The 288,358-nt window shown below is 47.6% G+C and overlaps 1 protein-coding gene across 1 annotated transcript; it reads right to left on the bottom strand.

Moving 5' to 3' along the window:
• Window positions 1–23,091: 23,091 nt before the first annotated feature.
• CNPPD1 (cyclin Pas1/PHO80 domain containing 1) lies at window positions 23,092–199,318 on the bottom strand. The gene is made up of 8 exons (XM_069616873.1): window positions 198,987–199,318; window positions 177,233–177,335; window positions 123,962–124,043; window positions 102,712–102,832; window positions 70,827–70,955; window positions 69,756–69,817; window positions 41,254–41,371; window positions 23,092–23,876 (listed from the first exon to the last, which is right to left on the bottom strand). The coding sequence occupies exons 1-8, from the start codon at window positions 199,062–199,064 to the stop codon at window positions 23,136–23,138; spliced, it is 1,434 nt and encodes a 477-aa protein (XP_069472974.1). The 5' UTR covers window positions 199,065–199,318; the 3' UTR covers window positions 23,092–23,135.
• Window positions 199,319–288,358: the final 89,040 nt, after the last annotated feature.

Consider the following 288,358-nt stretch of genomic DNA (forward strand, 5'->3'; position numbering starts at 1 on the left):
ATCTTGATGGAAGCATGAGTTAGTCCAGCTTTAGCCAGCAACAGTAGGTACGGCAATACTTGAGGGGCCGTAATCCAAAGAGGGTTAATCTTCTGTGCCCGGCACCACACAGAGAACCTCTTCCACTTGTGCCTGTAGCACTTGAGAGTTGAGGACGCCCTGGCCTTTGCAAGAACCTCTCTGCAGTCCGCCGGGATATCGTACCCTCAAAACTCTAGTGCTGCAGGAGCCAGGCCTGCAAGTTCAGCAACTCCGGGTCGCGATGAAGGATGGCGCCTCCTTCTCTGGAGAGAAGATCTATGTCAGTCGACAGTTTGACTGGTGGGGACGCTGACAAGTCCAGAAAGTTCGGGAACCAGATCTGCCTTGGCCACTCCGGTGCGACGAGGATCATCCTGCACCGGGACCTCTTGAGCTGGTTGACAAGTCACAGTAGCAACGGCAACGGAGGGAACGCATACAGGAACAGGCCGTCCCAGGGGAACGAGAAAGCATCGCCCATGCTCCTTGGCTGGGGAAACCTGCTGGCGAACCTCTGGCACTTGGAGTTAGTCGCCGTCGCGAACAGGTCAATCTGGGGTTTGCCCCATCGTTGAAAAAGTCGATCCACTTGATCCTGACGCAGTTCCCACTCGTGGCACGAGCGCAGCTGCTGAGCGAGTCGGCGATTGTGTTTGTCCCTGCCAGCTGAAAGGGTACCAGAAACATCCCCTGGGCAACGGCCCAGTGCCACAGATCCTGGGCTTCCTTGGACAGGGCCGGGGATCTTGTTCCTCCCTGCTTCTGGATGTAGAACATCGTGGTGGTGTGGTCGGTGAAGATCCTCACCACCTTGCCCTTGAGGGACGGGAGAAACGACCTGAGGGCCCAGAACACTGCTTGGAGCTCCAGTATGTTGATGTGGAGCGTCCTCTCCTCCGGGAGCCAGAGGCCTCTCGCATGAAGATCTCCGGTGTGTGCTCCCCACCCCTCCAGGGAGGCATCCGCCGTCACCTGGTGTGCTGGGGTCTGAATGTCTGTGCCTGCCGTAAGATGCGCGCGGGTGCCCCACCATCAAAATGCTTGGCGGAATACCTCGTTTAGCGAGATCTTGTCCTCGAAGCTGCCCTTCGCTTGAATCCAACAGGCGTCGAGGAACTCCTGTAGAGGGCGCATCCGAAGCCTGCACAGGCACACCAGGTAGATGCACGAGAACATCATCCCGAGGAGGGACTTGATGGACCTCACTCTGGCCACGTCCGTGGCCAGCAGACGCTGCACCTTGCCCAGGATGGCCTCCGGTCTTTCCTCCGACGGCGAGGCCAATCGCGCTACTCTATCAAGCGTGGCTCCCAGAAACAGTGCGACCTGCGACGGAGCCAGGTGGGATTTGGGGAAGATGGAGAATCCCAGGTCCGTGAGCAGCCGGACGGTCTTCGCTGTATGTTCGACGGCAAGTTCCCTTGTTCTTGCTCGGATGAGCCAATCGCCCAGGTAGGGGTAGACGTGGATCCCCTGCAGGCGTAGCCCCGCCGCCACCGACACTAGACACTTGGTGAATACCCTACCCTTCAATCCGAATGGGAGGGCCTTGAACTGGTAGTGCCGTCGCTGGACCACGAACCTGATAAACATTGTGTCCTTTTAGTATGGGGATGTGAAAGTACGCATCCTCCAAATCCGACGACGATAGGAAGTCGCCTTCCTCCAGCTGGCCCAGCACGTGCTGGAGGGCGACCATCTGGAACTTCTGTGCCTTGATGTATCTGTTTCGTCGATGCAGGTCCAGGATAGGACGCCATCCTCCTGTCTTCTTTCTGACGAGGAAGTATCTTTAGTATACTCCGGAGCCCCGGAGCCTCTTTGGGACGAGCTTGATGGCTCCTTTCTTGAGCATCGCCCTTACCTCTAACAGCAGTTGAGGGACGTGGTTTTCCTTCCTGGCCACGGGAGGAATTCAGGGGCACTTCTTGAGAAATTCCAGAGTGTGCCTGTGGGCCAGGGCATCCAGCACCCAACGGTCGGTGGAGATGGACTCCCACACGCTGACGAACTTCGTCAGCCGGCCTCCCACCAGGGTGTTTCGGTGGGGGCCCGACGCAATGGCCGGTTCAGTCTTTCTTGGAAGCGGCCTTGCCACCTTGGCCTCCCTGGCGACGACAGCGAGATCCACCTGACTTGCCTCGTCCCCTGTAAGCTTCTTGCGATGAGGAGCGGGCCGCCTGACGGTACATTGAGGAGCCGCCGCCGAATCCTTTGGAGGGACCTTGCTTGCCTCCGGAGTTCCGAAAGGGCGCCGCCGTTGCTGCAGAGCTCCCAAGGCCCGAGCCGTCTCTGTGTCAGTCTTGATGGCCTGCAGTGACTCATCCACTGTTTTTCCAAACAGATTGTTCCCGTCGAAGGGCAGGTCCAAAACCTTGGCTTGTACGTCTTGGCGGAAATCCATCGCATTGAGCCACCCCCACCGTCTAAGGCAAACGCCGTTGCCCAACTGGCGGAAACCGGTGTCGGCAATGTCCGTGGCTACCGTAATGGCGTGGTCCGACGCCACCTCACCTTCCGTCAAACCTCGGGGAACCTGGCGGCTTTGGGCTAGATGGAAACTGCGCCCTCCATTGCTGGTTCCATCATGTACGGCAAAGCGCAGAGTACGGGTCTAGTCTTTTTTGTAACGCGTTCCGACGCCGGTAGTTAATTCCTCCCACTTCCGATGTCGGACACGTTGCAACGACCAGTATCCCTGTTCGCCTGCGCTGCCCGTACACTTCGTGCCTCGTGCCTCTTTCCTCTAGCCTTTTGGCTGTTTTGGCCTTTTCCCAGATTCCTTTACCTTTCCTCTTCGTTTTCCGCTGCCTGCCCTCGCTGCAGCTTGCCTTTGCTCCTCCTCCCTTGGCTGTACCGTTCCCTGGTTTACTTCCTACCTTCCCTCCCGCCTTGTGTTTTCTTTCTTCTCCGTTGCCTTTCCTCTTCCTACTCAGCCCCGTATTGCTGCCCGTGCCTTCCTGTGTACCGACCTCGGCCCGTCCAGTGGATTTGCTCTGTCTCATCCTTTGTCTAGTTTATTGTCCGTCTGGTACTTGACCCTGCCTGTCCTGGTACTGCCTGCTTCTCCTTGGTACCTGTGTCCCAGTTTACCCTGGTACTTACCCTCCAATATTGAGCACGTATTGTCCTCTTCCTGGACTCTTTTGTTACCAGCCACTCCTCCATTGCTGCTGCTCTTGGAGTTATCGAATTCGACAGAAGAAGACAACGCTTCAGCAGAGAAGTACTTTTCTGTTTTTTTTTGTGCCACAGGCTTTTTCCCCACTGTCCGGCAGCCGAGGAGGATAGCCACAGCTCACCCATTGGGTGTCACTGTGGCGTCCTTCCACGGTTGTCCCTAACTTCACAAAAAAAAGGAGAAGACTCGAACCAAGGACAACCCGAAGCTAACAACGCCGGAAACTCAGAGGTGAGGTGGAAGGGGAAGCAAGGAGAACAGACTCTTCCCAGGAGGAAGAGGTCATAACGGATCTTCCTGACACCTTCCTGTAGGGTCGCTAGGGCCTCTGCCCTCTTGTCGTCCGATGGAAATCCAACAGGGGGGGCGATCTTGTACCACAATTCCCTGTCGTAGCGGGCCACAATCGCGAGGGCGTTGGCCGCCTTAATCGTCGTCGCCGCCGAGATGACTCGCCGTCCCATGGCGTCCAGTTTCTTTCCCTCGCCGTCCGGTGGGGAAGTTGAAGCCGACGCCCCCCGCTTTCTTCTTGCCCGCTGCCGAGACGACCGAATCTGGGACCCGGTACTACTTCTCGTACCGGTCCCTCTTGGCAGGCGTCATGGACGGGTTCTTCAGAAGCGCAAGTCCCTCGTCCCAGATGTCATCTAGCAGCGGCACTGCGAGGACCGTCTTCCTCTTGGCCTCGCGCCGTTGGTAGTGGAAGTCTTCCTTCTTTTCTTTGGGGCAGAGCTGGAAAAGCTCGGATGCCCTGGCAATCATGGCGTGGAAGGAGCCAATTTCATCGGGCGGGGATGCCCGAGGAATCGGCGACAGGAGCTCAGTCCTGTTGTCACCACCGTCGTCATCTGTCCCCGTCGTGGCCGTATCTGTTCCTGTGTCATCCCTCGGGACCGGGGAAGGAGACAAAGGCTGAGAGGGCCGTGAGGGCTGCAAGGGCGGGGCTGACTGAATCCTCCTGTTTGGAGGGCTCTCCGACAGACCCAGTTCAGTTGGGTCGTCCGTCAGGGGTAGGGGCAATCTCGTCCTTCTCTGTGCATAAAGCTTGGATTGCCGTCAAAATGGCCGCCGAGTTGTCCTGTGGCTCAGGCCGCGACGGGCGCGATGGTTGCTCCTCCTCCACAGGAGCCTCGTCGTCGCCACCCTCGCTCTCGCCATTCCCCTCGTCGGGATCCTTCCTGTGGGACCGGGCCTCTTCCAAATTCTTGTCGAGTCCTTCTTCGACTTCGACCAGCTCCTCCTCGGAGGCTGTGTCCGTAACGGGCACCGTCCCCCCTTCTTTTCCCACTGGGTTCTTCACGGGGGTCTTCTCGATGGGCTTAAAAGAGGATTCACTCCGTGGAGGCAGGGAAACTCTGGGCCCCGAGGTCGCCTCCACTGGGGTAGCCTCCACAGGCTATCGCCAGGGCTGCAGCGACTCCCTCAATAGAGGCCTTGGCCGGTTGAATCAAGGCCTTCACCACCTTGGGCGCACTTGAGGCCTTCACCTTAGGGGGGAGGGTCACCGCCTCGCTCCCCTTCGGCCGGTTCCTTCAAGATCGACCGGGGCCTCTGCAGAAGCTTAGTCGGGTTCTCAGATTTTCTCTTCCCAGAGCCAGAGCGTTGGCTCGTGGTTGATGGCGTCGGTGAAGGTGCGCCCTGCCTGGCAGCCGAGGAGCCCGACCGTTCGGCGATCCCGGTCTCGCAGTGCTTTGCCTTCTGTTGGGCCCCCGTCGCCGGGGCGCCCTCACTGGACTTAGAAGACCACTCTGACTTCTTCTCACCTGCTGGGCTCTTGCCTTCCAGCCAGTTGGCGAGGCGGGTCCGACGATCCCTCATAGTCCGATCCGACATGTTCATGCAAAACGCACAGGCCTTCTCCACGTGCATTTTGTCCTCATGAAGACCGTAGAGGCACCTCGAGCGCTCGTCCTTCTTGAACACATTCTGTAATCCGCATCCAGGACAGTTCCTAAACAGCTTGGATCCGGGTGTCGAGCTTCCTTTCTCCTGGGCCATGTCCGCTGGGTAGGCCTTAGAAACTTCTGGAATCCTCCAAGAAGCGCAACTCAACGAAAACTTCACCCTTGCAGCCATCCTCAGCTTGAACGTGCGGTAAAAATCTGAGGATGGCTGCCAGAGGCGGGGCTTAGGGAGAGGGCAGTCATTGGCTGGGGGCAGTATGACCCAGAGACCAGTGATTGTTTACTACTAAGAAAGACAGATCAGAAACAAAACTGATACTGATTTTTCCTTTACCGAGGATTCCCAGCCCGACGGGGAATATTCATGAGCATGTGAATCCATGCCAGACCCCATGCTGGAGAAGTATGTGAAACCTATCCCTCCAGCTTTGGCTCTGTTAATGCGTGGTACAGTTAGTAGGTTAGTGTAGCTTGCTCTGGTGGGCCCGTTCGAGGTGGGTCTAGAGTGTCTGAGAGATAGGGTGGTGCTGTGTAGTGGATGCATTTATGGGCGGTTGTGAGTATTTTGAATGTGATTCGGTCTTTGACTGGGAGCCAGTGAGCCGCCTTTCTTGCTTGCGAGATGTGGTCTCTCTTGGGGATACTTAATGCAACTCCAAGTGAGTTATTCTGAGTGATTTGCAGTCGGTTTAGATTTCTATTGGAGGTGCCGGCTAATAGCGCGTTGCAATAATCGAGCTTGGCTCCTATTGTGTCTCTAGCTATGGAGAGGCAGTTTTCCTTGGTAAAAAAAGGTTTAATGGCATTGATGAGTTTAGTGCTTAGGGCAGAGGCGGAGACAATGGCACCGACTTGCTTATTCATTGACAAGGTAGCATCAATGTGGACTCCTAAAGTTTGGACGGAGGATGAGACTGGGATGATGCAGTCGTCAATGCTGAAATTGGTGTAAAGACAGTCTTGTTTGGCTAGAGTGGCCTTTTGGCCAAGAATCTCTGTCTTGTCCCTGTTAGAGCATAGGCTGTTAATGGCCATCCACGCTTGGATAGTGGGGTAAATAAGCCTTAAGGCTGTAGCGTCTTGGTGATAATCACCTGTTTTTACAAAGCCTCTCTTTGATCAACTCGAAGCACTTGGGATCACATACACTAATTATGCTGACGATACCCAAGTGAGTTGATCAAAGAGAGGCTTTGTAAAAAGATTGTCTAGATTGGAAGCTGTGCAGGATCCCTGTGAGACACTCTGGCTGCTCTTCTACTCACCTCTCGCTAACCTTTCTCCAATCACGCTACAACCTCTTCCTTTCCAATCCCCATCTCGAAACTCACTACTCTGTCTTGCACTTCCTACTTCCAACAAACAAATCTGACGCGCTAACCATACCTCTCCTAACACATCCATATCACCTCTTCTCTTCCGAGACTTCACTTCTCTAATCTTCCTTACTGCATCAACTGAACATTACACTATGGAATGCTACGTATGTATACAACAAAACTTTCACACCAGCTTTCCTCCACTAAACAACTTTGCTATCACAGAAACCTGGATTCCTCCATCTGACACTGCCACTCTGATGGCCCTACACAACTATCCTTCATTCACTCTCCTCGTCTGACCGGCAGAGGTGGAGGCGTCGGACACCTACTCTCTTCACGCCTCACAAATCTCCAATGCCACATCTGCTCCTACCTCTCTTGAATTCACCATCTCTACTATTGCTCTGCCTCACATCTCAATATATTGCCCTGCTGGTCCCACGTGACCATTCATTCATAAACTTCGGCAACTCCAATTCCCTTTCCACCAAGCGCCACCTCATTCTCTTAGGTGACTTTAGCCTTCACTTCTCAGAAATCTGAATGTCAGCCTATTCTTAGTGACCACACGCTCCACTCTATCCATAACCTACTTACACACACCGGGGGTAAATCTTTGGATCTCTTATTCATCCCCCACCTCTCTCTCAGCCACTAATACTATTGTCACACCATCCAGATCTGATCACTCCATTGTTTCCACCACCATCTTTCCACCCTTGGATCACTCTTCACCACTTGAATCATCTATTAGTAAAAGAACATTTGAACCTCCTGCCATTACTCCCTTTCTGATCTAGCGCCCACTCTCCTCCTTCACACCTAATGTCTCTTCCACTAAAAGGCCTACTCCAGCTTCCACTACCTACTATAGAACTCATTCTCCTCCCACTGCTAACTTTCTTCCCCAAGGGTCAGCATCTTCAACCATGGGCCACTTCATTCATACACCATCTCCGCACAGACATGCATCACCTGCTGCGTAAATGGAGGTGTACACACTTTCTCTCTGCCCTGAACTAAGTCCGCTCTTGAAAGAGAAAACGGAATTCTACTTCACCCTCACTGACTCTCACTCCAACCATCCTCTGCAGCTATGGGGCATCCTAAACTCACTCCTAAACCTTGACTATCAAATCCACTAACATCTAATGAAAAACTTCCAAAATTAGAGACTCTCTCCAGACCTTCATCACATGATGATCTGGAAGGAGGAACAAGCATGCATCAACTCAAGAAAGAGGAAAGTAAGCAGGGATGGGGTGTGCGGCAGGTGGGAAGAAGGAGTCGGACACATTAAGGAAATGTTTTACTTTTCCTAAAAGAATAGCTAACAAAGGCCCATCTTCCCGATTACTAAAGGGATCACCCTAGCTATCTAAATCAACTAAAGGTGCTCGTCTGTCAGGAAGTCCAAAAGTAACTGCTCTCCATCCAAAAATACATTTGACCTGACCTTACCACTAATGTGAACACCTCAAAAAGGTGCCAAAAAAATGTCTTGCTTTCGAGGTAATTTCTCTTCTTGCCTTCCTTCCAGCGACTTTCTCTTCCAATCAGCACCTTATCACCTGCTGTTATTGATACGCAAACGTCTTTTTAGAATATGTGCTTCTTTGCTTCTTTCAGTTATCTTTCCTAATATAGTCTCGAGACTTCCTCCATGAGCTACTGTAGCTCTTCCCATATACTTGTAGGTTTTGTACTTTAATGCCAGCATTTTCCTTGGAATACATTTTCACTCTTGCGTCTCTTATGTTAAGACGGATTTCTAAACTCTGTCCTGGTGGCGCAGAAGTTCAGAAGGCCAACCTAATTACTTGGAACAGGGTAACCTCTGGACGAGCCAGACCAATCAAGGTAGCGATCGCGGCGGTCAAGACTAGGTCTCAAGAGGGGTGAGGGTGACTGAAAGCCCGCAATGAGCACACAAAGCAAGATCACTTACAAACTACTCCAAACAGGTGTTATATCAAAAATATATACACATTTATTTTAAGGCCTTTAAAACAAGGACCGTAGCGAGAAAATCACAATATCACAATATTAAACCAACACATACCATATCAACACAATATATATACAAATACGACAGTCGCAAGCGTTATATGCACGAAATGTGTAGTCCACCTGAAAGGGAAGGAAAACAGGCAGTGCGATAATGCTTTAGACTCTGTTCGCCTTCAGAAGCACCTAACTAGATGGAAGTCCGAGCCCTGCGAAGAGTGGAGCCTTGTGCTCAAAGTACCTGCACGCGCTGGTGCCAACGGGCAAAAGGAAAAGCTCTTCGGAGGAAGTCAGGCAGTTCGGGTTAGTGCACAACAGAAGAAGAACAGGTTCCGCGACTCAAGCGCAGCCTCCACAGCGAACAGAAGCAGACCGCGAGTACGGACAAAAGGGTGCTGTTTTTACACAGCAGGGAAAAGCAATGGGCTACTGCAGGAGGGCGACCAGATCCTAGCTATGCTACTCACCGGTCCCCGAAGCAAGCAGACCCAGGCTTCTCCACGTTAGTTTCAGCAGCTGGCAGGTTCAGAAGAGCAGGAAATGCCTCGTCGTCGTTTAGAGCAAAAAGACGTCCCAATCGAAGAAACCTGCACAGTTTGTTGCCACAGCAGGACAACGGAGCGGCCGTGTGTATCTGAGCCAAATGTACACTCCTCCCTTCAGACCTGGGAACGCCAAGTGTACGAAGCGTGGGAGTGACAAGGACTCGAGATACTACACAACCTGGCGGCGGTTACAGAGCAGGACTCCCTTGTAAGCTGGTCAGTCAACTGGATGGCCCAGAGACACTTCCGAAGGCTTACTGCTAGGAGATGATGAAGTTGCCGAGAATAGCTATTCCTGCTATTCCAAAGGTCGAAGCACCAGTACAGGCCTTCTGGTTCGATCAAAGGAGGAAAGGGGTTCACAGGACGACAGCAGTGCAAAGGAGGAGTCCTTCAGCGGGTCACCAGCGATTCCTCGGTCCAGCCTCTTGGTTGCAGGATACTTGGCTCCTGTATTCCTTCGTTCGTGAGAACTCAGGAGATCAACATGGTAGTGGTGTTTCCAGCCCCCTCTTATCCACGGTTCCCTTTGCGCCAAAACGGAGGGGACCCAATGGGAGATCCGCTCATCAACACTCACACCATTCATGGACCAATCACGGACCACGGTGGTCCCAGGCATTCACACCACCCTAGACTCTCTGGCACCCAGGATGTGTATTGGGACCAGACATCCCAGCCCGCACCCTGGAGGCACACACACACGGCATGTAGAAGCCCGCGAAAGCATCCGTGTTTCGCGGGAAAGTACATGCCCAAATAAGGAAGGCCCCTGGGTCGGCTTGACCTGGGGAAGGTGAAGGGAGCAAGACGGACAGCGGACAGGACAAAGGAGCCTCGTGGTCTGGCCATTTTGGGAGCCAGGCCACCATTTTGGGTTAAGCAAAGAAAACGTGCTTAGAACGCCAAAAGGAGCTCAAAATACAAAGAAACGATCGCTGCCACCAGTCCCGTCCCTGAAGTACTTGCACCGATCAAATACAATCCTAAACGAGTATCTAGGGCATGTAGAAGGCTAGAGACCCAAGAGAGCTGTAACTTAGCTTACAGTGCCCTCTTGGGTCATGTTGCACTAAAGCTGCAACATGATAAAAGAAACTACGGGAAACAGCGTTCCCCGGTACTGACTGTCTTAAGGGCATGTCAGTTTCCCCGTAAGAAAGGAGCGAAAGCCCAGAGGAGTGCGGCAGAAGGCTGCACTTCTCTGGCAAAGTCAAGAACAAGGTGAAAAACAACAGCAAAAAGTTTAGGGGTTGCCACATGGAAGGAAAATTACCTACAATTACGAAACCTTTCCTAACATCTTAACGTGTTTATATTGGAGGGTTAATCTTCCCTGGGTTTTGTATGACTTTATGTCAACTATGGTTTCCCCTCGTCTGGGTTCTTGGTACTGGATTGTCTTTTCTGATTCTGTTCCCTTAACAGTCTCTTTTCACAACACTTGTTACACTGATTGCAGTGGGCTTTCTCTTCTCGTTAACGCTCTGTACTTGGGGGTTTCTTCCTGCCCGACAGGGTATTGCTTCCAGTTTTTAGATGTTTCTCATGCAGGGTTATTCGTCACGCATTGTGTTGACTTCTTATAACTCCAATAAGGTTTGACTTGCATACTTGCGATTGTGCAACATTTCTCCCTTTCCCATATGTTGCCCTTGCGGCCTCCCGGCTTTCCAGTTTCCCCCGGAACTACTTCTGAGGCAGGGGAACCTTGTGGGGCTCAGCAACAGTCGGGTCTTCAGTTTCCCGATTCCTCTTCTCTGTGTCTGCTTTAGTCCCGCTGTCGCCTCCTCTGCAGTGGGGAGCTCGTAGCACTCCCTCAGGCAGTCTCTGCGTATTTAGCGCAGCCCTTCATCCACCATGATGCAGCTGCGCCACCATCTGGTATGGGACTTTGTTCTCCTGTTGCAGGATTCCGCAGCTCTCTGGCGTCTCAATCTGGTGTTCATCGGTCCATACGTCATGGGCTCTGCGACTTCGCTCTGCCTCTCCAAGGTGTAATCACGTTAGGGGGCTTCCCCTGCATACCATGCTCTCTCTCCTACCAAGAGCTACTCGTCCCAGTTATGTACATGTCTTTTTAAAGAGACATTGCCTTTTTCTTTTTATGGCAGGCTGGTTCCCCTTTGCTTGAGGCCAAATAGAAGGATAACCGATTAGTCTTCATAGCTGCCAGTCCCATATAGGCAGATATGGTAATGGACCTAGGGGATTCCTCATCAGAACGGAAGTCTTCGTACCCGAAGGGGAGTCACTCCCATTTGCCCATACCTGTAGGGAGGGTCTTGTGGAGCAGGCTCCCCTCCCTAGCCTCAAAGGGGTTGGCTCACCCATCGGGAGAAGGGACAAATACCAGTGATTCGTCACAGGTGATATGATCAGAACAAGATTAGAGGCGCCCTATAGCACAAACCATATGGAAACCCTCCTGGCATACCTCACTTCTGGGACACGCTGCAGAGTGTTGCCAGGGAAAACCTCAAATAATCCACCAAATACCACTTTGTGTGGGCCCACTTTTGTTGAGTTCTGTCCACTTGGATTCTGACAATTCTTTATATCCAATTCGGCCTCAAATACTCACACAAGGCATCCCAGAGGTCATCTCTTAAGCAGCACCCCTACTACACAGAATAGAAAATTATGAAACGCCAAATTGATAACCATACATAGTCCCATCCCCTTCAGAGGCGGACAGACAGATGTGCAACTGTCCCACACCCCCATTATAGTCCATCAGGCACAAAGAAAAGTGCATAGTAGGCATATTCAAGTTCACAAATTAATGGCTAAACTAACCCCCTAAGTGACACCTCCACCTATCCATGTGCCTGTAAACACAGGCCATCGCCTCCCTTTGCACCTTCTCAGATTTGGAGGACTCTTTGCTTTGGTCAATGCCCAGAATCACTGCCTCCTCCTCCTCCTCCTCACCTGAATCTGGTCCTTCTGAGGAGCTCTCCGTGGAGAGTGGATATCGTCCTTCTTTCTCTCCAGGCGCTGTCCAGACTTTTTTTTGCAGAGTTTAGGACGGACTCTTCTGGAGGCCACCTTGCCAGTTAGCTATCTGCTTGGCAGTGGGACCCTCAGGGAGTCCGCTCCCAATTCCAGGGAAAAAGCATAGCTGAAAAAACCCTGGTAGGATGTTTCTCTGTAGCACCATGGATCGCAAAGTAGGAGGTGGCTACAATACCCAGAAGTCTCTTCCGGCAACTCGAATAGTGCGGGATCCAGGAATCCGAGTAGGACGAGCGTTCCAAATAAACTCCGAAAGGAAAGCAACAACAAAGGAGGAACGGAGTTAGCAAACAGAGCGGAGACCAAACAATGCAGGAAAGGGGGAACGTAGTCGGGAGGCAGGCAGAAGTAGGAGAAGGCAGCAGGCGGGAGGCACAAGGAATTAAAGCTGGAAGCGGTATGAGAGAAGGGAGGAGGGATAACTGCAGCGGAATACTCACAAAGAAGCACGAAGGAAAGTAACACAGCGTCTTAAGTGGAAGCAAGCGTTACAACGCATCAGCGTTACTGACGGAAGCGTACATGTACGCGTCGATCCCCTGGAGGCATGGTGAGCGATCCGAACACTAGACCGCTGCAGTCAGTTCCCATTAACGCTTCCTCCATAGCGTCCACATTTTCCATGGCGGGCGCACCATGAAACACTTGCACTCTATTTCAGACGGATTACCTCTAGATTGTGTGATGACCACAGTTGAAACTAGCCCACAAGTATTCAGGAACCTGTGAAATTCAGGGTCGAGAAACGACAACCACATTAGAGTTCGGTTTCAACCGATTTTGCTATAGTTAGTGCCCAGAACAACCCCCAAAGCTAAACCTGCTTCACCATATGACCCACTATTACCTCAGCAAGTATACAGTGATCTACATTTAACAGACATACAGGGTGAGAGCATCTATCCACAGGCTTTCATTTTTTATCAGTAATATGATAGCAGCATCATTGGATGGGGCAGGCAGCGACACCATCGGCACTCAAAACATCAAAAGCAAGGGAGTCCCCAGTACCTCAATGTTCTCAGTGTACATTTCTACAGTTACACCATGAGGCCCAGGAGCCATCGCCCCAAGCAAAGAACATTTCTCCCGAGCTATTTCTTTTAAAGCCAATAGAACCATCTAGTCTTAACCAAGATCCCATTCAGCAGCAGTTGAAAAATACTCTAGTTACATCTTCACGTGCACTGATGGAACTCTTAGAAACACACCCATGAATCCTTGAGCTCGACCACCCAGTTCACAGGAAGCAAGAATACACCATGGTTGTGTGAAGCAACATGCACCACATGTCCAGCCCAAGAAAGGCTCAGGAATACCAACCCCTGGTCCTCAGCAGCCATCTGCCCAAACCCTACTCCAGCTGTACTCTACCATCAGCTCCAGCTTGAAATATGTGCAAGTCTCTCGTTACTGCTTGGGGATTCTTCAGGAATCACGCGTCACTCACAGGATGCAGATTTTATTACACTCTTTTACAGTGTCAAAAACCAATTAATACCACAAAAGAATTCAAAGAGATCAAAGTAGCCAAAACCTTTATTGGAAGTCCTACAAAAGCATGTTACTTGGAATAAGAATGCAGTGTTCGTAGTACCTTTATGTGGTTAATGCAAAAGTCTGCCAAGCGTTTGTCTGGGTGTGATGTCCCAGACAGTTGGAAGGACCTTCGTGGAAATTCACTTATTTGTTCTCTACTTTCTGTTATCGTCGTTTTTGCAAATTTGAGAAAAATGAGGATTCATCAAATGGTTCAGAGATTTTCACAAAGAAGTTTTGATTAAAAAAAAGGGGTTAAGAAAAAGGCCTGTTGCAAATAGCGTCCAATGCATTTCGGTCATTAATGACTATCTTCAGCACTAAGTAAAGAAAAAAAGATATACAGAAAACCAATTAAATTAAGCATATTATGACACTGTAGTAGTAAGATCATGTTATGTTAGATTTGAATTATCCATTCATATTTACCAGGCTTCTTCTATCTTCACTAGGTTATAGCCAAAGTCTGACTCTCTTTCAGTCTGGTGCCCTAAATGTTTATACATCAGTGAATTACTAGTTATCCAGTTTCTTAAAAGCTCCTAGGTTGTTATTATGGAGTTACAATACTTCAATACAGAGTTAGAACAAGTGTCATAACGTAATATTTGTTGGTTGGTGTCGAACAGCAGTCCTTTGTCAGGTACCTATATGTCAAGAAATGTACTAATTCCAGTACATGTTCACATTAGTACTTAAAAGGTTAAAAAAGTCTAATATCTGTATAGAGTTAATATAACCTAAGCAGAATTTCAGCGTACCCCTTTCTGTAGCGTTTGCCGGCAAGACACCAGATTCACAGAGATGCGACTGTCTTGAGTGTCCTGCTCGTTTTTATATGAGAAAATGGCACTGGCATGCATAACGTGATGACATCATTGATTGCTGGCGGCCATTTTGGATTGGTCAAATTTCATAATAGTATTTGTATTGATGCAGACCTCTTCATAAACAGGAAATACAGTCACAATGAGCATGTGACCCATTGGTAGTACATCTTACATTTAGAACAAAGATAAGAAGTCTAGTACTCTAGATGGATTGATAAAGAAATGTATGTTAAGTGTCAATTGTGGTAAATCCAAATATAGCTTTCAGAGTTCGTTACATGGTGTAGATGGAGTGATACTGCTGCTTCACCTTTTGCCTTGATCTTCCATTGAGTTCTTCTCCATAAGGTTTACCAATGTACACCCTACTATACAGATGCCCTCGGGACCAAGTTTAGTTCAGAGAAAACATGTAGTTACATTCTTCATTCATACCCCCTGGGTGTAGGGAATTCAGTTTCTCTATACACTATGTTTTATTTGGTTGAAATGTTTGTTAATGTCCATATTGGCATCTCCTATCTTTTCTATGTTGTCTAATATTTGAAATTTCATCTGTGAGATGTGGTGTTGCGCCTCTTTGAAATGTCGTGCCACTGGAGATTTGGTATTCCCTGTCCGGATGTTGAATCAATGTTCGTTCCAGCGCATTTTGGCTTTTGTAGTGGCTTGCCCGACGTAGTACTTGCCTGACGTAGTACTTTCCACATGGGCATTTGATGCTATAAATCATATTAGGCATGTCACATGTTGTAAATTTTTGTTTTAAAAAAAATCTTTTTTGCCATCGTTGGAGTGAAAAATTATTACTCCTATTTGCATCATTGTACAGTTCAGACATGGGTATGTCCCCTGTCATTTCGGCCCCTTACTGGGTTTCCTTATATTGCTTCTTACTAACATGTCTCGTGTTTTTGCTGCATGTGCATGCAAACATTGATGCCATAGTGTAGAGATTTCCCAGAGTTGTATCTTCGGATAGGAAGTGCCAATGTTTTTCCACACTCTTCTTAATCTAGCTGCTCTGCATTGAATATTTTGTTAAAAATATTAAAAGGAGGTTGCATAGCGTTTTTTTCTTTTTCCAGTATGGTTCTCCTATTGATGGTATCCTGATTTCTTCCTCAATATCCTCTTTGCTCAAATCCTTTTGCCATTTCGTACAGTAATCTAGTGCATTCGGTCTCATCCTGTACAATATTTTAGACCCGAATAAATTGGCTATATGGTAGGCTTCTTATGGTGTTGGGCGGATGAAAACTCAGTCTGTGTAACACATTATTACGGTCACTTGGTTTCCGATACAGAGTTGTTGTCAATGAAGAGTCTGTGTTTCCGATTGTGACATCTACAAAGTTGACCTAGTTGTAGCTGTGTATTGTTGAGAATTGAATCTGGTCGTCTATGCTATTGAGGTATTCCGCAAATGTGTTAAATTCTGCTTCTGCGCCTCGCCAGACGCCCAATACATCGATGTATTGGTCCCTGTAATGTACATTTTTTGCCAGATAGTGTTCATGGGGTATGGAGGCATATAAACTACGTATGTCTGCTGTAAAGAGATTGAGGTTACTGTCTATTTGCAGTTTCTCTACAATGAGAAAAATGTGTGGTATCCTTGATATATGTCTCTGTGGCTTGTATCATTGGTTGTAGAAAGTAGTCTAAGTGCCCAGTGGTTGAAGAATATTATTGGTCACCGAGACAATGGGTCTCCCTGGAGGATTAATCAATCAATCTCTTGTGAATCTTGGGTAGCATGTGGAATACTGGTGTTCTTGGGTGAGAAGCTGAGAAAGTGGTGTGTTTTGTCGGTTATCCATTCTTTTTCTCCTGCTATCAATAGATGCTCCAAATTCCTTTGTATTTCTACTGTTGGTCTAAGTTGATTGGAGCATATGTTAATCTATCCGCTAATTGGTTGGCACACTCTTCTTCATAGTCTTTGGTGTTGAGGATAACCAATCCTCCTATGTCAACTGGTTTAAACATGATGCTTTTGCCAGAGAACATGCTTTGAATAATGTTCAAATCTCTTTTTTGTAAATTGCTCCTTTTCGGCGGTGCATAGGATAATTGGATAATTTATTGGTGGAATTAATGTACTTTTGGGCTTGAATTCTTAGTACTCGGGTTCCTCTGATAGTTCTTCCAGTGGTTCGTTGTCAATGGAGGCTAAAAATGCTTTTAATCACAGTTTCCTTGAAAATTTAAATAACTCAACTTTGTTCTCAAATAGATTCGCACTGTAGGTAGGAACAAAACGTAATCCTTTTTGTAAGGTGGTGGGTGGGAGGGACTATCCCATAATCGCAGTGCCAAAGGCAGCGCTTATGTGTTTGAGTAGCTGAGGGTCCCTTCATGTACTAACATCCAATATTGGACACCACCAGGCAGGATCTCGCATAGATGAGTGTGCCCGCAAACACCCACCCAATCAAATGTGGACTGGTAGATGACACGAATGATAGGATTCTGAACAAGTCTCCAAGACAGTCTCCTCACTAACCCCAATATATCACATCAGCAATGCTACAAAGTTGTGAAAATGGCAGGAGCACTATATGAATATGACCCACCTTATTATATAGCACCAGGGTAAACTAGCACCACAGATGTCATACACATATGCTTCTAAGAGACAGACAGGGAAGGGGGAGGAGGGCAGAGCCCAGTACTCTGTAGATCAATGTGAACCTCTGCGGAAAGGAGGGCAGATTAGAAACTGTAGGCCCCTTGAGTAGCAACAACTGGGAGTGCTGATAAACCAGTTAAAAATAAGATGAAGCTGCGCAGACAACACCACCTGCTCGGGAGGGTCTGAGAATAGTTTCAATCAAATATGAAAGCACATATGGCTTTTCACTACAGCGATGATGCACAAGCACCTGCAACCCACAGTCATTGTGCCCTACGCTGCAATAAATAACCACGTTTGTCTATCTAGACAAAAGTGTGCCATTGTCCATTACTTCTTCAGCAACATCGGCTGACCAAAGGGCAGCATCCTTTTCAATCCATGAAAAACTGTTCTATACAGTGCTGGGGAAATATGGAGCTTGGGATTTGCAGGACTGCTCCAGACATGAAGCACCAGAAGTAAGCATTTTATCCTGGGACCATAGAAAGAGGTCAGACTCATACCACACTTTAAGACACTGGAAGATCGAACCAAATCGTCACAGTGTTGTATACATGTTTCCATATTTACAGACACACACAAACACGTACACACACACACACACACACACCTCTGCTAAACCAACCCTTACATGCTCACAAGGAACCCGAAGTTGCTAGCTTCTACTACTTTCTCTCCAAGTCCTGTACAACCAGCACAGCTCAAAGAGCGCACGATAACCAACAAAATATTTGATCGTCTACCCGACTCACACCTTTGAGCAAAGTCTTTGACCATCAAATGCCATTGCACCATCTACATTCTATATCCTCCCACAGACTAACGTTACAACCAGTGTTTAGAGCCCCATGCCTATAATATTCAGAACTCCGACTGCATACTTCCTAAGACCACCATACCATAATGTGCTAACAGCAGCCACGCATGTACACACCTGCCATGAAAGATCAGCAACACCACAGGTGTCGCTGCTTCCCAATAGTAAGAAAACAGGCACATTTGCGTCAATACTCAACAGCCAGTGAACATGAACCTATACAAATGGTAGCAACATCAGTCCAGTCTGGTTACAAGTGTTGCGGGATAGTATCTGCCACAACCAATTTCAATACACCGATACATGCATTTACCCCAAAGTCCCAGAAATCACATTGAAATTCAGGGATAATGAAGATAATGCAACCTGCTTATTCCAAGAGTCTCAATCAACTATACGATATTTACTAGTTTGAATATCCTCCAATAGAAACCACTAGTGCAGGGCTCTGTCCACTTTGGTTCTCCAGATATGTTGGCCTAGAACTCCCATCAGCCCTAGGCAGCAGGGTCAATGGTGAGGGATAGTGAGATTGCCAATCCAAAATATCTGGAGAGCTGCAGGTTGCAGACCCCTGCGGCGTAGCTGAACTAAGGATGGAGCCAATCAAAGACACGTCTCTTCTCTGCATCCTCCTCCATTTAGTTAACATGCTGTTCTCTCCAGAACATACATGCGTGATTGGAGGTAGGCAGTAATGGAGCAGACAAAGCCAACAGTGTGGTATAGACCAATCAAAAGGAAAGGCACATTTGATACATTCAAATCAAATATTAGCCCTCACTAATAAAACCTTAGAGGCCTGCAGCATTCAGAAGAAAATACAAACTTTTCTAGGAGGGCATTGCCATCTTAAAAGACTACCATAGGAAGCCATGCTTAGGCAATATAATGTCTGATCATTAAAACAGCAGTTAAGAGTGGAACCTAGATGGTTTTTAAGTGTTTCCAATGTTGTGAGGATAAGGTCATCCAAGCTTAGGGAGCTAAAGGGATTTGCCGAGGACCCATATTTAACCAAATTGTTTGAAGCACCGAAAAGAACATAGGTCTCCTAGCAACAAAAAGGGGACAACTACTTTCAGCTAAACCAGATGTTTTCCCATACTGAACAACGAGAGCCTACTGCTAGTCAAAAAAGCACCCTTAAGCACATCGTTGCCCTTCACCTAGAGCAGCCATGCCCAGTTACAGAAAGATAACACTGATTAGAAGTGAATGTGCTATTTTTGTAAGCAACGTTAAAAAGAACAAAGAAAAAAAAACATCAAAGTAATACCATGCATTCACTGAAATCACTCTTGCATCAACTGGAAGCACAATGCCATGTCATTAGCCAATGAAATCAAAGATATGCAACCTGCAGCTCGGCACCTGAAAAGGAAACAACTCTCTGCAGTAAGGAAGTGCTTTAATAATGTTTTTATGGTGAAAACTTAAAGTGTCAGCTCTAAGCCAATAAACTGGACAAGTGAAATTTGTAGTCTGTTGATGCAAGTTAAACTCTAGTAGAAAAAGGCCAACATCTGCACAAAAGTTTATCCTAACACACGTGTCTGCGACTTTTCATGCTTATTGTACATCTCAACGTTCCTGTCTGAAGAAGAAGTGCTGCAAAGGAGTACATTTGCCCACCAAAATACATTTAGCCAAGTACTCAATTGGAAGCGGGTGCTGCATCAGAAGGGTCAAATCTGAGGGTTATAACCTGTTGTGCTGGTTTCTGTTACATGGATAAAGATTGTCAAAGGTAAAATTAGAAGTAGCATAAAGCCCAACAGGCCAGTGGGACCCACGCTGCCTCCATCAAAATCATTTAATTCGTCATATACCACATTCTATGTCACTTAGCATTGGAACATTTTTTTTTTAAATCGGTGGTAGGTTATCCTACAGTGGGGGAAAATGGGGGTACAGTTTATTCCAATTTTCTTCTGCATTCGCCCGCTCTCTCCTATTAAAACTTTTAAATTAGAAATCGAAGGACACTTGACATCGCAAGTCCCTCTAATGCACCAATAGGGCTAGGTGCCACAACAGTGGAGCTGGGGTTGGATTAACAAGCTCGTGTTCCAGTGAACATGGATGCATTAGATGCAAGGCTGGCATCATGAGAGACCGTACAGAGAAGATCAGGATGTTGCAGTGGATGTATTTGTTAGATGGCAGTTTTTTTCCATCTTTATTAGAATCACGATACCTGGATTTTGAAGGCACATTGAATTTATTTTAGGGCACATGTTTTGGTTAGTCCAACTGATTTATAAAAAGGACCCAAACCTTAAAGTCCCTTTTAATAATGTTAGGTATATCACAGGGGTGAGGTGCAAGTTGCACAGGTCATGCTGACTCACATTAGGTGGAGCGTCCCTTTGCCCCCCAAAAACGGGCCCCTTAAACATTCAAGAAGCCACGACATAGGCAGGTATTGGGCTATGGAGCTCCACACCTGCTTATATTGCATGAATGACTGTACTGTCAAGAGGCCAGAGTGAAAATACATCAAGGGGAGGTTGACGCCACATCAGACATGCAGAGTGTGGTAACGAGGCCCCCAGCACACACCAAGTTAACCAGGTAGCAGGAGAAGAATTATTTTCGGCAGAATGTAAGAAGAAATAAAAGATGGCAGCCAGTCAATGGTAGCGATCTGGATGTGCATACTTCTGCAGAGAGGGTCTGTTATGATTTTCACCCACTTAAAGAAATGACAGCCAACACCCCCAACATGCTTGCTTGTCAAATTAAATATACCTTTCTATCCAATTAGTTTTCTCTCACTTTAAGAAGCCTCGGCTGCAACTGTAGAAAGGTCATATCTTGTCAGCACAGAGATATCCAAGAAGAAGCTGCTTCAAACAACATCTCAGGCATCATGCGAGGACAGTTGAGAGCATTTGACAATGACCTACGCAGTTCTCCCTTTTAGGGCACCCAGCCCTTTTAAGGCAACGCCTGCACCAGGAAATTAGATTTTCTTAAATGTGGTCCATTTGCCCTCCAAAAGCATGTTCAGTGCCCGCCAGAAGTGCTCACCCACAATATATCCTGGGAAGTCGAAGGAATTAGATCAATATGATATGACTGGGATCTCACGGTCTCCACAAAGAAAGATGCAAAGGGAGACATGCCATTTTTCAAGTTCAGAGGACATTTTTCACATATACATGTAATGGTCTTCCAGCCAAGCGATATCACCGAAGGGGGAGGAAGGTTGAAAAGAACCACAATGTGTTATATCTGAATATTATGTGAGGGACCAAGAAAGCAAGATGGCAATTGCTTCAGCACCATTAGGCAGCGTTGCCAGTCCCCCAACCAAAGTAGTAGATGCAAACAGGTAGGGCAGCTGGCAGGGTACACCAGAACACAGGGCCAACCTAGGTTTACCATTTACTATACAGAGCACAATGCTTCTTGTAGATCTCCAAAACCCGGTGATAGGCACCAGCTTATAAACAGAGGGTGATCAAATGTTAACCGGTCGCATGGTTTGTGGTTGGTTGAATGTTGGACTGAATAAGCAGCCTCCAATTCAACTATTAGCAATAGTGCAGAGTGGCTGTTGTGGCCTCGACACCCCCTTTGCTGTGCCTACCAGGAACTCCCTCCTAACCACCTTCATAGGCTATATTACCATCTTTGACAACAGGATGAAAATCTAGACCTGGAGGACATACCGGTCAGTGCAAAGATCCCCAACCAAGCCAACGTCAGAGCAGCATATGGAGTATTGCAGTGGTGGGCAACACGCTTTAAACTAGGTTAGCACCACTGCAGCGGCATCATCTCAATAGAGTCCAAAACGTGAATGATCAATGAAGCTCTAAAGAAATCATATGGACATCAACGCGGGAAGAAAGAGGGCGAGATGGTATCCAGACTCTCTGAAAGTCTTCCCATGATACTCAACGCTGCCCATTCAAGGGATAAAAACCCTGAAGGTTCTCCAGAATTTCAACCCCTATGACCTTGCTGGTGTCTTCAATAGTTAAATAGGGTTGGTTGCAAGTGACCTTTTAAAAGAAATGCTTACTTTTCTATTCAGAGTCGCATGGGTAATTGGGTACTTAGATGCTGGATCAGGCGAACAGCAAAACTTTGCCCCCTACTCATAGACCGGTCCATAGAGTATGCAGAAATCGATACATCAGTCCCTGGGACATTCTCACATCAGCAAAATAACCCCCACAGCTTGCCATTTGTACAAAAGGGTTCTCAAACCATTTGGCATAGACCCGTAATCATATCATAAGGGTAACAGTTTGTCTGAAGAATGGTGTGAACGAACGTGGCAGAATCGCAAGCTTTTTGTCACTTTCAGTACAAAGACCATCCTACCATTAAAAAGCCCAACACTAAAAAGTAGGTCTAAGAGTGAAGTTGGGGGGTCGCCAATCTCTCTCCAGGTCGTCACCTTCTGAAAAGATCTCCTCAGTTTCTGATCACCACTTAACATATACAGTTCAAGGAAATCACTGAAAACATTTCTATACCACCCAAGGAAGACCATCCGATTGCCACTGAGTAGGTAGATGCAGACACACAAACCGCCCAGGAACAAACTCTCTCAAATTCCTAGATTTCAGCACAGACTGAGCCAAGGCAGTCTTAAAGGATAGAAAAGGCCCTACAAGCTTCTAGCAAGTATTAACTATTGCTGCAGTTGTGTTAGGCAGAGCAGCAGCTCTTTGAAAAGCCACCATTAAGAACCATGGGCAGGAAAGACAGTGTTGACAGTTGCCTAGGTACTACTCTCCATCTAAAACTGCAACGGATGCAACGATGCAGTTCTGCGATATCACAACTCCAACTGCACTCATGGCACAAAGTCTTAACCCTTTCCTTTTCTCACCTCACCAACCCCAATAACTACTCGGGTAACCACAAGGTCTCTAGTGCATGGGCAGCCCAAATATTGCTTGGAAACAGATCTACTTTTTGGAGTTTCAGCTAAAAAAAATTAAAAAAAAGTAACAGGATATCAATCACCTGTCCGTTCATGGAAAGCAGACCAACATATTCTCAACAATTAAGTAGTACATCCCCCATTTCCATCTGGGGCGCCCATGTACATGTAGCAACAGAAATGTGCACGTGCAGTAGGGAGATGCAACACTAGCAAAAGTGCCCATGTTCAAATTATTGCTCTGGTTTACAGTGAAACCGAGTACCAATCAGCACTAGATTTCATGGAAACATTTTTTGGGGCCAGTGTTGCATGTCAATACTGCATGTGCTGCAAGTGCATCAGTGTGGGTAAAAGACCGGTCCATATTTTTATTTCTTGGAAGGTCCCGCACGCAAGTCTCATCCTGCAACAACAAAGGTTTTCAGACGGGTCAAATCTGCATTGGGTTTTAAGTAGCATCGGTTCAAGACCAGGGGATTCAAGAAGTCTGCTGCTGTCTGGGGACCATCAGGGGCCAACACTGGGAAGGGGTTCCAGTCGTTACTGTTGTCACAGAATGGAAAGCCATGACACGAGGGAGCCTTGGAAGAGCCAGGCAACACCAGTCCAGAAGAGATGCGGGTAAAACGATGAGCAGAATCTGAATAGTTGAATTTGGGGTGCAGTCCTGGTATAGGGGACCCTCGCTGATACTTTAAACACCTAGGACATTGTGCAGTTATTTGCCGGGAATCCTCTTCCAAATCAGGCCTTTCGTTGCAGGTCAGTGCGGTTAGAACAGAGCCCCAGAGGTAAAGCGCAGTAGCAGCGACACCAGAGCGCTTTTCTAGGGTGTCATTCTCCAAACAACATGACTGAGTGACGGAGGAAGCAGGAGGACCAGCTTCGGGGTCGAAGAGCAGAGCAAGGTCCGGTGGACGACTTGAAGGTGCAAGGAGGGCCTGAAAAGGAGCCTCAGGGCTCATTGCCTGCAGAGGTGCTTCAGGGCTCAGCAAGGACCCTTCGTCCAGTAGAGGTTCACCGGATGGACCCATGACCATGGTAGCATTTTCCACACGTGCTACCTGGTGCACCAAAGTAATGGATGCAAGCAGCGTAGCAACACCAGTCAGATACACAACTCCCAGGATGCATGCCAACTGTAAGAAAAAAAAAACATTGATTAATAAAAGCATGATTAACCAACCCCATAAGAAAGGAAGAACAGAGAGGAGGTAGCTACCATTTGGCATAGGTCACCAACACAAGGAATTACACAAGCTTGCCTACAAACCCATATTCTCCTTACTTCAATGGTCTTTTTCTAGCAGAAATGGGGGACAACCCCATCATAAATGCCTCATTCCCTTCAGGTGATAACTCCCCCGCAAACCCCTGCCCCTGATTAGGCACCTACGACCTGAGGCGCTCTAGATGTTTCAGCCGGAAACTCCCATGATCCCTCGCCACAGATCATGTTTGCTATGGCCGATGATCAGTTACATGTGATTTCATCGAATACAGATTTCATCGAATACAAAACAATACCAGAATTTTAAAAAATCCCTTTTCGTTGTTTTGTATTTGTTGTTTGTTTGTTTGTTTATTTATTTATTTGTATGGCGCACCTTACCCAGGGGCAACAGGGTGCAGGCAGAAGATAATTCGAAGCTTACAATGTTGCAGAAATATACACTTTGAGGTAGTGATAGAGATAATCAGAATTACAGAATAAGAAATGTACAAATCTTCATACATACAAAGTCAATATCTATGCAAGGGTAAATATACAAATATGTACAGGGCTGTTAGAGGCGGGTACTCCTGAGAAAAAATATTCAGGATTACAGGAATAGGAGGTATGGAAATGTATACAGATCTTCATAAAAGGTCAATATCTATACAGGAGGTAAGTGTACAGATGTGTGCTGTAAGGGCTGTTAGAGGCGAGGGCGAAGTCGCGAACAAGGTATCACTATCTATGCCTAGGTATAGAGAGTGCAGCTACATACAATGGTTATTGGAGTTTAGAAGACACCTCATCAGTCACCTTAAGTGTAGATATGGTTGGTCAGCTCTTAGGTTGTGTGGCAGAGAATTCCAGAGCATGGCAGCTTTCACTGGGAAACTGTTCCCACCAATGGTGGAGAGTTTGAATCTGGGAATTATCAGGCGGTTGGAATTGATAGTTCTTGTTCGTCGGATGGAGGACTTTCTCTTTACCTTGTCCATCAGGTAGCTGGGGGCGGCATTGTTGAGGGCTTTATGGGTTAGGGAGGCCAACTTTAGTTTGATTTTGTTATCTGTGGAGAGCCATTTCTGTTGGCGTCTGGTGGTAGAGATAGGATCTCTCTTATTAATGCCGAGGGCAGCTCTCAAGGCATTATTTTGTAGGATTTGAAGCCTGTGGATAATGGCTTTGTTAGCGCCACTATAGAGGGCATTACAATAATCGAGCCTAGATAGTATGAGTGCTCTTGCCAGGATCAAGCAGCTGTCATTGGATAGGAATGGTCTGCCTGCCCTTATTAATTTGCAGGTGTACGCAGTGGTAGATGCTAGTGAGTTGACCTGTTTAGTGAATGACATAGTGGCATCTAGATAAAAGCCGAGGGTTTTTACTTCCCTGGATACTCTAATGAGATTGCCATCTATGTTGAATTCGGCATATTCAAGGCCTAGTTTGTTGATATTAGCGGGGGAACCTAAGATGATGAGCTCTGTCTTGTCATCATTCAGGCATAGACCATGCGATGCCATCCATGCCTGAATGATGATATACCCTATTCACCAACTCTCTGTCCTTACTGTGATCCCCTGAAAGTGGGAGGAGAATCTGAGTGTCATCAGCATAGTTAGTGTAGGTGACACCAAGATGGTCCAGATCGTCGAACAGGGGTTTGGTGAAGATGTTATATAGTGTGGGGGAGACGCATGAGCCCTGCGGTACTCCACAAGTAATAGGAGAGGGGTCTGCTGCTGCTGAAGGGGAGAAGACTCTCATGGTTCTCTCGCTCAGAAAGGATTCAATCCATTTGATAGCTTCTGGGGAGAAGTGAGCAGCTGAGTCAAGGTGTTTGCAGAGGACCTTGTGGTCGACGAGGTCGAAAGCCGCGGAGAGGTCGAGTAAGAGGAGGAGTGCTGTCTTGCCCTTGTCCCTCAGATCATCGATTTGGGTTTTCAGATTGATAAGGGCTGTTTCCGTGCCGTGTAGTGGGCGGAAACCTGATTGTCTGGAGCCTAGTAACTTGTGCACTTCTAGGTATTTTTGAATCTGGACATAGGCAACTTTGTCCAAGATTTTCAGTAGGAAGGGTACCGTGGTGATGGGTCGGTAGTTAGTGGGGATGAGGGGATCAAGCGTCTGTTTTTTGAGGAGGGGGAGCACCCAAGATTGTTTTAAGTTGGCGGGGATGCTGCCTGAGGAGAAAGAGGCGTTTATGAGTAGAGATAAAGGGCGACAGGTCTCTGGCTGCGTCCTTTATTATGTGTGCGGGGCAGATATCGCCTTTACAGTTTGATGGTTTAAGGGAAAGGATGATTTTCTCAACCTCCAGGGTGGTGGTTTTAGAGAAGGTGAATGAGTTGATGTGTGTACTTGGTGAGGCAATGGGCGGAGGTATGGGAGGGTTAGTGAGGTTAAGGGAGTCTTTTTTTAGTTGAATTTTGTTTTGTAGGGTGTTTATTTTATTTGCTAGTGCTTGTTGGATGTCTGTGCACCAGGTCTGGTTCTTAGTGCAGGTGTCGGGTGTAGCAATGGGTGACTCAAGTTCCTTCAGTATGGAAAAGAGCTCCTTCATACTTGAGTTGGAATTGGCAATGCGGATGTTATAGGAATTCCGTTTGGCTAAGCAGATTTCAGCTTCGTAGTGACGAGAAATCGTGTCAAGGCTGGCTTTCTTTTCACTGGAGGGGCATAGTTTCCAATCAGCTTCGCATTTTCGCTTTTTTAGGCGAAGGGCTTTGAGTTCGGGTGTATACCATTTGTTTAAATGGGTTTTTGGCTTGCTGGTGCGAAGTTTGAGTGGGGCAATTTTGTCCATGGTAGATAACATGATTTTATTATATTCGTGGACTAGTGTGTTGGGATCTAGATTGTCTGGTAATGCGTTTAAGGTTGGAAGGATAGCTGGGATGATTTTTTCTATTGAAATATTTTTCTTGTTTCTTGTGAGGCAGGGTGGTGCCAGAGACACGGTTGTGGTAGTTGATCTAGAGGTCAGTAGGTTAAAAGAGACCAACGAGTGGTCGGTCCAGGGTAGTGGTGTGGTGGCTGTGATGACCGCTGAGCAATTAGCATCAGCAACCCAGTCTAGGGTTCTACCCTTCAGGTGGGTGGGTAGGTTGACTTTTTGAGAGAGTCCGAGTGATAATATCGTATTGGCTATGGTAGATGCATGTAAGTCTGTTGGGTCGTTGAACCCTAGGTTGAGGTCCCCTAGTAGCAGTAGTTGTGAGGTGGTTTTCGCATTGTTAGAGATTAGGTTGTGTAGATCTTCCTCGAATGTTCCAAGTGGACCTGGTGGTTTGTAGATCAGGTGGATAGTGAGGGATTGGATGTGATTTATGGGGAGTTTGGCAGTGAGGGATTCACACGACTGCAGAGTTTGGGTCGGGGCTAATCTGAGAGCTAAGCTTACTTTGGATATGATGGCGATGCCACCGCCCCGGTTACCTACCCGGTCCTGCCTAGATATAGTGTAGCCGTCTGGGATGGCCAGCATTAGAGATGGGCCTTCTGCATTGTGGAGCCACGTTTCGGTTAGGGCAATAAAGTCTAATTTATCTTTGATAATTAGGTCTGCTATATCGAGGGCATGTGCGACCAATGATCTGGTATTGAGGAGAGCTCCTTTGTAGGAGTGTACATCTGTTTTTACCGAGATGTTTGTATGAGTGATAGGTTTGGACTTGGTTGTGGGGATAGTGGTGCCTTTGGTGGACCTTTTGGCTTCGCATTTGGAATCAGACAGGGATCTTCGGGGAGGCTCATAGAGTTTAGAGTCTGGCGCGAAGTTTGTGGTTTCTTTCGGTGGTAGGGCAGGGGTGGGAGGCAAGGGTTTTGGGTCCTGACTTGCAGTAATATCTTGGGTAGGAAGGGTCAGGATAGTGCCGAGTTGTAGGTGAGATTAGAGCCTGGTTGGGGAAGGGGGGGCTCCTGAGCCAGTCTCCTGGATGGGAGTGTCTGGGGATGTGGGCGTGGCCATTGCACAGAAGATGAGTAATATGGTTAGCATTTTCTACAGTACTGCGCTGGCGTTGTGTGGGAGTAGCAATGTAGGTGCTATTTGGGAGATGGGGTGGGCAGGGGCGAGAAGCAATACAAATACGTATCATTCAATTCAGGCAAGGCAGTAAAAGTGCAATATGTAGATAGGGTAGTAACGCCTAGATTCAGTTTGTGGTCAAGGGGTGAAGTTTGGGTTGCGGTAGGAGCTCAGTAGTCTCTGGGAGGACATGGGTGGCTATGTAATCAGAGCATGTGCAGGAATAGTGGTAGCCAGCGAATATACGGTGGGGTATCACCTAGATTCAGAAAACACAGTTTGGCTATAAAGCAGTGGGGTATCACCTAGATTCAAATAGCACAATTGGCAATAATGCAGTGGGGCATCACCTAGATTCAAATAACACAGTTTGGCAATGATGCAGTGGGGTATCACCTAGATTCAAATAACACAGTTTGGCAATGATGCAGTGGGGTATATATGATACATTACTCACCGTAATCGTATTTCTGATGCTTGTATCTGCTTAGATTCACATGCTGTGCATAGGCCGACATCTAGTGGAAGCTGCAGAGTATTAGTTTGTTTTTCGAAACTCGAAAATGGGCATCGACACAGGCGTGCCAGTAATACTATCCCTAGTGTGACGTCCACTGTACCCAAGATCCCTCACGCGTCTAGGATCCTCAGATTGTATTTTTTCTGACATGAGGAAGCATGAGGAGTAGCGTGAGTACAGATAATCCAAGCAGATAAACAGAAAGGTAAGACTACAAGCAATCATGCGCCTTCTCTCGGAGGGGAGGAAGGGTGGGTCGCATGTGAATCTAAGCAGATACAAGCATCAGAAATACGATTACGGTGAGTAATGTATCCCTTCTGAGGCTTGTGGAATCTGCTTAGATCACATGCTGTGCATAGATTAGCGAGCAGTACCAGAAGAAGGATGTGAGAAGGGTCATGAGCAAACAGGTGTCTTAGAACCGCTTGTCCCACTTGTGTATCTGTCTTGGAATGAGTGTCAATGCAGTAATGCTGAGTAAAAGTGTGAATAGAGCTCCAAGTAGCTGCTTTGCAAATGGTGTCGAGGGGAACATTTGCAATGAAAGCCAGAGTGGCCCCAATGCCTCTAGTAGAGTGGGCTCTTGGCGTAAAAGGCAGAGTTTTTTCAGAAAGAGAGTAACACAGCTGTATACAGTTGATAATCCACTTCGAGATAGCGCCTTTAGAGACGCGATCTCCCGCTCTGCCTGTAGCTACGGAGACAAACAGTTGATCTGTTTTCCTTAGCGGTCTGGTCTTATTTACATAGTAGAGAACCGCCCTACGCACATCTAGGGTGTGTAGTTTCACCTCAGCCGAGCTTTGTGGGTTCTGGAAGAAAGCCAGAAGCTCGATGGACTGGTTTACATGGAACTTAGATATAAATTTAGGTGAGAACCTAGGGTGTGTGCGTAAAACCAGTTTGTCTTTGTGGATAGTAAAGAAGGGATCCTGCACTGACAGAGCCTGAATTTCACCGACTCTTCTTATAGAGGTAATGGCTACTAAGAAGGCCGTTTTATAAGTCAGGTGTTTGAGACTACTTTTATGCATGGGTTCGAAAGGGAGGCCCATGAGCTTAGCTAGCACCACATTAAGGTCCCACCCTGGCGGTGGGTTCGAAATAGGAGGGTGAAGTCTCTTTACTCCTTCCATGAAGGCTTTAACTACTGGTACTTTCCACCACGACACCTTGTTATGGGATGTGGTGTAAGCCGAAAGGGCTGCCAGGTGTACTTTCAGAGAGTTAAAAACCAAACCTGCATCAAGCAGGTGTAGCATGTATGTCACAACGTTGGAAGGAGTGCAATCAACAGGGTTGATTTGTTTATTCTGGCACCAAATAACTAATCTTTTCAACTTGTCAAAGTAACAGTGCCTTGTGTTTGGTTTCCTGGATTCTTTTAGGATGTCCATACACCTTTGTGGTAAATTGAGATGTCCAAACTCTATGACCTCAGGAGCCATGCTGCCAGGTTCATTGAGTTGGGTTGCTGGTGCACTGTTTGACCTTGTTGCTGGGACAGTAGGTTGTACCAAGCTGGAAGTTTGATGGGCTCGCACACTGCCATCCTGCGTAGGTGTGGAAACCACGGTTGTCTCGCCCACATGGGAGCAACTAGGATGAGCGTCATCGATTCCTTGTTCATCTTGTACACCACCTTCCTGATGAGGAGTCGGTGGAAAAGCGTACGCAAACATCCCTGACCAGTTCATCCACAGGGCGTTCCCTTGGGAGTGTGGCTGGGGGAACCTGGATGCAAATCCTGGGCATTGTTTGTTTTCGCTTGTGGCGAATAAGTCTATAGTGGGGAAACCCCACCGAGAGAAGAGATCTTCTACGATCTCTCTGTGAAGGACCCATTCGTGTTCTTTTGGGAGGGAGTCTCTGCTTAGAGCATCCGCTAGGGAATTGAGCTCCCCTGGAACATGTTGTGATGACAGGAAGATGTTCCGTTTGAGTGCCCATATCCAGATTTTCTGGGCAAGCTTGGACAGATTTGGCGAACGAGTCCCTCCTTGCTTGTTCAGATAGAACATGGCTGTCGTGCTGTCCGTCCGGATTTGCACCGACAAGTTTAGTAGATGGGGCTCGAACGCCCGAAGCGCTCCGACTACTGCCAGAAGCTCTAGCAGGTTGATGTGGTTCTTGGCTACTGAGTGAGACCAGAGACCCTGAGCTGTGTGGTGGAGATGGTGAGCTCCCCACCCAGTCAGGCATGCATCTGTAGTCACCACTGCCTGTACTTCGGGATCGTAAAAGGGTTTCCCCCTTGCGAGGTTCTCTTGTCCACCAGTGTAGGCTCTGTACAAGTGTTGGCGAAACGACCACTAGATCGTCCCACTGACCACTTGCTTGAGACCACTGTTTCGCCAACCATTCCTGCATGGGACGCATGCGCAGCCGCGCGTGGGGGACCAGGTAAATGCATGACGCCATCATGCCCAGTAACCGCATTGCTTTGCGTACCGTTATTTGTTGACCTGACTGAATGTGGAATTTGCAGTAGTATATTCCGAATTCTCTCTTCCGAAGGGAAGGTCAACCCTTTCTGAGTATCTAGGATCGCTCCTAGGAACTGTTTTGAGGTGCTTGGCACCAGACTTGACTTCTTCTCGTTGATTGAGAAGCCCAATTTGTGGAGGAGGTCGATAGTCCTCTGAATGTTTGTCCTGCAAATTCCTGGGGTTTCCCCCCGTTATGAGCCAGTCGTCCAGATAAGGGTACACTGGGATTGCCTCCCTGCGTAGGTGTGCAGCTGCCACCGCCAGTACCTTGGTGAATACCCTTGGTGCTGAAGCTATCCCGAAGGGCAGTACCTTGAATTGGTAGTGGCGACTGTCTACCTTGAAGCGCAAGTACTTTGTGCGCCGGGAGCATGGAAATATGAAAATAAGCATCTTTCATATCCAAGGTTGCCATGTAATCCCCCTTTTTTAGGAGGGGGATTACCTCTTGTAGCGTGGTCATACGGAATTTTTGGGGCTTGACATACTTGTTGGCAGGTCGTAAGTCCAATACTGGGCGCATTGTCAAATCTTTCTTTGGCACAAGGAAGTAAGTTGAATAGATACCCTTGTTTACCTGGTGTCCTGGGACGAGTTCTATCGCATCCTTTTCTAGCAGAATGGCGATCTCCTCGAGAAGGATCTTCTGATGTTCTAAGGAGTGTACTCTTTGTCGTGGAGGATGGTTCCGGGGACGCTGCAGTAATTCTATACAATATCCTGTGGACACTGTTGACAGCACCCATCTGTCTGAGGTGATCCCTTCCCAAGCCTGGGTGAAGTTGGAAATGCGTCCCCCTACTGGGGTAGCGTGAGAAGGGACCCTGAACTGAGCGTCACTGCTTTGGTGGAGGCGTGCCACCTCCCTTGTTGGGGCTGCCTCTGCCTCTCCCACGACCTCTCTTGTTACCCCTTCCGTAACTTTGGGTAGACTGCTGGCTGTTGTTCCACTGTGTACCCTGTCCCTGGGCATAGTTGCCTCTGTGAATTTTGGCCGCGTGGGCGACGAAAATTACTGTTCCCCCTCTGGTTAGGGGGTTTGTTGGTAAGCCGGCCAAGGGATTTGAGAGTCTCGTATTCGTCCTTGGCATTTTTAAGTGCGTCTTCGACCGCTTTCCCAAACAATAGATCGGGTTCCACCGGCTTGTCTATTAATGAAGCCTGGGTTTCTGTTTTGAACCCCGACTTCCGTAACCACGCATGTCTCTTGATAACAGTACCTTCTGCTATCAATCTTCCTGCGTTGTCTGCGGCGTCGAAAGTTGCCTTTAATATGCAACCAGACACGGCTCTCCCTTCTGCCGAGATCCGAGCCAATTGGCCCTTTAACGGTTCAGGAGCAGAGGCTATGAGTGCCGCGACCTCTTCCCATTGATGGCAGTTGTAACTGGCCAACAGGGTGGTGGAGTTAGCAATCCTTGCTTGGTAGGCGGACGTTGAGGCTACCTTCCTGCCAAACCCGTACAGTTTCTTGCTCTCCTTGTCGGGAGGAGCTTCTGACGACGATAAGGGTGTTCCAGCCCTCTTCCGAGTGTTGGTAACCACTAGGGAGTCTGGTTTAAGATGCCCTCTTATATAAAGAGGGTCAGACTGGGCTGCCCGGAAAAGTTTTTCGACTCTGGGGTTGATTGCTCTGGTGAGGTTTGGATTCACCAGGGACGGATCTATTCTACGTTGGATGGATTTAAGGATAGGTCCCTTTCCTCCTGTACACCGTGGGTGTCGATGTGAAAATGTTCTGCCGCGCGAGCGAGAACCTCATTAAGGAGGGGCTGGTTATCGACTGGCGAATCGGTAACTGGGGCTTCGCTTTCTACCGGGGAATCTACTCTGTAAATTTCCTGCTCATCCTCTCCCTCCTCCTGGTCCTCATCATCCGCATAGTATTCAGTCCAGGTTTGTTCTTCCATAATTTCAAACTCATGGTCCCCCTCAGGGAAAGGCTGTCCTTGGTACCTGGGGTGTGGAGTAGAGTAAGGCTGCACCTCGAAGGGTTCAGGTCTTTCGAACCGGGCCTTTTTACTTAGGGGGATAGGATCAGAGGAACCTGAGGGTGTGGCCCCTTGAGGGTCATACGAAAGGAAATGCTCTGGATTTTTGTCGTAAAAAATCAGCCAAGGAAGACATCCTTGACATGACCCTGTCTATGTCTTCACTGGACCATTCTTTGGAACAGGGGATGACTTTAGTAGGCAATTTAGGGGACTTATCAAGGGTAACCTTGCTGGAAGTTGATGTCCCAGTAGACTTGTATTTGTCTGTCTGCTTAGGGGGGAAGGATGGTCTTACAGGAGTGGAAGAATGTGCTTTCCGCTGTTTTCCCCCCTCCCCGTGCGTGGAAAAATGTTTTCCCTGTCCCTTGGAGGCCCCAGAGACTTTCGACGCCTGGCGTCGAGGATCTGGAGAAGTATCTGTGTTTTTCGAGCGTGGGGCCTCGCTGGTGTTAACTGTGGGCTCGGTCTCTTGGAGCGCGGCCTGGGGGTGGAAGTCGTCTTCGTCTTCCGACGATCGAACTTCCGTTAATCTAGGGAGCGAGGCACTCTTGGCAAGAGTGGATGATTGCCTTGCGTCATGAGGCGATCTCGATCGAGAGCGCCCAGAGGACACCGAGTCGGACCGTTCTATCTGTGCCTCTTTCCGAGAAGTCGACGTCGTCGAGGTTCAGTTGGACTTAGTGTGCTTAGTGTGTGTAGGGTGTGTAGCGCTTGCGTCGCCGGGGGTCTTCCCCATAGCCGCCCTGCCGGACGACCTTCCGAGGTCGGGGACCTGCGCTCGGCTGTCTTTCGACGCCGTAATGCCCTCGCCGTCCGAAAGTACGGCGTCGCTGCCATCGCTGAAGGCGCCCTCCGCTGCCATGGCCGCCTGCCTGGCGTGGTGGGCCCAACGCTTTGTCGAACGGTCCTTAAGTGTCTTAGGTTTAAACCTACTACACGCTCTGCAGTTCGCTTCGGGGTGGTCCCTCGGCAAGCAGAGATTGCCCGTGGCGTGCCTGTCGACCCAAGGGTATTTGCGGTTGCACTTGGGGCAGAATTGGAAAGGGGTACCCTCCATACGCACCTTAAGGCAGCGGGCTGGTAAGTGTAGGAAATATATAAGGTGTACCTATATACCAAGAGTGAAGAGTATGTACCACCCCCCACTCTCCCTACTTGCAGGGCCGAGGCCAGCGGCCTACCAGGCCCGGGCCGAGGCCAGCGGCCTTCCGAAGCCCAGATCCGTCGTGCAGCAGCCGACGGTCGATGTCTTCTCCAGCCGTCGTCGAGTGTCGACGTTGGGGTGGGGAAGGATGTCAATAAAGAATAATAAATTTCAATTATTAGCAAAAGTATGGCTAAGGCCAGGGGACTCCGCAAGATGCTTCCGACCAGTATGGCGGAAAAAAACAATCTGAGGATCCTAGACGCGTGAGGGATCTTGGGTACAGTGGACATCACACTAGGGATAGTATTACTGGCACGCCTGTGTCGACGCCCATTTTCGAGTTTCGAAAAACAAACTGTAATACTCTGCAGCTTCCACTAGATGTCGGCCTATGCACAGCATGTGATCTAATCAGATTCCACAAGCCTCAGAGATATATATATATATAAGAAAGGAAAAACAGCTTTGGAGAAGTGACTGCATAGTCACGCTAGAAGGATGCAAGTTATAAAAACCTTGTTTGAATGTCAGTTATGAATTTAAGGCCTTAAATCAATTAGCGCCATACATTAAAGTTCCCTGATCTGTCTCTAATGAGACAGATCTTAAAAATGTGACTAAATCTACTGCCCACAAGAGCGGTGTTAGAGCAAAATGGGACATGCTACGAAGAGGGTCTTGGTTTTCTAATAATACGTCAGAGTTGGAAACACCAAGACATATTATTTAATTGTAAGGCCCCCATCTGAGAGAAGTTCTGAGGTATTTAGCAGATGTTTAAAGCATTATATTACACTATCTCTGGAAGCATGGTGGGCTATGTTATTTAGTGGGCAACAGAGCTGAATTTTAATATCAGTGGGGATCTTTCCACAGAATATTTTTAGCCAAGATCAAATAAAAATGTTTGTTATAGCCATTGTAAATAGGTTTTAGAGATAAACAATACCTTTTTAGATCAATGGAAACAATGTACACTTTTTAGGTAATGATTTTATGTCAAAATTGTTGTGTTTTTTGTACTAATAAATATGAGGGTATGCAGTAGTAGGATGGTGCACTGAGTCAATGGCTTAACTTATATTTTCAGTAATATGGCAATCTTTGGACAATATTCATACCATTTTCTTGTAGCCCAACATTACTCAAGGGCCATCCATCTGGACTGAACAGTTCACCCTGGCTCAAACAGCAATAAAATATCCCAGTAACAAAGACAACAACATTACAGATCCAATACAATTTGTACTCTATGCTAGTGCAATGGACATGGTTGCAAATCAATAGGCCTGCCAGGATATACAAAACATATGCATGACCGCAGAAAATGGGCGAGGGGTGGGTGGAGGGGGTGCTGTCAGTCTATGCTCATTTTCAGAAACCAAGCACACCTAGGCACCCAGTCTGTTCTTGGGATAGTCTTACATGCAAGGAATTATAAAGGTGGGGGAGGGAATTGGGTGTGGGTATGCGCGTCCAATGCCATCCATAGACAATTACAATTTAGACAGTCCTGAGCCAGATTTGTCCCTTTGGATTGACACTCTCAGAATCCATAGTCCAGAGAAATGTTTATTAACCTAAGACTGGGAAAATAAGTCACAAAACTTCAAGGGTCTGCTTGAGCGCATCTCAAGACCATCATCACGCCAAACATTCTAGTTTACTACACAAAGTTACAGGTAATATATTGAGGTTTTTGAGCGCTGCCATTTTTTTTTTAAAGCACTTCTCAAATTCTTCATTCCTATAAAACTTGATGCACAATGACCTTAGATCATGAATTGTACTCGAAAATAGCCCCTAGTAACAAAAACACTTCTGTACCACATATATAGGAGGGAGGGGAAAAAAATACGAGGTCCAACGACCATTTTGCAGTTTACCTGCTGCGTACTTACAATGATACAAATTGTGAATGTTCGGCCTTTGGACAGACATTTTCTAAAATTATATAGTCAAAATAGCAACAACATTGCAAATAATACTTTGCAAGTCATTTTAAAATAAAGAAGATTCCTCTATCGTATGGCCCTGAAGAAGCACGCACCTAGATTACATAAATAACTGATTAGTGTGAAACAAGTGTTGGACAGATTCATTTTTTAAATACTTCTGGTTACATTCTAGGAAAAGCTGGCTGCATTAAATTGTCAAATAATCTTTGGTCACATCGGATTGCATTTGGAAAACAAAAGCGGTTATGCAAAAGGTGGTCATTAATTCCATTTGTAATAGAAACACATTTGTGGTAGTCATTTGTGACTGGATGACATAATTTATCATGTGGAGGTTCCACATTTTATTTATCCTTGTGGAGTTAACAGATTGATTTGGAATCTAAAGTTGATTATGTAAACAAGTTGCAGATTAAATGTACTCATATCACTAGAAATAAGTTTCGCACATCAATCTGTTATTAGACTTATTTGGGACTATTCTAGTTTACTCGTAATATCACGTTTTCTTAGCATCATCAATACACGGTCTAAGTGACAGGACTTCCTTGTACTCAAGATGTCACAAACATTCTTCCCTTGGCTGCATCCCTCCCCCTGCCTATGGCACCTGCTCATTCTTTTCCATCCTCTTAGCTCTCCCGTGCTCTTTTTGCCCCTCAGACTAAGGTCTACAATACGCTAGTCTCCAGCCTAGCCTAGGTGCCGCGAGAAGACTACAAATAGGCAAACGGGTGCAGTACAAAAGCCTCAAACAGAGAGCCACCTTCACTGAAAGTTTTACAATGCCACACTGATTCAGTGGCTTTTTGAAGATGCCTTGATGCACTGCTGCCAGAAACACATCACTCCTACTGGCTGCCATGCAGGGAGGAATGCTATCTTCAACTGGTGAAGTGATTGTACCACAAGATGATATGCAGTGGTTGGCCCATCAGACAAGAAACCTTGTGCTACTTCAACACCACCTTCACGCTGCTCCCACCAGACCTCACAAGCATGGCTCAATAGGTTGGAGGGGAGGCTGCGAGCATCTGTTAAAAAATGTATTGCCACAGTAAGCCACCTACCCCTCTGCTTACAGTTTTCAGGCGGCATGACTGGATCAAGGAAGCAGGATCTTGCACCTGCTTTGTTGGCAATAGTTCCATCCCTCGAGTGGGCGTAGACAATGGGGCAGGAAGGAAGTCTCTCAACTGCCATACACTAAATCTATGAATGAATTCCCACAAATATGCCGGAATAAGATTGGTGGCACTTGTAGCATTCCTTTGAAACGTCCCAAAAAGGCAATTAGGGAATTCTAAATCAGATGCCAGTTATTTTCTTGAAGCAGTGAATGTTGCCAAATACAGCCCGACAAACATTTACATTAACCAGTTATTACATCTGTTCCACCCTGTCTTATACACCTGCCATTTTGCAAGGTTTGAGGGTTATTTCGGGGGCACAGGGTACAAGCGAAATGGGTGGAGGAAGTAGACCCGATCTCTGAAGACAATTATATAAAAGATTAAAAAGATGGCAGAGGCAGACGAAAAACAAAACATTGATCTAGAATACCAAACAGAAGGCCAGAGAAGGGGAGAACACCTATTAAGCCACACTGTGCAGTCATGTGTGAATGATACAGGACACCCATTATCATGGTGCAGAATACAGCACCAGCTGCAGATAGAGGGCTCAGTGTTCCACAACAAGCAGTGGATGGAAGGGCTAATAGGGTGTAGGACAGAGGGGATTGGCAGGATTCGCTGAAGTATTAACAGTGAAGTATGAATGATAAAGGTCACACTATTTGGAATGATCACATCTAGGCCAGCACCTGAATAGAAGATGGACAGCAGCCATTACACATAAAGGCACTCACACAATAGTCATGATTTAGAACCGCTGGGACAAAAGATTCAATCAAATTGGGGACCTATCTTGCATGACAGAGGACACGTGAGCTGCAGAATATACTGCTTAGAACCGCGGCCCTTATGGACTATTTTGGGTCCTGTGGGTCCCAACCATATGCCCAATGATCACTGTACTGTAGTGGTCAGGACTCCCTGGTCACTCTACACTCCACAGCCCTTGTGCCATTGAATGATCATTCGCCCCTATCAAAAGGGGCCTTCACCCGTGTTAAGCGATCTATAAACACTGCAAATTTGAGGTCCGGGACACTGCAAATATCGTAGAAGAGACAAGCCCACGTGTCACTGCAAATAAAAAAAAACACAAGTAGACGGTGGATGACTTTACGGAGGAGGAAAAGAAAAAACAATTACTGGTCCCAACAGAGTGTGCACTGTCTGGACGCTCTCCTGATGGAATTCAGGCTATTTAGTAAGACAGCCATGGTTTTTTACCAGATTGCTATACTCAGACTGCAGCCAACACCAAATGGTTGCATATTAAGATACAATTGGCAGTCACTCTACGGAACCAATAAGTACGTGCCCGCAAATGAGACCACAAACAGCACACGGTCGGAAGCAAGCAATGCTTTGCATGACCTTCACGAGACTATGGTTCATAAAGCGAGCAAAGTGACTGAATGCTGGCGAGAATGTTTGCTTGGGTAACCACGTGGTTATCGGTGCTTACGAAAATAGTGGTTCCGATTCTCGTACTGGCTCTCAGTGCCTTTTGTGCATGTCAGTTTCGATTGGGGTGGTGCCATGGGGGTGGAAATGGGGGGGAAATATATGACAAAGGGGACAGCCAAAGTTAGGGAAGGAATACCACCGCCCAGACACATTCAAACCCAAACCATTCACGAAATTAATATGATTATTGGGGTGGCTAGGGGGAGCTTTGTGGCTTGAGGGGACACTTTCCATGACACCTTCTGATTTGGAAAATTATTTCGCCCACTGGGTCGATTGTTGTGGAGATGGAGGGTGCTGATTTTTGGGATACACTCTGGAAGAATATGTTGCTGCTGGTTGGAGCTTGACGGGGGTGTCTAGAATTTGGATACCACAAGAGAAGTTGGGCGGGAAGGACAAGAAGTGATCGAAAGGGGTGGGTGGGGGGGGGGAGAATGGCTAAAGAAACACAGTAACGCCAAAGTAACTTGAGGGGTGACGTCAAGACACTCATATCACACCTAAATTACACCTAGTGCATCACACGTTATGGAGTAGGATGCGGTGTGCAGGGAAGTACACGTGCGAAAACACAGAACGCATTTTTAACTAGGGATAGGGAAGCATGGCCAAAAAAAAAAAAAAAAAAAAATAATAATAAATTTTTTTTTTTAAAAAAACACGTACAGCAGTAGTCACTTATTTTTTTGAACTTAGACCTGTTATGCGTTAGGTATATTAATGAAGAATAACAGTTTGACTATAGTTTAGCAGGTCCAGGGCAGACCACACAGAAACCATTTGTTGTTTGAAAGGACACAGCTAAGAGTAGAATTGAAGTTTAGCTGACACTAGCAAAAAACTGTTCCAGGTCATTTCATTGCGGGATGTTTTTTCGCTGGGTTTTGTACTGCGATTTTATTTTTACAAAAAAACCTATCACATGCCCCCCTAACCCCCCCATTTTCTTTAATTTGCATTTATTCCCAAACACCCACACCCCGTATATATAATTTACTAACCCCCCCCCCTAAAAAATTCGATGGGTTTTTTCCCCCAAAAAATTTGCAGTAAAAAAAATAAAACACAAAGAAGCATCCCACGATGAAAGGACGTCGTACCCAAAAAACGCTATATCAGCTCACCATTGGTGAGACACCAACAAGCCCCAGTATCCTATTAAATGTTGCAGAAGGAAAAGTTTCTCATGGGAAAAGAACTGCAGCCGAATACCAGGTGCAGTCCCACATGATAATTCAAAGGACATTGGGCTAGATACCAAGGGTGCAGGCAGTGAATACAGTAGCAAAGGAGAATCAAATAGCAGAAATACAGTTTCACCAACGGTGTCTTGCACAGTTTTTTCTCTCTAGAGCAGGCACAATGCAAGAGAAGAGACGGGAGCCAACGGGTGCAGGGAAGGAAGAGGGGAACCAATCAGGGGACTGGGATATGGTGTTTCAGAGGCTGTAACAATGCCCCTGGCCTTGGTGCTGTTCCCTCGTAATTCTATTGGATAGATTTGGTGGGATGCTGTGGCTCACACCGTCTACCAAGGGGTCCAATCGCATTGAGGGATTTCTCAACTTGTACCTTAGCAGTACCAACCAATGGCAAACCAGATTTTCTGTAGGTCAGCAGATAAAGATGTAATTGAGGGGAGGTAGCCTCGCGGGTCATGACGTCATGAAGGGGCGATGTTGCAGGAAATGTTTTTTATCCAATCAGGACATGTAATGTATACACGAACATAAGGGTCCCGGTGACGACCCACCAGTTATGTATTCGCGCATCCCCAAAAATGTACTGATTGACAAATATGAGATTTACTCGTATAAATATTGCTGCTCTTCGTGGCCAGAGTTGAGAATGTATTAAGAGTTCAGTTCCACAGAGCTTTTTGTTCAATAAAGCTGTGGTTTTTCTTGCACGGTGTACTCTTCTTTTGGATTACTTTTGTATTTTTCTTTGATCGCACCTGGAGACCCCTGGTCTACAGTTACTTGTAGTAAATGTGCACAGCTCACTTTTATACACAATTTTCTCCTACTTCACAGGAGTAGGAAGAATAAAAATCACACAGACCGGCATTTATAACACAAAGACAGCAATCAGATGATGGTGCCAAAGCAGCCATCATTTGGAGTTTCCAGACTGTGTAATTAATTATGGGGGTGGGGGGGGAGGTGGGGGGTGGGGGGGGAGTTGATGGGTGGGGGAGTGAATGGGTAAGGAGTGTCCGGTTAATGACACATTCATGGAAACTACCCCTGAGTTTTATGTTTTAGAAAATAAGTGGCAGTTCATGACCCAGTAGAATGAAAATAGAATAAACTACCCCAAGGAAGCCCACAAAGTACAGAGATGAAACTTCCAAATAATATCACCAAACGTGGTCAAGAAGCAGGCTACACGAAGGAAACAACATACAAAGGAAGCAGATGAGACTTGCCAATCATGGAGAACGAAAAACGTTCACCCCTCCCCATCCGCATCCCCCAGGTCACCCAACCCACCCAATTGCATCTCTGCCCCCTCCCAAATCCCGAGCTAAATGCTTGGTAGCAGGACTCCTACCTTGGCAACATGCTGATAGAACTGTCCGAAAGCCTGCTGCCACACACACTGCTCCAGAAGCACACAGAGCTCTGTGTAGGTAAACCAGCCACGCCTCCTGCCCTGCTCATCCGCCACTCTGAAAAGAAACAAGGGGAAGACAGAGCAGTGAGCATTCTCTTTCCCAGGAGGCATAACATTACCAGAACTGTACTTGGCTGCCAACAGGAGTTGAATTAAGTCAATAACTACAGTTAATTATTAAAAACTAAAACATTATCGCACAAATGGCAGAACATGCAGAAGAGGCTGTTGAAGCAGTTTTTCTAAAGTCCAAGCTTAGTAAAACCATTCAAATGAGACAGTACAAGACTCCACTCTTAGTATAAGGCTGTAACACCTGAGTATATGGTAACAGACAGAGCAGTCAGGCTTATTTTAGGAGGGAAAGGCGGTTGTAGGAAAGTACAACGACCTTGTAGTATACCAAGGATTCAATAGAAACACGGACAACCAGAAGTATTATAAAGGTTTATTATAAATCCAGGTAGGCCAAGATAAGTCTTGGGGTAAGTACTCAAACATATAAAAACACACCACCATGCTTTAATAGTACACAGACCAAAGTATAGACCTGGTTCAGAAAATGAACAATAGTTTTAGGCAAGTCAGACGTTATTAAAACACATTTAGCATAGGACACACCTATTCATGGGGAGTAAAACCATAAGTTACTTTGATTACTTTCAGTAATACAAGGGTAGTAGACCCTAGCAGTGGTGCAGTGACACTACATAACCAACCTGCAAGTATACTGTTCTGAATATGGGAACACTCGTTCAAGGAATAGTATATACCTATAAGACATGCATTACTTACCATAAAAGCATTTCTGCTTGGTGTATCTGCTTAGATTCACATGCTGTGCATAGTCCGACATCCAGTGGTAACCGCAGAGTATTGCATCTGGTCTTTCAAGAATCGAAAGGGGACGTCGACATGGGCGTGCCTGTAACACTTACCCTATTTGACGTGTAGTGTACCCAAGATCCCTCACGCGTCGAGGTCCATCCGATTGTATTTTTTTTTCTTGCCAAGAGGGAGCCTTATGACTATCGTGAGCGAGTACAGAAAAGAGAGAAAAAGTAGTAAGACGTCTATGTTCCTTCCATCCGAGCGGGGAGGAAGGGTGGGTGCAGGTGAATCTAAGCAGATACAACAATCAGAAATGCTTTTACGGTAAGTAATGCAGGTCTTCTGATGTTTGTCAATCTGCTTAGAATCACATGCTGTGCATAGACTAGCAAGCAGTTCCCGGAGTTGGAGGTGGGTTGTGAGAAGGAACAGTAGTGAAAAGATGTCCTAGTACTGCCTGTCCCACTTGAGAATCAGACCTAGAATGAGTGTCTAGGCAATAGTGTTTTGTAAAGGTGTGTACAGAACTCCAGGTTGCCACTTTGCAAGTGGACTCAAGGGGAACATTTGCAATGAATGCTATGGACGCCCCAGTGCCTCGAGTGGAATGGGCTCTAGGCTTGAAGGGCAGTTCTCTCTTTGTAAGATGGTAGCAGAGTGTAATGCAATTGACAATCCATCTAGAAATCGTGGATTTTGAGACTGTCTCCTTCTTTCCCTGTGGCCACTGATACGAAAAACTGATTAGTTTTCCTTAGTGGACTAGTTCTTTCCATATAGATCATGACAGCTCTGCGTACATCCAGTGTGTGCAGGGTTCTTCCCCCCAGGCTTGAGGGATTCTGAAAGAACGTTGGTAGCTTCATTGACTGGTTCACAGGGAACTTGGAAAAGAATTTAGGCGCAAATCTAGGGTGAGTGCGCAAAACCACTTTGTCTTTGTGAACTGTCACGAAGGGATCTAGGATAGATCGTGCCTGCAGTTCACTTACCCTCCTAATGGAGGCAATTGGTATTAAAAAAGCAGTCTTGAGGGTGAGGTTCTTAAGACTTGCTTTATGCACGGGCTCGGAAGGGGCTCCCATAAATCTAGTTAATACCACATTTAGGTCCCATCCGGGAGCCAGGTTGGAAATGGAAGGGTGAATTCTTTTTACCCCTTCCATGAAAGCCTTAATTACTGGTATCTTCCACCATGACACTTTCTGTTGAGATGTTGTATATGCTGAAAGTGCTGCTAGGTGCACCTTTATTGAGTTGAAGACTAGGCCTGAGTCAAGTAAGTGAGTTAGGTATGATGCTCTGTGAGTTACACCATATGACAAACAATTTCCATTTACTAGAATAGCAGTATCTAGTGTTAGGTTTCCTTGCTTCCCTGAGAATGTCCATACATCTCTGAGGTTGTTGCAGGTGACCAAACTATGACCCCTGGAGCCAGGTCGCTAAGTTCAATGTTTGCGGGCATGGGTGAAGCGTCTCCCCTCTGTCTTGCGACAACATGTTGTACAGGCAAGGCAGTTTGACAGGATGAGATAGGGACATCTCCATCAGGTGAGCAAGCCAGGGTTGGCGGGCCCACATGGGGGCCACCAATATCATCGTGACTGGTTCTTGGTGCATCTTGTGTACAATCTTGTTGAGAAGGGGAGTTGCGGGGGCAGGGGGGTAAGCATCGACAAATTGACCATGTTATCCAGAGTCTGTTCCCCTTGGATCGGTTCTGGGGGTATCTGGAGGCGTAATCTTGGCATTGGGCATTCTCCAGAGTCACGAACATATCGATCTCTGGAAAACCCCATTGTGCGAAAACGTTGGCGACGAGGTCTTTGTGTAATCGCCATTCGTACTCCTTGGTTAACGGAAAGTCTCTGCTGAGTACGTCTGCCAGAAGATGAAGTTCCCCCTGGAACATGTTGTGATAACAGGAACATGTTGCATTTGAGAGTCCACTTCCAAATGTTCTGGGACAGTTTGGACAGCCCTGGAGAATGAGTGCCTCCCTGTTTGTTCAGATAGTACATGGCCATGGTGCTGTCTGTAAGGATTAGTATAGTCTTTCCTTGTAGTTGTGTTTCGAACGCCTTCAGTGCTTTGAACACTGCCAGCAGTTCCAGCAGGTTTATGTGGTTGGACGCTATGTCTGGTGACCACACTCTGCTGGCTGTCTGTTGGAGCAAGTGGGCTCCCCACCCTGTAAGGGAGGCATCCGTAGTTAGAGTGGCATCCACTGCGGGCGTGGTGAAGAATTTCCCTTTCAAGAGGTTTTCCCTCGACCACCACCGCAGCGAGAGAACTAGGGCCGGCGAGACCACTACTAAATCGTCCCGCTGGCCTGACACCACTGGTTGCTTAGCCACCCTTGCATTGGGCGCAGGCGAGGAGCTAAGTAGATACATGATGCCATCATTCCCATTATAGCATAGCCTTGCGTACTGTTACCTCTCGACTGGCTACATAGTGGGGTATTTTAAACAGCATGTTTTGAACCCTCTCGGAGAGGAAGACAAGGCTGTCCTTTGTTCGAATTAGAGCCCCTAGGAATTGTTTGACTTGACTGGGGTCTAAGCTGGATTTCTTCTCGTTGATAGAGAAGCCCAAGCTGAATAAAAGATCTATCGTCTTTTGGGTATTTGACAGGCATGTTTCGTAGGAGTCCCCTGTTATGAGCCAGTCGTCGAGGTAAGGATAAACTGGAATGGATTGCCTGCGCAGGTGTGCTGCCGCTGCTGCTAGTACCTTTGTAAATACCCTTGGCGCAGATGCTATGCCGAAGGGTAGTACCTTGAACTGATAATGTTTGTTCTCTATCATAAACCTGATGTACTCTGTGCGCTGGCAACATCGAAATATGAAAGTAAGCATCTTTCATATCCAGAGTTGCCATGTAATCCCCCTGTGTGAGCAGAAGAATTACTTCCTGCAGGGTGACAATGCGAAATTTCTGTGGTTTTACAAACTTGTTCGCTGGGTGCAGATCTAGAACAGGACGCATGGTTAGATCCTTTTTGGGTACAAGGAAGTACACTGAATAAATACCCTCCTTTACCTGTGACAGAGGTACGATCTCTATGGCTCCTTTTATTTCCAGTATCTCGACTTCTTGAAGTATGCAAAGATGTTCTGGTGTTAGCCTTCGTTGACGTGGAGGTCTGTATTTTGGGGATTGGTTGAAGTCTATACAGTAGTCGTGGGCTATGGTCCACTGGTTCGTGGTTATTCCCTCCCATGCTTTCAGGAATTATGTTAATCTGCCCCCGACAGGAGAGGCATGGGAGGGGACCCAAATCTTCGAGTCATTTGGAGCCTGAGGCAGGAGAACCTCTGGGGGTCGGGTTCCTGCTTCTTCCCTTACAATAACCCGTACCCCCAAAGGGGACAGCGGCGTGGTAAGTATTGGCTCCCTGTGGAGAGTTCCAGTTGAAGGGTATTGTTGGCGAGTGGAGCGTTGGCCACGAAAAAAACCTTCAGTTTCCAAATCCTCGTCTTGTGGCAGGTCTGAGTAATTTGGTCCAAGCTCTTTAGGGTTTCATGTTCTTTTTTTTCACAGTCTCCAAGGCCTCATCGACCGCCTTCCCAAACAAGTTGGATTCCACCACTGGTTTGTTTACAAGATGCTTGTGTTTCAGGTTTAAACCCTGAATTACGAAGCCACGCGAGTCTTGAGGAGAATGCCTTGAGCGAGGGCTCGGTTTGGCTGTCTCAGCAGAATCCAAAGTGTTCTTTAAAATACTTTGGTTAACTTGCCTACCTTCAGAGACTGTGTAAAGTAGGCGGGTCCGTAGAGGTTCTGGAGCCTCCTGTAGGCCTTCTTGTATTAAAGCCCATTGCGCATCTGTGTAACTAGCCAATAGAGTAGTGTTATTGGAGATACGCGTGGAGTACGCTGCCGCTGTGGTAAACCTCTTACCCAGGGCATAAAGTATTTTCCCTTCTTTGTCAGGGGGAGCCTCACATGTTGATAAAGGGACTCCTGGTCTTTTCCTTGTGGTAGTGACTACCAAAGAAACTGGAGTGGAATGACCTAATATATAGATGGTCTGATGGAGAGGGGCAGAAGAGTTTTTCAATTCTTGGGTTTACACCCTCGTAAGAGCCGGTGTAGACAAAGATGGAGCAAGGCATTTTTTTGATCGAATTGAGTAGAGGGATGGCTTGGCTGGTTGGCGGCTTCTCTTGGAGTATATCCTCTACGAAGTCTGCTTCAGGCGCTGCCTCTTCAGGTGCAATTATAAAGTGATCAGCTGCTTTAAGTAGCATTACATTAAATGTTAGTTGATCATCAATAGGAGAAGGATTCCTTGTAGGGGTATTCTGAGGAGAGTCCAAGGCCAGAATATCTGGGTCTTGTGGCTCTGGGGATTGCCATGGTCTAGGGTCACTCACATATGGCTCATCCACCCAACCTTCAATAGGATCATCCTCAATCGGCTCATCTCCAATGGGCTCAAGTTCCTCCTCGTTATAAAAAGGATTATCCTGTACCTTATCTGGAAGAATGTTTTCTTCAGTAAGGTTATATATGTCCTCAACTTTTCCCTAGTCCAGACTGATGATCTAGAATGGTCTAGGGGTGAAAAGGTGTCTCTCTGATAGTCTTCCGTCGAAAAAGTGTCCCCAGCACCCTCTTCCGTCGAAAAACGTAGAGCTCTGTGCCTTAGCGTCGAAGAAAGTCCTTCCCCCTCCCTCAGAGAAATCCTCTGGCAGGACCGACGAAGGTGGGGTATCGCTGTGCCTGTCCCTCGACTTCTGAACACTATCCTTAGATCTCGGCGGATCTTTGCGTCTTTCAGAGACTCTGAGAGTCCCTAGCCTGCCGTTTATGGGAATCGGCGGCCACAATCCTTGCCAGGCTGACCTAGACGTCCTCACCAGTCGGGAGACGCATAGGTACATCCGACGGTTGTAAGGGAGTTTGTTTCGGCGGCATCAAGGCCTTGCCTTTATCGGCTGCCTTTTCCAGCAGTGCCGTAACCTTCGGTGTCTTAGGTTTGTCATCGCCGTATGCTTTCCCATGATGCGTGTCGACAGAACTATGCGTTTTGGGGGTAGCGCCCTTTGTCTTGGATTGCCCAGCCGCTAGGCGCGCATGCAGGGAGGGCTGCCAAACTAGTGGATCGGTGGGTATCACCGGAAGGACCGGCGCACCCGTTAGCGCCGGAGTCTTTTTTGACATAGTCGAAATAAGGCTAGCGGTTGTGTGCCTAGTGTCATGCACATGTCTGTCTTTGTCGCCGGGGTGTAACTTCCCCATAGCAGGGCTTCTGCCGTGCTTATCGGGGCCGGGGACCTACGATACAGAACGCAAGCGTTCCGTCGAAAGGTCAACAACCTCCGATTCGGAGGCCTGATAGTCACTCTCGCCGTCGTCACATTCAGTGGTAGCGGCAGTGGGAGAAGTCCCGGCCTTGGACATACTGTAGGCCGCCCACCATTTTACTCTACGCTCCTTCAAAGTCTTGGATCAGAGGAGCTTGCAGGCCGCACACCCTTCCTCTTTATGATCGAGTGGCAAGCACCGGTTACACGGTCTGTGCTTGTCCTTCCACAGGAATTTGCCCTTAGAAATAGGGCAAAATCTAAATGGAGTCCTCTCCCATAGCTGAGGTAACAGTGATTAAGACCAACTGGGAAAGAGGGAAGAAAGGGAAAGGCATTTTCAGTTTTGAAAAGAAAAGTCCACCCCGACCCCACTCTCCCTACTGTATAGGCCGGCAAAGGTCATTGGACAATAGCAATGTTCTTTACTAATGCCGCATAATGGCGACCAGTTATCTGGGCAGAAAAAAAACACAATCTGGGGGACCTCGAGGCGTGAGGGATCTTGGGCACACTACACGTCATGTAGGGATAGTGTTACAGGCACGCCCATGTCGACGTTCCCTTTCAATTCTCGAAAGACAAGATGCAATACTCCGCGGTTACCACTGGATGTCGGACTATGCACAGCATGTGATTCTAAGCAGATTGACAAACATCAGAACTACATTTATAATGCACAGTTATACTAGGCGAGTAAGACCTTTTTACAGTTGCTTTTAAGATCAGTGGAACACAGATTGAAGTAAGCAATAATGCTTTAACTTATTTTAGGATGGCACACAGCTAACTCAAGGTAAGTAAAACCCATATACTTTTTAAAGGAGATAACAGCAAGTTAAACTTATACACTTATTTTCTGAAAGAAATAGTTGGGTGAAGCCAACCGCATTACTTTTGGGAAGAGGCACAACCAATTCACAGGTGAGTAACATAACCTTACATATAGTTTTCAGAATGGCAGAACACATTCAAGGTAAGTAAGAACGTTTGTAACTGTTCACTACAAGAGTTAGTTACTAACTAACTCTATTACAAGTAAATACACTTTTCAACACTTTTATACATTTCAAGGCAGACCCCTTTAATTATCCAGCTCTTCCCTATTCTATTCTCTCAGAAGTAGAAGGACCCTAGTGGTCTAGGAGCCAAGTGTAGGTAGGGTCAGATAGGGCTCTGTTGCAAGAGAAGTTCAGAGTTCCTGAGGAAGGCTGTTCAAACAAGCATGTATTTCACTTTAAAGTTAGTTGAGGGTCCAGGGACTTCTGAGAAGACACCCCAGGAGGATTCCAGCAGAGGGCCTGGTTAAACTGGATGAGAGGACTCCCAATCACAGAAAACACCCCAACGCTTTACATAAATCACGTAGGCTTAAGGTAAGTAAATACTCCAGCCAACACATTACCTCAGCACAGAAGAAGAAGTGGGGAGACTTCAGGATCTGCAGCCAAAAATCCAGTCGAATTCCTTTGTCAGTGTTAGGGAGAATTGTCTGTTTAGGCTGAATTTCCTAACCTAGTGAGTCCCCCAGCAGCTTTGCTGGATTTTTGGGGGTTATTATTTTCTCCTGCCAAGAGTGAGACTCTTTTACCCTCACTCTTGGGCATGATTTGAGTGCGTTTCTTTGAATCTAGATGTGTTTAATGGGCTATGGGGTCTTTTACTCCATAGGGCTTCATGTGTTTTTGTGATGTGCGTTACACAGCACCCTCAGTGCAGTGACACAGGGGTGTCATAGTGACCCACCAGTATAGACTCCATACCCTGGGACTGACTACTGTCTCCCAGGGCATGTAAAGTCACCATCGACTTTACTAGTCTTAAATTCTGAACAGAACCAGTCCAAACCATCATATTGTGGACGTACTGGCTGGGGCAATTCAATTGCCCCGGGGTCTGTTAGTCGAGGGGGCACGTCTCTGTCCCCCCTGATCGAGTTTTGGCTGGTGGCAGTGGATACTACTTTTTATATTCAACCGCGAATATTTTCCTATGGGATTTCCCATTGTTTTAGGTTACTATCTTTATTTAATTATTTACGATAGCCTCCAACATACCGCCGGTTTATTTAATTAATATTAATTCTCCGGTTGGTATTTTTTGCCAAAACCCGATTCTAAAATGGCGTTTGTGTTCTCTTCTGTGACTCCAACCCAAGTCGAGCCCTTTGTTCCACTTTTTGGCGGGCTTCTCCACAGAAGCCCTCCAAAGTGGTGCCACTGTGTCTGGGGTACTTAGGAGGGGTGGAGGGGAATTTAGGCACCCTGGACTGAGTTGCCTAGGCAACGCAAGTCGCACTCCGTCCTGATTGGCCCAAGTGGTGAGCCGGCCGGCTCACCACTTAGCATGTTTGAGTGACAGCTAGGCTGAGTGAATGGGGGTTTGCTGCATAAAAGCAGGGCTTTGGGTACTGGAACTTCAGAAGTCGCCACAGGACCTAAGAATTCGACGAGGGAGAAGCTGAGCCGACCTGCCACGACACCACCACCGGTGGAGCCCTGCTGGACTGCCTCACCACTTTTCCCAACGACAGAGGAGATCTCCCGCCGGAGAGTCTTGTTCCTTTGACTGGTGGTGATAACCAGTTCCACCGTCTTTTCGCTTTCCCGACGTATCTCGTGGCCGCCTTGCCCGTGCCAAGCACCCCGGCAACCGGGATACCACGTTTTACCACGACAGCGAAACCAAGGTACCACCTTTTAACTGGAGAACTCCACGGCTGGTTTCTGCCCTGGTAGTGCAACGACCTTCATCTTTCCTCCAAGTCGAGATCTTCTCTTCCCCTGGACGACGACGCAACTTGCACCCACTACCAGGAGCTACTGCCACCGCTGGAGGATCCTTCCCACTTAGGGTACCATGTCCTGCCTGGCTTCCCTTGCTACCGATTGTACGGGGTAGATTTAGCCCCCGGCTTTCGAACCTGGGTTAGCCTGGGACACCTTGGTTAAACTTTTCTAAGCCTCTCTAAACGCTTTGCTGAACCCTCTACAAGACTTTCTAAGCCTAGTGTAACTGTGTGATCTTGGGCGCATTTGTGCTCTGCTCTAAGAGTGGGCCCAGCTTTTGGACTTTGGCTCACCAGTGACTTTTTGCTATCTGCCTTGCTAGCAGTGTTCTGGAATCGTAGAGTGGTGTACCTCTGCTTATTCTGTTTTTTTCCCTCCCTTTTTCACAAACTTATTAGAGTGCAATCTAGTTAAGCGCTCACCTCTGTATGAAAATAAGTGGTGTTTTACTGTGATTTTCCAATAGGGAAAAAGGGGTGTATATATATCATAATAGTAACTGTGTTTAGAATATTTTACAATAAGAGTGCTGGAGTGTTTCGACTGTGTTTTTAAATAAATAATGATATACTCGATACCAAAGCTCTGGTCAGTGTTTGCTTGTATTATTGTATCTGAGTGCCTATTGAGTATACTTTGCATACTGCCTGACTCTTCTTGAGGGAAGTCTGACTGCTCAGCCACAGGTACCAGGTAAATCTGGGTGGTACAGACTGCTACCAAGTGGGTTTACTGCCAACACCTGTAGTCTTAAATCTTTTGCAGTGGTCCCTAAGGGAACTGCACAGGTTTCTGCCTGACAGTCATGAAGTCAGGACTCTGGGAGGGATTTTGAAACAAGGATCAACGGGGAAGGCTGCAGGCAAGAGTTTCTTCATGGCTGGATGCATCTCTGCGGTTTTGGTGCCCTTTTCAGGAGGCTGAAGACAATATTGCTGTTCGGATTCTCGTCACTTGGAAGGTCCAGCACTCTGGCGAAGGGACTTTTAATACTCAAATCGAGTCTCTGGAGTACCAGAAGGATGCCACCAAAGTTTCATCTCAATTCAGAAGACCGCGCACCGCATAATGGCTCGAGGTCCCAGGGTATTGGGGTTCTGCAGCCGCGCAAGGTTGCAGTACCGTGTGGGATGGCTCAAAATACAGGTGTTCTTGAGTCCAGTGGATCTCAACAGGCTCTGGGTCAGGATTGTCGTTTCCTGGAGTCCCCAGTTCGTTTGGAAGAAGGGTAACAGCAAGCTCTGGTAACCACCACCTCTACAGTCGCTGGAAATTGTCTCAGCCGCGTCATCTGCCTCTTCAAATTTGGTTCCAGTGGTCGACTACCTCTTCAGCTTCCAGGATCAGACTTATATAGGAACCCAGTCAAACAGACTTGCAACATTCAAACTTGGGGGTTGGCAGTCCTTTCAGGACATCCAGCCTCCCAGTTTGAACTGGATGCCCGCAGGCAGGCTGAAAGACAAAGGGCTGCAGAGTTTTGGACTCCTCCCTTTCCTTCTGCCATCACAAACACTCTGGAGCCTGGGCAGGCTTGAGGTCTCCCGCCGAAGATAAAAATCACACAAGGGGGAAGATCCAAGAAGGGACAAGAAGCGCAGAAATGGAAAAAAAAAAAAAAAAAAAAGAAGGCAGGGGCCATTTTGGGAAAATTGACACCCTTGTGTGCCTTTACTGCAGCTTTGAAAACAGCTCGCTGTAAAGGTGCACTGAATTAGGAAAAAGGTTCACTGCCACCAGCCATTAAAAGGTAAGCTTGTCGCAGTAAGAGCAATGTTACAGTTAAAACGAGAAAGGGGATACATTGCATCTGCCCAGCACTCCACATTTGGTGGGGTGTGCTGGTCGCACCTAAATAAAAGGTTAGAGAGGATGAAATATCCTTTCTATCCTTGGGAACTGTAGTTCTCACAAGGTCAGAGAAAGTAAAAGGGGAGCCAAAAGGGCAACCCTTTCAAATAAAAAGGTATATACCAAAAGTTGTCAAAGAGGATAGAATAGGACACTATGGAGAGTCTTAAAAAGGAATAATTACTTACCTATAACTGTTCTTCCGCATGGGTCTGGCATGGATTTACATGCTCATGAATATTCCTCGTCAGGCCCGGGAATCCTCGGTAAAAGAAAAAACAGTTGCACTTTCACTTACAAACTGTATTTCTCCTCTAAACCAATCACTGTACTCTGGGTCATACTGCCCCCAGTCAATGATAGTCCTCTCCCTAGGCCCCTCCTCTGGCAGCCATCTTCAGTATTGATAAGCATATATGACCAAAAAGAGCCGCAGAGGGGTAGGAAGGAGGGCTTGCATGTGAAAGCAGTTTTCCACAAGAGGACCATGAGAGGGGCCTGATGCCCCCCCACCCCATGAGCCTCGTCAGTACCACGTTGAGTTCCCACACCCGGGCAGGAGCCTTCACTGGCGGGAAAGATCGAAACAGTCCTTGGAGGAACCCCTTGACGAGACGGTGGGACCAAAGAGATCTTCCTGGAGACCTGGTGTAGCAGGAGATGGCCACCAGATGCACCTTGATCGAGGCATGTGCCAGTCCTGCCTTGGCCAAAGACAACAAGTATGGAAGAATCTGCGGGGTCATGACCCTCCGAGGGGTGATCTTCTGCAACCGGCACCACGTAGCAAAACGCTTCCATTTGTGACAGTAGCACTTCAAAGTCAACAACACTCTGGCCTAGGCAAGGAGTTCCCTCCAGTCCGCTGGCAAATCGTATGTTCCAAACTCTAGGGCTGCAGGAGCCAAGCCCTCCAGTTCAGCGATCCTGGGTCGTGATGCAAGATTGCGTCTCCTTCTCTGGTGTGCAGATCCGTGACCACCGGGCGTTTGACCGGAGGCAACGCTGACAGGCTGAGAAGATCCGGGTACCAAATCTACCTCGGATACGCTGAGGCGATGAGTATTATCCTGCATCGGCACTATGAGCCGATTGATGACTCGCAGCAGGCGAGACAACGGATGGAACACGTACAGAAGAACAAGTTACTTCTTACGTTGTAACGTTCTTTCGATGGGATGTTCCTCCGACGTATTCCTTATCTTAGATCTTAGATATCTCCTTCCAGCTCTGCTGGCCTCGGAAAATTGTTTCTCTAGAGGGCGCTGCGACGTCCGCCGAGTCGATTTCCCTCGACAGCCGCCGTATCTACGTCGACGTCATCCTGCCTATAAAGGCCACGCGCAGCGTCCGTTGCTCAGTTCCGTTTTGTAGCCCACAGTATTTCTGCTGGACTAGACTAATCACCCTGAAGGAGCGTAAGCTGCAACAACAAGGGAAGTAGAACTGCGGGGATGGATGGGAGGGTCGATAAGGAATACGTCGGAGGAACATCCCATCGAAAGAACGTTACAAGGTAAGAAGTAACTTGTTCTTCGAAGGGATTGTGTCCTCCGACGTATTCCTCATCTTAAATAGGCTCCCATAGCAGTATTCTATTAATGGAGGTGGGAGTACTGACTTCACGCTGTCTTCTATTGATGAATAGAGTGCAATACAGCCTTTCCAAACCTAGTCTCTTGACTGGAGGAGGAATCCAAGTTGTAAAATCGTGTAAAGGTATGGACAGACCTTGTGGCGGCCGCTCAAATGTCTTTAACCGGCACACATCTTTTGAGGGCCGATGAAGCTGCAATACCTCTGGTCGAATGAGCCCTAAGGTTTTGAGGGGGCTCTTTTCCTGCCAGTTTAGAACATTCCAAAATGGCTAGAATGATCCATCTGGAAATGGTCTGCTTAGTTATTGGTAACCCCAGCTTGTGACCTGTGTAGCCTACAAACAACTGGTCTGCTGGTCTAATCCTGGATAGTCTACTGATGTAAAAACGTAAAGCCCTTCTAGGGTCTAGCCTGTGTAACCTCTCTTCCTCTTTCCCCGGATGAGGAGGAGGATAGAAAGATGGCAGGGTAATCTTCTGAGTGATATGGAATTCAGAAACCACCTTTGGGAGGAAATTAGGCTTCACTTGCAGGACAACTTTGTCTTTGTGAAAGATTGTATGAGGGGGTTTACAAGAAAGAGCTTGTAATTCGTTCACCCTTCTAGCAGATGTAAGTGCTATTAATAAAACAGTCTTAAGGGTAAGAAATCTTAACGAACAAGAATGGAGTGGTTCAAAGGTGTGCACATCAGGAAAGTTGGGACTAAGTTTAAATCCCATAGGGGAACCTGGAATGGTCTTGGGGGATAAACGTTGGTTAACCCCTTTAGAAACTGTATTACCAAGGGTAACTTGAAATAGGATGGTTCTTCCGCAGTGCGCTTAAAGATGGACAGCGCTGCGAGATACCCCTTAATGGTGCCAACTTGAAGGCCTGAATTCACCAAATAGAGTAGGAAGGACAAAACCATTAGTGTACCACATGATAAGGGGTCGATATTCTGTTCTCTACACCAGCTGCAAAATCTGTTCCAACGGCAGCGGTATAAAGACTTTGTTGCTGGCCTCCTTGCCGAAAGCAACACCTCCATATCATCAGGGAGGTCCCAATCCTTGTACCTCAGCCTTTCAGAAGCGAAGGTTGAGGGTTTTGATGTCTGGATGGAGAACCTGACCTCCCTTCTGTGAGTGTAGGTTCTCTCTGAGTGGAAGCAGAATTGGAGGGCAGATGGACAAGTCTAGAAGGTCCGGGAACCACGTTCTCCTGGCCCAATCCGGGGCAATTAGGATCATGGTTCTCCGGAATCTTCTCAACCTCCTGATCATTTGAGGAATGACAGGGACCGGTGGGAACACGTACAGAAGCTGAAACTCCCAGTCCACTATGAACACGTCTCCCAGAGCTCCTCTCGGGGGAAATTCCCTTGAGCAGAACAGATCGCACTTCCTGTTGACACTGGTGGTGAACAGATCCACCTGAGGGGTTCCCCAAAGGGCGAAGATCTCTTGAAGGACTTCCTGAGCTAGTTCCCACTTGTGGGAGACTGTGCTCTGCCTGCTCAGAGCATCCGCTGTCAAGTTCTTCTCTCCGGCTAGGTGAACTGCCGATAGAGAGATTCCTTCTTGGATTGCCCAAAACCAGAGCTGCATCGCCTCTCTGCACAGGGGTAGTGATCCTATGACTCCTCTTTTGTTGAAGTAATGCATGGCCACTGTGTTGTCCGTCATTATCAGGACATTTTTCCCTTGTACAGCTGGCAGGAATGCCTTCAGCGCAAGTCTGATGGCCCTCAGCTCTAACAGGTTGATATGTAGTCTGGTCTCCATCGGAGTCCAAACGACCGCTGATAGTCAAGTCGTTGACATGGGCTCCCCACCCCGTGAGTGAGGCATCCGTGACTACTGTCATCTCCGGCCAGGGTTGCCAAGAATGTTCTCCTGACAGGCCCACCACTGAAGGTCTCGAGCCACCCTGTCGGGAACCTGAAGAAAATCTGTCATTCTCCCTGAGAATTGTGACCACTGAGTCCTCAGTGCCCACTGGAGGGATCTCATTCTCAGGCGAGCCTCTGGCACTAGGAAAATGCAGGATGCCATGAGGCCTAGCAACCTCAAAAAGTCGAAGGCTGGGAGACGTTGGGCATCTTGGAACTTGGTAACCATCTGTAGAATATCTTGAGCCCTCACCTCTGGTGGCAAGGCTTTTCCCAGGGAAGTGTCCAGGATCGCTCCGATGAACTGGAGTCTCTGCGATGGTATCATTTGTGACTTCTTTAAATTGAGGGAGAAGCCCAGTCTGTGAAGGGAGTGGCAAACGTGATTTAGCTGGATCTGAGCTTGTTCCGAAGATACAGCCCTGATCAACCAATCGTCCAGGTAGGGGTAGACGTGAATCCCTTCCCTCCTTAGACTTGCCGCCACTACCGACATTAACTTGGTGAAGACCCTCGGGGCGAAGGTCAGCCCAAATGGCAGCACTCGAAATTGATAATGAGAGTTGCCAATTGCAAACCTTAGGTATTTCCTGTGTTTGAGATGGATAGGCACATGGAAATACGCGTCCAGAAGGTCCAGAGATACCAACCAGTCCTGGAACTGAAGGGCCTGAAGGATCTGAGAAAGAGTTACCATTTTGAATTTGTCTTTCCTGAGGAATTTGTTCAATTCTCACAAGTCCAAGATGGGTCTCAGTCCTCCGCCTTTCTTTGGAATGAGAAAGTAAGGGGAGTACCAGCCCTTGTTCCTCTCCGCTACAGGTACCGGTTCTATGGCACCTCTCTCTAGCAGGTCCAAAATTTCCTGCAAGAGGAGCGGATCTGGAGCTTTCTGAGAGCTGATCCCCGGTGGATGACTCTTGAGGTATGCGTAGGAGAGGCAGGCAGTAACCTTGGGCAACTGTTTCCAATGCCCAAGCATCTGACGTGATAGCCTGCCATTCCGCCAGATGTTGAGTTAACCTGCCTCCTACAGGTGTCTTGTGAGGGAAGTCCTCAGAGTGGTTTTGGGGCGGCTGATGCAGATGCCGATGGTAAAGAGGCACCTGCTGTTGCTGCGGCTTTTGAATATCTACCCCGTCCACCTCGGGTAGTTCTTTGTCCCCTTTGAGCCGGTCGTCCTCTACCTCTTCCGAATGCGGAGTAGAAGCGAAAGGACTTGCCCCTCGCAGAGGTTCATGTGGGACGAAAAGGTGTCTGACGGATTGCAGCGCCTAGGGATTTTGCTGCTGCTTTTGATGTTTGCAGTTTCTCTAAACTGTCATCCGCCTTTTTCCCGAACAAAGAAGAGCCATCGAATGGCATGTTCAAGAGCCTGGCTTGCACATCTGGGGCAAAACCAGACTTTCTCAACCAAGCGAATCTCCTGGTTGTTGTACTTGCCGCCATTGCTCTGCTGATACTGTCAGCCGAATCAATGCCCATCTGGAGGGATTCGCACATAGCGTCTTCACCGTCCTGTATGATATTCAGGAAAGCCTCCCTTTCTTCTCCCTCCGGGATGCAGTCAGCCGCTGTAGAAGCACACTCCCAAAGTGTATGGCTGAATGTAGCAAGGGTGCAAGTAGCATTAACAGATTTTAACGCCAAGCTACATGCCGAAAAGACTTTCTTTGCCATAGCATCATATTTCTTATTGTCCCTGTCCTGTGGGACGGTAGGGTAAGCAGTCTGGACGTCAGTAGAAGATGCTGCCTGTACCACCAGACTTTCTGGGGATGGGTGTTTTGATTAAAAACTCCGGGTCTGCAGAAGATACCCTGTATTTTGTAGACAGTTTTTTATTTACTGCCGGGACGACATCTGGGGTTTCCCAGTTCGTCATAATCTTCCTCTGAAGAGCTTTACGAAAGGGCACTACAGGATCCTCCTGTGGACCTTTGTCAAGAATATCCGTAAGGTCATCTTGTTGGAAAGACTGTGAAGGTGCAGACCACCCCATAAATTCTGTGATCCTGGCCATTAAGGCTCTATAGGGGGTTTCAGCATGCTCCCCCGGGTCTGGCCTAGCAAACTCCACCTCAGGGGAAGTGTCTAACCCACTTGCCTCATGTAAGGAATCATGAAGATCCTTTAACCTGCGTTCTTCAGAGGATAACTGCTCTCTAACTGGGGTTGCAGGTCCCTGCAACTCAAATGTGTCTTCCTGTTCAGATAGTTCACCCTCTTCCATAATTGAGGACATAGTTCTCAATTGTTCTGAACTCCTAAAGGGTGTAAACCCCATCTCCAAGGCAGAGGGTGCCAAACTTGTCATAATCGGCCTCGAAAACGTCGATGTCGTCGACGTCTAAGGCATCGCGCGTGGCGTCGAAAACAAAGGCGGAGGCCTCGACCTCGACAGAATTGGGATTCTGCTCGAGGAAGTCGACAACCTCGACGCCATCGAGGACCTGGGGCTAGCCACTGGGTGCGTCGTGACAGTGACTTTTCTTGGCGTCGACGCCGGTGTCGAAGATGGCGTCGAGTCGACAGACCCGTGTGTCGAAAGTCCCTTCGACAACGGCGTCGAAGAAGGTTTTGAGGTCATAGCCTTACTCGAGGGTTCGAGACGCGCTCGAGAAGCTTCCTTCGCCGGGTACTGCGACTCGCAGCGTTTTTGACCTTCGGGTATTTCGACCAGAGCATCGCTCTCGGCAGTCTTCGAGGGGGTCGAGGCTGCTTTCTCGAAGACGCACATCATATTTTTGCGGAATTCCTCCCATTCAGCCCAGGAACTATGTTTCGTGGGGTAAGGGATTCTCTTTGGAGAAACAGAGGAAGAGGAGGACGGAGAAGGGGGATCTTCGACGTCTTCTCTTCGAGTGCTTCGATCTCGAGGAGTGATGGGACCCACTCCGAGACCTGGAGCACGAATGGTGACGAGGAGACGAATGTCTCGACTTCGTCGAGGAAGAAGCTTTAAAAGTCTTACCTTTCTCCAGCTTCCCACTACGCTCCTTCAGGGCCTTAGCTGTCATGGACATACAGTCCTCGCACTCCGAACAATGGTGTTCAGCTCCCAAACACCACAGACAGACCCTGTGAGGGTCAGTCAGCGACATCTTTTTTCCACAATCTCGGCATTTTTTGAAGCCGGACTGAGGAGTTGTCGGTTCCGACGAGGAAGCCATGGAGTACGGATCGAATATCTCGAGGTAAATAGGATTAACTTGACAAAACTGAGCAACGGTATTCCGAGGCACTGAGTAAGCGCGGAAAAACGGAACTGAGCAACGGACGCTGCGCGCGGCCTTTATAGGCAGGATGATGTCAATACGGCGGCTGTCGAGGGACATCGACTCGGCGGACGTCGACGCGCAGCGCCCTCTAGAGAAAACATTTTCCGAGGCCAGCAGAGCTGGAAGGAGATATCTAAGATCTAAGATAAGGAATACGTCGGAGGACACAATCCCTTCGAAATGAGCCTTACCACGGGAAGGCAGACATGTTCCCCCCAACCCCCATGCTCCCATGGTTGGAGGCATCTGCTGGCAAAACTTTGGCATTTGGAGTTCGCCGCCATACCAAACAGATCAATCTGAGGCCTACCCCACTTGATGAAGATGCAGTCCATCTGGTCCTGCCGAGGTTCCCACTCGTGGCAGGAGCGCCACACCCTGCTGAGTGAGTTCTCGACTCCCGCCAGATGAAAGGGGACAAGGAACATGTCTTGTCCGACGGCCCAGTGCCACAAGTCCTGCGCCTCTTTAGAGAGCACTGGGGATCGGGTGCTCCCCGGCTTCCTGATGTATAACATTGTGGTGTTGTCTGAAGATCCTCACCACTTTGCCCTTCAGAGACGGAAGGCATGACTTGGGGGCCCAGAATACTGCTCGCAGCGCCAGAATATTGATGTGAAGACCCTTCTCCTCCGCCTGCCACAGGCCTCTGGTGTGCAGATGTCCAGTGTGGGCTTCCCAGCCTTACAGGGAAGCATCCGTGGTGACAGTCTCCTGGTACAGGGGACTTTGGAACCTTGTGCCCTGGGCGACAGAGTGAGCGCCCCACCACAGTATGCCCCGACAGAACTCCTCGTCGAGCGGGATCTTGTCCGCGAAGCTCCGGGACACCTGAACCCAGTGAGCGTCCAGGAACTCCTGAAGAGGTTGCATCCGTAACCTGCAGAGCCGGATAAGGTAGATGCAAGCCATAATGCAGAGAAGCGACTGGATAGTCTGCACCATGGCGGTCTTCCGTGACAACAGTTGTTGCACTTTCCCCAGAACGGCTACTACCCTCTCCTCCGAGGGCAACGGTAGGCAGGAGACTGTATTGAGTTTGGCTCCTAGGAACAGCACGTTCTGCGATGGCATCAAGCAGGACTTTGGATAATTGATGAAAACTCCCAGATCCGTCAGCAGCTGGACAGTCGTCTCTGTGTGCCCAACGGTCGACTCTTGGGAACTGGCCCGAATGAGCCAGTCATCCAGGTACGGGTACATGCGTATTCCCTATAGACGCAGATGGGCTGCCACCGGTGCCAGGCACTTCGTGAACACCCTGGGGGCCGACTTCAGGCCAAAGGGGAGGGCCTTGAACTGGTAGTGCCGCCCTGCACTACAAAGCGTAGGACATTTTCCATGCTTCTTGTGAATGGGGACGTGGAAGTAGGCGTCCTCCAGGTCCAGTGACGTCAAGAAGTCTCCTTCCAGTTGGCCGAGCACGTGCTGCAATGGAACCATTCTGAATTTTATTTTTGGACTTGAGGTACTTGTCGAAATGCTGCAGGTCTAGAATGAACCACCGGCCCCCGGTTTTCTCTGACTAAAAAGTATCTGGAATAGACTTGGAGCGCAAGAGTCATCTTGGAACCAGCTCCATTGTCCCTTTTCGTAATATGGCCCTTACCTCCTCCAAGAGTTGAGCGATGTGCTGCGCCGGCCGGGCCACCGGAGGGATACGCGGACACTTGTGCTGAAACTCCAGGGTATGTCCGGGGGCGAGAGCGTCCAGCACCCATCTGTCGGTGGAGATCTTCTCCCACTCGCTGTCGAATCCCGTCAGACAGCCTCCCACTAGGGTGCATGGGTGGGGGCCCAACGTCTTGGTCGGTTCAGTCCTTCATCGGGTCGTGGTCTCGCCTTGAGGACAACGGCGCTGACCACCTCCACCGTAGACCTTGGAACGGCCTCTGTAGGCCTACTGGGTAGTGAACCTGGATGGCTAGCGGTATGACGGAGAAAACTTTTGTCGACCTGCCAGACTTTCCTCTGCAGGCGCAAAAGGAAGAGCAGTGTTGCTGGAGAGTGCCCAGGGCATGGCCCATCTCTGTATCCGCCTTGATGGCCTGCAAGGACTTGTCCACAGCCTTCCCAAAGAGGTTTTCACCATCTAAGGGCATGTCCAGTACCCTTGCATGGACCTCCTTGAGGAAATTCATGGCCTTCAGCCAGCCTTGACGATTGAGACAGACATTGGTTTCCTTCTGCCAGAACCCTGTGTCAGCGATGTCCAGCGCCACTATGACACTAGGCCCTGCGCCAGCGCTACCGCCATCTTCCTCCTCCCCTTCCACATCCTTGTGGACCATGTCCAGGTCCGTGGACGACACTTCCATGGCCTGGGGCACGGCCTGTGACTTCATTGCGTCTCACCCCCCCACCCCCTTTTGGCACCCTTAGGGGTTGGGCGGGCTTAGAGAAGGCATCCTCTTCTCCGGTGTGCCAGCAGGCTTTTGCCACCGCCCTCCACTGAGGCTTCCGGCCTCAGCGGCAGACACACTCGGGCGCAGTAGGGGTTACTTCATAGAGTCCGCCCCTTTGGCCTTCGAGAGAGCATCCGCCACCAGCTCAATTGTAAAATACTTCTCTTGCACCACCTGGGCCTTCTTTGGCAGGTCAGCTGCCTTTTCCTCCGTCCTCGGCCTCTCAGGCTTCACCAGCAGCTTCCCAGGGTTGGACGGTTTCCTTTTTGAGCAGGAGCTTGATGTTGATCGCACCCTGCCCATCGCGGGACCCACTTGCGTGGTGACCCTGATGGAACCTGACTCCCAGTGCTTGGCCTTGCCTTGGGTCCCCCACGGAGGGGGTGTCCTTAAAGGACTTAGAAGCCCGCTGCTCAGACCGGCCAGTCCTGGGTGAGGCATGACCCAGCTTGGGGAATGGGGCAGTGGCCTTGGCGTTTAGCCACACCACCAGTCTGCTGTGTCGATCCTTCATCGTTTTCTTGGAGAAGCAGATCTTGCACTCTCCTTTGTAGTCCAGATGAAGACAGTAGCGTCATTTCTTCCTCCCTCTCCCTCCCTCCCTCGTGGCCAGAGTAGGCCCAATGGCCTTCTGGACACTTTGAAGAAACTTGGACAATCCTTGCCCTTGAGGGGCACCAAAATTCACTGACAAACTGGTCCCTGCTGTCAGCAGATGGAGAGAAAAACACACAGGCTCTTTTGTGACAAAAATAGAAAACTTTTCTGTCGAAAAACTAACTGTAGAAGTAGCTCACGGAGCAAAACTCAAGGACTCACCAACACTTGAACGTGCAGTAAAAATCTGCAGACAGCGATTCCAGGGAGGAGTCCAGAGTCGACCAAACAGTGCTACGCATCCTGTTCGCTTGAGGCGAGTCTGTTCCAGAGGTAAGAGTTGATCGTTTCCATTGAGCCTTACCACCTCCTGTGGGTGTGTGATGTTGTACTGCTATGTATTCTTTATTCATGAGCATCTGAATCCATGCCAGGCCCCATGCTGGAGAAGGAACAAGTTACTAACTATTGTTCTCCAGCATGGGTCTGGCATGGATTCACATGCCAACTCTCCCTCCTACCCCTCTGTGGCTCTTCTTGGTCATACTGCCACTTTACGTGCTTACCAAATCTGAAGATGGCTGCCAGAGGAAGGGTTTATGGAGAGGACTGTCATTGACAGGGGGCAGTATGACCCAGAGTACAGTGATTGGTTTAGAGGAGAAATACAGTTTGTAAGTGAAGTGAAACTGTTTTTTTCTCTTACCGACGAATCCCGGCCTGACGACAGGGCATTTTCATGAGCATGTGAATCCATGCCAGACCCCATGCTGGAGAATGACACCCATAAAAAGACTAAAAGATTCTGTGAGCGTGCAAAAAGGTTCCCACTGACTGAGGTATAGGGAAAAATGATCCACTAGGAAAGCAAACGTTCTGGTCTCACAAGCGAGGTAGATTTAGCACCAAAGTTAAAATCAGCCAGGCCACTTGGCAAAAGACAGTGAAGATAGCCAAAAGGTAGCATTGAGAACACCACACATTGACAACTGTACCAACATCAGTCCTTGCAAATTCAGTCTTAAAAATGACACTGGCCGTGCAGGTCGAGTTACTTCGTTTTATACTCTACCTAACAGAAATGCACTAGCCCCATAATTAGTGGTGGCAAAAAATGTTCATATGCACATCCGGCTCGCCCCTGCACCCAACCACTTCTAGTGTTTGAAAGTGCACTTGCAATTTATTGCAGGAGAACTTCGATTGGGAAAAAGGCATGGGGAAATGTGTTCAGCAAGTTCTGTCTCACTCCTCTCCATCGATCTTCCCTCACACTCTTTCACTCGTTCTCACTCACTGCCTCTCTTGTCCTATCACACTCTCCCTCTTTCATGCCCCCTTCTTGTTCACCCCTCTCTGCTTTCTCACTCGCCGTGTCTCTCTTTCACAGTCTCAGGTACTGTGGGCCACATTCAAATAGCACTTTCCTCCACTTGTGTGTGTGCTTAGACTGTATACACACACACACACACACAACACAGTATTTGTGAAGAGATTCACAAAAGTAAATGTGTACACACAGATGGCCTACAGCAGCAGAAAAAATGCATGTAGGTGTGATGGTGAAGAATCATCAAAAAGGCAAGTGCATTCATGTTTTATAGAGGCGTGGTCTAATGTCTGAGGCAGTCCCTGCACCCTTTCTCCTGGATCTGGTCTCCCCCATTTAAAACACAGCATACGGTGATGAGCACAGCTGCCGGAGGTCCTAATAGCCCCAAACGGAAGGAGCTTTGATTTATTGTCTTTCAATTCCACTTCCCAAACAGATGTGTGAAGGTCAAAATATCATTTCAGTGATGGCCCCTTAAAACTTACTTCAGTTAGGGTAGTAAGTTGCTGAACTCCCTTCAGTAAATGCACCCCCAAGATTATTTCCAGTGCAGTGTTCTCCTGCCGCCCTACCCCCCAACCCAACACCCCCACAACCCAATACTGCCATGGAGGTTTGGATCGAGGTTCATTGGCAGAGCTGCATGTATAAATACAAAAATATCAATCAAATATTATCAGTGGTGCGGCTTTATTTACTTTGGCAGAGCTATATATGGGTAGTAGGGTGTGCTCAAGGTCAGGGTTGAAGTGCATCAAGAGTTGTGTGCAGATAAAAGTATGGGGTGCATAAGGTGAATACCGAGGTGCAGTACTGGAATAGAAAGATGCATGGCAGGTCAGGTCGTTGTTGAGATGCACTGGCAGAGCTTTGTGGCCACAGGAGTGGGATGCAGCATAGAAGGACTGTGCTGTATTGACGAAGCTATGCATGGCCCCTGTTCTGGGAATTTGAGATCGCTCTTATGATCAGGTGCTTGAGTAATCGATTGAGTATTTATGGCATCCTCGCTTTGGGGCAGACTTGATCTAGTAGCCAGGTCAAAACCCAGACTGGAAACTGCCTGTCGACATCTTTAACCTTTCAGCGTATTTCAGTAGGATGTGCAGGCTTGGAATGCGTCTGAAGATTCTGAAAAGACGCGTTACCAACAACTGTAGGTGTGCTTAGTGCTGTATTTGCAGTGTGCCTAAGCCCCATTCAAGAGCAGCTGTGCAATGTAAAGCGTTGTGTGGATCAGAGTACATACGAAAACACAAATATGACCGTGTACCTTATGTTTCGTGTACCCCACTCTGGGTATCTCCCAAAAATGCCCAGCCATCAAGTCTTCCTCGTCTCCTCCTTGCCCCCTGCACTGAAACGTATTGGCCAAGGGGTCCCTGCACCCTGCTGGCCATGCCCAGCATAGTGCACACAGGGTGGCAAACAAACACGCTGAAACATCAGGCGCCGAATAACTCGCACCTACATGTCCTGCTTCATGCACGTCACCATACGCACTTCATTTTCGAGCAATGCTGCCACCCAGTGCCCAGTAAGACATTTTCCATCGAATGCAAAGTTGTTCGCATTAAATGTCAAAACGTTTTAACACCCTCACTTACCTTAAAGTACAAGTACCATGCAAATGTTGGCCGTCCTTAATAAAATCCCGACTATGCCAGTGGGCGAGGAGATTGAGCCCTGCCTACACCAATGTCCAACAGTGCACAGGCCACATGCGCATATAGACACTGAAAATACTATAGCCACAGCATAATACAAGCTACCAGACAACCAATTTAAATCCTCCAGCACACCCAAACATTGTTTTAGACATTTGTTAGGTAAGATTTTCATCTTTATGATGCATCATCCTGACCTGTGTCAACCCCAGAACCTTTTGCTTGTATATTATTTTACCTTGTCCTGAGTGGGAATCTTTTTTCCCCTCCTCACCTAGCCTTTTACTCTTTTTATGGGTGACCTTTTTATGTCTCTCCATAGTGTGTGATTGGAGTTCGTTTCCTGTAACTTTGGACTGATTAATGTACTATTGCAGCACACAGCATTTTAAATGCAGTGGCTTACTTTAACTCTCCTATTTCTTGGGTGAACTGCTGTTCCCAAGAAGTAAAGTGGGATTCACATCCCCTTTACATTGATTTAAATGAGCAGCTCACCCCACCTTGTGCGGAGGCGAAACAATGTATCCCCTTTCTTACTTACCTGGTCATTACAATTCACTATTTCTCGTTTATTTGCCGTTGGAGGTCTTTCCTGCCATTCTGGGCAGGAACAACCTCAGTAAGTTTTGTCTTCAGCAGGAATCCTTTGTGTTCCCCGCCCAAGAGTGTCTGAGAAGGCAGTAAGCGATGGAGTCAAAAATTCTGCAGCCCTTTGTTCTTTTCAGGAAAGTAGGCGGCGGAGACAAAGTCCCAATGGGAGGCTAGCTGTCCCGATTGGACAGCCAGCCCCCTTTGGTAAACTGCACGGAGAGTTTGCAGAAGTTGTGCTCTAGTCCCCAATAAATACTCTGAACCTGGAAGCTGCTGACAAGTCGACCACTGGAGCAGAAACCAAAGAGGAAGATTAAGAAAAGACGTCCAACGATGCCCAGCAACCAGAGAGCCTGCCGTGTAACCAGAGCCTGATGCAACCCTTCCATCCAATCGACCTGGGGGTTCCGAATGCGACTACTCCTACCCAGAGGCTGGAGGGATCCACTAGTCTCAAGAAGAAATGCATTTTGTGCCATCCCACAACGTGTTGTGACCTTGTTGGGCTGCAAATCGCCAATACCCTGGGACCTCGCGTTTGAGTGTGGTGCATGGTCTTCCGAACTCCAAAACCCGCTGAAAGATTGAAGGACTCCTCCTGGACCTCAGAGACCCGATTTGAATACCTGAAGTCCCCTTAGCAGAGTGCAGGAACGAGAGAGTGAAGGGAATACAACCAGCAAAATTCGTTATTCATTTGGCTTCTGTAAAAAGGCACCAAATCAGCAGAGCCGCAAGAATCCGTGAAGAAACCTTTGCTGGAAGCCTCCTCTGATGACTGCTGCTGTAAGTTCACATCCAGTGTCCGGTTCCTTTGTCTCCAGACCAAGAATCCAGGGACCGGGTCCGGTGCTGCTGCATCCTGAAGGCATCCACTCAGAAGCTCTGCTTTTCTCTCTCTCTGTGTTGGCTTGGGTAATACTTACCTTCGGTCTTGTGTGAATCCTGCGAGGCCGAGTGGGTAATTCATGTGGTTTTGAGTTTGCCCCCAACACTTGCTCAGGTCTAATGCTCGAACGCATAAGAGCACTTCTGTGAAGTTCCTGAACACTTAACTTTGAAGCTATTGCTTACTTGTTTATTCAATTGTCATTTGTTAGGCTTATACAATTAGCAAAACTGTTTCAAAGCGCCCACAGAGCAACAGGGTGGGGACATGGGAAGGTAGAATGAATAACAAATATAAATAAAATTAGAGAAAAAACAAAAAGGATATTCTCTCGAACTTTGACTTTCCTGCAACGGAACCTGCCTACAGCTGGTTCCTAGACCACTAGGGCCCCTCTTCTCCCTCTGAGAAAACCCATGCTGTAGAATAGGGAAGGAATGGATAAGAAAAGGCTTCCGTCTAGACAAGTAGAAGAGTTAGTGTTGTAACTGAATCGCTGCAATAGAAAAATTGCAAAATTGCAGAGTGTCTAATAGTTATTACTGCATGACTGACGGGGTCAACTACCCTTGAAGTACTGATTGTATTATAAAAGTATATCTAACCTGCTCTTATTCCCCCTCCCAAGAATAGTATATTACCATCCTGAATGTATAACATTAGGTTTGACTTGCCTTGACTTGCTTCTCTAAATAAGGTTATACCTTGGTTTGCATACCATAGGTATCGAGTTCGTTTTTAGGATTGTGTATATATGATGTCATAGCACGTACTTACCAAGATTTATCTTGGCCTACTTGTATTTAAATAAACCCTTTATTTTTACAATACATAGTGTTTCAGTGTTTGTTTGGACCATATGCATGCTACAATGTCTTTGTACCAACCTGCAGTCCTCTCTCCTAAGGATAAGCCTGGCTGCTCTGTCAACGCTACCAATTGTTCTGAGGTGCTACAGTTTGATACTAAGAGTGGATTTATGTACTGCCTCAGATGTATGGTTTTATGAAGCCCTTAGCTGAACTTCAGAAACAGCATTAACACCCAACCCCCATACAATGAATACCCTCACTACAAGTTACCCACATAAACCCAAACCTTAAACACCATTAGGGCAGAAATCAATTTTGGAGGTTCTTCACTTTTTGCTAGATTCCTTGGTTTAAGACTCCGTTATCCTGCCAGAACTGCTTAAGCCAAATGTTCCATAGGCGAGTGGCTCTGTATTTGTGGTCCCCCTTAAAACTCCCTTAAGATTACCAAGGCAAGGGTACCCCAGAGATGACCGTAGTGGATTTATCCTCTGTTGGTCATATGGCTAATCTGGTTGCAGCTTTCCTTTATGCAAATAAGCCTCACTAAGTGGAACCATGTTGTCTAGCTTGGGTCCTTCTTCACACGCTCCTCCGGGTACTCAAAAATGGAGGTTGACCTTGTAATTAACGAAATTCTGAGGGTGGGGGGGTTGCAGGACCTTTCCTGTGCGTGTCTAGTGCATGCCGGTGGAGAATGAGGGGTTGGTTCTGTGTGTGCAACCCCTCACTGAATGTTTGTGGTTAGCTGAGTGAAGGTCACCACCAGCCCGCTTGTGTGTAGAGTCAACCCACCAATATACTCTTGCTGCAGGAACCAAAACAGATATCCCTAGAAAGCCTTCTGCTTGAGAAAAAGAACTGAACCTCTGCACCAGCATCCCAAACGCCCCAAGACATTAGACAGTTAAGCACTGCCCATTCTGCAATGAAGAAAGAACCTCCTGCAGCACTCTTTCCTTATGATCTGGTGGAGACAGCTGGATCACCTCACCTGTCCAAAGGACTAGTCTACCTAAAGCTCATGGCATGCCTTCAGCAACTGTTCCAGAAGTGGGAGACGCTTTGCAGCAGATGGCCCGACGATGCTCCGACTACTTGACCAGATTTTCTTCATTTGTGAACACCTGGCAAGCATCCTAGTTCCATCTCTTCCCCCAATCTTGTACACTCCAGAGGCTCTTACTGCCCATTGTTGCCTTACCAGATTGGCAACGGACTCAGAGGTTGCTGGTTCCGGTCCAGTGTGGTCCAGAGGATGAATCTTCAATAAGGCTGCTTCTCTGCGGTTTTCCAAACACCAAAACCATCAATGGAATCCTGCTCCTGAGACAATGGACAGCTTCAGAAAAGTATCTCCAGTGCGCACCAACTGCAATCTCAAAGACCCAACACCTACTTCCTGCGCTGCTAGCTAAGATCAGTGGCTGTTAGCAGATAATCTGTGCCCCCCCCCCCCCCCCCACACCCAAGGACTGCTCGTCCTCTGTGCACAGGTGCACCATCACAGTAACCTTTGGTGTCTGAGAGCCTGAACTCTGGCCTGCCTCCAGAATCATGTACCGCACCTGCATTAGGACTAGCACCTGGACTCTGGGATTCATCTCCCCTTCCTCTGTCATTGATGAACGGATGTTTCTTCACCTTGATCCTCAGCTTGGGGTTCCCTCTTCAGATCCAAGGGTCTGCCAACCTTCGGATCCGACTGGAGTGTTGGGATTGCAACTGTTCTGCACATTTTTGCAAAGGTGAGACCTTTTTAACAAAGACCGCTTTTTCACATGCCCTCCCCCATTGACTTCTAGAGAAGTGTCACCCGCATTCTCTTCTGAAAAGATAGCAAAAGCCTTGGTTGCCTTTTAAAAAGTTCTCTCCATCCTCTGCAAATATTTTCTGAAACTGCCAAGATCCTTCAGACTTTAAACTATTGTTGCTCGATTTACACACGTGTCGTACAACCTCTGGACCTCCCTGGTCAACTCCTGAGAGATTGGCCTAGGCTGTTCTGCTGCCCTACCCCTTGGAGAACCGGATATACTCACAAGGAAACTGAACAACGCCAGATGAATGTACCTGTGCCCTAGAAACAGCACTTATGGAAAATCATCCTAACACTGCACAAGACATTTTCCCTAAAGATTTCCCATCATCAAAGGCCATGGAAATAGCAGTGGTTGGACTAATAAAAAATAAATTAAAAAAAGAGACTAATAGAATACTAAATCTGCTACTCTAGGCTCTTTGTTGTGTAGCTGTATTGAGGCTTGTCCTATCTGAATGCCTGCATCACTCACGGCGATGAATGTGTTGTACATTACTGAGATTGATTCAAATTCCTGACGCAATACCACCTTCCTCTCCCTCTTGAAGTGTTCCGTTGATAAATGTGCTTTACAAGCGCTGGATCCATTATAATCCTGAGACTATAGTATCTTTTTGTCCGTATGTTAAGTCCCTTTCGCTGCAGGATATATTAGAGTGCACTTACACTGTACACTGGTTTAGGTTTCAGTAAAATAGGAAAATCAAACTAAATGCGCTGAACCACGGTTAGCAGCTGTAGCAATCCCTGCCAAGGAAATCATGGAACACATACCGGCCCTCCAGCCAACTCAGAACTTGGAAGAACTCCTTCGGGTCTGTAAAGAGGCTCCAGTCCTGGGGAGGCAAAATAGAAGAGGTTAGGGTAGGCACAAGAAGTAGCAGGATAACGTACCAGCAGTCAACCAAAACCAAAATTCACAGAGTGCAGCTCCGAAGAGCTGGACAGACAATTCACAGAAAATCAGTGTGCTCGTTCACGCAAATGGGCACTGGATGGTATACACATTGAAATAGATTAAGGGGTATAATTCTGTGATATTGACTTTTCCTGACTGCATTACATGCCACCCTCCAATCGAATCTTTAACTATAATTACACACACATCAAACCCACCACTCAGTTCTGTTCTGCTGCTGTATTAGGCAAGAAAAATACTCAAAAAGCAGGAGGAACCGGACAGGAAACATGTTCTAGCATTGGGGAAGGCAGCAGAGTAGAGGCTGAGCGGGCAAGGCACACCCAAAATCCATTAACGCCAACTCAGCAGCACTGTGGTGGAAGTTACAGATGTGAAGTTCATTGAGGTGGGCCCAATTACATTATCTTCAGGGCATACTTGTTAGACAATCCTGACTTTGCCTCCGCAGCAGAGGCAAAAGAGGTACAGCAGTAACTGCTAGACAAAGGAGCACAGAAAGCAAAGCAGATGCCGATTCAAGTCATTTAGAAATAGTAAGACTCCTGCAGGTCACTGTAGATTAGCGGACGATCAAGGTCAGTCAGGATCTGGCTGGAGTGCAGGGATTGTCAATGGGGCCTCTTAGGTGGTCACTCCTTTGGGGGGTCAACAAGGGTAAGGAAAATACTGCTTGGTAATTGAGAGCTAGGAGACCAGCACTAGGAAGGTACAATATCTGACACAAAGCTACAAATCTCACACTGACAATATAACCAGACTGATTTTACCAGGGAGGGCTAGCCACTTGTGGCTTCACTACACAGACCTGTCCAGTGGAGCATAAGCAGGTCTTAAAGGACTTCCCTAAATCAAAACCACACTTTAAAAGCCTGGGCTGAAAACCGTCACTACTGGAAGAAGCGAAGCATGAACAAGGGTCTTACAATGGCGCTGAGGAAGCCCATCTCCAGAGCGTTGACTGTCTGCACATCCATCTTGCCGGCTGTTCCCCATTCATCATTGAATACCTCCTCTTCCTCACCTTCGTCATATAGGTACTTGCTGGCAACCATCTGCAATAGAGAGAAGTTTAAGGAAGTAGATTGGCAGCATGTCATGGTCAAACACCATCTCAAAGCAGACCAAATACGATAGACATGGTCAATCAAGCCAGTCCTGCAGGTTGATATCAGAGCTGCTCTCCAAGAAAGGGAAGCAGACAGAAGATACAAATCCAGTGTGTATAGGAGAAAGTCCTTGTATGCACACTCTAAGTCCCTTCCAGTTGGCGTTGGTCCTTCGGGGTACCCTACACCCCCCACCCCCTCAATCGAGATCCATTTAGAACTCACTGGGGATGCAATTCCTAGGTTTATGGCCCCCTGGGGGACCCTTAACCTCCCCAAAAGATGGGGACTTCCAGGAAGTTGCCTCTTAGTCTCTCTGGGTCAGAGACCTCAGTAACACAGTTGTTAAGATGGATTTCTAAAGTCAGTCCTTAGGTGGTACGGTGAGGAGTCTGTAGGATGCCACCCTAGTTATGGTGAACAGGGAAGACACAGAGGGTAGCAAAAACCCAATCAAGGTAGTGTGGAAGAGCAGTTAAGGCTTAGTCTCATGAGTGAGTGAGAGTGGTCTATGGCTACAGATAGTCCACACAGGACAACACCCAAAGATTCAAGTTAGACAGTCAATGTACAAAAATAGTCATTTATTAGGCCTTTAGAAGATGAAAAAATCACAGGTAAGTGTTTGCAATCAAGAACCATATATTATGTATATACATTGACTTTGTGATCTAATCACTTACTAATGGTCATCAGGTAAGTAATAAAAAGGTAAGAAAAATAGACCGAATCAGCCCAACCCCAGTTCCCTCTTAAGAAATCCAGCCCTAATAAGATGTATGGGGCCTAGAGCCCAAATTGCACAGATCGATTCAAAAGTGTTTTTTAAAAAAAACATTTGTATTAGTTTATTCAAACAAACAATATAAACCAAACTTGCAGTGCATACGATAACATTTCGATTATGCATCACTTAATTGTGTTCACTGCTTCCCCTATCCCACCCCCCGTTTCGAGCCTATTACTTCTCACGTTCTGTTCCTGCACCTTGTGGTAGGGTATCCCTTTCCATGGGTTCCATTTGGTCTCGCATTGATCCAAATAACTCTGCTATTAATTTCCAGGCCATTAGGGTCTCTGTCTCCTCCTCTCCCCCCTGCCCCCCAGCACTGCTCGCTTCTTGCCATACCATGGTTACTGCCTCCGCCCATTTCTGCAAATCTTTCCACCTTACCTCTAGTCGTGGTCTGTGGCATGTCTTCCACCCCATAGCACTTCTCTTTGCAAGCGCATATGCCAGGTCCTTTAGTTTGCTCACATGCTCGAGTTTCCGTAGTCTAGGGAACCCCCCCTAACAAGCAGGCCCACACTGTATCAACCACAATCTTAACCCCTCTTTCTGCTAGTTTGTGTGCCACTTCGCTCCAGAAGCGCTTGATAACCGGGCATGACCAGAACATGTGCACCATACCCGCATTCTCTTAATCACATTTAGGGCATGCTTGCCGTCCTGCATTTTTAAACCTAGATATCCTCTGGGGTGTCATATACGCCATATGCGTAATATACAGTTGCATCTGCTTTAGTCTTGCATTCCTCGACACCCTCCTATGATACCCTTGGGCCCGTTCCCACATCCCATCATCCATCGGGGCTCCCACTTCCACCTCCCAGTCTTACTACCTCCTTTCCTACTTTAGACATCATCATCTCGTATAGTCTAGATATCTCATGTCCCCCCTCTGCTATGTCATATTATATCAATGGTAGCATCTGGTTCTTCCTCCAGTACCACTTCGGGCCATGTTCTCTTGATTCTCCGCACCAGCCTGTGGTACGTGATATACTGGCCTGTACGTAACCCAGTTTCCTCCCCCAACACCTCAAAATCTATTATAGTCCCCGCTTGCCAAATATCACCCATTGTTGCTATCCCAACTGGTTCCCAGTGGTTTCTAATTATCATCCTTAGTTGCTTTTCTCCACCCGCCAGTGCAAATAGTGGTACTTGCTGTGAACACGGGGATGGGTTCTCCATCATCTGGCATGCCCTGCGCCACGTCTTCCATCCAAGTACCATCATCTTTGGACGCCCTTCCATTTCTGCTTTGGGCAGCCACATAATCTCTTTTAAATAAAATGGGGCACAATCTTGTCTAAGCAACCTGGATTCAGAGGTCACCTCCTCTGAAAGCTATTTAGCAACATATTGCAGTTGGCTTGCTACATAATAGACTTCATAATTGGGTAGTTTTACACCCCCTTTCTCATAGAAATTCTGTAGCTTCCAGAGGGCCACTCTGTTCCGTGTGCCATGCCACAGGAAGTCCCTGTACATACTGTCCAATCTAGTGAAGAACTTCTTTGGTATCAAGTGCGGTATATTCCCAAAATAGTGCAGGAGCCTAGGTAAGACCACCATCTTCAACATTGCTAAAGGCAGATTCACCCAGAACCTCATGCAATTTTTGATTTTCTTAATTGCGACCTCTGTGTTGCACTTATGCTCCTCTTCCACCGTGTGGTATATATCTATCCCTAAATAGCGAAATGTGCTAACCTCCCATGGTATCTGTAACACCGGTAGCTGTTTCAATGGGATCCCTTTATATTCACCCAAGGGGAACATGCTAGATTTCTGAGGGTTCACCGCTATACCAGACAGCCTTGCATATCTTTCCATCACTTCCAAAATGTATTGGAGGTTTTCCTCTGGGTGCCGCAAGAACAACATGTCATCCGTATATAGGGAGATCAGATGTCGTTCCCCTCCCACGGCAATGCCCATCGTATGATATTGTTGCCTCAAGTATATCGCTAGGGGTTCCAGGGCCAATGTATAGAGCATAGGAGACCATGGACATCCTTGTCTGGTACCCCTGCGGAGTTGCCACCTTTCCGATATCACTGCTCCAGTTTTAACTGTGGCCAGTGGTTCACTATATAACATTTTCGCCCACTGTAGATATCCAGGCCCCATCCCATAGCCAGCCAATGCCGCCAACAGCCATGGCCTTTGCCATTTGACCGAGTCGAAGGCCTTTATTGCATCCAGTGACAATTGGCAATTCACCCTCGTTCTCGTTTCCATACTCAATAACTCGATGGAGTCATCTGTGATTATTGGATATGTTCCTATTTGGGACATAGCCCGTCTGGTCAGGATGTATTAATTTGCCAATAACCCTCGTCAGTCTGTTTGCCAAAACGGCCGTCAGTATTTTGCTGTCCTGATTTAACATTGACAGGGGTCTATATGAACCGCAGCTATGCCCAGGCTTGTTAGGTTTGGGAAGCAGTATTATAAATCGCTTCTCTAAGTGACTCTGGCAGTCTGCCCAGCTCATATGCCTCATTCAACATTTCTAACAGTGGGGGGGGGGGGGGGGGGGAGCACCTCTCCTTTAAATACTTTATAGAATTCACTTGGGAGTCCATCAACTCCCGGAGTCTTACTGGTGGGCAACTGTCTCACCACCTCTTCTAAAGTAATCGGTGCATCCATCTCCTCTCTTTCCTCAGCACTGATCTGCGACAATCCTATATCCTCCAGTGTTTCTACTATCGTCGTGCGATTACTCTCCCCATCATCTCCATATAGTAGCCTGTAATAGTCTGCAAACTCCTGGTTAACTCCCTCTTGGGTATCAACTACACTACCATCTTCCCTTGTTATTGTTCTAATCATGGGTCTGGGGGTTTCACTCATATAGCCATGCCAAGATCCTTCCTGGTTTATCCCCTCCCGCATGCCGTCTCTCTATATATTTTTTGTAGTTAAGGTTACACAGTCTTTCCCAGTCCCCAGCACATTTCTGCTGCAGCCTGAATATCAGTTCAGTGTCTTCCTAGGTATTGTTTTCTCCGCTCAATGCCCTTTCCAATTCTCCCTCTGTTTCCCGTAGGTCAGCCAGGATCCCTCCTTGCAATCCTTTAGATTTAGCTATAGCTACCCCTCTCATCACAACTTTAAAGGCTTCCCACAACGTGCCCGCCGAGTTCACACTGCCAGTATTCGTCTCAAAGTAGTTAATACTCGCCTCCCTCATATCCTCCCTAAAAAAGGGGTCTCTCAGCGCCTCTGCTCTGAGGCGCCATGTCGGAATCCTCGCTCTTGGGGGCCGGTATTGCCATCCGAGGATCAAAGGCCAGTGGTCCGAAAGGACCCTCGCTTTATATTCTGCTTGCGTAATCTCTGTCATTACCTCTAGTGTGACAAAGACCTAGTCCAACCTTGTATGTAACTGCTGCGGGGCAGAATAATGCAAATATTGCCTCTCTTGGGGGTGTTGTGTCCTCCACACATCTCCGAACCCAAAGTCATTCAGCAGTGTCTGCAACGCTTTAGCAGCTGGGGCAGGTCTATCCATTTCCCCATCCGATCTATCAACCTTAGGGTTTAGTACGCAATTAAAGTCTCCTCCCCAAATCACTGCGCTCCCCACACACATGCTAAGGTTGTTGCAGTGTTCTGAAATATGCCGCTGTATTTTGATTCGGGGCATACGTAGTTACAATGCTTATCTCCCTATTTTCCACCAATCTCCTCATTATGACCATCCTCCCGTTCGTCTCAACTATCATCTGTAACAGCTGAAACGGGACATGTGGCGCCACCCAGATAAGTACTCCCCTAGCATAAGCCGAATATGATGAACCTACCACAGTTCCCTTCCATTTCTTCCCGATCATCTCCATCTTACCTCGCGTCAGGTGAGTCTCCTGCAACAGGGCTATGTCTATCTTTTGTCTACGCAGATATTACATAACCTTGTTCCTTTTTAAGTAGCTATTGAGCCCCCTAACAGTCCAAGTAATTATTTTAAGGTCCCCCATGGCCTGTTAGAATCCCACCCCTCCCCCCACCAGTGCAGTCCATATCCAAATGTATTCCCCTTCTGTATAGGCTTGTTTTCCAACTTAAACTCCCCTGAACTAAATACACAAACACCCAAGTCCCCCTCCCTCCCACCTCCCTTCCCTGCCCCAACAATGCACTCCCCAACTGTTGCCCAGCTCCATCGCTGGATCTCAGGCACCCCCGCATCTAGCCCTTTCTGGCAATAGCCTGTACTCGCAGCTCAGCAGGGTAAAATTGCCCTAGTGGCTGCCTTACTACTACTTCTCGGGGGTAGGGTGCCTTCATCCTGCTGCTCCCGTTTGCTTCAGATTCACCACGCTCCATGCTACCCAGTTTACATGTGTATTTTATGCTCTATAATCCAGTCCAACGAGTCCCAGGGTATCACAATGCAATTTCGGCGTTACCAGTCTATGCCCCTCCCTTTCTATCAGTACCACAATCTCCTCCGGGACTCCTCCCCCATGTATCATTCCGTCATACATGAAAATCCCCATGATTTATCGTGCTCCTCACGGCCCTGCTCCCCTTCTCGCTCCGGACAGCCCTGCAAGTCCAACCATGCCATGCTGCTGCTTCCTCTGGAGAGTAAAAAAAACACTTTGCTTTTTTGCAGTACTTTGAGCTTCGTAGGGTTCAATAGCATGTACTTAATTCCAGCCGTGTGCAGCCTCCTCTTGACCGCCACATAGCTGTAACGCTGTCTCTGCACTAGCATGGTGTAATCAGGATATGCTGTGACGGTTGCAGATGCTCTCTCCATCATTCCTCCTTTGCGAAAATACTCCAGAATTTTCTCTCCGTCTTTATAGTTCAGGATCTTCGCAATTATTGCCCGAGGGGGGAGCCCCGGGCCACCGTCTCCTCATCAAGGCCCTGTGCGCTCGCTCGACAGTAAATCCTTGTGAAAGTTTGTCGGCCCCCCATCTCTTGCAGGATCATATTCTCCACATAGTCCATGGGGTCCTGACCTTCTTCCCTTTCTGGCAGGCCAACCAAGCAAATGTTGTTACGTCTCGCCCTTCCTTCCGCTCGTTTCTCGAGGTTAGCTACCTGCTGCTTTAATGTATGAACCTCCTTTGTGTTGCTTGCGCTGGTCTCTGTGTTGGTTTTCACTGCACTCTCCAGGCCACTCGTTCTTTCTGCTAACGCTCTGACATCTTGTCGCAGTAGGGCAACCTCTATTCCCACTGCAACTATTTTGGCCTGCAATTGTTGTACCCCATGAGGACTTCAACTCGGTTATAGCTGCTAGGATCTGGTCGTTTTCTTTTGTCGGGGGTGCCTTCCTCGGGCGCAGCTGCTGCGCCTTGTGCCGATGCAATGGGGGTCTGTTGAATCTTGGCAAAGATGTCCATCGTGGGTTGTTTAGCCGTGGGCTTAGCCCCTCTCACCGTTACTGTGCTATCTTGCCTGTGTGTCTAGTTCTAGTGCTGTCGTAACGTGCCAATTTTGTTAGCCTGTTCTGCCGTGACCCCACGAGGACAGTTGGAGCCTGGCAGCGTTATCCTCAGAGAACTGCAGTGTGTATTACTATGCGTTGAGCTGTATTTCAAATGGGTTGCGTCCTCCCACATTCTTGATACCACCAGTGTTCTAACTCAACCCTGCTTACAATGTTTCCATCCACCACAGTGGCGATCAATAGCCTGCACATTCGTTCTCTAGGACAAAAGATGTACCTTCCTCTCCTCCAGCATCACTCTACTGCTCCTCAGACTCATAGTACCCAGTGCCACAAGAGCGACTCAGCGAGGGTCTTCCTACAGTGTCAGCAGTCCACCTCTTCGGTACCTTTGTTCAGTCTATGCAGTCATCCAGTGTCTGCTCGGGATGAGCTAGGTGTTGTTCTTTCCAGATGCCATTGTATCCGTGTTGCACAGCGCAGTATTCTTGCGTGACAGGCTTTAATTCCTGCGCCCCATTTTCTTCATGTGATGACCAAGGCTAGCTTAATTGCCTGGGCCTATGTTCCCAAGTAGATTAGGAAGGCGCTTCCTTCCTCCTTTCACCAGGTTGCCAGCATCATGCACCCGTATCCCACAGGCGCCCATATAGCACTTTTACATGAGGCCACGATTCCCTCTGATCTAGTGGCAGGAAAGCGGTGCATGCAGTCTTTTATTGAATTACGTATTTAAATGCAGCAGAAATATGTCACGCCACTCACGCCGGTTCTTTCACTGCCCTTTATTTGTAGAGGCAATGTTTCTGCTCCGCCGGCTCAGACCTAATGAGATCAATACAGCAGCAGAAATGTATGGTGTGATCCGCACTGGCTTCACTTGCACAGCACGGATCTTTGATGTTTCAGCTCCGTCGGCACAAGCGCCGATACTAATGTTTACGCCTGGGACATCCCTCTCACATCAGACGGTCCACCGCCGCTGCCCACTGGAGCTCGCGCAATGCAACCGCCGTGCCCACGGTGCAAAGCGATCCGCTGCTCCGAGTCCTACAATGGGCTCGGTGGAGCGGATAGTTCAAAGCAACACAAGCAGGCCCTGCACAATCACCGAACGCTGGTCCTCCGCTCCAGCCTCCGCCGCCCGGGTCTATGGGGTTGCTTCTACGGTCTCAGCCTCATTCCCTTTGTTGTCCGCCATTTTGTGCTGCATCATTTCGGTGCAGTCGCATTACGAAAAAGCTTCTTTCCTGCTCGCCCTTCCATCCGATCCATCTGCAATTTTCAATTAATGCAGGGCACCCGTTCCGACGTCCATGCTTTCATTTGTGGGGAACGTGAGTCGTTTTTTCCAGATCAATTTCGGATCTTCAGGAGCAGCTCTTCAAGGCACGTCCTACTTCATGGCTAGTTAGCCACGCCCCCCGATCGATTCAAAAGAGTTTGAAAGTTTCCAAAGTATTTCAAAGTGAAAAACGTATTATCCCAAAATCAGGTAAGTACTAATTTCTATCCTAGTCCCAAGGTTCACCCTAAGGTAGGATCATTTGCCCAGGTTCGACGACCAAAGATCAGACCAGAGGGAGCTAGGGGCGAGGCGGCTTTGCACCCAAAGTTACCCTACAGTAGACAGGGGGGGGGGGGGGGGGATGTCTAGGGGGACACATGAACAGATACTTGCCCCCTTGACTCAGATACTTCCAGGTAACGCCTGTGGTTCGTCTGGAACTCGCTGGGAACACGAGTCAGTCATTTGTTTGTGAGAGGCCCTGGGTGCAAGAGCTTCTTCTGGTGTCGGGACAGCTTCTAGGTGGAGGTCCAAAACGATGAAAAATTAATATTACAGCAGGACAGTCCCCCTAAGGACACTTCAAAGAACGGATAAAGACAGGCTCCAGCGACTTTCACCACGATCGGACGGCGATCCTTTAGCAAATACAAAAGCGGCTCCAGCACAGCCTCCATTGAAGATAGAAAAGCAAAAAGGTCTGGGAGCCCCTCTACCAAGAACGAAGGCAGCAAAATACCTGTTCTATGGGAAGATGCCCACTCGGGAGGGTCTACAACCACATTTTAGCTCAATGCACTAAACACAGAAGAAATATCCATTTGCATTACCAGTCTGGTCCCACCCACTTGGACAGTCCATCACCGAAATGCTAGGCACATTTTCGCTGAACAAGAGTACCACCAGCAACCCCAGACATGTGTTTGGCCTAGTCGGGCATCATCAGTGGTTGTAAACCTTGCCGAGTGGGAGAGATTGCATAGAACAGGGTATTTGAACCATGTTCTCTCTCAGTAGAGGGGCTCCCATACCCTTGTTAAACTTCCCCTGAAGATAGGAAGCTAACATTTTGGGAGCAGGCGACTTATGGCATACGCAGAGGACCGATCAAGTTTTAAGACTCACCTCTGAAAGGCGATAGTATCAGGTTTGTCGGTAATATCCTCCTCTTCACTCATATTGGATTACACCTTCTTACCCTTCCTCCTCACCTGAAGTAGTTGAAGAATAATCCAGCTTCTTTCTTCGGTTTCGCCTAGAGTCGGCCTTCTTTTTTTGTGTGCAGATAAGGCCTGCCTCGGAAGGAAGCCACCGTGATTCAAGTTCTGGGACTCTCCGGTGACCCCTCTCCGAAACAGCCGGAACGTTGTAGGGGAAAAAGCCTCTGGCATAAAAAAAAAAAAAACAGATAGTCACAGTAGATGAACCGGTAAGCTGTTTTTGATAGTTGTAAACTATAATGACCGGAATCCCGGCTGCGTTTAATGGCGAAAGAAAGAACTCTGCAGAATGTCCGTGTGGAGTAAAAGGGAAGAGTGAAACAAAAATGAAGTATCATAACAATTGGAAATAAACAGGATACTCTCAAGAAACGAGTGGGAAAGGTTACTCCTAGACAAAACTGGAGAGGAGACAGCAAGAACCAGATAGAACAGGGGAAAAAGAAAAGGAGTTAGAAGACCGAGACAGAATGACAAAGAAAACTGGCAAAATTAGAGCAGAGCGGGACAGAGGAAAGGCAGAGAGGCTACAAAATGTAAGCTGAAGAATGGGCGGACCACCGGCAAGAGAAGTAATGTGGAGCGCTAGCAACGAGGAGAAATCCAGGAAGTTGCAACGTGCCGAGCCGCCGAGTGAAGGATAGTAAATAGAACTCGGCGGCGGCCATGTTGAAAACCACTAGACCGCTGCATACGTTGCAACGTAACGGCACATTCTAATGGCGGCCGAATTTCCACCTTCTACATACTCGCCAGTTACCCAAGTTTGTGACAGATATCTGCAGCAAGGTAGCCCAGGCGGGAGCTGGTCAGTTCACCGGCCAGTCCAGAGACACTTCCAAAGGCTTTGCGGGCACAGATCCTCGTCAAGACTAGTTGGCCCCACTAGTCCAAGGGTCGAAGCACTGACCTGGGTCTTCTGAGATCTGGTAGAGGAGCAGGGCTTCACCAGTCCAATCACTGGAGTTGATGCTGGTCAGCTGCAGTTGTCGCCCTCCGGTTGTCAGCGGGCTGCTCTTCATGGAAATATTGGCTTCAACCTGGATCTGAAAAATTGCTGCAGGAGTCCTTTTATCCAGATCTGCGGTTGTAAGCAAGTCCAAGCACACCAATGGTAAAGATCTGCCACATTCAAACAGGAAGTGGTTGTCCAATCCAACAGCCACAGGTTTCTACATCTGCCCAGGACCAGACTTTCTGGCACCAGGGGATGTGGACTGGGATTCGACAGTCCCAGACCCTTCCACATGCGCACAAAGCAGCAGATTTCCCAGGCAATTGCAATACCATATATGGGATTTCTTAACCTGAGAGGGCAGGAAGGCGGCCAAACTACAATATACCAAAGGACAAGCAAAAAAGGATCTGTGTGATTTTAATGTTGCAGAATGGTCCGCGACATCAATGTCTGCATGGGAAATGTACGCAACACAAAAATGTTTGTACATTTCCCATGTGGACATACATTGAACATCACAGATTCAAACACACACCCTCACACACCCCCCCAACTTACCTTTCCTTCAGACGTGCTGTGTGCTTGCGCGCCGGTTCCCTTTCACTTACGTGTCCGGGAACCGGCACACCAGGGTCCTTTTCTTTTTTTACTTTTACTCGGGTGATCTGCGGGGGTGTCCCCCGCAACCCCCGCTCACTATACTGTCTAGTATAGTGAGCGGGGTGTTGCGGGGACACCCCCGCAGCCCCAGGCTCTTTTTTCCTCGCTCGGGTGAGCTGCAGGCGAGTCCCTGCAACCCCCCACTCACTATACTGTATAGTATAGTGAGGGGGTTGTTGCGGGGGACACCCCTGCAGCCTTTGTGGTTCTTTTTTTTAACTGACCCTACACCAAAACACATACCACAACAAGTTCTAACTTTAGGTAGTTCTAACTTTTTGTGGTATGAGTTTTAGGTCTTTTGGTGGGGTTGGTCATTTATTTTTGGCCTATTCCCAAAATGCATTGCGGCACGTCCATCTTTGGGTGCTAGCCACTTTTAATACCCATAGGGGGTGATTGGGGAGGGAACACAAAAATGCACAAATAAAATGTTACAAAAACTGAAAAATATCACTGTGCCGCCAAATTGTCATAGGTGAAGTATGTGGATGAAACGGGTGAAGCCTGTAGACGGAACGGGTGACGTAGGTCGATGGAACAGGAAGTACGTGGATGAACGGGTGAAATATGTGGATGGAACTGTCTGAGTACATGGAACGGATGGTGTACCTGGATCTATTGGAACGGGTGCAATCTCAACCACCTAAGGTAAACCACCATATCACACCGCACGCTTACTCTCTTCTTTACACCATCACTCAAAAAGAACACAGCGATACTATGACACCATTCGGTAGAACTGTTCTCATACCATCACTTGTACCGCTCATCACCCTAACTAAACACTGCTGGTTACACACCCTCCAGCCTAGGCATTCTCCTCGGACCTAACACAGCCAGAATCGTTCCAGATAACAACCGGCCAGAACGAACACATACGCTTGATCCCTCAACCACCACACCTACCGCTATGAAGCAGCTATCACTTGAACGCTACACCAGCTGCACACATACGGTGCTCACACACACTTTTTGACTCTATTATCTCTACTGACATGAACTTCGGTTCCCGAGGGTGTTCAACCTACCAGCTCCTTGAGACCATACCAATGGTACATAAGGCGCTATATAAATGCAAAATAACATAACAAGTAACCCAAAACCCAAAAGGTAAAAACATAAGAATGCCAAGTATCCTAACTGAACTTCACAGTAAGGTGGTGTGTGCAATTGTAAAAATACACTTCCAAAAAAGAGAAACAAAGTTTCTCAGTACTGAATGTTTTGAGGACTAGTCAGTTTCCCCGTAACAATGAGTGAAAGGGAAGGGAAGCTGAAGGCTTTACTTCCCTTCAAAAAGCCCATCAAAAAGTCAGGACAGGTTAAAGAACAAAAGCAAAAAGAAGGGTGCCCTATAGAATTCTATTGAGGAAAAGTTGCAAAAAGAAAAGCCTTACTAAAAACAGTTGCAGTGCACCTGGATATAGTGGCTGCATTTGTGTAGCCATTTTGGTTCGCAGGAAGACTTTTTTTCTTTGAGGCTCGCAAAATGTAGTCTCTAGTGTTGTGAAATTCAGTAGCTAGGAAACTGTACTAAGTTTGCCTTGAGTGCAATTGGGTGGACACCAGAAAGGACCATGCAATGTCTTTTATATGCAAGCACTAGCCAGTAACTCGCAAAAAGGAACGGGTGTGGGACTAAAGGTAGGAAGGAGGGGGAAATGTCTGGGATTGCTCTGAAATTCACATCACCAGAGTTTGTGCTGGCCACCACACAACAGCTTTTGCAGACAAATGGTGCACATGTGTATGACTGGTAATGAGGGTACTCTCCCGTTTGGCATAAAAGCAGACACTACGAGTCAAGAACTTTGGTTGCTTCAGGATCAAATGCCAGCAGTTGACAGACTACTTATACGAGGACGACATCCAAAGTTCTGCTCTCAAAACGTTTGAACTCCAAAAACCCCAACAGTGAAGTTCAGACTGTTGACTAGAAGGAATAGTGAGCCTCATAAATTGAGCTTTGCAGGTAAAATGCAGTGGTAATACAGTTCACCGCCGCATTACTGCACAGCCCGGCTGCGTGTTTGGGGGTAAGGTGGAGGAAAACCCTCCAGCAAGAAGCTGGAGGTATTTCCACCAACTTACCAGCCAAAGTTAGCCAATTTGGCAGAAATCCTGTTTGGAGTCTTATGGACTGCAATTAATGGGGACTAACACAGCCTACCACCCCTTGTAATCTGGCGGTAATACTACCAGACCAAGTGGCGGTAATGGTAATACAGTTTGGGGGCATCTCTGTAGATTTACTGCCGAGATACCACCAAACTCGTAATAAGGCTGCGTGTCCAAAGCTCCTTTCACTTGGTCCTGTGGGATCAGCTCTCCACAAGCCCTCTGTGACATGGTCTAGTGCTGAGAGTTGCAGGGCTGTTTGACCTCTGAAACTGAACACTGCGTCCTCCAGACATTCTGGAATGGTGATTGCCCATGAGGCACCCATTATGCAACGGTTTTATTGTGTTGAGGGATCCAATGACCGTTCTCCCAGTATGGACACCACCAGTACTAGGTCCTGCTGCACCTTCTCGTCAAACCATGACCTGTAACCGCTGGCTAGGGTCCATATAGCTCAACAATTAAGTGGCTAAGGCTTCACTTCTCCAAATGTAGATTTTCAGGGGTCCCTCCAACCTCAGCCGATATCCTGGGGTCAAGATCCTAGTTTACGGACCTTGCTCAACCAGCAAACTTCCATGCTGCGGTGCAAAGGACTACACTCAGCAGGGACTTCAGGTGTGGGGCTCTCATGTCAACCAATCTCCCAAAGAACCATTGATGCTCCTGTAAGGGGTGGTTCTGTTCCTCAAACACTGCAGGACTCGAGGGCAGGCTCTTCCCACATACAGCAGACAACTGGAATCACTTTGGGGGCTACCTCGGCCAGCACTGTACCCCAACCTATTTAGAGATCACCTCTGCATGTGGTCTCCTGTGGAGGCGTTGTTACTCATATGAGCACAGTGAGGGGAGCACGTTTCATTCTTCTGTGGCTATTGGACTTCAAAGAGATCCTGTTGTCCCTCAAGGCCTTCTTTGGGAACCTCTTATCCATGAAGCCCACTTTACAGCCTCATTTATTACTCCCACTGTAGAACATTGGGCAATTGACTTGCAATGGGAGCTATAGGAAAACACTGTTTGGAGGGGTTATGCGCTAGTTCAGGCATGCAAGACTCACTGTCCATTTGGACAGTATTTATTTTTTTGCATTTATTTCAGCACACAAAGCCTTGAGGCACCTAGGCCAGTAAGTGCTTGTTACAGTTCATAGGTACGAGAACACGCAATAGGATTGCAACATAGTGGTGGTTGGAGGTTGCATACTCTTGATATGCCTCACCTCATGTTACAGGGGGCTACATCAGGCATGCATACATCAAAAGGGCAAACTTTGAACTAGATTTCAAGGTCCTGTGGGGCAACTTTTCTGTATTTTTACTATACTCCGATTATCATCGATCTACATACTTGTAAATATTTGTACCGATTTCCTTGGCCCAACTTCATTATAAAGAATACATTTTGAACATACTGTGTGGCCCTTTCTTTATTTTGTAATAATTAAAACTATCTACACGTCATTTAAACCAGTTAATATATTCTGGACGGTTGGATTGACTCTTCCAATTATTCTACCACTTGCCAAGTCAGTACCCCAAAAAAACCACCTATAAAAAGGTTGATATTTCCTAGAGCTTACTTCCATCACCCCAACAGTCTCTAAGCACACACTAACTTCATACATATCCTCCCTTGGTACACACAATATTTGGTGTTTGCTACCGTCCCTTTGCTAATTGAACCCAGAGCATACACTCCCTTTCCTTCTCCACCTCTGCAATCTCGGAGCGCATGGCCACCTGCCTCATCACTATCCACCACCGGATGCCACTGCACAGACTAATCCATAATTCCTAGATGGGCGTTTCCATCTGCAAACTCCTTTAGGCCAGACGTCTTCACTCAATCACCCAAGGTTTGCAATCTTGGAGTTCTGAAAGCAACCTTAAAACACCAGTAGTTTGAGGTTGGCAGCATTAGCCATAATAAGGAACAAGTTACTTACCTGTAACTGTTGTTCTCCAGCATGGGTCTGGCATGGATTCACATGCTCATGAATATTCCCCTTCAGGCTGGGAATCCTCGGTAAAGAAAAAAATCAGTATCAGTTTCGTTTCTGATCTGTCTTTCATAGTAGTAACCAATCACTGATCTCTGCGTCATACTGACCACAGTCAATGACTGCCCTCTCCCTAAGCCCCGCCTCTGGCAGCCATCTTCAGATTTGGTAGCACGTGAAGTGGCAGTATGACCAAGTGAAGAGCCGCAGAGGGGTAGGCAGGAGGGTTCGCATGTGAATCCATGCCAGACCCATGCTGGAGAACAACAGTTACAGGTAAGTAACTTGTTCCTTCTCCAGCATGGGGTCTGGCATGGATTCACATGCTCATGAATAAAGAATACATAGCAGTACACACATGCACAACCACGGGAGGTGGCAAAGGCTCAACATTAAGCATTACATCAAACTCAACATTAAGCAATTCTTACCTCCTCACCAGGCTCACCTTAGGCGAACAGGTTGCGCAGCACTGCTTGGCCGACCCTGGACTCCTCCCTGGAATCCCGATCGACGCAGTAGAATCTCGTGAAGGTGTGCGTCGACCTCCACGTAGCAGCCCTGCAGATGTCCAGCAGGGGCACACCAGATAAGAACGCTGTAGTAGCAGCGATCGCTCTGGTCGAATGGGCTCTCGGACGGCCTGGCAGCGGTCGGTTAGCCAACCGGTGACAGTGCATGATGCAGCCGGAGAGCCATCTGGAAATAGAAGACTTCGATAGAGCCTTCCCTTGATTCACAGGTCCAAAGTTCACGAACAGCTGTGATGTCCTCCGGAAACTCTTTGTGCGGTCCACGTAGAACTTCAGCGCTCTAGCCACATCCAGCGAGTGCAAAGTCCTCTCGGCCGGCGACGAAGGAGACGGGAAGAAAACAGGTAACACCAAGGGCTCGTTAAGATGGAAGTCCGACGGCACCTTGGGCATGAAGGAGGGGTGTGTCCTAAGCACCACCCTCGAGGCATGGAAAGTCAAGTACGGTGCTTTGCAGGATAGGGCCTGGATCTCTCCCACTCGTCGTGCGGAGGTAATGGCCACTAGGAACGCAGTCTTCCACGACACAAACTTCATAGGTGCGGAGTGCATCGGCTCGAATGGGGGCCCCATGAGCCTGGTCAGCACCATGTTAAGTTCCCACGCCGGGCCCGGGGCCTTCACCGGCGGGAACGACCGGAACAGTCCTTTCATAAACCCTTTTACCAGTCGATGGGACCACAGGGACGTCCGTCCTGTGGTTCTGGTATATCTGGAGATCGCCGCCAGATGAATCTTAATGGAGGCATGGGCTAGCCCAGCCTTTGCCAGCGATAGCAGGTACGGCAGCACTTGAGGGGCCGTAATCCGTAGGGGGTTGATCTTCTGTGCTCGGCACCAGATAGAGAACCTCTTCCACTTATGACCGTAGCATTTGAGAGTCGAGGACGCCCTGGCCTTTGCAAGAACCTCTCTGCAATTGGCCAGTATATCGTAGCCTCCAAACTCTAGCGCTGCAGGAGCCAGGCCTGCAGGTTCAGCGACGCCGGGTCGTGGTGGAAGATGGCGCCTCCTTCTCTGGAGAGAAGGTCCGCGTCCGCCGACAGCTTGATGGGAGGGGACGTTGACAAGTCCAGAAGGTCCGGGAACCAGATCTGCCTCGGCCACGCCGGTGCGACGAGGATCATCCTGCACCGGGACCTCTTGAGCTGGCTGATGAGTCGAAGCAGCAACGGCAACAGAGGGAACGCATACAGGTATAGGCCGTCCCAGGGGAACGAGAACGCATCGCCCATGCTTCTCGGCTGGGGAAACCTGCTGGCGAACCTCTTGCACTTAGAGTTCGTCGCTGTTGCGAACAGGTCGATTTGGGGTTTGCCCCATCGTCGGAAGAGTAGATCCACCTGATCCTGGCGCAGTTCCCACTCGTGACACGCGCACAGCTCCCTGCTGAGCGAGTCGGCGATGGTGTTGTTTTCTCCTGCCAGGTGGAAGGGAACCAGGAACATCCCCTGGTCGACCGCCCAGTGCCACAGATCCTGTGCCTCCTTGGATAGGGCTGGGGATCTGGTGCCTCCCTGCTTCCGTATGTAAAACATTGTCGTGGTGTTGTCCGTGAAGATCCGCACCACCTTGCCCTTGAGCGACGGGAGGAACGATTTGAGAGCCCAGAACACGACTCGGAGTTCCAGGACGTTGATGTGCAGGAGCCTCTCCTCCGGGAGCCAGAGGCCTTTTGCGTGGAGATCTCCGGTGTGGGCACCCCAACCTTCCAGGGAGGCGTCCATCGTCACCGTCTCCTGGTACGCCGGCGTCTGAAAGTCCTTGCCCGCCGTGAGGTGTGCTCGAACGCCCCACCACTGAATCGCCCGCCGGAACGCCTCGTTGAGGGGGACCCTGTCTTCGAAGGTGCCCGTCGCCTGTATCCAACGGGCGTCGAGAAATTCTTGAAGAGGGCGCATCCGTAGTCTGCAGAGGCGCACCAGGTAGATGCAAGAGGACATCATCCCCAGGAGGGACTTGATGGACCTCACTCTGGCCACGTCCGTGGCTAGCAGGCGCTGCACTTTGCCTAGAATGGTCTTCGTCCGTTCTTCCGACGGGGCCGCCAGGCGCCTCACTGTATCGAGCTTCGCTCCCAGAAACAGGGCCACCTGCGACGGCACCAGGTGGGACTTCGGGTAGTTTATGGCGAATCCCAGGTTTGTGAGTAGCTGGACGGTCCTCGCAGTGTGTTCGACGGGGAGTTCCCTCGTCCTTGAGCGGATGAGCCAGTCGTCCAGGTAGGGGTAGACGTGAATCCCCTGTAGGCGCAGCCGCGCCGCCACTGGAGCTAGGCACTTGGTAAAGACCCTGGGGGCCGACTTCAATCCGAACGGTAGTGCTCTGAATTGGTAGTGGCGTCCCTGGACGACGAACCTGAGGAACTTTCGGTGACTTGAGTATGGGAACGTGGAAGTATGCATCCTCCAGGTCCAACGACGATAGAAAGTCGCCTTCCTCCAGCTGTCCCAGTACGTGCTGGATGGTGACCATCCTGAACTTTTGTGATCTGATGTATTTGTTCAAACGACGAAGGTCCAGGATGGGGCGCCAGCCGCCCGTCTTCTTCCTGACGAGGAAGTACCTTGAGTACACCCCGGAGCCTCTTCGGGACAAGCTCGATGGCGCCTTTCCTGAGCATCGCCCGTATTTCCAACAGCAGTTGCGGGACGTGATTTTCCTTCCTGGCCACAGGTGGAACTTGAGGGCACTTCTTCAGGAATTCGATAGAGTGTCCTCTTGCCAGGGTATCCAGCACCCAACGGTCGGTGGAGATGGACTTCCACACGTCGACGAAATTCGTCAGCCGGCCTCCCACCGGGGTGCTTCGGTGGGGGCCCCGAGACCACAGCTGATTCAGTCCTGCTTGGAGGTGGAGGCCTTGCACCCCTGGCCACCTTGCCGACGGCGGCGAGGCGCTCCCTGCTTGCCGCGACCCCTGTAGGCCTCCTGAGACGAGGAGCGTGCCGCCTGGCGGTAGGACGAGCCACCGCTGGATCCCTTGGAGGCACCCTGTCTGCCTCCGGCGCTCCGAAAGGGCCGTCGTTGCTGAAGGGCTCCTAGGGCGCGGGCCGTCTCCGTGTCTGTTTTTATGGCTTGGAGGGATTCGTCCACCGCCTTCCCGAACAAGTTGCTGCCGTCGAACGGCATGTCCAACACCCTGGTCTGGACGTCCTGACGGAAGTCGGTCGCCCAGAGCCAACCCCGTCGTCGTAGGCAAACACTGTTGCCCATCTGGCGGAATCCGGTATCGGCAATATCGGTTGCCACCGTTATGGCGTGGTCCGACGCCACCTCGCCCTCTTGCAGTATTTCCAGAGCCTCGGACCTCTTGTCGTCCGGCAGGAAGTCCAATATGGGGGCCAGCTTAAACCAGAGCTCCCTGTCGTAACGGGCCACGATCGCCAGGGCGTTGGCCGCTTTGATCGTCGTCGCCGCCGACGAAATGACCCGCCGCCCCATGGCGTCCAACTTCTTTCCCTCGCCGTCTGGCGGGGAATTAGACGTCGAGGCTCCTGACCCTGCCGCTTTCGTCTTCGCCGCCGCCGAGAGGACCAAGTCTGGCGTTGGCTGGGCCCTGAGGCACAGGGGGGCAGTTTCGGGGACCCGGTACTTCTTCTCGTACCGGTCCCGTTTGGCTGGTGCCGTGGAGGGGTTCTTGAGAACCGACAGGCCCTCCTCCCAGATGTCATCGATTAGGGGCACCGCGATGACCGTCTTCCTCTTGGCCTCCCGGCGCTGATAGAGGAAACCTTCCTTTTTCTGCTCCTCCGGGCAGAGCTGGAACAATTCGGACGCCCTGGCGAACATGGCGTGGAATGAGCCAATCTCGTCGGGCGGCGAGGCCCGTGCGACGGCAGACGGGAGACCCGTTCCATCGTCGTTGCCCTCAGAACCCGTCGTCGAGCCCAACGCACCGTCATCTCCCGACTCGTGGGAGGATGAGGAGGGAACTGTAGGCCTTACGGGGGCGAGCGGAGGAGAGGGTTGGGTCCTCCGTCGTTTGTTCTGAGGACTTCCCGACGGGCCAGGTTGCGGGTCCTCCAGCCTGGGCCGTGGGAATCTCGTCCTTATCTCAGAGCATAAGGACTGGAGGGCAGACAAAATGGCCGCCGAGCCATCCTGAGGCCTAGGATCCGGCTGCGCCGGAAGGGAAGGCCGCTCTTCCTCACCATCGTCATCTTCCTCGGTTATCTCCCGAGGATCTTCCTGACGGGAATCGAACCTTCTCGAATTGGACTTCGAGGTTCCTCACGGCCTCGGTCAGTTCCTCCTCCGAGGCTGACTCCGAGCTCGAGGAGGGCGCCGTGCCCCCCCTCGCTTCTTCCATCATGGCGGCCACGAGGATGGGCTGAAAAGAGGATTCCCTCCTTGGCGGCAGGGAAACTCTAGTCCCGGAGGCGGTCTCCGCTGGCGGTGTCTCTGCCGGCTTGGCCAGAGTCACCGCGATAGCCTCGATAGAGTCCTTCGCCTGCTGGGTAGGGGCCTTGACCACCTTAGGTGCGTCCCGGGCCCTCTCCTTCGGGGGAGGGGCGACGCCTCGCTCCCCCTCTTCTGAGATCGGACGGGGCTTCTCCCGAAGCTTACCCGGGGTCTCGGACTTCCTCTTCCCCGAACCGGAGCGTTGGCTCGTGGTTGACGGTGCCGGGGAAGGTGCGCCCTGCCTGGCGACCGAAGAGCCCGACATTTCGGTGCTCCCGGAGCCAGCGGACTCGCGGCGCTTGGCCTGGTGTTGGGCCCCCGTCGCCGGGGCGCCCGCACAGGACTTGGAAGCCCGCTCGGACCCTTTCTTCTCACCCATCGAGCCCTTCTCCAACCAGCTTGCGAGACGGGATCGACGGTCCCTCATGGTCCGCTCCGACAAGTTCTTGCAGAACTGGCAGTCCTTCTCTACATGAGCCTTGTCCCCATGAAGGCAGTAGAGGCATCGCAAATGTTCGTCTTCCTTAAACACATTCTGCAGCCCGCATCCAGGGCAGCTGCGAAACAGCTTGGGACCGGGTGACAAACTCGCATCCTGGGCCATCTGGAAGTAGACCGCGAATCTTCTGGAATGCTCCAAGAAGTCGATTCGACGAAATCTTCACCCTTGAGGGGCGTAGGAAAATCCCGCAACGGGTAGCCGTTAACGGGAGTAGAAACGGTGGAGCTTGAGGCTCGATTAACCGAAAAAAATGTGAAAATTCACCTGAAAAAGCGCGAAACACGCAGTAAAAGCTCGAGAGCTAAGCACGAGGACTCCCAACACTTGAACGTGCAGTAAAAATCTGAAGATGGCTGCCAGAGGCGGGGCTTAGTGAGAGGGCAGTCATTGGCTGTGGTCAGTATGACGCAAGAGATCAGTTATTGGTTACAACTACGAAAGACAGATCAGAAACGAAACTGATAGATTTTTTCTTTACCGAGGATTCCCAGCCTGACGACGGGGAATATTCAGGAGCATGTGAATCCATGCCGGATCTCCATCCTCACGTTCCTTATTCATTACATTTATTGAAAGCAGTAAAACTGGAATACTGCTCAATCCTGCTAGTTGGTATAATCCTGCTAGTTGGCATCTGTCAGGCTGAGAGGTCCTGTGTCCGCGGAAGCTGCTGAACCCCCGACAATCCCCCTGAATTGTAATTCTCAGAACTAGGTTTCAATTTAGTTCTGCAAACTACACCCCAAAGGGAAAGGGGGAAGTGGATAACAAAACAACACCAGGCTGACTGCGTCAAGGCTAACCAAAGCTGAACCTGCAGAGGATATAAGAAAAGCAGATACAAATCCTTTTATTACTTACTCAACCTTGAGAGTGGAAAGACTTTAAATCCTTAACTAATAATTAAGAATCATACCTGGTTCTTCTCTTGAAATTTCTTAGAGAAGCTTGTAAAGAAGCTGAAAATCTCTTACTTGAGACTCTTGAAATTCACAGCAACTTCTTAATTTGAGCAAACCTGGAAAGATTTGCTCTTTGCCTTTTTTCCAAAATTCACTAGTTGTCCAGTTAAATAGTCTTTGTGTTTTCTTTCAAACTTTTCTTTTGTTTTCAAACTTTTTACAATTCAATAAAGTTTGTGAATTCTTGAAGAAACACGTGCAAAACACACACGCGGATAATCTCAATACAGAAGATTTGCACGTTAGAAACTTCCTGCGTTGAAGAACACGCGCACTGTAAGGAAAGTCCACGCGCAAAAAAAAACGCGCTTGTAAAAACACGCGAAGCAGAATTCACGCGCAAACGGAATCACGCGCAGATAACACAAGCACTTGTAAACTCCCCGCTGATGAATTTCCGCGCCTATTCACACGCGCCTTATAACCCACGCGCAAAAGAGTTCACACGCGGTCGAGTACACGCGTTAAAACACACGCGCAGGTAACCACACGGCAAACAGATCCTCGCGCTTGGAAGCACACGCGCTACGAAAACACACGCGCTATAGAGTTCTCACGCGGCAAACAGATCCTCGCGCTTGGAAGCACACGCGCTACGAAAACACACGCGCTATAGAGTTCTCACGCGGCAAACAGATCCTCGCGCTTGGAAGCACACGCGCTACGAAAACACACGTGCTATAGAGTTCTAACGCGGCAAGCCGATTCTCGCGCTACGAATCACACGCGCTGGAAAACACTTGCTCGCGCAAAAGTTCAAAAATATAAATTCAAAGGTTACATTTTACGAGTTCTCACTTAAATGTCATTAAGATAAACAGAGCTGCAGTTAAAACAAAGTCACTTATCTCCAGCACAATTTCGTAAAGACCTTCAGAGTTTCCGGTCTTCAAAACGAATTCCTGACAGCTGATAGCTTCTCCTGAAAGCCCCAAGAAAGTAGCCGCTCAACTGCTAACGCCTGAAGGATAAAATCTACCAGGCCCAAGTCTAAAGCAGGAGAAGCCACTAAACACGTCCTCTCAGCTGGGGTTTAGATGATGAAAGGCAAAGAGTGACAGTTTAGAATGTTCATTGTTGTTCAGCAGGGTTTTCCAACCAATCAGAGCCGTCACTGTGAAACTCCATTTTGCCTTGGGTCAGAACCAGGATTCTGAATCAGGAAGTTAAGGCCAAACCAACTACAATAGAAAACTTCCCACCCACACAAGGCTAATCTAAAAAGGATAATAAAAGAGAAATAATGGGAAAGAAACTTGAATAAGGGAAAATAGCCTGAATAGGGGAAGGAAACCTGACAGTACCCCCCCCCCCCCACGCCCCATCAAGGGTTGTTGCTAATAGGGAAGCCCTCCCCAGTCCCCCTTCAGCTTACGCGACCTTGTGCTCACACAGCAGGCAGAGTAATGCTTCTTTTGCCAATTAATGCACTATGCTCAAAATTTGAGAGCACAAATAGCTAGGGATAATTAACTAGAAATAGAAATTCTGTGCTTATGTGGGAATGAGGGGCTTTGTAAGCCCAGCTAGTAGCTCAACTTTTACCCTTGCTCATACATACACGTTTGAGCCAATAAACTCAGTTTGGCGTTTTAAAAGACTAGTTTGTGTATCTGTGAATTGTTGAGTCCGATGACAAATTGATAAATATTTGGTGAACGTGACCACATGCATTTTGTTAACTGTGAGACACCAAATCGACTGAACTTTGAACTACGATTACAACACGTCAAGTGCTTAATGTTTGGTAACAGTTTTACAAAAGGGTCCAATAACTGAAATAAACTATCTGGCCTATTTTGTATTTCCTTAGCACTTCAGGCCAAGGTGTAAGCCTGTAGCATAAATGCAATCAATCACTGTGTCCTCAGGGTTCAAATTTAGGAGATGTGCTCTGGTGCAGATGCTGACGAGAGCCTTGCTGTGGCACCCTGAAAAAGACAAGTGAGAGACCTGAGCAAAGCACTAGATCACATTGTGCTGGTAATGTGGGAAGGGCCTTTACTTCCAACTGATAGTTTGCAATAGAAGTTCCCCTCTGGGACATGGGGTAAGTGGCAAGTAGAGAGGGAAAAAAAATAGCCTTTCTGCTGATAGAGTAGCGCTCAAAAATGTACAAAAGGTGGCTGACCTTGACCAAGGCTCTGTCACAACAAAACTGCTATAGGGTACCCATCAGCATCTCAACAAGGCTTAGAACAAGAAATAAATTAAAACCGAATAAAGCAATAGTGCATGGAAAGAACGCTACATAAAGATTTTGTCTATGGCGGACAAAGCCAATTTCCAAAGAATAGTGATGAGTCGCGTCTAGACAGGATTGTGTATGTTAGCAACGCCGCACCTAGAGAGAATTGTGAACATTAGCCTGCGCCAGACCCAGACAGGATTGTGAATATTAGCAATGCCGCACCTAGAGAGAGTTGTGAACATTAGCCTGCGCCAGACCCAGACAGGATTGTGAATATTAGCAATGTGGCACTTAGCATGAATTGTGAACATTAGCCTGCGTCGCATCTAGATAGGATTGTGAATGTTAGCAATGCCGCACTTGGTCACAGTTGTGGACATTAGCCTGCGCCAGACCTAGTCAGCAATGTGAATGTTAAGCTGTCCATCATTTAGAGATAATTGTGAACATTAGCCTGGCCATACCCAGCCTGGATTGTGATTGTTAAGCTGTCCATCTTTTAGAGAGAAATGTGAACATTAGCCTGCCCAGACCCATACTAGATTGTGAATTATAGCAATACAGCACTTAAAATTGTGAACAATAGCCTACACCAGACCGTGACAGGATTGCAAAGGTTAGCCTGAGTCGCTTCTAGATAGAAATGCAAGTGTTGGCATGTCCCACACGTGAGTGGAGCTGTGAACATTAGCCTGATTCGCAGCTGGATAGAAATGTGAATGTAAATGTTAACATGCCCCACATGTGTATCACTGTGTACCCCGATTTCCTTTTCCCCATGCTGTGGCTATATGTCTGTACCCCCCCCATCCTGTCGCTGTAAGCCCAGCCCCCTGTCTCTGTCTGTGTTTCCCTCTGTTCCCTGCCATCCTGTTCACGTGCCTGATCTCAGGCGCTTTAAAGATAACCATCATATCACATCACTATGCTTACTCTCTACTATACACCATCAATCAACTACAACACAGCTATACCCATGTTTAATTTGGCCTAGCTGTTCACATACGAATACGACCCCATGAACACCTCATCACCCTAATAGAACGCAGCTGGCCGAGCACATTCTGGCCTAGTTTCTCACATATGCGTCCTTTCAGGCCTAACACAGCCAGATCCCAGTCTGGATGTCCACCCACCAGACTGCACACATCCAACTGATATCTTCAGCACCACACCTAATGCTAGGATGCAGCTACCATCTGGCAATTACATCAGCTGCACACATCTGGTGCACCCACACACCCTATGACACCATCTCCCTCTACTGACCAGAACTACGGTTCCAGAGGGCGTTCAACCTACCAGCGCTTAGGGGTCATACTAATGATATATAGAGCGCTATATAAATGCCAAGTAACATAACAGGATATGTATGTCATTCCAGGATGTATGCAAATGACAGAAAAGGATCTCTCTCTCTCTCTCTCTCTCTCTCTCTTCCTCCCCCGCCTCCCCAGAATGGCAAAGAAATATTAATTACCATGCTTATTAAGATTGTGCATATAAATACGTGTATGGGGTTGCTGTTGGTACTCTTGTTCAGAGAGGAATTGCCATAGCATTTCGGTGCTGGACTGCCCAAGTGGGTGGGACAAAGCCTGATGTGCAAATGGATATTTCCCCATCTGTGAAAAGTACACTGAGCAAAAAGCGTGTGCTGCAAACTCATCTCAGAACAGGTTATCAAGCCATGTTCTTTCTGGAGAGGAGCGCCTGCTACCTTTTTTGAATTATTAATATTGTGCTTGCAGCTTGTGAAAAGGAGCTTTTAAACACAGAGAACAAATCTACTAGCACGGCGCATAGCTGTGCACACGGCTCACCAGACTATATTTAGACCCTCAGATCAAGTTCACCAAACAGACTATTCCAAGCACACCCTTCAAGCAAAGGTTAGGGCAGCTATTTTAAGCCAAAGTGCACACTCATTCACAAGCTCCCGAACAGACTGGAGAAAACCTGCCATACAAAGGGCACAGGCACACTCTACACTACCTCAAGCCATGTCTAGGCAATGAAAAACGTAGAAATATTACAGAATAATCATGGAACAGCTACAGGGGTACAGACCCCACAGCAGCAAAAGCCTCATGACTGCACTTTGCAGATGAGCAGTCGACATTGTGAACAACAAAATTAAAAGTGCAAGGTTTCTGGAACTTGCATGCCATTTGGCAATCTTCTGTAAGGCAACCAGATGCATTAGATCTCCTGGATCTAAAAAGATTCTAGATGCCATTGTTATCTGTCCAAGACCTCCATCCTACAGGATTCCTTCATAGAACAGAACATAGGATTTGCCCCTCCTTCAACCTGCCCAGTTACCAATTCAAAAGGTGTCAGTTTGGCAAAGTAGAAAAACCAACTGACCATCACTTTGTTGTACTTATCAGACCACCCTTCCCCCCACAAAACTAAGAGTAGAAGTTTCTAGTTTTAAACACTGACATTTCAGCTCAAAAGGCAAGCAAAAGAGGGGATACACTTTAAGCACCAGTTTTTGAAGGCACTCAATTTAGGTTTATGACCAGGATTGGTGGCTATTTATCTTGCCTCTGGATAAAACAATACCAGAAAGGGACTCAATTTCAATCCATTTCATCTTTGTTTCAGAGAGATTCCATAACAGTATAAACAAAAACAAAAAGCAGAATGAAAAAAAAACAGCAATTCCCAAGACTCATAATTGTGACCTTATTGTTAGTGTAGTAATTAAAGATCTTTGTACTTCGTAACACACAAACGGTTTATTCAATAGTTTTAAGAACATCAACGCTGAACTACACTGCATACAAAAACTTGAAGACAGGAGCCAAAGTGGTACAGAGGACAATTGCATTTGCAGCAAAAACATGTAACGTCCAATAAACCTTCTGTCATAGAAAAATATCAAGTATAAAGCTAATTCCCTGCTACACCGCCATGACAGTTTGACACGACAGCATTAAAAAGTAGTAGGGTAAACCTAAATTTAGTCAGGTGGATATGTTAATGTATTAACCCAAAGGAGGTCAGCTCAAGATAACAGTCGCTTTTAGTGGTTCACGGCTGTTCGATTTTGTACCCAAAAGCATGCCTGTCCAAACTTAAATGGGCAAAAGATGTGCTTTGATTATATCGATTCACCCTGGGTTTGTAAATTATGATCCCAAGCCCATTTTGTGGAATTCATTTTTGACATACTTCAGCCAATTGATCCATGTCAGCAACATCACTTCAGAATATCATTGAGGAGAGCCCTTGTCAAGGTAAGGTGGCATGGGGATACAACCACACAGAACACAACAGCAACAACTGTTGGCAGATGAGCAGATATTCTACAGGTTGTATGCGATTTTACTGACCCCAAAGTTCAGTGGTGCATAACACCGATTTCTTTTACATTTGGGCCCCCCACCTCAACCCCCCGTTTTTCTACCCTTATAACACCACCCCAACCCCATACCGACTAGTTTTAACCCCTTACCCCACATATATTTAATTCATATTTTCAGTGTTTTTCTGTGTTATGTACTTCAGTGAGATGGACCCCTCGGTTTTGTATTCGGTAAGATGACTGGGTACCCTTCTACATGGGACATACATAGATCTTTGGGCACCGTAAAAGGGTACCGCCAAAACAGAATCATTTTCGATGATACCCAAAGAACGGATGTCCATGTACCCCAAATTTCCTAATGCTTTCTCTTCATGGGCCCAAATAACCGCCTGTAAAGGCCTATTATGCCCTTATTTCTAACAAAACAAAATTAGCCGGAGTTTTATCTGCATCATAGGCATACCTGCTTTTGTGATATGCCTTACCAATTTTAGCTGAACTGCAAATGAAATACCTAGACAATCATAAGATTCTACTCAGGTCAACCCTCCTCCCCCACAAATTACAGATGATCAACATTGGGGGCAGCCTCTTAAGGTCGAGTGACACTAGGTCTAATCAGCAGACAAAGCAAAAGTTAAAAGCAGTCTATCCATGAATTCCAAAACGGTCAACCGTAGCTTGCAGAGCCTTGGCTGTAAGAGCCAACAGCACAGCATCGTCGGCACAAAGCAGTATCGAGTATGGGTGATCCGGAATAATGGGAAAGTCTGGAATGCTTGCCAGCTCAGACCCTGTCATTTATATAGATGCTAAAAAACAGGTGAGCAAGTAAGGAGCCCTGCCAGACACCTTTCAAAATGGGAAAAGGAGCCATTATTGGGTTTGTCCAGGCATAGCTTATATATCTACTACCAGATCTATAGGGAGTACTTTGAAACTTTTCATTAGAGGGGCGGGATACCTTTTTGATCTAAAATGGACCAAAGAGAATTTCTATCAACATAATCAAAGGCGCTTGGTTGGTCCATGAAAGAAAAATAAATGGTTTACCCATCTCCAGCGCAGAACTTACTGGTCGACACGAAATTTAAAGACTGGTAACGTACCCAATCCCTCATGGAAGACAACGGGATGTCAGAGGGCAAAAGATGCAGGACCAGTCCAAGAGTTTATTTTGCCAAATTCTGCTAAAAGGTTTACCGACAGCATCCAGCAAGGAAATTGGTTGATTTCATGCCAGATCCCCTACAATCCCATTTATATATAGATTAAAAAAGGGATGACTAGAGTTGTAATATAAGTAATCCCTATAGCATTAAATAAGGCCAGTAGGATGGTGTCCAGAATGATTTGTCAGCCTTTTAAATGTCAATCGATCAATCTGGACCTGGGCTTTTATCAGGTGCTACTGCCTCAATGGTCATGTGAACTTCTATTGCAATAAATCCCAGGTTTCCTCTGGTCTAACACATTAAGGTCAGCACCACATAGCAGAAAATTGTTTTACCCATAAAACGTCAATGATATTGGCGTTCCGACCCTTTACAACATTTTATTACCGGCAGCCATCTGCTATCATTGCCCAAAAGACTTGTTTTTTTTCACTGATCACTTGATTTAAGCCCTCACACTAATCTTCACATTAGGTATGGCTTAGCGATCGCTTTTTTATATAAGCGCCTACAAGATGTTCCATCAGCAGCATTCCTGTGCTTTACAGCCACAAGTAAAATTTAATTTGCTCGTTTACACCCTTTATCAAGCCATTTCAGATGGCTCATAGGTTTAAGAGAATGAGATTTTTCCAGTTGTTACAAGTAGGCCTCCATGTTGAAGCACATTTTCAAAACCCTGTATCATTTGGTCACATCCTTGGCATATTTCGATACTAACCGGGCTAAGAGTTGGTTTTAGGATAGACCATTTTCCCCAAAAAGCAGTTTTGATCATCCAATGCCTCTCATATTCCATGTAAGCTCCTCCACATTTGCTTGTGGCAAGTTTCTCTAGTAGTAATATTCATCCCTTCAGGACATGAAGATTAGGAACACTGTTACAATGGACTACGTCAACGCCAAATAGATTTATCTAACTGGATCTACAGGAAAATTGAACTATGAAGTAATCAATCGTGCTACTTTCACGAGTTGCCTTTTAGGTTGTTTTATCCTATAAGATCCAACAGTGTTCTACTATTAAAGAAGCAAAGGGCAGACTCAAGTATTAATGAAACCAGAAACCACTTGTATCTAGTCCATCAAGCAGTTTGGCACAAGGAATGCAGAGCATTAAATCTTCAATATCTTTAAATGGGCCACGATCCTTCAAGAGATCCACTTTTATGCTAAAAATCACCTCTAAACACTAGGTCTTTATTAGAAACTAGCTGTCCCCAGCCAGGCGTTGCTGTGTGTGGCTCAGTCTGGTTAAATGGAAAAGAAAGAGAAGAGAAAGCTCACGTTTCTAATAGATTTAATTTCACAATGCTTGAGGGTAGTTTTTAATGGCTCTGGCGGTTCTCCAAGTTGAGGCAGTTTAATTTTCCCGGCGGGGCAACACATTCCTTTCATTGCTCCATTAAATTTCAGAGCCTTGCAATAAGGACACACTTCAGTCATGGTGCCGATGAGAACATGCCGGCTCAAAACTATAATGATCAGCTGGGTTGTACCGGAATGCAAGACGATTGTAATTGCGTGATAGCGGAGTACGGAGTCGTGTTTGACGCTGATCTGCTGTTTTTCGTCGATGTCTTTCAGCCACTTTCAGCCTGTGGCGTCCGAAGCAGATATGAAGCTGCAGAACGCGATCGCCGTGATCGCAACCGTGCATCCTAAAGTCTGGCTGCACGTCCCTCTGCTGTTTCCTCGGCACGTATTTGAGCCAGCGTATTGCTTTTACGTCTTAAAGATGTCGCTGGTTTGCAGTAAAATGTTTAGTATAGTGTGTGTTGCTTTTTCGTCCAACAGATGGCGCTGTTTTTCAGAAAAAGCATGTTTTTACCTGTCACAGGTGTGACATCTATGTGTAGTAGGTATATAAAAACACGCACTTATTCGAATGTAACTTTGTGTAAAAATTTCAAAGCAATCAGTGAAGAACTTTCGGAGATTTAAGATTTTGAACAAACAAACATTTACATTTTTATTTATATAGATTTAAGTGTTATCAAACAGTGGATAAAAAGAAAGATTGCATTTTTACAAGGGATGTTCTATCACGTCCTTTCGAAGCGTTCTAAAAAATTCACCAATATCAGCACATTCTTAGTTTTAAAATTAACTGCAAGAATTGTATAGGTCTTCTTTATGGACTTCTGCTGGGATAAGGTCTAGCCCAAACGGATTTCCAAATCGCCTACCCACCCCTCATTGCTCCCCTAGAGGAGCCATGTGCTTTGGAATAAAACCGCAGTTAACAGACGATATTGAACTGGTCATCCATCCAAGTTTCTTGCAGCATCAGAACAAACATTTTGCATAAGATTGAAATGTCATATTACCCATTTTACTACTTAGACCCAAAAATTCCACACAAGCTCATTATAATAGGACAGTCTGAATTAAAAATGGTATAACACAATGCACACTTTACCCCATTATTTGATGCCAATCCCCCCACCCCCAACAAATCCAAGAAAATATTAGTCAATCATTATCCTCTTTGGTGGCTAATGGCTCGTAGGTGTTTTGACCGAAGAAGTTACAGATGGGGGATGTGCCTGTTGGCTAAGCAAGATCTTACAGATGGACTCTCACTCCAGACATTTTGGCCTGGTCCCTTGGAGCACTGGTCGGGAGGAGTAGAGAAGTAAAGCTAGACAGTCTCTTTCCAGTAGGACATTGCTCAGGATGAAGGATGAAGACTGGGACAACTGTGCCACAATTAAGGGAAAAGCAAGGCTGAATAAAAGAACATCTATTGGGGTGGTCAGAAAAGGTCTCCTGGCGGACACCAAAGTTGGAGTGATGTAGCTGTATCTAGCGTAGTTAATGAGAATGGAATGTGTTACTTTAAGTGTTAGTGTGTTTTAAATTGATACATTTAAGATTTGCACGCAGCAAAGATAAATGTCAGAATCACAAACGAAATATAAATGCATTTGGGTTTGGTGCGTCACAAAGTGCCTGGTAGCTGGGCAACAAGGAGCTTCATAATGCGCATGCAAGGAAGGGGATTTGTCACAAAGAACGCGCTGTGACGGAGACAACACTTTAAAACATGCATGCACTAATATTACATACAAGGGGAATTTCATATGCATGTACTCTTTTAAAAAATTGGTTAAACTCTGCAGTCAGGGTTTGCGGGGTAATTCGGAGTGGCTGGGAAAAACTGGTTTTGCAGGATTTTGGAGACTAGAGGAGAGGTATTAAGTAACTAAGACCTTAGCCGATGGCAAGCCAACAGGCCGGCCCATGGTTTTTATGGATTGGCAGTATCACAGAAGGAAGATGTAATCTGTTAAGTGCACAGGAGCTTGTTATTTACTGTTTAGAGGTATCCGTACATTTGCTTTCTGATCAGCAATATACCTGAAATGAAAGACGCCCGAGGCCATAAATGATCAATACTCCCTGCGTTTCGATTGTTTTCTCAGAACGTGGCCAGAAGCCATGCATGTTTAATTGGTAGTCGTTTCAATTAGAGTATTCAGAGATGCCAGCAAGTCGGGGTGGGTGAGATGGCCATCGTCAGTTCAAAGGGAACCTTTTTATTCATTCCCACATCATATTGTTTGAAGTACTCTTGCAAACCATGTGCAATTACGTTCACGGTTAGATGGTCTCAGGCCAGCTGGGACTTGTAATGGATTATGTTTGTATGTGAATGTGTAACTGTATGTTGAGGACATGACCTACCATGGGCCAATCAAAAAAAATAAATAAATAAATAATAAAAAAAATAAAAGGTGTTGTACTCATGAGCTGAAGATGTTAGTTAAGAGAACTGCAAACAATGAGAACAAAGGAATTGGAGAAAGATTAGATTTCTTTGTGTAGGTTTTAACCAATCACGTGTGGGTAGTGGTTTTGAATTCAATATATGCACGTTTTTTAACAGTTGCAAAAATATATATATCGTGTGTCAACTTGTGTGGTTCAGAGAGACACTGGTTAGTTTGACTCCATGGCGTCATCTAGCTCCTCTAGGCTGATTGAACAATAAACTTGCTCTACGTATAAACGTGCACTCGCTTCTTAAGTGGTCGGCCTGCTTTGCGTTAAGGTGCTTAGAAGCCCATCCGCACACACCCAAACACAGACCCCATGAAGGAGGGGTATCTGGCAGGCTACCTTTACAAGAAGCCACACTGTTTTACTCACCATGGAGATCAGAAAGAGGTCAGAGGAGGAGATCTGCTGCAGGTATTCAGGGTTACGGTGCCGGAGTCTCTCAATGTAAACCAAGGCCAGCATCATGGAGCAAGGGGAAATGCAGGCCTCCCTATCGTAGAGGGAAAAAACACAATCAGAAATGGGGCAGAGTGCACACCATCAACAGAGGGATCAGAAAACATTGGCAGAGCGGCACAGGGAGCAGAAACCATAAACAAAGCTGGGCTTGCAGCAAGTGATGATGTGCTTCCAGTGGCCCTCAAAGATGGTATTAAGAAAAGGAGCAGACTGAGTATACCACCAGCAGACCGAGAACAGAGCAAATATTAGCATGGACTATAGGCATGGAGTAAAGGAAGATGCAGGCCTCCCTACCAGAGTTAGAAACACTACGAGGAAGTGAGCAAAGTGCAGACCAACAGCAGAGGGAACAAAGAAAACAACATTGGCAGAGGGGAGTGTTAGGGGTGCAGTGGCCATGACTAAACTCTCAACACAGGAACAGGCAGAGTAAAATAAAAGTACAGTAAACACTTTATACAATTCTGTAAAAGAATGTCCACAGCAGATCTATTAATCAAATATACCTGTAACTCATGGTGCAGGAAACAAAATTCAATGCAGAAATACAGAGGAGTAACCTTTTAAAATGGGTACAGTTCAATGTCTTAGGATGCAAACCTTCCAAGTCAAGGCCACCAGGGAGGCTCAGCAACAACTGCAGCCTGCATGCATAAAGGTTGACCAAGTGGGTCAAGTGCATCCTAAAATCAACTTATTAAAAAAAAAAAATTAAAAAAAAGCAATACGCTTCTCTAATAGAGATCATTGCCTGCCCGTAGACAATTGCTGTGGCAATGGTAGAGTAGTATTGGCTTCACTCTCGGGAGGGCAAAAGGCTGAAGGAGAGGTACAGCGGGTCCAAATAAATAGCCCAAGGAACTATACTACCCAAGTATACTGAAAAGTGCACAATTGTAGATGTGCACATTGACTCTCAGGTTCAATTAGTATTTTGCGTTGTTCACAACACACAGTAAAATAGTATGTATGAAATAGTAAAGAGGCCTTGGGATAGACCCCTCCCCTACACCCCTATGGAAAACTACACATTGGAATGCCAAAGGGTAGGAGAAAAGAGATTCCTAAGCAGATATGTAAATACATACTGTGATAAATCAGATGCGATTATCCCCAGAAACCCTGGCCCGGAACCCTTCTCATGTGGTCAGGGAAAGATAGACTCTTCCAGATCCAGACCCTGGGGGTGGTGTTATGGGAAGAGGATCACATGAGAGGGGAACCAAGTCAGGCGACTTGTGAGAACCCCTCTAATAATTTCCCTGGAGACCTTACAGTTTTAATAGATTACTGTAAAAGTGAGGTCTTTGATGAACATATTCATAACATTGGGGACATCCATCCCACAATGCCCTACGTACTGGGACGAAGAAGAGTAGCTCAAAGGCCAAAAACTGCAAAGTGCAGTCTAATAGTTCTGATGGCTCACACCGGAGCAAGACTAAAAAGCCTCCTCAGTTGCAGGTCATTAGCACAGGAGTGGAGGGTGCGTGGCTAGGCACGCCATCGAGCAAGATGGCCTCCTAAGTGCCTCTGATGAAGTGAGGGTGAGAAACTGGTGAGAAACTACTAACTATCCCCTGTCCCCGCATTGCATAGCTCTTGAAGACGCAGCCATGGGCTCCTGAACGTCTGCTCTGCAGTTCGGTGTTCTTTTGGCCCCAATCAGAGGTGGTGACCCGGATCATACTGGATGGCTGGCGGGCAATCAGCAAAATGGAGCTCCGTGCCCTCCGTTTGATTGTGAGGTTCTGGTGGTGAGAGGCGGGAGCGGGTCCGCTGTTAGAGGTGGACCAGGTGCCCGGATCTGCGAGGAAATTGGCGGTCCAGAGGCTTGTGGCCCTGTGGCGAGGTGCTGGCGGAGAGACATCACGCGGTGTGCCCCCTCTGCAGCAAGACGGCGTGTGCTCAGAGTGAGGCTGGGAAGAGGAAAGCATCCTTGGAAGCGACGGGGTGGGGGCTTGGTTGTGGAGTTGGTCGCCAACCCGGTGAGGACCCGGACCAGGGTGGTGCTGCAGGGGCCCGGCACACCCAAGCATGGTGGCTGCTCGTTAGGCAGAAACCTGTGCAGTTCCCTTGGGGAACACTGCAAAAGATTTAAGACTACAGGTATAGCAGTAAACCCACTTGGTAGCAGTCTGTACCACCCAGATTTACCTGGTAGCTGTGGCTGAGCAGTCAGACTTCCCTCAAGAAGAGTTAGGCAGTATGTAAAGTATACACAATAGGTACTAAAACACAATAGCACAAACAAACACTGACCAGAGCCTGGTTTCAAAAGTATATAGTTATTTATTTTAAAAACACATAAGTTGAAAACACTCTAGCAAAATATAGTAAAACACTTCAAACACAGTTATAAGAAAAGCAGTTTCAATCCTTTCTCCTATCTAGACAACTCTAGGTTAACACCACATAATTCAAACAGAGGTGAGTGCTTAACGTTAGATGACACTCTAGTAGATTCAAGAAAGGGGTAGAAAGACACAGAAATGGGTTAAACACACCACTCTAAGATTCAGAACACTTGCAATAGGCTCAAAGAAGTACAAAGTCACAGGTGAACAAAAGTCACTAGGCAGGGCCCACTCTTAGAGTAGCCGGAGCGAAAATGTGCCCAAGATCACACTGTTATTAGGGATTCAAAGTCTTGCAAAGAGTTAGAAAGAGTTTAGAGTGGCTTAGAAAGTTTAGCCAAAGTGTCCCAGGTACTCCCAGGTTCGAAAGCCGGGGACTAAATCTACCCCGTACAGTCGGTGGCAAGGGAAGCCAGGCGGAACACGGTACCTTAAGCGGAAAGGATCCTCCAGCGGTGGCAGTTGTTCCAGGCAGTGACAGCAAGGCTCGACGTCGGTCAGGGGAGAAGAAAATCTCGCTGAAGAGCAGAAGAGGAAGGTCGTTGCACTGCCCGGGAAGAAACCAGCCGCGGAGTCCTCCGGTTAAAGGGTTGTACCGACTTTCGCGGTTTGGGGTAAAAGTGTGGTATTCCGGTTGCCGGGGTGCTTGGCACGGGCAAGGCGGCCACGAGATACCTCGAAGAAGCGGAAAGAAGGTGAAAACTGGTTGTCCCCACCAGTCAAGGGAAGGAGCCACTCCGTTAAGAGTTCTCCTCGGTCGTTGGGAAAAGTGGTGAGACGGTTCAGCAGGGCTCCACCGGTTGGTGTCGTCGAAGCAGGTCGGCTCAGCTCTTCCCTCGTCGGATTCTTGGTCCTGTGGCGACTTCTGAAGTTCCAGTCCCCAAAGCCCTGCTTTTATGCACCAAACCCCCATTCACCCAGCCACCTGTCACTCAAACATGCTAAGTGGTGAGCCGGGCGGCTCACCACTTGGGCCAATCAGGACGGAGTGCGACTTGAGTTACCAAGGTAACTCAGTCCAGGGTGCCTAAATCCCCCTCCACCCCTCCTAAGTACCCCAGACAGAGTGGCACCACTTTGGAGGGCTTCTGTGGAGAAGCCCGCCAAAAGTGGAACAAAGGGCTCCACTTTGGGTCAGAGTTACAGAGGCGAACACCAACGCCATTTTAGAATCAAGTTTTGGCAAAAAAAACCAACCGGAGTTATAATAATAAATATATAAACCGGCGGTATGTTTAAGGCTACCGTAAATAAATAATTAAATGTGTTAGCCTAAAACAATGGGAAATCCCATAGGGAAATATTCGCGGTCGAATATAAAAAGTAGTTTCCACTGCCACCAGCCAAAACTCGATCAGGGGGGACGGAGACGTGCCCCCTCGACTAACAGACCCTGGGGCAATTGAATTGCCCCAGCCAGTACGTCCACAATATGATGGTTTGTACTGGTTCTGTTCAGGATTTAAGACTAGTAAAGTCTTGGGTGACTTTACATGCCCTGGGAGACAGTAGTCAGTCCCAGGGTATGGAGTCTATGTTGGGGAGTCCCTAGGACACCCCTGGGTTACTGCACAGAGGGTGCTGTGTAACCCACATCACAAAAATACATGAGGCCCTATGGAGTAAAAGACCCCATAGCCCATTCAACACAAGGTTTGACCAAGATAACACAGTTCAACATGTCCAAGAGTGAGGGTAAAAGAGTCTCACTCTTGGCAGGAGAAAAAAAGAAACCCCAGAAATCCAGCAAAGCTGCTGGGGGACTCACTAGGTAGGGAAATTCAGCCTAAACAGAGAATTCTCCCTAACACTGCTGCCCCCCCCCTCTGCACCTGGGGGGTGCCTGCTCCGGCAGGCGTCTGAGCACCAGAGTCTGGCTCTGTGGCTTCCCTTCCCTGTGGGCACAGCAGAGCGCTTCTGGCATGTGTGGCCTGGCTCTTGGAATCCGCGGTGCAAGGTGAGGAGGTGGTGCCAGCTGCCTTGAGTGCAGGTGCTGCGCCTGTGGATCATGAGGCAGGACTGCTGCGCTTTCTCCAACGTTGCACAAGGGGACTCTTAGCCCTCATGTGTAACGCAGCCTGTTTTGAATGATGCTAACAGGGCCCAGAATGCAGACTGCACCTTCCCTGATGTTCATGTGAACTGCACTAGAGTCTACAGCCTTGCAGGAAGCACTCCTTGGCAGGGTTAGTTGGAAATACTGTCAATCTGACTGCCTCTGGATGATAGCAACCTGCATAGAGTACCTGGTTATCTGCTGAAGGTTACAGGGAGTTGAGTGTACTGTACCCACTGTGTGGGTGCACCTCCACAGTCCTCCCAGTGACTTCTCCAGTGTTTACCTTGAGATCCGTGTCGGAATAGCTTTCTGAAAGAGTCCAGTGGCTGCAGGGTGTGGGGGTGAATAGCCCCTCAGATATATTGGTGCTTCAGAAGAGTCGAGCAGTGCCTTAAAGGAGAGGTGGAGTATTCCTGGAAACCCAAGTCTGGATCCCGGACCCGCTGTAGCTATGTCGAGGACAACTAAACAGGGAGATATTGCTGCAATGCTGCAACCCGCCGACAAAAACAAGCGCACAGAGGTGGTCGTCGCTCAGATTCATGGAACTGACCCCCTCCCGCCATGCTTGCGCAAATGACCACCAAATCAGACCTTCAAGAAGCTGATGGTGGAAATACGGAACAAAATCTATAAGAGCACCAAGGAACTCTGGCATAAGCCATTTGCCTTGGACAAAAGAGTGACCGAAGCCGAACAGAGGGCGTCTGAGGTGGAGGACCCCCTGTGTAAGCAATACTACGAGGTGGGTGAATACTCGAACAGGCTGGAGGCGCGATGCGTGGCCCTGGAAGACAAGCAGCAGGATGGGGAGAATCGCTCCCGCAGAAATACCATCCGGATCCAGGGAGTTTCCGAGGAGATTGGAGAGGACGAGCTGGCAGGTTTTGTGGCGGACCTCTGACTTGAAGCTACCGGAGGACTCTACGATTTAATTACAACTCATCGTACACCAGATACAGGAACCATCAACTACAGACAGACCCCAGACAACCTCACAAGGGGCCACTTCAAGATGAAAGAGCGCATAATGGCGGCTGCTCGGCCACTGGCAAGCATTCCCTTCCGAAATATGTTGATCTCACTGTTTCAGGTCCTGGCCTCTACAACCTTGACAAAACGGAGGGCGCTCTGCCCAGTTGCTGGAGGGGGATGGAGTGTGCGGCCAGCGTCTTCATGGAAATGGTTAAAAATGAGGAGGGGCGGAGCCACCAGGGGGCGCTGGGATGAGCAGAAGTCTCTCAGCCGATCTCCTCACCTGGGCGGGTAATTTTTTGAATTTGAGACCCCCCTGCCCCCCAGCCCGGTGTGTGCAGAAATGTGCCCCCCCCTGGTGCTGTCCGACGCTGCAGGGAGTCTGGAGAGCGAGACCCCGGTCCTCGGGAGTGCCGAGAAGGAGCTGCTTGCAGCCCATTTAGTTTGCGGTGATCGAGGCCTGGTGGGAAGCCCCGCGGAGGGAACCGTTCGCCACTAGTCCTGCGAGCGGTGGGGGAGGGGCGGAGGCCTGTGGAGTGCCCGCACTTCTTGTGCAGAGCTAATAGCCCTGCGGGCTCCCCGCACCAGCGACCCCCCAGCTCCGCAGGTGAACAAGTTGGTCGCTGGGCCTGAGCGGACCGGGGGTGCCCCGAGGCGAGAGATCCTGTGTGGCCTGGCGGCCCCCCGCTCTGAGGCCGCGCAGCCTGGTGAGCCTGGAGAGGAGCGGCCGCCCGTTGGAGAAGGCGTGGGGCCATAACGTCCCGGTCCGCAGCTGGGCACTCGCTACGGGAGACGGAGGAGCCAGGAGCCTGCGCTGGGAGCAGCGGCCGGGAGATTGGAGGTGTTCTCTGTCCTCCTGTCTTCCCGGGAAGCTGGTGCTTGGCTGCAACAGCGTTGTGGGCCCCGGAGGCCGGGTGAGTCCTCTGCTTACTGTTGTGTGCGGCGGGGAGCGCATTCAGCCCCTCCTCCCCTGCTGACTTGGAACCCTGACCTGGAGAAGCCTCCCACTGCACCCCACCGTCCTGCATTTGGACCCAGATTCCTGCAACCTCTCTTCTTCTTTCTTCTGGTGCCTGGCTGCAGCTGTTCCGGGGGGGGGGGGGGGGGGTTGATTCCCTGGCTTCCTGGTGAGGGTCTGGGGTCCCCATCACCTGTGACTCAGGATCCGAGGGCGGGCCTTTTTTCGTGCACTTTCCTGCCTCCCCCCCCACAGTTGACTCGCCCCTGCCTTGGGGGTCCCTGCAGAGACATTGCTGGTTAGTCCCCCCTGCATGCATGGCGTCCCGACAACAGTGTAAGGGGCCTTTGCAACTCTCTCACTCCACTGGAGCAGTCCCCTGGTCGGTACCAAGGGGAGGAGGGAATTGAGCTGCTCCACAACTGCCCCCGCCTAAGTGTCTTTTTTGTATAGGAGTGCCGCTGGAGACAGGGGGCGGAAGTCAGCTCCTTAACTTGGGATCCACAGTGGGACTGACCGGGGGCAGTGGCTCTCAGGGAGCTGGAGAAGAGAGGGGGGGGCCGCGCACTACTTCCGCCCCGGGGGCCACGCAGTCTGGGTGGACACAGAGCACGGTTGTTGATGCGCGGAGTGCAGGCTCTGCAACGGTTTAGAAGGTCGCCCCAGCGGCTAGAGGGAGATTTTGCCATGCAGGAGGCCAGTCAGCTTGAGACAGCAGACACATTGTCAAGGAGTCAGAACATGGCAGCACTACTTGAGGAGATTCGAGGATTTAGAGCGGACATAGGGAGGAGGCTTGACTCCCTTGATAAAAAGGTGGTTGATGTGGAGGACCGTGTTCAGGCCCTGGAAGCAAACCAATCTTCAGCTGACCTTTTTGAGACCCAGTTTGATATGCGTCTGCCGGATTTAGAGAGAGGAGGGAGGAGAAGATCATGCTCAAGCTGGACGATTTGGAGAATCGGGAACGCCGCTCTAACTTGAGATTTTTTGGTATTCCGGAGCAGGAGGTGGAGACGCAGGCGGATATAATCAGAAAGGTCAAGGAAATTGTCAACACCCTGTTTGGTGGGGAAAACACCAGCGTCCCCACCATTAACAGGGGTCACAGAGCGGGGGAAGCGCTGGAGGCCCCCGCTCAGTCCTGGTTAAGTTTCACTACTTTGGGGAGAAGACCAAGATCTTGGAGTTGGCTCGTCAAAGTGGTCCCATCGAGTGGAACGGAGCTAAGACTTGTATATCAGGACCTCTCCGCCCTTACGCTTGCCCGCCGGAGACTTTGCACGCCGTTTACGACACGGTTGCAAGCTAAGGGGGTGCGCTACAGGTGGGGCCACCCGTTCTTGCTCTCTTTTGAATTCAATGGTGACAAGTACTCCCTTTCCTCTGAAGCAGACATACAGAGAGTGATGGGGGAGCTGCTCGGTGACCCACCTGTGGGGCATGATCTGTCGAGGAAGGGCTTGGAGAGTAACCCTCAAGAGTGGTCCTTCAGGGGCCTCGGGGCGGCGACGAGTCCAAGGGCATGGGAAGTATAGAAAGATGAATCCACCCTCCCCGAAACAGTCAACCTCTTGAGGCAGGGACAGGGATCTGAGAGGGGCGCTGGCATGTCCTTGGTACTTGGCTGATGAGGGGGGGGGGGGGGGTTTCTTGGAATTAATGATTGCATATCCGTTAAAACTAATATTTTCACCTGTATGTACCTTTAATGCAGGGGGGGGGGCTCAGAACATTGTTTTGTTATGAGGGGGTTTCCACCCAGGTGGGGGCGATCCAGGGTGGTCTGGGGATTTGGCGGTTGGATGTCGAAGTCCTTACAGGCGCTCACTAGTTGGGGGGTGGGGCGGGTGGGGGTTGGAAGTGTTGGGGAGGGGGGGGGGGGTGTAGAGCTGCTAGTTTCGCATGGTTCAATGGCTTCTTCTTTGGTTTTCTTATGCGCACAGTGGGTATGGAGCCAGGGTGGCGAGTAGGCCCCCCTTGGGGGGGGGTGATCGAGCTAACTGACTTTTCTAATGGGCGATTCGATTCAGTGCCTGTCGGTGGGATCCCTGAACGGACGGGGATTAAATTCTCCGACCAAGAGGTATTTGGTGTTGAGGGAATTCGTAAGACTTAAACTTCACTTTCTCTTTGTGCAGGAATCTCACTGGGTCAGGGGGAAAAGAGCCTTCCTAAAGTCCAAGGCTGTCCAACAGGTGTTCCGATCCTCATATGGGTCGAAAAAGCGAGGGGGATGTCCTTTTGGTGTCCCCAAGGCGCATTTCCCCCCCCCCCCCCCGAGGGCCCATAGAGTTGTCCCAGAAGGGCGCTTCATCATGGTTAAGGGAGATGTGAAGGGGTGAGACTTCACCATTGTGGGGGTGTATGCCCCGAATGAAGGGCAGGTCACTTTACGGCAGGTGATGGTGGGGGGCGAGGGGGAGGAATTAGAGAATTTGCAGAGGGTGCTTTGGTGGTTGGGGGAGACTTTAATATGGTCCTGGACCCTAGCAAAGACAGAAAATCCTCCAAACCCTGTCCAGATCTCAGGTCCCTATCAAAATGTGCAGAGGTATTCCACAGAGTTAATGAGGAGCTGGGTCTGGTTGATGCGCACCCCGCCAAGGGTAATCGCGAGTACCTTTACAATTATTATTCTGCGGTGCACCAATCCTACTCCAGGATTAACTATGTGCTTCTAGACCAGGGGTCTCCAAACAGTCGATCGCGAGCGACTGGTAGCTCGCTGGAGCCTCTGAAGTCGCTCGCGTTCGACTTTCAAAAAGAAATAAAAAATAATTCAAGGAAGTGTTCTGACCAATCACAGGCCTGCAAATCTGTAAGCATATGGAATGCATCCTGTGATTGGCCAGAGCAAGTTCCTTGCTACTGCAAGCTGTTCTGCCATTGGCCACAGTGGTTTCCTTTTGTGCTGTGTTGGTAAGCCCGGGCTTTCTCTTTTAAAAGCACCGGCGCACATTTTTTTTTCCCCATGTTGGAGCTGCCCTGGGGCTTTGAAGTGTGGACGTAAGCTGCCTGAAGCAGAATTTGAGGTGGGTGGGTCGGGTGAGGTGGCGATTGTGATTTATTGTTTTTTTTGTGCATCAGTGTGCCTTACTGCGGCCCCTCCTCTCATGTGTGCACATCTGTTTGTGCCATCAGAGGAGGAGTGGTCAGCTCGGCAGAGAGCCCAGGGTGAAACGGAGCATTTAGCTATGATGCTTATTGTCTCCGCTCACCCTGGGCTCATTAGCAACCATATAAGCTATTTTTAGATGACAGGGCTCTGGCGAGGAAGTCCCGGGCGAGCAAGTCCCCTCGGGACTTCCTCGCCAGAGCCCTGCCGTTTCTAATAGTAACTCATATGATTGCAAATAAACCCAGAGCTAAGCAGAGGCATTCAGCATGATAGCTGGATGCCTCCGTTTCGACCCTGGGCTCATTTTGCATTACAGAAGCCCCATTTGGACTTTTGAAAACAAGGTAATGGGTATTTTGTTTCGGGCAAAAGGGTGCGATTGAGATTTCCCCTGCGGCAGACGGGGAAGCGACTTTATGCACTACGGGTGCCTGGACAGCCAAGCAAGTGTCTACTGTGCTTTAGCTCTGGAGCTGTCACGGACGTTTGAACAGGAAGATGATTAGCTCACATGATGGAGTGCTCGCTTAGCATGCGAGAGGTAGTGGGATCGATGCCCGCATTCTCCAGCAAGTTACTTTTACTTTCTTTTATTTTCACTATTTTCTTCAAAACTCATTCCTCGCAAATAAGGCATGTGCTCCCTTCAGAGTTTTTACTATCATCCTAAAAGTTTTCCATCAACTTTCTGGTATCCCAAAGATTCACACGTTTCTGCTGGCGTAATACTATGTAACAGGCGCATAGCATGGCATTATATTCACATATTTATGAAATTCCACTTTGATGCTACTCAGCGCTGTCAACCTGTTATTTCATTTCAAGATTCCAGAAAGAATATTTTACCTGCCTTTCTTATCACTCATCTGTGTCTCTTCGCTTGCATGAGCGGTGGCTGCACTTTGAAGTCTCCCAGCATTTGAAGTCTTCCACCAGCAGGGCACAAGTTTCAATGTGAATTTGCACTGCTGAAAAGTGACTTTGCACTGCAAACCATGATTCTTGCCACCGTGCAAAATATATTTTTGCAGTGCAAGTCCGGGCAAAGTCGGCGCATAATCATTTTTGCAGTACAAAATAACTTTGCCCTGACTTTGCGCTGCAAAAATACAATCTCTGCAGTTCCATGAATCAGGGTTTGTGTTGGCAGTGCAAAGTCACTTGTCAGCGGTGCAAATTCACTTTCAACTAGGCAAATATTCCATGAATCAGGCCCAAAATCGACACATGCACCAAAGAAAAAGTGACGCGCAATTGCAAATGAAAATTACTGCACTTGAAATATTTGGCTATAGCGCGGCTGTGCCATAGCCTGAACAAGTGACTATCTGCTCGTTTCCTAAGTGTGTCAAGCTGAAACGGTGTCCATGTGACTGTCTTGCACACGGGCACTGATTTAGCCTGCAACACTTTGGAAATGACCAGGGCTTGAACTTTATTAACATAATCCTGAAGGCATATGTTATTCCCTCCATTTATAAAGAGAACATGAACCGCTAAAAAAAAATGTGTACAAGTTCCAATGTTTATGAACATCCCCCACCCCTGATCGCCCGCAAGTAGCTCTCCACTGTTGGTCCTACACTGAAAGTAGCTCACGCCAATGTAAAGGTTGGAGACCCCTGTTCTAGACTCTTCTATCCGTGACTACATCTCTGAATTTAAAGTTGAGGTTGTCCCCTGGTCCGACCACGATCTTGTTCGAGTAACATTGGGTGTTCCACTGTTGGCCCGAGGTAAATCAAGATGGGTGTGTAATGATTCCCTGCTAATGGATGGGGAGATGAGGAAATCCCTATTGGCCTCTATCACTGAATTTCTTTCATTGAACGACAATGGGGAAGTGGAACTTAAAAATGTGTGCGATGCATCCAAGGCCACGATGAGAGGTATCCTGATAGAGATGGGAGCTAGGAGGAAGAAAGAAAGGACTAGAGAAGAGTTTAAGTTAAGGGAGCAGATATTTGCCATTCAACTGGGGGGTAAGTTGAAGTCACAGATGGGCCCAGGCAAGCGTGAGAAACTCCAAAATCTTAGGGCGAGGTTGTCCGCCCTCCTTGTAGGCCAGACAGAGAAAACTTGCGTTCTTAAAACAGCGCTATATGGAGAAGGGTGAGAGCGGACAAGCTTTTGGCCTGGAGGCTGAGGGAGCTACGTAAAAGTAGGCGAGTCAACTTTCTTACCAATCAGGAGAGTGAGAAATAGCGGAGCAGTTTTAGGCATTATTATGGAAATCTCTATGCCTCTGAATATACCGGGACGGGGCTGAGGTGGACAGATTCTTTGACTCTCTCCCAATTCCACATCTTACTCACGAGAGTTCGGCCTCCCTGGAGCTTCCCATCTCGTCTCAGGAGGTGATTGATGCGATCTCATCCTTGACGAGCGGCACAGCTCTGGGAGAGGATGGGTTCACTGTCCGATTCTTCAAGGTATTCCAATCCGCGCTGGCTCCCTTTTTAGCGAAGGTATTTAATGCGGCCCTGGATGCGGGTTGCCTCCCCCGCTCCATGTCGTCAGCCCTAATTGTGGTCATCCCGAAAGAAGGGAAAGAACCCTCCCCCTGTGTCAGTCGTGCAGACCCATATCCCTCCTTAACACTGATGACAAGATATTAGCCAAGATTTTGGCGACTAGGCTCTCCAGGTTCCTCCCTTCGTTTGTCCATGGGGACCAGGTCGGCTTCATCCCAGGGCGTCAAGGCTCTGATAACATCCGGAAAACATTGGGTCTTATGCATGAGGTGTCCTTGCGAGAGTCTGAGGCTTACCTCCTCTCGCTGGACTCCGAAAAGGCCTTTGATCGCGTGGAGTGGCCATATAGGGGAAAAGTGCTCCGTAAAATGGGGTTTGGCGACTGTTTTTGTGGGTGGGTCTCGGCCCTGTACAATGGTCCCAAGGCACGGGTGTTAGTTAATGGTAGTACATCTCAGAGCTTTACGCTATCCAGAGGAACTCGCCAGGGATGCCCTCTTTCCCCCCTCTTTTGTATGCTCTGGCAATGGAGCCATTTGCCACTGCGATTAGAGGCGACATGGGGATCACCGGGGTACGGTGTGGTGATTGTGAATTCAAGCCGTCTCTTTTCGCAGATGATATCTTGGTGTACCTAACTGGGCTTCACAAATCCCTCCGCGGTTGCTAGACTTGACTGTTTCGGGGTGTTCTCGGGGCTAAAGATCAATGTGTCTAAATCCTGCATTATGCCGATGGGCAAGGTGGACGGGGAGATTGGCGGAATGACAGAAGTTCTGGGAATGAGGGTTGAGAGAGTTAGTACCAAATACCTGGGAACTAGTATCCCTAGGGATCTGGGGAACATCTATGAACTGAATTATCTCCCCCTGCAGACCCAGATCTTCAGGGATTTGGATAGATGGGCCCCACTCATCCTTTCTTGGTTTAGATGTATGACCTCCGTGAAAATGAATGTCCTCCCTCGGCTTCTCCATCTTTTTTTCCATCTCTCCCTTGCACCATACCAAACTCTTTCTTTGACTCTCTCCGTCTGCGCCTTTTACGCTTTGTCTGGAGAGGCAAGAGGGCCAGAGTGAGATACAACACCTTGACTCTTCCAAAAGCGTATGGAGGTTTTGGCTTTCCAGACTGTAAACAGTACTACAAGGCAGCTCAGCGAAGGGTCATGTTGGAACATCTCAGAGATGACCTTAGAACGTATTGGACATATGTAGAGGATGTGCAGGTTCATCCTTATAAGGTTAGGGACCGGCTCTGGACCCCTTAAGGCGCGTTACTGGTGATGGCCAAGTCACATCCAATCCTTTCAGCTCTCTGGGCACTGTGGAAGCCCAATAGAGTTAACAGGTTCCTTTCTTCGTGGCCCTCCCCATTGTCATCCTTGTGGGGCCCCCCCGTTAAACCTGGGGACTAGAGGATTGAGGACTCATGGGTGATCGAATCGGGGGCTGGATAGGGCTTTGCAATCGTTTAATCAGGGATGCTTTATTGACTACGCCCAGGTTTTGGATGTTATCCCGGAGAAGGCAATCTCAATTTTTAATTATCTACGAATCAAGGGCATTTTAACTCAAAAGGATTGGGTGGTCCCCCTCTCCCGTCCTCCAACTCCCTTTGAGAGGATCTTTGTGGAGGCCAGATCCAGGAAGGGATCTCTCTAAAATGTATAATGTTCTCATTACCGCAGACTTAGAGGGCAGACAAGCCTTTAAACAGGTGTGGGAGAAGAGGTTGGGGGAGCCCTCGATGAGCATACTTGGGAGCGTGTTTTTCAGGCTATCTACAAGGGGCGGCTGTATACTGCAGCCATGGAGCAGAACTGTAAGATTCTTCATTCCTGGCACCGGCCCCCGCCGCACTGTCCAAGAGGTTTCCCAATGTTTCTCCCATGTGTCCCAGGGCTTGCTCTGGCCGGGGTACATGGTTCCACATGTGGTGGGAGTGTCCAATTATTCAGACATTTGGGCGGAGCTGCTCAGCTGGATTAAGGATATTCTGGGAACAAGTCGCTCCCTACATCCGATGGAGATCCTCCTAGGTGTCCCCAAGCCTGAGTGTGAGGTGTTGCCATTCTCTACAGTGACATGTGCTATGTTGAGGGCGGGTAGAATGGCCCTAGCACAGAACTGGAAAAGTTCTCAGGCTCCAACGAGAACGGAGTGGCTAAATAAACTTTTGACAATCTTCACGTATGAGAAACTTGCGCCAATGACACTATGTCCTCGAGGGGGTGGTCTGTGGTTCAATGTGCCCCACTCAGAAGGCTGTTTCCCAGGGTCCTTACCGAGGGATATGGGTTGTGGAAAAGTCTTAATTGTGCAATTCCTTTGCTCTACCCTTTTTGCAAATTTGTGTGTATTGCTCATTGAACCCTGTGCAGCTCGTGGTTTGGGGGGGGGGGGGGGTGTAGGAGGGTGGGGAGTTGGGAATTCATTGCATTATTAGTATGTACTGTTTGTGATTGTTGGATTTTGAAATGCTTAATCAACACAAAGTGGAGAAAGAAAAAAATGGGGAGGGGCAAGAGGCTGAAGGGCCCAGTCAGGAAAACATGAGTGACCTTATGGGCCCATAAGGATTGTATACAGTTGGCCTGTGGGAGGGGAAGGTTTATACCTGGAGTGGGGCTTGCCACCTGGACGCGGGTGGAATCAAGAGTTACCAATGGAGTGGGGAGAGGGGGTGGGGGGGGGCAGGGTGGTGTCGAAGGGTGAGGAGGACTAATCAGTAACACCTGAACACTTGTGTCTTGAGTGGTCATTGCTGCCGGGGGGCCTCCTGGAGAATGGAGAAAGGATTATGGAGGGGTGGCCCATGTTGATTGTTTGAGTTGAATCAGGATTGGAGGCTTGTGCTGTAGTTCAGGGGCGGTGGTGGGTGCGGGGGGTCATGGGATGGTATTTTTCTTTTTCCCGCCCTCCAAGTCAGGTTCCCGACAAAGTTTCCAGGTGTCTGGCAGACGCTCACGTTTGAGCATGGTTAGGGGTTTGGGGAAGGTGGGTGCGTCGGTTCTTAATGTTGGTTGTGGGTCAGAAAGTTACTTTATGCAACTAATTTGCGGGCAGGGCAGGGGGTGGCGATGAGGGTTGGGCATCCGGTTTGGCAGTGTGATGTTGCCTGAAGCAGGGGTTGATGCCGGGAGGGGAGGACCTTATGGTGATGGGCATGTGGCATGTACAGGGCTTAAATTCCCCTGTGAAATGGAAATCAGTATTGAGTAAATTAAGCGACCTGTCCCTTTCCATAGTGTTTCTGCAGGAGACCCACCTGCTGGTGCAAGATGAGAAGTGAATGAAAAACAGGGCTTTCCCCCGCCAGTTTTTTGCCTCTGGGATTTAGGTCAGGCTAAACGGAGGTTACAATCCGTGGTGAAGATGTGGTTCCAGAGGAGCTTCAGCAGGATAAGCCAGATGACCTGGCACAGTGACTACTGGGACTCCCACAATATGGACTGATAACCACGACAAAGCTGGCAAAGTGAAGTGGCGAAGAAACCCTGGTCACGAGTCGGCAGGTTCAGCTTGAGGCGGCAGCAACAAACAGGCTCCAAGAAAGTCACTGTACGGGGTGGTGTGCAGTCCATGCAGGTCACAAAGTTTCTGGCCCACAAGCTGAAAATGTGTTAAGTCCCAACTCGGACTGTGTGTTGCAGAAGATGGATGGGCACGGGCATTTCTGAAGTACACCTATGGCAAGACTATGATAAAGGACACAGGACAGATTGACGCTACCAGTCCAGGGGAGGAAGGCACCGATTAAGGTCTTTCCTGGGTGCAAGCGATGAAGACGAGGATCCTCGCCGATTGGTTTTGCCAATGCTGAATGCTTCAGCTGCATCCTCCAGGTCTTCTCAGTGCGGTTATCTCTTAGGTCATTAGCTCCAATGGGTGAGCTGTAGAATGGCGTCAGACCCTCTCCTTTTCCAAAAATGTAGGCGGTTTGTTACACCAGCCCCTCCAATAGTAGGGATCTGCATCATTCATACTGGCAATGGCTGTCCAATTTAGTAGCCGACTGTCCACATCTGCCAGCAACAGCCATCCTATGGGAAAAAAAGTGGATTGGGACCAAAGAGTCCAAATCGTTCCAGTCACACAAAGCACACAAGGGAGTCTTGGACAGGACCTTGCCAAAGTGCATGCCCCTATATTGGAGGTCTGGAACCAGAGAGAGCAGGAAGACGTCCAAAAAAGCAAGATGGCCGAAGTGTAGGTCCTAAAAAACACAATACATTTTTGAGGGCATGGTAATAAAGATGTCATTATCGCTGGAAAAGAAGATCGTGCACAGTACTGTACCAGAAAAAGTTGTAAAACATGATTCCCTACCACCACCTGTCCTATGTACATCATAAAGTGAGGCCTCAAAATGTTCACACAGCACTAGTCATTGGCTAGCGAAAACGGTCTCTTGTCGAGTAAATGGTGTGCTGTGTGTAGAACTTAGGTTGCTAGAGACTTAATGTCTGACTAGTAGCCTGCAACTTTTCACAGACAAAAAGACATAACAAAATACTGCCAGACAAAAAAGAATAAAAAGGTGGTGTGTGCTACAAAAAAAAAAAAAACACGATATTGGAGAAACAGTCTACACTGGCAGCCTTAGGGAAAATCCAGTGGCTCGAAAATAAAGAGCTAAAAAGGCTACACTCGCTTCAAAAGTTAGCGAGGATGTAAAGACAGACATTTTGGGTGTTCCCCTGAAGTCAATGGTGACAAAGCAGCTAAATGAAAAATGTCCCCCAACAGTTGCCAAGCAATATTCAAACTAATGGCAATATGCAGGAGAGTGGGCCTGGAAAAAAACCCTAATCCGGTCAAGGGTCCCATTCAGGAAGGCAATCTCCCAGAGGTGATACATGGCCGGGACAAAGGTGTAGTGATGCGGGTCCAGTAACTGGAGAATTACTCAAGAGTCCCATGGAACGCTGACTGCTGTTCCTTTCATTTTAGCAACATTAAGCCTTTGGATCCGCCTGTTACTAGCCCTCGGTCGTCCAGTCCTCCCTATCCTACATAGAAAGCTGTGCATGGCAAGCAGCAATGGGTCAGAGCAGAGGAAACTTTACGGTTTGTAATCCAGCTAGTCACACCAGGTCCATAGGAAGCAGAACTGGTTCTCTCTGGTTGCACAAGACTGGAATCTGCAGGCCCCATAGCGCTAAAATGGCAGTGGAATTTTAGGACTATTGCTACAGCAGCACCTTCACAGGGTCTAGAGGGTCGTCTTTGGTTGCAATCGCTAGAATAAGTCCCAAAGCACAAAGTACAGTTACAAGTTCCCAACACTTAGAGAAATATTGGAAGCAGAGTGTGCACTTGATTCCATTCGCAATCTTGCATCCCTTCAAGAATTTGGTGGCCAAGCAATCATGCAGGGGTTAGGGGAGTTACCACATTAAAATGTTCCCTGTGGAAACGCATAGGATGTGGATGGAGTCTTAAATCCAGGCCATTCTATTCACATACTGGCCAGATCCAGTCTTGGCTCCCCTGCATCGTAGGATTCCTGGACACAGAATAACCCCTCTCCTAGAATTCTGGGACACAGATCTGCCCACATGTTGTCTTGGTTACTCGGTCCCCTTTTCAATGAAAAGGGGGACCAGCTTTACAAGGAAAAGCCACCTGAGGGGTATGAGCCAAGGAACCGGGTGCCATTCCCCAATTGTTATTTACTTGCAGTAATGTATAGCGGTCACCATTTTCTGGGTCACACATAGCAAACTGGCAAAGTTAATTGCTCATGAAAATGTAGGGCACATTTTGGAGGACACCTATTCAGAGAAACTGGAGTTCTCTCAGGCGCTATGATACGTCGCTGTGTCCCTAATGAGGCATTGGATGGGGAAATCACAAAGGAAAGATAAGTGAACGAATACAAAACAAGCAAACGGCTTAGAGGGCTTACACCAGAGCCAGCGGTTGGGCTTCTCAAGCCAACAGGGAGCTCTGCGAGCAGGAACCGCAAGCAGAAGTGGGCATACAACAAGGGATGCTGGACTCTCTGGCCCTTCAAGAGGCCATCAATAGGAAGCAGAGGGGGAACCACCAGCAGAGGAAGCACAGAGCAAATTCCATCAACAGGGGTAGCAGGCCGATAGCAAGTAAAAGAAAACCACCACCAAGAAGAGCACAGAAAGCAAATCACTAGCTGAGGGACAACACGGCCAACCCAATCAGCAGATCAAGTGATGTGGAGTAAGGGGAAGATGCAGGACACCCTGTAAAAGCGACACAGCATCAGTTGGTGGAAGAGCACCAAACAGTAAATCATCATCAGCCAAGAGGTAACTACAGCCATGCCATAAGGAGGCAGAGGGGAGCCCTGAAAAAAGGGAAAATGTTAATGGCCATTGCTAGCTGATGAAGCATCTGCTGTCTAATGCAGGGCGCTACATGGCTAAATCAGTAGCTTCCTCTCCTGCAGGCAGAGTTATACTGATGGGAGAGCTGCCCCTGCTGATCACTACTTTGTAGTAGTAGAGGGGGCTGTCTTTGTAGAAGTGAATAATTAACAAACCTCCCTCCCCTGTATAGTACTTAAGAGCAGAGCTAGCTCACCCATCTATATAAAGTCAAAGTCAGCCAGGAAATATTCTTTAAAACAGAAGTCCACCAGAGCTATCAAGGTAATTGACTATAATGTAACAGCCGAGCAAATAAGCAAGAGATCAAATATCAGCAAGCTTCTGCATACCCACGCTTATTTGGTTGGCAGCCGACAAGATGGCAAAAAGATCATGATAAATATCAAACACATCCTGAATTTCTAATCAGCTTGTTGAGGGATCTGAGTTTACTTCAAGTATGACAAGTCCTTGGTTCCTAATAATGAACACACACATTGGTGTCTAACCAGGAAGCAACTGCATGGCACTATGCTAAATGATATTTCCTGGAGGCGCCTCGGCGTAAGGGTGATATCCCATAGGGAGGGGTACACAGCACCAAGGGACCTCCCTTCCAAAGGGGTGGGTGCCTAGTATCACAAGAGCCCCCTGTGAGAAACCAGAGAGTGTTCTCCCACCTACTCCCCTGGGATCCTCTATTCAGGTGGCCAGGGAAGGGCTTTTGGATCCTGACCCTGGAGGTGGGCAAGCGAGGGAGGATCACCCGAGTAGAGTCACGAGGGTTTGGGAGGAGAACACCAAAGGGCGAGACATGGTATTCCCCTTTTCTTAAAATCCTCCCGCTGAGCTTTTATGGGATATTTCCAGTCCCATCCCATCTCCCCCGCCCCATTGCAAACATATACTGGGACGAGGAAGAGGCGACAGAGAGCAGTGAGGATTACCTATGAGAGACACTGAGAAAAAGAAAAGACTGCTACCAACTCCCATTAGGTTGTCCCACTAATAGAGTCAGGCAGGGTCAGGCATTTAACACAGACCACTTACACCCGACTCCACTTGACTACTCTTCCAACTATAAAAAAAGTATGGTTTTGTACAGACCAGAGAGCGAGCTGGCGATGCAGTATAGAGCACGGGAGCCAAGCAGCAGAAGGAAGCAGTGAGAAAGGCCGAGAGAACCTGGAGAAGAACAGAGTGTCAATACGCTGATCCGGTATGCCAGCGGGGGTGCAGCGTGGCTAGGTAGCTGTGTCTCCAAGGAGCCGGAGTGAGGTACTCGACTGCAGGCTGCTTGCTGCGTTTAACAAACTGCTTGTTTCCTTGGGGTGTGTGCCTGTCCCAAGAGTGTCAGATGGGCAGGTGGTGAGACCCTGACCTCTACCCAAGCAACACAAGGAAGACTGCTTGCCAGTGCGGAAGAGAAACTCAGTAGCATGCGGGTGGCTGGAGCGGAATAGAAACGTTGCTGCAAGCGGCACAAAAGGACAAAGTAAAAAACAAAGGCTTATGGTAAGCGTTACGAAAGGAAAGAAGAGAAAAGAAAAGTTTAAGGCACAGAATTAAAAGGAGAAAATTAACTTTAAAAGTGAAAGGCGCTAGAGGCGCAGAGATAAGAAAAGAAGGGAACTTTAAAGTGAAAGAAACACAGAAGGGTACGAGCGACCAGAAAAGTGAAAAAAGGGTGCGAGGGAACACAAGATAAAGTGAAGTGTGTGCAAGAGGCACAGTAAAGTGAAAATGAGGAAAAAACGGGTGCAAGTGCACACAAGAAAACAAGGAGAAAGTGAGCAAAAGGGGAGCAGGAAACCCCAACAAGGGAAAGTCAAGAGTATTGTGAAAGTAGGAGAAAAGGCGAGGGGTTATTCAGAGTAGTCGCGCTAAGCAGAAGCAAAGAGCCTGCCGTTCTCAAAAGCCTCTGATACTGCCCCTAAAAGAACTGCGATTTAGAGGAGACGCTTCCCGCCAATCTGAATCTGAACTTTCGTGTTCCATAAAAAGGGGCCTAAGCTTGGGGAAGGGAAGGCCGGGGGGCCTACAGAATTATTGTAAGCGGAACTTTTGTTAGTGTTGCATCAAAGGGGCCCAAGCCTGGGGAAGGAAACCATGAGAGGCCTAACAAAGCAAAATACTTACTTTGAACCAGAGAGGCACCAACTTGGGGAAGGGAACCCTGACAAGCCTAAGAGGAACGGTTATATTTTGTTTTCTTCACCACTTGGAGGAATTGCAAGGACCCTGTGGAGAAGGATTAATGTACAACCCATGTTTGATCATACCGATTTTTACGACATTGGCAGAACTACATCTGGTGAGAAGACCACCTGAAACCAGCTTTGGTTTATATTTCTTTTTGGATCCACTAGTTCTCTTTTAAGAAGACTTCCTAACACATTTTATCAAAGAGTGAGGGCAAGTACAGGTTTGCACACCAACGGATTTTGGTTTTGGAGTTACAGACATCGACGCCCATTAGGAACATCAGTGGAGTGAACAATCCCTTTAGAGTTAGGGCCAGTTGGGTATTACACCAACTCCGGAACGTTATTAAATAAAGGTCTTCAGACTGTCTCTCTTGATACAATGCCTGCCTCACACCCCTCAGACAGGCTCTTAGTGGCACAGAATTCCTGCCCGCTACCCAAAGCCAGTTCACTGAGGTCAGCACTGCAGGGTATGGGCCAGGGCCAAAACCTTCCAGGGAGAATGTTCGGGCAGAGCACTCTACTGCCCTCATTTCCCCACTCTCGCCACCCCCATCCAGGAAAGCCGCACAGCATCATGCAACCACCAGAGCGAGGCTCTTTTCCAGCAGCGTTAAGCTCTTACACTCACAAGTGGATCCAACTGGGACTCACCTAGAAACATGAGAAGCATACTGTTTCTGCAATCGTCGGATAGGGCTGGGAGCAGTCTTCTGGAGGAGTTCCACTGCAATATCTGAAAGCACATGACACTGAAAAGTTAGAGCTAGGAGTACGGAAGACAGCTAGAACTGCAGTTTCTATGCTCTCCGAATTTAAAGGAGGAAATACATTTTACACGTCAAGCTCTACACAGATGCTAGAAGTATATCTGGAATTTTTATTATTGTGAAAATGGATTTCTGAAATCCAGCCTGGTGGACAGTTTTTATAAGGCCACCCCTGTTGTGGTGAATAGGGAGCTTGAGAGTTCTGAGAGTTTAGCTAAAAACCAATCAAGGCAGAGTGGAGAGCGTTCAAATCTTAGTCTCAGGAGAGTACGAGCGTGGTCAGGGGACCTCAATGAGTCCACACAGACAACAATAATTCAGCTTAGGCAGTTAGTAAATACAGTCATTTATTTAGGCCTAAAAAAATTAAACTAGCCGGTAGTATCACGAAAGTTCTATAATACAAATATACCAAATCACCAGTAATGTCATTCAGAAAACATCAAAAACTAACCATGTAGAAAAAGAATGCAGATGGAGTTCAAATGATGAGAACCAATGACAAGTTTAATTCCCTGTACTTTAGAAGTCCAAACCCTAATGTGTATGGGGGCTAGTGCCCAAACGTCACAGGTTCCAACACAGGGTTACTCACAAGTATATATTCTCTAAGGGAAGCAATGGACTAGTGGTGGTGATTCAGAATAGTTTTCAAACTATTTAAAAGTCAAATAATACACCAGAAAAACGATAAGCTCTCCTCTCTTCCAGACCCAAGTCTAGCCCAGAGGCAAGATACTTGACCCTGGTTCGACAAACCAAAAAGTAAGATGGAGATAGGAGACAAAGTGATTTGTTCCCAATGTTATCCTATGGAGGACGGGGAGGGGTGAGGGGGGGGGGGGGGGGGGGAGAACTAGTATGTAGGTTCAAGGATTCTTCTGGTCCGGTGCACCTGCAAGAGGCAATCCCTGCCGATGGATTATAACGATGCAGACTTCTTCAGGGCACTTCCCAGGTTGGAGGAAGGGGGGAGTTCCAGCAACAGTGTCCACACACAGGCAACGACATGCATCCGTCCAGTCACTGTCACAGAAGCTACTCCAGGAAAGGTTTCCTTGCAGATAGGAAGCTGATAGGGGAGTCCAGAGACACTTCCGAAGGCTCGGAGGTGCGGGATCCTCGATAAGGCATCGAGACTAGTTGGTCCCACTAGTCCAAGGGCTGAAGAACCAACAAGGGTTTTTGGAGATCAGGTAGAGGAGCAGGCCTTCACCTGGCCAGTCACTGGAGAGGTTGCTTGATCACTACAGTTATCCTTCGGATGCTCTTCTTTGAAGGAATCTTGGCTCCAACTCAGATCTGAAGAATGATCCAAAATCTGGCAAAGACCACGAATGGTAAGAATCTGCACCAAAAAGCCTGTATATGTCCAATCAGGGACAATAACTTGCTTAAAGTCTGCCCCCAGCCAAGATCTTTCTGGCAGCAGTAATGCAGACTGGGACTAGACAGTCGAAAAAAGCAGGAAGAATGCCAAACTACAATATGTCCAAGAGCAAGTGTAAATCTTGTGGCACAGCCATTTTAGGACACTATCCAAGTTCAGTAGGTATATATGAATGTGATTATCAAGCATAATGCAAAAACAGTAAAAATCTAACTGCTGCCACCAGTTTGTCTTTAGGCGCATATTCTTCTTGGGGTGGCTCCTAAAGATCAGAAGTCAGCGATTTCCATCTGTATAGAGTATGCACATCGTAATACTCACTTGTCAGCCGAGCACCAACTTTAAATCTCTGCCCACTTCCCAGTCTCCCTTGCATAGTGAAGGAGGACCCTGCACTGCTAGTCTTCCGTTCCTTTTTTAATTTGAAACAGATCAGCTGGCCTCCTCACTTCACCCGATGCTACTCATCCTGGCTTTAAGCAACTCCCTCTGCATTCTGAATTTCACGCATCCCATCATATAAAAGGATCCACCATCTCCAGGCTTCCACATGCCTCACAATTCTCAGAAGCGGCTCTACAGATCTTACATTTCCATCCTTTCAACCCAGTATGTCCCACTCGGAGCACAAATCCATGTCTAAAATGTTAGTGCCATACAAAGAAAATCCCCATTGCACTGCAGGTTGCTGTGTGTAATGTAAAAATACAAGGCTGAAAAACATCCCAGGCTACCACTTGCACTACTTCCCATTTTCAATAGGCATAAAGGTGAGCAGGAGAAATGGAAAAAAAAAAAATAATAATAATAAAAAGGAGGGGGACTCCGGATAACTTAAATAAAATAAATCTTTGAGATATAAACATGCAGCATGTGACGAATCGAGGGAATTCGTCTCTTCTCCCCAGAGGGGAGCCCCCCTGTGAGGGCAGGGAGGCAAGCCTGCTCCGCAACACCCTCCCCAAGGGTCAAGGCAAGTGGGACCTCACCGGGAGGGACTCCACCTTTGGGTACAAGAACTCGTGTTCCCGTGAAGAACTCCCCAATGCCCTCCACGTGACGACTTATATGGACTTGTCTGAAACACCAGAACATTAGAGGTTCCATGATTTAAACAAGGGTAAATTGAACCGATAATCGTTGAGATGAAATTGAAGCTATCCCTTCAAATGAGCACTCACAAAGGACTGTGGCGCAGAAGTTGAAAAGAGACAGCTCACCAGTGAGCGAGAATACGGCTGAAGGAGGCAGAGGTGGCGGGAAGCACGCAGCCCGCGTAATTCGAAATGGCTCAGAGGTGAGGGGGCGAGAGACACTGGGCGGCCAGCATGCAAGTCGTCCAAGGGCCCTAGAGTAGAGAGCTTGGAGGTGGCATGACCACTTAATAACCATGGTGGGCAGTGGGAGAAAGCAACTCCCGAACAGATCCGATGCGGCACCAGAGCTGACCGTGTATGAAGCAGACAAAGAAAGAAAACCCCTACAAGTATCCGAGACGTTACCCCTACAGTGCAGAAGTTAATGAGGGGAACGGGTCTACCGGAACACAGAGAGGGAATTATTATATGGAGAGAAACTAGTGCCAGTACCCATGAGATAAGAGTGGGAAACCAGTCGATAAGTCAAAACTGTGTCAACCGGATAGAGGGAAATATAAAAATCAGAGACAGTGAGTGAAATGGAACTGAACTCTGCTCCAGTGGAACCAGTGATGACTTATGGGAGAACGCAGTATTTCCAACCTCCATCCATACCACCCTTATACTCCTACACTACACCCACCTCTACACTTCCCAATACCTATATGTATTTCTGTAAAGTAGAGGATCCCATTCTCGTAAGACATACTGAGACAAGGAAGAACAAGGATTACCTAGATCATCAATTACATCAAGAAACTGAGACCAAGTAGAACTCGCCTAATCCAGTGGAGAGTTATCCTGACAACACTGGGACGAAGGAGATAAGGAGCATACGGCGGAACCAAAGTACACGCTCCATTCAATATGGACACTAAAAAGGAAAGAAGGACTGCAAAAAGCATCCAATCCTCCCTGGAGGCGCCACGAGAGCCAGCATGGTCCAGGAGAGAAGAAAGCAGACTAGGACCCCGAGAAGGGAGCAGGAAGCTACACGGCCGGTCCGGTGTGGGAGAACCAAGTGACAGTCCCACTAAGAGAAGCTCCAGACATTCCTTACAGCGGGACAGCGCAAGAAGGGAGACGCACGCCACCTGAAGGAAGTGTACCACTGCACAGCCAGCGCAGCCCAGAGCGAAACCAGGAGGGTTTTGGAAGCCCCACAGCTGATCGCAGATGCCAGGGAAGACCCAAGACCGTCTCAGACTGTCGCTGGAAAGGCACTACGGCCCCCAAGAAGTTCAAGAATACAGGGTCTGGGACCCTAACCAAGGGGAAGAGGTGTTGGCTTACCTTGAGTTGCACAATAGTACTTGGCAGGAGAGTGTACCAAGTCTTACCAGAAGGAGGGCTACACAAAAGCAAGTGTGGTACCCCACACCCATTAAAAAAAATATAGAAAAAAAAATATCGCTCTTCAGTACCTGGCAGTGTGATAAGCCAGGTGGGCTGTGCATAATGAAAGCTAAAGGGAAACCAGGGGAAGAAGCCATTCCCCCTGACACGAACTGCCAAGAAGCCTGAGAAAAGCCAGGGGAAATCGAGATATTCCCCAGTAAGTATTATAATTATTTCAGAAGCCTGAGGAAGTGTTTCGCCCAAATTGACGGGATGGTACATTTGACCGATTTCGGCCAATACCATTTGTTTGCAGCTGAAAATACCAAACATGAGGAGCAGGAGTGTCCCTGTTCCCCCATGTTCAGTATTTTCAGCTGCAGGGATGCCCCCCCACGCCCGCTTACTCGACATTGGAAGCACGGGACCCAAAAGAAATGTAAATAAAATAAAATTTCAAAAAGGGTGACCTTGCAGCATCAGCTCAGACCCACGTTAGAGAGACAGCACCGACACCACAGGGTACAGAAGAGGCGGCCGCGGACGGAGAAAAGGTAAGTGGATGGGGGTTGTTGTGGGTCTACCGGTGGTTTGGGGGTGGCAGGGGGACAGTCATTTATTTTTTGCCAAGGTAAAAACCTATTTGCAGCGAAATCGACTACTGTCAATTCCGCCGCAATTGATTTTACCTCAGTAAAGCAACCCAAATCCTGAGGCAAGCCGGGAAGGGAGACATTACTTCTACAGAGACTTGAGTAACCAGAATCCTGAGAAACGTTAGAGGGGATGGCTCCCTCTCCCTAACACCACGAACTGGGACCAGAGGGGAGGTAGTCACCCCCCTGGCAAAAAGAGCTGAAGGACCTAATATGGCAAAGAAATCACAGAAGACAGCTGTGATGGAAAAAAAAGAACATTTCTTGTGAACTGTGTTTTGAAGAATCCTGGAAATGCATGTAGTCTGTTCCTGAATGAAAACTAACCTTGGAATTTTTCAAGATAAAAGCTGGGACTGTGAGGCTTAAGTTCTGCTTCAAGTCAAGAACAGGCCCAAGCTATTATACTCGCAGGGTGCAACTCTCCTCTACAAGGCATATGTGAACTCAAAAGGTGCAAGTTCTTCAGGGCAACTGCAATTTTGTGCAAGCAATGGGGTCAGGCTATTTCCATACTTGGCACATATAGGCCTCCCTCATCTATTGGCAAAGCCAGTGTTTACCACTTAAGGATGTACTCCAGCCCATTTCAATCCTATCAAATGCAAACGCAAAGTAGAAAAAAAATAGGATGCTAATAATATGGACTCAAATTCGTGAAAACAAATAAATTATGCAAGTACCACCATTTTAAATCAGCCTCTTGGTAATTTGATTCACTGCTGTACTCCATTTGAGATATCCAGCAGTAATGGGGCATAGTCAGTGTGACGAAAGTTCAAACTACTTCTAACCTCATGAATGCCTAAGTTGCCCACTGAATTGGCACACCACTCAAGGCTAAACTACTCACTGGTCTGTGTTGTCAAGGTCGCTAAGTGGAAGAAGTTTGGATCGGCTCCAATTTATGTGCAGCCCTGAGAGTCCTTTGCTTCTTGTATAATAGCAGCTAGATTGGCAACAGACACGCAGATAAAGAGAACATCCGCAAAGAGGAAAGCTAGGCGATGGACAGCACATCTGTAGCCCTTTGCCAGACAAAGTATGCGAGCTAATGGTTGAAAAAGCGACACAAAGATAAGAGGGTGGGCAGCTTGGTCTAATCGCCACAGGTAAAAAGAAAACGGGGAGCTAGCTATGAAATGTGTTCATGGTGTAGTAATTGCACCAAGGAAACGGCCTCATTTATCCCAATTCGTCTCAATATCACAAATATAAATTATCATTCAACTAAGTCCGATGCTATTTCAGCATCTAACAGCAAGGAAACTGCTGAGATTTGGGGAAGGCAAGGAAGGTTTTATCCTGCGAAACCACCTGCTTGTTCACCAGAACTTTAGCGATTATCTGATCAATATTTAGGAAAGGACAAGGCCTGTTGAACTGACAATTCACTCAACGTACTCAGTTTAAACAACACTGTAATCAGAACCTCACTACTAGATCACGGGAGCTTCTCCTTGAGGACAGTCTACTCTTTTTCAACAACTAGAGATGATAATTACACTATTATTCCTTCACAGGCTTTATGTCAAGGAAGGTCCTAGATCGCACAAGCAGCTTTACTCTCTTCACTGGGCTGCCCCAAAAAGGTCCTTATGAGTCGTCAAGACAATACAGGGAGGCGCGAAGCAAGCAGCAAGCTGAGCAACAGGTTTATGTTTAGATGGAACATATGTCTGCATAATAAAACCTAAACACCTTATTCATTTCCCCGTCTCAACTACGAAGGGTAGACCCAGAGTCGTCAATTACCTGCTATTGACGACTAGTGCAGTCTCCTGGGGAGGTCGCTCCTTCATGTCTACAGGGTTAGATTCTAAGGGTAGTCTCAGTCAGCCAGAGCACGTAACGGTGCAAGTTTATTCTTTACAGTGAGAATGTGACGGTCGCAACCATACAAGTCATACAACCGCCAGCCTACAAAAAGGACCCTCTCGAGGCCACCCCAATATCAGGATAACCTCAGTCTCTTTGGCAATGCAGAAGCTACAAAGGTTAACATAAGGTCCCCCATAACATTGCAAAACTGCAGATGGATCCCGGATTCCAGGGAAAAGGTAAGTGATCTCTGGTCAGAAATGTACAAAAAGCCAGGTCTGAAAAGGCAGGCTTGAAACAGGATTTTGAGACAGCCTATCATCATATCCAATGAAAGGTCAATTCAGAAGACAGGAGGTGGGGAAGGTGCTCGAAGAGTGCACAGGAGTAACAAAGGGTAATGATCAAATATATTTGTAGCGGTCAACCATAAAGCAGTTCTCAAATAGGAACCAAGCACAGACAATTAATGTGCATTCTATGGCAGTGACGAGCAAAGGCTTCCAGGCATGCGGCAGGTGAAATATTACCATGTTAAGACCAAAGTTATCATCATTCACCAGCACTAGGAATAGATGGTAGGTAGATTCTTAAAAGTTATACAAAACCAGGTCTGGCCACTATGAACATTAAACCAAACTGTGAAGCTCATTGTGAAGAATGAATAAAACACCCAACATGCTCTGGTGCTTCTGTACAAATGTACACCATACATTAGCACCTAGGAGGAAGAACAAAGGTTTAAGAACACATTAACAGCCAAGTTTAGAGGACCACCAAAAATTAGAATACAATTCGGTTTAAAATTATTAAGCTCTTGTTCTACTCCTAGAAGATCAGGGATACAAAAAAATATTTCAGAAGTGTGCAATGCAGGGACTTTAAAACAAAACAAAAAAAGAATCACAAAATCAGGCGCACAAGCAAAAGATGATAGGGACCCAGGTAAAAAGCCATGTACAGATAAGTACCAACCAAATCCCTTTTTCCAAGTGGTTTGAAGTTTCCCCATAGGAAATAATGCAACACAATATTTACTCAAACACAATTAAGGGGAAAAGACTGTTCTACCCTACAGGTGCAGAAAGGATAGCCATCAACCCCAGGGGACACTCTTCAAGAGTTCCAATTCCAGGTTCGAGACCTAGAAGGTCCAGGAAGAAAAGAAGCACAGCAGGATTTGGGACAAGCAAGTCAAGGGCAGAAAGGACCCTACAGACATCCACAACCACCGAACCAGGAACCCTTGAGGGGTATGTTTAACGAACTGGGCCAAAGTTCTCCGTATCGCCAGTTGTCAGTGAACATGGCCTCAATGAATGGCAAAAACAACATTTTTGGGAGGGAGTGTGACAGGGTCCAGTCATCCCTGCACGAACGATGACCCAAATGACAAACAATTTCCCTTCACAGTAGTGTGACCGAACAGCCAGAAGTGAAAGCATTAGCAGAGAAAGCACCAGAAAGACAGAGCGACCTAACCAAGAAGATCCATATGGCTTAAGGGGCAAAATGGAGCAGTCAGCAGAAAACCCTCTCACGAAGGGAGCAACACGGGGGTGACCCATGATGTCCCAGATTACCAGCTGACAAGGGTTAGCAGTATTCTACCACCCTTTAGAGCGACTGAGGCTTCCTACCTCAGCGTGCTACAACTAGAAGGGTACTACAGGAAGACGGCAGAAAGAACATCCCAAAACAATCGCAGCACAAGACATCCAGCATGGAGGATAAAGGATAGCCCAGGAAAGACGTCCAGCAGCTAAAAATACAAACCAGTGCAGAGGGAGGGGAAGGGGACACCGACAGAACTGCCAGACCTTGTCCTTAAAGGCGAAAACAACAACTTAGACAGAAAATACTCCAGCAGCAGTTACTATAATCCCAACAGAGTTGGGGAATGGTCAGGGTCTCCACTAGATCGCTACAGTCACTGAAGAGCTAGCACCCACAAAATAAAATCACACCAAGCAAGGTTTTGGCAGCCAACCAATCAGGCTGGCCCTAAAATCCACCAAACACTTAAGCCCACCTACAGAGATTATGTATTGGCCGGTCACCAGTCTATATCAGTCCCTACAACTACAGAGGGTGCAGAATTAGCCATTTTTAGGGATGCCTCGTGGTTTCCATAAATAAATACTCACCCCCCTCCTCAAGGAGCCAATAGGATTGCTGATAGGCTTGAGCCGGCCTGCGAGAGAAGGCACGTAGAAAAGGCTTGGCTCCTGACCGAGCTGCGGCTGCTCCAGGTCCATAAGCCCTGCCTCCTGCCTGGTCCCCAGCTTACACGGTGAGACACTGATTGTACAATTTGCCCGAAAGTTACCACCTCATCTCTCTCACAATTCGAGACATGAGATCTTAAAGTTGCCTCCTGTGAGCACCCGCCTACATTAATGTCTAAATTGCTTACAGCACCTGCCGCGGTTTAACCGGTCGCTGCATGCCATCCCTCACCTGTTTGTATGCTTTTTCTAAATGATTGTCTATCACATGGAACAAGCTACCCACGTTGTTGCCACTTGCGCCCACCCTCCTGGGTCACGTGCTAGTAATACTGAGCCTCATGTTTACCCTGATAAGACACCCAGCTGTACTACTCTATCACATTGAATAACGGCTGCCCTCCATCCTCATATATATGAGCACTAAAAATCACTGTATGTATGTATTACCCAGTCAAACTGCCATGCGTGCAATTTTTGCTCCTTAGCCTTGCTTTGCATTTCTGCCTGCTCACCATGCCTTAGCCCCATTTCGCATTTTGCCGGATTATTATGCCTTATCCTTGTATTATATTTCGCCCGACTATTGAGCTTTAGCTTCGCATTGCACTTTGCCTGATTTACATCTAGCATAACCACTGTGCCTTAGCTCTGACTTGTATCTTGCCCGATTACCACACCTTAGCCTACATTGTATTTTGCCTGACTACTGAGCCTAGTCTTGAATTGCATTTTGCCTGCTCTGCATCTAGCATAACCATTGTGCCTTAGCCCTGACTCGCATCTTGCCTGATTATTATTGACGCTTATGACTATTATACCTTAGCCTGTATTGCATTTGGCCAGCTTATTGTTAAATCCTACAGACAGTTAAATCCTGCTGGACCATTGCATAGGAGCCTAAAGCTCACCTAGCTTCAGTATGCTCACTAAAGTCAGCAAACAACTTATATTCTCTTCAATATCCATATTGAGCCTCATACTTTACCTTGGTATACGCCACATACAGGCCCGTGATGATTTACTAACTATAACACCCTACCTGTCCAACATCACAACAACCAAACACCTAGCCATGGACAACGCTTTACGCCAAATCATAAGTAACCCCTGCTCAACAGAATCTAGGAATACGTGCCTTAGAGCCAGACTAGCCAAAATATATGAGCCAACCAAAGTTTGCTACCCATCCCTACAGGGAAAAGGACACCTAAAATCCTGTTGGCAACTACTGAGTCAGCTAACAACCACCTTCCTAAGTCAAAAAGCTGCACATCCCTACACTTGAATCCCAAAGACCAACTAGACTCTCACCCTGTAAACTCCCCCACTAGCCCTCCCATGAAAGGAGCACTGATAAACTCCAGATCTCTAGTAGCCCATGCCACGGAGATTGCCGACCTGCTTCTGAGGGAGAATCTAGACTTTCTAGCCATCACCGAGACATGGCTACACGCTGCAGCAGGTCCTATGCTTATGCTAGCAGTCCCAAATGACTATACTATCCCTAAGACAAGACAGACAAGGCACTAGAGGAGGAGGTATTGCCATTATCTATAAATGTAGCCTCGCCGTGAGACTAGCTCCCTCTTACAACTTTCAATCATTCAATCATTTCCACCTGGACGCCTCGAGGTGAGTGCAGCACAGTCAAGACCCTTCTGGGCCCTGTTTTTAGCTCCATCCGGCCCCTGCATAGGCCCCCAGCACCTGCGTGCACCGTTGCTTGTCCCGGCCCTCGCGCTCTCTCTTCCCCTTCCCGACCCTCCTCCCGCCTCCCAGCCCGCCCCCTCCCCTGATAGGCCACTTGCATTCCTGTGTAGGAAGTAGGCCCCTGCAACTCACCTCGAGCGCCACTTTCCACCTGGACGCCTCGAGGTGAGTGCAGCACAGTCAAGACCTCTGGGCCCTGTTTTTAGCTCCATCCGGCCCCTGCATAGGCCCCCTGCACCTGCGTGCACCGTTGCTTGTCCCGGCCCTCGCGCTCTCTCTTCCCCTTCCCGACCCTCCTCCCGCCTCCCAGCCCGCCCCCTCCCCTGATAGGCCACTTGCATTCCTGTGTAGGAAGTAGGCCCCTGCAACTCACCTCGAGCGCCACTTTCCACCTGGACGCCTCGAGGTGAGTGCAGCACAGTCAAGACCCTTCTGGGCCCTGTTTTTACCTCCATCCGGCCCCTGCATAGGCCCCCTGCACCTGCGTGCACCGTTGCTTGTCCCGGCCCTCGCGCTCTCTCTTCCCCTTCCCGACCCTCCTCCCGGCAGCCCATCGGCTAAGGACCCAAGGCAAAGGACGGTTCCTCCAGTGACGGCTCCAAGCAGTATCTGCAGGTATCAGCAGGAGAAGCAAGAAGACGACAATAAGTAAGTGTGGCAAGGGCAGGGACTGAGGCAACTACCTCACGCCATACTACCCTACCACTCATACGTCAAAAAAAAAAAAAAAACGCTGTAATCCCTCCCATCTGTAGTTTAACTGCATATAGAAGTGTACCTAAAAAGAGTTTCCCCAGATAGCCCCTCTGTGCACAGTTGAATCTAGAAGTGTGCCCATTAACATGCCCTGTTGGACTTCATAATTGTGCCTATATATCCAGTCTCTGCATAGGGTTGGTTCTGTCTCCTAATTGCATTGTATGATGTTCAGGTTGCACTGATGGGCCTCTCTCCCACTATACAGGTCTCTCGAGTTTAGCAGGGGTTCTGTCTCCCAATTGCATTGTATGGTGTTCAGGTTGCACTGATAGGCCTCTCTCCCAATATACAGGTCTTTCAAGTTTAGCAGGGGTTCTGTCTCCCAATTGCATTATATGATGTTCAGGTTGCACTGATAGGCCTCTCTCCCACTATACAGGTCTCTCAAATTTAACAGGCGTTCTGTCTCCTAATTGCACTGCTTGATGTCTACATTGCACTGATAATCCTGTCTCCTAATTGCATTGTATGATGTTCAGGTTGCACTGATAGGCCTCTCTCCCACTATACAGATCTCTCAAATTTAGCAGGAGTTTTGTCTCCTAATTGCACTGCTTGATGTCTACATTGCACTGATAAGCCTGTCTCCTAATTGCATTGATAGCAGGGCCGCCGTGCCCAAATTGCATTGTCTGTTCTCCAAACTGCTCTGATAGGCTTCTCTCCCACTATACAGGTGTCTCAAACTTAGCGGGGCCGCCGTGCCCAAATTGGACTGTCTGCTCTCCAAACTGCATTGATAGGCTTCTCTCCCACTATACAGGTGTCTCAAACTTAGCGGGGCCGCCGTGCCCAAATTGGACTGTCTGCTCTCCAAACTGCATTGATAGCAGGGCCGCAGCGCCCAATTGCATAGTTTTTTCTCCAAACTGCTTTGACAGGCCTCCCTCCCACTATACAGGTGTCTCTAACCTAGCAGGGCCGCCGTGCCCAAATTGCATTGTCTACTCTCCAAACTGCATTGATAGGCCTCTCCCCCCACTATACAGTTGTCTCAAACTTAGCAGGGCCGCTGTGCCCAAATTGCACTGTCTGCTCTCCAAACTGCATTGATAGCAGGGCCGCCGTGCCCAAATTGCATTGTCTACTCTCCAAACTGCATTGATAGGCCTCTCCCCCCACTATACAGTTGTCTCAAACTTAGCAGGGCCGCTGTGCCCAAATTGCACTGTCTGCTCTCCAAACTGCATTGATAGCAGGGCCGCCGTGCCCAAATTGCATTGTCTGTTCTCCAGACTGTTTTTGATAGGCCTCTCTCCTATTATACAGATGTCTCTAACCTAGCAGGGCCGCCGTGCCCAAATTGCATTGTCCATTCTCCAAACTGCATTGATAGGCCTCCCTCCCCACTATACAGTTGTCTCAAACTTAGCAGGGCCGCTGTGCCCAAATTGCACTGTCTGTTCCCCAAAATGCATTGATAGCAGGGCCGCCCGACCCAAACCCACAGCCCCAAAACATACATAGTTAGCTCACCACAGTGAGCCACGCGAAGGGAGACCGAGACTAAAGAAAGTCACTGTTAAAACCCAACTAGATAACTATACAACCCTTAACTCCACCTTATACCCCGACTGAAACAACAACAAGACTAAAACAACTCGGAATCGTACAATGCCGCGCAAACGACCCCAGAGGGAAAGAAGAGAAGAAAGAACAAACACCCCGAAACTTCAACCAAGAACAGCAACAACAGAACACACCCCCACAGACAGGTTCAAAGATCGGACCAACACTGAAAGAAGAGACAAATCCCTCTACCTAACTCCATACCTCGCCGAGACCTGCTCACCAGATCGAACCAACGCAACGCCAAAACCAACTACACTGAACAACCTACCAACATCACGAAGAAAGACGAACCCCACCAGATACAACAAGCACACAACTGAAGCTATAACACCATACATCACCAAAGCAAGAAGAACCCCCAACCCACAACCACGTCCCCTGGAAGACGAACCAGATGAAAACAAAAACCCTAGACTAAACCTAGAAGAACTACTCGAGGACGCCGACAACCTGAAACCTGCTCCTGAGCTAGATCAGAAAATGACCATAACAAAAAAAGGCAAACCAAGCTACACCTCTAAACTCCACTGCAATCTAATAAACGCAAGATCCATGTCAAAACATTCTGCAGAGATCTTCGACCTACTCGACGACAACGGCATCGACATCCTCTTCATCACAGAAACTTGGCTGGACGACAACTACAAAATCACACTCCAAAGCTGCCTTCCAGCAAACTTTAAATGCCTTCAAATTAACAGAAAAAATAAAAAAGGAGGAGGCACTGCAATAGCCTTTAAAGAACAGCTGAAAATAAGAACAGACGAACCTCTCAACATCCCCAACTGCGAGTCCATGGTCATACACCTAACGGCTAGCCCAAAAACCAGCATCACATTCATCCTGGTGTACAGACCCCCAACTTATGATGCATCCTTCATCGACAACTTCATAGAAGCCATAACCAACATAGCAATCAACCACGAACACCTAATCATACTGGGGGACTTCAACATCTGGTTCGAAGACAGTCATGCCAACTCCCAAAACTCACTGATTGAACAACTCGCCACCATGAAACTACGACAACTAGTAAAAGGGGCAACTCATTCGGCAGGACACACCCTGGACGCAATATTCGCAGAGGAAAAACTCATCACCACGGCACCGCCAATACAAATACTGTGGAGCGACCATCTCATCATCCCATTCGTAATCACTCTGCCTGCTCAAGTCTACATCCAACCTCGCAAACTCACAGCCACCACAAAAAGAAACTGGAAAGACGTCAAAAAAGGCAACCTATTCGAACAACTGGAGTTAACCAAGCCCTTAGCAACAGAACTAGACCTAGCTGACCTAGACGGGAAAGCTGAGATATTACACAAATGGATTGCAGATACAATTGACAAGATGGCCCCAGAAAAACCATTCACACCATCAAAAAAGAGAGCAATGGCAAAATGGTTTACCCCACTACTAAGCACCATGAAAAAAAGAAAACAAAAAGATGGAAATGGAATGGAGGAAAGATTACAACCCAGACAATAAAACAATGTTCCAGAAGCAAATTCGCGCATACAAGAAGGAAATTCAAAAGGCAAAGAGAAGGCATTTTGATGACAGAATCACAAATGCCACCAACACACAAAAAGAAATGTTCCGTATCATTAAAGAAATGAGAAACCCACCAGGCTGTGACAACACCCCCAACCCCCTCGGAGAAACTATGCAACAACCTTGCAGACCACTTCAAAAAGAAAATCAACGACATCCGACAAACCATCCAACAGAGACCAACTAGCAGCGACATACAACCAAACGAACCCAAATCAGAACCGCAGCACAAACTCAATAACTACCCCGAAATATCAGCAGAGGCATTCGCAATGCTGGTAAAACACAGCAAGAAAGCGGGTTCACCGATGGATCCCTGTCCCCCGGACATCTACAAATCAATCCTCGCACAAGGAACACCAGCAGAATACTTCAGAAACCTTCTAAATCTATCACTGGCAACAGGAACAGTACCAAGGATCTTCAAATCGGCTTACATCAAACCACTTCTGAAAAACACAAGCGGGGACGTAGATGACCTCTCCAACTACAGACCAATCTCCAACATCCCCTACCCAGCCAAACTCCTCGAAACCTACGTATACAAACTAACCCAAGAATACGTTGAAGAACACCACCTGCTAGACCAAGCTCAAGTCGGCTTCAGACCCACAAGAGGTACAGAAACAGCACTACTATCCATCTGGGATGACCTAAAAACAAACGCAGACTCCGACACAACATCTGCCCTTATCCTGCTCGACCTCTCTGCAGCCTTTGACACAGTTAGCCATGACACCCTAACCAAAAGACTAGCAGACATAGGCATAACAGACACAGCGCTATGCTGGACTAAATCATTCCTAGCAGACAGAACTGAAACCGTCTGGATCAAACCATTCAAATCTACCCCACGAGTCAACGACTGGAGTACCACAAGGATCCTCACTATCACCACTGTACTTCAACATCTATCAAACCCCAGTAATCAGAATCTTCAAGAAACACAACATCAAATGCTACAACTACGCAGACGACACTCAAATCATCTACAAGATAGAAGACACCCAAGCCGATCATTCAAACTTAACCGACTGTCTAAATGAAGTCTTCAACTGGATGAATGCCAACAACCTGAAAATCAACCCAGGTAAAACCGAAATCATGATCATATCCAAAAACCAACAAAAGGAAACCGCCATCCCGTGGCCAACGGAAATGGGATCTGCACCATCACCATCTAAGGTAGTAAAAAATCTGGGAGTCCTGATGGACAACACCCTAACCTTAGAACCGCAAATAAACGCAACAGTCAAGAAATGCTTCTTCCTCCTCCACACGGCAAGAAAAATACTACCTTTCCTCTCCTTCACACACAAAACTCTCACCATCGTCGGCCTCATCATGTCAAGCATCGACTATGCAAACAGCCTCTACCTCGGTATACCGGAATACCTACTGAAGAAGCTACAAAGGATCCAAAACACAGCAGCCAGACTACTCCTCAAACTATCCAGAAGAGACCACATCACCCCGGCCCTAAAAACACTACACTGGCTCCCAGTAAAACAGCGCATCATCTTCAAAACAATGTGCATAACGCACAGGGCAATCAGCGGACAAGGAGCAGAATTCCTACAAAAGAAAATAACAATCTACAAGCCAACGAGACCGCTCAGGTCAACCAATGAAATCCGACTGGAACAAAAACCTTACATCAAGAAGAAACTCGGAGGAACCGCTTTCTACCACCTAGCCGTGAAAACCTGGAACAGCATCCCAAAAATAATAAGGAACACCAAAGATCACCTCAAATTCAGAAAATTACTAAAAACCTGGCTCTTCAAAACCAGAGACTAAAACCGAAACAACAATAAGACAAATGACTCAACAAAAAGGACCTTGACACAGGGGTCCACCTGCGAGACCCAGGGAGACGGAGGCAACGACTCCAGCCAACCCTCACCATCCCCCATCGCCCGTACAGCCACAACTAGGTACCACGAGCTGTGGAACGGACAAGACACCACTAATCACCACACAAACGGAAGTATGGACACTAGCAGCTGCGCTAGTCATGTGGGGGGGTGAGGAGCATGCAAAGTTATTAAGGGAGCGGGCGGAGGGGACAGCTAAATCCTCAAACGGCCTCGAATGGAGAAAAAAAAACGAGCACGTACCTCCTGAAGCACAGGGTGTACAAGCATCCCGTCGTGTAAGATTACACGAGCCCAACCGGCTCAATCCAGGATAGAGATACCAACTAACCAATACCACTAACAACTTCCTTCTCTGCATACACCTCTCAAACTCCAAACCAAACACAACCACAAACCTCCAGCACAGCAAACCGCACGAACTTCACTACACTGCAACAACAAAACAAAAACACACAGACTCGCACATCAGCACACGACGACTACCGGCCGCATACACCCCAGGCCCAGCCGACGGAACCACCGGGCTGAGGCTGCCAACAGCACATCACTGCAATCTTGCACTTTTCCAGCCTCCACCAACTAACCCACCCCTCCCTCCCTCTTTCAGAGCCGCCAGAGCGCCAGGGGACCACTCCGGTGGTGATAGTGCGCGGTACAAATGACCTTTAACATTTTTTTTTTTTTAACATAACTTTGTTCCGTTTCAAATAACTATTGAGGCCCCTGACGTTCCATGTCAATAGTTTAAGCTCCCCCATAATGTATTGATGTCTTGCACTCTCCTCCCCGACCATCCCCGCTCATTCATGCCATCCAGAAATCTCAACCGAAAACTTCCCTCAGGGCTCGCGATCCCATTCAAACCTCCCAACACTATATACACCCCAACTTTCCCCACACCCCCCAATCCCCCTACCCAACCCCCCCCCCCCCCCAACTCCCTCCCCAACTGTTGCCCAGCTCCATCCCGGGAACTCAGGCCCCCCCACATCTAGTTCCGGCTGTTACACACAGAGCCCAGTAGGGTAAAGTCGCCCTAGTGGCCACTTAACTAAGAAATACTAAACGGGGGTGAATGGACCGGCCCCGAAGGGCTCCCATGTACGACAGTAATTGCAGTGCAAACAGTGCATTTAACATACAGTCCCAGGCCCGACCTCCTCAGGCCCTAGCAATAACTATAGTCAAGTCCCATAGTCTCTGGCAACACCTTCTCTCGTCGTGGAGCACTTATCTTTCATTGCCACCATCCTCCGCTTGGACCTCCGACTCTTGGGGGCTGCCCTGCATGTCCAGCCAACCCATGGCTTCCTCCGGTGACTCAAAAAACAGGGATCTATTATTGTGGATCACCTTTAGTTTGGCCGGGTAGAGGAGCATATATTTCTTCCCTGCCTCTCTCAGTCTTCTCTTGACCGCCCCGAAGTTCATTCGGCTCCTCTGCACCAACATGGTGTAGTCTGGGTAGGCCGTTATGGTGGCCTCCCCCCTTTTGATGGTTCCACCTTTACGAAAATGCTCCAAAATCCTTTCCCGGTCACGGTAGTTAAGGATTTTGGCTATCATTGGCCTGGGCGGACCGCCCGGTGGAGGCCTCCTCGCCAATGCCCTATGTGCTCGCTCCACCGCAAAACCCTGCGACAGCGCACCCCCGGTGATCTCTTGGAGCAACATATTTTCGATGAAATCCGTGGGGTTATGACCCTCCATTCCTTCCGGGATGCCCACAACACGGATATTGTTCCTTCGGGCGCGCCCCTCCGCTTCTTCGGCCCTGTTCTCCAAGTTGCGTACCTTCTGTTCCAATATATGCAGGTCGGCCTTGTGTGAGGCACAATCTGCCGTGTTGGCGCTGCCCTCCTTCTCCAGACTCTCCGTGCGCTCCGATAAGGCCTTCACGTCCTGTCGAAGTAGGTTCACCTCCTCCCGAACTTCTCCGACTTTGAGATCGAGCGCTGTTTTCAGGTCCGCCACCACCAATTCGAGCTTGGCCTCCCAAGCGCTTTTCAAATCCGCTTTCAGTTCGGCGAGGGCAGTCAGCACGTCCTGATTCGGGCTAGACGCGGCCATAGGTGGCTTCTCCTTGGTCCGAACACTCTCTGGGCCCGTCGGTGTCTTAGTAAACTCGTCCAATGTGGGCTGTTTTGCTCTCTGTCTGACGGCCTTATTCGCCATTCCACCGCCACTGTATGCCACGGGCCTTTACGCGCGACCCCGTCGTGGGATCCGCCACTATCCAAGTGTCCCCAAAAGGCCAGGGCCCAAACTCGTGGTCGCAGGTCAGCTCGGGCGGGTCCTAGTGCCGACCGTCGCCAACCGTCTCCCAGGCCCACGTTAGGTTATCGGTGCCCGCAGAGACGCGCCAACGCTCTCCCAACGGCTTATCTGTGTCTCCACGGCCTATATCGCCCACGTTGCCGCCGATCACCGCAAGGGTGTTCTTTTCCACGCGTCTATGTCCCCTCCATTGTTCGGCGTGGCCGCCATCTTCGCTCCGTCCGGTCCGCGGCTCCAGGAACTTCGATCACATTTATCTACCGTTGCCGGGCTTGCGGAGGTTCCAGCTTTTCCATAGTTGTGCAGCTCACATTCATGGACGGGTATTCTCGTTTCTGGACTGCGGGAGTTAGTGCCGATGCACTGTTGCACAGGATGAATGTAGGATCTCCGGGAGCTCTCCCAAAAGCACGTCCTCTCACATGGCTTCCAAGCCACGCCCCAAATGATGACCTTTAACATTAACATCATGTGAAGCTCTGTCAGTCAAAGTACCGCCGATTAATTCTCAAACCCTTAATATACACCCGATATATATCGCCCCCGGGCCCAATCGGGACATTTGAGGACGACATTAACACGATGTAACGCTCACCTGAATCCCTCGGAGGCGCGGATCTGGTCTGGATCTTCCCCGAACCCTTCTGAGTCACTCGCAAGTCTTTGGCACCACCCTGGAAGGGCCCCCTCCTTACTGTGACCTTAATCTGGAAAGTGAGATGTCTGTGGGCAGAGAAGAAACTGGGGTTATTGTCTGCTTGACAGGGTTTCAGCCCTTTCCCCTTCTAGACTCTCCTATAACTCCCCTAGGCCGGACATGCTCACCTTATGTAAAGAAAGGCGGCGCTCTCCATCCTGCGTCTGTGCAGGGGCGCTGTAGCCAGTTACTTCACTGGATGATAGTTCAGCCCTTTTTGCAGTGGAAGAGTCCGGTAGGCACTCCAGTCGTTAGTTGCACGAAAGGTAAGTGCCTTTATGAGTCTTTTAATTGTCCTTTCTAAATGATGCTTCCTTACAGGTCCGGTATGCTGATCCGGTAAGTGGAGAAGTTCGGAGTTTAGCAAGTAAGTAAAAATGTTCATTTGACTTGAAATGCACTTTTCAAATGTCTTTTCCCTTTTCCTTTTTTCAGGTCGAGGTGTAAGCGGCAATTAAGACTGATGCCAAAAGTTCGTGCCGGAAGATGAACAGGTAACACCCATTAAGGTACGTAATTAAATTGAATCCTGAGCTCTAATAATGTCTTTCTTGTCTTTTGCAGGAGAGGACAAATGGCGCTGAACGGAGCTCGCGGCTATCGAGACACAGGTAAGAAGATGTTGCCAAATTATTGCTAACCTGTACTTTTTGTCGTTGCAGATGCTGAAGAAACAAGAATTCGCGGCACGAGGCTTTGGGATGCACCGGAAGATGGTAAGAGCAACTCTGGTACTTTCTCTGGCTAATCTAATGTTCTTGTTTTCCTTTTCAGATGTTGCGGAAGGCTGATGCTGAAGTTCAGGAAGACAAGTTGTAGATTTTCCTGTTTGCAGATGCGGAACAAAAAGAGCAACTGGAGCCGACACGGTGAGCGTTCTGCTGCTATTGCAGAATAACGCGAAGCACGTGAAACCAATCGGGTGTGGTTTAAATAGCCTTCAGTAGTGCTGAGGCGTCTCCTTCCACCGCTTCCAGAGGTAAGAAAAGAGTTCCAGTCTTGGGAGTGGTGCTGGCCCCACCCAGCAGGATTGGATGAAGAGCTTATTCTGCAGGTAGGAAGGCAGCATGGTCTGCAGGAGGTAAGTCCACCCAAGCACCAATCCTCTTTATATGAGCCCGGCGCTTCCAGCGCCGGGACTGGGTCCCTTTATGAGCATGAGCCTGGCGCCGCTGGCGCCAGGACAAAGTCCAAAAGGCCCCTACGGGGGCCGGCTTGTGCCTGGAATAGGGATCATGACCTTGCTTCCAAGGATGTTGGGCTAGGTCTGACACCTTGGAGGCAGTGGTCATGACAGCACCCCCCTTCAAGGCCCCTCCCAAATTGGTCTTCTCCGGAGGCTTTGGCTTGTTGGGGAAAGTCCGATGAAACCTTTTGATTAGACGAGAAGCATGGATATTTTCTGAAGGTTCCCACGATCTATCTTGGGGCCCATATCCTTTCCAATCAATCAGGTAATACAGTTTTGACTTGAAAAATTTAGAATCTAAGATGTTCCGAACCTCGTATTCGTATTCTCCGTCTACTTGGATTGGCTCTGGAGGTTCCGTCAGGCGGGTTCCGGGTTGCATAGGTTTCAGAAGTGACACGTGAAAAACAGGATGTATTTTCATTCGAGTAGGTAATTCCAATTTAACCGCTACAGGATTTATCACAGCCGTGATCGTGTAGGGTCCCAAGTACTTTGGATTGAAGGTACGTGGTCCTTTTAGGGACAGATGTTTAGTAGACAGCCAGACCTGGTCTCCTACTTGGTACCGAGGGGCCTCTTTTCGATGTTGATCAGCACCTTTCTTATAAGATTCTTTGGCTCGTTGAAGGTGTGCGACGGCTTCCTTAAATGTTTGAGTTATAGTTGCATGAAGATGGTCCACCGCGGGTGTTCCGAGATCTTGAGGCGGATCTAAATTAGAGGTTCGAGGGTGGACCCCATACATCAAGAAGAAAGGGGTTTTACCTGTTCCGGTATGTATTGAGTTGTTGTACGCATATTCAGCAATCCAAAGAATGTCCCTCCAAGTACCTTCCGATTGTTGTAACATGCAACGAAGATACTGTTCTAGAGTTTGGTTGGTCCTCTCAGTCTGCCCGTCAGTTTGAGGGTGATGGCTGGTAGATAGTCGCACGTCAATTTGTGCCAGACGACAACAACTTTTCCAGAAGTGGGAAATGAATTGGCTCCCTCGATCAGAGATTAGGACTGAAGGGAATCCGTGTAAGCGAACTATGTTTTCAAGGAATTCTCGGGCTAGAATGGAAGCTGAGGGTAATCCTTTTAATGGAACAAAATGAGCCATCTTTGAAAAAAGATCAACAATTACCAGGATTGTGTTATATCCGGAACAGGGGGGTAAATCCGTGATAAAATCCATTGAGAGGGTGTGCCAAGGGCATGGTGGAATGTCTATCGGATGTAATAGTCCGGCGGGTCTTTCCCTCTGGCTCTTGTTTTGTGCACAGATGCCGCATGAGGCCACAAAGTCTTTGATATCCTTTCTCCAGGATGGCCACCAGAAATGTCTTTTGATTTTTTCGGAGGTTTTGGCTACACCTGGATGTCCCTCTATTAAGGAATCATGATAGCAGGTGATGACCTGTTTCTGTAAGTCTTCACACGGTAAATAAAGTCTGCCTTGGAAGTATAATAGATCGTGATCTATCGTAAAATCTGTCCCTTTCTGTAGCCAAGTCAAGGAATCTTCAGGAGTTATTATTTGCTTGATCTTCTCTTTTATGTCGTCAAGAGACATTGTGTTGATGACTCCCAAAATCTTTTGTTCAGGGATTATGGGTACTGGTTCTGGATTAGCTGCGAGTTCGTTAACGCCTATTCGTGAAAGGGCATCCGCTTTTCCGTTTTTCACGCCCGGCCGAAATGTAATCACGAAATCAAATTCCGCGAAAAATAAAGCCCAGCGAAGTTGTCTTGAAGATTGGGCCTTGGCTGACTTCAAATATTGTAGGTTACGATGATCAGTAATTACCGTGACAGTGTGCCGGGCTCCTAGGAGATAATGCCGCCAGGCCTTAAAGGCGGACTTGATTGCCAGGAGTTCCTTGTCCGTGATTGTGTAGTTGATTTCCGGGGCCGAAAATGTACGGGACCAAAATGCCACAGGGTGCAATTGGTGTGTTTCAGGATCTCTTTGTGACAAAACCGCTCCCATTGCAAGGCTAGATGCGTCGGTCTCGACAACATAAGGAAGTTCTGGACGTGGATGTTTCAGGACTGGAGCAGAAATAAATTTGACTTTCAAATCCTGGAAGGCTTGCTCGGCCTCTGGAGTCCACTCGAATTTTTTGTTCTTTTTTAGAAGAGCCGTGATAGGTTGGACAATTCGAGAGAATTCGGGGATAAATCTTCGGTAGAAATTAGCGAAGCCCAACATGCTCTGTACCCCTTTCACTGAAGTCGGAGACGGCCACTTGGTGATAGTATCCACTTTTCTTGTGTCCATGTGAACACCGTTGGGTGACAAAATGAACCCCAAAAATTCGACTTCCTTCACATGAAAGGTACATTTTTCCAACTTAGCAAATAAACGATGATGGCGAAGTCTCTGCAAAACTGCGGTGACATGTCGTCGGTGTTCAGCTTCTGAGGAGGAGTATACCAGGATGTCATCAATGTAGACGACTACACAAACATCAATAAGCTCTCGGAGAACGTCATTCATAAAGTACTGAAAGGCGGCCGGTGCATTACACAGTCCAAAAGGCATTACTTGATACTCAAACAATCCGTACTTTGTGCGAAAGGCCGTCTTCCATTCGTCACCCTCTCTGATTCGTACCAAGTGGTAAGCTCCTCTAAGATCTAGTTTCGTGTAAATGCAGGCGCCTTTTACTTGATCCAATAGTTCAGGAATCAGAGGCAGTGGGTACCGGTTTTTGACTGTAATCTGGTTCAGGGCGCGGTAATCTATACACGTTCTCAGGTCACCTTCCTTTTTAGGGACGAAGAACAAAGCTGAAGAGGCTGGAGATTTGGAGGGACGAATAAATCCGTTAGCCAGGTACTGGTCTAAGTATTGTCTGAGGTGGAGATTTTCTGGCTCTGTAAGAGCATATATTCTACTGCACGGTGGAGTGGATCCGGGTATCAGGTCTATCTGGCAGTCGTATGATCTGTGTGGGGGCAAGGTGTTGGCCTGATCTTTCTGGAAGACATCACTAAACTCTTGGTATTCAGGTGGCAATTGGAGGTTCGCGGAAGTGGTGGCTGCTAGCCTGATGTCGGGCCGAGAATAACAAGTTTGGGCACACTCTGGAAACCGGATTACCTTGGCTCGCCAGTCGATCTGAGGATTGTGTTTTTCCAACCAAGGAACTCCTAGAATCACTTGAAACTGCGGGGCCTTGATTACATCAAACACGATTCCTTCCCGATGTCCGTCCTGGCAGAGCAGCGTCACTTCCACGGTGGTGTGAGAGACTGGTCCGGAAACTATTTCTGTACCATCCACGGTAGTGATTACATCTTTTACCAATTTAGGACATAAAGGAAGATTCATCCTAGCTGCCATATCTTGATCCACGTAGTTACCGATTGATCCGCTATCAATGAACGCCTTAATAGCATGCATACGATTAGGTTGGTCGGGACTTATGAGGACCATGGGCAGTATGAAATGCGAGGTCAAGGGACTGGCTTTTACGCTCGGCAAGCGGACCTCTATGCTTACCGGGCGAGGTCGTTTCCCGATTCTGGTTGTTTTGCATCCTTATCTGAAGCTCCCAAGACTTTCTTGACCGGTTTCACTGGACAATCACGAAGGAAGTGTCCAGACTTCCCACAGTAGAGGCACAGCTGTAACTGTCTTCGCCTTTCTCGTTCCTTTTGAGTTAAAGGTCCTTTCACGATGCCTATCTGCATGGGTTCCACGGAATCATTACCTTTCGTTGGGTTCTGAGGCTTTGAGAACGTTCTGGTTTCAAATCTGGAGCGATCGGCCTTTCTGTTCTGTAGTTGATGGTCCAACTGAACTACTAGGTCTATGTAATCGGAGCACTCTTGCGGAGGATTTACCACCTGCGCTAAAACATCTTTAATTTCACCTCGTAGCCCCCTGTGGAAAAGTGTGATCCTCTTGTCTTCAGGCCACCTGGTTTCGACCACCAATCTGTTAAAAGACGCTATGTACGCCAGAAGATCTTGGTTACCTTGTTTTAGCGATAAGAGTTCGTTGTCCAAGGCCTGCCCTTGTGAGTGTCGTGCGAATAACTTTTCCATACTGGCCTGAAAGTCTTGGAAGTTGTGGAGGATCGGATCATCCTGTGTCACTAAAGGAATGGACCAGTCAGCTGCGTTGCCACTAAGATAGGAAAGTACAAATGCTACCTTAGCTTGGTCAGTTGGGAATGCAGCGGGTTTGCACAAGAAGTGTAAACGACATTGATTGATGAATACTGCGTAACGTTTAGGATCACCTGAGAAACGTTCTGGTGGAGCCAGGGGCACATTCCCTGGCAGATTAATCTGTACCGGATTACTTGAGGTTGTAAGTGGATAACTCCCTCCCGAGGTAGGCAAAGGTGCTTGTCCAGCTTGAATTTGTAGCAATTGCCTGGCCAAGTCGTCCGCTCGTTCTTTGGAGACGATCAATTCCCTTCGTAAGGCATTCGTTTCTTGGCGAGATGCATGTACCTCGGCTCTCAGCTCCCCAAGCAATTGAGCCAATTGGTCCGTATCCGAGGTTTCCATTGCGCCTGGGTGGGATATTTGTGGTAGGCTTCGCGTTCTGTAACGCTCACCTGAATCCCTCGGAGGCGCGGATCTGGTCTGGATCTTCCCCGAACCCTTCTGAGTCACTCGCAAGTCTTTGGCACCACCCTGGAAGGGCCCCCTCCTTACTGTGACCTTAATCTGGAAAGTGAGATGTCTGTGGGCAGAGAAGAAACTGGGGTTATTGTCTGCTTGACAGGGTTTCAGCCCTTTCCCCTTCTAGACTCTCCTATAACTCCCCTAGGCCGGACATGCTCACCTTATGTAAAGAAAGGCGGCGCTCTCCATCCTGCGTCTGTGCAGGGGCGCTGTAGCCAGTTACTTCACTGGATGATAGTTCAGCCCTTTTTGCAGTGGAAGAGTCCGGTAGGCACTCCAGTCGTTAGTTGCACGAAAGGTAAGTGCCTTTATGAGTCTTTTAATTGTCCTTTCTAAATGATGCTTCCTTACAGGTCCGGTATGCTGATCCGGTAAGTGGAGAAGTTCGGAGTTTAGCAAGTAAGTAAAAATGTTCATTTGACTTGAAATGCACTTTTCAAATGTCTTTTCCCTTTTCCTTTTTTCAGGTCGAGGTGTAAGCGGCAATTAAGACTGATGCCAAAAGTTCGTGCCGGAAGATGAACAGGTAACACCCATTAAGGTACGTAATTAAATTGAATCCTGAGCTCTAATAATGTCTTTCTTGTCTTTTGCAGGAGAGGACAAATGGCGCTGAACGGAGCTCGCGGCTATCGAGACACAGGTAAGAAGATGTTGCCAAATTATTGCTAACCTGTACTTTTTGTCGTTGCAGATGCTGAAGAAACAAGAATTCGCGGCACGAGGCTTTGGGATGCACCGGAAGATGGTAAGAGCAACTCTGGTACTTTCTCTGGCTAATCTAATGTTCTTGTTTTCCTTTTCAGATGTTGCGGAAGGCTGATGCTGAAGTTCAGGAAGACAAGTTGTAGATTTTCCTGTTTGCAGATGCGGAACAAAAAGAGCAACTGGAGCCGACACGGTGAGCGTTCTGCTGCTATTGCAGAATAACGCGAAGCACGTGAAACCAATCGGGTGTGGTTTAAATAGCCTTCAGTAGTGCTGAGGCGTCTCCTTCCACCGCTTCCAGAGGTAAGAAAAGAGTTCCAGTCTTGGGAGTGGTGCTGGCCCCACCCAGCAGGATTGGATGAAGAGCTTATTCTGCAGGTAGGAAGGCAGCATGGTCTGCAGGAGGTAAGTCCACCCAAGCACCAATCCTCTTTATATGAGCCCGGCGCTTCCAGCGCCGGGACTGGGTCCCTTTATGAGCATGAGCCTGGCGCCGCTGGCGCCAGGACAAAGTCCAAAAGGCCCCTACGGGGGCCGGCTTGTGCCTGGAATAGGGATCATGACCTTGCTTCCAAGGATGTTGGGCTAGGTCTGACACCTTGGAGGCAGTGGTCATGACACACGATCCTAGCTAACAACCTTAAAAGCTCAACGCAATCACTACTATTAGGTGACCTTAATCTGGGTTTCAACGACCATTCGGATCAGCCTGCCCCAACTATAGCCAATACACTAGTAGAATTAGGCTACACCCAAAGAAGTACTATCCCCACTCATAACAAAGGTAGAATATTAGATTGGGTTGCTGACCATAACTGCCATGCCAACATCCTTTCTATTTCACCATTAGCCTGGACCAACCACTGCCTGCTGTCATTTACACTCTTCACCAATAGACCCCTACCCACGCCTCCCTCCATGGCTCCTCCAACTCTTACCAGAAATAAAAAGAGCATCACAGCGGATAGACTTATCCCTGCCTTACTCCCCACCCTCAATGCACTTCCTGATAGTGCTGACCCTGAAAGCCTGGTTGAGGAGTTCAACAAAATTACGGCCTCTTCCATGGACCAGATAGCCCCTGTTAAACTGAGTCCCAGTAAACCAAAGCCATCTGAACAAATGGTTCACACCTTTCTTAAGACAACAAAAAATAAATTGTGAAGCCGCCTGGAAATAATACCTTCAGAAACTAAAACTAAAGTTCACTAAACACTTATTCCTCTATAAAAGAAAAAAAAAACATTTGTTTAGCTAAGCGGGCCTCCTATGACACTCGGATCTCCCAAGCTAACTCTAATATGAAAGAATTATTCACTATTCTTAAAGACCCCCATCACCATACCAGACGCATGTAACAAAGATAAAAAATGGTGCGGAGACATCCAGTATGCTCTGGCCAATAAAGTATCTATGTTACAAAATAAAATCTCCCCCCAAAAATAAAATAAATAAATACATTTTTTTTAAAAAAAAACACTCTTTAAAGAACACACCATTACCTAAAACAACTGAGAATACAGCTGAAGCCCAACCTAACGGATTCAACTTCTCCACAGTATCTATACTCGAGGTGGAAAGAATCATTCTATTCCTCAAACCATCCAATTGTCAAGGCGATCTCTGCCAAGCAGAGATCATCAAGGATGCTGCGCGAGACCCATCTCCCTTCATATCCAAGCTTATTAACGCCTCTTTTACCACCGGCACCATACCCATTAACCTCAAACAATCTTGGGTACTTCCACTCTTAACAAAAACCAACGCTAGATCCTTCAACACCTACCAACTACAGGCCTATTAAAACAGTCCCTTTTCTTCTAAAATGGTTAGATAAGGTGGCCTATACAAAAATACTTTGAACTACACCACTTACTAGGAGCTAGACAGTCAGGATTCCGCCCACAACACGGAACGGAGACTGCCCTCATTGATCTCACGACCCAAGTTGATGAGCTTAGAGACAAGGGCAAATCAGCCTTGCTCCTTCTCTTAGACCCCTCAGCTGCGTTCGATTTGGTGGCTCATACAATACTATGTAACCCTCCCGACACAGCAGTACACTTCTCGAAGGACGCTGTAACCTGAATTAGATCCTTCTTCAGTGGCAGAACTATGAGGGTCTTTTCAAGCTCTGCCGCCACAGATCCCATACCCATCACTTGTGGTGACCCACAGGGATCCTGCGTTTCACCCACACTGTACAACATATTCACCAAGCCCCTCTTCAATGATCTGGACCATCTTGGTAATCACCTACACTAACTATGCAGATGATACCCAGATCCTCCTCCCACTTTCTGGGGATTATGAAAAGGATTTGGCCTTGGTGAACAGAGTGTACATCATCATCCTAGCATGGAAGGCCACGCACGGTCTATGCCTAAATGATGATAAAACAGAATCCTGGGCACCCGCTCCAACCTAAAAAAACTGAGACCTGACTACGCGTCATTCATAATTGACGCCAACTGTATTAAAGTAGCACAGGAGGTAAAAACATTAGGTTTTTATCTCGACTCTACTCTTTCATTCTCCCAACAGGTCAACACGTTAGAGTCCTCCTCAACAGCCTATACGTGCAAACTCAGAACAGGCAAGCCATTTCTCTCCAACGATAGTTGCATCACCCTAGCCAGAGCACTCATCCTGTCCCGCCTGGATTACTGCAATGCCCTGTACATAGGCTCTAACAAATCCATCATCAGAAAAATACAAACTTTACAAAACAACGCCCTTAGATCAGCACTAGGCATTTCTAAAAGAAACCACATCTCTGAGAATAGACGACAGAATAATTGGCTACAAACTAGGGACAAAATCCTTCTAAAGACCTTGTCACTCACTCATAAATCCATCAATAACGCCGCCCCTATCTACCTCTCTGAGAGATTCCACAGACAGACCTCCACAAGACCCACCAGATCAATAAATAGGGACCGTTTGTCCATCCCTAAATTCAAACTTACCACGATCAGAGGCAATAGCTTCCCTGTTAAAGCGGCCAAACTCTGGGACTCTTTGCCTCCTACACTGAGATCAGACCAACCCTATCATAACTTCAGAACCAACACCATCCTATGGTTGTAAGCCAACGACTACTAACTCACTTGACGCCCACTGAACTGTTAGGTTATGTTATCGATACTTGTATAGCGCACCGTCACCAACGAAATTGGTCCATAGGCGCTCTGGCGGATCTGTAAACAGGAAGGGTGGGGGTAGGGTTAGTCGGGAGGAGGGGAGAAGGAGAGTGGGAGATGTGGTGTGCTGTTGGCAACTTCAGCTCGGTATACACCGAGTGCTGGGCTTTGGTGCTAGTATCGGATGAAGGCCTCGAGTGCTGTGGGTGAAGTTTATGTGTTGATGATGCAGTGTGGTAAAGTGCATGCAGATTGCTGGGAGAGAGATGGTTGTTTGGTTTTGTGTGGGTTTACGTAAGCAGAAGATTGAGGGTTGGGTTAGTGGGGTCTGTATCCAGGTTCAGGTACTTATGATTCCGTTAGAGTTGTGTTGCTGTGGGTTCGGATGTTGCTGGTTCCTGGTGGCCGACTCGATTTGGTGGTGTTGCGCTGGTCCAACTGTATCCTATTGAGTATAGTTTGGATTGGTGGGTGCGTCTGAACCCAATCTTCAGGTGTGGGACTGGGTGGGTGATATCTATTCTTAAGTGATCTAGTGTGACCCCAGTCGGTTAAGGCTTTGAGTGGTTCAGGGTTGCGGTCATGTTGAAGTGTTGTCCTAGTGGATCTGTCTTGGTGAGCGTGTCTATTCAGACGTTCGTATCCTTCTGTCGTGACTGATTCTTTGATTTCCGTGGGGTGAACATCCTTGAGACTGTTGTTTAGTTGTAGTTTGTGTGGTATGGCATTGTGCTTCCTGCTTTGTATTGGTGGGGCGTGTGTAGTGATGAAACATTTTGTTTCTCACCCATTGCCTTGGGCCCATGATGCAGTGCTTCCTTTCCCTCTCTATGATTTGTTCTAAGGGCTGATGGGGCAGGTCATAGTTAGGTCCTGGTCCTCTTGATGATTCGTTCTAGTCTTTCTGTCTTAGTTTGCTATGTTTACTGTCTTTGGTCGTATTGCAACTGTCTCCCGTTTGGTCCTTTAGTATGCCGTGGGATATTTACCTAAGCTTTTTCCATTGATTGATCAGTGCGTATCGCGGTCGCTCTACGTCCGTTGGTGTTTTTTGGTATGTCGGTGCCCCTGTGGCCAGTCTTTCTACTTATGACGTGAAGAGCCAGGTTTTGAGTAATTTCCTGAATAATAGGTGGTTTCTAGTGTTACGTATGTAGTTTGGAAGGTCGTTCCAGGTTTTCGGGGCTTGGTGAGAGAAGGAGGATCCTCCAAGTTTTCTTTTGTTGTAGGGCTTCGGTTCCAGGCGGATGTCCATGCTTGATCTGAGCATTCTTGTTGGTCGATGTATGCGCAGTTTGTCTCTTAGGAACTCAACGCCTTCGTTGTGTACTGCTCTGTGCGTAATGCACATTGTTTTGAATTTTATTAGTTTTATTGGTAGCTAGTGTAGTGTTTTCAGCGCTGGTGCGGTGTGTTCTCTTCGGGGTAGTTTCAGAAGTAGTCTGGCTGCCGTGTTTTGAATGCGTTGTAGTTTTATTTTGGAGTCGTTCAGGCATGCCTATGTATAGGCTATTGGCGTAGTCTACTTTGGACATGACGAGGCCAATGATGGTGGTAGTTTTGTTGGCGAACGATAGGAACGGTAAGATTCTCTTTGCCGCTCGCAGGAGGAAGAAGCATTTCTTGAGGAGAGCGTGAGATTGTCTATCAGAACCCCCAGGTTTTTTATAAATGCCAAGGGTGCTGGGTTAGTCCCGAGTTCCTTTGACCAAGGGATGAATTGGTTCTCTACTCCATTTTTTGTGACAATCATTATTTCAGTTTTGCCTGGGTTGATTTTGAGGGAATTGGAGTTCATCCAAAAGAATACATCGCAGAGGCAGTTTTCTAGCATTGAGTTTCTTTCCGGGTTGTCTTGTATTTTGAAGATTATTTGTGTATCGTCAGCGTAGTTGTAGCAGATGAGGCCAAGGCTTTTGACGATTCTGATAAGTAGATACAGGTAGATGTTGAATAGTAGCGGGGAGAAGGATGATCCTTGTGGTACTCCACAGGTGGAATCTCTCGGGCTGGATTTGAAGGGTGTCATCCATACAGTTTCCGTTCTGTTTGTTAGGAAAGATTTGATCCATAGTAGGGCGGTGTCTGTTATTCCAAGTGCTTCTTATCTCGTTATGAGGGTGTCGTGGTCGACTGTCAAATGCTGCTGATAGGTCTTGGAGTATCAAGGCAGTGCTGTTGTCCAAGTCTACGTTGGTTTTTAGATTGTCCCATATTGACTGTAACCAATGCCTACCACTAGCTGACACCCTTTCCGGGTGCCCTCATAGCACAACTGTTGTAAATATTTCTGTAAATTTTGACATTGTAAGAATTTGTATTGCACTTTTTGTGACCCAACATATGCCACCCTACAGGGACTATTATTACACTTGTGTATATAATGCATATAATATCTGTAAATAGCAATTTTACCCGTCTGTAATTTATGCATCACATTTTTGACTTCCTGTAACTAAGCTTTGCATTATCTTGTAAGTGTTGCGCCCTGTAACCCCTGGGTCTGGCGCGCATTATAAATAATAAACAAACAAAAGGCCCAACATTTCTTTTTGAAAATGTATTTAGTGTTACGGTTCATTAAGAACCTTTCACTTACATTTCAATGCATTAGACTTTTTTTTTTTAAAGTTTACAATCTCAGTTTCATACAATGTCATTCAAATACACATACAATTACTAATACAGTACTTCATTCTTAAAACTAAAATAAAACCCCAAAGGCCTAAAACATCCAGTTAAGACCTTATTTAAAAAGGGCAAGAGGAGAGGAGCGAAAGGGGAAGAAAGGAATAAAGGAAAGAAAGGATAAAAATTGTTTCTGTTCTTAAATCAATCTCTACATAATTCCTCCTTATTTTTCGTTTGCACCAATATTCCCCCAACAAGGGACTAGTTCTTATTTTTGTTCCCAGGCTCAGATGGAAACATTTTGGTTAAAAATTTCACAGTAGCTAACCTCCATTTGTTTGCGTTCTCTATGAAATGCATTTGCCAAAAGAAACCCACATCAAGTAAATTAAGTTTCTTAATCAAATGTGCAACATGCAATTTACACTGGTATAAGGATCGAACATTCCAACCCCAGGTGGTAGATGGTTTCCACGAACCCCTTCCCCTGACAAAACCTACAGCATCTCAACCTTCTCGTTCCACTCCACTCCACTCCACTCCACTCCACTTCACTTCTTATGCTTGTTTGTCCGGAATAAATTCAGTCTCATAAGCAAACATTGACCCCTTCAAAAGTGGCCCAGAAAGCATTGCTGATATTGAGGCAAAACCTCATAAGGTCTCACGTCCAGCAGTAAACCAGAGAACAGATGGTAATCTCAAACAGCCTCTATGGTGCAGATCCAGTCACTTTCCCACAACTTCATTTTGCCTTAACCGGAGAGTCTAATATTAACTCTGTACTCGCATAGTTTAGAAGCAACTGGCCAATACATTCCTCATACCATCTGGTCATAGGAGGATGTAATCTATTTTGCATAACATCCTTTAATAGCCAACAAATCGTACCCTTGACTGCATTCAAGTTCTTCCTCGAGAGATTTACATTTTTCCAAACCACCATTGATTCAAGAGAGAGCAGCCCGAGTTTGTATTTTATAGCCGGTGCAGCCACCCCGAGGCGTTTTCAAAATGGTTCTCCAAAGGAAGCCTCCAAACATTTTCCAATGCCCAGTCAGGCCGAACAACAATGTTTCCGCCCTGTAGGTCAGCACTGGGATCTCCTTTTCGTAAAATAAAATTCCATGACCAGACACGAAAAATAGCCATATTGTTTTATATTCTCAAGGCTGCCTGGCCTGCCAAAATCTACAACTGTTCCTTTTTCTGTCGGAACAATTCTTCCACGTGGTTGTCCCTGAACAAGTAGAAACCCAAGTACATGAAGTTCTCCACTTGCTCAATGGAATTATTGTTCAGCGTCCAGCTATACATCACTTAAGGCTTCTTCCTCTGATTTCTAAAGGCAAGAACCTTAGTTTTTAAAATGTTTATCAGTAGGTTATTTTTCTCAGTGTAGGCCTCCAAGGCTACCGATCGGTGTTGCAACCCTATAAAGATGCAATCCACGAGGGCTACATCGTCTACATACAGTAAATAATTAACACGCGTCTTAATCACCTTTGGTGGGAAGGATCATGTGCCACAAAAAGCTTCGCCTCTATCTGAAATAAAGTTTAAACAGGAGTGGCGCCAATGTAGTCACCAGGGAACTACAGGTCCATTACGATGGTTCTCTTCCTTCTGAAGATTCTGGACAAAGCAGCATACCTCAAAGTCCAGAAAAACCTAGAAGCTCATTTGCTGGGTCTCCGACAGTCTGGCTTTCGCCCCAACCATGGCACAGAAACCGCATTATTGGATCTCAAGAACCAGATTGATGACCTCCGAGGCGCGGGCAAACCAGCCCTCCTACTACTCCTTGACCTCTCTGATGCCTTCGACTTGGTTGACCATGACACCCTATGCCACCACCTCTCAACGGCTGGCAACTTCTCACCGAATGCCACTGCGTGGATCACAGCCTTTCTCAGTGGTACAGCAATGAAAGTCTTTTCAGAACAAGCCTGCGCTCAACCACATCTAAGTGTGGGGTCCCGCAAGGGTCCTGCATCTCACCCACCCTGTACAACCTATTCACAAGATCTCTATTCAAATACCTCGATTTGATGGGCATCACATGCACCAATTACGCGGACGATACGCAGGTCCTCATCCCCCTAACGGGCGACTACGAGGCCGACCAAAATAAAATCTCAACTTCATCTACACCCCCATCCAGACATGGATGGCAGAAAACTGGCTCTACCTTAACAGTGAAAAGACTGAACTCCTTATCATCGGTTCTCCGGCCACAATCCAAAAAATAGGACCCCAATATGACTCCTTTCTCATTGACAACTCCCGCATCCCGGTATCCCAGTCAGTCAAACTTGGGAGTATACCTGACTCAAACCAGACCATGACAAGACAGGTGAATGCAATTTCATCAGCGGCAGCCTACCACTCGAAACTTATCACTGCCGCCAGGCCCTTCTTAACGCAACAAAACTCCCTCACCATTGCCAGAGCAATCACAGGATCGCGCCTAGACTACCGCAACGCACTCCTACTAGGCACGTCAGCAAGGAACAGCAAGAAACTTTAAACGGTGCAGAACAATGCCCTTAGAGCAGCCACTGGGGTCTCTAAAAGAGACCACATCTCGGCCACCAGGAAATCCGTCCACTGGTTACCCGTCAAAGAACGTATCCTCTTTACTCTTTAAGTCCCTGGCACTTACCCACAAATGTCGCCATGACACAGCACCTCGCTACTTCGCGCAAAGATTCTTTGCGCCCCCATCAATCAGACCTGCCAGATCCAGCCATACCAACTGACTTTCCATTCCTAAAAGCCTCAAGATTAGAGCATGCGGCTCTAGCTTCCCAGTTCTAGCAGCTACCAACTGGAACCTGTTACCGCCCTCTATCAGAGGCATTGAATCCCACACGGTCTTCAGAAAACCAATAAAAACCATGCTATTCGTGTAAACCGCCACAATGACTGTACTACATGCATGTACTCCCCATTTGTTCCTGCTCGTCATGCCAACATGCAAGGCATTCGACCACTGTAACATTGTATTGACTAATGTGTAACCTGTGCATCAACCCCACCTCCTGTAAATAAGTCACATTCGTGAAACAACGCCTCGATGCCTCCGGGCTGCTTGGCGCTTTACAAATACAAAAATAGATAAATAAATTTACAGCCTTGTTTTAGTACCCCTATCTGTTTTTACTGCAGCAGACGACCTTGCTTATCCAGTCTTACATGTAAACGTATTAGAATGCAAACCAATCAGAATGGCCAATAAGGCTTGACGACAGCCCCAAGCATCTAATGTGGCCACTACTGTGCTCTAGGGATGCCGTCAAAGGCCATAGATCAATGAAGGCGACAGAGTGGTTTCGATCGCGCCAAGGCCTTTTTTTAAGGAGACCAATAATGAACCCCTTGGCCTCCGTACCAACTGTTTTACAAAAAAATTGTTTGATAAACATCCAACCTCTTGCCTTTCTTAGCCCAGCTGCCCAATTCCCTTAACACAGTGTCCACCTATATCTTTGAAGGGATGCTCAATAGTGATATAGGTAAAGTTTCCTGACACAGTATGGAGGCCCTTTTTGTAGACTGGGACTACAATTGTGGAAGTTGTCTCTCTAGCCGCCACCTTGTGAAGAATTTCATCCAGGAACTGTGCCCAAATGAGAGGTTTCTAGGGTTCTCTTTTAATACACTGTTGGCGAGACCGTCCGGGCCCGGAGCGCTTGAATTTTTGCTTTTAATAATATGGTACAGCAGATCGTTCATGTCCCACTCCAAGGACCAGTGCCAACACCAATCTTTTCCAACCTATGGGGGTCCTAATTCTCTGAAGAATGGGTCAACTTAAAATTGTCTAACCAGCACTCTTCTGCAATCGTGTTGATTTGTAGGCTAGACTGCACACTTTCATTAGATTTTACAATGTTACAAAAGGCCCTAGAGCTCTTCCCAACCAGTATTAGGAACAGATGTTAGGCATCTGCCAAGACTAAAAGTTGTTTATGATGCACTAGCCAGTTTTTATAGGCTTTCTTGGCCCGCCTTTTTAACAACCCATCTTCAGGCTTAAATTATCTTACCACCCTATGCAGCTCCCTTTTCTTTTGCATTATTTCATGCTCATAAACATGGCTGTGAATATCTCTGGCCTTGAAGCCCCTGGGTAGTTTCTCATAAATGTCATTCAACATTAATTGGTAATCGCCATAATGTGGTTCACCCCCTACTCTCCACCATTGGAGAGTCAATAGAAATATTTGATTAAATGAGCGTATGTTAGACTCTCTCCATCTGACCCTATTTGCCCTGGAGTTTAGGTACACAGTATCTCTTCTGATCCAGATGTCTTACTTTCATACGCCAACTTAATCTTTAGGGGAGATGATCGCTTACCATTGGTTTCAATCCTCAACGCTTGTGCTGGCATGAAAAACTCTTCAGACAGGAAACACTCCTCCCCCTTCAGGTTACCATTCAATAAACACAAGCCCCACATCTCCACAAGTGATGACCATTTTTCTGCTCTGATCAGCGGGCAAAATGTTTGTGTCATTCGGGCCCATCAAACATCTACACTGAAAGTCCACACATACCATTACTGAATGGTCCAAACCCTGAGATTGCCAACTAAACAGGATGCCCTCCGTTGACTCTAAAAAGGCATCTTCAGTGGGTTCCAGTATAGATTTAACAACGACATTTTGATTCCAATGGAGTTCTATGGCTTGAACAAATGGATTAGGATGTGTGAATACCAATGATGTATTCCAAATCACACTCAAGACCCCTACCATTAATCCCGCTGAGGGGCGTCCTGACTTACCCATGTAAGCCGGCAACAGGTGCACAGTATAACCGTCCAACGAAGGTGCAGCCCTAAGCCATGTTTCTTGGCGGCAGAACAAGCCCACCTCCAACAAATTCACACTGTGGTTCAGGAATAAGTGGGCAAAACCCCTACTGTTCCACAAAAGTAAACAAACTTCACTCTTCACTTGTGCTACCCCCGTAGTTATTTGAAGCGGCACAAGGCATGTTCCTAGTGGTTAGGCCTCGTATTCGAAGTTGCCGCCAACCAATTCCAGTTATTCTCGTCTCACCGTCCTATTTTACCTAAACCATCTGCAGTTACTGGTCTTTTTGTATGGTCACCCTGGAAGCAATGCTTGAGGCATTTCCAACTTGTTGAGATACCTTCTGTGGAACAGACTTCTCTCGGTCACCACCCCCTCCTCCCTGGGTAATTTATGGGTGTATATGTAAAAACCCTGGCACCTAATTTCCTCAGCCGCTGCCAAGACCCGATTGTCCACCATATGGGATCTAAAGTGCAGTATAACTTTGTCCAGGTTGTAGTCATTCCAAACTTCAACGCATTCTATATCTTGGGATGATAAATTTGCCAAACTTGACGCTCTTAATATGTGCATGACAGATGCTCTATTTAGAATGACTCTCACGATCTAACGGTAGCTTCTGCAAAATTAGTTGAAAGACCCCGGGGCTCACATCCCTTCCCCCACTCAACTCTCCTCGCCAAACACTCCCTGTTCTCTACACACAGCCTTCATCTTTTCCTCCAGGGTCATAAATACCCGCCTGTGGGTTTAGGGCACCCACCACCTGGCTCGATTGATTACCTTGGTTGTTTTCGCTGAACAGTAAAAGAGTCCTTATGCCTCTCCTGTTCATTTCCCCACCCCCGGACACGCCTGTGATACAGGAGGTTTTCATTCGGGCCGCCACCCACTCCCCTACCGCGATCCACCTCAATACATCAACCTCATAATTATCAATTGATCTTTCTTGTACATCTCCAAGATGCTGGGTCTCCCCACGTTATCTTTCAATTTCCTCATCGCTTCTCTTCCTTCTTGGTCTCTCAGTCAGATTTATTTTTACTCAGTCCAGTAACCACTGTCAATTGCTCTTGCACAGGAGACTTCAGGGGCAGAGGATTAGACGGGTACGTAAGAATTTCCTGGAATTTTTCGAAATGGTCTTGCCCAAGTGCCTTCCTATTTTTTGGTTTTTTTAACAAAGCAGTTTACCGTCATAGCTTCGGCCACCACTAATATTTCAGTTTGCCCTTCCAGAACGCCTATTACTCTTGCACCTTACCCATCTGTGAAACCTCAGAGTCTAATTCTTCCACCTCTGCGATATCAACACTCGCCAATATACCAACTTCCCAAACCTTTCGTTGTCTGAGCGTTTAAGTTGCAAACCGTATTCCATCTTCCTCTTCATTTCTCACTGAGAAGGACAAGTGTTTTTTCTTCATGTTCTCCAAGAACAAAACCTTCAAGGTATACAATGAACCACCCCCGTCCATTGGCAAATTGATTTGTGCTTTAATTGTCCCAGAACCTTGAACCACGTTACTCAAGCTTTCACAGTCAAAGGGCATGTTGTTAGTTCCCCATTTATTTCAGAACTACGCGGATACTCCACCCCAAACAAGGGACACATTTCCGCTCCTGCCCAACCTGCTGCCTCATTCAGTTCCTCCTGCTCATTGGTTACATTGTTAACTTCAATAGTTTTTAGGTCTGATTAAGTTCTACCCCGCAACCCAACTGCCATGACTGTTCAGTACAGTACAGACCCTGCTAATTTTTTGCACAAACTATTCCTAGCGGGGGAAGGATCGTTGAGCCAAGCAGTACCAGGTTCAGCTTGTTCTTTAGCGCAGTTACTGCAGCAGGGTATTTTCTGATAGACAATTATCACTTACCCACTTGAGCCACACGCTGTCCCACCCGGTAGACTGCTCGCTTAGAAACTCGCTTACTAACTGAAGCAATACTGCTTGCTAGCACAAGTAAAAGACAATACGCAACCAGCTCAGATTACAACTACAAGACTCACTATATCTCTTAGTGGCCACATGCAAGAGGGTCGTAATGGTTGAACTGCCTCAAGCACTGACCAATGAACTGACACTCACAATAGAGAAGCGCCGGCAGCATAAATGGTGCTGGAGGGTCGGTTCAAACCTGCAGTCACCCCCTAGTCGTCCTCCAACTCTTAATCAGTGATGAAATTCACCAGACTGTAAACCACAGGACGCAAATCACCAGCAGAGTAGCTCGCAAGCATGGGGGCAGAGTTGCAATTCAACGTGTAGTTCAACAGCACCGACACAAACGCTGGAGGCTACCACTCAACAGTACAGAGGGGCAAATAGGACAGCTAAAAAGGCCCAAAATAAAAGTTGCAAAGTAGCAGAGACTAGGGCGATCGTAATAAAAAGGGTTGCAGTTGCAAATGATCATAGTGTATGGACAATGCAGGGGTCAATGATTGATGTGGGCAACATGAATGTAAGGAATGATCTAAACCAGGAGAAATGGGAAGCCATGTTACATTACCACTGTATTCGCAAAGATGTGGGAGCCCCTTTACGGAGGACAAACGCTGCCCAAAAAACCTGTTCTACGGTAGGTTCCCAGTCAGTAAGGTTTACAACCACGTTTCAGCTCACTGCCTTTCACAGACAAGAAATGTAATTTGCATATCAGTCTGGTCCCAGCCATCTGGGCAGTCCATCACAGAAATGCTAGCAATTCTCGTCTGAGCAAAAATATCAAGAGCAACCCTAGACATGCGTTTTGGCATTTTTGAGCCTCAGAAGTGAAGCTGTGCCTCACAAAGCACTGTGAGTAATAAAGATCTCCAGTGAGTCCATCCTGGGAGGCTCTCCTGGAGTATTAATGTCCAGTTCCAGAGGCCACATCTCTAGAAGGATTCAGACAGACTGAAGACTTGTCAGACTTGGGTTACACGTATAGGTTGTCAAGAGAACAAGCTTGGGAATGTCACTGTATACACTGGATCAGGGGTCTGCACACTTTGGCTCTGTAGAGGTTTTGCACTGCAACTATAATCAGCCCTAGCCAAGTTAGTGTGACAAAATGACTACTGCTAAACCACCTACTCAGCCCCAAACTACTACTAAACCAGCAGGGATCTCAATTATAAAAGATTGAAAGCACACAGCCCAACGGGTATATCTCCACCTTTTGTGGCAACATGGGCTAAGGGAAGGCAATACCCTCAGGAACAATGAAGTTAACACAGTAGCAACCCAAACAGCAATAGCATAAAGACTCAAAAATAATAAAAAAAGATTGCTCAAGACTAAAAATAAATAAATAAAAACACACACACACTTTAAACAATGACAAATGCAAACAGCGAACTGAAAACACAAACAAAAAACCACGCCTGTGCAGAGAACATAGATAATGCAGTAGTAGTATAAAATATCACTCTGGGCATTTGAGCAGGGGTGATCGGCCTGCAATTGCAGCCACGTCATTGTTTAAAGGATATGTCATTCAAGAAAAAGGTCATATGGGGGTTTAAACGTCACTAGGGTCCCAAAAGCGGACATTTGGGTGGGGGTAGGGGTTGGAAAGAGAACATGGCCTCTTTACAGTACCTTATGCTCATCTTTGGTGGCCGAACAGTGTTGAGCCAGGATTCTAGTAACTTCCTGAGGTGTTGATTCAGCGTTGGGTTGGTGAGCTGGTCAACTGGGTCCAACTGGTGGTGCGGTCCAAGCATCAACGGCATGTGGCACGAAGAAGCTTGGGACAGGCTCAATGAGGGAATCTGGGGACAAAGCGGTTACTTGGCTTCTGGGTTGCCGGGAGGCACAATTCAAATCAAGTCCTCACGCTGTTCTCCAAATTCTGGGAGTTAGTCTTGCACCTGCAGGGGGTCCCTTACTTCCAGTGAGGACCCTCGTTTCAGTGCAGGTGTCAAAAAGAGCAGGTCCACAGCAGGTCACCCCCAATGTTCCACAGAGACCGTAAGGGGACAGAGCTATCCCTCTATCTTTGATTCACAAGTCTTCACCTCCATGACAGAAGACTTTGGAATGGACTGCACTTCAAAAAGAGCTCTAGTGAGGTATTCTTGGTATCTAGGAAACAATAACGGAATGAGTGGGAGACTCCCCTTATAAAAAGGCAAAAGATCACAGGGATTATACAAAAGCAACCCTGTTGTAAGGGGTCCAATCCCTGTTGCTGTAACATGGAAAGTGTTTAATAGAATCACCAGATCATCCAACATACCATGTCTGGCGGTGCCTAGATATAATTTAAAAAGAAATTCCCGGTACTAGCTGCCCAGCTATGGAACACTCTCCCTCAGAATATTCAATCTATCCAAACATTTGACAACTTTAGATTCCATGTTATCACATGGATACTCAACAAAACAAATGCCACAGCCATTTGGTACCACTGAACCTAAGTTGGGACTGCATAATTTGTATATATTTCGCCTTATACTATTGTTATGACCCAATGTTATGACTGTATAATATGTATAACATGTATATATCTCCCATTGTAATCTTACCCTGACTGTATAAACTGCACCTCTTCTCTCATGTATAAAATTGTCTATACTATGCCATGTAACGATTACTGTGTTACCAGCACCCAGTTACCTTTGGGTCAGGTGTGCGATACAAATAAAATAAACAAAACAAAAGACATGTACCTTCCTGCATAATACCCAGAATGCCCTGTTGCACAAGCAATGGAGAAGACAGGGAGCCCCACAGAATAGCAAGGTAGCGAAACCCACACCAGTTTCCCCTCTCTCTAACTCTGCCCCTTGCCAAGCCAGAAGCTTCAAATTCTTTTTGGTGTGCGACACTGTGGTGTGAAGCTGGCCTTGGTTATACAAGAGTGCCGTAGGTATGGCTTCCAGGAGATCACCTGGTGAGAGCTCCTGGGCTTTGTGGGGGTTGGGGGGCTACTCTTCCTCCAAGAGAATAAAAAGAGCGGCATCCTGCCCATTTTCAATCTTGCTGAAGCGGAGACAGAGTCTAGTCATGAATCCATATAGCCAGCCTGGGCTCACAGTGCGACAATTGTAGGATATCAATTTGATGTGGCTTTAATAATTGGGGGCTATTATCAGCTACCATACAAAACAAGGTCAAGCTTATGTTTATTGAAGTTATATAGCGCTTTAAGCAAAAGCGCTTTACAATATAACGGGTACAAAAGTGAGAGAAGCATATTTACAAACATGAACAGGTCGTTACAACAATAAGTAGAACTATTTACAAGGGGGGCAAGAGGAGGGGGTAGGTGAAGGGAGTTACGGTGTAGAATTTGAGGTAGGGGGAGTGGGAGTGATCTGGTGTCCTCATAGCCCTTAGGTAGTATTTGTTACCAATTTAAGGTCGGAGGGGAAGGAGAGAGGATGGGGGGAAAGAAAGGGGGGGCAAGGGAAGGAAGTCAGGGGGGAAGTGAAGAAGATGGGCTTTCAGGGAGTGGCGGAAGGATGAGTAGATAGGGGTGGAGCGGATGGAGAGTGGGAGGGAGTTACAGTGTAGGGGGGCCAAGAGTCGGAAGGAGCGGAAGCGTGAGGAGGCACGTGGGGCTGGGGGTACAGTGAGGAGGTAGAGGTTTGCTGAGCGGGAGGGGGCGAAAAATGAGAGGAGGGAGGAAAGGTAGGGGGCGCCAGGTCACGGAGAAATTTTAAGACAAGACAGAGGAATTGAAATTTCAGTTGTGAGAGGAAGGGAAGCCAGTCAAGTTGAGAGAGGAAGAGATAGAGTCTCGAGGGCTGAGGAGAGAGTATGGATTGAGGAGTGGTAGATGGATTTTAGGGGAGTTAGGTGAGAGACAGGGAGGGAGGGAGGACAAAGAGGAGAGAGGAGCAGTAGAAGAGGCAGGAGAAAATAAGGGAGGATATTAGGAGTTTGGAAGCATGGAATGTGAGAGAAGAGCGGATCTTGCGGATGTTATAGAGGTGGTGACGACAAGCTAGCAAGGTTAGTGAGATGTGGTTGGGGAAGGAGAGAGGGGAGTCGAGGTGGAGGCCGAGATTGCAGGCATGGGAAGATATGGGGAGGTTGGAAGGTGGAAAGTGGATGGAGGGAGAGAAGGGGAGAGAGTGTTAGGAGGGAAGAAAAGCACCTCAGTCTTGAGGGAAAGAAAGTGGGAGGACATCCAATCTTTTATGGCCGTGAGGCAGGAAGAAAGTGAGGTGGAGGTCAGATGTGAAAGAAGAGAAGGAAAGAAAGAGTTGGTTGTCATCAGCGTAGAAGTGGTGGGAAATGCCGAAAGAAGAGAGGACTGGGGAGAGAAGGGAGGTATAGAGAGAAAAGAAAGGGTCCCAGCACAGAGCCCTGAGGGACGCCATCGTTCAGGGGGGAGGCTGGAGTAGGTGCAGCCGCCCCAGGAGACAGTGAAGGATCGATTGGAGAGGTAAGAGGTGTGCCAGGAGAGAACAGAGTCTTTGAAGCTGAAGGAGGACAGAGGGTTAAGAAGTAAGGGGTGATCTACGGTATCAAAAGCTGCAGAAAGGTCAAGTATGATGTGAATTGAAGATTGCGCAGCGAGAAGTGAGGAGAGAGTTGAGGACATAGGTGAGGGCTGTCTCAGTGAAGTGTTTAGGGCGGAAACCAAATTGAGAGGTGGGGAGGAGGGAGTGGGATGAGACGAAAGCAGAAAGTTAAGAGTAGGCAAGGCGCTCGAGGAGCTTAGAAATAAATAATAAATACAATTATTCTTAGCTTTTACCCTGTCACCAGACTGATTGAGCCAAAATGACAATATTTGTGGAATAATGGACGCAGAGCTTAAATGAACCCTCTGTCTGCAGTGACTTGGGTCACAGCAGCTGTCAGGAATGTACATGTAACCTTTAAAATTGCCCTTTGCCAGTGAAGTGCAGAGCCTGCAGGGGTCAGGAAACTGGTGCAGCAGGGCACATGTATGCACTACGCTCTTGGCATGGAGCTCTAGAAAAGTGGAGAGTATGATAGCAGACCACCCTTTCTGATGGAGAATTACGCACATTTTATCAGGGCACAAAATGTGCACTCACCACTAAATGGTGTGCTGTGCGTACATGTAGAATTGAGGTGGTGAGGGACTTATGGCTGACTAGCAAGTTGTAATTTGACATGCTCACCCCAGATTTTATTATTTAAATAAAAAAGTCATTGTTTTCACATCCTCACTCAGACCGCAATCCAGTCAGCGTGAAGAATTGCCATCTGGCAAGTGTATAGAAATTAAATATAAAATGATACAGGTAATTCGCTCACAGAGAGGGTGATGTGCTGGCCAGCCCCCCACCCCCTTCAGAAACTTCATGTCAAAAGCATAGTGTACACTTGTGTCCTGCTGAACCAGTATCCTGATCTGCAGCACCTCCTCTCCAGTAGAACAGAGCAGGTTAAGGCCAGAGGTACCCTCTTGACAGCTTCCGCGACAGCCAAGTCACCGCAGCACGGGGGCTACACTTGAGTTATGTACTTTGTGAACAGAGGTGCATAACTAGGAGTGTTGCTACCGTGGTGGCAGTGATAAACTTTAAATCCATATGCTGGCTAGCATCTCTCATACTTATTAGCCACATCCTTTTGATACAACATGCAGCAGCACTGTGGGCTCAGCTGTGGAAGGGTTTTGTGTATTGTGGTTAGACAGCCTGGCCCTACCAAGTGACAGGGAAGAAACCTAGATGGCTATGTCGCTCCTTTTGATCCTTTGTAAGGGTGGGTTAACACCCTCGCCAGTAAGCCAGCCTCCCAGCAGGATAGGACACACCCATCCCAAAAGGACTAGCCGCACACCAGGTGCTTCATACCAAAAGGGCCTTTAATGCCATCGGCATGGGGAGGGAATGGAGTGAGTGTTGACAGTGGGAGCCCAAAACAGCTGAAGAAGAGGCACCAACTTATTTTATCCCTACGACTCTTCCTTCCTGCCCCTTCTTCCTTTAAAAGAAAGGGTCTCCCACACCTTCCCAGATTCACTTTGGAACAAACACCCAAGAAAGAATCCATTGGACCTCGGTTTGGTGAGTTGACTCTCCAAAGCCCTCCCCTAGTGAAGTTGAGACAGAGTAACCAAGGCAGAATCTTTCCATCCCATCTCATCCCTAGAGCACACTGGGGGTGACCTGCTGCTAGAACAAGACCTACATCTCTTCCAGCCACACTGCTGCACAGGACCTCGTTGTGGTGAAGGACTCCTGAATGTTTGGGCCAGCCTTCCTTGCTTAAGAGCCCAAGAACAAGGCCTGAACTTGCCCCCGAGACCCCAGAATGGGATTTACAGCATCCTGCGCTACCACGACAGCAAGGATCCCCATTTTCAACCACAGCGAACAGATCGAACGGCCTTTGAACCAGATCACCGTTTCCTGAACCTCAGGTGCTGCTTTTGGCACTCAACCGAACCTTCTAACCACCGTACTTGCAACTTCAAACCAGCTTAACGCAGAATTGTGCCCTCAAAGAGCTGTCACCTGCTCAGCTCGAATCAACTGCTCATTGCTGCAACCGACTTGAACCACAGGAGTGTTACATATCGACTTAAACCAGCAGTTATCAAACTATTTGACCGTGAACTGCTGCTTTGCCAAACCACACACCGGAACATCAGGATCAGTGCTTCAAACGATCGCTGATCCTCAACTAAACTGTTTGAGCGTCTGTAATGAGGAACCAATAGCGGCCAATATGGAACAAAACAAGAGGGAGGGGGATGAGTCTATGATCACACCAGACCATATAATGACAAGTTCAAGAGAGACGCGGGAACAAGTAAAAGCCCAGACTACATGTCCCAGAATGCCCCACCAATCAACTATCACACCGGACAATACAAATATAAGAGACACAAGAGAAAAGACAAACTACATATCCCAGAATGCCCCAACGGATATATAATCAAAACAAAAGCCAGAAAATGGGAATAGAAATCAGACAAGGAAGACGAAAAACCACGTTTCCATATAATGCGGGCGCTGGGCAGGCGGGGGTTAAATGCAAAGCTAACTCTGTGAAGTTGAAGCTGGGAAGAGGAGTGGAAGGAGGCTGACAGAGTGGACTCGGAATGGTACGAGGACAGTACCCCATATCGGTGGGCGTATTAGAGAGAAAAGGAACACTCACCGGAGTGTACCGGACCTGTAGTCAAATCCGACTGCACAGCAGATGAAGACGCCCGAGTCCCAACGGCGGAAAAAGGAAAGTTTGGTTATTTACTGAAGTACAGCCAAGGCCAGTGTGGAACGACTGGCTCTGAGCACCGGCCGCAGAGCTTGAACAGAAAGGCTCTGAACCATTCGGAAGTGTTGAGTAAACGCTCGGGGCTGAATATTGCTGTTTTGAACAAAGAAAGGCTGCCATTCCTGGGTTCTCCGTATTTTGAACTGCATTCATTTGTGGACAAGCAATATTGCAATCCTTGAGTTTTGTCTTTTGGACAGCCTGGAAGACCCTTTATTTTGGTTTTTGTTGCTATGAACGCTAAGTGAAGTTAATTGGATAAAGAGAAGACCGGGTGCACAACCGTTTAACCTCTGGTGAGCTGTAAGAAAAATACTATTGGGTAATTTACCATCTTGTCTCTGGCTCACTACTTTACAGCGTCCCACTTCGGCCCTACCAAACAGTTCGCACACATCTCAAATCAGCACGACAACCCGATCCTGGTGAGCATTCTGACCTGCATCACCAAACTTGAACCACTCTCGCTCCTGCATATAAACCATCTGGATTCCAGCTTGCTGCATATGCCGATGTAACTCAATTGACTGCAACTGAATTGAGGATAATCCACTCACACAGCAGCTCAAAGCCTGGTTAGACGCGATTAACCACCAAGGAGGTACTATTGACCCTTAACTGCCCACTACGACCCCGGTCCATTTCATACCCTAGAGTGTTTAGGTCACATGTGCACCTTTTTCACCAAAGACATCTCTTTCAAAGAACATTGTGGTTATTGAATTGCCCCAGTCTTATTACCCAGAGTGCTACATCTTTCTATCTATTGTATACTATGTGTTCTTTCCACAGGCTATGTTTTGTGGAGTGTTTTCTATTAAGTTATTCTTGCAGATGGGGTATTAAGGCATATTATACACACACACACACACACACACACACACACTTGGACATTCTTCATTTTAGGCTAGGATAGTTAGCTGTTTGGGTTGCAGCTGAATCACATCGAGCCCTCGAGAGTATAGCCTTCCAATGCCCCACATTACCGGTGAAGGAGGTATCTTACCTTTATGATTGGGATAACGGTTGGTTTTCAGAAGTGTGGGGAGTTGGTTGTTTAGATGAAGCCACAGGTAAGGCTGTCCAGGACCTGTGCGCCCCCACCAGCATCCACTTATTTATATTTTTTTTTTAAAAGCAAATGTGCACTCGAGCCCTTCACCCCGCCCCCCACCCGACCCCGTTCCAGGCTGGCTTCCTGCTTCCCAGCTCCCTCCATCCCGCCCACCAACACCGCGATTGGCCTCTAGGGCCTCAGCAGTCTGCAGCGGGGAACTAGTCCTCCCGCAACAGGCCCGCACCCATTACCAGCAGTAAAGCCACATATAAGGCGGTCCAGGACCTGCGCGCCCCCACCAGCATCCACCTTTATTTAAAAAAAAAAGCAAAAGTGCTCACAAGCCCTTCACAAACCCTTCACAAACCCCCCACCTCCACCCCTCACTGGCCCTGATCCAGGCCTACTTCCCTGCTCCCTCCATCCCGCCCACCAACACCGATTGGCCTGTACTCCCTCTTAATATATCCTCCCAGAGGAGCCCCACTGCCATGCAGCCCCTGCGGCTAAGGGCACAAGGCAAAGAGTGGCTCCGGCAGCAGCAGCGCCAGACAGTGTCTGTAGTTGTCAGCAGGGAAAGCAGGCAACCACCGACCAACAAACCGGGTAACCGCCCTCTCACCCCACCTGCAACCGCCCGAGCAGCACCAACCACCCGAGCCGCCCCAGACAGTATACTAGAGCTTGATGAGGACCACACTGCCGTCAACCAGCATCGATGGACCCGGTAGGCACTCGCTCAGGCACTATTGGCCGCGCTACTGACTAAAACTCCCAATTTAAGTGTCCAGGTTTGCCATTTGTGAAACCTAGGTCTCACTATCACCATCTAGGGGTAAGTGTGTTTATCTAGGTGTATCCCCCCACCCCCATATTCTTCCTTTTAAACTGTGTAACCTAATGTACTATATACAGGACTCTCAAATCTAGGTGGATAAAACTGATTATTAGCCTGCACCACATTGGATGGAACTGTGATTATTAGCCTGCACATTATATAGAACTGCGAATATTAGCCCTTGCAACACTGGGATAGAACTGTGAATATTAGCCTGAGTGGGACTCAGAGAACCGTGTATATTAGCCTACGCCACACGGATATAAAACAGTGAATGTTGACCTATGCCACACTGAGATAACTGAATAGCGATGAAACCCAGTGTCAACACAAAATGCATAAAACACTTTTCATACTGTGAAACCTAGGCATCTCTTCCATTAAACAGAACTCAAATTCTAGGTGTGCCCCTGCCCCGTACCCAAATTGTATCTGAACTCTAGGTCTCTCTCCTACAACACAGGGTTCTCAAAAAACTCTAGACCCTGAAACACCAACTAACTACAGACCGATTACCACCGTACCGTTACTACTCAAAATACTTGACCGAGCAGCATACCTGCAGATTCAGAACTACTTAGAGACCAATAACCTCCTCGGCTCAAGACAATCTGGCTTCAGACCTAAGCACGGAACTGAAACAGCATTACTTGATCTCAAACCCCAAATTGAGGACCTTAAAGACAACGGTAAACTGGCCCTTCTACTACTACTGGACCTATCAGCTGCCTTTTATTTGGTCAATCACCAAATACTTTGTCGGCACCTGAAGTCAGCGGCCCACTTCTCTGACAATGCTTCCAACTGGATTATGTCATTCCTTGACCCCAGGCACATGAGTTTACTCCCCTACGGCCGATCCCACACCAGTCCCTTGCCTGTGTCTCCCCAACCCTCTACAATGTCTTCACCAAACCTCTATTTGATGTGCTTGACTATCAGGGTGTCACCTACAGGAATTACGCTGATGACACCCAGATACTCGTACCCATCACTGGTGACTACATTGCTGACTCTAAAGCCCTTAATGACATTTACCTTGTCATACAAGCCTGGATGGCCCAGCACGAACTGTGCCTCAACGATGACAAGACTGAGCTTCTCATCTTAGGCACGCAACAGAGACTTAACAAACCGAGTCCCCTGTTCGGCTCCTTTAACATTGACGGTAATCTGATTAAAGTATCTAAAGACACCAAAACTCTGGCTATATACCTGGACGCCTCCTTGACACTCACCAGACAAACCAATGCAGTTGCTGCTGCGTCTGCATACATCTGCAAATTGATCTCGGCCTGTCGACCATTCCTTACTGCCCAGAATTGCATTACCCTGGCCAGGACCTTGGTTATGTCCAAATTGGACTACTGCAATGCACTGTACCAAGGCACTAACCAGGGTAATCTCAACAAACTTCAGACGACCCAAAACAATGCCATTAGAGCAGCCCTTAACATCCCCCGATCAGCCCACATCTCAGAAACCAGGAAGAACCTCAATTGCCTCTCAGTTGCCCAAAGGATCTCCCTGGAAGCACTGGCCCTCACAAATGTGTTAACCACCAGGCCCCCTCATACCTAGCCTCGCGATTCACTCAATATACTCCAGCACGAGCACTCAGATCTGCACAAACCCAAGGTCTTGCGATCCCTAGATTCAAGCTTCATTCTGCTGGGGGCGCTATCTTCCCTGTCCTGGCAGCCAAGCTTTGGAACACTGTACCACTCATGATCAGAACGCTACCTTCTTTTATCCAATTCAAACACAAAGCCAAGCTTTGGTTAGCAACATCCCACTAACAACCTTCTGTTTTTTGGACGGGCCATCTGGGACCTAGCTCTGTTCTGCTCCGTTCCGTTTGTTGCCTTGATTTGTAACGTCATTTGTATACTCTGTGTACAACCTGTTGGGACTATTGTGATGATATGTCTACTACTGTAATGTAATGTTCTACTAAGATATGCGCCCGGTTGCCTTTGGGCCTGGTCTGCACTATACAAATAAAACAAATACAAATCTGCCTATTATACTGTGAAACTTACTGCATTATGAAACCTAGGACTCTCTCCCACTACACAGGACTCAAATCTGGTTGCGTCGCCCTTACCAGTATTGTACTGTGAAAACTAGGCCTCTCGCCCATATACAGGGTTCTCAAAACTAGGTGTATCGACCTAATCGGCATATTATATTGGTAACCTATTGTATTGTGAAATCTAGGCCTCTTTCCCACTATACAGGACTCGCAATTCTAAGTGCCTTCCCCTGTACCCAATATATATGGTGAAACCTAGGCCTCCCTCCTACTATAAAGGGTTCTCAAATCTAGGTGTATCCACCGTATCTGTCCATGATACTGGGTAACCAACTGTATTGTGGAACCTAAGCCATATCTGCCTACTATAATGTGAAACCAACTGTATTTGAAACCCAGACCTCTCTCCCGTTGTACAGGACCCTTAAGCCTACTATCCAGGGTTCCCACATCTAGGTGTACTCCACCATATCTGCCTATTATACACAGTAACCGACTATTGGGAAACCTAGGCCAAATCTGCCCTCACCCATATCTGGCCATATCACTCGCTCTCACTGCTCACTCTTGCACCAGAGAAACCACGAATAATGAGAACATGCCTTCCGCACGGGACAAAGATCGCTGCAGCCAAACAACATCGAAGCCTACAGTATGTATACCTCACACCACGTCTGTGGACACAGGCCGCAGGCACAGCCAAGCATCCATGCACCGCAGAATGCAGCTATGCTCATCCGGTTTAGCAGCGCATATAGCCGTCCACACTGAAAAACTCGACGTACCTCAACACCACTGTCACTAGCATACAGCGACTATCATCAAAAAGAAATTCGGTATAGCTGGCCACACCTCTTTTCAACAACAGCACTCGCAAAACCACCAACAGCGCCCACCCACGTGCCTGACCTACTTGGGCTGCTTAGTCAAGCCTAGCCAGCATCTTTAGACCGGCCAAACGCACACATGCATCTCCTACTCTAAAACTCCTAGAACCTCCAGCACATTAACTACAGTCACCGAGGGTGTTCCAACCACAAAGCGCATTCAGCCATATAAATGGGGAAAGAGCGCTATATAAATAACCAAATACAATACTAACCCCTATACTCCTACAGAGCAGACGTCATTTTGTCACAGTCCATAGTGTGGATGATGGGAGCCATAGCTCAAAACTTCAGGAGAGCGGCAGGTTGAAGACCCCAGTACTAGAGGAAAGTAAGGAGCCAGGATACAATAGAAGCTTTTGCATTGGTCAAGAAGATTGTTGAGCAGGAGCTTGTATAAGTAGGTATTACAGGAGCCTACAGTAGTTTGGATAAATTCTAAGTTTCTATATACAGAGTATCTTGAATAAAAGGGTGTTGGGTTATTGAGATGTTCACCATGCACCACCGCCATTTTCACTGTCTCCAGGCACTCAGGCGGCTCTGAAAAGGAAGCAGGGTTAGCATGGAGGGCACACGAGAGCTTTTGCTGTTGGTAGTTTCAGTTTGGAAAAACTAGTCACAGTGTTGGATTTGCTTTTAGATGTCATTAGTTTGGTGTTTTGGAGAGCAAGTCTATATAGGATTGTTTCGTGTGTCTGGTATAGCGCTGGATGTTTAGTTTGCCGTCATTATTTAGAATGTCTGAGGTGTGCAGTATGAAGTCTGATTTCAAGTTGGTGCTGTGGTAGAGGTATGGGTGTGCAGCATTTGGTGGGCGAGTGGCGTGCTTGTAGAAAATTGAAGGTTTTGTAGGGTTGACAGCGAAAGGTCTGTGACTAGGTCTTGCAGGCTATATTGCATTGTTGGGCCGAATTCCTTATATGGGGTTGGCAGAGTAACGCTTTTTTTTTTTTTATTGTGGGGCCTGCCTAGTTTCTTGGAGACTGTTTTGTGGTACCTTGGTTTAAGGTGCCTCTCCTAGAATCGTGGATGGGATATTCCGATAGTACTTTCTGCTCACGTGGGCGAGTTAAAGAACAAGGTTTTTAGTATTTATTTCTGCATTTTAAGTCTTCTTCTCTTGTGCGTAGATCCCGGGGGGTGGGGATGCGGTGCAGAGTTTGGCTGAGATGCACACTGTTGATAGAGCAGCGTGCATGGTGGCTAAAAACAGGGAGCCCAATGGAAACCAGCAACAATGGTACATTGGCCTACAACTCAGAGCAACATGAGGTGAGCAGATAAGGGAAATGAGAGGAAAGTAGGTACGAGAGCCTCGACACAAAAAGGTGCAAAAATACTACGGAATCACAACACCGGGGAAAGAGTATGGAGGAAAGCAATTTCCACACCCAAGAGCAGCAGTGCTCATAACTGGGGTCAGGCCAAGAGGGAGGTTACAGGCCCAGGATGGAAATTGGGGAAAGAGTATGGAGGAAAGCAGTTTCCACACCAAGAGCAGCAGTGCTCATAACTGGGGTCAGGCCAAGAGGGAGGTTACAGGCCCAGGATGGAAATTGGGGAAAGAGTATGGAGGAAAGTAGTTTCCACACCAAGAGCAGCAGTGCTCATAACTGGGGTCAGGCCAAGAGGGAGGTTACAGGCCCAGGATGGAACTTGAAGACAAACAGTAATGTGCCGGCAAGATAGTACAGTCAGGCAGAGTCCTGTGGCGAAGTGCAGGATTACAGCAAAAAGAAAGCAATGCAGCAGGCCCAGGCAAAGTTAACTCTGCATCGTGGCACCACAAAGTGTGGCGCTGGTGCATGATGGAGTTCGAGGCATGTTGTAGTGGAAACAAGGCGTCATGATGGCAGAGCATCCAAACCATGCTCTCTTCAGCAAGCGCACCGAAGCTTGAAACCCTCCCCCTCCCCCTCCCAGACCGACAGGGCACACCTCATGGAGCAAGGTGTCGCAATGGGGAACAGGAATGGGGCAATGTAGAGATTCCATTTGATTGTGCGTAGAACGGAAGCCGCATTTCTTTAGTACTGCATAAACGTGTAGCTCTAGCGCAAGCCGTCTATCGATATGTGCGTCCTCTTTAAGCCGGAGAATTCTATACACCAAGCAAAAGGCGGTAGATATTGACCAAGATCGCACTGAACCCAATGACAGTACAGCCATGAAGCAGGCTTATAGAACATGGACATGTTTATTACAAAACCTAATTCTAAAAGGTGTAAACATGCATCAGGCCTTACTTATGGAGATGAAATTGCAAGTCTGGTTAACTCCCACTTCACAGTACCAGATGGAAACCTTGCTCAAACGCCAAGACTACCACCATCTCAGCACATGGGCAACACAGCCCTTGGCATGAAATAGGTGGCATCCAAATGCCAAGGCTGGTTAGACACAAAGAAAATAAACGGCTATGCCACGTGGAGCACTTAGCTGTGGTGCCATGAGTCACCTGCCAGGCATTTTTGTATTCATGAAAGCTGGCATAATACCACTGGAACACGTGGCTAAATGACTGAGCTGCCGGATGTAACCTTGTAACGAGAACAGGCATCTGCCGTCATTCACAACAGAAATGTTTGGGAAAGCATTGCATCTGAACTCAGATATTAAATATTTCCATAATGCATTCCTGATGAGATAAACGCATACAACACATAATGAATATATTGGGGGAGGTGGATGGGGGTCTGATCTTCAACCATACGAGTCATCATTCTCCTTCCCAAGCCCGGTAGGGAAACTAGGTATTTTCTCTGAACCGACCTCTGAAAGTTGGCATGGGCAGGTCCAAAGCCAATCGCTCAACATGACTAACCAGTAACTGACTGACCCTAGCATTCTTAAAGAGGCATTGAGCTTTGGGGAAAACAATCACTACAGTCCAAAGCAACAGCAAACCCAGACAGCCATTCATGAGCCCAGGCACTATTCGGGACAACATGGCTGCCCAAAACCCACCTGCCACGGGGCTGGAGAGGTAGTCCAGGTTGCAGTCCTTGTCCCAACCATAGTAGAGGCGCTTTCTTACTCGTTCGCTGAGTTGTGGGTGGCCCGGTAGAAACTACAAAGACAACAAAAAAAGAGAAAAGTTAAAAAGCACCACTCGCCCCCACCCTAAAAGTATTCTGTATTGCCTGTCTGGGAATACTCACTCTAGAAGCGGTCTAGGATGGATTTTATTTGTAATGTGCCGCCACCCGCAGGCATAAGGGCACAACATCCAGACAAAGACAAACGGGTGTACAAGGCAGCTGAATAATCACGCAAACCCTGCAACACCTGGTAATTACTTAAAAAGTAAGGTCTTCGGGGCTCTGCGGAAAGCCATGGTGTCCCCCCACCCCAATCTTATGCAGATGTGACAAAAATCGACTTCCAGGGCAACAGTGGTCCAGGGTGAATATCGGTTTCTAAACCATCAAACAGCCCCACACCTATAGTACACGAGAAGGGATCCGAACAGATGGGAACACAAATACATTATTACAACAGATAGTTCTAGCACACTACAAAATACAACCCACCCTGTAAAGGAACAAAGGACAGACACTTTCAAGAAGGAAAGGGAAGCACTCTGGATACTGACAGGAGTGTAGTCTGTAAAGCAATCAGTCTTAACTGTTCAAGGTTATTTGGTTTCAGGCCACCAAGGGAGCAAGGGGTCGTAAATGTCAATAGGGGCCTTCGGAGAAGGACAAAGAGGACGGAACCACAATGTATACCAGGTGCTTGAGAGGATCTTGATGCTCGACAGCGTCGAGTCGGTTCCAGGATGCTTTGAAGCTCCTGCAACAGAGTTCAAGACAGGAGACAGCTGCGGGTATCAGGCAGCAGGCAGTTCGGCAAGAGAGGCTGGACGGATGGCTGCGGGCTGGCCTAGATGGTGGCTCAGGAATCGTTGTTTCTGTGCTGGTTGGCGGATCTGGAAAGCTGGTCGAGGCGTCCAACAGCTTTAATGACTGCAGCGTGACAACAGTCAGTGGTGCAGCCGGTCGCGGTTTGAGGGTTCCACTGCCTCGAAAATGTCCTTAAAAGATGGATGCTGCTTGCTGTGGCACGCCTAGCTTCTTCGCAAGACTTGTGTCGTCCTTTAAGTCGGATGGCCCAAAGCAAAAGAGTGTTTGCAGGCACCAGCCTTGTCCTTTGTTCAGAGACTCTCTGGCACTTCCCACCTAGGAAGGTTTCTGGCAGAACCTAGCAGGGCACGCTGTGTGCTGGCTGGGTACCAGTTCAACAGCTGCTGGTCGGGTCCTCCGAGGTTGGTACCTCCCTCTGTTCCCTGGGAGATGTTTTGGGCAGGGAATCTTGCTTCCCTCTTGGAAATCCTGCCTTCCTTCACTGGTGGAAGCTGTAAGGCAGACTGTACCTTCAGCCAGGGTCCAAATGAGTCCTTACTCCTTTCAAAGTCGTCAGATCACCTAAGTGAGGGGCTCAGCCCCCTTTTAAAACCAAATGGGCCCCCATCGATTGATGCAGGCTAAACCTACCTTAATGAACCAATCCTGGGTCCCCTTCAACAATCTTCCGTTACGCGTGAGGTCATAAACAGAGTGCTTTGCACCATGAAAGGTAAGCAGTGACAATATGTAATACTAAGTCCCACCCATCTCCTATCTGTTGTGCATCAAAGCGCGTCTCTGGTTAATTGAGCTCTCAGACTCTTGATCAAAGCGCAGGTCTCCCTTGAAGTTTGTTGGCGAGAACAGACGTCTGTCTCCCTCAATTCACATACTTCTTGGGTGGGGGGTTCGCTGCAGGAGTTGCCTACTGTAAACAGTTGTCCAGAAATACCATTCACCAGTCCTTCGTAGAAAAGGGTGGGAGCTTGCTTCAAGTGGACACATTGCATATCAAAGAGGTGTAGTGTCCTGCCTCCTATTGTCCGTTCTACGCTCAGGCCTATTGCAGGCCTGTTTCAATAAACTGTCATCGGTATGCGCTGCCCCCAGCAGAACTTTAGACAATAGAGAGGGCAGATCCATGGGGCCTTTGATATTTTAATTAGGCTGGCCATGGCCGGAGGAAGGGGTGGTCTTACCCCTTCCTGAGATGCTTTCATGCCCCCGTGGCTGTCACATTACAGCTAAATGTGAGGACTGCGCATGTAGGCTGTTTCGCCCAGGAGTACACTTGACTATGTGTTTGTTGTGCAGTGATCAAGAGGCAAATGTGTACAGATTAGCCCCACACATTTTCTGAGATTGATCTCCCATCATTAATTTTCATTATAAATCTTCAAAAAAGCCCAGGCGAGTACACACTCCCCGTGCGGATGTTCAAATTGCTCACAGCAGGGAAATCATTACTGCGCAAATAAGGGTGTGGACAAGAACAACCATCCCTCCGTTTTGACTTTCTGGGTCTCCATTATTGGGAGTGTCCACATCACTGATTGGGTGCAAGGCCAGAATATATCAGAGTTGCTTCTGTTCCTGGGTGAAGGGGATGTGTTGGGGCTATATCCCATCGACAGCAGAGACAAGACTGGTTTCTATATGCGGTAGATCCCCGCCAGCGAGATCTGTCCTGATGCAGAGTATGCAGAGTTATCACATGCACAAGCAACTCACATTTCAACAGACACTTTCAGTAGACACAGCATGGGTAACTGAACAAAGAAACAGCCAAAGGCTCAGACATATTGTAGCCTTCCAGACTGGTATATATGTTCTGCAATGTAGACCTGTTTTTCTCAGGGCTAGTAGTGCGACCAATTAAAACTGCAGAGCCCAACTTCCATTATTCACTCAAAAGGAGTTTCTTATTGAATCACAATAAGACATGTTTCAAATTGAAAATTCTGGACATACTTATTGTTGGGTAAGATTTTCATATCTATGATAAATCTTCCTGACCCATGTCAACCCCAGAACTTTTTGATTTGAATATGTAACTATTTGACCTTGTCCCTAGGTGAAGGGGGAATCTTTCCCCCTCTCACCTAGACTTTTACTCTTTTTATGGGCGACCTGTTTATATCTCTCCATAGTGTATGGTTGAATATTAACTTTTGGGATTAAGCTGGGTTGCCCTTTTGGGCTCCCCTGTAATTTCTCTTTGATGTACTTGGGTGAACTACTGCTCAAGTTTTTTTTTCTCCATACATTTAGTTTAATTTACAAAATCTTTAAGCACATACAAATATATGAAGAGAAAATTCCTCACATATATAAAACTTTTCCGTGAATCAGGTCATCAATATCCACAATGTTCATACTCCAAGAACAGCAGCGGTTATAACTATAGATTGGGCGCCACATACCGTTGACCAAAACTGATCGTAGAGGAAACTATCCATGTTTTTTTTTTTTTTTTTTTACCTATTCTGCATACCCTTTCACATATCAACTAGGTCGGGACAAGCTGCTAGAACGGGACGCCATGCCTCGATTTCTTTGTGACATAGCCTACAATAATAATCAATTGGGGATGCGGCTTGCCATGTTCCCACATATTCTTTAGTGGGAAGTAGATTCAATTTTAGATACAGTATAAAGCGTTTTGGCTCGATGGAGCAAACCTTAAATCAGATAACTGCAAGGTCAATAATAGGGAAAATTCCGATAGTATTCCTTATATCTCCGCTTCTTATGGAATGCATCTATGTTCAGAGCCCTGTCCCACATTTTTGCTTTTATTATCATTTCAAAATTCGGCGAGGTTACTAAAATGTCTGGCTCAATATCTAATGCAGCAAGATGGATTTTTGCAGTTGATTTTAGATCCTCGATAAAGGCATTTTTTCGATCCTCATCCATACCATCTCCTAACAATTGTAATAGAGCGTTTGAGTTGCAGTCTGTTCTCAACAAGTTGGCGTATAGCAATGTATGTTGTACGCACCACACAGATTTTAGTGAGCACAGCCCATAGCCTCGACCGGTACAGATTTCAGCAAATTGATGTACGTAGCAGCTTGGGCTTGCCTTCAATTTTTTCTAACCATTGTACATGTGTACTGGGGAGTGTGTCAAGTGAATACAGTATGGTAGGGACAATACTAATCAATAAACTGAAACCCTCAATATTGTACCCTGCTCAACGCTCAATGTGATTTTTTGAGGCAAGCCATTATTTCCATATTTTCCCTCTGACCAATACTTCATAACAGGTCGGAGGTGGCCCGATTTTAACAGGAAACCCCCAAGTATATAAATTATGTTTTCCTTTCCAATTCTGTTTTGTGAAGGTACCAGACAAAGGGATCTTTTTCTGGGGTGCCCTTGCTCAGGCACATTGTCTTTTTTATACTTCTATCATATGATTCTCGTTTGCATATGAAACCAGAGCATCTATCGTGCGCTGGAGACAGGTTGAGGTGTGGTCGAACAGTATTATATCGCCCGCATATGATAAACCTGTTATTTGGGTACCATTTATCTTTGGAGGAAAGTTGCGGGCACACTACAGCTCACGTTCTACATCAGCAGTATAGAAGTTGTACAATACTGGACCCAACACAACCTTGTTTTAGCCCCCGATTTGTTTAGTAATAGTTTGTGTGTACACCTTCCGAGATTTAGACGTATTGTGATAGAGGCGTACGTATACAGTTGTTGTATGTAGTATAATAGTGTTGGGTTTATACCACATTTCCTATGTTTTTTGCACAGTCTTGGAATAAGGTCGAAAGCATTTGTAAAATGGACATAACAGCAGTATAAGTTAGTACCCTTCCCATCATCATGTTCCGCAATTAAGAATTGTAGTGTGCAAATATTGGTTAAAGTGCTATATGTTTTTCTAAAGCCTGTTGGAAAGGGGCTAGCAGTAGGCTTTTTTCCAATCAGGTTGTAATTTCGCCTAATATAATACTGGCAAAATTGTTTTGACTTGTGTCCATCATTGCCAAAAAGGGACCCAATCTATTGCCCTTTTTTGAATACTGGAACATGAATAGAGCTACACCAGCTTTACGGAATAAATCCTGTATTTTTTTTACAACCTCCGAGTATAGTGTATTCAAAGTTTTTGCCCACAAATCAGGTTTTTCTTTTAACACCGTTTGGAATTCCAAAGCGTTTGGGGGGGGCGGCTCCAAGCTTTTTTGGTCCTGCAACAAAATATCATTTACAACTTACGTTTTTTGCTGACCAATGTTGACGAGTTCCCTGTATGTTTGTGGCAAATTTTACTTTCTAGACATATTCCCGGGGTTATCTACCGTGTCTACATACCAACTCAATATTACGTGCTCACTTAGAGCATTATGTGAGATTACTTTAGGGCTGCATCTGGCTTTTAACACTGAACCAGCAAACACAGTCAATGTGTGATCTTACAATTCCATTTGAGCCAGTGTAGCTCTCTGGAAACGAGTCGATGGGCAAGAAATCTAGGAATATCATAGTAACAAGTGAGTCTATGCCAAGAAGAGTAGACGATGGTCTTTGTGGAGATGGGCACGTTTACGTCTCTTTTACTGAGATCTCCTGCGACTATGACAGACCCTGCAGGGACATTCGAGCCAGTGGCAGATGATGTTATCCATAATTACATGAATCTGATTGTATGGATTCTCCCTGTAGGGTCGTAAACATTAATAATCAATATAAAGTATGATTAGTTTTAAGATGATTCCAGAATTCCTGCTAGTACGGGGGGGGGGGGGGGGTGTAGTATGCGGCCTTAGAGGAAACCGAGTCAAAATGTAATTGCATTTCGCTCCAAATGCTAGGCCACTGCAGTATTGGTGCTAGTCTGAAAACCGTCTATGGCAATTTTATTTTCGTGCACCAGGTTTCCTGTAAGATAAAAACATTGCAGGAGTCCAAGGACCTAGAGCCCACAGGGTGGGCCAGAAATGACCGGTAGCCCCGCGTATTCCACAACACCCATTTTTGTTTCCTTGTAATCAGGAGAGTCAATTTGCCCCATTTGTTAAGCGTTCAGGCTTCCAGTATTCAATTTCTGATATAGTAGCTCTTGCGCCATCAGTTTGAACTTATAAGGCTCACAGTGCCCCCCTCTCAGATAGTGTCAGGATATACTTCAGTCTCTCTAGAAATGGGTCTCGGGCTTCTTAATTTCTTTGCTTTCCTGCATATAATCAGGGACAGACCCACTTGAGTGAAAAGGTCTGCATGCGTCTTCCAGAACGCCACCGTCAAGGCAAATTCTACGAGTGCCCAATTTGTGTGGCTACAAACCAGGGGGGGGGGGGGGAGCTCAATTTTTGTAATGTCAGCTGTCGTGATTATATTAAAGTATGACAACTGTTTGAAGATGGCCAAAAGACGGGATCTGTTAAGAAAGGGCTGTGATCCGCTGGATTTATTTCCTCTAAAATATTCCACTTCTTTGAGGGCATTTGCAGTGATTATAGGTTTGTCTGGTGGTTTAGATCCTGTGCAAGTATCGATGTGGAGTTTGGGTTCCAGCCAAGATGGATTAGTGGTAGGGCCAGTGTCGCTTGGCCCAGTGTTCTTATTTTGGCATTGGGTAGACATGTCAGGACTGAAAAGCGTGGCAACAGATGTGCGACATCCCTGCAATGATCTAGGTTTCTGGAAATCGACCAAGACTTTCCGTACTGACCCATCCGATAGTTTGTCACTGATATTTGCTTTGCACTAGTCAAAGTTTGGGAAGTCGGGCCTGGGGATGACGCGTTTGGTCTTCTTTCCGATGTTTTTGGAAAAGTCTCATGGTTATCGAATGTAACCTTTTTTTGTTTAATTCACAGAGGTCATGGCATGTTTCAACTCGGTTGGAGGTGGTATGTGAATCTCCTCGTAGTCCCAATCATTATACGGGGCCTCTACCGATGCACAAAGGGACGTGGTGCAGGTGTGGCTGTAGATCTACCTGCCTTACCATGTGCCGGCAGAGGGCTTTTTAGATTTGTTTTTGTAGTCTTACTTTTTCCCAGTCAACGTTCAATTGTATTTTTCTTTTCTGCACCAATATTTTTTCTGACATTTTGGTCAGCGCTGATTGGACCTCCTGCAATAGTGGCTAAAAACTATGTTAAGGCGTCAACTTTTGAAATGATCGTATTGCTGCCATTTAGCACGGTCCTCTGATTTGACCAGTTTATTTATTTTTCGTTTGTATTTGTTGCCTCACTCTCACAACTAGTTTCAAAGAGATCGAAGGAACCCAAAGATGATGTGAAGACAGCTAAGTCCGGTGAATTTGATATCTATAATGTCCTCCTCGCAAAATTGGTTGGGTAACTTTCACCGCCAAGTGAAGCTTGTTGCAAATTGACCACCATATTCAATAAGGAATTGTTGGCAACAATTGTATGCAAGAGTGTCTGATCTAATGTTTCAATAGTGAATATCGAAGAGCAATTATCATTTCTGGATTTAGCTCCAAAAAAAGCCTGTAATTTCTGGTTGCGAGTGTCCTGTTGCAGTCGGGACTTCGGATTGGTTTATTTTATTCCTTTGCCTTGCAGTTGTGCTTTGTTTTTTACCTGCTCTTGAGTTTATAGCGGTGGCACTGCGTATTGTAGATTTCCGATTTGAATGCAATTTATATGTAGGTTTGGAAACCAGGATCAGTACCGCAGGATTTTCCTCGATTTATTATGGGCCAAGCACGCATAATACCAGACAAGTCACTCAGAGTACACCCGGCTTGTCTACTGCTTATTGATCTGCGACGTTCACCGCGTTGAATAGGTTTGCCAGCTCGATGTGTAGGTTTTATTCTCCGCCACCAAACAGTTTCAGATGGAGACATCCCAGTTTTAGATAGTTTGCAGGTCACATCGAGTATAGATGCTTTGTGTGTAAGTTGTAGAAGGAATGTTCTACGGGCGGGACCGTGTGTGCCAAAAGGTGGCTTACCCGAGTGAAAGCTGAAGGTTTTTCAGGCAGCTTAGTTGCAGCCATGTCGCTGCGAAAAGTATCCCATCGTCACACGGCAAAGCACGGACAACCACACTCTCGCAACACTCCGTGCCCCAAGTAGTAAAGAAGGATTTTCATCCCCTTTGCAAGTGAGCCAGCACCCCCCCACCCTATGTGGAGTGCTGCAGGATACAATGTATCCCCTTTCTTACTTACCTGGTAAAGTTTTGTTACAATTGCGGGTTTACATGAATGGCTGGTGGCAATGGTTTTACTTTCATGACTTAGTCTTATTACTCACAGGATGTTCGGTAATGCAAAGAAGGGCCACCATTTTTCCATTCTAGGCAGGAACGATCTCAGTGGAAGTTTGTCCTTTGGATTCCCCGCCCGGGCTTCAGAGTGTCTGAGAAGGCAGGAATTGAGGCAGAATTTCAAAACTCTGCAGCCCTTTGTCTTTTACCTTGCCTGAAAGGAACCAACTCCCAGTGGGGGGCTGGCTGTCCCGATTGTATTTTACAGCAAGGGGTGGTCTGGCTGTCCAGAGGTTGTGCTGTAGTTCCTGATAAAAACTCTAAACCTAGAAGCTACTGACAAGTCGACCACTGGACTGAAACCAAAGAGCAAGAGGAAGAAAAGACAGCTGTAGCAATGTCTAGCAACCGGAGAGCCTGCTGTGTAACCGTAGCCTGCCGTTACCCTTCCTTCTAATCAACCCAGGGGTCCTGAACGCGACGACTCCTACCCAGAGGCTGGTGGGGTCCACAAGTCTCAAGAAGACCTACATTTTGAACCATCCCACGACGTGCTGCGACCTTGCCGGACTGCAATACTGCAATACCCTGGGACCTTGAGCCACTGTGTGATGCCATCGCGCTGAAACTTGGTGGCATCCTGCTGGAACTCAAGAGACTTGATTTGAGTCGAAAAAGTTCCCTCACTAGAGTGCTGGACCAGATATGAGATCTGACCTGCGATATTCAGTCTTCTCCTGGCTCCTGAAAAGAGTGCCAAACCCACAGAACCGCCATGAAACAACTCTTGCTTGGAGCCTTTCAGGTTGATCCGTGCTGAAAAATCCCTTCCAGTGTCCTGCCTTCAGTCTTCATGACAAGGAATTCAACCAACCAGGTTTTGGCTGCAGATCCTGAAGTCCTCCTGCTGCAAACTCTTCTTCTGTACCGAGGTACTGCGTTGGCTGGGGTATTACTTACCCTAAGCCTTGTAGGATTCCTGTAAAGCTTTGTGGGTGTTTCGTGTGATTCAGAGTCCTCTCATCCAGTTCACCCAGGCCCACTGCTGGAATCCTCCTAGGGTGTCTTCTCTAAAGTCCCTGGACCCTAACTAACTCTGAAGTGAAACACTTGTTTTGAAGAGACTTCCACACGAGCTCTAACTTTTCCTACATCTGTGCCTATCCTGGCCTGCCTGTTGGCCACTATAGCTAGGGACCCCCTCCAGCCACCGAGAACACTCATGCTCCAAGAATAGGGAAGGATGTATTACATTTTCTAGGCAAAAGGCCCAAACCTTATAAGTGTTACTTACTTGTTGAAGAGTTGGTTTGGTAACTGACCCTCTGAAAAAGGAGCCGTTACAAAAGTTCTTACTATCCTTTGAATGGGTTTTGCCATCATTAAATGCATGTATAGAGCTATTCTACTCACCTATGAATTGGGTCCCCCTCTTCCAAAAAGTAATGCTGTTGGCTTCACTTTATATCCGATCAGAAATATTAAGTATATAAAATATGTTTATCAACTGGGTTTTGCTTCCCCTGACCTGCTGTTTAGCCTGTCTAGAATAGGTCTACCTTGGGTTTTACTTACCTTGAATAGCTGTCTGCCAAGTATACTATAAGTTTTACTAACCTTGGTCTACCTTGTGCCATCCTAAAATAAGTTAGAGTATTGCTTACCTTAAACAGTGTTCCACCGATCTGAAAAGCAACTGTAGTAGTTAATTACATTAGGTCTTACCTGGTACAACTGAGGGTTATCCTGAACCTAGTTATAGGTTTACACTGTTCCATGAATGTGTGCTTCACTATTCAGAAAAGTATCCTGGTAACAGGGCTGGTTTACTAAGCAATTTATTTGCCGAGTATCACTGCATGACTGACGGGGTCTACTACCCTTAAATTACTGTACTTATCTAAAGTGGTTTTACTCCCCCTGAATAGGTGTGCTCTATTCTAAATTTGTTTGAAAAGGTCCTACTTACCTAGAATTACTTTTAGTATTCTGAAATAGGTCTATGCACCTTAAAGAATTGTGTTGTGTTTTTATATTGCGTTTATGACAAAGTACTTACCCCAAGACCTTTGCCTATTTGTATTTATAATAAACTTATTTTTTTAAAATAATTCTTCTGGTTTTAAGTGTTTCTGTTGAACCATGTGTATGCTACAGGTTCTTTGTACTTTCCTAAAGCCCTCTCTCCCTCCTATGATAAGTCTGGCTGCTCTGTCTACGATACCAAATATTCGGGTGGTACAGCCTTATACCAAGAATGCAGTTTCGTACTGTCTCAGTTGTGTGGTTTTGCTAAGTCCGTTGGACTTCAGAAAAAACTGTCCTAACACTTATGTTCCCATAATGCCCTTTGCTTTTATGCAAATCACCAGGATTGGGTTCTATGAAGAGATACTGTATTACGTGCCTGGGCTGGCACCACAACCCCAAGCCCCGACCATCTTCCCCACAGACCCGCCCTGAAAGGATGAGAGGGTTCCCCGAGTAAATGATTCCCATTTCCAGCACAGAGTGTGGGCAGCCAGTCATTCAGCAAGGAAGAGTTCACCAACAGAAACCTGCACACGGCTCCTAGGACACAATGGCAGGGCCAGGCAAGGATTATTTTCCTTTTTTAAAGGACAATATTCCTTGCAAGCTTTACCTAGCTCTGCCCATTGGGACACACCCACATCGCTGACCACACCCCTTCCCCAAAAGGTGGTGTGAGAGAGTTCCCCCAGTAAATGCTGTCCCTCTTCAGCACTGCAGGTTAGTGCACCTGCCAATGTACCGCAACACCAAACCTTTTGTTCATTGCCCTAATTAAGGTTCCAATAAATAATGACTTCAGACTTTGATTTGTTATACTTTAACAGAATTTACCAAGCAGACTGTGTTGCAATATAGTTAGCGGGATGACAAACAGCGGATAATGATGGGCGCTGGCGGCTTCAATGGCCCAGGCATGTAGCAATTATGTTTAGATATAGGTTCATGGTCAGATCAGAACAATCTTCTTTGTGCTTAAAACTTATTGCTTTTGCAATTCCACACGGTAAAAATGAAACATCATGGTGGCAGATAACGACAGTCATTAACCCATTGGTGAGTGCAAACAGCCGACGCGCGTTTCGACCTAAGTCTTTTTCAGGGCAAGTAGAGTAGTAAGATGAGCTCTGAATAGGGCTGGTGGCTGGTCCTCCCGAGTCCAGGTGCCAGTTGGGCTGATTAGCCTGATCTGATGCTGTGTCCAGCGGAGGGGAATTCCTGCATTCTCGCTTATTCGCGCTACAGGATCCACGCTGGATCCCATGTGTTGCAATATGGGCTTTAGTTTTTTAGGCCAAATCACTCCTGAGCATCATTTTACGTGCTTCTCTAAGCCACGCCCAATAATACTTAAACCACACCCGTCCATTTTTGCCACACCCCCAAATGAGAGCCCCTTCTCAATTTCTTGCTCCACTTAAAGCACTGGATGGAATGCTCACCCACGCCACACTAAAAAAACATTCTACACCAATATTCCATCCAAGCATCCTGGCAAGCATATCACTGCAAACTCCCATGCTTAACATTGGTCCATCCATCCATCCCTTATTGACTTCTCAAGCCGTGCCATGGAAATGGCCTCTGGCGCTTGATACACAGTGCAGCTCGCCACATGTATGGCCGGACTGGTAACTGTCATGGATGTGATAGCAGTTGGTCATTTTAATGGCATGCCACGTGACGTGACACACCCCCCCGAGGATGTCTGTGCGCATGTACAGAATCGTGCGTCTTAATAACAGCAACACCTATTCATGTTTTTTTTTGTTTAACTAGCTGAAGCACACATACCTTTCTCTGCGCACCACCGTCTAATTGGAAGGGTGGGTGTGGCTTCTTACGCCGGTTGTAGTTTAACAAGAGGGGTAGGGGGGGGGGGGGGGGAAATCACACGTGGAAAGCCATTATAATGCCCGTTTCCACACGGCTTCAGTTTCCCGCGCCAGTTCACAATAGATGAAGGGGCTCCAAGAGGCGGTTGGTTCAGTACATTTTATTCCGATTGCAGTTAGTTTAGTGGACTCATAAGAAATCACACATCCCCTCTGAGCGATGTGTTACACGCACACTGTACTTCGTTCGATACAAATGCAAACGTATGAACCACCTGGTGTACAACAAAAGCACTGACTCAGTGGTAATTACAACATACTGCGGTATTTGCAATGTACCTTTTTTTTACACCACTCGTAAATCAAAAGTAAACAGTTGCAAGTCATTTTGTAAAAAAGAGAACACGTTTTTGTTTTCTTTTAAAAACATTTTGTACCATTTTCCAGATTGTGAAAATGTAAATAGAACTGTATCCATAGGAGCAAAACGGTGGTGCAAGTCTCGGGTGGTCTGTCGTACAATGTCAGGTGGGACCCGAATAATGTTATGCCAATTTTTAGGAAACTGGATTAACAAAAAAAAATTATATATATATATAAAAATTGGTGCGTACAACAATAACTATAAAGAGATAATAAAATATTGTCGAAAGTGAACTGATCAATAAAAAGCGAACACAACATGTAAAAAAGGTGCACTTTTTTCGTTTTAACCACTTGTAAGCCAAAACTATTGCATTTCTTTTCACATTTGAAGGCGTTGTAAGGAGGGACATAACGCTTCTGGGTGTTTTGCCTATTTACCCATGGCCATCCTAATTCCTGTGGCCATACCCATCCACTTTCAACAAGAGTGTGGGCACCCCCCTACTGAGAACGTACATGGGTCAAATACCCTGTTCTATGGAATTTCTTCCAGGGGGGTTGGGGGGGGCTGGGGGGGGGGGTTGTGAAGAAGGGGCGGAGGGGTCTACAACCTTGTTTTAGCTCACTGACTTTCACATATATTGCAAGGGGCCGTCCAGCACCAAAATGCTACAGTTCTCCTCTGAGCAAGCGTTCGATCAGCGACAGGTGCCGTTTTCAGTAGAGCTCGAGCTTTCCCTTCCACCCCCGCCCAACAGTTTATCCTGAAGCGTGCCTGGCATACTGTCTCCACCCAGGATCTCAGTACTTTCATTATTAACAGCTATGCCAATTCCCCCGATTGCATGCTGGTGTCCTTGTCCCATTCACTTCAAATCTGCGGCAGATTCGCTGTCTCCAGTTTAAAATAAATAAATAAATAGATAGATAAATAAATAAATAAAAATAAACAAATCGCAGCTCGGAACCGTGGTTTATGGCTGAACTCCAAGACCTCAGTCTTCGCTGCAGGCAGGCGGAGAGTAGGAGAACAGACCATTTAGCAGATGATAAAACTCTCTTGTCTTGCTACGGTAAACTATCATAGAGCCATTAAAACGGCTAAACAATCATTCTTTAGTGATAAGATCAAACAAGTCATGAATCATCCTAAAGCCCTATTTGTGGCTTTTCAGTCCTTATCTTTGCAATCCAAATCACAGGCCAGCGCTCCCTCTTCTCAGGAGATGTGCAACTCTTTTCAACGAAAAAATAAATAGCCACCATTCGTCGTGCGATTGACATGACTTGCCCTCAGCCCAACTTGTCTCCCTCTCCCCTTAAGGAGAGCAGAACCAAGGCTGACTGGTCCACTTTTCCTTTGTTCTCAGCCCAGGAGATCCTGGCTGCTATTTATGGTTTAAAATCAGCCTCTACCTCTGACCCTATCCCCCTGTCCATCTTGAAAGATGTGTCTAGCACTATCATTCTGCTGCTGTAGTTAATGATTAGTTTGCCACAGGGAACATCCCTGCTACCTTAAACACGCTCTTCTTGTTCATCCTTTTTTTTTTTTTTTTTAAATTTTTTTTTAAGAAAAGTCTTCTGACCCCGCTGTTCTTACTAACTTTCGTCCCATTTCTTTGCTTCCCTTCCTTATGAAATGACTTGAATCTCTGGTCTCTCCAAACTACTTTTCTGGAAACTTCCTCTTTTTTGACCCTTTTCAATCCGGCTTTCAGCCAGGCTGAGGTACAGAATCTGTCCTGGTAACAGTTGTGGATGTTGTGCAGATGGTGGACCATGGAGGGGCTGGGGGCTCTCACTCTATTAGACCTGTCGGCAGCTTTCAATACCATCGACCACCCCACCCTGGTCTCCCGCCTCTCCTCCGCTGGCTTGTTGGGTCAGGTACTGGCCTGGTTTTCCTCCTTTTCAGGACACACTCATCTGTGTCCCTGCCACCCTTTCTCTCCCAGCCAGTGCCCCTTCTATGTGGAATCCCCTCAAGGCTCCTTGGTATCGCCCACATTGTTTAACGTTTATATCCAGGCCCTCCTGGGTATCATCCATGCGCACGGCTTCCGTTGCTACTCTTACGCCGACGACACAGATTTTACTGCATCTAGATCTATCACAGCCTGAGACGGCAGATCGGCTTAGGAGTTGCCTCAAGGCCATGGGGGAATGGATGGCCCGGAGCGGACAGTGGGAAAACTGAGGTACTGGTGGTTGGCACAGTTCTGGCCTGCCAGTCTGGGCCCTTTTCCTGAACTGGTTTAATCAGTTAAGGACCTCGGCATTCAGATTATGGCCTCTCTGTCCATGTCGGACGGAGCAGGTGTCATTGACCTGCCGTAAAGGCCACTTTAAATTGTGCACCCTTCGCAAAGTTTTACCTTACATCCCTACTAAGTTTCATGCTTCAGTAGTTTCTGCCCTAGTCATCAGCAGAATGGATTACTGCAATGTGCTTTATCTGGCCACTCCTCATTACTTATTGCACAAGCTTCAATTGTTGCAGAACATGGCTGCTAGGGCGGTGCTTCGTCCACCCTACAGCTCCCACATGTCTCCGGTTCTCTGTCACTCTACTGGCTTCCTGACGAGCAACGGGTGAGGTTCAAGTCTTTGTGCTTGGTTCACAGAGCTTTTTTGTAAAAATGGGGCAGAATATCTCCAAGAGAAGTTCAGTCCCCATGTCCCTTCAAGAGTATTGCACCCTCAGGACTCGCTCACCATTTACATTCCTTGGATTAGGCTCTCCTGGGTGGGAGGCTGTGCTTTTTCTGTGGTCGCTGCACGTGTTAGGAATTCTTTCCAAGGCTTTACGCACCATTGAGGCCCACCTGCCGTTTCATCAGGCCTTGAAATATTTTCTGTTCTGATCGGCTGCATTGAGTGAGCACTGTACTTTCTAGGTATAACGACATGATTCCTTCGGGCGACCGATGCGCTTTATAACTGTGCATAACATAACACGTTTCAGCCTGGATGGGCCTCCTCAGGGAGGTGAAGCTGAGCCTCTCTAAGGCACAGTGAGCAAGGGGTGCACGTCTGGATTACCCCAGGTTACTCAGGGTGACACTCCCGTTTTACAAATTCAACAAGAGTGGGAGTCTCTCTACTGAGAAGGAACATGGTTCAAATAACCTGTGAATTTCTTCTACTAAGGAGGGTCTACACCCACTGGCTGCCCCTCCCCACCCAAAACATCCCCCTAGGACCTCCAAGTTAGCTCGAACAAGCAGTTACATCAAATATGCTATATGGAAATGTTGCAAATTCTCATATCTTTTACATGCCTGTCAATTGCTGCATGAGAACGATGTGGCGAGGGTGAACTATCGGCCCCAGTTGTGATTGAAGGGGTGTGAAACAAGGGTGCATGCTAGCCCCTGTTCTTATTTGTTTATGGTTCCCTTAGGGATAAGGGTACATTCTTGCCCCGTTTAGGTAGTTCTACTATCTTCCATCTTGCTTACACAGATATTTTGGACTCCACTTATATCTGAATCTCTAGAAGTGCCCTAGCGAGTATGGAGTATGCGGAAGGCAAACGAAATGTCAGTGAACATGGCAAAATCAAAGTTCATGAGGTTTGGTAAAGTGAAGAAACATAAACAAAGAATGTATTGAAAGATGGCCTAACATGTAGAGTAGATAACCAGTGCCATTTGGGCTATGACATTTGCGCTCGAAAGGGCGAAGTAGTGCTTCCAAAGAGATGTATGAGATTTCTTAATATTTTACCTCATGAAGATTACACTGAATCCATTTCACCGAAAAATGAAAGTAACTTTTGTTACATTTTCAACTTTTTGAAGACCCCCGCCATTCCCCCTGCAGCCCCACCTCACACCTCCCCTAACTTATACCCTTCTCCCACACCCTACCTATTATGCATTACACATACCACTTTACCCACCATTTTCGGTTAAATGAATTCAGTGAAATCTCATTAGGTAAAAGGGTATTGGGTGAAATCTACGGTAAGGCTTCTAAAGAAGAGAAAGAGGCAGAGGCTATTATGCTGCTAATTGAGAACTTTGTCTCGAGCGATTCTGGGTATAGCCTAATTGGTATAATCTCACTGTATAAACAGAATCCGGTTACTAGTGTAGCTTATGCTCTATAGTGTTCCTTTATTAAGTGTGATGTGTGAGCTAATTGCCTAGAGGGTACTATTTGGCGGCACATTTTGGGGCTGTCTAGAGAGACCCCAGTAGAAGCAGTGCAATTGGAGCTTCGTCTGATTTCACTGGCAACGTTAATACAAATAGAGGACAACTATATATAAAACGAATGTGATGTGGTGAGACAAATACAGCGTTTGCTATTCAAAGGGATGCGCTTGTGAATAGGGAGAGTTAGAATGTAGGGCCTTTAATGATCACTTTTTCGAAAACAAATTCTTGGTGTCCTAATTGGGGTGAAGGTGTGCTTCAAAGATCTTTTAGAAAAAGGCAGTAGACATGGATTGGGTTGCCAAGCATGACCATGTATCTGAACTGGTTTCCTTGAACGTCTTCTCTAGAATGCATTTTACGATTGGCAAACCCCAGAAGTAGATCTTAGTTTCCTTGTTCTGTTCTGCTAAGGATTTTTATGTTAATAAAAGGCAAAAAAAAATCCCCATCTTAGATATTATAGGCACCTTGTTAGGTATACTCAAGGACCAACGATGCTGTAGGCTGTGCCGAGATTCTGGACCTCGACATGCGATTATTTCTTGCAAATATATGAGCAAGTGCTATGTTAGGTATGGGCTGTATGACATGCAAAATAAATTTATTTTATCAGAATTGTGTTTCTGGCTGGAGTACATTATTGTCAATGGCAATTGCAAACGTATGGCAGGTCTTTGAAAGGGAAATAGCCGTGAATGCCTAGAGCACTTTTGATGTAGCAACAGTTGCTACGATATAATTATGGTTTGGGAATGTCGAATATATTTTAGTGTCTTAACGTACTTACAATAATTTGTGATTTTGTGTTATTGGTTTAATTATTTGTAAATGTTGAATTGTATTTGTTTTGTGCGATATGTGAACGTTTTTTTAAAATCAATCGCATTAAGTTTATAGGCATCTTGTTGCACTGGCAAAACCTACTTGTATAGGTATTAGAGGTTTGCATGGGAGGCAGGGCTGCTCGATGAGGGTGGGAGTCCTTTGCATGCAGGACACATTTCAGGGGTGCAGTGTAGACACCGGAAGGTTTTCCAAAAATGCACTGTCACCATTCAGGTGGGCGAGGACAGCAGATCTGTAGTAGTTTTCTGGGGAAGGGCTCGATAGCAAATACACAGCGGGTTTGAAATTGCTGAAAGCCGAGAGCCATTTAGCTTCTGCTTTGGGCTTAGGCGAGCTTGATCAGATGGACACCAATAGTTAAACTGAGCTAATGGTGGCACCCCAGACCAGGGTCTGCAACCTGTGGCTCCCTAAATCTTTTGGACGTTGATATCTTGTGGAATTGGTCCCAAGTGAAGCTCCATCTCAACCTCTCACTTTTCAAACCAATGTGATTTAAATCAGTGAAGCGTGGATTATTTTAAATATTTGTAAGCAATTGGATTTTTGTTACTCAGGGTGCTCGCTCCGATTCTTTTCATTATTAAATTTTTAGGAATCCGTTTTTGCTTTTGTATTAAAGCAACGACCCTTGAAGAATCAGTGTGTGAAACAGTACTGCTCAGATGTGATGCATGAATAACTCTGGAAAACCTGCCCAAAATACGAAATTCATCAACTGCAACTTGGCTCACATTCAACAAATACAATTAAAAAAAAAATATATATATATATATTTTTTTTAAAGTAATTATATTTAAGTGTTCAAATATCAAATGGCAATTGTGCTCAACAACCAGGTGTACATGTCCTTCTCCCTTGATGAATATATTCACATTGAGTAGGGTTGAACGGTATTCGAGGAAGTGAGGGCATAGAAAATAGAAAAGATTCTATGCAAAACTGTATACACGTAACTGAACTTGTCCTCTGTCCTTGCCTGTGACTAAGCTTTCTGTCTGTAACAAGAGCCATGATGCCTCCGGGCTGCTACGCGCTCTACAAATCTGAATAAATAATAAATGGTGGGGGACAGAGTGGGCGCGTGGATTTTAGAGGACTGTATTATATAGTACATAGCCAAGCTACTCGAAACGTACATATACAAAACAACCCAAGAGTTTATAGAAGAGCACGGCCTACTAGACAAGGCACCCTTGACTTCAGATCACTGAGAGGAACGGAACCAGCTCTACTCTCAATATGGGATGATCTAAAAATCAACGCAGACTCGGACAACAGCACTGCCTTGATACTCCTAAACCGATCGGCAGCATTCGACACAGTCAACCATGACACCCTCATAACGAGATTAGAAGGACTTGGAATAACAGACACCGCCCTACTATGGATCAAATATTTCCTAACAAACAGAACTGAAACCGTATGGATGAAACCCTTCAAATCCAGCCCGAGAGATTTCACCTGTGGAGTACCACAAGGATCATCCTTCTCCCCGCTACTATTGAACATCTAACTGTATCTACTTATCAAAATCATCAAAAGCCACGGCCTCACCTGCTACAACTACGCTGACAATACACTAATCTTCAAAATACAAGACAACTCGGAAATAAATTCAACGTTAGAAACTGCCTCCAAGATGTATTCTTCTGGATGAACTCCAACTCCCTCAAAAATCAACCCAGGCAAAACTGAAATAATGATAGTCCCAAATAAAAAAAAATAAAAAAAGGGGGGCTGGGAGGAGAAAACCAATTCATCCCTTGGCCAAGGGAACTTGGGGCAACCCAGCACCCTCGCCGATTGTAAAAAACCTGGGGGTCCTGATGGACAATAATATCACGCTAGAGCCACAAGTAAACGCTCTCCTCAAGAAATGCTTCTTCCTCCTGCGAGCGGCAAAGAGGATCTTACTGTTCGCCAACAAAACAACCACCATCATCATCATCGCCCTCGTCATGTCCAAAGTAGACTACACCAATAGCCTATACCTAGGCATGCCTGAATGACTCTTAAAAAAACTACACCGCATTCAGAACGCGGCAGCCAGACTACTCCTGAAACTACCCCGAAGAGAACACACTGCACCAGCGCTGAAAATACTACATTGGCTACCAATAAAACTGCTAATAAAATTCAAAACAATGTGCATTACGCACAGAGCAGTACACAACGAAGGCGTTGAGTTCCTAAGAGACAAACTGCGCCTACATCAACCAACAGGAACGCTCAGATCAAGCACGGACATCCGCCTGGCACCGAAACCCTACAACAAAAGAAAACTTGGAGGATCCTCCTTCTCTCACCAAACCCCGAAAACCTGGAACGACGTTCCAAAATACATACGTAACACAAGAAACCACCTATTATTCAGGAAATTACTCAAAGCCTGGCTCTTCACGTCATAACTAGAAAGACTGGCAAAAAGGGGCACACACACACACAACAAAATATAGAGAGGGAAGGGAAGCACTGCACCACAAGCCCCAGTGGTTGAGAAACAGAATGTTTCATCACTACACAGTCCACCAATACACAGCAGGAAGCACAATGCCCCACCACACAAAAAACTACAACTAAACAATAGCCCCAAGGTTGTACACCCCACGGAAACCAAAGAACCAACGGAAAGACTGTTAGGACAGAAGGAAACGAACAACTGAATACACAAGCTCACCAAGACGGATGCACAAGGACGCCACATCAACACCACTCCGACCCTGAACCATTCAAAGCCTCAACCGACCAGTGTCACACCACATAACCTTAGAATACATATTACCTACCCAGTCCCACACCCGAAGATAAGGTTCTGACGCACCTACCAATCGAAACAATACTATGATACAGCTGGATCAGCACAGCAACAACAAAGCGATTCAGCCCCACGAGGAACCAGCAACAACCTAACCCACAGATATACAACTCTAACGGAACCACAAGTATCTGAATCAGGATACAGACCCCACTAACCCAACCCTCTGCATACTTAACCCACACAACCATCTCTCTCCCAGCAATCCGCACGCACTTTACCACACCGCATCAACAACACATTATCACCCACAGCACTCGAGGCCTTGCCCGATCTGATACTAGCACCAACGCCCAAAACTCAGTGTATACCGAGCTGAAGCTGCCAACGGCACACCACTTCTCCCACTCTCCTTCTCCCCTCCTCTAGACTAACCCTAACCGTCCTCCCTGTTTACAGATCCGCCAGAGCGCCTGGGGACCAATTCCGTTGGCGACGTGCGCTATACGAGTACCTTTAACATAACATATAGTTGCCAACATGATCCATTCCAATCTGTAAGTACTTATCCAGCCCTGGTTTCCCCTTTGAATTATGGGACTCTCCACCCCCAGCCCCCTTAATAAAAGGGAAGACTACAAATGCCAGAATGCAAAGAAGTAACCATGACTGGCCAAGTACCTACAGCTTGGAATGGATGTTAGAGATGAGAGCAACCCTGAAACGTGGAGGATGAGATCGGTTAGGTTCAAATGGAAGTAAAGTGTAGAAGGTAGTGCGTCCGAGAAAGGAACGGTGATGGGGAAAGATAATAACGTGACATACTGTGGGTAGGCAACGTTGCACAAAACTGTCTGACAATACAATGTCATTGTTGCCACAACAGATGTGGACCGAGCGACAAAACATTACACTCCAAGGGCAGCACGAGAAGGACAACCACAAACAATAGATTTTAACCATCATAAAAAGTTAGTAATTCGAGTATCATTGGGGTGTGGGGGGGGTGGGGGAGCACTCACTGCTGCGGAGAGATGCAAGACACCAGGGTGGACACACTTGGGAGCAGTACTTCTGGACGCCTTTACTATTTAGAAGGCAGAGGATGTGGCATCCACAAACTCCAGCGACATTAGCTCCATCATGCAGAGTTCTGAAGTGTCTCGTGGACATTCGCGCGAATGTCATTCAGTCCCGTTTTTGCTTTAAATTCGGGAACTTGCAGTTTTCATACGTTTCAAATGGTAAAGAAAAAAAATAATACAAGTCCCAGAATCCTAAGGGGAGGGGGGTAAAGAGGACTCGGTAGCCTAATCACGCATAGCTACGGGAAGGTTGAGAGCTGTGTACATGAAAATGCATGAAAGACAAGTAGTAAACGCAATTATGGAGCATTCCTTTGGTCTATGTGATGCCAAAGTCTTGTAAACACAGAGTGCATTAAAAACGGAGGGCTGCTGCCACAGTGATAATGTTAAAGACCTGGGACTGCTCTGTGGTATCACACGACCCCACACCGGTCATTTCCCCCAGAACCCTGACAGGAAATCATTTCCGGGCCTTCAGCTGGATAATGGCCCTTGGCCCACATCCTTCCGAGCCACCTGCCTGCCCAGATCCCTACTGCTACCACACGCAGTGTCAGACTCACCGGGAAGTCCTTGAAGCCGTCGGGGAGTTGGAAGCCGTCGTCCCGGTCGCCCGGCTCCGGGCGCCACAGCCCGGCCATCCTCGCAGGAACGTGGAGCGCGCTCTAGGCCGCGCCCGATCCCCAGTCCAGAGTGAATCCTCCGCCGGTCCCAGTTGCGTCTAACCCAGGTTCCCGCGCTACCCGAGGCCCGGCTCTGGGCCTATCGCCGGTCAGGTCCCTATTTGGGTGTTTACTTCTCCAGGGCTGCCAGGGAGAAAGATTGAGTCGATGGGACGCTCTGGGCCCGCCCCTTCTGGCTTGTCCCCGCCTGCCAACACCGTCCCTCCCTCCCTGCGAGGCCCGTCATTCCCACATCACAGCCAGGAGGGTCATCACTGAGCGTGGTGGAGGATACACACCAAGAGAGGCCCCCCAACATTTTATATATATATATATAAATGTATTTCTCCATCTTAAAATTCCCCTCGGTTTGATATAACTGATGGTAACGATCTCCCCCCCTCATTACTTTGGCTATGAGGTTGGGTACAGCACCAAAAATATGCCAAAACCATTGAATTGTACAAATGGGTGTTGTTTGGTTATTATTTTAACCCACCTATTGACTGTTCATGACCATGGTAATTACTATGAGATTCCCAAAATCCCTCATGGGAACTCTTTTTGAGCTCATTTTCAAGCCTTGCATCTATCTTTGCACTATTAAGTGCCTGCCAGTGTTTTTTTTCAAAGCATTTTTCGGATCTTGTGAGAGTTAATGACTGAATGGGAGCTGTAAACGGACCACGAGGGCAATACACATTCCTTAACCAGGTCTGCCTTCATTCAATCTGTCGATTTAGAAGCACTGTGCGTGTCCTTCACTAAATTCATGTTACAAACGAGCATTGGCAAAGCCAGCAGTTTTGGCTTGCGTTTAAGTATTAGGTGTTTGTCAGGCACTAGGCCAAGATTTATTCATAAAAGTGACTTAAAACTTTATCCAGCTACAGTGCAGTAATAAGGAGAAAGCCTTGGCATCCAAAAACACACTGCTGGCAGAGAGAAAGAAGAAGTCAGGCACAGCTATTCGATGCCCAGTTACTTGCACCAGTTGGCTCCTGATACCATCAATTGGCAGTTAATACCACTACAGCAGTGCCTGGCAAGTGCCTTTCCCATGCCTAAACAAAAGCCCAAAATGTTGGCGTTGCCAAAGATAGTTTTTTTATTGTGGGGTACAGGGGTGTCTTATCAGAAATGCTTATAAACTCAGTCAGCAGTGGGCGCAGTCCTGAGTCAGATGGTGGCAATATAAGGCGTGGAACATGGTATATAGCCGGCAAGTGGATGTTATGTTACTTGGCATTTATATAGCGCTCTATATATCATTAGTATGACCTCAAAGCGCTGGTAGGTTGAACGCCCTCGGGAACCGTAGTTCAGGTCCGTAGAGAGAGATAGTGCCGTAGGGTGCATGGGTGCCCCAGATATGTGTGCAGCTGATATATTGCCGAATGGTGGCTGCATCCTAGCGTTATGTGTGGTGCTGAAGATATCAGATGTGTGCAGTCTGGTGGGTGGACACCCAGACTGGGCTCTGGCTGCGTTAGGCCTGAAGGACGTGTATGTGAGCAATTAGCCGGAATGTGCTTGGCTAGCTGCGTTTTATAGGGTGATGAGGTGTTCATGGGTTGTGTTCGTATGTGGAAAGCTAGGCCGAATTAGTCAGGGGTATAGCTGTGTTCTAGTTGAATGATGGTGTATAGTAGAGAGTAAGCGTAGTGATGTGATATAATGGTTATATTTAAAGTGCCCGGTACCAGGCACGTGAACAGGATCAGAGCGACACACGGACACATAGAGACAGGGGGCTGGGGTTACAGCGACAGGAGGGGGGATACGGATATATAACAACAGCAAGGGGAACAGGAAAGCAGGGTACACAGTGATACATGTGTGGGGCATGTTAACATTTACATTCGCATTTCATCAGAGCCGGCCTTAGGTGGGGCGAGCCAGGCGACCACCCGGGGCGCCACGCCCCCCAAGGTGCCATTAGCCCCCCAACACGCCAGCTCGGGGGACTCTTTCAAGGGCTCCCCCGAGCTAGAGTTGTGGTAGAAGGCGCTGGGAGGTGGCCTTTTACTGTAAAATCTGCCCGCAGCCGCGGGTGCATTTAAATACGCCCCTCCGCCGCGGGCTCTTTTCACAAGAAAAGGCACCATTAGCACCCCACCATGCCAGCTTGGGGAGGGGGGGAGTCTTTCAAGGGCTCCTCCTATCTGGCGTGGTGACGGGCGCCTCATTGTCATTGAATGCCCCCGCGGCGGCGGGCTCATTCAATGACAATGGGGTGCTAACATGCCCTATTTAACCTCCTCGCCCAGACGAGGAGGTTAAAAAAAAAAGTGCTCATCCTGGCCCACCCCCTTCCGCCGTGCCTCCTGTTAACCAGGGTCGCACGGTGGGTGAGGGGGGGCGCTATTTCGCCCAGGGCGCTGCTGCCCTTAAGGCCAGCCCTGCATTTCATCCACTCTGTCCATTCCATCCACTTTGTCCATTCCATCCACTTTGTCCATTCCATCCACTCTATCCATTTCGTCCACTCTATCCATTCCATCTTCTTTATCCATTTCATCTGTTCTAACCATTTCATGTATTCCATCCATTCAATCCATTCCATCCATGTCATCATGATGGTGGTAGCGTAGAACAGGTCAAACACACAATCTAGAAGTAGTTAGAAACAGCTTATAAAGTAGTAGAGAGCAATTGTCAGTTATTGGAAACTAGCAGCACCCCCATCCCCTCCGGTGTAGCCCGTTTCTGTAGCTGACATGCACATGGGGGTCTGCTATAGCCTTGTATCTTATATTGTGTTGTAACTCGAAAAATCGCAAAATCGCCAATCTCCCGAAATCGCCTATACTGATAGCACAGGGCCAGAACCGCTCCTTGCGCAGGGTGACTGGGGGGTGGAGACGTTGGTGAAAATTCACTATTGCCAGTACACCCAAGACTGGTATGCCAACCTTGGGGCAACATTTCAGCCCACCAACTGTTACAGGGCTGGAGCCAACCCAGAAAATACAAACAAACTTTCACAAAAAAAAAAACATGTGTATATATATATATATATGTATATATAGATGGGGCGTGGCCTGGTCGGAGCAAGGTGGAGATGTGATTCTCAGTGCTCTGCCCGGACCGCCAAATATCCTGCTACTAGAATCCTGTCACACGCAGCACTCAATCCAGTGCATCTCCGCAGCGATAGGTGGCAAAGTGCCCCTGCAGCAGCCTGACCGCTTCCTGGGCAAAACTGCTGGAAAGACTCAATCCGACGCACCTGAAGTGTGGACGTGGCACGGACTCCATTTTGTTATCACTGCAGCCGGTCGGCCCGAATCAGCGTGCCTCAATGTAATGTGGCCTGGCAGGATGCCCGGTATGAACAGTGAGTGCAGAGGAGCGTTGCAGGCCGCAGCTCATTGTCTCTGGACAAGCATGTAAGGAGACATGCTCTAGATGGCAGAGAGGAGGGGGATAACGCAACTATGACCTGGAGGGCTTCCAGGCTTGGAGGGTGCGAGGGCCTGGAACATTCCAGGCTCCTGGCGGAGGCGAGGCGGTGGAGCGCGAAAACTGAGACGATGTAGAGCAGTACCTGCACAGAGAGCGGGCTCAGACTCCTAAAACATACAGAGTGAGTGAGACCAGGGACGGTGGAAGCTGGGGCCCCGGCAGACAACCCAGGGGAGTTCAGTGCCATCGGTGAGCGGTGAGGTGGGGGAGCTGACAGCACGGGAGGACCCACAGGGAGTGGCCCAGGACCGTCACTGCTTGGAGACAAACCTGGCACAGTGTGCAGCGGGTGACAGGCTGCAGAGGAGAAGGGGTAGGAGCCGAATGTGACATGTGGCACATGCCACAGCGTGCCACCAATCTCTGGACTGGCTGATGGAAAATGTGCAGTTTTAAGGATTTCAAACACATTCTACAAGTGAAAAATACCCTCTCAATCATTGTAGGATTGTTTTATATTGAAACACTTTCAGCAAATGCATAGTTTAAGCACTTATCATGCCACAGCATGTCCCAATCTCGGAACTTGCTGATGTCAAATTTACTGTTTAAATGACTTTAAAGACATTAAACAAGTGAGTAAAAAGCCTCACAATCATTGGGAGATGTTATAAATCAAATTAACATTTTTTTTTAAATTTTACAGCTTCCTAGAACTTTCAACATTGTGCACTGTAGTCAGAAGTTCTACCATTGCACCAATGCTTTAGGTGGGAAATCTCTTTTGCTAGTTTTTATGACCTATTCAAACAGCAGGGCCTGAAAGTCCCTTTTCAGTGTCAATTCTAACGTGGCATGCCACCTAGATATTTCTTTATATCTGCTTCAAATCAGTGTTTTCATTGCTTCAAAATTACTTCAGGCATCTCAGCTCTTAGTCTCTTGTTTTATGTTTCATACCTTTCAGCAATTGAATGTTTGAAAGCATTTGGAGCTCCAGCATGCCACAGCATGTCACCCCTCTCGGGACTAGCTGATGCCCAAATTTACTGTTCAAATGACTTTAAAGACATTAAACAAGTGAGTAGAAAGCCTCGCAATCATTGGGAGATGTTATAAATCAAATAAAAAAAAAATAGAAACATTTGATATCCAACAGCTTCTTAGAACTTTCAACATCATGCACAGTAGTCTGAAGTTCTACCATTGCACCAATGCTTTAGATGGAAAATCTCTGGTGCGAGTTCTTATGACCTATTCACACATCAGGGCCTGAAAGTCCCTTTTCAGTGTCAATGCTAACGTGGCATGCCACCTAGATATTTCTTTATATCTGCTTCAAATCAGTGTTTTCATTGCTTCAAAATTACTTCAGGCATCTCACCTCTTAGTCTCTTGTTTTATGTGTCATACCTTTCAGCAATTGAATGTTTGAAAGCACTTGGAACTCCAGCATGCCACAGCCTGTCACCCCTCTCGGGACTAGCTGATGTCAAATTTACTGTTTAAATGACTTCAAAGACATTAAACAAGTGAATGAAAAGCCTCACAATCATTGTGAGATGTTATAAATCAAATAAATAATACATAAAAAAAATGGGAATTCTGACAGCTTCCTAGAACTTTTAACCTCATTCACTGTAGTATGAAGTTCTACCATTACACCAATGCTTTACATATGAAATTGCTGGTGCTTGTTCTTATGACCTATTCAAACAGCAGGGCCTGAAGGTCCGTTTTCAGAGTCAATTCTAAGGTGGCATGTCACCTAAATATTTCTTTATATCTGCTTCAAATCAGTGTTTTCATTGCTTCAAAATTACTTCAGGCATCTCACCTCTTAGTCTCTTGTCTTATGTTGCATACCTTTCAGCAATTGAATGTTTGAAAGCACTTGGAACTCCAGCATGCCACAGCATGTCACCCCTCTCGGGACTAGCTGATGTCAAATTAATGTTTAAATGACTTCAGAGACATTAAACAAGTGAGTAAAAAGCCTCACAATCATTGGGAGATGTTATAAATCAAATAAAACGACAGCTTTTTAGAACTTTCAACCTCATGCACTGTAGCCTGAAGTTCTACCATTGCACCAATGCTTTAGGTGAGAAATCGCTGGTGTTAGTTCTTATGACCTATTCACACATCAGGGCCTGCGAGAGGTGTGACACATAGGTGCTTATGTCATCATCATGGACATGCATGGTGTACATGTGTCTGAGTAGTGAGTGTGTAACTGCCCAACACTCCGCACGTATGTTACTTGAGTTCTTGATTTGTGATTGCCTCACGCTGCCAATTTGCCCTTGAGTGCACTGTGACGTGATAGCTCCATGGCCTGCCTCATGACTGTCAGGTGATGTGTGTGAATGAGATGTGTATGTACCATGATGTGTGTGAGCTGAATACAGAATTATGATCTTGTGTCAGTGCCTTGTCCATGGATGTGAATGTCTGTTGTGAATGATAGACATGTTTGTGAATGTGTGTGAATGGCACTTCCCTGTGTGTAGTGGAGGGTGATGATGGTTGTGATCTTTGACAGTGATACTGATGTACATTTGCATTGTGAAAAACACACATACACACATATGTTCAGTAGCCTGATGTTTGTGTTCTATGTTTCCCTATCCACAGTGACGATGGAAGAAGAGGGCGGAGAAGGCGCTGTGGAGCACCGCACCGCAGCAGGGATGCCTCCACCAGGCACAGACGCAGGGCCCAGTCCTCTTCCCAGGTACCGTCATCTTGCGGGAGCGAGGAGACTGGTGCTGCGTCCATGACAATGGCCTCAGCTGCTGAGGGGAGGCCCAAGAGGGTGAAGTTGGTCGTGAGCACCTCAGCAGTGGGAGGGACAGGTGAGCCCACACAAGGGCAATCCTATGCAGAAGACAGTGGGGAGTCATCCAGGTTGGTGGTGGTGGAGGAGGAGGAGGCCATATCAGCCCAGCACATGGGGCCCAGCTGGGGTGAGTGGTGCAGTCCAGGATCAGGGGCCGGAGGCAGTGTAGGTCACCGTGGAGGGGCCTGTGACTGATCTTGTCCCTGGAACTGCGACTGCACCAGTATGCACCTGCGGGCATGCCTCAGGCCGGACCCCTCCACAGGTGGCAGATGTATCCATGCAAACAGATCGTCCACTACCTGCGGATGAAGCAATTTGTTACAGGGTGGATCCGTTGCTAGCCGTTGCTAGCCGGTATTGCGAGGCGTACAGGCACCATTCGTGATGATGTGCAGGCTTCCAATCGGGGGCTTGCACATCTCCACAATGAGGTCTATTGCCTCATTAACTAGCTAGCTCAGTTCCTGGTCACAAATCTGGTACATGTGCTGGCCACTGCTGCAACCCCTCTTCCTTTTCCTCCTCTGTGCGCCAGTCGTCCTCCCTGCCGTCTTCCAGCCCAGATACCACCAGGGCCCCCTGTGTATCTGTCCCAACCCCAGTGGCCAGTCTGGTGGAGATCACATCCCTGCCACAGTCGGGAGTCGAAGGAGGATCAGCAGAGGTTGTCACTGCAGCGACAGGAGCTATGGCAAGGGAGGAAGTGCAGGCACCAAGAAGGAGGGCACGTGCACGACAACCCCGGGTTGTGTCATCATCCCGGAGGCTGTCCTTGTGGCGAAGGCACCGGGCATTTTGTTAGCAGCAGGATCAGGAAAGGATGCAAGAGGACTCGGGGCATTCATCATCAGAGGGGCAGGTATCGGCCATCGGGCAGGAGACAAACGTGGACCTTACGACAAGGATGTCTTCCGTGTTGGAGCGTTTGGACCTCCAAAACGGGGAAGAGCGGCAGCTGGCACAGGAGCAGCAACTCACCATGGCCAGGGCAGAGAATTCACTGCATCGGGCAGAGAGGCGGTTGGAGGTCCTCGAGGAGACTCTCAGGGAGTTCGAGAGGAGCATGAAGGAGTCCCTGCAATCCCTCGAGGGGGAAGCCGAGGCCCACCTACTGGAAGTGGACGCAGTGTTCGATGATGCCCTGGTGGAGAATATGAGAGAGCATGGTGAGGAGATGGACTAGCCTGCTGCCTTTGTATATAGTTCTTTAGGAGTAGGTTTCATTAGTTTTTTTCTTTTTATTTGGAGTTCCTGGACTTTGCTCCGCATCTTGTATATAGTTATTTTTGTATTGTATTTTTAGGATGTTTTGGGACCATGGACCCTGGATCTTTGTAAATATTTGGATTTTAATTTGGAATGGTTTTCACATGATATGTGATTTCATTTGCACATACATTAATGGACAAGGACCACATTTTTGACTCTTTCATTTTTTACATCACATTAATTTTGGTTTTCACTTTATTTGGATTTTTCTTTTGGTTCATGCATGTTTAATTTGTTGTTTTTACTATGTGTGACTTAGATACATGTTTTTTAATATAATTTTTTGACATTGAAATCAAAGTGGTATCTGGTCTCAACGGTTTAGTGCATGTTTCACTCCTCCTTGACGCATTTTGGTGTCCCTGCTGTTCACCAATGTTGTTCATGTGTGTGCACATGTATGCATGTGTGCTGTTAGGATTCACATGACATAGGAAGCATGACTAATGGATGGGTGTTGAGGTGCACCAGGGGGATGCAGCGTGTGGTGGCATTTTAGTTGGCATGTGCTGCGTGGTTGTATGTTGGTCCAATGTGTTTTGGTGTGGGGGGCGGGGACATGTGGCAGGGCCTGCCTGCAGGTTGCCGTCACTGGTGGGGGTTGGGGACATGAGGCGGGGCATGCCTGCAGGTTGCCGTCACTGGTGGGGGGTGGGGACATGAGGCGGGGCCTGCCTGCAGGTTGCCATCCCAGGTGGGGACATGAGGCGGGGCCTGCCTGCAGGGTATGGTCACGGGTGATGGGGTGCCCGTGTGGTGTGGGCTGCCTGAGGGGTATGTTCACGGGTGATGGTGGTGTCCCATGTGGTGTGGGCTGCCTGCGGAGTATGTTCACTGGTGATGGTGTGGGTCCCATGTAGTGTGGACTGCCTGCGGGGTATGGTCACGGGTGATGGTGGGGGTCCCATGTGGTGTGGGCTGTCTGCAGGGTGTGGTCACGGGTGATGGGGGAGCCATGTGGTGTGGGCTGCCTGCGGGGTATGTTCACGGGTGATGGTGGGGGTCCCATGTGGTGTGGGCTGCCTGTGGGGTATGGTCGTGGGTGATGGTGGGGGTTCCATGTGGTGTGGGCTGCTTGCAGGGTGTGGTCACAGGTGATGGGGTGGCCATGTGGTGTGGGCTGCCTGCAGGGTATGTTCACGGGTGATGGTGGAGATCCCATTTGGTGTAGGCTGCCTGCGGGGTGTGGTCACGGTGATGGGGGGCCATGTGGTATGGGCTGCCTGCAGGGTTTGGTCCACTGCTGGGGTCTGGCTGTCCCGTGAGGAGGCGTCTGCTTACAGGGGAGTTGTGCATGTATCACAGGGTACACGCAGGCCTTTCCAAGTGATTTGGCTGGTGCGAGCGGGGTACGCAATTTCGCGGGTGGCGCGGACGGGGTACACGCGGGCCTTCCCACATGATTTCGCAAGAGGGGTACATGATTTTGCTGGGGTGCGGACGGGGTACGCATGGGCCTTTTCACGCGATTTGGCTGGTGCGAGCGGGTTACGCTCTGATCTTTCACGCAATTACAATGGGGGGGAATTGTGCTGGGTCACCGATGGTGCGGGACGTTGCGCCGTATTGGCCATTTCACTGTCTTTTGCCTGCGCATGGGGGTGTGTTGGGGGCGTTGCTGGCGCTACTTGATGTTCATTGCGCCACGGTTACTGATGCCTCAGAAAATCCATGAATACGCGTGCCGCGCAATTGCTGGTTTGTGACAAAGCTGGTGCACGCATGGCACATGCTCCTTCTCGGCGTGCAGCACTTGTCAGGCTTCTGCGCTGGATTCTATGAATTGGGCCCTAAATCTGAAGATTTAGCAACGTTTGTAAATTATGTTTTCATGATCGTGTATATACTCTGATATATAAGTTATACATATTATCAGTAGGATATGGTTGTACTGTATTTATCACAGTTCGTACAGTCAAGTGTGAAACGCATGAATTAATGTAAAAACACACACACTTTAATATTGCGACCATACTGTTTTGGAAAACATGTACACAATACATTTAAAGCATTACACAGTAACAGGTTTTGGATTGAACTGTTTTTTACATTTAGTATTATGCAAGAAAAGCACAAGATGCAAAAACTTTCATTAAATTGTTTCTATCCTACAAACTTTCAGAATTGTAAATGCCGTTTGTTTTAAGATGTAACTTAAAATAAGAAAAGGAGCAGCTTTGAACCATGTAAGAGTTCACATTTGAGGTAGAATTTGAACCTTTAACGTCGTGAGAGGTAATGTTGCAGTGGTTAATGGAGCTAGGCTCATAACAAGAGGTCATGAGTTCGAATCTTCTGTAGAGCCTTTCAATTCAATTTTTACAAAAAAGTAATAAAATTGGCGTTTCGTATTTTTATTTTTAAAAAGGGGGACTATAATTTGAAAAACGAAGAGACAGACTTACCGTGACACGTGAAACCTTTTTTTGGGGCATGGCATGTGACACCTGCTATTGGCACGTGTCACTTGTAGTGGTGACATGCAGTGGCACGTGTCACTGGCATATGACACATGCCATATTCGGCTCCAACCCCTACTGCTGCAGAGGCAGTTATTCCCCTCCACAGATCAAGACACAGCCAATCATGGGCAGTGACCTGAGGCTACAGGGGGAGAAGTGCAGCAGCACAATGACTCATGGACTGAAGGGTGCAGCCGGTCCACCCAGTTGAGAAGGGCTGGTGGAAGCAAGATACAGTCCATCTGGTGGTAAGGAAGGACATAAGGACAGCACTATCTGAGTACCCTGGCCTGGACAGTGTCGCAGGGAAGGTGTGTAGTTGAGGGAGCCTCTAGTGACACAGAGGAGTGCATGGTCTGCATCGTCAGGACATACCCCTCTGGCATCTGAGTGTAGGGTCTTCAAATGTCCCAGGGGAGGGACAGTGAAGAGCTACTTCATGCTCATCAAAACATGGTTTTATATGGCTCCTGGGGCGAAGTCCTAGTGTGCAGGGACCCACCATCTTGTCAACAGGGCCCTGGTGGCAGGACGAGGGGTGCCCGAGAAGAGGTGAGGATGGGATCAGTGGCTTGGCAAGAGAGCGTTATGGCATGAAAGCAACTGGGGCAAATTCCCTCAGGAGGCAGGCACCAAACCCTAGCGCTTGGAGCCCAGACCGAATATCGGCGCACAGTGACATCATGTTGAAAGGCCAGCAGAAAATAGTTAGGCCGCCTCCAAGCATAAACTAGCAAAATCGACGGAAGAGGATGCAGAAAAGCTAGGAGCTGGTGGGAGGCTGGGGGAGGGGTCACGCTGGAAGGGCTAATGGCGACGATACAGGAGTCCAGAGTATCCCTGGAGGGAAGAATACAGGCGGTCGGAGTCGACGTGTCACTGTTAAGGGTGGATTTGCGGAAAGTCAGTGACCGTGTAACGGAAGTGGAGCAGCGGGTCAGCACCGTGGAGGATGAGGTTGTCCTTTTGAAGAATCAAGTGCGTGGCCTTGGAGGAGCGACACAAGGGTTCGAGGGGAAGGCTGAGGATTCTGAAGGCCGGTCAAGGTGGAACAGTATTCACCTGGTGACAGGAGAGAGAGTGCACAGAACTATATGTGGAGAAATTGATCCTGGAAATGCTACGCCCTAAGGGACTATCTAAACTGTTAACAATAGAGCAGGCCCACATAGTGCCAGGCAGGCCTACTGGGGGAACAGCCTAGGGCAATCGTGGCCAGACTACTGAACTTCAGAGACAGGTATACAGTCTTGCAGGTGGCACGCAAAGCAGACTACACTTAGACAGGAAATGCCAGAGTCTTGATTTTCCCTGATTTTACACAGGAGGAGCAGAAGCAGAGGTGGTCATTCTACTCGGTTTGAAGCAGACTGCAGGAACTGAACCTGCGGTATATGACTATTTTTCTGGCAAAGCTCAAGGTGATCGAAGCAGACAAATCCCTTTTCTGTACCTCCCTGCAGGAGGCATGGACTGGCTGGACAAAAAGGCACCGAAGGGAAAGTTGAGACGGGCAGGAAATCATCCTTCTACGGAGGGCAGTGGTGGTCGGAGTGGGGAACAAGGCAAGAATGATGGGGTATTTTAAGCTCCACCGGGCTCCTTTCTGTAGATGGGGGCAAGATGTTCCTTCAATTTGACAGAGGGTGTATGGAGAATGGCTGTTCAAAGCGGGGAGCGGAGTTAGCCCGCCTTGACAACCGGATCTCACTTGCCACACCAGCATAAAGGTGTGTGGTGAGGGGTTATCTCGGTTGGTATAGGTTAAGAAGGGAAGGGGAATGAGAGGGAGATGGAGGAGGGGTAAGTGTTGGGGGGATTTAGAAGGGGTTGGGGAGGAGGTTTGGGGTGGGTGGAAGAGGAGAGTGGGTGCCATGAGGTTCGGTTGAGAAGCTGTGGTGGTAAGGTGCAGTCCCGATTGGAAATGCCACGCAGGCGCCAACCACCTTAGAATCGGCACATGGAACATGAGGGGCCTGGGAAGCAAGGGGAAACGATTACAGGTTCCGCAATACCTGAGACGGCATGCCATATAATTGGCATTATTTCAGGAGACCCATCGGCAGGGGTCGGATTTGAAAATGTTGGAATCCAAGTGGGGAGGTAGAGTGTTTGTTTCCTCCTACTCGACATTTGCAAGGGGTGTGTTGATCTGGGTGGCCCAGGGGGTCCCTCTGCAGGTGGAATGGATGGTGGGAGATACTGAGGGGAGGTCAATGGCAGGAAATATGTGTGGTTTCTTCGTATGCGCCAAACGTGGATGATAAGGGTTACTTCCCCTTGGTGATGGCATTAACAGGGGGATATCAATCTGGTGGTGGGATTTAACTGTGTCTTGAACCCAGATTTAGATCGGACAGGAAAGGGGGGGGCCACGAAAGTGCTGACACGGGCAGCATTGCATCAAATGATAGAGGTTAAGCTTGGTGGAAATATGGCGGGAGACACATGGAGAGAATAAGGGGCACTCACATTACTCTGGCACCCACTGCTCCTATTCCAGACTCGATTATATGTTCACGGGAAATGAATACTTTCACTGGTTTACCGATCCCCAGCATTGGACAGAACTCTGTCAGACTATTCCCCATTGGTGGTGGTGATGGAAGACTCGCAACGGCGCACTGCCACTGGGTTGTGGAGGGTGCGTGGTCAGGAATGCTGGAGGATGGGGCTGTAAGGAACTCATGGTGTCAACAGTAAAGACTGACACAAGTGATCACTGTTTACTCTGTTTTATCTCAACCTGTTAACTTGGGCCTCCCTACATCAGGTTTACTACGGCCTTTCTTTAACACAATTCATGTACCTTTTTAACACAGTTCATGAGTTACTCATTTTCATCAGAAAGCAGGGTTTTCCTTCTCCTAGATTTCTTTCGCCATCCCTCTTGTCGAGTTCACTCATGCCACAGTTCACAATCTTACTGGAAAGTGGGGTTCTCCTCCCGTAGCTTTCCTCTGGCAACGGGTCAGAGATGTTTCAATTGTACAAGGGATTTGACGTGACCCTTGTAGGATCACTCTGATGCTTCTCCCCGCCCCTTCCTAGGGTGTTCTGGTTCTTGTAGTTTCAAAACAGGGAGGCTTTCGAATTTGCGCCCATGTGGTGCCAGACCCCTCTGCACCTGGACCTCAACTGGGTTTCTTTAAAGTTCAAACACCCACACAAGTTCTTTCTATTGCAAATTCCTTGCGTTCAAAATGTTACCACTTGCAACCTTGGGACCAGCACAGTTAGGTTTGCTATCAGCTTCCTCCGACTCGCTGGCTGTGCTGAACCCGTTGGCTTCTCTGATCTCTAGAGTCAAGGATAGTAGCACGGTAGCCAGCTTGCCTCTCCACCTGTGTTATCAATGCGGGAGGCCCCCGTGTACCGATGACATCTGCTGCTCCGCACGCCAGCTGTAATTCCCAGTCTTAAGATTTCCCTTTCGGAGGCTTTGCAGGTTTGAGTTTAAAAGGGCAATGAATCATTGTATAAAGAAGATTGTGACCCGACTATTGATAAACTGGAATCATTTTTTGAGAAGATTTCACTCTCCAAACTGACTCTGGAGAAAAGTACCTCTCTTGATGCTGCAATTGAGGTTGCTGAAGTTTCTTTGGCGTTTCCCAAATGAAGGATGGGAAATCACCTGGTCCCGATGGTATTGTTTCTGAATTTTATAAACAATTCGAAACCCAATTGGCGCCTATTTTGTGTGAACTTTATAATGAGTTTGTTGTGTCGGGAATGATGTGTGATTCCATGAAAGAGGCAATGATTGTGGTGTTACCAAAACCTAATAAGGATCACACTAGATGTGGGAACTACAGGCGTATCTCTTTGCTAAATGTGGACCTGAACATTTTCACAAAAATTTGGGCTAATAGATTGGGATTATGTGTGAAAGATTTGGTTGATGGATCACAGGTGGGCTTCTTCCCAGGAAGGTATGGCTATGACAATATTCGAACTGTGTTAAATGTGGTTGATGCCCGGTTTGGGAGGGACACAAATGAAGTCATATGTTTCTTTGATGCTGAAAAAGCCTTCGATAGGGTGAATTGGAAGTTTCTGAAATTTGCTTTGCTAAAAATGGGTTTTGGCCTGTCTTTTATGAGGATGGTGGATTGTATTCATAATGATATTAAGGCCAGGGTTTTGGTTAATGGTGTGGTTTCAGATTCATTCCAGTTGTGGAGGGGCACGAGACAGGGTTGTCCGTTGTCACCTTTTTTGTTTGATTTGGCGTTGGAACCTCTTGCTGCTTATTTTAGACAATGTGAGATTATTAAAGGTATCAATGTTGGACAAGTTGAAGTGAAAGTCCTATCGTATGCTGATGATATGCTTCTTATGTTAGCAAATCCAGAAGAGTGTGGAGTGGTAATAAAATCGATGTTTCAAGAAGTGGGTGAACTGTCAGGGCATAAGGTGAACTGGGAGAAAACAGAGGTTTTCCCTTTGTCTGGTCGGAGTGACGGTTCAATTTTGATTTCGTGGAATTGTAAATTGTCTCCAGGGGGGGTTAAGTACCTAGGTATTCATATTATTGGGGATTTAAAGAAACTACTGCAGTATAATCTGGATTTGGTAACTGGACACTTGTCCCTATTGATTAGGAGATGGGAGAGATTGACTTTGACTCTGTGGGCTAAGATCAATGCAATTAAAATGGTTCTTTTACCGAAAATATTGTATATTCTTCAGTCCATCCCGTTGCTGTTGTACAAGAAACAGCTAATTAAAATTGACAAACTTTTTTCTTCCTTCTTGTGGGGTTCTGGTAAGGGACCTAGAGTTCCGAAATATATGCTCATACAAAAAGATGAGGATGGGGGATTTGGATTCCCTGACTTGGTAAAATATTATAATGCTTTTTTACTAAAAAAAAGCTCCTATTACTTTAGAGATGGTGGGGTGAATGATCCAATTTGGTTGCGCATGGAAAGGGGCGTTTGTGCTCCTTTTGACTTGAGATCCGTATACAGTATGGACAAATTGCCAGATAATAGATTGAAGTTACGCCCGATTGTGGCTACTAGACATGTGCTTGGAAGATGGTTTCGAGATAATGGAGTGAGCTATGGTTTCAGTAGGGATGCCTCTATATAGTACAATACTGCTTTGCAGATTGATAATAAATGCTTGAATTGGCTCAGTTGGATTAATAAGGGTATTATGAAACTGGCAGATGTGTTGGATGGCGATAGGTTGCTGACTTTTGAGGAATTGACGAATAGGTATGGTCTGAGGCGGACTGAGTTGCGTAGGTACTTAGCTTTAGGGATTATGGTAAATAATAGATTGGAATTGGCTGATGGTTCTATTGGGAATAAACCAGAGATTTGTACTTTATTGGAAGGTCCGGAATACGGGGTACGTACCTATATGCAATTTATGCCTATTGAAGAGAAGCTCCGGGGGGCATGGTCTAGATTAAGAACTGTATGGTCGGACGATGTTCTGGTTGAACTTTCTGAGTTGGAGTGGAAATACATTTTGAGGGTTCATTTGACATTGGGTCCTGACATGGGTTTACGTTTGATTCGACAAAAAATTATTGGAAAGTTGTATTGGACACCGGTTAAGATGTTTAGACTGGGGCTCCGGGCGGATGATTTGTGTTGGGGCTGTAATAATGATAGGGGTACATTATTGCATTTGTTGTGGGATTGCCCGAGAGTGCTGGAGTATTGGACGGCAGTGTTAGATAGGATTTTACTGGTGTATCTGTCTCCTTGTGTGTTCAGTCATGCTGTAAGTGTGTTCTTGTGCGCCGCCATTTATCCCTGTGGGTAAGGTAAAGGGACATCAGGTGTGCGTGGTTACTGTCAATTGACTGAGTCTGCCTGACCCGTGTGTTGGGACATGTCAGGTAAACGGCTCTGGTGTTAGTCCGTTGTCTGTTACCATGTAAGAAAGTGTTTGTGTGGGGAAAGGGGTTGGGGAGGGGTTAGAGCTTCTAAATATCCTACAGGATAGGATGGGGGGAAAAGGTGTTACAGGGAAGGATACCGCGTCTCAACCTTTGGTGTCCCACTTCCACTACCCGAAGACCCCTCGCCCAGGTGATCCTCCCCTTCTGGTCCACCCCCAGGAACTGGATCATATAGCGATGGCCACCTGGATGACAGTTCCCCGGGGACTAGCAAGTGAAACACCTTCGAGTTTCTCACATACCCTTCCCCTATGTGAGGTGGATATGCCTAGTCTTTGTCTGGGTCTTCCGTTATTAAGACTGGGAATAGAACAGGGATGATAGATGTTCAGGAAATCTGGCATATTCCGCTGATTGGTCTTGGTCGGTGTAGCTAGAAGTGGAGTGGTGTTATTGGTTTCTCTACAATACCCTATGAATTGGGGTTTAAAGTCTAATTTGGGTTTCACAGGTTCAGAAGTTTCCTAGTCCCATATTGCAGAGTTTTGGGAGTAGTAGTTCACCTGCCAAGAATTCTGAGGTAGAAATATCCATATGGAGATGGAGTTTCTTGTAAAAGAGTAGGGAATGTGGGGAAATCCCTCCCCAGGATAACTTCTTCCAGAGTCCCGGAATTATGGCTGATGGCACCTCACAGGATTTGGCCCAGATTTCAATGTGTACAGAAATGTTAGGATACCCTTCATTAGCTCCATGTACACATGTAACTCTGACTAAGGCTGCATTGTATAGATCTGTGGAAATCAAATCGGCCCATATAGCAGTTTGCATGCTACCTGAGTCGATCAAGGCCCGTACTTACCTCCCTTTTGCCCAGGCTTTTGCGTGGTAAACTCGGTAGGAGTCTGACATAAACAGATGCTAGATTACTCTAATTCTTCCTCGTGTTCTTCCCACTCTTCCCCCTTTAAACAACCTATTTCCATAGGTTCATCCCTTATGTTCTTTGGGCAGTGTCTAGCTAAGTGCCTTGTCTCTTTATATGAGAAACAGATTGGAGGAGATAGTCTGCTCCCTTTTGTGTCCTCCCTTTTACTTTCCTCTTTGGCCTTTGGGTCAGTCTTTCTGATTTTCACTCTCTCTCGTGTCAAGCCTTCTTTGCTTTCATATGATCCCCCTGGTTTATCTACTCCCTGAGGTTGGGGTTTATGATCCATCCGTTTCTCCCAACGATGGGCCGATTGAGAGTGTTTAGCTGCATCTAAATGGTTCTGTGCAGTTTCAATGACTATGGCTGACTATGACAATGGGTAGGCCGATTTAACTGCAGAAAAGCTTTCTGCAAAAAAGGGGGAAAGGAATTAGTGAATTGTTCCAAGGTGATTATCTCTACCAGTTCTTCTAAGGATTTGTCACTAATCCACAGGACCACAGTGTTTTTGACTCGCTCCCCCATTTCTAAGGGGATTTCTCCTGGGTTCAGTCTGATGGCCCTTAGTTTCTGCCGATAAAAATTGCAGGTTTGCCCCACTCTTTTTAATAGACCTTCTTTGATGGATCGAAAGGTGGCTCCCTGTGCAAGATTAAGTAGCTGATAGGAAGTTTGTAATTTATCTTTTAAGGTTCTCTTCCTACCCTAGTTGGTCAGCTAGGCGTTTGAAGTTTAAGAATACATTTCTTAAATCTTTGCCTTCAACATATGGTTGAAGCACCCCCTGTAGTAATAAGGGTCTTGCTTGTAGTTCAATCAGTTGGGTTAGGTTTTCTTGGAGTCTGATCTCGGCCTATATTTGATGGGCCGCTAACTGGGCAATGACATTGGATAGGTCAGCCATTTCTTCCGAGGGTGTAAGGGTCCCTTCTGTAGATGGTTCTGAAGCAACTTTCCACTCTGTAGGATAAGGTCTCGAAATCGTCTGACACTTCTGGCTCTGAGTCGGTGGAAGAAGTGGGCTGCAGTAAATTAATCCCCAAGCCGGATGGCTCTGCAACAGCTAATGACTGAGTACTAAAAATAAAACAAAATAGGTTCGGAAGTCGGGGGTTTCAGAGCACTAGGTGTGATGAAGGAAAAGACAGGTTACATTTTTAGGAATATTCAATCCCACGGTTGTATGTTGTAATGAGGGAGAGGAAGGGTGTCTAGTAGTACTTGCATTTTAAAGAACAGATCCTGTTGACCAGGTGGGATACGCAATTGAGAGAACAATACCTCTTTTAGCGTGGATAGGCGGTCAGAGTCAAGAAGATCAACTATTTTATTTTCCCCTTCTGGTGGTACCACAATTATTAACATGGGTTTCAATTTTTATCAGTTCAATCACATCCCATCTTGACACCATATGTAAGGAACTCATGGTGGCAACAGTAAAGACAGACTCAAGTGATCACAGTTCAAGGGTGTTTATTGAACTTTATAATGGGTGACATAAATGCCTAACCTAAACCTAAATCTAATTAATCTTCCCAATGAATTACGAGATGCGGGATGCTACACTTTGTATTTCAGTCAATAGAATGCACAAACAGACGTGCTACTGTCGAAACTCCTGGGTCAAATATACTAGTACATGGTACATGGAGACAACGGCAAAACCATTCCATGATGGTGGGAGGGTTTTTGCTAGGTAGTCAGCAATGTAATATATTAAGAAAATGGTCTGTTTTTTGTGTTCATCTCACCGTGGCCAATCATTGGCAGTTTGCTTGCTGGTTGAATGTCTTTTTAAGAAAATCACACTTGTGCAACTGTGATTGTTAACAAGCGGCTTGTTTTGCCGCGAAACGCGTCAACATTCTTTTTACACTTTGGGAGATCCTTACTTTTCATGGCTTATAATTGCTAAATCGCTTTTTAGCTGTGCTGTTTTTATGGATCTAAATTAAGATTGACTTTGATAAAGAAGAAACGGTATCCGGATGGATTGTTTTCGTCCTTCGAGCATGGAGAGTGCCGCTCACCTGGCCTGATTAACATCAGAGTTTGACATTGATATATATATATATATATATTTAAAAAAGGGTGAGGACTGGAATCCAGTCCAGGGCACAGTGGCACTCCGTCAGTGTTTGCCGTGCAGCCAAAAGCGTCCTTTATTAATTGTAAGTGCATGGACAAGGAGGGCAGCAGCAGTATAGCACAAAAAAGGAACACCGCGTTTCACCCTACTCGGGCTACGTCTGGTATGTGACAAGGAGAGAGGACTGCAATATTATAGACATTCATGTGTAAGTCCATCTTCAGTGTTTAGCACTTAGGTGGGTTAGCTAGTGAAAAACAAGCAAACGGCCATATTGGAACATTGGGAGTGTTACTTCTGTTCTCTATCAATGCCCGTGTTTGAATAATGCTAATGAAACTTAAATGTTATAACTTACCCCAAAATCATCCCAGAGCTAAATTATCCCAAGTAGGTTAGAACGGGATGATTTGTGTGGGATTTTTAATTATGCATATATCATCCGTTCAAATATCTAACATTTTGAAATTATGCAAAAGAAATGGTTATTCAGCATTTTCTGTTGTGCTGACCGAGTTTCGTCTTCCCAGGTGGGTAAATGGGATACTTGGTACTGCACATGATGTTACAATAAAGTGCTATGTGCTATCGAAGTACATATTGTATAGCTACAAATGATTCATATATATTAAAGTGCTATGTGCTATATAAACAAGGATGAACTGTTCAATGGTAAAGTGCTATGAGCTATCAAAGTGCATATTATGAAACTAAGTATGATTCATACATTAACCTATGAGGCTGCGTGTTAACCTTGCGGGTGCCCCTTTGGTATGTCTCTATCATCTAGGTTTCCACATTTGTGAAAAGAATATATGGAGGTCAAGATATATTATGTGTGTTCTTAACGATACCTATGGATCCGAATCCCGAAGTTAATCTATATGACAATGGAGGCTGTATGTTGCCCTTGCGGGTGCCTCCAGGGTATAATTTAACCAACCTAAATTGTGGCTTTCTAAACAAAAAACAAGAAGGGATTTGTGATGATGTATCCTAATCAGAGCACAGACAGTATGTTACCTTTGCGGGTGTTTGGCTCAAATCATACAATGGGATAAAATCACAGTTATAAACTAAAAGAGGGGTAACAGTGGTGGATACAAAGACTGTATGTTACCCTTTCCTGTTATTTTATTGACATCTCTAATGTATTAAAGTGCATAGTGCTGTATATTGAAATTACATCTCATAGTTAAAAAGCAAACATATTGGAATAAATAGCCCACAATTTCACAAATAGAATCACTGGATGGTAAAAAAACAACAAAGAGTTAAAGATTAAAATGCAAGATGTTGAATAAGACAATCATATGTTAAAACCCGCACATTTTGAGCATTTTGATCACAGTATCTTTGACATTAAAATTGTCACCTTTTCCTTTTCTTGATCTCGTTAGTCGTATTTTTAGGATCCCTGCAGCCCATATATATTCTTAAAATTTCCATAAAAATCACAAATTTAAAATCGATGCATTTTGCATACCAATGAAAGCAACACAATTGGTCTATAAATGCATATCATTCTCTCCTATTTTCCAAAGAAATGTGAATATAAAGCTGTGATTAAAAATATACTTATTGGGAAAATCAATAAAAAATAAGTGCAAAAAACTGCAATCCAGGGTAGGCATCCATAACGTACATAGTGTACTGAAAACCTTGACTTATTGTATTGGCACACCGCCTACAGAAAAATTGAAATTGGTTGGAAAGTTTCACAATAAAAAAAAAAAAAAAATATATATATATATATATATATATATATATATATATATATATATATATATATATATATATATATATATATATATATATATATGGGACAGCAATCACCTAACGGTGACAATACAATTTAGAAACTAAGCAAAGCAATTGAATTCATTTATGATGATGAAAAATAGAAAACACAGGAAAAAAGAACAGTTTTGGTTTGTGAACAGATAGCGTTAAGGTTACTAGTTCCCCCTACAACGTTTTGTTTAAATACAATTGAGCAATCCTACCCAGATGTAAGTAATCAGCAGGTTTTCAGGAATGAAACACAATGTCGAGAGTTTAAATGCAATCTTCCCTCCCCAAACAAGAGAGAAAACTGTTTTTGGAAAATTACACTTTTAAACTGACATGTGAAAATTGCTTGGTGAAACAATGCAAAAGGGTGCAAAAATGCTTAAATGGATAGAAATTCTGGGGAAAGCAACAATAAACAGGTACTAACACACATGAGCTATAACATAAACAACAGGACACACTTTAGATCAGGATGGGATGGAAGAAGCACTTTGAAATGGGAAAAAGACACGTAAACTTTTGAAAACTGCAAATTCCTGGCAAACCTTTACTATGTGATATTGGAGAAAAACGTGTCAAATACCCTGTTTTAATTGTGGATGTAGCTAAGGGTCTTAGGTATCAGTGAGAGTTTACAATTGAAGAAGTTATGGAGGTTTTAGTGAGAGGCGTTTTTGCAAAATAGGCGTGAAAATGGAACAGGAATTTGGTTTTAATAAATGACAGATAAGAGTTTTGTACAGTGCTAGACGAGATGGCTGATAAGCCCATTGAATGGGCACCCCAGTTATGTCTTCTAGGTGCAGTGGGAAGGATGAACCAACATGGCGGAAACTTTTCAACCTGAGTTTATTGATAGCCAAGAGGGCAATATTATTGAACTGTAAGAGCAGTACACCGCCAACCAAGGCAGACTGGGACCGAGATATGTTATGGACAAATGATACAGAGAAACTATATATAGACTCAGTACTCCCCACTTCCAGACCCAGAAACATATGGGCCAGATACAAACAGTACCTGTCGGACAATGCCGAAGCTGAGGACCCTGACAGATATGGAATGTAATTGAATATGATGTGATGTTTGATACCCTAAACAACTGTGTATATGCTCTGTCTGTGTGCAATTATAAATAAAGTTTAAAAAAAATGACAGATACGTTTTATTACACTATATTAGTGACTATGAAAAAGAGGAGGCCGCACATGAATCTTCACAGCTACGTGGCCAGCGCAACCATTCACGTGGTGGATACTCGATTTCGTTCTGGGATTTACTTTAGTTACTCAAAATCACTAAGGAGTTATGGTTTTGTAACACAGATGAGAAAAATCAGCGCAAGAAGGATTCTAACAATACTAGGGTTCTAAATTTAAAGATGGGATGGATTGAGATTGGGATAATACAATGCAGATATACTATGGGCCACTGTTCTTCCTATTAATACTTACAGTCCTTTGTAATTAAATTGGACCGTCAGCTCTGGTCATTCGATCGGGTCAGGTCTACCGGCAGCAGGGCACTTCTGGAGGGATTGGATCAGCAGCATGGTTCTGGTCAATTTTGGACTGCACCTCAGACTGGATTTGGATGGGCCCTTCTGATCATTGGACACGGCAGATTACAGGATGCAAGTTTCAGCGAGCAAGCCTTAATGGTAGCAAGCCAAGCTGAATCAGAATTCTTCTTTTAAGTTTTGGATATTTGAAATTGGGTCTAGCTAGCAAGAGTTCAGCAATGCTAAAGTCTAGATTCTGCAAGGAAATCTGGATTTTCAAAGAAGTCTGGAGTCAGCTACAAGATGAGGAGTTCTGGAACAAGGTGCTGCGCGGAAATCCGGATGGGTTCTGGAAGCAGTCCCTATGTGGAGTGAAGTTTCTATATTTATACTATCAAATGACCTCACCCAGCTTTATGATGTGGGCAGAATTTCAACACACACCCCTACGGCTGTGAGTGGCTGTAGGCACATGCTTTGTTTTGGTTGACATTCAGAACAGAGCTATCATCTTTATGATGCGATTTAGGAACTCCCACATTGATTTTGACCACAATTTGGCTTTCCCATAAATACAAATTTTTACAATTATGCCCTCTACTAAAATCAGACACATGCATTACCTTTTTTATGGTTTATCCTGGCGTCCAATTCCCATCTCTGTGAGAGCTGTCTTTCTCATTCTATGGGATTTCATCAATTTTAATCATAACAGTTTGGATGAATCATTTCTAATTCGATACATCTCTGGGCGCTTATCAGTGGATCATGTACATACAATCTTAGGCTTGCACCATTAATAGTTCTGCTACAATAAGGATTTTTTCATAACTTTGGTTCCTTAAGTGGTACAGGTTTCATCAATGTCTTCAAAGCATTGGCCTACAATTAGGTTAACATTGTTACAAAGTTGATGGTCGTGCAGAGTATGGGCTATCCCTCTGTCCCCAAGTATCAAACTGACAACCACTATAACACCTGTCAGAATGACAATTAGAGCCAAAGGTGATAGTCCGTGGAGTCAGGACGCGGGAACAACCGGAAGAACCCCTGGAGCGCTGCAAGGAAAAGTATATGGTTAGATTATGGTACAGTGTGCAATTATCAATGGGTAAACCTTTGAATCACTATAGTACCTGTAAGTGTAGGGGTTTGATGACTCGTGGTGTGTATAGAGCGTCCTGGTAGACTATCACCTGGGGTAGGACCGAGGTCCCAAGGGAACACGTGATCTGGATGTTAGAGTTCGAGGTCAAAACCAGAGTTCCAATACTTGAGGAGGGCTAAACAAGGCAGTCCGTAATGCAGAACAAAGGTTGGCAACAGTTGATCCAGGAAAACAATCCAAAGTTCCAAAACAGACAAGGGTTAGGCAAAGAGCAGTCCGAAGTACAAAGCCGTGGTCGTAAGAAGAAATATTGAACGAGGCAAAAGCGTCACGTGATCCAAAGAAGCAGCTGTGAAGCAACGCTTTCTGTAATTGGGCTCCTTTTATCCGGAATAAAGAACACGTGACCACGTTCACGTGACGAAGGTACCAAAGCAACACGTGACCACGTTCACGTGACGAAAGGTACCAAAGCGTTGCCGTGCTGAAGTCACGTGGTCTTTGCCGTGCTGTGTCGAACAATTCTCCGTCGTGGATGTGATCGTTTGTGATGCAGAAGCCTCCATCGTACTTGCCACAAACGTGAAGGACGATAAACTCCAGTGGTGTTGAGTATGCCACGTCGTACCCTACAATGTGTGACCTGCCGGGGCAGTGAGGTACCACTAAGTGTGGATCTGGAGGAGCGTGTCTTCTGTGTGAGAGGTGGTGTTGTGACAGAATCCCCCCTCAAAGGCCCACGACCTCGTGGGCTTGCCGGGTTATCCCTATGGAACCGCGACACCAAAAGCGGCGCCTGAACGTCACGGGAAGAAACCCAAGAGCGGTCCTCCGGGCCATAACCCAGCCAGTCAACCAGATACTGCAGGCAACCTCTATGGTAACGGGACCCAAGGATGGCACTGACCTCGAATACGTCCTGAGAAGACACAGAGACAGGGGCAGGAGGAACAAGGACACGGGTGGAAGCATGATAGGGCTTGAGGAGGGAGACATGGAAGACTGGATGGATTCTCCAGGAACGAGGAACAGACAAGCGCATGGCCACTGGATTCAGGATTTTCTGGATCCGATATGGACCCACAAAGCGGGGCAGCAATTTGCGACAACCAGGGATGCGTAAGTGTCTGGTCGACAACCACACCCGATCACCCACCTGATACACCGGTGCCTCAACCCGTTTCCGGTCCGCCTTGCCCTTCATTGCGGACTGTGCTTCGCGGAGATGGACCAAAGTTTGCGCATGTACCCCAGCTAAATCACGTACACAGGCATTGGCAGCAGGAGTGGCAGAGGTGAAATCAGGGAGCGGTAGGACTCGTGGATGTTGCCCATACATTGAATAGAAGGGAGAAAACCCTGTAGCTGAGTGGCGAGAATTGTTATATGCGAACTCAGCAAGGTGGAGCAGCTTATACCAAGAGTCCTGAAACTGAAGGGACAAACAACGCAGGTATTGCTCTAGGGCTTGATTAACCCTTTCAGTTTGCCCATCGCTCTCAGGATGGTAAGCCGAAGAGAAACGAGCATCGATACCCAAGAGTTTGGTAAGAGCCCGCCAGAAGCAAGACGTGAACTGGGATCCCCGATCCGATACTATGACTTGTGGTAGCCCAAAAAGACAAAATACTGCCTTGAAAAACAAGCGTGCCAATGTTGGAGCCGATGGTATGCCTGCACAAGGAATGAAACGGGCCATTTTAGTATAGGAATCGACAATCACCCATATAGTGTCATACCCCTGCTTACGGGGTAAATCAGTGATAAGATCCATCGAGATGGTGTGCCATGGCCTGGGAGGTATAGGCAATGGTAGAAGTAACCCTAATGGACGTCCTCTGCGTGTTTTGCACTGTGCACATATCGAACATGTGTTTACATGATTTTCTACATCTCTTCTCATGGCTGGCCACCAGCACCAGCGTTGTAGTAATTCGAGGGTGCGTTGCTGCCCAGGATGGCCATTTATGGCGGCATCATGAGACCAAGCAAGCGCTTGATTTCTTACATCGCAAGTAGGAAGAAATAACTTGCCCTGGACAAACGGCAGCCCGTCCTGAAGTGTAATGTCCCATTCAGCGAGTGCATGAGGATGTTGAGCAACCCATTGTCTGATAGTAGTGAGCATGGTTGGTGGAGGTGTACACATACAAATAACATGGCCTTTTCCTAATAATGTGTCTGGATACGAAGCTAGTGATTCCCCACCGGGAGATCGAGACAATGCGTCAGCCTTGCCGTGGTTGGGACCTGGTCGGTGTTTGACCACAAAGTCAAAAGCAGCGAAAAACAAATGCCAACGTACTTGCCGGCTATTAACGCATTTCAAAGAAGCTAGATCTTGCAGGTTTTTATGATCGGTATAGACCACTGTCTGATGCTTGGCCCCCAGAAGATGATGTCGCCAGGTCTGAAGGGCGTCTTTAATGGCCAGTAACTCTTTCTCAGTTACCGTGTAATGGGTTTCGGCAGCCGAGAATTTCCGAGAATGATAGGCCACTGGGTGCAGAACACCCGTGGCAGGGCACGGCTGGGACAACACAGCGCCTAAAGCAAATGATGAGGCATCTGCCTCCAAGACATAGGGTAAGTCAGAATCGGGGTGTTGCAGAACAGGAGCAGAAGCAAACCTGGATTTAAGAGCCTCGAACGCCTTTTGGTGCGTAGGGGTCCAATTGTAAGGAACCTGTGGACTGGTCAAAGCAGTCAAAGGAGAAACAATGGAGGAAAAGCCTGCGATGAATCGCCGATAAAAATTGGCGAACCCAAGAAATGACTGAAGTTGTTTAATGTTCACTGGGACTGGCCATTGCAGGACCGCACGAACTTTGGACTGGTTCATGGATAAACCCCCGGGAGAGATGAAGAACCCCAAGAATTCCACTTCCTTTGAATGGAATATGCATTTTTCTGGTTTGGCGAACAGAGCGTGTGCTTTCAAACGAGAAAGAACCTCTTTGACATGGCAGATATGTTCCTCCAACGAGGATGAGTAAATCAAGATATCATCCAGATATACCACCACGAACGTATCCAAAATGTCAGAGAATACGTCATTGATAAAACGTTGGAAAGTTGCAGGAGCATTACAGAGCCCGAAGGGCATTACAGTATACTCAAATAATCCCTGCTTGGAACAAAAAGCCGTCTTCCACTCGTCCCCAGGCCTCATACGGATTAGATTGTAAGCCCCTCTCAAATCCAACTTGGTGAAAACAGAAGCCTTTGTTAACCGGTCCAGTAGCGTGGAGATGAGTGGTAGAGGGTATCTGTTTTTAATAGTAATGGCATTCAATCTCCTATAATCGACACATGGCCGTAGATCACCTTCCTTTTTGGGCACAAAGAATATCGGGCTGGCAGCCGGGGAACTCGAGGGACGAATGTGACCCAATTGTAAAGCCTGCCGAATGTATTCCTTGAGGGCCTGTTCTTCAGGTTGTGACAACGAGTAGATCTTACCCCTGGGTATAGGAGCGTCTGGAACCAGGTCAATTGGACAATCGTATGGTCTGTGTGGGGGTAGACCCTCCGCCGTACCCTTATCAAAAACCATGTGGAATTCGTGGTATTCTGCAGGAACATGAGTCAATGTGGCCCCCACGGTATGTGCATGCATAGTGTCAGTTGTACTGTCATCTATTTGAGTAGAGGCCATGGCACCCAAGATTGCGGCAGGAGAGGAAAGTGACTCGTTTTCTACAAGACAAAACTGCTGACACACTTCTGATTCGAACGTGACTAGTCCTGTCCCCCAATTAATCAAGGGATTATGTTGCCTTAACCAAGGTATTCCCACTATCATGCCAAATTGTGGTGTAGTAATAAGATCAAAAGACATTACTTCTCTATGGTTGTTCTGAATCAATACTTCTAAGGGAGCGGTCTGAAATTGGATGGGACCAGAAGACAAGGATGTGCCATCAACCGCATGTACTGGTTCCGGATGTTCTTTTCTGACCAGAGGTAGATTGAGACGATTAGCTAAATCTATATCGATGTAACATCCAGTGGCCCCAGAATCAATGACAATATGAACCATGTGCGTAATCTCTCTAGTGGGTTTCAGAAGGGCATGAACTACTATCGGTCTGACAGGGCCAAAGGCGGGTTCAGAAGGATTTGAGGACAGACTCGCCGGTGCCCTCTGAATCAGGGGCGAGTTTTCAGAAAACCCGATGTTTTGTTCTTAGGACGTCGAGGGCATTCCCTTACATAATGTCCATTTAACCCACAATAAAAACAGGCATTATCCGCCCTCCGACGTTCTCGTTCGTTCGGTGTTATTGGGCTTCGGATACCGCCTATTTGCATGGGTTCGGGGGGGGCAGGAGAGGCCTGACCAGACTGACTGGTGAACGCTGTTTCTGACCTTCTCTCGGATCTTCTTGCGTCGATCTGTAAAGCAAGATCCACCAGATCTGAGAACACCGAAGGAAGGGCAGGAACCACAGAAAGCGCATCCTTCATGGAGTTACATAAGCCACGGTAGAATACAATCGCCTTTTTCTCTTCTGGCCAAGAAGTCTCAGCGGCGAGTTGATTAAATCGCGCTATGTATTCAATCAGTGATAATGTACCCTGTGTTAAATCTAATAGTTCCAGATCCCTTGATTGGGCCTTATAGCGTGTATCAAAAACTTTGGCCATTTCGGTTGTGAGGAGTTCGAAATCATACAAGGCAGGATGATTGTTTTCCAACATAGGATTTGCCCAGGTGGCCGCTACCCCAGATAGATGTGACAACAGAAATGCAGCCTTTGTGACTGAATCATGGAAAGTCAGGGGTCTGCACAAAAAGTGGAGTTTGCATTGGTTAATGAAGGTACGATATTTTCGAGGATCCCCCTGGAAGCGTTCTGGGGCAGCAAGGGGCACAGGTGCTGGGAGTAACACAGGGGTGGGTGATGGTGTTGGGACCGAGGATGGTTGATCTGAAGGAACAGTATCCCCGAATTCGGTATCTGGTGGCAATGGGTATCGTGTACTTTGTAAGGCGTCAAGCCGGTTATGTATGGCGGACGTGGCGGCGGCCATGTCAGTCCTGAGGGACGTCATTGCCTGAATCAGAGCGGTCACGGGGTCCCCGGTGGAGGGATTCATACTCTAGACGACCAAAGGCTTCACAGTCTGTTACAAAGTTGATGGTCGTGCAGAGTATGGGCTATCCCTCTGTCCCCAAGTATCAAACTGACAACCACTATAACACCTGTCAGAATGACAATTAGAGCCAAAGGTGATAGTCCGTGGAGTCAGGACGCGGGAACAACCGGAAGAACCCCTGGAGCGCTGCAAGGAAAAGTATATGGTTAGATTATGGTACAGTGTGCAATTATCAATGGGTAAACCTTTGAATCACTATAGTACCTGTAAGTGTAGGGGTTTGATGACTCGTGGTGTGTATAGAGCGTCCTGGTAGACTATCACCTGGGGTAGGACCGAGGTCCCAAGGGAACACGTGATCTGGATGTTAGAGTTCGAGGTCAAAACCAGAGTTCCAATACTTGAGGAGGGCTAAACAAGGCAGTCCGTAATGCAGAACAAAGGTTGGCAACAGTTGATCCAGGAAAACAATCCAAAGTTCCAAAACAGACAAGGGTTAGGCAAAGAGCAGTCCGAAGTACAAAGCCGTGGTCGTAAGAAGAAATATTGAACGAGGCAAAAGCGTCACGTGATCCAAAGAAGCAGCTGTGAAGCAACGCTTTCTGTAATTGGGCTCCTTTTATCCGGAATAAAGAACACGTGACCACGTTCACGTGACGAAGGTACCAAAGCAACACGTGACCACGTTCACGTGACGAAAGGTACCAAAGCGTTGCCGTGCTGAAGTCACGTGGTCTTTGCCGTGCTGTGTCGAACAATTCTCCGTCGTGGATGTGATCGTTTGTGATGCAGAAGCCTCCATCGTACTTGCCACAAACGTGAAGGACGATAAACTCCAGTGGTGTTGAGTATGCCACGTCGTACCCTACAATGTGTGACCTGCCGGGGCAGTGAGGTACCACTAAGTGTGGATCTGGAGGAGCGTGTCTTCTGTGTGAGAGGTGGTGTTGTGACAGACATCTACCAATTTTTAGATTTGCACTCCTTCAGGTTGCACAGTCAAATAGTTTCAAACTTATTTACAATTATGCATTTTAAACAACAGATTGCTTTGAGCAGTTTTTTCAACAAACAGCTGTCAGATCCCTTTGATCAGGGTGGGGTATAGAGGGAAGCACCCTGTCCCTCCCCTGCAGAGCCTGTCTTTTGTTCTTGGCTAAGCCACAAGATGAATGTCTAATGAAGTCTCATTGTGCTCCTTGTTGTCAATATGCGGGAACCTCCCTCAGCCATTAGCCTTCCTGTAGCAGTTGAGTGTTAAGCTGAGGTGTGAATATTCCCCAGGCTAGCACTGTCAGGCCACTGTCCAATCAGAATTAAGCAGTTACTTAACTCCAATACTGGGTTACTTTAAATTAAAGTCTTTTCATTTCACACATGTAAAATATAAGCACAGTTTATAAGGGATTTAGACATGTAAAAGAATTAGCCTTTCACAAACGTGCTTTAAAGAGGTGAATTTTGCAATTTCTTCTGGAAAAGAAACACTTTTAAACTGGGTTTGACAGCTACTTTTCGTATGCAGCTGTCAGTCAGTGAGGCCTGATATGATATGATATGATATGGCATTTGTAACGCGCCTATACACAAGTGTTTAAAGGCGCGACGAGGCGGGGGGGAAACAAGGGGAAGACAGACAACGATCCTACTAGGCCAGGTATCATTCAGACCACGCAAGTGCAGGGGTAGGGGAAGGGAAAAAGTGCAAGGGGAAGGGGAGGGGGAAGTGCAGTACAAGTAAGTAGAATAAAAATAAATAAATAAATAGGGCCAGCTGGTGGCAAGTGCAAGGTAGGTGCAGGAAAGTGCTGGGAGGGGGGGCTGTAGGGATACAGAGACAGTCCCGCAGTGCAGGGGATGCGATGCCAGGGAGGCAGTGCAAGTGGAAAGTGGCTGGGCCCAGGACCGAGGTCGGTGAGAGTGGCCCAGTTGCAGATTCAGTGCAATTTCAGTGTAGAATTTAGCAGAATCTGTGATTTCAGCAACTTTTCATTTCAATAGCCTACTGGGGAAATGACTGAAATTAGCACCAAAACAGCACTTTGAAGGTTGCAATGGATTAGGAAATCTGGATTTTAAGGCATTTTCGGATTTTAACCCACTTCTGTGGCCTTGATTCATGTAACTGGTAACAGCACTCACTGGCATTCTCCTGCAGGGAGTTCTGTTTTGACATCAACTTTGCTTGTGTGTGGCAAGGTGGGGAAGCCTCTTTGTGATTTCTGAACCATGCTCAGTTTTGCAGATTTGGCGTGCACAGGGGTTAGCGCCTCTATTTTTGGCAGATTCTTTCCCCCATTGGCAAAGGGATGTAGTGTGGTGCATTGGAATGGGTTGAAATATCCCACATAACCAAATCTGAGAGCGGGCGCACCCAGGTGGACTGGATTACAGATGCACTGGGAAACCACCAAGGGTCAGACCAGGACATTCTAAAAGTATTCTCAGACTTTTATAGCTCCCTATACACTTCTGAGCAACAGCATGATACACAAGCCCTATATTCCCTTCTAAAGGGATCCCCTTGTTGTGTCTGAGCGCCCAAGCCAGGGAAGATCTCAAGGCCCCCCAGCATTTTAGGATTCCATCAACAGCACGGTCTAGACTGCCTGAGGCGCATCGTCATTCTGTTGTAAAAGACTCCCTACCTCGTCATGTTACTTTGTCTTTTCTACCATGGCGGCGGTGGAGGCCGCTATACATCCAGCAACATGCATCTGTTTACAAGGTTGTCAAGGGAAATTGCCGTGCATGCCATCAGTTGACACAGCAAAACGTAACGTGTGCCGCCTCCGTTACGGATAAAATGCTGCACTCAACCTGAAGCTAGGACTTCTGATTGAAGTTACGTTTCTGTTTGCAGACTTTTGTATTCTTGGATTTCCTGTTTACTGACCCGGTATTTCCTCCTTGACTCTGGATTGCTGTAGAGCTGTCTGTCTCCTGGTTACCGCTCCTTGCCGAACCCTGCTTCACGTAACCCGGACTGCCTTGACTAACGTTCTGCTACCACGCTGCCTGCACAAAGCAAACCCTGCTTCATGTACCTGGTCTGCTTTGCCTAATGTTCTACCACGCTGTCCGCACAAAGCCAAACCCTGCTCACATACCTGGGCTACCTTAACTAACGTTCTGCTACCATCATGTCCGCACAAAGTCGAACCCTGGTTCAGATACCTGGACTGCTTTGCCTAACGTTCTGCTACCATGCTGCCCGCACAAAGCCAAACCTGCACACCCCTTGATTTCCCGTTTTGATGCTCAGCATGCCCAGGATCATCTTGGGACTCCTATCCACATTTGTGCACGAACTAGAGACGCTAAGCTGACTTGGTGCCCCTCCCCAGCCGTACAGGCGGGCGCATGCCTACGGGAACACAGGTCCCTACTAACCTTCCTTTTCCCTTTTACGTATGCTGATACCCTCATTGGATTACTTGGAACAACTTATCCTTCACGCTCAGCTACCCCAACTTCTGGTCAGATTAATACCCTTGTTTCCTCATTTCAATACCCTTGTTTCTTCATTTCTCTCATTCCCTCCTCCATCTGATAGTGAACTGCTCATTTTAATTGTATTGATTAGATCTTGGAACGGCCCTGGTCATCACCTCACCTCAGGGAACCCGAGTCCCGACTCTGCAAAGACAGACATCCTTTGGCTCTACAACGGGCATTGTTGGTGGTGCTTTGTATTTCAATTGATTACCCACTCTGTTAGTGTTTTATAACTGATAGAGAGGTTCATTGATAGGAAGAACATCAGTCAAGAGAGAAGAGTCAAACCTTCTTGTCTGAGGTTCCCGAGACACACAGTGAGGAGAAGCCGCAAACAGTGGTACAGGGTTTACTTGGTAAGTCACTGCAGGTCTGTATTGGTGGTCCGCAACACATCCTTACTCGCTCCGTGCCTTCTTGAGGTATGACGAATGCAGGTCTTACAGACCCCTCTCCCTTATGAATGTGGACACTAAAATGTTCACCAAAGCTCTCGCAAATAGACTTCTTCCTCTGATGCCCCACATTATACACAGTGACCAGGGTTGCTTTGTCCTGGGCAGGTCAACATCGCTGAACATTAGGCGTCTATTTGAGGTCATGGCAAGAATAGACCCGGCAGTGGAGTCAGTGGCAGTGACATTCGACGCTCAGAAAGCGTTTGACAGGGTTTGATAGGAGTATCTATGGGCGGTCCTTGGGGAAAATGGGAATTGGCCCCGAAATGCTTCGCTATATCAAACTTCTATACACATGCCTCACAGCCAGTGTCTTAGTCAACTCTTATAAATCGTTACCCTTTTGTCTAAGTAGGGGCACACGACAGGGCTGCCCACTCTCCCTAATCCTCTTCACTCTGGCCATCGAACCAATGGCTGACATGATTCGTACCCGTCACGGTCATTGGGGAATCTGCCTCAAGGGTCAGCCCGACATAGTATCACTATATGCAGATGATGTCCTGCTATATGTAAGCGCCCCTCAGGAAATCCTTATCCTTTGGGATGTGATTCACTTGGGAGGCTTCTCTGGATTCACAATAAATTATTCCAAATCAGAACTATTCCCATTCACCGGCAACACCAAGCAACCAAGGGGCAAATACCCCCTCCTCTGGTCCCCCAACGACATTAAATACCTAGGGGTGAAGGTATCTGGGGCAAAACCATCTCCTCTGACAGATAACTGTGGAGCAATGGAGACCTATGTGGAGAGCAAACTGACTAGGGAGCGAGCACTCCCAATCACGGTGGCTGGTAAATTGTCCTTGGTGAGGATGGTGCTAGTACCAAAACTTCTATACATATTTGCCAATATCCCAGTCTGGCCAGGAAAGTCCTTCTTCTCCAAACTACACAGACTCTGTACGCAATTCCTGTAGCACTCGGGCGAGGTTCGGAAGAAATGGTTGGACATGACTCTACCATACCACAGGGGGGATTCTGCGGCCCCCAACCTCAAACTATACTGGGTAGCGGCACAGGCCCAATATGCCTCTTGCTGGTATGGGGAAAATCCAACAACCACCACATGTCAAACTTGAGTGCCTAGCAACCAGTGAATCGGATATCAAAACACTTGTCATGAACCGCACAAATATGGATGACTGCCCGTGCAATCCACTCTCCTCCACTCTACTGGCCTGGTGCCACAAACTATCAGCTAATACTGAGGTACATCCATGTTACAAATGGCTTACACTGTGGAGATTCCCCGGATTGGGCCCCACCTAGGACACCGCACTGGCTGGGAGGGGCTAGGCTACAGAGCGCTCGCTGACCTGTTCCCAGATGTGCAAATTCATTACACAACAATCATGGCGGGGGAACGCAGCGGCTCAGGGTTAGAACTACTGCAATACTAGAGGCTGCGAGCAGTGGCACAATCACTGTGGCCCTGTTTCCCATTGGAGTCCCCGGAAACTGAAGAGGTCATGTACATAGCTAAATCTAGGGGCGCCCACAGAATAATGTCAATATTGTACAAAATGCCCTTTAACAGACAATCTGACTCCACTTCAAGGGCACGCAATAGTTGGTCTGACAATCTGAGGGTAGATCTATCCGATGCCCAATGGAAATGCATGTTTGCATGCATACACATACTAAAAAGGTCTCGTTGAACTTCATGTTCCGATGTATGCAATATAAATTGTTGAACAGACTGTATTACACTCCTCAAAAGCTTAGCAGAATTTCTCAGGTCCCAGAGCACCTTTGACCAGATGCCGGTCTAACTCAGTTGACCATATGCACATGTTCTGGTCTTGTGTTCAACTAGAGTCCTTCTGGGACAATGTATTAAAAACTCTCTCCAACGTAGTGGACATCCCTCGCGCTCACTCCCCTCTGGGAGTTCTATTTGGTGTATGGGACAATATCCCAAACAAGAAAATACATGCATTTGTAAATGTAGGTTGTATGAGTGCTAAGAGATGTGTGCTACAGAGATGGATACATGCCTCTCCGCCCAACAACAATGTATGGATGGCCGCACTAACCTGGTCTCAGGGCTGTGAGGAACAGTATGTTAACTTACTAGTCCCCACATCCCACCCCAGTAATATATGGTATCAGGTTTAAACACACCTGTCTAACCTTCCCCATTGAGTGTAGCCAAACAATTGATACAAGGTGATACCACTAACCAAAGGTCTCCAGAGTGAAATGTATTTTATGTATGTTGGATGTCCCACGACCGAAATCTGGTGTAAAGTATTCCACCTGTCCTCCTGTTTGCTTTGAAAACCACATGTAACCTGCTGTACTCTGACATGTTTGCCAATTAAAAAAAGTAAAAAAAAAAAAGGATAGACAACCTTGGTCCTGCAGGCTGTTCGCTCCTGGTATTGCCTAAGAGAGGGTTTCCTTCCTCTTGGCGGGTCACAATGTCCACTTTCCTTCAAGGGGCTTTGTTCCTTCCCTTTTCGTCTTCTACTCTCAGTCTATCTGGTACACACACTGTGGTTTTGATGATTAGTTTAGGTGGGAGTATTATTGCTCAGCTTGCATTCTTGAGGATTGGTTTCAGTGCTCTTGATCTTATGTCTCTTACAGTCCCAGTCAACCTGGTACACTAACCTGCCAGGGGCTGTTGCTCTGAAGATTTCTTTGGATTCAATTTGTTTGCATGTGGGGGTCCCATACCCTCATTTCTCTTCCTTGCGGCTGTAGCAGACTTGGCGCATTCACCTGCCAGATACTGCCACAAGGAAGAATGCCATAGATGCAATCTTCATATGGGTGCAGGTCCCAAACTCGCGTTTCTTCTGTCTCCCACTCTCTGGGATTGCTTCTTTGTTCATCAGGGTCCATGACCTTGTATTCAGGGTCTCCTCCCTCCAGTTAACCTCTATTACTGCTTCTCATCTCTCTTCCTTGTACCTGTCGCAGCCCTGGTGTCTTCTATTACCAGGTACTGCGATGAGTAAGATTGCCTTTGATGCAATCTTCATATGGGTGCGGGTCCCAGACTCGCTTTCTTTTCGTCTCCCACTTTATCGGACTTCATGTAGTCCACCAGGTCCCTGACCCTGTATTCAAGGTCTCTCCCCTTCAGGTTACTTCTACTACTGCTTCTTGGGACCCTCGCGTCAACCCAATAACCAGCGTTCCTTGTTTCTTGGTCCACTGTGGCTGAGGGTATCTCACAAAGCCAGTGGTCTGCTGTGGGGGTCGGTCTGCGTTCGCCGTCCTCCAGCGTTCACCATCCTACGGCGTTCTTCTGTGGATCATATGAGGAATCTGATGATGTCATCACTCCTTCCCCGGGGGAATCTCTCCCCATATGGCCAGGGGATGGCAGCCACTGCCTGATCCTGACCCTGGGGGCGGCTATATGGGGGAGGATCACATGCGGGGAGGTGACCCTTAGAGGGGTGATACATCATCAGAGACATGGTTTCCCCTTTCCCTTTTAGGGATACCCCTTTCATTTCCCATGCCTTAATGGCAGATTGTGCTGATCCCCTTCAACCATCCACTGGACCCACTGGTAACACCTTCCAATACTCTATACATAAAACACCAAGAACTGCCTACAACTCCCATAGATCTAGAAATACTGGGACGCGGAGGATGAATGTAGTAATGCATATTACCAGGGATGGGAAGCACCAGATATGTTCTAGTGGTTGTGAGTATATGATTGGTGCCGGGACATTTAAAAGCTTTACCCAGCATGGAGTGGGAGAATGCTGCCTGGGGAAGTCGAGCCCTCTCAGTGTTGACCGATGTACTGTGAGGACGTGAATACGACTGTGTTGCTGGCAGGCTTGGGAGGAAAACAGGAGACAGAGGACTGCAGAGGCCAGTTCAATGTGCGGCAAACGCGAGACAGGGAAGTGTGAGGAACTCATGGTGACCACAAGTAAGACAGACACAAGTCATCACAGTTCAAGGGTGTTTATTGAACAATGAATGATGTATGCAGGGTGGAAAAACTCCTAATCTAAACCTAAACCTAAAATGGGAGCAAGCATCAAACATCAAATGAAAAACAAAGCAGTCCCAGTGGTGTGTCAAATCAAAAGGTCTATACTAAGAAACCTATTGTCAAAACCTCACAACTAATACAAAAAAGGGATGTGGGATAGTTCTCAAGAAAAGAAAGAAGTGGTCTCAAATAATATGTCAGGATGCGGTAGCCTGGGCATCCCGTCTCCACGTTTTGGACACAGTGTAAAATGAGACCTTGAAGCACAGTACAGTCTCAGGCTTCTCCAGCATGAGACAACAGTTCTTGTGGCAGCTCTCAGGACACACTCTCAGGCTCTTCTAGCACGAGATGATAGTTCAGCTTTTAACTCTCAAACTTTCAGTTATCAGGGCCATCAATCGGCAAGTGTTGTTTCACTTGAAATTAAAAGTGTGTTCCCAATGTTCACTGGGTGATGGGTTCACCCCTCGGTCCCCCTCTTGTGGGCACTGACCCTTCTCAATTGTTCATCACAGTTTCAGGTAGGGTGATGCTTTCACCCCTGGGTCTCCCTCTTCTGGGCGCTGACCCTTCACGTATTGTATTTCCAAAATATATCAACGTTCCTTTATCAATCAACTTTGGGTGACTGCTTCACTCCTGGCTCTAACTCGATCAGGGTCGGACCACTCTTGCCTTTATCTTCTTGGGTGATGGCTTCATCCTGGAGCTCCCTCGGTCGGGCTCAGACCCCTCTTGCTTTAACGGAATTCAATTTCCTTTCTTTCACAGTGCTTGTAGACCAAAGTCTTTCGATTGTACAGGGATCCTGCCAGACCCTCTGTATGACCACTTTGACCTATCTCGCGGGTCTTCGTACGGCCTTCTGGTACTTGTAGTTTCTCCCATATGGGTCTCAAGCAGCCTCTCTCGAGTTAGCACCCATGTGGTGCCGCTTTCCCTCTGCAGCTGGTCTCCCCTTCACACTTTTACAGTTAATTCAGATTTCATTAGCTTTCGTTCAAAACTTGCCCTAGTAGGAGAGTAAACCAGGCAAAAGTAAGTTTGCAATTGCATAAAGTAAATCAGATGAAAAGCACTGGCAGGAGAGTAAACCAGGCAAAGTCACATTCTCAAGTCTACAAAGTAGAGCATATGAAAAGCCCTGGCAGAAAAATACACCAGGCCAAATTCAAGTTTGCAAGTGTGCCCAACAAATCATATAAAGAAGTCCTGGCAGGGGAGTACACCCGGCAAAGTCAAGCCTGAAAACAAAATTAAACAAAGTGGAAAATAACCTGGCAGGGGAGTACACCAGGTTTTCTACGAGGTTGGGACTTCCATCCAAGTGGGTTTTTGTATACAAGTATTTTGCTGAACAAAGTGCTCTAAGGAAGATTTATGCCCGTAGGAATTTTAAGTGCCTTGAAGAGAAACCTGGGGAAGGGCATTGTCCCCTGGAACTGTGACCTTTATCCTTTGGGAACCTTTGTGTTGGAGTTATACATTTCTTTTGAACTTGAACATTTGGGCACTTACAAGGCCAAAGACATTACCCTTCACATATTAGAGTTGCTTTGTAGAATGTGATCGCAGGGATAGGATTTCGAACACAGGACATTTTGCTTTGGACATCTTGACAATGGACAGACCTTTAGTTTTGGTTGGGGCAGGGAAATACCTCCTAGAGTAGGGATAGTGAGACCTTGTCCAACCCCCTTTTATTTTAAAAGTTTATAGCCAAAACTATGAGCTCACTGTGTTCGTGTATCATTCCTGGCTCCTCACAATTGGCAGAGGTGAGGCTTCTAGGATGTGGCTTTGCTTCCTCACGTCACACCATGGCTAGGCACACCGGGAGCTTCTGCTTCCTTGCATGCAGAGCTGTCTGTCTCCCTGGGACCGGCTTCTCTCATTCTCGGTGTCCCACTCCGCCTGCCTTCCGAACTTCCTCTCGCACTGCTTGTGACTGCGGTTCCTCCCGGGAGAGATTGACCCTGTATCAAGTCCTCCTTCCATCTTTATACTGGTAAGCATTCTGAATTGTCCACATTGAGTAGCTATGCTGTTACTGATGGCAGGGTATTCAACATTCTTCTGCGCTTCTTTGTCCCAGTTGTTTTGCTCTGATATTCATTTGAGTAGTTCTTGTTCTTCTTCCTCTCAGTACATGGTGTGACACTCATGTAGTCTACCCCACAGCATAACATGGTGGAGATAAAGAATACATGACCCAATGGGGCATGTAAGGGTATGGGAGTTTGTTAAGGGGTATCTATTTACCGCTTTCTCCCATCCATGTAGTCTCTCGTCACATGAGGGATATCCCTCACCATGTGGTTTTCCCACTGCGTTCCACCCCAGGGGGATGTTTGGACTGTGGCCACACAGCACTGGTCACAGCCCTGGCCCTCATGGTCATAGCAGCTGCCCTCACCCCTTCAGCGGTGAAATCTGACAAATATTGCAATTGAAGCCGCTTCTTCTGCAAAACGGGCACATGGTCAGCCACCACCATAATTACAGAGTTCAGTCTCTGAAAGCCCCAAAACGGTCTGGGCAGTATGAGTATTAGTTCTTAGAGGAAGATGTGCCATCGTATAGGATTTCTGCAAGACAGCATTTGCCTTCTTATCAACTCAATCCTGCACTGCTGCTTTCTCCATCAAGCTTCCCTCTGCTGCCTCTTCTTCCTCCTCTCTCATCACTAACTGTCTGACTGCTATTCAGGCTTGGTGTGCTGCCAATGATCTCTGCCTTAATACCAGTAAGACTGAGATCCTTCTCATTGGGCCCCTGCTCCCTCCTTCCCTCTGAACACCCTCTATGCCCCCCCCCACCTTTTGTGAGGCAAAAAACCTTTGGGTCATCTTTGACTCCTATCTTTCCTTCTCTCCTCACATTGCGGACCTTGCCAAGAAGGCCCACAATCAGATGCACCTCCACAGAGACATTCTCCCTTACCTCACTTACCTCACCATCCCCCAGAAACTCCCCCTAGAAACTCAATGTCTCCAGAGCTCTAGTCCTCTAGGCTGGATTACTACACCAGACTCTTCCTCAATCTTCCTTTCTCCTCCCTTCGCCCCCCTTCAACTAGTCCAGAATAGGACTGCAAGACTTCTCCTTGGCCTCAAGCCCAGGGACCACATCTCTCCAGCCCTAGAATCTCTCCTCTGGCTCCTGGTTGCTTCTAGGATCAAATTCAAGACCCTCTGTATCATCCAAAAGGCTTTCTGGGCCCTGGGACCCAGCTACATCCAACTCTTTCTCCATAAATACCTCCCTGCTAGAGCCCTGCGATCTTCTAGCTCCAACTCTCTGCAGATCGGATGCTTCTCTGAGCAGAGAGGGGGGGGGTAGAACTCTCTCCTGGCTGAGAGGAAATGGCTAGCTTCTTGTGCATCCTCTGACAAACTGGCCGGCCGCCTGCTCCAAAGGCAATACCGGCACGCTGTCCCCACTAAGAAGGGAGCCCACATCCAAGCCTGTGTCTCTGTGGCATTTTACAACTCGGCTGAACTCTTTAAAATCTGTAAGGAGCTGGCCAATCCTACTGCAGTCTCTACCTCTCCTGTCCCCTCCCAGGCCCTCTGCATGGCCCTGGCTTCTCATTTCATCTCTAAAAGCCAGGACATCCTGTCCACCCTCTCGTCCTCTCCTCCTCCCCACTCTGCTCTCTCCTCTACCTCCGGCCCCCCTGTGGCCACCTCTCCTCCCTCTTTCTCTTCCTTTCCTCTATTCTCCCCTGACAAGGTTTCTAGACAAGTCTGTTCTATGAAGCTCTCATCAAAACAGGTTCTTCCCTATTCTTCCAAAACCATCAAGGACTACATTGACACCCTCGCTCCTGCCCTTGCTGACTTCTGCAACAACTCCTTCGCCACTGGAGCCTTCCCTTCCCCCCTGAAGCACTCTCTTGTGCACCCTCTTCTCAAGAAAACCTCAGCCGACCCCTCCTGCCAAGCTATCGCCCGATCTCTATCACTCCTTTCCTGGGAAAACTCCTGGAAAAGCTGGCCATCTCCCAGTTTAATCTTCACACTGAATCTGTTGGTTGTCTCCATGACCATCAGTCTGGCTTTAGAGCAGCCAGAATCACGGAAACTGCTCTCCTGAACATCTGTGAAGACCTGATCTCTAACCTTGATTCTAATCTCCCCTCTGTCCTCCTCTTACTCAATCTCTCTTCTGCCTTTGACATGGTCAACCATGCCATCCTGCTCAATCATCTCTGTGATAACCTGGGTATCACCGATCAGGCCTTGGCCTAGCTGACCTCGTTCCTCTCTGATCAACCCTCCGAGGTCCAACTGGGGTCCTTCCTTTCCTCTATCTTCCTTTCCATCTGTGGTGTTCCCCAGGGGTCTAACCTCTCTCCTTGGCTATTCAACCAAAACCTGGCACGTCTCGCCCACCACATTGCTGCTCTCTGCTCCAACTTTCAGTGCAATGCTGATGACACTCAGCTCATTTTCAGGCTCCCCTCTGCCACCTCTTCTCCTTCTCTCAACTCTGACTGTCTGTCTGCTATCCAGGAGTGGTGTGCCGCCAACTATCTCTGCCTTAATGGCAGTAAGACGGAGATTCACCTAATCCGCACACCTGCACCCTCCTTTCCTGTCACTCTCTGGCCGGCCTCCCTTGGCCCTCTTCCTGCTCCCACCTGTGAGGCTAAGAACCTCGAGGTCATCTTCGACTCCATGCTCTCCTTTTCTCCTCACATCTCTGATGTCTGTAAGAAATCAAACTACCAACGGCACCTCCTCAGAGGTATTCTTCCTTTCCTCTCCTTCCCCCAGAAGCTCACTGTCTCTACAGCTCTGGTTCTCTCTAGGCTGGACTACTGCAACAGCCTCTTTCCAAATCTGCCTGCTTCTACTCTCTGCCCTCTGCAACTCATTCAGAACAGGACTGCAGGACTTGTCCTTGGCCTCAAGCCCATGGAACATATCTCTCCAGTACTGAAATCTCTGCATTGTCCACAAGTCCTTCTTGGGCCTGAGTCCTCAATACCTCCAACTCTCTCTTCGTAAATACCTTCCTACTCGAGCTCTTCGCTCCTCCACCGCAACTTCTTCAGGGTCAGTCGCTTCTCCAAGCAACAAGTTGGTGGTAGATCTCTTTCTTCGGCTGGGGCCTCCCTCTGGAACAGCCTCTCTGCCTCTCTGAAACTTGAGGAGAACCATCTCTGGTTCCCGGAGCACCTCAAGACCTCCCTTTTTGCTTCTGCCTTCTCTCTTCCTATCCCCTTCTGGTTTCCTGTCTGATACTGCACTGGTCACCTGCCTACCCTCTGATTTTGGGCCCAGGTCCCTGCCCGCGCAGTTGCACACCCGCATTGACGACCAGCAATCCTTGCCCTTGGGTCTGTATCTGTAACCCTACAGACCTCTACCTTTACTTTTGGACACCTGCTGTCTGCACTTATCCTTGCACCTGCCACCTGCTGGCCGCACCTTCTTGGTATTCTTTTGATCTTGTCTCTGTCCTCCCTCTGTTCCCCCTTCCTTGCCTTGTCACGCCTTGAAACGCCTGTGTATAGGCGCGTTACAAGTGCTATATATCATATTATATCATATCTCCTCCGCAAGAACTTCCCTCTGGAATGGTCTCCCTGCCCCTCTCAGGCTTGAGTCGGATCTCCTTAAGTTCTGGAAGCTCCTCAACACCCTCCTTTTCTTTGTTTCCCTCCCTCTCCCCTGTTAACACCCCTGTCTGCTGCAGTGACCAGCTCCCTGGTTCCCTCCGAGTTCTACAGGGCACCAGGTACCCCACCACTCAGTCCACCCCCCCTTCTCGCACTTAGCATGTGGACCCTCACCCCCTGCACTGCATGCAATTCCCTGGCACTTGTCTTCCTGGCCTCCCTTTAGCAATCGCCTAGTCCCTGTTACCTCTTACCAACCCTCTTCCACCCTCCACCTGCACACCTGCACTCTCCCCTCTCTATCCTGCATTTCCCTTCCCACCCTAGCACTTCGCATTTACTGCACTTGCATGATCCGATGTCACAAGGCCTAGTAGGACCGTCATTGTTATCTTTCTCCCTTGTCCCCCCCCCCCTTTTTTGTCTTGCGGCACCTTCAAACACCATTTGTTGTACAGGCGCCTTACAAATATCCAATAAATTAAATAAAATGAATAAATAGAGGAACAACCCACCAACCTGACCAAAATGGGATCAATCTCCATAACACCAGGCAAACAGAGTTCCTCCCCTTTCAAAGGGTACAGCTTGGACATAAACCGGGGCATGGAAATCCACTCTGGGTCATGCTGCTCAAACAAAATCTTGTCCTCGATTAGGAATCAGTGGCAACCCCATCTTGGCCAATTTCTAGCCCCCTGTCCCCCAGACCCAGGAACCTCCTGAAAGGGGAACCCCATGCAATCTACTATCTGCACCAGCACTTTCCTCAGAGCTTCCTTGTCCAGATAGTTGCCTCTTGGCTTACCGTTCTCTTCTGACTCCCCCAACCTGCTGAATGATCCAGAACTTGAAGATGAGGACTGTGAGAAGGAGGAGGAAGATACAGCCATCCTCTTGGATCTCCACCAATGACTGCGCACCTCTGATATCACCAAGGTATTATACTGTAGCAATAGCACTTCCCTGAGTACTGAGACGAGGAGGCCCCAAGGAGACAGAAAGATTACCATAGCCTCTCATCAAGGTAGTGAGAGGAAGAGGCCTCAAGGAGACATAACGATCACTCCATGGAAACAAAAGACAGACAGTAACAGCCTGATGGGGAGGAACCAGCTACCAGGTAAAAAAAGGGACTGAGGACTTCATTCAGAGAGAGTCCAGCAAAGAAGCTGGAAATCCCGGGAAGTTCGAACCTGGCAAGAAGGAGGAAACACTGACCAGAGAAGCAGCTGTAGGGAGAGTGGCAGTGGGTTAACCTCAGTGAGATGGACCGACGGTTCCCACAACAACGCTGAGACTGACAACTCTCAGGCCCTCGGTAGCAGGGTAACATCAAAGATCATAGAAGGAAGAATCCGCAGCATTGGGGAGGAAGGGTAGCTCAGGGGCAGTGCGTTTGACTTGGCAGCAAGACAACGCAGTGCAACACAGGTTTGAATCCTAATCCCGCGCTTAGTGCAATACAGGTTCGAATCCCAATCCAGTGCTTAGAAACCACTCCCTGGTATTAAGCACATTATAAATGAACAATTATAATAATTTACAATTATAAATTCAAGGCCAACAACCACTTACCAACACCCCAGGAAGAACCAGAGACAAGGTTGCCTCTCTCCGGTAGGGGGGTTGGGTGTAGAACAGTGCATCAGGAGTAATCTCCTTCATCCTAGAAGTCCCATAAAAACTACTGGAGGAAAATATTGTGAGTTTTGCATCAGGAATAATCTCCCGTGTCCTAGTAATCTCACCAAAACTACTGTCAGAGGGGGAAAAGAAAGGAATCTCAACAGTCCTGGGAGGAAACGTGGCAAGAGTTGCAACTGTTGATGAAAAGTGTTGCTTGAACATGAGAAGAGACTGGTTTACCAGGCATTCTCCTGGCCGACTTTCTGCACTTAAACTGTTCTGATCCCCACAAAGAAACTCTTTTGTTACTAGGAAGAGGTAGTCATCCTCCTATGGGCGCTATTTTGTTATTTCCTATTTACTAATGATAGGGTCAGATCAGGTGTTTTGGACAGAGGACAGGCTTATAAATTATACGGACATTGTGATGACTTGCACCCGAGATTATTGTTTCTTAGGTAGGGGAATGTTAGGCCTTTATTTTGTGTTAATTAACCACTTTTTTGAACCATGCCAACCTCATGTTCTTGTTTCTGATGCCTTATCACACATGGTGTTAGGATTGGAATCCATCCCAACTGATGAACATTGGGGGACCCTTACATTTCTTAAACACATTCCTCGAGCTTCCAATCCAACTGTCACCATAGCAGAGTCGATAGGCTTTGACTTGTGAAGTCATTATTAAAGTGGGAGAGCAGGAACTCCTTCCCACTGGCCTGGTGTTAACCCCTGCAAAAGGGACATATATACGCCTAGTTTCCAACTTTGGGTTAGCCTGGTGGCATGGACTGGATGTTATGACAGGGGTAATAGACCCTGATTATCAAGGAGACGTTAAAATTCTCATCCATAATCATTGGAAACAGGCATATCAGGTGAAGATAGGATACAAAAATTGCTCAAGGTATTCTGAAGAATGCTCTCTTCGTATTACCCACTGAGAATTAAGGGCAAGTCACCACCAATAGGGGCACATAAGGGTTTGGTGAGGTTGATGTAGTTACACCTGAAAAACTCCCAATAAGTACAGATGACACTGAACCTATCCCTGACATTGCATTTGCCGAGCGCAATTACCCCATTTTGGCAGAAGCATTTCTTAGGTTCAAGGGCAGGGCACAAGGGTGTCCTTTTTTCTTTTTAAAGCCTGGCGCCTTAATGCCAGAGGGCCAGACTTTTACCCAGTGAGTCATACCCCATAGTCACTATAGGATAGTCCTAGAATTGGCCCATGCCAATCTGACCTCAGGACATCGAGGGATGGCCAAGACTCAAAATCAAGTAATTTCCCACTTCTACTAGCAAGGGATACACAGTGATGTAAATAACGTTGTGGCCATTTGTGCCTTATGTCAGAAGACAGCCCCTTCCTTATTGCCTCCAGCTCCCCTTCAACCTCCTCCAATAATAGAAGTACCATTTTCACGAATTAGTATGGATAAAATAGGTCCTTTAGAGCCATCTAAAATGGGCAATAAGTACATACTAGTGATCCTGGACTATAAGAACCGGTATCCTGAGGCCTTCCCTCAAGAACAACAAAACCCAGCACATTGTAAAACTCTTTCTCCCGTTTTGCCACGGGTACGCTTTCCAGATGAGATACTAACGGACCATAATAGTACGCTTATGTCGAAACTCATGGCCGAGGTCAAAGAAAGGTTACATATAAAAACCTTACGCACCTCCGTGTATCACCCTCAAACGGATGAGCTTGTTGATAGGTTGAACCAAACCTCGAAGAAAATACTGAGGAAATTGGTTGAATCTGATGGGACGGATTGGGATTCCATTATTCCCTGGGCCCCTTTACTGTGCGACAACGTCCCCAGGCTCCCTAGGTTTTTCCCCCTTTGAGGTTTTGTACGGACGTGAGCCAAGGGACGTCCTTGACATGCTCCCGGAAACCTGGGAAGCGAGTGAAGAGACGATCCTCCCAATTTTTCAAGCAGCCCAACATTTAAAAGAACATATGCGTATCATCAGGGAGGTAGTTACCAGGCACCTCAAACTAGCACCAAAAGCCTCTATACAACAAGCAGGCTGTTCATCCGTCATTTTCCATCAGTCAAAGGGTTCTAGTTCTCTTACCTACAGCTGATCAAAATATGCTCTCCAAATGGTATGGGCCTTATAAAATAATCGACCAAAAAGGATCATACAACCATCTAGTGTCCGAGCCGGATCGGAGGGTAAAAACTCCAATATACCACAAAAATCTCCAGAAGGAGTGGAAAGTTGACTCTGTTGTGGCGATGTCAGTGACTATGGCCACACTTTTGACAGAGAGGAGCCCAGAAGAAAACCTACTCTCCCCTGATTTGACATCACAACTACAGGAAGACATACAGGATATACTGTTACAATTCACTGATGTTTTTATTGGCAAACCTGGGAGAGTCAAGTGTTTTGAATACCATATTTGTACGCCACAGGGGAAGGTCATCAACCTGAAGCCCTAACATATACCCGAGGCTAGAAAAGAGACAATCCCCCAGGAGGCAGAGAGTATACTAGAAGCTGACATTATCGAGCCCTCTGAGAGTTCTTGGTGCTCGCCAATAGTCCTGGTCACATTGCCGGATGGGTCCTGGAGATTTTGGATAGACTTTCACAAGCTGATATCCACCTCCCATTTTGACAATTATCTTATGCCAAGAATAGACGATCTAATTGACAAACTAGGACCAGCTAAGTGTATCTCCACAATAGACCTGACCTGACCAAGGGCTATTGGCAGGTACCCTTGGATTCCTTTAATAAGGAGAAAACTGCCTTTTGTACCCCCAAAGGAATGTGTCATGAACCGTCGCCTATGTCCTTTCTGGACTTTGTGGTCCCTGACCCATAGGGGATTGAATGAAGTAATCCTTCCAACATTGCCGCCTGATACGGAAAGCTGCTTGCCAGTCCTTGCGCTCCAGGATCTGCGTTCTACTAAACAGACACGCCCCCGCGGCTCTGCGCGTCTCAATGCTACCGCTTGCTGTTGTTGGACGTGTGTTGCCGGAGTTCGCTCGGGGCTTTCTTCTGAATCCTGTTTCCCAGTTCCTTGAATCCCCCTTCCTTCCTTCCCTCAAAACTTACCTTCGAACTTCCTGGATTTTCGCCCGCGCTCGGGTCACGGCGTTCCGCGTCTCCGAGCTCGGACATTGTTTTTTCATGGTCTCCGTCCTGGACATCTGGACGTATCCTGGAGTTGGATTGTCATCCTCATGCTGGAATCCGAAGACCAGCACACGGGTTTATACAAATCCCAGACCATGCGAAAGAAGTCACCAAAGAAGGTCTTAAGCAAACAACAAAAACAGGTGAGAAGGGGAGAGACTTGTGACAGATTGAGACGCCTAAAAAACGATACAGACACAGAGATGGAAGCCGCGGTTCAAGACCTCATGCGAGGCATGCAGGAACTAACCACAGAAGTCCAGAACCTTAAGGCTGAGAATGCTACATTAAAGCAGCTAGTCTTGTCACGTGACTCTGAAACTAAGGAAAGCGTGTTATTGGGAGGAGTAGTGGACAAATTTGATGGTTCTTCAAAGATCCTCCGTGCCTTCCTTGATTCATTTTTGATTCACCTTCAAGCCCTACTACTTTTCCACTCCTAGAGCAAAGGTGGGGTTCATGATCTCACACCTCACTGGTAACGCCTTGACCTGGGCAACCCCCCTAGTCAATTCGGGCGACGCCCTCCTGGATAATTATGATGGGTTTGTGGAAGTCCTAAAAGCCATGTTTGATCACCTAGAGCAGGTTTACAGCGCTCAAGAACGTTTACTTGAATTTCAACAAGGATCCCAGGATATGCTTACCTATGTGACCCGCTTTAAACAACTTGTGAAGGAAGCTGATTGGTCTCAAGAAGCTAGCTTCGCCCTCTTCCGAAGAGGCCTGAATGAAGAAATAAAGAACGAGTTAGCCAGGGTAGCTCGCCCAAACTCCTTCCAGGCTCTTATGGACCTTTCCTTGCAAATCGACTTTCGAATCCAGGAAAGAAAGGCGGAAAAAAGAAGTCTAAGTCAACCTTCCAAAAGGCTCCCACAGACCACCCATCCAGACCAGAGCCCACAGCTTCTCCAACCTCGGATCCAGAACCCATGCAACTGGGGGCCTTCCGTGGACCCATTACCCCACAAGAAAGAATGCACCGGATTCACACTGGTCTATGCATGTATTGCGCCTCCGATAAACATCTTGTGAGAGAGTGCCCTATTGCTCCTCCACGGGGTTCGGGAAATGCCTGCTCCCGATCCTAGATGGGGCACAGTTTTGGGAGAGAGATGTCTGCTCCACATCAATTCCTTCCTTGAACTCTCCTGGACAAAATAATCTTGTGATCCTACAGGCATTCCTATCGCCTTCCAAGAAAGAATCTTACCCCATCCTGCCACTAGTGGATTGCGGAGCCATGGGCATATTCATAGATCATGATTGGGTCACTACTCACAACATTCCACATGAAACTCGAGTGACAATGACACCTGTAGAAGCATTGATGGGAGACCCCTGTCTTCGGGACCCATAACCCTTCAAACTAAAGAGATCCTACTTTCCATAAACCACCATCAAGAGAGGATTAAATTTGACATTATAAGATCGGCCCACTATCCAATGGTTCTAGGCATGCCCTGGTTACAGAAGCATAACCCCTACATCAATTGGGCAGCAGGCTCCTTGTTTCTTGGTTCTGAACATTGTATGTCCCACTGCTTATCCCTAGATACCTTACCAAGGTCCTCTGAAGACTCTCAAGAAACTCAGCAAATTCCAGTCACTGTTTCTAACATCATCTAGATTCCCAGAGCCTATCAGGCTTACACAGATGTATTCTCGACAGCCATTGTTCAAGCTCTTCCACCACACAGACCTGAGGATTGTGCCATCCTTACTGAACCTTCAGCAGTAATCCCTTTCGGGAGAATGTTTATTTTGTCAGAACACGAAAAAAAGGGCCCTCCGGGAATACCTGGATACCAACTTGGAAAATGGAACTATACGACCATCCAAGTCCCCGGCGGGCGTTTCTCTATTTTTCATCCCCAAGAAGGATTCCAAGGAGCTTAGGCCATGCCTAGATTACCGTGGCCTTAACCAGTGTACTCTCAAGGATCGTTACGCATTGCCTCTCATCTCGGACATCCTGGAAGGAGTCAGAGGTGCAGTTGTCTTCACAAAATTAGATCTCAGGGGTGCCTACCATCTTATTCGTATAAAGGAAGGTGACGAATGGAAAACAGCCTTTAGAACACCCTTTGGCCACTTTAAATACTTGGTTATGCCCTTTGGACTTGCTAATGCCCCAGCAATCTTCCAACGTTTTATGGATCGGGTGTTTTCTGATCTGCTGTTCCTCTTCGTCATTGTATATCTGGACGACATACTGATATACTCCAAGGACCACCTGAAACATGAAGAGCACGTAAAGACAGTCTTACAACGTCTATGTGAACATAAGCTCCTGGCTAAACCCGAGAAGTGTCTTTTCCATGTATCAACTGTTCACTATCTCGGATTCGTTCAAAGCCCAAAAGGAATTGGAATGGACCCCTCAAAGGTTGATTCCATTCTATCCTGGCCTGTTCCAACCACTGTAAAACAAATTCAATCCTTCCTAAGGCTTGCTAACTTCTACCGGAAATTTATACCAGCATTTTCTGAGATTGTGCATCCTATTGTTACATTGTTAAAGAAAGATACCCCCTTTCGGTGGACCTCAGCCCAAGATTCGGCGTTCCTGCGGTTGAAGTCGGAGTTCACACAAGCTCCCATCCTAGCTTAACCCAACATTGATCGACCTTTTCTTGTCGAAACTGATGCCTCCAACTAAGCCATTGGGGCAGTCCTGAAACAGGAACTTGGCGACAAGTTAGAACACCCCATCGCCTATTTCTCTCGCACCTTGACCCCCAGTGAAACTCATTATTCCGTCCTGGAAAAGGAATTGCTAGCCATCCGTCAAGCCTTCACTGATTGCCGTCATCTTCTTTTGGGAGCCAAACACCCGGTACAAGTCCGCACGGACCATCGGAATCTTCAAGTCCTACAATCCCTAGAATGTAGAAACAGTCATCAAGTCCGTTGGGCCTTCTTTTTTGCCCAATACCAATTTCAAATCTATCATGTCCCTGGAACACATAACATTATAGCCAATGCCTTATCCATACGTCCTGATTATGAACCCCTTGAAGATCAGACCTTTCCTAAGATGTTTCCCCAAACAATATTTGTTGCCCAAGCAATTACCTGCCTGGAGGATATTCGAATTCAAACCGAGTCCTCTGAACCTTGGAAGGAGTTTAAGAGAAACAATCGATGGAATCTCAAAACAAAGGATGGATACCTGTTCAAGGACAATCGCTTGGTCATTCCCACTCCTGGACTGAGACAAAAGATCACAAGCCTATGCCATGATACTTTCCATTCAGGACATCGTGACATCACCAACACTCTCCATCTAATACAAAGACAGTTTGTATTAGTTGATATCCTTAAGAGGGAAGTCCTCGCCTGGAAGGTCTTCCAGCATGTTACAACCCCTAGGGGGATTATTGGTTAGCTGCCGCACCACCCTAGCCTTACAGGAAGGGCTGCCCCCATTTGGAAAAAGTGACATCATCCCACGATTCATCACATATCCTTCCCATCGAGGCAGTCGCTCCCCATCTCCAGCTAGGGGAAATCTGGACGAAAAAATTGACATTACCTTGGTCCTTCCCTTTCTGATGTTCAATGGAGAAGAAAAATGTCTGGAGGTTGAGAAACCATTGCATTACCCAAGGATTAGTATCCTTGCATAGGCTTAGCCAAGTTCAGGGAGAATGGTCAGTTATAAGCCGAAACCTTTGTCCCGTTAGATAGTACTTCAAGTGAGTTTTAGACCATTTGTGGGACATTTCCATCAAATTTTTTGCATCGAAAAAATTTGCATTGAATGCATTTTTTTCCTTTTTTTGGGGGGGTCCCCCCAAAAACCTGTTTTTTATCCTTTAAAACCCACCCCAACAAAAATGAACCCTTTAGCTCCAAAAACATGCATTCGATGCAAACCCCTTGATGCAAATGCATTCTATGGAAATGTATTCGATGCAAAGTCCAGATACCAAGTCTCTTTGTTTCTTGCAAGACTCAGAGGGCCAGGTGTACACAAACAACACATAAACATTCTTTTCTCTGGATCCCCCTCTCCCGGGCTCGGATCCCTTTCTTTCGGTCAATTAGTCTCCTTCAGCCAGGCTCAGACCAATTGCAATGTACTTTGAACCAAACAAAATTTCAATGTGGGACCCCCCTCTTCTGGGCTCAGATCCCCTTTCAAAACAAGGTTCAGTCTCCCTCAGCTGGCCTCAGACCAATTTGGATTTACTTTAAACTATCAAAGACTTTCGAATGTGCACAGGATTTAGCAAGGCCTGTTGCATGACCACTTCGATCTCAGTATTCCTTTTTCTCACACTCAGCATTAAATGGATACCTAACAGAGACCTTCGAATGAGCACCCACGTATACCTAACAGAAACCTACGAATGCGCACCCACGTGGCACCGGACCACTATGTGCACAGTATCATCGTTTCTCCTTGGTTTAATCACAAAGTTCAGTTACTTCTTTCCAATTATACTTGTGTCGCTTATCACCAATGCCTCACACACTTTATACAGAGTTGCCACTTGCAACCTGGATTCAAAACACAATATGGTTTTGTCTCCAGCTCCCTCAGGGTCAGCCGCTTCTCGAAGCAACGAGCTGGGGGTAGATCTCCCTCTGCGGCAGGGGCCTCCCTCTGGAACAGCCTTCCTGCCTCCCTGAAACTTGAGGAGAACCATTTAGGTTCCGGAAGCACCTCAAAACCTTCCTCTTTGCTTCTGCTTTCTCTCTCCCTCTCCCCTGCTAAATTCTTCACTGAAACTGCACTGAACCTGCACCTGGGCCACTCTCACCGACCTCGGCCTTGGCCCAGCCACTCTCCACTTGCACTGCCTCCCTGGCAACCCCTGCACTGCGGGACTGTCTCTGCATCCCTACAGCCCCCCCCCTCCCAGCACTTGTCTGCACTTACCTTGCACTTGCCACCAGTTGGCCCTATTTATTTATTTTTATTCTACTTACCCTGTGCAGCACTTCCCCCTCTCCCCTTCCCCTTGCACTTTTTCCCTTCCCCCTACCCCTGCACTTGCACGATCTGAATGACACCTGGCCTAGTAGGATTGTTGTCTGTCTTCCCCCCTATTCCCCCCTCCCTGCGTCGTCGCGCCTTGAAACACTTGTGTATAGGCGCGTTACAAATGCCATATCATATCATATCATATGGTTCGGTATCAACCTCTCCGACTTACCGGCGGTGCTGTCTTTTGTGACGCTGCTTTGTTGTAGGAGCCAAGGACAGTACCACAGCGGCAATCGCTCCTCCCCGCCTTGGTTATAGACACAGGAGAGTCCCAGGTACCGTAGACACACTGTGCAGGTTTGATCAGCCTTAGTTCTTGGTCTTCGGTTTCTTATTTTCCAAGGCTCATGAAAGTAACAGTCTTTAGAGGTCACGGGTACTTCCCTCCTTGCGACTCTCTCTGGTCTCGCCATCTTTCTCCTTGTATTAGAAACTGCTGTTTCCTCGTGTGGTTTGCCTCGCTTAGAGTGTGCTTACGTGCTCCACCTTTTATCTGTGTGGGGAAGTATGATGGAAGTCATGTGTGTGTGTGTAATAATCCTTAATTGCCTGGCCTTGCCTGTCCATGGTGTTGGGACATGTCAGGTATACAGCTCTGGTGTTAGTCTGTTGTTGCTCACGGTGAACTGTCTATGAGAAAGTGTTTGTGTCGGAAGTGGGGCAGGGTGCTTGGTTGAATTCCTAGGTATCCTACCTGGTAGGATGGGGAAAAGGTGTTATTGGGAAGGAAATACCGCGTCTCACCCTCTGGTGTCCCACTTCCACTCCCCGGTGTCTCACTTCCGGTTCCCCGGGAACTCCTCTGCCAGGTGATCCTCCCACACTGGCCCACCCCAAGGAACTGGATCCAAATGCGATGGCTGTGTCCTGGCCACCTGGATGACAGGTCGCTGGGGACTAGCAGGCGATACACCTTCAGGTTTCTCACATACCCCTCCCCTATGTGATGTAGCTGCATCTCTTTCACAGGGAAACTGAGAGAGGAAATCCATGTTCCCTTTGTATTTACCTCTTCGGTGCTCCACAGTGAAACAGTAGGGTTGCAGGTCTAAGAACCATTGCATGACTCGAGGGTTAGAGTATTTTCGTTGGCTAATCCAAATTAGCGGAGAATGGTCAGTGACGGGTGTGAATTTTCTTTCTAGGAGGTAATATTTAAGATGAATAATGGCCCACTTAATGGCAAGGGCCTCTAATTTCAGCACAGAGTAATTTTTATCACGTGGGAAAAGTTTGCGACTTGTAAACAAGATGGGATGTTCCAATCCATTGCAAATTTGTGATAAGACTGCTCCTAGCCATGCCTGTCTGCAGTACACATTGTTTTGAGAAATCTACTACCGTTAGGATCGGGTTCTGGCACAGGGTTTGTTTTAGGTTGTTATAACATATATCATCTTCATCGGTCCAATTAATTTTCTGGGGCTCAGCGTTCTTTAGTTTATCTGTCAGCCTAGCTGTCCTGTCCGAGAAGTTTGGGATAAACCTACGGTAATAACCGATCAACCCTACAAATGCTCCAGGATCTCTTTTGGTTTTTGGTGTAGGGGTATCTAGTACAGCTTTCACCTTCTCGCGTTGAGGTTGCACACTCCCATTCCCTACAAAGAAGCTGAGGTATTTCACGGCTGATTAGACCAGTCTGCATTTGGATGGATTAGCAGTTAGGCCAGCTTCTCTGAGAGCTCTCATAATGGTAAAAAGATGGAAAAGGTGGTCTTCCCAAGTTTTATTATAAATGACGCTATCATCAATATAAGCTCCACAGAAATCAGAGTAGGGCTGTAATATTTGGTCCATAAGCCGATGGAAAGTGGCTGGAGCCCTGCGTGATCCAAAAGGGAGGACCTTGAACTGAAACTGTGAGGACCTTGAGCTGAAACAGTCCTAGGGGTGTTGAGAAAGCTGTCTTTTCCTTATCAGGTCCATACACTGGGACCTGCCAGTACCCTTTTGTTAAGTCTAGAGTTGATATAAAGGTGGCGTTTTCGAGTTTATCAGTTAGGTCATCGATGCGTGGCATGGGATAAACATCGAAGTCGGAAATGGCATTAACTTGGCGGAAATCTATGCAAAACCTCCAGGAATGGTCAGATTTGGTGACCAATACGATAGGGGAGGACCATGGGCTTGAAGAGGGTTTGATAATGTTTGCTCTTAACATTTCATTCACTTCTTCAACCACTATCTGTTTGCTGGCTTCCCGGAGTCTGTATGGTTTCAGGTGAACCACTTTTCCCTTAGGTGTTCTAATGTAGTGATAGGTGCCTTTCACTCTTCCTGGTTTCTCTGAAAATACATCGGGGAATGAGATAGTTACATCTTTTAAATCTTCTTGTTGTTGACTATATAGCTCTTGAGTAATTAATCCAAAGTTGTCTACCACTTCTGGCACCAAACAGGATAGTATCTTGGCATTGGTGGCAGACAGGTTTTCCTTACACTCTTTTAAGAGATTTACAAGGCATAGATGGACCTTCTGTTTCCAATCATGTTGGGCTACCGTATAAGTACAGGTTCCTGTGTGTTCCAGTATTTTATATGGCCCATGCCACTTAGAGACAAGCTTGTTTTCTGAGGTAGGCAAGATGAGCAATACTTTTTGTCCTACGGAAAGCGATCTTAAGCTCAACTTTTTGTCATAGGAAGATTTTTGCTGGATTTGGGCATTTTCCATATGAGTATAAACTAGATTGCGAACAAGTCTCATATGTTCTCAGTCTGGTAGCCGTCTGCAAAAGGAGAATGGGTGCCTCTTCTCGTTCTTCCCAGCGCTCCTGGAGCATGTTCAGGACATCCCTGGGTTCTGTGAGAAACTAGAGTGGCTAGGCTAGGCTGAAGTGTCAAAGTGGTCCTACAAGGGTCTCATTTATTAGTCCCCGGGGATTGGTCATCCAGGTGGCCAGGACACGGCCATCGCTATTGTATCCAGTTCCTGGGGGTGGACCAGTGAAGGAGGATCACCTGGATGAGGGGTCCTCGGGGAGTGGAAGTGGGACAAAAACAGGTGAGACGCGGTACCCCTTCCCTATAACACCCTTTTCCATCCTCAGAAGTTCTACTGCCTCCCCCTTTTCCAACACAAACACTTTCCTACATTGTGACAGACAACGGACTAATACTTGAGCTGCTTACCCGATATGTCCCAACACAAGGGTCAGGCAGAGTCAGGCAATCGACAATAAATATGCACACCTGACGGCCCTTTCCCTTCCCCAAAGGGATAAAAGGCAGAGCACAAAAGCACACTTCGAGGAAGCAGCTATTCTGGACTAGCAGGTCAAATGGATGAGAAAGGTGGAGAGACCTGGAGGGATGGCGAGGAGGGAATTGCCCTTGCCCTTTTCAACTCAACCTGCGAAGCCTCCGAAAGTTAAATCATAAGACCGGGAAGTTCAGCTGGCGTGTGGTGTGACAGGTGTCAACAGCACACATAGCCCACTGCGCTGATGGCCAAAGCGGGAAGAAGCGCTTGCCGCTGTGCTGCCGTCCTTGAATCCCGAGACAAGAAACTGCACCAGTTCAGCACAGCTGGTGACTCAGAGAAGACAGGTAGTAAAACCAAACTGTGCTGGGCCCAAGGTTGCAGGCGGCAACCTTGTTGAACAAAAGAATTGTATAATTGAACTTTAAAGAGACCCAAGGAAAAGGTTCAGAAGCAGAGTGGTCAGGAGTCATGGGGGCGATCATTGGAAGGACTGTGACTGAAGCTCTTTTGGGTTGTGTTGTTTTGTGGAACCTGCAAAGACCAAGAGGCCTTAGGAGAGGCTAGATTGAAGTGTTAAAGTGGTCCTACAAGGGGCGAGCAAAACCCCTCATACACTCAAAAGTCTCTGGCACATGTGAGAAAACGAATTGAACTGTGAAGCCTGACTGGGAGCTGAGACCCGAACTTAGGAAAAAGGAAGAACCTAAGTGGTCTTGTGAACTGTGGCAAGTGTGAACCCGAAGGAATGATGCCGAAAGAAAGCTAGGGGAGGGAATCCAGCTTTTGTGATGAAATGATGGAATCATTGACTGTGTTAGAATAGCTATGTGAACCCGACGGAGGGATGCCAAGGGAAAAGCTAGGAGAAGTAAATCCTGCATGGTGATAAAACTAATTGAACTGTGAAACTGGCAAATGTGAACCCGACAGAGGAATGGCTGTGAATTGACGGTGAATAGTGATATACCCATTAAGATTGTGATGACAAGTGTGAACTCGGCTGCAGGATATCCACAATGGATAGTTGGTTCAAAAGACATTGAAATAGCTGAGTAATACGTTTTGACTGAAAGGCCATAGTGACCCCGATTGAGGGAGGCTAACGTAAAATATTAAGGATCAGAGCCTGGCTGAGGGGGACCCAAGGGGCGAGGAGCAATTGCCTAACGTGAAAGATTACTAAAGGCTCTTTTGTTTGTTTGTTGTTTTGGTACAGCTGGCCTTCTAAGGCAAGAGACTTTTTTAGGAAAGAGACTTGGCCACGGAAGGTCCTGGCATCGTTGAAAGGAACTGTAACCTCGTGCTGGTGAGGCCCAGGAGGGTGCTATGCACAAAGGCCCTGCCTTGTTCAGTGCTAAGATATATTGGGAAGGGAGACCCAACCTTACCATCCTGAATTATCATTTGGTGAACACTTCTTTCTTTTCTTGAACATTATCCTATGCTATTTAGTAACTTAGGTGGAAGGTTTGGCAATTGTTTTTTTTAGTATAGGTCCTTTTTATTTGACAAGACGCCACTGGACTGCTTTACTTTTGTTTGATGGTCTTAGCTAGATTTAGGTTTAGATTAGGTGTTTTACTCACCCATTAAACAGTTTAATGAACACCCTTGAACTGTGATTTCTTGTGTCTGTCTTTACTGTTGCCACCATGAGTTCCTTACAGTTCTCTACTATATAGTAATTCAAAAGGAGAAAATCCAGTAAATGCCTGAGGGTCTTTTCTCACTGCAAACAGTACCCAGGTGATCATACGGTCCCAGTCCTTCCCATCCTTATCTACCAACATTCTTAGGATCATTTTAAGCATTTAATTGAATCTCTCTACCAAACCATCTGTTTGGGGATGGTACACAGACGTTCATAAGGTGGTAATATGGAATAGTTCCTTGTTTGTTTGTGTGTTTATTTATTTAGTATGGTGCGCAAAACCCAGAGGTAACAGGGCGCAACAGAGAACAGGAAGGTAAGATTACATAAAAGCTTGGTTGCAGGATAAGGCACACATGATTATAAAGCATAGCATTACATTACGTAGAATCTGGTGAGAGGTCCATGAGCTTGCTCATAAAATTTGAGCCTTCATCTGTTAGGATTTCCTTAGGAAAGGCAACCCTGGAAAATTACAGTAAGGGGTGCTTTTGTTATGACTTGATAGTCGTGAAGATTATGGGGCCTCTGTCCACAAGTTCCACTCAGAAAGATACAAATAACTTCCTGGGCGATCCTTGAGGCCACAGGTTTTTTGAGTGCTGAAGAACGCCAGGAACCAGGAACACTGGTGACCCCTCGACCGCTGTAAAGCAAGCAATGGGTCAGTACAATGGCAAACAATACACTGAATAGCGAGGTAACAAATAGCAAGGGGCTTACCAAGGGTCTGGGGATGGGAGGAGCACAGATGAGAATGGAGGTGTTCCGTGTGACTGCAGAGTGTAGCAAGCGGCAGCGGGTAGGCGTAGATTGTTTTAGAAATAGGCACTATAAGACCTGTATGGAAGGGTACTCCAAAAGGTAACAGAAGAGGAAATCCAAAAACAGTCAGTTAAGAGTTCCAAGGTCAAAAGCCAGCCAAGTTCGTCGAAACCAAGGGTAATCCAAAGCAATCCGAAAACACAGTTCAAAGGTCCTCGAACAGCAGAGCAAAACAGTATCTAAGGGCTTGACAGAGGAATCCAAGAAGAACAGTCCGTAGTCCAGATTCAAGATGTGGAGACAGGAAGATGCCGAACAGTGCCTGATTGGGTCAGCTGTGAAGCACTGAATGAGAGTTCCCTCTCCGGTTTTAAAGGGGCCTAGGAGTGTCACATGACCCATCACGTGACCGATGATGTAGCACGTTTCCTTGTCACATGACCCAAGTTTTCAAAACGCTGCCGGGTCTTCCTGAGGGCGTGACGAAGCAAAGGAAGAAGCCGGCGTCTCCGTCGACTGTCTCCAAGACGCCAGGGCAGCTGCCAACGTTGCAATGGGTGCATATGACCATAGCGCGTTAGATGCCCTCGTGTGCGCCGCTGCCGTGCTGCTTGAGGGAGTGAGGACATGAGGTCAGAAGGGGAAGGCAGATCAGGACCTGAGATGGAGGGCTTAGTGGCTACACGGGTATTCGTGTGCGTAAGGTGACCAGTGGATGGTGTAACAGAGCCCCCCCACCAAAGGCCCACGATCCCGTGGGCAAGCAGGGAAATCCCGATGAAACTGGGCCACCAAACGAGGGGCATGCACATCCCGGGCAGGAACCCAAGAGCGCTCCTCAGGACCGTAACCCAACCAATCCACGAGATACTGGAGCTGCCCCCTGAAGAGACGAGAGCCCAGAATACCCCCAACCTCATAAACATCAGGGTCATCCAGTGACACGGGGGCAGGGTGAGAGAACAGGCGAGTAGGACCAGGGCATGGTTTCAGGAGGAAAGTATGAAAAACCGGATGGACCTTCCAGGTTAAAGGAAGGGATAGGCGATAAGCCACAGGACTCAGGACACCAGACACCCGAAAAGGACCAACAAACTTGGGAAGCAATTTGCGACAGCCAGGCAAGTGTAGATAACGGGACGACGGCCAAACCCGATCCCCCACACAGTAAACAGGAGCAGCAACCCGTTTTTTATCGGCTGAAGCTTTCATGGCCAACTGAGCTTCCTGCAGATGGGCAAGAGTCTGGGCATGAACCATGGCCATGTCGCAAACACAAGATGAGGCAGCAGGAGCACAAGAGGATGCATAATCGGGAATGGGCAATATATGGGGGTGTTGGCCATAAAGGAAGTAGAACGGAGAAAAGCCAGTAGAAGAGTGCAAAGAGTTGTTATGGGCGAATTCAGCGAGATGTAGCAGATGTACCCATGATTTCTGATGTTGTAGTGAAAGACAGCGTAAATATTGTTCCAGGGCCTGATTTACCCTTTCTGTCTGGCCGTCGGTTTCCGGATGGTAAGCAGAGGAAAATCGTGCATCAATACCCAATAATTTAGTGAGCGCACGCCAGAAACGGGACGTGAATTGTGAACCTCTGTCAGAAACCAAGACCGTAGGGAGCCCAAACAAACAAAAAATGGACTTGAAAAACAGATTTGCCAATGTAGGTGCAGAGGGTATACCAGAACAAGGAATAAAGCGAGCCATCTTTGTGTAGGCATCTACTACAACCCATACTGTATCATAACCCTGTGAACGAGGGAGATCAGTCACAAAATCCATTGTAAGGGTATGCCAGGGTCTGGGGGGAATCGGCAAGGGCTATAAAAGACCCAAGGGGCGGCCTCTACGGGACTTACACTGGGCACACACTGAGCAGGTGTTGACATAATTCTCAACGTCACGCCGCATCGAAGGCCACCAGCACCAGCGTTTAAGTAGATCCAGAGTGTGCTGTTGTCCTGGGTGGCCATGGATGGCAGCATCATGAGACCATTCCATAGCTAGATTTCGAGTGTCACTAGAGGGTAGGAACAACCTATTGTGAACAAAAGGTAGACCATTGTGATAAACGGGATCCCATTCTGCTAACTGTTGTGGATGTTGGGAAACCCATGTGCGTATGGCTGACAACAGAGGAGGCGAAGGAGTGCATAAGCATACTACATGCCCGTGGTCAAGCACCGTTTCTGGGAAGACCGGAAGTGACACCCCTCCAGGAGAGCGGGATAGAGCATCTGCTTTACCATGAGACAGACCAGGACGGTGTTTCACAACGAAGTCATAGGATGTGAAGAATAAGTGCCAACGCACCTGATGACTGTTGACGCACTTGAGGGATGCGAGATCCTGCAAATTCCTATGATCAATGAAAACTGTGACTTGGTGTTTGGCCCCCATCAAATGGTGTCTCCATACCTGAAATGCGTCTGTAATCGCCAGGAGTTCCTTTTCGGTAACTGTATAATGGGACTCAGTAGATGTAAACTTGCGTGAATGGTACGCTACAGGGTGTAAATGACCAGAGGTTAGGCAGGGTTGTGACAATACCGCTCCCAAAGCAAAGGATGATGAATCTGCCTCGACAACGAATGGCAACTCCGGATCCGGGTGCTTTAGGACCGGAGCTGAGGTAAACGCAGATTTCAAAGGCTCGAAAGCGGCTTGATGTTCGGGGGTCCAGATAAATGGGGCACGTGGACTGGTCAATTTAGTTAATGGTGCCACTATAGTAGAAAAACCTGGGATGAACCGCCTATAAAAATTGGCAAAGCCCAGGAAAGACTGTAAAGACTTCAAGTTTACCGGAACCGGCCATCCCAAAACGGCTCGTACTTTAGACTGATTCATAGTCAACCCACCTGGTGAAATGTGGAAACCCAGAAATTCTACTTCTTTGGTATGGAACTGGCACTTCTCAGGCTTGGCAAATAGCGCATTCTTGCGCAAACGGGATAGGACTTCTTGGACGTGAAGGATGTGTTCGTCTAAAGAAGAGGAAAAGATCAGAATGTCGTCCAAATAGACCACCACATAATTGTCCAGAATGTCCCCAAAAACCTCATTCATAAACCGCTGGAAGGTGGCAGGGGCATTGCACAAACCGAAGGGCATTACTAGGTATTCAAATAAACCCTGTCGGGTGCAAAACGACGTCTTCCACTCGTCCCCTTTGCGGACACGTATCAAATTGTATGCTCCCTGAAGATCTAATTTGGTGTAGATGGAGGCGTGTGTTAATCTATCCAAGAGTGGAGAGATAAGAGGTATGGGATATCTATCTTTGATAGTGATGGCATTCAAACGTCTTTAGTCTACACAGGGGCGAAGATCCCCCTCTTTCTTTGGAACGAAGAAGATAGGGCATGCAGCAGGCGAGGAGGAGGGCCGAATGTGGCCTAAACGTAATGCCTTCTGCAAGTATTCTTTCAAGGCTTTATCCTCTACTGGTGATAAGGAATAGATTCGGCCCTTGGGGATCTGAGTGTCAGGGACCAGATCTATGGGGCAATCGTAGGGTCTGTGTGGAGGTATACTCTCTGCGGTGCCCTTGTCGAAGACTGTCAAAAACCTGTGATAAACTGGAGGTATGTTGAAAAAGACAGCACCAACCATGTGCGAAGTGGAAGAGTGATGTTCATCAGTCTCGGATAGGGTCAGATGTGCTACTGCACCCAACGCTGCAGCAGGTGTATCGATTACCTCCTCTCTCTCGATAAGACAAAAATGTTGACAGACTTCGGATTCAAAACAGACCTGGCCATTACCCCAATTGATTAGCGGATTATGTTTTTTTAACCAAGGGATGCCGAGAATGATACCAAACTGAGGGGTGGTTATGAGGTCAAAGGCAAGTGTTTCCCTATGTGTTTCCTGGATGACTACTTCCATGGGAGCAGTCTGTTGTCGAATAGCTCCAGAAGCAAGGGAAGTCCCATCCACAGCCTGTACAGGCTCGGGAAACTCCTTGGTAACTAGTGGAAGGTTCAAGGCATAAGCCATTTGTATGTCGATAAAGCAGCCAGTGGCCCTGGAATCAATGATAATCTGAACGGGGTGCATTGTGTCAGGAGTAGGCTTTAATAAGGCATGGACTGTGACTGGTCTAATAGGCCCAAATGCCGGAGGAGAACAAGAGGGGGACTGTGGAGAACTCGCCCTGGCCCCCATATTCAGGGACGAGCAGTCGGAAAATCCAGATTCTTTTGCTTTGGGCGGCGTGGACAAGTCTTGACGTAATATCCATTAAGTCAACAATAAAAGCAAGCGTTGTTGGTTCTCTGCCTTTCTCGTTCCGTCATAGTTATAGGGCTACGTATTCCACCCACTTGCATGGGTTCGCTGGCTACATCAGGAGAGACTGTCAACTGTGTACCTGAGAATCTGACTTCTGCCTTGCGCTCGGTGCGTCGAGCGTCTAACTGGAGTGTTAGATCAACCAGATCAGAGTACTGAGTCGGAAGCGACGGCACCACTGCCAAAGCGTCCTTAATGGAGCCACTTAGACCTCTGTAAAACACTACAGCCTTCTTGTTTTCGGGCCAGGATGTTTCTGCCGCTAACTGGTTGAATCGTGTTATGTATTCTATAAGGGTGCTTTTCCCCTGAGTGAGATCTAGTAATTCCAAATCTCTGGATTGAGCTTTGTGTCTGGTGTCAAAAACCTTAGAAATTTCAGTCACTAGCAGGTCAAAGTCATAAAGGGCTGGGTGATTGTTTTCAAGTAATGGATTGGCCCATGTGGCGGCGACGCCAGACAAATAGGAAAGCAAAAACGCAGCCTTGACAGATGCATCAGGGAACGCTGAAGGTCTACAAAGGAAATGTAATTTACATTGATTCAGAAATGTACGGAATTTCCTGGGGTCTCCCTGGAATCTCTCAGGGGGTGCTAAAGGAAAAGGAGTGGGAGCAATTACTGGTGTGATGATGGAAGGGGTGGAAGGGGTGGCAGAAGGACCAGGGGTTGGAGGTGTGGAGTCCACAAATTCGGAATCAGGAGGTAGGGGATGGCGAGCACTCTGAAGGGAGTCATGGCGGTGGTGTAACTCCGTGGTGGCTGCGGCCATATCGGCCCTCAAGGTAGAAACTGCTTGCAGTAGAGCGGCCACGGGGTCCCCAGCCGATGCCTCCATAATCTGGACGACCTGTTGGCTTCACAGTCTGTTATGACTTGATGGTCATGAAGATTATGGGGCCTCTGTCCACAAGTTCCACTCAGAAAGATACAAATAACTTCCTGAGCGATCCTTGAGGTCATAGGTTTTTTTGAGTGCCGAAGAACGCCAGGAACCAGGAACACCGGTGACCCCTCGACCGCTGTAAAGCAAGCAATGGGTCAGTACAATGGCAAACAATACACTGAATAGCGATGTAACAAATAGCAAGGGGCTTACCAAGGGTCTGGGGACGGGAGGAGCACAGATGAGAATGGAGGTGTTCCGTGTGACTGCCTGGTAGGATGGGGAAAATGTGTTATTGGGAAAGGGATACCATGTCTCACCTTACGGTGTCCCAATATAACTCCCTGAGGACCCCTCATCCAGGTGATTCTCCCAAACTGGTCCACCCCTAGGAACTGGATTCAAAAGCGATGGCCATATCCTGGCCACCTGGAGGACAGATCCCTGGGGACTAGCGGGTGAGACACCTTCAGGTTTCTCACAGGGGCAGGAAAGGAATCTGAACAACCCTGAGATAAATTGTGGCAAGAGTTGCAACGGTTGATGAAAAGTGTTGGTTGAACTTGAGAAGAGACTGGTTTACCAGGAGAAGGGAGGCATTCTCCTTGTCGCCTTTCTGCACTTGAACTTTTATGATCTCCACAAAGAGACTCTTTTGTTTCTAGGAGGAGTGAGTCATGTTCCAAGGGGTGCTATTTTCATGTTTTCTATTTACTAGTGATAGGGTCAGATCAGGAGTTTTGGACAGAGGACAGGCTTATTTGTTATACAGACATTGTGACGACTTGCACCCTAGATTGTTTCTTAGGTAGGGAAATCCCCAAAGGTGTTAGGGTGAGTTAGGCCTTTATTTTGAGTTAATGAACCACTTTCTCAAACCATGGCAACCTTGTTACTCCTACGTCCCGTCCCCTTTCCTCCATACTTATGGGACATCTCTCCATCCTGTGGGACGGGACCGGAGCGCTTTGTAAAGAGCATCCACATTTTTCCAAAAATGTGTCCTTCCTCTCTTTCTTGTGTGGGGCCCGGCACGCGGCCGTAACCCCGCCCACCTTGGCTCCACCCCGTGCATCGCCCATCAGTCCTTTTCTCCGCTCGATCGGGGCCGGACGCACTTGCATCCTCAGAAGATTTTCTTCCCTTATTTCCTCTGTGGCTCTCGCTAGGGTTCGTTTATTAGTCTGTCTATGTCTTTCAAGTTAGACTTTCCAGATTGTTCATCGTGTCACTGTCGCTTCACGAGGGCGGATCCCCATCCTCTTTGTTTAGAGTGTTTGGGTCCGGAACACCGTTGGGACTCCTGTTTTTACTGTGACTCCCTTTCGGTCCGGGCACTTCAACATCGGTTGGAGCGGTGGGAGGAGGTGTTCCGATGAACTCCTCCTTTGCATTTTCAGGCGTTCATCGACGAGAAGGAAAAACGCCCGGTAAGTTCTTTATTTTTCAGAGCACCCCGGCCGTGGGATACCTTTCCGAGTTCCTCTCGGTCCGGGAGGGGCGTTGATCGCTCTGTCACCGGGGTTCACCCTGAGGTGCCCGTTTGGCCTGATAATTCTACCAGAGTTTTCTCCGAGGGTCTCCGTAAGGGGCCTGTGAATACCGGATTACGCTCCGATGCCCCGCCTGTGGGGGCTGTTTGTAGACCCAGTTCTACTGAATCGTGGGATACCGGAGCTTGCTCTGAGGCCTCTCTGTCGGCTTCCCTCAAAAACAAGACCGGGGTGTGCCCCGAGGCCTTGGCTGGGCTTGTTGTTACCGAACTGATGTTCGAGGCCCGTGCAGATAAGGCTGTTACCGGGCTTGGGGCCGAGGTCCCCCGTTCAGAGGCTAAAGCTACCAACAGTTCTGAGAGGCCGGACAAGGCCTTGTCGGTGAAAGCGGTTGCTCACCGTTCCCGCTTTTGTGGTGACACCAGATCTGTTGAGGGGGCAAAGAAGCAAAGTTCTTCTTTTACCGGCAGTGCCGAGGTCCTTCCTTCGAAGGATAATTTGGCAGTTGGTATGTCTCAAAAACATTCCAGGCCTCATAGTACCGGCTCTGTCGAGGTTCCTTATGTTAAGGCTAAGATTAAGAGCCCTGATCCATCGACGGGGACCCCTGCCTCACTTCCTCATGTGCCACAGTTCCCCTCAGATGAGGACAAAATGCGCCCGTTCCCGCCTCGACCACGGCGGCCATTTTAGGTGCTACCCCTACAACTACGACATCGGCCTCTGGTGTAGGGCTCGGTCCCTTTGGTGAACCTAAGGTCCCTTGTGCGCATCCTTACCGGCCGGTTTATGATTGGAACGCCCGGATGCCTCTTCCGCACAATGTGTCGTTGCCCGCAGGGGTGGCACCTTTGATTTATGTGGATACGTCGGTGGAAGGGCCGGTGTGGCACCCTTCCCCGTTACGTCCCTGGATTTGTCCACCTCATGAGAGGCCTCCTCAGGTTCCGAAACAATCTCCTGAGGATGCCTTTTTCTGTACATTTCAAGCGCTTATGCGCACCGACCCCATGAGGGAATATTTCAAAGGGCTTTTCAAGGAGACATGTCCACCTGCGTCTCCGGCTCCACCCGTTCCTCCGGTGGTTCCGCCGGTGCCTCCCTTTCCCGTGGTGCCTCCCCCGGCTCTTCCGCCTGTGCCTCCGTTTGTCCCCAGTGGACAAGGCAGTGCCTGACACGGCTCAGCAGGATCCTGACCTGTCAGATTATCCTCAAGGCGATCAGGACAACGAGGACCTTCCCCGCTCTATCAGAGCCTTTCATGACCGGGTACTGGACAGGATGAGTTTCTTAGATGTTCCGAGGCACCCGCTCCACAGAAGGGCGTGCTTTCTGGGGCGTTCACCCTGTCTCCCTTGGAGCGTACCGGCCTGTTCCTGCAGAAGGACGTTCTGGCCGAGGTCCGAACAGTCTTGGAAAAGCCACACTCGGGACTTTTTGTCAATAAGAAGATTGACGCGAGATACAGGCTACATTCCTCGGAAGAGGTGGCCCTGTCGTCTTGTCCGCCTCCCTCCTCCACAGTGGTGGCTGCGGCCACGTTGCAATCCAGGCCTGCAGCATCCTCTTCCACGACGGCTACTCAGGTCTTGGGAAAGGAGGACAAGCTCCTTGACTCCCTAGGGAGAACATTTTTTGCCAACTCGGCCTTGCAGCTGAGGCAGGCCAACGCTGAGTTGATATTAGCGGGAGCTAACATGCGGATGTGGAAAGGTCTGTCGGAGTTTGAGGAGTACATCCCGGTTGAGAAGCTGGAGGACTTCAAAGGAGGCCTTTCCGATGCCAGGGTCTTGGCCCAGGATCTCCTGGAAGCTGCGGCTCATCACGTAGACACCTTGGCTCGGGGCCATATGCTGGGGGTTGATACCTCACGGCAGGCGTGGCTGCATGCCACTAAATTTTCTAAGGAAGTGCAAGACAAGGTGTTGGATCTTCCATTTGATGGTAAGGAGCTTTTTCATTCTTCTACTGATGTAGAGCTCACCAAGACCAAGGATAGCACTCAGATGGCTAAATCATTGTCTGTTCTGGTCAAAGCTCCTTTCAAATCTCAGTTGTCACAAAGTGGACCCTCCTCTGGTTTTAGGGGCTTCCTCGACGAAAATCCCGCAGAGTGGCTACTCCAGTGGGGAATAACCGCTGTAGACAACAGCGCACGCGGTTTTTCTCTTGCTCCTCAGCTTCCTCATCAGGTTCAGGTGGCACCGCCACCGATAAGCCTACCAAATGAGGGTTTTCCGCTCTCGCACGAGACCCCGGTGGGAGGACGCATTGCGTCTCATTGGGAGGCGTGGCAGACCATCACAGAAAACAGATGGGTCTTGTCAGTTGCTCGAGCGGGCTTCCGCTTACCTTTACCCCCTACCCAACCCCTCAACCCTCTTTTGCAGCTGTCGGGCTCACCCTCCCTCAAGGCAGAAGTTCAGAAACTTCTGGACCTCAGAGCTGTGGAACCCGTTCCCCTTGGGGAGCGAGGGGAGGGCTTCTACTCCCGGCTGTTTACGGTGCCCAAACCCAACCAGGCTGGCCTGCGCACCATCCTAGACCTTTCCCAGTTCAATCTTTTCCTACCCCAAGAGAAATTCAAGATGATCACGCCCAGCCAGATACGCTCCTCCGTACAGATGGGCGATTGGCTCAGCGTTGTGGACCTTCAGGATGCGTATATGCATATCCTGATTTGGAATCCACACAGGAAATATCTCCGCTTCTCTTTGGGAGAGGAGCACTTCCAGTTTCGGATGCTTCCTTTTGGCCTCAGCTTGGGCCGCGTGTCTTCACGAAGATGATGTCGGTGATTGCGGCCTATCTTCGTCTACAGGGTATCCATGTGTATCCTTATTTGGACAACTGGCTCTTACGCAGCCCTTGTCTGCTGGCAGCAGCGGGCAACCCAGTCGGAGAGCATGTCGGCCTGGTGGTTCCAGAGGCTTCTGGGCCTCATGGCCTCATGTGTACTGGCTTTTCCTCTGGCTCATCTCAAGATGAGACGGACCCAGATGGCTCTTCGGAGTTCCTGGCGTCAGGCTGTGGACCCGGATCCCAAGCGGATAATGATTCCGGATTCCATGAGAGTGGACCTGGATTGGTGGTCATCTCTCAGCCACCTGTCGGGGGGGCGTGGGGTTTCAGGCCCCAGCCCCCACGGTGACGATCACGACGGACTCCTCCCTTCTGGGGTGGGATGCGACGTTAGATCTTCTTCAGGTCTCGGACCTCTGGTCGCCTCAGGACAAGCTCCTGCACATAAATCACTTGGAGCTCCTGGCGATCTTCCTTGCGCTCAGGGCGTTCAGGCCGCTCATTGTCAACAAGGTGGTCCGCAAATGCACGGACAATGTGGTGTCAATGTATTACATCAACAAGCAAGGGGGAACGAAGTCTCCCCCCCTCGTGGACCTGTCCATCCAGATATGGGAGTGGGCCGTGCTTCATGGTGTCTGGCTGCTTGCAGTGCATATCCCGGGCCAGCTGAATGTCACAGCGGATGCCCTCAGCCAGCGGACGGTAGTCAGCTATGAGTGGGAATTGAAGGCAGAGGTCCTCTCATGGATTTTCTCGCGTTGGGGCACACCGGAGGTGGACCTCTTCGCTATGGCGGTGAACAAGAAGCTTCCTCGGTATGTCTCCAGAGGGGGGCTGGGAGCCTCCTCCCTGGGGGATGCCCTCGAGATTCCATGGCACAACATGAGAGTTTACGCCTTCCCGCCTCTGCCTCTAGTTCACTGTGCGATCTGGAAGTTGAAGAACTCGGTGAACTGTTCCCTTCTACTGGTAGCCCCGTGGTGGCCGGCCAGGTTTTGGTTCTCAGAACTTCAACACCTGTCGGTGTATCCGCCGATCAGGTTACCAGTAACTCCTGATCTTCTTCACTAGGGGGAACAGCAGATGTGGCACCCCTCCCCACAATTGCTCTGCTTGGCGGCATGGTGCCTGAGTTCAAGTCTTTAGAGAATCTGAATTTGTCTACGGATAACATGCACATTATCCAGGCAGCCAGGAAACCATCGACCAGATCTCAGTACAAGAGTAAATGGCCCAGGTTCTGTCATTGGTGTTTGGAGAAGAAGTTGGATCCAAGGGTGGCCACGATTGACACGGTCCTGTCCTTCGTGTCCTTCCTAGCAGAGTCAGGGGTTCATGTTCTGTCATGCAGGACTTACCTTTCAGCGGTTTCCGCTTATCTTTCTACAGACCAGTGCTCGTATTCTCTGAGTAACCCAGTGGTTAGGAGGCATTTTGCAGGTTTGACACGCCTCTACCCTCCGGTTCATAGTCCGCACCCGCCGTGGGACCTAAATGTTGTCCTGACGGTGCTGTGCCATAAACCCTTTGAACCAATGGCTACGGTGGACCTAAAGTACTTGTCTTGGAAGGTGTCCTTTTTTGTCGCCGTTAGGTCGGCAAGGAGAGTGAGTGAGCTCCAAGCATTGTCGGTGGAGCATCCTTTCTTGGTCTTTCACAAGGACAAGGTAGTCCTTCGGACAAACCCGGTCTTTCTACCGAAGGTGGTGACCGAATTCCATCTGAATCAATCGATCTCCCTACCGGTCTTTTTTCCGAACCCTGCCTCTGAGGCTGAGAGGGTTCTACACTGTCTTGATGTCCGAAGAGCTCTTAAGTTCTACCTGGACAGGACTTCTGAGTTTAGGAGTTCTTCTCAACTTTTTGTGACCTTCGGTAACCCCCAGGGCAGGCAGGCGTCTAAGGCAACTATTTCTAGGTGGATCGCCGCCTGCATCACAGAGTCCTTCACCGTCCAAGGGCTGAAACCTCCTGAGGGTATTCATGCACACCTGGTGCGGGGTAAGGCAGCTGCGGTTGCTTTTCAGAAATATGTCCCCTGGGAGTCCATTGCTAGGGCAGCTACTTGGGCCTCTCCATCTGCTTTCTGTAGCATTATTGTCTCGACATGAGCTCAAGAGCTGACGCTCAGTTTGGTCAGGCTGTACTGAAAAACCTGTTTCAGTAAGGGGTATTTCCATCCACCCATAGTACTTGTAAGGAGTGCTTGGGAATCTCCCATAAGTATGGAGGAAAGGGGACGGGACGTAGGAGTATTACCAGGTTACTCACCGTAGTGACCACCTTACTCCTAGTTCATAGTCCCCTTTCCTCCATACGCCCGCCCGCCGTCCCTTCTAATAAGGTTCCTCTGTTATTGCTAATGGGTCTTTGACCTGGCGATAGAAAAGGACTGATGGGCGATGCGCGGGGCGGAGCCAAGGTGGGCGGGGTTACAACCGCGTGCTGTGCCCCACGCAAGAAAGAGAGGAAGGACACATTTTTGGAAAAATGTGGATGCTTTTTACAAAGTGCTCCGGTCCCGTCCCACAGGACAGAGAGATGTCCCATAAGTATGGAGGAAAGGGGACTATGGAGTAGGAGTAAGGTGGTCACTACGGTGAGTAGCCTGCTAAGTCTCACTCCTGCTTCTGACGCCTTGTTACAACACCTATTCCTGACAGTTTGAGGAGCCTTCCAGTGCATCTCACATAAATCCAATGATGGACCTGGTCACTGATAGCACTCAAGCCTCAGTGGCTCTCTGATCTGACCTAATGTGCGTACACTGCAGCTGAACCAATTACAGCCCCCAGCAACCACTACCAGACAATGCCTCAGAGTTGGGGGCAGAAGCTCCAGTACCAGCTCCCTCGCCCAAGAACCCATCTACCGTGGTAGCCCCTTAAACTCTATATACTACATTTCTTCTTGCACCACTTCTTGGGTGGGGTGGCCGTGGACTGGGTGAACCATCTTTTGGAGAGCAACAATCCAATTCTGCATGATTTTGAGGGACTCACACAGGCCCTGCCCTGTGTATTTGATACTCAGCATCAGACAGTCATTGGAATTGGAGTTACTAGACCTGAAGTAGGGGTCAAGGAGTGCACAAACTATATGGCCAGGTTCAGCCAGTTGGGGGTAAGGACCTTTTAGCCTGATGAAAAAAATAAAAAAATCTCAATTTATCACCGGGTTTATGAGACAAGACACTTTGGCTGTGGTTCCCTGGCTTCTCACATCTTTTGATGAATTTCTAGATATTGTATTACAAGTGGCTCAGCGGCAGCATGAATGCATAGGTGAGTGTCATATGCCACTCCATTTTGGTGGTACTCGCACACACCCTTCTGAGGATCGTTGTACTCCAATGCCGACCTGCGTTGAAGCTGCCCCTGAACCCATGGAGTTGGGGGGCATCCGGGGACCTTTGAGTAGTAAAGAAAGAAAACAACAACTGATGATGGGCCCTTCTTGTGGGACTGTCCTATTTGGACCCCTAGTCCAGCAGGAAAAGCCATGGCCCGATTTTAAATCAGCTGCATGATCATGCAGTTCCATCGGATCTATGTGATTACTGCACCGCCCATAATGTCGACTTTCAAAAAGCTGACTTCCATTACGGAGCACCGCAGTGATCACATAGGTCACATTGGCCAGCAACCCACCCCCCTCTTCCCTACTTACCTTTTGGCCTACTTACACTTGTGTGTGTGCCGCCGACTCATTTCTGTGCCTGCAGCATCAGTTCCTGTCACTTACGTGGGCCGGAGCTGGTGCCGCAGGGTCCTTTTACTATGTTTTAATAAACTCTCCATCTAATGGAAGCGGGGGACACCTATGTAACACCTGACCGCTATTACCCCGAACAAGGAGAGCGGGGGACACCCCAGCAACCCCTACTCTCCTTAGTTGGTGTAATGAGGGTCGGGAATTTTGTTCTGCGCAAAGGCACAGTATCGGTAATGTTGCCACAATCATACTGGTACTTTCACTCAGCCAACCTCGAGAGCCCAACCATTCCTCATTTGTTACATACTCTCCTCCGGACAGTTATGACCTCACAGTTAGTGCTCCTCAAAGTGCACATATTGAACGCCTTGCTGATTACGTGCACCAACTCGGACCTAGTGCAATTCTCGTGCCGTCCGTGTTAGATAACCCATACAAACCTACCTGTTTGTTATTTTATCTGCGCCGTTGTTTTCAATTCATTGTCTCTATTTCGGACCTAGATAGAAGTAGGAGTGTAATAAGTTTGTTCTGTCTTCTTTAGGTCTGTGCTTTGGGTTCCGACTCCTTCACTTTAAGGTAGACTGGGCAACTCCTAGAACTCTGGTTTTGTTTGAGGCTGTTTTGGTTACCCTGCTAATTTGTGCTGGTTTCTTTACAGCTGGATGTAAGCAGTGCGTGTGTTCCCCGCTCTTTGGTGTGAATCACTCCTCTGACTGTTACACCCCTCTGCTGGTAAGAGGTATCATAAGAAAGAGCTCCCTCACGTTGAGGAGGCCAGGGTTCAGGTAGAACCCAGGCTGGAGTTTCCTGTCCTACTGCCCTTGCATGATCGACTTGAGGCTCTTCTTCCTGAGACCCTGCCGGGACTGCAGTGAGTAACACCCTGGGAGTGGTACACCGTGGGAGGATCACATGGCGGAGGATCCCCCTTATGGGATTAGGGACGACCATGTTCAGAAAACGTGGTACTCCCCCCGCAGTAGTACACCTAACCCCTTCTCCAATTTGTAATCCTCCCCACCCTCCTTTTGATATGGCCAGCATCTGTTATTTTCAAGTTAGTCAAACTAATATACTTGATGAGATTCCAACCTCAGAAAGTGCAAAGCATATTTCATCTGACTCTGTCATGTACTCAGAAGAAGATCATGACCAGGAGTCCAAGGATCACTATGGAGAAACAGAATGAGTACTCTAGCTTCTAAACAACGGAGAAGAAGAAGGGGATCAGGAGTCCGAAGATCGCGCTAAAGAAGCGTTCTAGCTTCTCTGCGAATGTGATTGGCCAAAAGCACTGTCATTTTCCAACACAGGAGCTTATTAAGATGCAATGCGAGAACAATCCTCCAAGTAGGAAACCGGCAAGCCATGCAGGGGCGAAAAGGATGAGAGCCAGCATGAGGGAAGCCGAGAGCAAATTTCCAGAAGCTAGGGCTGCTCACATTACTGCTGTGTGGAACCTTCGATTATCCAGAGCACCAGCGAAATGCCCAGGAGTGGGGACGCATCGCTGGGAAGAATCAGACGTCATTAATGATGCTGCTGAATGCGATGAAGCCCTGAACGCGAGCAGAGCCTCCAGAGAAGCAGCAGCTGCTCGGAAAACACTGGTACCTTCCAGAGGGAAGAAAACAGGTACGCAGGTTACCTGAGTGGTGCAGGAGGTCTTGGGCATCAAGGAGGTGAAGGCGGAAGCCAGTTCAAATTGGTCTGGGACCCTGGGAACAAAGTGCGAGTCTGGGACCTGCACCCATGTGAGAAACTGAAACAAAGATAATCTGAATATTGCGAGTCTGGGACTCACGCCCAAAGAGAGACAGTCCACACGGAGACTATTGCTTGGCAGGAGTGTGAACCAAGCAACAGTGAATATTACGAGTCTGGGACTTGCACCCAAAGAGGGACAGTCCATGAGAGAACAAAGGCTAATCATGAAATGATAACTGCTTGTCAGGAGAGTTTACCAAGCAGTTATATTGTGAGTCTGTGACCCACACCCAAAAGAGGGACAGTCCATGAGAGAATAATTGTTTGGTAGGGAAGCAAACCTAGCCATTATGAATACTGCGAGTCTGCGACCCGCACCCAAAATAAGTGAAGAATACAAACAGAACCAAATCTTACGCTTGGCAAAGGGAGTGTGCCAAATTGGGGGATAAATAGGAAAAGCATAAAGAGTACATTCTTGTGAACTGCCTATTGACATTTGTGTGAGCAAGAACAGGCCCGGGAGATGCCAAAAAGAAAGAAACACATTAAGAAGGAATTTAGGGGAAAAGATTCCAACCCTAACCCAGGATTCCTACAGTTTTGAAAATGTCCTTATTTTTTCCACTTTGCAATACCACAGAGACCTTCCTTGCACAGCTGGTTTAAGTCATTAGTGTTAGGGACTTAAGAAGAAGGCTTTTTGAGACACAACAGGGACAGACTTTATAATTTGAATGTTCTGACAATTTGCTAGAGGTAGGGAAACCCCTCTTAGTTTTAGGGACATAGAGTTACTTTTCCAACTCTTTTTCATATAATTATAGTTTCTGCCCAAAACCATGCCACAATTGTGTCTGAGCCTTACTTTATTTCAGAACTGGAAGAACCAACGTGCCTTGAACCATCAGAAGAGCCCAGAGGACTGGGTAACAAAACCGCCAACATAAAAATAGATAGATAATGAACATACAGCACAGGCCCGCAACCAGCAAAGAACAAAAATATATGTCCTACTACTACAGAAAAAGCAGCCTGCTGAGGGAACACCGTTGCGGCAAACAGAGACTTATTCAAATGCTGTGCATGAAAAGTGGGGGGAGAAAACGTTTTTTTTTGTTTTTTAGATGTTCCATTGTAAGGACCCACCCCAGGGAAAAGAGCAGACATAGATTGGCCTCAGCTGAGACACAGAACCATTGGAAAGGTGGCGGAGGGGGTGACTAATACAGAGAATTCTTCTCCTCTCCACAAAGAGTCCCATCTTTGGGAATAGGTAGGTGACTCTGCTAGGCTTAAGACCCCTAGGGGATAAGGCAAGGAGGATCCCACTGGAGGTGATCTAACTGTGTGATGACATGAACATGCCTGCAAGAATGACTGGCGCTGCTCCTGACCGTCGGATGCACACTATTCATTGGCAATGAAAGAACAATGAAAGTTCCACCCCTTGCAGAGCTGCTGAAGTAGAAGTCGGAAAGGCTTAGTGGAACCTTACGACACTGCAGAGCAGCCAGCACCCGAGTCATGCAGACAGCCCACTGGCTTTCTTTGCCTGAAGCGGAGCAGCAAGAACACATCACAGATGTGGAAACATGGGGGCAAACTCCCTGATTCTCCCACAGCAGAGGTACATGGTTGTGAAGCTGGAAATGCATTGGAGGGACAGGGCCTCCCTGTCCTTGTCCTGTAGTCCTTTTTCATTTGTGTTCTGTATTGTTTTCTGCCCCGGAGTCCATGTGGGACTCCTGGCAGTACAGCTCTCCCTGTTTTTGGTTTGGTGTACAGACCCATGGGATACCCTTATGGCACCCATGGGTGGGGGTGCAACCCTGTGCCCCTAGTGTATGTTTTCGGGCACCTGTGTGTGACCCATAGAGCAGGGTATGGGCTGGTGACAGCTCCATGCTGAATTTGACAGGTACTCTGAGTATCCTCCATTTTGGGATACCCAGGCCCTGGCATTGGAATCAGTTAATTCCTGATAGGAAACAAGATGGCCCCGGTGGCCTCTTGCTTTCTATTGCCTGTTACCTTGTTTTCCCAAAGTCCTGGGAAGCCCTGACTCTGTCCCTTCCCCCTGACTGGCTGTTGGGTGGAAGTTCCATATATGGTGTTGCTGTGAAGTCCAGGTCAGACTGGCTGGAGCCTTCCCAGTGACTGTATGTTGTGGGTACACCCTGTGGGTGGGACCTGGGTGAATGGAGTGTGTGACCAATATGCACTTCTTGTTGTGGATGTCTAGTTTCTGGTGTTGGACACAATGACTGAGACAGCCCTGCCCGAAACTGGTATGAATGCATGTTAGGCAGAATCCTGTGCAGTTCCCTTGGGGAACACTGCAAAAAGATTAAGACTACAGGAGTAAGCAGTAAACCCAATTGGTAGCAGTCTGCACCACCCAGATTTACCTGGTAGCTGTGGCTGAGCAGTCAGACTTCTCTCAAGAAGAGTAGGGCAGTATATAGAGTATAAACAATAGGGCTAAAAACACTGTAGAACAAACAAACACTGACCAGAGCTTTATATCAAAAGTATATAATTATTTATTTAAAACACACTTTAGGCAATACACCAGCACTCTAAATAAAAAACAAGTTAAAACGCAGTCAGGTAAAGTATACACACCTCCCTTAATCACTATTAGACAAGTCAGAATTAAAACACCACGATTTGTTAAACAGATGTGAGCGCATAACCTGATGGCACTCTAATAGTTTGGTTAAAGGGAGAGAAAAAGGCACAGCATAAAAATAAAACAGGTCCCAACACTTTTAGGAGTTCTCAGCAAGGGAATAAAGGCAGTATACACTGTAGAGCCAAAGTTCATAGGCCAGGCCCACTTTAAAGGGAGCAAAGCGAAATGGGCCCAGGATCACATGGTTTAAAAATACACTAAAAGTCTTTGCAGAATGTTCAAAAGAGGTTGGGGCGATTCAAGAAGGTAAAGTTTAGAAGGTCTGGGGCCAACCCAGTTGGCAAGCCAAGGATTTAAGGGTCACCTTGGGCAAACCGAAGAAAGGGAGGCCAGGCAGGACACAGTACCTTAAACAGAGAGGAAGCTCCAGCGGTGGCAGTTGTTCCTGGTAGTGGTTGCAGTTTGTTGGTTCGACCAGGGGAAGAGAGGATCTCGTCGAGGAGGAAACATGGAGTCATTGCACTGCACAGGGATGAAGCCAGCAGCAGAGTTCATCAATAAAAGGAGCGTCCCTTTTATTCGCGGTCAAAGTGGTGAAGCTTGGCTATCCGGCCGCCGGGGTGCTTGGCACGGGCGATTCGACCAAGAGACGTCTTTGGAAGGCAAAAAGGGCGAACTGGTTGGTCCCACCAGCTCAGAGGAAGAAGACTCGTCCAGCAGAAGATCTTCTCTTGTCATCGGGAAAGTGGTGAGGTAGTTGCAGCAGGGCTTCACAGGTGGTGTCATCGTTGCAGATGGCTCAGCTTCTTCCCTCTTCGGATTCTTAGGTCCTGTGGCGACTTCTGAAGTTCCAGTCCCAAAGGCCCTGCTTTTATGCAGAAAAACCCCCATTCATTAGCCTAGCTGTCAATCACACATGCTAAGTGGTGAGCCGGGCGGCTCACCAATGGGCCAATCAGAGAAGTGTGCGACTTGGGTTGCCGAGGCAATGCAGTTCAGGGTGCCAAATCCCCCCTCCACCCTTCGTGTGGAACCCAGACAGAGTGGCACCATTTGGAGGGCTTCTGTGGAGAAGCCCGCCAAAAGGTGGAACAAAGGGCTCGACCTTGCTCAGAGTTACAGAGACGGACAAGAACGCCAATTTAGAAAAGAGTTCTGGAAAAAAGACCCAACCTTTAATTTGATATTAAATAAATAAACCGGCGGTATCTTTAACATTGCACCAAAAAGTGGTGCGTTTTAAAATCAATGGGACAATCCCATAGAGAATATTCCGGTGGAATATTTCGTGTGGTAACCACTGCCACCAGCCAGAAACTCGACAAGGGGGGACTGGACAGTGCCCCCTTCAAAACAGACCCAGGGGCAATATAATTAACCCCTTCCAGTACTTCCACAATATGATGGTTTGTACTGGTTCTGTTCACAATTTAAGGCTAGTAAAGTCAATGGTGACTTTACATGCCCTGGGAGACAGTAGTCAGTCCCAGGGTATGGAGTCTATGTTTGGGGGTCACTATGACACCCCTGTGTTACTGCACTGAGGGTGCTGTGTAACACATACACAAAAAAACAGATGATACCCTATGGAGTAAAAGACCCCATAGCCCAATATCACACAAACAGTCAGAGACATACCTCAAATCATGCCTAAGAGTGGGAGTAAAAGAGTCTCACTCTTAGCAGGAGAACAAAAAAAACAAATCCAGCAAAGCTGCTGGGGGACTCACTAGGTTTGGGAAATTAGCCTTATAAGAGAAGTCTCCCTAACAATGCAGTGTGAAGTGTTGAATGGCTGGGTACTTGTCCCAATACACATAACTTGTTGTGAGTGTCTGGAGAGAAGTGAATGGCCTGAATGCACTATGCACCTGATTGGCTGCCTGCCTGCATGAATGCCCTTCTGACTGATTGGTTGCCTGAGTGTGACCCAGCAGAATGAATGGGAGATCAACTAGTATATCTGGGGGCCTCTCACTGCTAGAATTCGTATTCAGAAGCTGAAGAGAAACTGGAGTTGAAACTGAAGCTTAACCTTGAAGACCTGCTGGAAGAGCAGTCTTGCTGCTGCTCTACTTCCTCGATCTGAAAGCTTCTGTGTCTCCAAGGACTGACCCAGAGAGGACCTGGTAAGGCGCCCTCTTCCCGAGCTACGAGGGACCATCGTGCACCAGCTGATCTTTGCCAAAGCTCCCTGGTAGACAGACCTATGACAGGCTGCCGACCGGAGACGGGACTACTGCGGAATCCCAAAGAGAAACGCCTGGACTGTTGTTCACCGACGACTACCGCTGTCGCTGACTGGAGACGCCGTGCTCCCGTTGCCTAAGAACATTTGATCCAAGGACGCTCTCGTCCTCACCGCCGCCCGCCTTATCCTGCCGGAGAAGGCCAGGCCGTCGACTCACCGAGGAACATCCGCCAGTGGGTTTCCCGCCACCCAAAGACCACAGAGATGCCGACGACTCGACGCCCTTGCTGGGCCACAGTTCTTCAAACTCTTTGCAGTCCAGAACTATCGACAGTGAGGTGCCCCACACACCTCTTCCTTGCAGGACGTTTACGCTTCCCCGTCGATGAGCACCGCTAGGAAAGAAGCTGCCACTTCACTGCCGTAGTTCACCCTGTTCTCCGCCGGACATTCGACGACCTGTGACTCCTGCCTTAAAGGGAGGGCACTCAAGAAGGGCCGTCGATTTCCCGAAGAGGAACGCAACAATGCCAGGTACTTTGGGGTTGCTGAACTATTGGAAAGATTATGGTGAACAATATATGGACTGGGCTTGTGATATCGCTATTCTACAGATTGCCCAGGTGGGGGGATCTCCACACAGAAATGTGTCTAGGTAGCAGGGCCAGTATTTAATTGTTCTAACCAACTGCTTTCCTCTTATATCTATTGTTGGTTTCCCTTACGAACTGATTTGTGTGACATTTAACCATACAGTTGATGCACCTTAAAGAGATCTAATAGTAATTGTGGTACCATGTAGAACTGTATATTTGCCATTATAGATAACCGAGTACAAAGTGAGTTATCGTGATATTGTACATAACATTGAATATTAATTACATAATGTCTGTGTTTTAACTAATACAGTGTGCAGACATTCCTTTGTGGGTGCTTGGGGTCTACACTGTACTTAAGAACCAGCCTGCATCACCTCCTGAGAAGCTAGGCCTTGATTGCTCGACCACGTACCAATAATAGAGAATCTTGGCTGTGGTCCTCTGTGCCTCTCCTCTACCATATAGAGAGCAGGAGTACAGACACCCCCCTCCATTCTTTACAACGGTTGCTTCAGGGAACCGAGATGGGAGGTCACACGAACAAGACCCCCAAGGCAGCTTGAGTGAGACTAATGTGATTTATATCACCTCTACCTCACAGAGCCTTTCCTCTACCCCTCAGGGAGCATCCTAGAAACCCCTCCCCCCCAGTAGGAGCTGTGGTAGAAACAGAGGTAGAGGAAAGTATATACCTGTCACTGTGCATCAGAAGAGAGAGTAGGCAACAAACCCTTGCAGTTGACAGCTACTCTGACTCATCTACACAGGACTGATTTATTAATGTCACATATATTTTATTGATAATCCACTGCTCAAACCTTCTACTAACCCTTTTCTTATCCAAACATGCACCATATACAGTATGACTATATACGGTACTTGCAATAGATGCCCCACTCTTCATATATGTGCTCTAATGTTTCTGACTTGATTCCCAATGATAAGATATGATATGATATGGCATTTATAACGCGCCTATACACAAGTGTTTCAAGGCGCAACGAGGCAAGGGAGGGGGAACAGAGGGGAGACAGAGACAATGATCCCACTAGGCCAGGTGTCATTCAGATCGCGCAAGCGCATGGGAAGGGGAGGGGAAAGTGCCGTACATGGGAAAAAGAATAAATAACAATAAGTAAAAATTCGGCCCGCTGGTGGCAAGTGCAAGGACAAGTGCAGACATCAGGTGGTAGTGGGACTGTTAGGGATACAGAAAACAGTCCCAAGTGCGGGGATTGCCAGTAGGGCAGTGCAGGGGTGCGGCTTGCGGGGGGAGGGGCCCTGGGTCCCGAGATCAGAGGGTGGTCAGGTAACCAGTGCAGATTCAGTTTCATCCAGGAAGTCAGCAGGGGAGAGGAGGAGAAAAAGCAGAAGCAAAAGAGAACGTTTTTGAGGTGGTTCCGGAACCAATTTTAGGGAGCCAGGGACGCTGTTCCAGAGGGAGGTCCCAGCCGAAGAACGAGATCTACCACCAACTGACCCTGAGGGAGTTGCAGGCGGATGAGCGAAGAGCTTGAGAAGGGAGATGTTTAGGAAGTGAGAGTTGAAGGTATTGAGGCCCCAGGCCCCAGAAGGCCTTGTGGACAATGCAGAGGGTTTTGAATTTAATCCTCACAGCCGCTGGGAGCCAGTGCAGAGATTTCAGTCCTGGAGAGATACGATCCCTGGGCTTGAGGCCAAGGACAAGTCTCGCAGTCCTGTTCTGAATGAGTTGCAGAGGGCAGAGAGTAGAAGCAGGCAGATTTGGAAAGAGGCTGTTGCAATAGTCCAGCCTAGAGAGAACCAGAGCTGTAGAGACAGTGAGCTTCTGGGGGAAGGAGAGGAAAGGTACAATACCTCTGAGGAGGTGCAGCTGGTAGTTTGACTTCATGGAGATGTCAGAGATGTGAGGGGAGAAGGAGAGTGTAGAGTCGTAGATGACCCCAAGGTTCTTAGCCTCACAGGTGGGAGCAGGAAGAGGGTCAAGAGTGGCTGGCCAGAGAGTGACAGGTGTGCCGATGAGGAAGATCTCCATGTTACTAGCATTGAGGTAGAGATCATTGGCGGCACACCACTCCTGGATTGCAGAGAGACATCCGGGATGAGGGAGGGAGAAGAGGCGACAGAGGGGAGCCTAAAAGTGAGCGGAGCTTTGTCCGCATCGCACCGAAAGTTGGATCAGAGAGCAGCAATTCAGTGAGCAAGAGGTGCCAGGTATTGGTTGAACAGTTGAGAAAGGTTACACCCCTGGGGAACACCACAGGTAGAGAGTGAAATAGAGGAGCGGAAGGACACAAGTTGGACCTGGGAGGGTCAGTCCGAGAGAAAAGAGGTCAGCCAGGCCAGGGTCTGATCAGTGATACCCAGGTTATCACGGAGCCGATTGAGCAGGATGGCATGGTTGACCGTGTCGAAAGCAGAAGAGAGATCAAGTAAGATGAGGGCAGAGGGGTGATTAGCATCAAAGTTAGAGAGCAGGTCTTCACGGATGTTCAGGAGAGCAGTGTCTGTGCTTCTGGCTGCTCTGAAGCCAGACTGATGGTCATGGAGACAACCAACATATTCAGTGTGAAGAATAAGGTGGGAGATGGCCAGCTTTTCCAAGAGTTTGCCCAGGAAAGGTGTAATGGAGATCGGGCGATAGTTAGCCGGACAGGAGGGGTCGGCTGAGGGGTTCTTGAGATGAAAGTGCATAAGAGAGTGCTTCAGGGGGAGGGGAAGGTTCCAGTGGCAAAAGAGTGGTTGCAGAAATCGGACAAAGCTGGAGCGAGGGTGTAAATGTGGTCCTTGATGGTTTTAGAAGATCAGGGAAGAACCTATTTTGATGAGACTTTCATAGATCAGACTTGTCTAGAAACCTTGTCACAGTTGAACTGAGGAAAGGCAGAGAAGGGAGGAGGAAAGGTGGCCACAGGGAGGCCAGAGGTAGAGGAGAAAATTAGAGGGAGAAAGAGGAGAGGAGAGTGTGGACAGGATGCCCTGGGTTTTAGAGATGAACTGAGAAGCCAGGGCCGTGTGGAGGGTCTGGGAGGGGACAGGAGACGTAGAGACTGCAGCAGGATTGGCCAGCTCCTTGCAGATTTTAACGAGTTCGGCAGAGTTGTTAGATGCTACACAGATACAGGCTTGGATGCAAGCACTCTTCTTGGTGAGGACAGAGAGTCGGTATTGCCTTTGGAGCAGGCGGCAGGCCAGTTTGTCAGAGGATGGGGAACAGAAAAGGCTCCATCCACAGATAAACTTAAAGACACTGTCCTAATGCCGGGATGTCTAAAAAGTTCCACTAATACGGCCAGGTGCTGAAGTTGCCCAGCTGTATTTGGGGGGACAGAACAATCAAATCAGGGTTTCAATTGAATTGCAAGAGCAGAGGACCAAAACCATGGTTTTGGTCCTCTGCTCTTGCAATTCAATTGACACCTTGATTTGATTGTTCTGTCCCCCCCAAACTTGAGCACCTGGCCGTATTAGTGGACTAACAAATCGGGCTCTCTTTCCCCCCATCCCTCTTTGTCCCCTATTTTTCTTGTGCATTATTCACAAGCCTCTTTTTGGATATACCAATATTGGTTCTACTCTGACTGAATCCACTCTGCCCTGTGGAACTTTACCCATTGGACATCCAACTTAAAACAGAGTGACTAGTCAGCCTTTGTTATAACATGGGGACCAAACAATTGGCCAGCCTATTCATTCTAATTGTGTTACAAAACAACTGAACAACTTGTTGATCCAACTGAAAAAACCCTGTTTTTTCCATTCACTGTGCACAAATATGGTTTTTTTGCACCACTAGATGATACTTACCCACTCACTGTGTGACTTCTGAACAATGAGAGTATCCATTGTGAAATTGTTTTTCCAACTATTGTACTTATGTTTCTTTTTCTGTTTAGTAACTAGCCAGCTATGGCTCATGATTTCTTGGTTAATATAAAAAATCAATAAATTGAATTCAATTACAATTAAGAATGAGGGATTTGTGCCTTCTTCTATCACGTTTGATGACCTAATAATGCATGTAAAGGATATTTGGCTTACTATTTTGAAGCACTACCCTGAAGTTTTCATAATAGAACTATTTAGACACCCTGGCATTAGGACAGTGTCTTTAAGTTTATCTGTGGATGGAGCCTTTTCTGTTCCCCATTGTACTACAGCCCTTTTTCCTTCCACAGTAGGGGCTATCCCTTTCGTTTAAAAGTTTGTCAGAGGATGCACAGGAAGCCAGCCATTTCCTCTCAGCCACCCTACACTTGCGTTTAAGGGTGACGAAGTCTGAGTCATACCAGGAGTTGCACTTGGCTTTGGGCTTCAAGCGGATCCTTTGGATCCTCATGACAGGTGCAAGTGCAACAAGAGTATCAGAGATTAAAGAGTGGAGCTTGGAAAGGGCTGTGTCAGGATTTTAGTCAGCCAGAGGTGTAGGAGGAGGAGAGAAAGTAGCGGCAAAAGCCTCAACTGACACACGCTTCATGGATCGAATGACCGAGAAGGTGGGTGGCAGTACAGGGGTTGGCTCGGCCTGAGGGGTGGAGAGAGATAGAGAGAGAAATGAGAGGAGAAAGTGGCCGCTCCAGGAGAGAGGAGTGGTGAGAGGGTTAGAGAGGGGGAGTTCTGAGGAGATCAGAACATCCAGAGTGTGCCCTGCAGAGTGAGTCGGCCAGAGGGAAGAATAGAGAGAGAGTCGCAGAGGTTGCAAAAGAGTCCAGAGGAGGGACAGGAAGCATCCAGGTGGATGTTGAGGTCTTCAAGGAGGAGGAGCTGAGTTGTCGAGGCCAGGAGGGAAGAGGAGAGGTCCGTCCACTCAGAGAGGAAGAAGGTTATCTGACCAGGCGGCTGGTAGATAGTAGCCACAGTTAGAGAGTGGCCTGTAGAGAGAGAGAGCCTGCAGACAAGGCATTCAAAGGAGGAGTAGTCCTGCATAGGAATGATAAAGGCAGGAATCCACTCTGGGAAGATCAAGACTACACCCCCACCAGAAAGGAAGCGTCTGGGCGCAGAGAGGATCTTGTAGCCATCAGGGAGGAGAGTGTCAAAGCTTGTGACAGAGCTGGCCATGAACCATGTCTCGGTGAGACCAAGCACATCAAGGTCGAGTTCTTCCAGAAGATGGCAGATGTCAGAGGAGTGTTTGACAGCTGAGCAAGAGTTGAGAATGGCAAGGGGGAAAAGGTTGCCGACCTTGAAAGACTTCCGGTGAAGGGTACAAATCAGAAGTACTCCCTGCGGAGGTGTAGAAGGAGCCTGAGGGAAGACGGAAGAGGAAGGAGGAGAGGGCAAGGTAGCCAAAGAGGAGGATGAGGGCGCCGGAGAGGTGGCAGAGGGAGGAGGCAAGGGAGCCGAAGAAGATAGAGAAGGGACAGCAGTAGAAGTAAAGGAAATTGATAAGGTGCAGGAAGCATCTATCAAAGAGGAGGAGGTTGGCCTAAGAGCCTTGGACCAAGACGGTGCCCTTCAAGTAAACATTAATGATGACCGTAGAGGAGTGCAAGGGGGCCAGGAGGTCCTCCCACCGGGTGCCATCGTTAATGGGAGAGAAATAAAAAGGACGGAGCACATAGACCATATGTGGAGTCCATAGGCCTGGCGAAGGAACGACAAAGAGGATGTCGGTGAGGGTCTGTCTGGAGAAAGCGCTGGTATAGGTATCAGCGATAGGGAGGCCTGTGTGGAGACCAGGATATCCTTTTTGAACTTCTTCCTACCAGACCTAGTGAGGAGAGCAGGATAGTCAATAGAAAAGCATTTAGAGAAGATCGGAGAAACAGAGAGCACCATAGAGGATGCGTAGGTGAGGGAAGAGGAGAGAGGAAGAGGCGGTGAGGTGAGGAGAGGGAAAAATGGAAAAGGGCAAGAGACACTGGGGGAGGATGGACACAAGGGGGGTGCAAGCAGACGAGGCGGAACAAGACAAGAACAAGCAATGCATAATAAACTGATTAAACAAAGTGATTGATGGGACAAAGAGAAGAGTAATGAAATAGAAGTAAAAAACAAACCAGTTGACAGAGTAAGAGTGAGGGGACCTAAGGGAAAAAGGACACAGCAGGGGAACACCCAGGCAGAGCAGGGGATGGAAAACGAAGATCAAGGGAACCTAAGGAGAAGTGTGAGAAAACATACAGAAATGGCAGTACTGTATAGGGCTAGGACAAGGGCACCTGAAAGAGAAGAACACAGCAGGGAACAACCAGGCAGAGCTCAGACTAGATAATGAGCATCAATCAAATGGAACCCAAGGAGAAGTGTCTTTGAACTGTATCTTGGCGAAGCCTATCTAGAAGTACAAATCACTGAAGCTGTAGTAGTAGTCCAAAGTATTCAAACTGTGGTAGTATATCTGGTTGTCAGCAGATGCAAAAACTGTGGTGGTATATCTGGTTGTCAGCAGATGCAACATTGTAGTAGTCTAAACAAAGTGGAGTATTGTGCAACAAAAGTGAATTTTGTGAGACAGGCGTGGTACCAAGAGATGACGCAGACAAGTGAAACACAGTTTGAAAACCTTTATTCTCAATGATCAGGATGGTAGAACACCTAACTTGCCCTAACACTAAGGTGGGAATGTTTCCTATTGGAAAGCAGAAATAAGGGAAAGTCTAAGTCTGTCAGTCCAAAGAAATATACTGTCTGTGTCAAAACCTATGCATGCCATCACTTCTATAGGAAAGCAGGGTGTACAGGGTTTGGCCAACTTAATAGGGTTCAAAGGAAAGTTAATGTGATAATGGAGTTCTTCAATATCTCCCTTCCCCAAGTTCAAGGCACTCAGAATCATAAAGTTCTGAGGCTTTCTCCGAATTCACTGGGCAAAAAGTTCACAGTACCTTTTCTCCTTGTAAATTCATTAGGCTTCTCCGGGTTCCCTTTCCTTGAACCCAAAAAGCATTCGGTTCACTTTTTCTTAATGGGTCTCTCAGGCTTCCCTCGCCCAGGCTCAGACCCCTTCTGATTTCACAGTGATTTCTTTAACACAAAGGTTCAACTCCTAGGACACAAAGGTTCAGTTCTGCAAGACAGGTCCATTCAGCTTGTTCGGTTTCGGGGTTCCCTTGCCCATTTTGAACCAAGTTCCTTTTACCTTTCAACTGGGGCCTGTGGTCATGGCGCAGTTGTCTGGCCACTCGGTCCACCCATTACAGGTCGTCCAACCACGTGCCTTCAACTTTAAGGATTCCTTCTTTTCCTTCTAGTGGGGTCTCTGCAGCCAACTTGGATCACTCTCCCGTCTTGTGGCCACCCCAATGTTTCCTTCTTTTCCTTGTAGTGGGGTCTTTGCAGCTAAGCTGGATCATTCTCCCTCCTGGTGGCCACCCCAAAGCTTCCTTCGTAGTGGGGTCTCTGCGGCCAGCTTGGATCACTCTGCCACCTGGTGGCCATCCCAGTGCTTTTCATACACTGTGATAAACTCATGGTGAGACAAATAAAACCGACACAATTGATCAGAGCTCAAGGATGTTTATTAAACAATTAATTTTGTATGCAGGTTGGAAAAACACCTATTCTAAACCTAAATATAAAATGGGAGCAAGCGTCGACCATCAAATTAAAAATAAGGCAGTCCTAGTAGCATTGTGTCAAATAAAAAGCATCTAAACTAAGAAACCTATTGCCAAGCCTTACAACTAACACAAAATGGGTGTCGGATAGTTCTCAAGAAAAGAAAGAAGTGTTCTTAAATAATACGTCAGGATGCAGTAGCCTGGGTCTCCTATCCCCACGTTTTGGCCACGGGGTAGGATGGGAGCTTGGAGCACAGAACAGTCTAAGGCTTCTCCAGCACGAAACGACAGTTCCAATGGCAGCTTGCAGGACCGTCAATGGCTAAGTCTTGTTTCCCTTGAAAGTCTCTTGCCTTCGAGGACCTGGCGTGTTCAGCTAACAAAAACAAAAGCTTCTTTAACAAATGAAAGTTTGTTTCCAATACTCATTGGGTGATGGGTTCACCCCTGGATCCCCCACTTCTGGGAGCCGACCCTTCTCAATTGCTTATCACAGTTTCACATAGGGTGACGATTTCACCCCTGGGTCCCCCTCTTCTGGGTTCTGACCCTTCTTGTATAGTATTCCACAAATATATCAAAGTTCCTTTATCAAACAACTTTGGGTGATAGTTTCACACCTGGATCTCCCTTGGCCGGGCTCAGACCCCTCTTGCCTTTTTTATCTTCTCGGCTGATGGCTTCACCCCTGGATCTCCCTCGGTCGGGCTCGGACCTCTCTTTACTTCACATGCTCGTTTTTTTTCAAGTGTTACGGGATTCACTTCCCTTACTTTCTCTCAATGCAGGATTCATGTCCCTTGCTTTCAAAGTGCTTGTAGATCAAAGTTTTTTGATTGTACAGGGATTTTGCTCGACCCTCTATTGTCACAACCTCTGTCCTTAGTGCCTTGCCCCCACCAACTCGAAAACACAACCACACACACATGTTCCAAGAATTCCTCATTGGACTATTGGGTTCCCCCAACATCTCCTCAGCACCAGAGAACCCAGTTGGGCCAGAGCATGGCACTTTTGGATCCAATTACAGTCATCACTGGCTAAACATGGAGAGGAAACAATCCAGCAGTGTATTGGGGGCGGCAGTCTAGTTTCTGCCTAGTCCCTCTGTGTGGCTGACTATTTAAGCCACACCCAGGCATTCATCCACGTTTGCGTTACTCTGCCAAGAGGCAGTGGAACGCTCACCGTGTTCCTCTGGAGCAGCAACTACGTCGAGGAATCCACAGCCTCAGTGTCAACTTGCCCGGAAGAGAGCAGCCCCTCGCTTCAGCAGCGGAGCTCCCAGTCCCAGCACTTACCTGTTTTCTGTCCTGCGACGGCCCTGGCACCTCCCTGGCTACTCCGCAACCCAGCTGCTGCTGTCATCGGGTCCGAGGCCCCTCCACAGCTTACGGCTTCCGCGGCCCGCTTCTCCCAGCGGCTGCTGTCATCGGGTCCGCGGCGCCTCCACAGCTTACAGCTTCCGCGGCTCGCTTCTCCAGCACCCGCTCACCCTTGAGCCTCGCTCCATCTGGAAGTCTGTGAATGAGGAAGAAAAGCACACAGTAAGGTTACATGTGAACTACTATTGAAAAGGCACACCAGCAAAAGTGAAAGGCACATTGTACTGTGCGTGCTCAATATTGGTAATAAAGACAAAGGCAAGACAAGAAAGAAAGTCACAAAGTCTGCCAGAAAGGACAACGGACATTAGCAAACTAGGAAAAAAGCAAGAGGACAAGGCAGGAAAGCCTGTTAGAGAAACCTATAAGCAAGAAGACATAGTAAACAAGCCAGCATTCAGGCAAAGACATTTGAACAGCGAAACAACACACCAAAAGCGCAGCAGAACACTCCAAGCCACAACAGGTCTGGGCAGGACTACTCATCAGTGAAGTAACTGGTGGTATTGGACTATTGCGCCCCTGCTGAGGATTGAAAGCAGGACGGAGAGCTTACCTTCCGCTTACTTAAAGTGAGCACACACACACAGGTGGGAGGTGTTCACAGAAGCGTTTAGGAGGAAAGGGAGGGGGTTGTAGCTACCACAAGGTCCCGATATTTACCACCACTTGTCTTCTTGGTTCCTCCCACAGACGCAGTCATCCTAGAGAGCAAGAGAAGGTACTGAACGGAGGTTCCTGATACTCTCGCAGAGCTAAGGTTAGCGTAACATCTATATGACCACTTTGACCTATTTCGCTGGCCTTCCTTCGGCCTTCTGGTATTTGTTGTTTCTCTCATATGGGGCTCGACCAGAGTCGCTTGAGTTAGCACCCACGTGGTGCCAATTTCCCTCTTCCGCTGATCTCCCCCTCACACTTTTTAAAGTTCATTCAAAGTTCATCAGCTTTGGTTTATAACTTGCCTCTTTGCGATTCCTACTCCAACACAGCCTGGTTTTTATCGGTTCTTCCTGTGACTCACAGGCTGTGATAAACCGCTTGGTTGTTGCCTCTTTGGAGTCAAGGCCGGTACCACGGGCGCGGGAGCTTCCCTCGCTCCTGCTTATCGGCATAGGCCTGCCCCGTGTACCGCTGACATCTGCTGCAGGACACTTGTGATATTGTTTGCGGTCTTAGGCTCTCTTCCACAAAGGCTTTGCGGGGCTGGGACAAAAAGGGCAAGGTCACTTCTCTCCTAGACACCCTCTTGATTCCTGACACATTTCTCCTTTTCTTGAACTGCTGTGTGGTAGCCGTCTCGTCATGCTGTCTGCTGTATTTGCCTTTCTCGTACTCTGCGCTCTGGCTCCACCTTTTATCCCTGTGGGGAAAAGGAAGGGCCGTCAGGTGTGCGCGGTTCAAGTCAATCACCTGACCTTGCCTGACCCTCGGGTTGAGACATGTCTGGTAGACAGGCTTAACATTAGTCAGTTTTCTGTGGTGTGCGCAGGTTTTTGTGTCGGAAACGGCGAAAGGTGGAATGTCAGAGCATCCTACTGAGTCGGAAGGGAAAGATGTGTTTTATGGGATCATATCCTTCGTATTTCGGTTTGGGGTGCTCTCGGAAGGGTAGGTTTTGGAGGGTTTGTTAACTGGACGAGAATGACTCGGATGAAGAACAGAACATAAGGGATCATGGGAGCGATAGGGTCCTGTTATAGTAGATTGGGATTTTGGGAAATGACAATCAGGGGGACGGGATTGGTAGGTTTGCAGGGTAAGCGGGAATAGCTGGGGTTGTGACATAAACAAAGGGGATTGTGGGAATTGTAGTGTTTTGTCTGATCAAGTAGGGAATGCGTAAAATAATACTCAGAGGAACGGAAAGAAGAAGGATAGGGAATATTCGAATGGAGAGCAGTGACACAAGGATTCTGGGAGTTATGCTTTTTGGGTGTAACCGGCTTTGGAACCTTAGAGGATTGATTACATACGGAGGGTTTGTTGGATCTGGGCCAGAGAGATCTAATAGGAGAAAGGGAGGCAGATGCAATACAGCCCATAAAAGCCTCAGATGTCTCGTCTTTCTCTCCTTCTCTGATACAATACAGCGCCTCACCTGGGGTATTCCCCCAAGCATAACCCGGGGTTCCCCTTTCCAGGTGATCCTTTCCCACTGGTCCACCACCAGAAACTGGATCCAACAATGATGGCTGTGTCCTGGACACCTGAATAAGAATTCTCGTGGTTTTACTGGGAGAATACCATCAGGTTTCTCACAACACTCTTTTCCTTAATTAGTCTCTTTTCCATAAACTTGGGGGACTTTTCTCCCACTTTGTTTTTCATCCGAGGATCTCTATTTTGCTCACACTTCCAACATTCGCACAGCTCCTCTGCTTGTAGGAGCTTCTTTCCTCCATACAGGTCCTTTAGACAATGTGGAATTATACATGCAACCACTCTGCGACTGTGTTTCACTGCATTGTTCTCTTCACTGTTTGTCAGTTTCACCCGATGCATCTCCTGTCTTATGCAACCGGGCTGCTACGTTGTATTTCATTCAGTTTGCAAACACATACTGGGCCACTGGGCCTCTGTTGTGATTGACTCACCGGTTGTGCTTTTTCCAGGTTTAGTATAAGTGACTTTAGCGTCTGAGGTCAGGGTCTCACCAGCTGCCCCTCTGATACTCCTGGGATCCTGTACTGGCCCAGGAGAAC

The sequence above is a fragment of the Ambystoma mexicanum genome, chromosome 9 (genome assembly GCF_040938575.1).
Source record: "Ambystoma mexicanum isolate Mex_15411 chromosome 9, UKY_AmexF1_1, whole genome shotgun sequence".
Classification (NCBI taxonomy): domain Eukaryota; kingdom Metazoa; phylum Chordata; class Amphibia; order Caudata; family Ambystomatidae; genus Ambystoma; species Ambystoma mexicanum.

Bases quoted from the DNA above. Each gene is read 5' to 3' on its own strand.
- CNPPD1 (XM_069616873.1), bottom strand. From the start codon at position 199,064: ATGGCCGGGCTGTGGCGCCCGGAGCCGGGCGACCGGGACGACGGCTTC. The intron at 177,336-198,986 runs GTGAGTCTGACA...TTGTCTTTGTAG, and splicing joins ACGGCTTCAAGGACTTCCCG to TTTCTACCGGGCCACCCACA. The intron at 41,372-69,755 runs GTATGTGTTCCA...GTTTCTTTTCAG, and splicing joins CTGAGTTGGCTGGAGGGCCG to AGTGGCGGATGAGCAGGGCA.